General features: G+C 39.1%; 5 protein-coding genes across 8 annotated transcripts in view; 4 read left to right on the top strand and 1 right to left on the bottom strand.

Moving 5' to 3' along the window:
• The window catches only part of LOC130913567 (galactosylceramide sulfotransferase-like), a 15,670-nt gene extending 2,837 nt beyond the window's left edge, over positions 1 to 12,833 (top strand). For 2 of the 3 annotated variants that reach the window (XM_057832259.1, XM_057832258.1), the window contains exons 2-3: positions 2,100 to 2,244; positions 11,480 to 12,833. In XM_057832259.1, coding sequence (XP_057688242.1) covers positions 2,123 to 2,244; positions 11,480 to 12,629 — 1,272 coding nt within the window. In that variant the 5' untranslated portion in view covers positions 2,100 to 2,122 and the 3' untranslated portion in view covers positions 12,630 to 12,833. The remainder of the gene's footprint in view (positions 1 to 2,099; positions 2,245 to 11,479) is intronic. The other variant, XM_057832260.1, reaches the window with a different exon arrangement.
• Positions 12,834 to 26,295: 13,462 nt separating this feature from the next.
• On the top strand, positions 26,296 to 69,456 carry LOC130913346 (leucine-zipper-like transcriptional regulator 1). 2 transcript variants are annotated; one of them, XM_057831893.1, is made up of 20 exons: positions 26,296 to 26,780; positions 26,857 to 26,919; positions 26,987 to 27,043; positions 33,023 to 33,102; positions 35,609 to 35,717; positions 35,835 to 35,918; positions 35,995 to 36,052; positions 36,135 to 36,274; positions 36,359 to 36,560; positions 39,684 to 39,794; positions 40,437 to 40,529; positions 40,612 to 40,707; positions 43,875 to 44,049; positions 47,391 to 47,560; positions 47,710 to 47,993; positions 48,079 to 48,228; positions 54,635 to 54,740; positions 54,805 to 54,885; positions 55,286 to 55,409; positions 61,088 to 69,456. In XM_057831893.1, exons 1-19 carry the CDS (start codon positions 26,629 to 26,631, stop codon positions 55,400 to 55,402), a joined length of 2,328 nt encoding a protein of 775 aa, XP_057687876.1. In that variant the 5' UTR covers positions 26,296 to 26,628; the 3' UTR covers positions 55,403 to 55,409; positions 61,088 to 69,456. The 2 variants fall into 2 exon arrangements, with proteins under 2 accessions (XP_057687876.1, XP_057687875.1); XM_057831892.1 differs by having other exon boundaries at positions 55,286 to 69,451.
• On the top strand, positions 69,450 to 71,259 carry LOC130913347 (putative claudin-24). Its single transcript, XM_057831894.1, has one exon. It carries the CDS (start codon positions 70,299 to 70,301, stop codon positions 70,947 to 70,949), a length of 651 nt encoding a protein of 216 aa, XP_057687877.1. The 5' UTR covers positions 69,450 to 70,298; the 3' UTR covers positions 70,950 to 71,259.
• A 9,764-nt stretch (positions 71,260 to 81,023) lies between these two features.
• Positions 81,024 to 173,853, top strand: LOC130913774 (apoptosis-inducing factor 3-like). The gene is made up of 20 exons (XM_057832619.1): positions 81,024 to 81,451; positions 115,808 to 116,021; positions 131,537 to 131,750; positions 131,835 to 131,944; positions 134,026 to 134,135; positions 134,225 to 134,269; positions 139,301 to 139,397; positions 143,131 to 143,243; positions 143,495 to 143,581; positions 146,050 to 146,141; positions 146,222 to 146,352; positions 150,247 to 150,362; positions 150,433 to 150,504; positions 155,095 to 155,158; positions 162,768 to 162,844; positions 164,242 to 164,359; positions 164,457 to 164,555; positions 164,654 to 164,729; positions 164,828 to 164,932; positions 172,889 to 173,853. Exons 2-20 carry the CDS (start codon positions 115,991 to 115,993, stop codon positions 172,929 to 172,931), a joined length of 1,800 nt encoding a protein of 599 aa, XP_057688602.1. The 5' UTR covers positions 81,024 to 81,451; positions 115,808 to 115,990; the 3' UTR covers positions 172,932 to 173,853.
• Positions 173,854 to 176,002: 2,149 nt separating this feature from the next.
• On the bottom strand, positions 176,003 to 219,409 carry LOC130913753 (uncharacterized). Its single transcript, XM_057832584.1, has 12 exons — positions 219,282 to 219,409; positions 211,444 to 211,555; positions 207,426 to 207,519; positions 202,762 to 202,816; positions 191,329 to 191,469; positions 191,085 to 191,245; positions 190,914 to 191,012; positions 185,897 to 186,042; positions 185,619 to 185,790; positions 182,130 to 182,242; positions 181,696 to 181,783; positions 176,003 to 179,652 (listed from the first exon to the last, which is right to left on the bottom strand). Exons 1-12 carry the CDS (start codon positions 219,391 to 219,393, stop codon positions 179,599 to 179,601), a joined length of 1,347 nt encoding a protein of 448 aa, XP_057688567.1. The 5' UTR covers positions 219,394 to 219,409; the 3' UTR covers positions 176,003 to 179,598.
• Positions 219,410 to 235,986: the final 16,577 nt, after the last annotated feature.

Here is a 235,986-nt window from a genome sequence, read left to right as displayed (position 1 = left end):
TTGAGTTTTATAGTTTTATTGCACTCATAAATATGCATTAAAACGCTGCATGGACCATATATCCATCTCCATATTGTCATCATTTCTTGTCCTTTTCAAAAGCGAAATCAGCACAAAAGACTACTTATCCCAAGAGTCGTTGTGATGTCAGGAAGGACGAACCGAATGTGATCATTTTTAATAAATTTCCGAGCGAGGCGCCAACTATTGAAAGGGAGGCATGCGAAGCAAGCAGCGGCCGGTGTCGTGCCGAAAAATGCACAACACCGGTTGGTTTGAGCGAGCGACTTTGAAACGTGCAGAATGAATCTAAAACTACATTTAGCACAAGCTAATGCATTATTTCATTAACTCAAGGAAGAAGATGAGTCGTATTTGTCGTGGTTTTCCTCTGATGAATTGGCGTCTCGGCGAGTAGAAGTGATAGTAGAGCGCAAACGGCGAAAGAGTAGGCTGTGTGACGTTGTGTGTGACGCAGCTCAGTGACCTGTTCAAGAAGAAGCTTTATTGAGTGCGCAAAAAAAAAAAAAAAACTTTATTGGATCGCATGCCTGAAAAATTCAAGAAATTTAACTACTTGTCAATATTTTTTAAAATACTTTTTTTCAATGTTATATATATTTTGTCTTCACTATAATCTTTTCAATTTTTATGTAGATGTCTGTGTGAGAAGCTTGATTGCATGTACTTATATACTTTCGATAAGGTGATGGGTACAACACCTAACTTCACAAAGAGATATCTTCCAAACTCTTTTTGTGTTAGATGATATATATACATTTTTTTCTCACTATTTTGCACACTATATAGCCTGTTTTGACCATAGTATGTGTAAAGGCCAAAAACGCCTATGACCATACCTGCTGTTTGTGTTGAATTGTCAAACATAAAACTATTCAATCTTATTTTTTTCTATTGAATGTTTATCCTAACAAGTTGAATAAATATTATCAGGCTTCAAAACGGTTGGTCGAGCATGTTTGGTTGTCAATGGGACGTCAACATTACAAATTTTGAAAAAAGATTTTGGGATTTTTTTGTCTTTTTGGGTCCAAAATGTGGATTATAATTGGTCAGTCAAGAAAACAACAGTTTAGACATGAAGTTCAAGGTGTCCTGAAAAAAGGGACCCAATTTGGCCAGTGTATACAAGTTTTTCTTTGAAATATAAAGGCAACATCAAATGCATGCATGTTCGGCCAAAATAGGCTTAGGTGTTAAAGGGTTAAGTTCACAATGTTAATGAGAGAGAAAGAAATTTAGAAAGCTTTAAAAATAAAAGCCACTGGGCAATCTGATTTTTTAAATTTAAGATTCATATTTCATTATGTCGACACACCTCGCAAGGAAATGAGGTTGAGGGATTTAAGAGATCAGGCTGCTAAAGGCAGTGGATCCTTCATCAGCTGGGTGAAGAGCACAATAGGTAAGAATAACACATTTTGCAAGGATATTCAGGTATTAAAATCCAATAATTATAAACGCAATTACAATGTTATTGTTTGATAACTTTTTATGTCATTATTAATTATTAGGTGCTAGAGTTGTCAAATATGGATAATAATAAAATAATAGTTGAGTCACAGCCAGAAAGTGTTGATGACAGTGTTGATTTCTATTCACTTTCCCCCCCTCCCAATAATGTAAAGTTATGTTGTTTTAAGGTGTATTAAATTCTTGTTCATGTTCTTGATTTATGAGCACCTGCCCCTCAATCGGTCTCTGCACGGCCCTGGTTCAGAGTATTAAATGTCTAAGATAAGCCACGTGATCTTTTTGACTGGTACATTGATAGTATCAAATCCGTTTTGCATAACCATCACTGAAAACAATGCATTAAATTCATTCTCGTGTTTTTAGTATAATATTTTCCTGACACATCACTGTGGCTAAGTAGTTAGCAGTAGTCTAGCGATAGTCTAGCTTCCTCATACGTTCCAATAATATACTTCCTAGGCTATCAATTGACTAAATGTCCTTGCGACCCGGTTGAAAAACCAATTTCTCCAATTGACATTCTTGCCCAGCAAATTCATGAAGTGCTTAAATGGAAACTTTGTAGGTTTTCCATTCACTTTTTGTCATTTGATGTTTTTCAGGTAACTCGTGAAATTTCTGGATCATGGCATTAAAGCACGGAAGGCACTGGAAGTCCATGTGCAAACGTCTGGGTTTGGGTGTCCTACTGACCAGCAGTATTATCTTCCTTTACTGCTTGTCCATGCCCCAGCTGAGCATGCCTGAGTATGGTTCAACACACGTACATTAGATGTACAAACAATATACAGCTGATTAATGTGTACACAAGGAAGTACAGTATATACAGTACCTACTGTATATGCTGTATTACAGTAAAATTATATGCACTGTTTATATTATACCTATATTGCACTCACTGGACTTCATATAATACAGGTAGTTCCCGGGTTACGAACGATTTCTGTTCCTACGCTCGTGAGACAGCTAGCCGACATGTTAACCCGAACAGAATGATGTTTCGAAGTCTATTCTTGGCTGTCCAAGCGAAAAATCACTCAAAACTACCCGGGATCATGTCACACGACGTCACGGTTGTTGATTGTCTTTGCCGATCGGCAACCCGCCCGGTTGCGAGCAAGCTACAGCTCGTCCCACGCTGGAGAATTACACTGCGGTCAAACTGGCGGACGTCGGAGGATCGCTTAGCTGCCACACGGTCAACACGAATATGGCATAAACTAATGCTTAACTACATGGCGTGCAGTTGTTGTGCAGCTAACATGGCAGAATGTCTCTGATGAGAACTTTTCTACATGTTCGTCCATGATCAAACGAAAGTAAATAGTGCTTTATTTAAAGAAAGTATGTAGTATTTACTTTGTAATCGCTGTACTCGCGGCCTTTGGTGGGCGGTCACGGTGCCGGGAGTGGCGATGAAGCGATGTAGGGTCGGTTGCCAACGGGCTTGCACTCACAAGGGATTCACACGATTGCTGGGTTCTAGATCACAGAGCTGATTTGTGCACACTCTACCCCTTTCAATCACTTAGCTTATAGACTCTCCAACCCCCGTCCCCCTTCTTTCCCTGGTCAACAGGCCCCCCACGGTGTCAACCTGAAATACATCTAGCTGACGATACCACCAACATATTAGTAGTTGTTGGAGTTCAATAGTGTAGGAGTTCAATGTATTTCTTGTTGTTTTGTTTCTTTTCTTTCTTGTTTCTTTTCTTCTGTTCTTCCATAACCGCTTCCTGTTCGCTGCTTTGTCATAATAAACGAGGTATGTTGAATGATCAAAATGGGAGGATTTCATACTCTCAATGTGAAACATTAAAACTATTCAGACCAAACGGACACTTAGACTTCCATTCTCCGTTTCAAACAGCTGAACAGGACAGGTTTAGAAAAAAAAAAAGAAAAAACTATGTAGTGTTTACTTTGTATTCGCTGTATTCGCGGCCATTTTTATGCAAAGTTGCTTTTTCTGATGCCGCCGGTTGTCGGCAGAGTGGCATTCTCGGTGGACAAGGAGCATGTCATTTACAAAATGCAAGCCACCTCCATATTAAAACGTGTGCCATGATCCCAGTAGTTGACATAATACAAAACGACGTTTACTCACTTCCTCGTAAGTCCAATGGTCCAATGGTAGGGCTTGTTTTGGCCAATATCTGCCGGTGAATGGGAACCTTTTGAAACCCCAAAAAGGCTTACACACCTCTCTCTGGTGCAGCAACAATTTTCTGTAGCCGTTTAGCTGGCGTGATGCGAAAATAAATGAATTAATCCACAAAATCAGATGAATCCGCGGTCCATCTGCATGCTATAAAGTGTATTGTGAGATGCTGAATAGACATGTGCCGATTACCAGTTTCAAGGGACACCATGGTATGAAAACAGCAAGGTTTGAAAACCGCAAAAATTTTCTATCATACCGTCCCTAAGGTATTAGCTATTTTTATGTCCAAAAAATGCATGGATAAATCTCACGCTTCCAGCTAGAAGGCTCAACCCTCCCCCAATGATTGTTGCTCAGTGTCAGCGAGTCAGCTGTGCTACACGATGGCTGGAGGAGGTGAAACTCCTGACTTTTTTCCCCCTCGAAGAAAATGAAATCGCTAGTATGGGAATACTTCGGCGACGGAAAAGTTCTAGACAGCCGCGGCTTCAAGGAGCAGGGCCAACCAACATGTAAAACACGTTTGCGGAGAATGGCCGCCGAGGGGGCGATACCTCCAATATGATTTCGCATTTACACAAAATCAAAGGTTAGTAAACACTGTCGTGAACGTTTCCCACCTGCTTCGAGAGTTACCTCCAGCGTGTTTAGTGTGTCTAGTAGGAGTGGGAACCTCAGGGCACCTCACGATACAATTCGCGATACAAGGCTCACAATAACGATTATCTCACGATATCACGATACAGCGATTAATCGATATATTGGTCAGAAATTTGATACAGGATATTCTACGATACAACTGTTGAAATGAAAGAAAAAAAGATGTTTCGAAATAGAAAAAAAATACTGTTTAAGTCATTTATTAAGCAGTGACACTTTTTCAGTGCAACATCGCTGTAAAATATAAATCTACTGCAAATTGTGTACCTGCACATATTGAGGAAAACAACCACAGCAACTGATATTTCTTTGAGAGATCATGATGAATGGCACCCTTAATTTCTTTAAAGTTTTAAATCTTTTGAAAAAATGTTAACAGTGCGTTACGTGTCAGTCATCAGTTGAGCTTGGATTGGGGCAATGATAAAATTGGTGGGTCTTTTATTCGTGTATGACCTTTGTTGCCAAAAGCGTTGGTTTGATTACTATCTGCTTCAGCATTTTAGATGTCGGACTCAGTCAGTCACATTCTTCCTCACCTTAAAAACAACAAAATAAATTTAAAAAAATATTAGTTACTTAATAGCTTTTGAGTTGAAATCCTGTTTTTTTGTGTTGGAAGTATTGAGTGAATTAAAAAAATATGAATTGAATGCAGGGCCAGCCCAGGCCATTTGGGGGCCCTAAGCAAAATAATGCAAAGGGCCCCATATTTTTGGCCCACCATTTCGTCACAGTGTACTGTGAAACCCATACATGCAATCCAACCCATACGTCCATATTTTGTATATTAATCAGATTTTGTTACACTGCATACTTCAAACTTCTCACCCCAAATGATTGTCAGTACTTACAGTAGATAGCGCCAAACCTTTTTCTGAAAGAGGAAAGAAAGAAGTTAAGGAAGAACTTTTATTTTTTTTGAGCTTGTAATCAACTCTCAAAACTCACAAAAGTCAAATAAAGCAAACTGTAGTAAACAAAATAGAACACAAATTAAACAATTGCCAGATTGGGGGCCCCCTGGTGGTCAGGGGCCCTAAGCAGCTACATAGTCTGCGTATAGGCTGATTGAATGTATAGAAATTAAAAATGGAATGGAATGTCACCTCTCTGGCAGGGAAGGAGCCTGAGCTGGTGGGTGAGGCAGAGAAGTTCCGACTAGATATAGTCGGACTCTCCTCCACACACAGCTTGGGTTCTGGTACCAATCCTCTCGAGAGGGGTTGGACTCTCTTCCATTCTGGAGTTGCCCACGGTGAGAGGCGCCGAGCAGGTGTGGGCATACTTATTGCCCCCCGGCTTGGTGCCTGTACGTTGGGGTTTACCCCCGTGGACGAGAGGGTAGCCTCCCTCCGCCTTCGGGTGGGGGGACGGGTTCTGACTGTTGTTTGCGCTTATGCACCGAACAGCAGCTCAGAATACCCACCCTTTTTGGAGTCCTTGGAGGGTGTGCTGGAGAGCGCCCCCTCTGGGGACTCCCTCGTTCTACTGGGGGACTTCAACGCTCACGTGGGCAATGACGGTGAGACCTGGAGGGGCGTGATTGGGAGGAACGGCCCCCCCGATCAGAACCCGAGTGGTGTTCTGTTATTGGACTTCTGTGCTCGTCACGGTTTGTCCATAACGAACACCATGTTCAAACATAGGGGTGTCCACATGTGCACTTGGCACCAGGACACCCTAGGCCACAGTTCAATGATCGACTTTGTAATCGTGTCATCGGACTTGCGGCCACATGTTTTGGACACTCGGGTGAAGAGAGGGGCGAAGCTGTCAACTGATCACCACCTGGTGGTGTGTTGGCTCCGATGGTGGGGGAAGTTGCTGGCCAGACCTGGCAGGCCCAAACGTATTGTGAGGGTCTGCTGGGAATGTCTGGCAGAATCCCCTGTCAGAAAGAGTTTCAACACCCACCTCCGGCAGAACTTCTCCATTGTCCCGGGGGAGGTGAGGGACATTGAGTCCGAGTGGGCCATGTTCCGCACCTCCATTGTTGAGGCGGCCGATCGGAGCTGTAAGGTGGTTGGTGCCTGTCGTGGCGGCAATCCCCGAACCCGCTGGTGGACACCAGCGGTAAGGGATGCCGTCAAGCTGAAGAAGGAGGCCTATCGGGCCTTTTTGGCCTGTGGGACTCCGGAGGCAGCTGACAGGTACCGGCTGGCCAAGCGGACTGCGGCTTCGGCGGTCACCGAGGCAAAAACTCGGACATGGGAGGAGTTCGGCGAGGCCATGGAAAACGACTTCCGGACAGCTTCGAGGAAATTCTGGTCCACCATCCGGCGTCTGAGGAGAGGAAAGCAGTGCACCATTAACACTGTGTATAGTGAAGATGGTGTACTGCTGACCTCGACTCGGGACGTCGTGAGTAGGTGGGGAGAATACTTCGAAGCCCTCCTCAATTCCACCGACACGCCTTCCTTTGAGGGAGCAGAGTCTGGGGACTCTGAGGTGGGCTCTTCGATCTCTGAGGTTGAAGTCACTGAGGCGGTTGGTAAGCTCCTCGGTGGCAAGGCCCCAGGGGTAGATGAGATCCGCCCGGAGTTCCTAAAGGCTCTGGATGTTGTGGGGCTGTCATGGCTGTCATGCCTCTACAACATTGCGTGGACATCGGGGACAGTGCCTCTGGATTGGCAGACCGGGGTGGTGGTCCCCCTTTTTAAAAAGGGGGACCGGAGGGTGTGTTCCAATTATAGAGGGATCACACTCCTCAGCCTCCCCGGTAAAGTCTATTCAGGGGTGCTGGAGAGGAGGGTCGTCGGGAAGTCGAATCTCGGATTCAGGAGGAGCAGTGTGGTTTTCGTCCCGGCCGTGGAACAGTGGACCAGCTCTACACCCTCGGCAGGGTCCTCGAGGGTGCATGGGAGTTCGCCCAACAAGTCCACATGTGTTTTGTGGATTTGGAGAAGGCGTTCGACCGTGTGCCTAGGGGAGTCCTGTGGAGGGTGCTCCGGGAGTACGGGGTACCGAGCCCCCTGGTAAGGGATTTTCGGTCCCTGTACGACCGGTGTCAGAGTCTGGTCCGCATTGCCGGCAGTAAGTCGAATTCGTTCCCAGTGAGGATTGGACTCCGCCAAGGCTGCCCTTTGTCACCGATTCTGTTCATAATTTTTATGGACAGAATTTCTAGGCGCAGCCGAAGCGTTGAGGGTGTCCGGTTTGGTGGCCTCAGCATTGCATCTCTGCTTTTTGCAGATGATGTGGTGCTGTTGGCTTCATCAAGCCGTGACCTCCAACTCTCACTGGGGCGGTTCGCGGCCGAGTGTGAAGCGGTTGGGATGAAGATCAGCACCTCCAAATCCGAGACCATGGTCCTCAGCCGGAAGAGGGTGGAGTGCCCTCTCCGGGTCGGGGATGAGATCCTGCCCCAAGTGGAGGAGTTCAAGTATCTTGGGGTCTTGTTCACGAGTGAGGGTAGGAGGGAGCGGGAGATTGACAGGCGGATCGGTGCAGCGTCTGCAGTGATGCGGACTCTGCACCGGTCCGTTGTGGTGAAGAAGGAGCTGAGCCAAAAGGCGAAGCTCTCGATTTACCGGTCGATCTACGTTCCTACCCTCACCTATGGTCACGAGCTGTGGGTCGTGACCGAAAGAACAAGATCCCGGATACAAGCGGCCAAAATGAGTTTCCTCCGCAGGGTGTCCGGGCTCTCCCTTAGAGATAGGGTGAGAAGCTCGGTCATCCGGGAGGGGCTTGGTGTCGAGCCGCTACTCCTCCGCGTTGAGAGGAGCCAGTTGAGGTGGCTCGGGCATTTGGTTCGGATGCCTCCTGGACGCCTCCCTGGAGAGGTGTTCCGGGCATGTCCCACCGGTAGGAGGCCCCGGGGTCGACCCAGGACACGCTGGAGAGACTATGTCGCTCGGCTGGCCTGGGAACGCCTTGGAATCCCGCCGGAGGAGCTGGCTGAAGTGGCTGGGGAGAGGGAAGTCTGGGCTTCCCTGCTAAAGCTGCTGCCCCCACGACCCGACCCCGGACTAAGCGGAAGATAATGGATGGATGGATGGATGGAAATTAAAAATGCAATAATTACCTATTTTTAATATGTATGCTACATTAATTATCATGCACATCACCTTATATATCTTGGAAGCTATTCAAGCCATTTTTATGGCTTATTGTATCAAAAAGGCAGTAATAACAGATTGTGTCGTAAACTAGATGGAAAGTGGTTCTAAAAAAATATCAGATAAATCAGTAAATTCATGTAAGGTTGTTCGACATTCATTTTCATCCAGTTTAGGGTGCTGGTTTATTTGATATCATTCAACACCAAATGTCATCAAAATAAAACATGTAAATTAAAAAATCAATTACATTGTAAAACTTTCTTACCTCAAGTGATGAAAAGGAAGCAGCGAAGAAATCCAGTGTCCAATTTGTCACCAGCCGCTAGTGAACCTTATTTTTGTTAGACAAATGTAAAGTGTGTCCACATGTGTGATTTGTAGCAATATTTTTCTCACTTTTTCCTTCACCGTTCTCACGAAGCTTCTTTATTTTTTTCAACCCAATTAGAGCTTCCTCTCTTCTCTAGACGACTTGTGCGCACTTTACCTTCACCGCCACTCTCGCGCGCCCCCTAGTGGACCGCCAAGGAATTGCTCAACAAACATTGAGCAGTTTACAGCATCCAATGGCCAATATGTCAAATAAAAGTATCGATACTTGGCGGGAGCATATCGATAACCGATCGAGTTGCAAAATATCGCGATATCGCGGTTTAAAAAAAAAATAAAAAATTTTAATGATGATATATGTACAATAAAAGAACAATTGGCTAACTTACATAGAAAAAGTCCGCTAGCTTAAATGCTATAAAATGCAAAAGTTTTTTTTTTGATTTTTTTTTTTTTTTTTTTTTTTATAATTCTCTTAACAAATGGTTCAGATACATATTCCCACAAAAAAAAAAAACGGGTAAATATACCTATAAACTAAATTGAGAATGCATTAAAAAACAATTAGCTCAAACAAACTTGGCTTACATTGGTCTTAACAGGAAGCAGTTGGATTCAGCCATGTGAAAAGAGGCAGACCAGCAGGCAGTGTATCCACTCTCATCAAAAAAATTAAATGCAAACACTTTCAAAATATACCATTACAACACCACTTTAATTAAACGAATACTCGAAGCAACAAAATTTAATTCGAATATTTTTTTTCTAATCGAATACTCAAGTTAATCGATTAATCGTTGCAGCACTAGTCTTGTATGTCTTCCATTTTCTAATAATTGCTCCCATAGTTGATATTTTTACACCAAGCGTTTTACCTATAGACCCTACTCACCAACGTCACAGAATGTCGTGTCACTGTATCCGGCCGCCATATTGTCCGTCATTGTTTATCCGTATTCTCAGTGGTTTCAATTTGTCATGCAATTTATAGTGCAATTCATGGAAGCCCCGGTGCTTTCAGACGCTGTAAACTCATTGGATGCGTTGCATAAAAGGCGTTATGTGGAAAAGCTTCAGTCTATCCATTCGCCAGATCCATATTTGATGCCTAAATCGATATATTTCGACCCGCTGTCTTCGCCCTCTCTGCCTGACATCTGCTACCCTGATATCTACAACTATCTTGTCCACAAAAACTCAGCCTATTCTCGCGAAACTTTGAAAAACTTTTAAGATCAGCACTCTAAGCAACATTACCCCGTGTGACCCTTTACTTCCAATTTTCTAAAATTGCGACAATCAATAAAAAATAAAAAGTTCACTGCGATGGCCGACGCTTCAAGGATAGGTGGATATTGTACTATTTCTTCAATAAAACACGCAACAACTGTGTCTGCCTCATTTGCAAAGAGACAGTCGCTGTTTTCAAAGAGTTCGATGTGACACGATAATGATATTACCGAACAAGACACGCTGACAGGTACGACAACATTACAGTGAAGATACGCAGCGAAAAATTATAGCAACTTGAAGAAGCTAGTTTAATTTCACAGCAGCAGTATTTCACAAGAGCCCGAGTGTCGAAAGAGAACGCCACAAAGACGATACTGTTGAAATTATTAATTAAAAAAAAAAAAAAAAGCAAATGTGACACACAGAAGGGCTTGCTAAAATTTGTTTAAATATATTGTTCTATGTAAATCAGCCAAGGTAGCCCCCCGCATTTTTACCACACCAAATCTGGCCCCCTTTGCAAAAGGTTTGGACACACCTGTTTAACTGATGATCTGTAGACGAGGCCAGCTTCTTTCACTTGGTACCAGCTAAATATTATTCAAAATGTAATGACGGTGGAAGAAATAAGCATCTTGAATTTGAAACTGTATGTTGTCGGCAATTAGATCTTAATTGTGGTTGTCAGCCCAAAACCCTCTAAATATATATTAAATGCATCTTACCAGATATAAAATGACTATTACATAATCCGTGGTAATCGTTTGGAGCCCAGTTTTTTCATCGAATTGCAGACGTCCATCTCACTCCCCTCTCCGGGTCTCTCGAAATAGGGTAGAACTTCAAGTCTCTCCGTCTATCTTCTCTGTTATTGCAACCAACCGCCACACACGCCTTCAGCATTTTGATTATTAATGTTAACGAGCAGAAAAACACGCCATAATAGGAGGAATTCACGTAGCGGTAATGCGTCAACACGACGAGTTGACGGACAATATGGCGCGGAGGCGTGGTTGTGACGTCATGTGAGTAGGGTCTATTGCAGATTCAGTCTTCCCAGCCTGGTGGAGGTCTACAATTTTGTCTCTGGTGTCTTTCGACAGCTCGTTGGTCTTGGTCATAGTGGAGTTTGGAGTGTGACTGACTGAGGTTGTGGACAGGTGTCTTTTATACCGATAATGAGTTAAAGCAGGTGCCATTAATACAGGTAACGAGTGGAGCCTCGTTAGAAGGCTAAGTTAGACCTCTTAGACAGCCAGAAATACTTATTTTTCACTCTAATTTGGAAATCTTTAAAAATCAAACAATGTGATTTTCAGTTTTTTTTTTCTCCGCATTCTGTCTCATGGTTGAGGTTTACCCATGTTGACAATTACAGGCCTCTCTAATCTTTTCAAGTAGGAGATTTTGCACAGTTGGTGGTTGACTAAATACTTATTTGCCCCACTGTACATACCGGTAGTTCTTAATAACTGTGCTGTTTCTATCTGTGAAGTTAGCTCTAAAAGTTTCTTGTTTATTTCTGCAGCATTCCAGTTCCTTACTCCTGCGCCCACCGGCCGTCCCGGCCGACAACCAGGCCAAATAGCAACAGCTCACATAAAAAGACAAGAGGGATGTGCACTCCCAAAGTAGACATCATGTTCATGAAGACCCACAAGTCGGCAAGCAGCACCTTCCTCAACATCCTTTTCCGCTTTGGAGAGAAACATCAACTCAAATTTGCTTTTCCGGACAGCAGGAATGACTTTTCCTACCCTGCCTTTTTCCAGCGTTCCCACGTTAAAGACTACAAACCCGGAATGTGCTTCAATATAATCTGTAATCACATGCGTTTCAATGCGGCCGAAGTGGCCAAGCTGCTTCCTCTCGATACGGCTTACGTCACCATCCTCAGAGACCCGGCGGATCTTTTTGAATCCTCCTTCCACTACTATGGTCGGGTTGTACCTTTCACCTGGAAGATAGCAGGAGACGACAAGATGGCGGAGTTTCTTCGTGATCCTCACTACTACTTCGACCCGGAAGGTTTCAATGCATTCTACCTCAGGAACTTGCTTTTCTTTGACTTTGGAGAAGACAACACGCTGGAGCTGGACGATCCGCGGGTGGACCAGGGAATCCAAAACATCACAGAACGTTTTCAGCTGTTCTTGCTAGCAGAGCATTTTGAGGAATCTCTCATCCTGCTGAAGGATGCTCTCTGTTGGGAGATGGATGATCTCATCTTCTTCAAGCTTAATGCCCGCAAGGGGTCAACCGTATCTAAACTGACACCAGAACTGAGGGCCAGGGCCCTCGAGTGGAATGCTCTTGACTGGAAACTGTACCAGCACGTGAACTGCACCTTCTGGAGGAAAGTGGACGCGTACGGGCGACAGCGCATGGCGGAGGACGTAGCGGAGCTCAAAAGGAGGAACGCGGAGATGACGGCCACCTGCATCGAAGGGGGTCACGCCGTCGATGCCGGCAGCATCCGAGAGAGCGTCATGCAGCCTTGGCAGCCCATTGGGGAGAAGTCCATAATGGGATACAATTTGAAGAAGAACATTGATAAGGCCCACTTGAAGTTGTGCCGTAAGATGTTAATGCCAGAGATTCAATACTTGAGCGAGTTTGGCGTCAACCTATGGATCACCAAGTTGTGGGGCCATGTTAGAGACGTTATTAACTGGTGACGAGAAGCGTCCTAGTTAGCAAGAGGAAAATACAGTGCTGTAAATGTGACTGATAGATTTGCAGTTCTGTGACATTTCAATGATCCTAACCGTATTTGGATTTTGATAAGCACTTGAGAGAACTATTTCACAATCTTTAAAGGGGAATTTGACATAAGGCTTAATCTTCGAGTGTGGAGTTGTTTTCAACTGAAGGAATTCGGCCCCCCCGGCCAAGTCGCCAGAACAGTGACAGCCGATAGTGACGGGATCTGTCGTTCACTTGAATAAACGAATCCATTCCGGTTCGTTCAGTAAAAAGATTCGTTCAAACGAATCGTTCAACGAATCGTTCGCCCCCCTCATCTCCCTCCCCGCCCAAATGAATCGTTCGGTTAGTGAACGGGAAGTGACGTTGCCGAACGAATCACCAAAGACCGCTTCGCAGTATAACTGAACGGGAAGTGACATTGCTTGGTCCCTCCCTCTCTTGCACATTGACCACTCGTCGTAGTTTCAGAAATGAGTGACAGGCGATATCATTCTGCTTACACAGACAGCCTCGTCTCCCTCCCGCTGCTGCAAAAGCGAGGGAGAACTTCCGCGTCGTCTGTCCTAGTTCTATGGGCTCAAAGTCATGGCTCGTGCTTGCATTTCGATTTAGGACACGGTTAAACATTTTCCTTTTGAGGGGGAAGTGGGGGTTTGGGGTCGGGGGCGCACGGACTTTCTTTAGCATGATCTTGCTCACATATACAATGCTGCTGCAGTGCTGCTACCAGCCAACGCGGCATGCTTGCTGTCACGAAAATAAAAATAAATCGAAAGTTTAATTTCTAAATATGGAACGACTAACACATCATATTTACCTCTCGCTCTGTTGTATTTTTGTTTTTTATTATTAAGATGATCGTATTGAATTTTTGCACTGGTATTAATAAATAAAATAATCCGGCCAGCTCCCCTGTCGTCCCCGCATCTCAGATCGTCAAATGCTGACGAGAAATAATTGTTTGCTCTTTATGATGTCGCCTTTCTACTCTCATTAGTCTGTTAATAAAAATGTAGACATATTGCGACATCTCCCGTGTCCGCCCGCTTTGTTTTTGGGCGCTTGAGTAGCACATGATGGATGGATTGACATAATTTGTCAAACCAACCGACACCCTCTGACACGAAAAAAAAAAAAAAAACACTCGGAAAAAATTGACATGTATATACAGTTTCATTGCAAATCAGTATTATGGTGATCATACTAAATATTCTTTTTTTTTTCTGTGCACATATGAGGTAAATATCGCTGCCATGAAGCCTCCATATAGTGACAGTTCTCTGCCCGCTTCACTGCCGTCACGCGACCGCAGCTCAGTTTTTGCTTGCCTCGTAGCTACGCGTGCTTTAAATTACTGTAAATTTGATAGTATATAGTCATAGGTACAGTCCCGAGTCTGTTGAGAAAAGTAGAACACTAAACCATCCTCGCTAGATTTGTGTGGTGTTTTTGTCTGTTTGAGCAGCATTTGATAGGCTCCACGTTAACAAATATGTGACAAAGTCATTTCCTTTCATTTTATGACTCGTACACCGCATAGTCATTACTGGAAAGTCAAGTTAGCATCAAGCTAGGTCAGGAACCGGAGGACCGAATCACTGAACGGGAAGTGACAAAACTCAGTCTTTCCCCCCTGCCTGCACGCTGGCTGCTTATTGGCCACACGTGGAAATGAGTGACAGACGCCTTGATTCTGTTTCCGCTCCCTCCCCTGCCCGCGATGAAGCTGGCGTCTGATTGGTCGTGTGCGATGTCAGAAGACGCTGCCGCTTGCTCAACGCCCTCCCACGCAGCGAACAAGCGCCACCAACTTCATAGAACGAATCAGTGCAGATGGTGATTAGTTCGGTCTCGTTCACCCAAACAATTCGTTCAAAAAGAACGAATCGTTCGCGACCGATACAACACTAACAGCCGAACCAGATGGCGTTCCGCTGGCACCGCTCCAGAGAGTCGGCCTGTGTTAACCCTTTGTACTGACTCCATTTTCAACGGTTTAAAGAAGGCTCACCGAAAACAATTGACAATTTATTCATCGACAATGGTAAAAAAACAAGGCAAAACAGCCGACGGAGAGGAAATGCTGGATTCAGGGTCAGCAAAACAACGGGTACCTCGAAATTCAATTCAATTCAATTTTATTTGTATAGCCCTAAATCACAACAAGGTTGTCTCAACGGACTTTGCAGAGGCAATCATAAACAGAAACAAAGATGAATAAATAAAGTTAAAGTCCTGGGCATCCCCCATCCATGGACCCTCCATGTCGGCAAGGAAAAACTCCAAGCTCCTTGGGAGAAAACGAGAAACCTTGGGGAGTACCACAGTCAGGAGAGATCCACTCCCAGGACTGATAGACAGGATGCACCAGGACTGCTAATGCGAATTAGCAGACGGGGTTACAGTCTGTAAAGATGCAGGAGAATAAAGGAAGAAGAAGAGGTCCATCTAGCCAGATGAGACGGGGGTGGCACGTCCATCCAGCCAGGGGTCCGGATAGTCAGGAGGCTACAGCTGAAAAATAGCCCCTCCCCAGAGGGGAAAGGGGACACCAGGTGACTAGATATTAACATTGGAAAATAAAAATAAAGTAAGACAAGTGGTAGGTAGAGTGAGAAAAGGGAGATAGAACTCAGTGGCTGTACTTCCCCCAGCATGATAGCTTCTAGTTCAGCTTAGACTGAACTGTGAGTCTAATCCGACTTCAACTAGCCTGACCATAAACTTTGTCAAATAGGAATGTTTTTAATCTAATCTTAAATGTACAGACTGTCTCGGCTTGTTTAATACTAGCTGGAAGCTGATTCCATAAAACAGGGGCTTGGTGGCTAAAGGCTCTAGCTCCGACAGTACTTTTAGAAACCCTGGGAACTACCAGTAGACCTGCATTCTGAGAGCGGAGTGTTCTGTTGGGGTAATATGGAACCAGAGCATCGGTGAGATAAGATGGCCCCAACCCATTAATGGTCTTAAATGTAAGAAGGAGGATTTTAAATGTAATTTTAAACTCGACTGGAAGCCAGTGAAGGGCCTGGAGCACAGGGGTGATGTGCTCTCTTCTATGAGTTCCTGTTAAAAGTCTTGCTGCTGCGTTTTGGACTAGCTGAAGACCTTTTAGAGAACTTTTAGGACAAGCTGCAAGTAGGGAGTTACAGTAATCCAATCTAGATGTAACGAACGCGTGAATGAATTATTCTGCATCGTTTTTAGATAAAATATTTCTAATTTTAAACAATAAGTCTGGGTCAAATAGAACTCCTAGGTTTGAAATGTCCCCGAGAAGCGACAGTTGTTATTTAAATGTTCAGTCTTTTGAAAGCTGTGGTGGAGTGGGCCGGGTAGATGGCGTGCTTCGTGTTGTCTTGGGATCATCCTTCTGCGGCAGGTTTGGGCGGTCAAGTTCGTGCGTCACCTTTCGTGGCTGGGACGTGGTTGCCACGGCAACTGAGGCATCATCTGATCAAAGCACACGGTCCCAGTTGAAGCTCATCTATTTCTTTTTTTATTTGGAAAAAAAAAATCCGAGATAGACTGAGGGCGCGAAGGTTGAACTGCGAAGTAGCAAGGGATCACTGTATTTGACATAGAGTGCTTCCCTGCATTAGTCATAAGCACGGATTTTAACCTCTCTCCCAATTTTTATTTGGCACTGATTGACCACGGAAAACCGGATACATGAGCCTTATAATTTCATTATAGTAACTATAAAAGAACTAAACCCTATTCAAACTAGGAGCTATTCGCTCCACTAGAAGGCACTAATGCTCTTAGGATGAATAATGCTTCATTTATGTAATTTGTTTTTTCCTGGCAAAATTGAATGATGAAAAAAAATTGTATTTCTTGGGCTTAATGTGTAAATGGTTATTGTCCAGTATCATTATAATAACAGTTCATATCGATAACTGCGCTGAGAAAAAAAACATTGTTTAAAAAAAAATCTGACAAAAATGTAAGCAGTTACTCACAATGTTACTCATTACTTAAGTATTCCTTTCACCAAATACTTGCAGTTGAGTACATTTGTTTGATGACTACTTTTACTTTATTTTGGGTACTCTACCCACCTCTGGTTATTTGTTAGTTTCAAGGCTATGGCGTGGCTTAACTGTTATGAGTCGATGGTGCCTGCTTTGCATACCAATAAAAAACAACATATGCACACATGAGAATCACCCATGACCCATGCAGTCAATAGTATTGGCTATGTTGTCAGGATAAAGTTATTAAAACTTACTATTGCATGTCAATAATTGTAGGATGAAGAGCAACATTTGTAATCCAGCAGCTCTGCAGGGAACAAGCTGTCTAGGCAAGCAGGAGTCGAGTGATATTACGTTTTTTTTTTTTACTGCTCATTTTTTTTTTTTTTTTTTTTTTTTGTGGGAACGAAAGGGACTTCCCCAGCAGACTAAGCACAAGTGGCCGAATCACTCTGCATCTAAAAAAAAAAAAAAAAGTCCCGTAGAATGAAATGAATTACGGCAGTTTGGTGTGATATCGTTTTGGCTGCATGGGTATTTCTAACAATGATCTGCATTTTTAATTGATTTGACTATGTTAGATCTGTTAATATTTGTTTATTGGCATGCTAAGCAGGCACCATTGACTCACACTAGTTTAGCCACTCCAGAGCGCTGAAACTAACAAATAACTGACAAACTACACGGAAATTGTTGAAATCAACTCCATCAACTAATTGAACCCACGCTAACTCGAAGATTAAGCCTAATGTCAAAAATTCTGAACTGCCTCTTTAAGCACTGAACTGAATTCAAAATACATGTTGCACTGTTCTCTATATGTTTGCGAGTCTGTTTTTGAAATACTGTGTAAATTGTTTTTCACATTTTAATAAAGTAAGCAATACAGTATGTCCGAGATATTCTTGACAACTCTGCCAACTTGTGTCTGTAGACAAAACTAATAAAATGATACCAACCTTCGTAATCAGTTATGGGAATTCTTAAAAAGCTCATTCCTGGATGACAAAATACAGAGACGAATTCAGGAAAAAGGAGTCATTTCTGCCTTCATACTGTGATTTATGATATGTAATTCTTCTGTAATAAAGCTTTAAATATACAACACAAATATTGGAAAAACCCTTTCTACTGTGTTATTTGTATTAATTTGATAATTGACAGTGCTATTTGCCTCCTAGCGATGGCCTGCCATACAGTGATTCAAAAAAGTGAGTACACCCCTCGCATTTCTGCAGATATTTAAGTACTGTATATCTTTTCATGGGACAACACTGACAAAATGACATTTTGACACAATGAAAAGTAGTCTGTGTGCAGCTTATATAATAGTTATTTTATTTTCCCCTCAAAATAACTCAAAATATAGCCATTAATACCTAAACCCCTGGCGACAAAGTGAGTACACCCCTTAGAAACTACATCCCTAAATGTCCAAATTGAGTACTACTTGTCATTTTCCTTCCAAAATGTCATGTGACTTGTTAGCGTTACTAGGTCCAGGTGTTCATAGGGAGCAGGTCTGTTCAAATTTATCATTTAAATACAAATGCAGCTCTCATACTGGTCACTGAAAGTTCCAACATGGCACCACATGGCAAAGAACTCTCTGAGGATCGTAAAAGACGTATTATTGTGCGACATGAAGATGGCCAAGGCTACAAGAAGATTGCCAACACCCCGAAACTGAGCTGCAGCACAGTGGCTAAGATCATCCAGCGTTAAAAGAGCAGGGTCCACTCAGAGCTGGCCTCAGGTTGTTCGTCCAAAGAAGCTGAGCGCACGTGCTGAGCGTCACATCCAAATACTTTCTTTGAAAGATCGTCGCAGGAGTGCTGTTAGCATTGCTGCATAGATTGAAGAGGTGGGGGGTCAGCTTGTTAGTGCTCACACCATATGCCACACTCTACATCAAATTGGTGTGCATGGCTGTCACCCCAGGAGGAAGCCTCTTCTGAAGAGGTACACAAGAAAGCCTGCAAACAGTTTGGTGAAGACATTTCAACAAAGCACATGGATTTCTGGAACCATGTCCTATGGTCTGATGAGACGAAGATTAATTTGTTTGGCTCCGATGGTCTCAAGCATGTGTGGCGGCGACCAGGTGAGGAGTACAAAGATAAGTGTGTCATGCCTACAGTCAAGCTTGGTGGTGGGAATGTCATAGTCTGGGTCTGCGTGAACACTGCAGGTGTTGGAGAGTAACATTCCATTGAGGGAAAACATGAACTCCAACATGTACTGTGAAATACTGCAGCAGAGCATGATCCCCTCCCTCCAGAAACTGGGTCAAAGGGCAGTGTTCCAGCATGACAATGACCCCAGACACACCTCCAAGATGACCACTGCTTTACTGAAGAGGCTGAGGGTAAAGGTGATGGACTGTCCAAGCATGTCTCCAGACTTGAACCCAATAGAACATCTTTGGGGGGTCCTCAAGCGGAAGGCGGAGGTGCGCAATGTCTCAAATATCCGGCAGCTCCACAACGTCGTCATGGAGGAGTGGAAGAGCACCTTGGGATCCTCCAAGAAGACCTGGTGGCTGAGAAGAGGGAAGTCTGGGCTTCTCTGCTAAACCTGCTGCCCCTGCCACCCAACCTCGGATAATCGGGGAAAAAAATGGATGGATGGATGGATGGATGGAATTTTTTTTTTTCCATTATCCGCATAGTCCTGCAGGTCTGCTATATCTCTATATAACAAGTGCTAGTCAACCTTCCACTGAGCAAACCAGTTTCTCCTCCCATTAGATCGAGGACTAGCAGTTGAAAGAAATAGAATAAAGCATGTAAATTGGGGGAAAACCTAGTCTAAAATGACACTTTGACTTTGTTCAGTGTATGAAAATTAGGCCTTGTGTGTCTTAACCTTCGCCGAAACCCTTTGACTTACTCACTGAACCCCTGGGGTTCAATCGAACCCAGGTTAAGCAACCACTGACCTATAATTAGTTGGAATAGACTCCAGCACCCCCACAACCCTCTTGAGGATAAGCAGTAGAAGATAAATTAATTTGTAAGCTTTTACACAAATAGCCATTTAGGAATTACAGCAATATTGTATAATACCACAACATTCACGGGCTGAAATATGCATCATTGCAAATTACGGGCTGAAATGTGCATCATTGCAAATTACAAATATCTATATGAGGAAAAAACAGCTCTACATCCTTGGCAGGGTCCTCCGCGGTGCATGGGAGTTCGCCCAACCAGTCTACATGTGTTTTGTGGATTTGGAGAAGACGTTCAACCGTGTGCTTCGGGGAGTCCTGTAAAGGGAGTGCTCCTGGTGTACGGGGTACCGAGCCGCTTAGTAAGGGCTGATCGGTCCCCGTACAACCGGTGTCAGAGTTTGGTCCGTATTACAGTAAATCGAATTAGTTCCCAGTGAGGGTTGGACTTTGCCAAGGTTGCCCTTTGTCACAGATTCTATGCGCAGCTGAAGCGTTGACGGGATCCGGTTTGGTGGCCTAAGCGTTGCATCTCTGCTTTTTGCATGTGATGTGGCGCTGTTGGCTTCATCAAGCCGTGACCTCCAACTCTCACTGGAGCAGTTCGTAGCCGAGTGTGACAGCGGTTGAGGATGAGATCCTGCCCCAAGTGGAGGAGTTCAAGTATCTTTGGGTCTTGTTCACTAGTGAGGGTAAGAGTGCAGAAGATCGACAGGCGGATCGGTACAGCGTCTGCAATGATCGGTCCGTAGTAGTGAAGAAGGAGCTAACCCGAAAGGCGAGGCTCTCGATTTACCACTCGATCAACGTTCCTAACCTCACCTATGGTCACGAGCTGTGGGTCGTGACCGAAAGGACAAGATCCCGGATACAAGCGGCCGGAATGAGTTTCCTCTGCAGGGTGTCGGGGCTCTCCCTTAAAGATAGGGTGAGAAGCTCGGTCATCCGGGAGGGACTCGGTGTTGAGCCGCTACTCCTCTACGTTGAAAGGGGCCAGTTGAGGTGGCTAGGGCAACTGGTTCAGATGCTTCCTGGACGCCTCCCTGGAGAGGTATTCCGGGCATGTCCCACCGACGGAAGGCCCCGGGGACGACTCAGGACCGCTGGAGACACTATGTCTCTCTGAGCTGGTTGAAGTGGCTGGGGAGAAGAAAGTCTGGGCTTCCCTGCTAAAGCTGCTGCCCCTGCGACCCGGCCTCGGATTAAGCGGTAGTTGATGGATGGATGGGTATATGAGGAAAAACTCTATGTTTATGTGATTTCTAGATGCCTCTAAGGCTTTTGACTAAAGATGTGGTTGTCTCGGGCCTGACTAACATTTTGCTCAGTTCTACACGCTGGAAATGCTGGTATACGTGCCTTTTAAAAGTGGGTCACTAGGGGGCCTAGTGGGTGTATCACTTAGTTTACTTCTTTTTATTGTTATTTTATTTTGCAATCTCTTCCTTGGTTGTTACTTGGACCTTGAGTCTGTTAATAAATCTACCTATCTGTCTGTCTGATGAATGAAATCAATGACTGGAGTCCATTGAAGTCACCATTCGGAGTTCCTTTTTCTGCTTTGTGGGTTGTGTGGGATATGGTTACGTTTTCACTGAGTGAAAACTAGTATACCCCATTTGGTTCACCATTGAAGGTTGTTGCATTCCCTCCAGAAAATACTACCAATGAAATGAAAGATGAAAGAAAGAAGTAAAGTATTCCAAACCATCAATCAAAACACCTGTGACTTTCCAAACACTTCAGGACCTGGACATTCTGAACTGTAAATAACATTGTATAACTTATCTTGATTCACCGAAATAAACTAAAGCCATGCAGAGGTGGGTAGTAACACGTGACATGTACTCTGTTACATTTACTTGAGTAACTTTTTGAGAAAAATGTACTTCTAAGAGTAGTTTTGCTAAGCTACAGTGGGGCAAATAAGTATTTAGTCAACCAACAATTGTGCAAGTTCGCCTACTTGAAAAGATTAGAGAGGCCTGTAATTGTCAACCTGGGTAAACCTCAACCATGAGAGACAGAATGTGGAAAAAAAAAACAGAAAATCACATTGTTTGATTTTTAAAGAATTTATTTCCAAATTAAAGTGGAAAATAAGTATTTACCTACAAACAAGCAAAGAGGTCTAACTTCTTCTAACGAGGTCTAACGAGGCTCAACTTGTTACCTGTATTAATGGCACCTGTTTTAACTCATTATCGGTATAAAAGACACCTGTCCACAATCTCAGTCAGTCACACTCCAAACTCCACTACGGATAAGACCAAAGAGCTGTCTAACGACACCATAGACAAAATTGTAGACCTGCACCAGGCTGGGAAGACTGAATCTGCAATAGGTAAAACGCTTGGTGTAAAGAAATCAACTGTGGAAGCAATTATTAGAAAATGGAAGACATACAAGACCACTGATAATCGCCCTCGATCATGGGCTCGATGGAAGATCTCTAGATCTCTATCGCTAGAGAGCATTTGGTTGCTCCAGAAGAGGACTGGGTGAATGTGTTATGGTCAGATGAAACCAAAATAGAACTTTTTGGTAGAAACATAGGTTCTCGTGTTCGGAGGAGAAAGAATACTGAATTGCATCCGAAGAACACCATACCCACTTTGAAGCATGGGGGTGGAAACATCATGCTTTGGGGCTGTTTTTCTGCAAAGGGACCAGGACGACTGATCTGCGTAAAGGAAAGAATGAATGAGGCCATGTATCGAGAGATTTTGGTTGAAAATCTCCTTCCATCAGCAAGGGCATTGAAGATGAGACGTGGCTGGGTCTTTCAGCATGACAATGATCCCAAACACACAGCCAGGGCAACAAAGGAGTGGCTTCATATGAAGCATTTCAAGGTCCTGGAGTGGCCTAGCCAGTCTCCAGATCTCAACCCCATAGAAAATCTGTGGAGGGAGTTGAAAGTCCGTGTTGTCCAACGACAGCCCCAAAACATCACTGCTCTTGAGGAGATCTGCATGGAGGAATGGGCCAAAATACCAGCAACAGTGTGTGAAAAGCTTGTGAGGAGTTACAGAAAATGTTTGGCCTCTGTTATTGCCAACAAAGGGTAAAAACAAAGTATTGAGATGAACTTTTGGTATTGACCAAATACTTATTTTCCACCATGATTTGAAAATAAATTCTTTAAAAATCAAACAACGTGATTTTCTGTTTATTTTCCACATTCTGTCTCTCATGTTTGAGGTTTACCCATGTTGACAATTACAGGCCTCAAGGGAGAGAACTTGCACAATTGGTGGTTGACTAAATACATATTTGCCCCACTGTATACTTTTTACTTTTACTACAGTAGATTTGTGAAGAAAAAAACACACTCTTACTCCGCTACTTTGGGCTAACAAGAGTCGCTACATACTTCCTCTTGATTCTACATATTAGATTTATTTATTTTATTTTTTTGCCAGCGATGCCAAGAGTGGCTCTACCAATTTCACCTATGATATGTCGCAACAATAAGCACGACTCCATTTTAGCAATCAGACGCAAGCTTGCCGTTCTATGTTCAAACTAGCCTGTTCAATCATGCGGTGTCTTTAAAGCACCGTAAAAAATAAAGTATATGACATAGAGCACTGCGCTCAACATGACTCGAAAGCGCGGATTTTAACCTCTCTCCCGTTTTTATTTAGCACCGATTGACTATGGAAAATCGGGGGTATGATCCTTTTACTTTTATAACTAAAATTACAAAGGAACTATTCACTATTCAAACTAGGAACTATTTTCTCCACCAGAGGGCACTCATGCTTTTTGGACAACTAATGCTTCATTTATGTTTTTTTTGGTCTAGTCAGAATTCAATGTTTTTTTTTGTTTTTTTTTTTCTTTTCTTTGGCTTAATGTCGTTGTAGGTACCTCAATTACATCTAGTTAATTTTTCAGGTAAATTGTGAATAATTTATTTTTGGTTCTATAAAACAAGTTGTGATTTGTTTATTGATTTCATGGGACGGGCTTGTGACGTCCCAAGTAGTTGTGACGTAGTTATGTAATGGGTTATTGTACAGTATCATTATGACAACACTTCATTTACATAACTTTGTGCTCATAAAAAAATACCATCGTTTAAAAAGATAAAAAAAATCCAACAAAAATGCAAGCAGTTACTCACAATGTTACTCATTACTTGAGTATTCGTTTCACCAAATACTTTTTACTTGTACTTGAGTACCCGGATAGCAGACCGACATTTAGTAAACGTTGATTTTCCATCAAAATGATCAGTATGGTTGACATACAAATTTGCGACGTCAAGTGACATTGAAACAACGTTGTTCTATGGTATGCCAGGCGATGGTTGGGTTAACATTGTTTTATAGATGATTAACTCATGTTGACAAATAGTTGACTAATGATTGACCGGGAAATAAGATTGAAAAGTTGTTGAATTATGGATGAGCAGGCGTTTTGGTCGAAAACATAACATTGATTCAGCGTTGTTTCAATATTATTAATAATCGAAATGACATTTAGGTTTTGTAAGAAATTCAACGTTGAAACAACATTAATTGAGGGTGCAAAAGTTACGTTGATTCAACGATATAAGATCGACAACGGAATGTTGATCCAACATCTTTTCAACGTCGGTCTGCTATCTGGGTACATTTTTTGGACGACTACTTTTACTTTTAATTGAGTAATATTATTTTGAAGTAACGCTACTCTTACTTGAGTGAATTTTTGGCTACTTCACCTGTCTCTGATGCTGTGTAATACCCAGGGATGAAAGTGGCTACAATTTCTTGCCGGAACTCCCCAACGCGAAGTGTTGAGTTAATTATCGAGGGTTGATTGAATATTTGCTTGTGCTCATATATACCTAATACATATTTTTTCTTATTGATATAACCAGTAAATGATTATTGCTTGCTATACTAGGTTGTAGTATAATGTTTAAGTGTTATAAAGTGTTAAAGAGGGTCGGGGTGACAACTGCCTTGCTTCATGGCCGTAACATTGCGTAACTAGACCTTCTGGGACATCTTCAGCATCTTACGTCTAGACTTTCGAGGACATCTTCTGTTCGAGGACATCTTCCATGGCCGCAGCGTTGCATAACTGAAGTGCCTGGGTCATTCTGACCACTTTATCTAAATGCCCTTGCTTACACACGTGTATTTAGTTAGTTCCGCCTACACGCTCACACATAGCCAATCAAAATCACATGGGTGTCTCCAGCTTGCTTTCCCCCTCCCTTTAGGGCGGCACCTTTCTGTGTTAGGACAAGCCCCTAATAAAAGAAAGAGCAAGGGGTTTAGTTTTAGATCAATTTTGGTGACTAAACAGCGTAATCTAGCATTTCACTGTCTAGTCCCTCCTTGCTCTCCTTGGCCAAGAAAACTGAGTGTCTTCTCTCCTTATTTTTGGGTAATTTTACAAATGTTTACCTAAGGATCTATTTTTGAACTTGACACGAAGGTTGCCACGAAGCCAGAAATTTTATTTATTTATATTTTTTCTTTCTTTTTTTGGGGGGGGGGGGGGGGGGGGGGGTTCAAACCTCTTACACTACTGAAATGCAAAGAAAACTATTTTAGCACAGTTATTTCTATAACACATACAAAAATAGATTTTCATTCAAAATTGTATTTTTTTTTCCAACAGAAACAGCAAAAACCCCAACCTCCAGCTCATAATTTTTATTTTCCCTCATTTCCTCACATACTAAATGCCAAATCTCAATTTTAACTACTTCAGAACATAGGATGTATATTAAAGTTGAAGTTAATGTAAACATTTACTTTTTGGTTGTTTTTTTAATAACAAGATATGAGCAACATACATTCAGAAAAGTAAGTACAAATGACATAATATGCAGAGTGAAATGGAATATATTTTGAAGATCGCGCAAACATTGACTTTTTTAAATTATAAGGAAATGAATAAATAGCCTAACATAAATGAACAAATTTAAGTCCAAAATGCACATTGACAGCTCAGATGTTCTGAACCTCCCCATCAGAGCAAATAAAACTAAATATGATAAGTAAGCCTCCTCATGTCTTTCATTGCTCTTAAAGATTTGATCCATTTTATGTTGCATTGCCCTTTTTTGTCACATCAATTCAACCTTTTTTTTTTCTGCTCCAGAAAACATGCACATTTGAACCAATCAGAGCTAACTATCTCTGCTGATCACATGTCAGTATGTCAGCCAATTGAACGGATAAATGAGTCCAGGCATTTGCTTTGCTGCGTGTATTCGCACACTGACATGACTCATCATCGTCAGACTCAGAAAACTGCAGCAGCTGGAGAAACCTCCATGCCGTCCGTGGAATAAAATAAATAATAAATATTGGTGGAAACAGATTACGCTACACAAGCACTTTATTATGCTTGTTGTTAACACTTGTGTATATAAATCTGATGTTGGTAGATTGTTTTCTTCTTGGAGATGAAATGTATGTGTGGCAGCTTCGCATTTTTTTTTTTTTTTTTTTTGCATAGCGTTTTGACAGTTGCTGTCATATTTTTGGAATCAAAGCACCGTGACTCATTCTGGCCCTGAGTCTTACACCGGAACTGCGTTCCTGACCGTTCTGGCCCACTTTCACCCCTGGTAATACCACATTCCACACTGTAAATGTAAAGTACAGTATTGTACACTTTTTGTATGCCCCCTACGTCCTCCAACCACTAGGGGTAGTCATGAGATCTGATTCAACCACGGGGGCGCGGTAGGGGCCAGCCGACTACACTATTATGACAGGTCCCCTGTTTACTAGTTGTGGTTTAAATCGTTATGTTTGCTTATATACGAGTCACTGGCTAAAACCTACAACGAACCGGTTTACGCGGATATCATCCTTTTGTTTCTTATCCTTGCACATTTATAGCTTTGTCTTTTCTCGTCGCAATTTAGCATTAGCTTTGTAGCTAGCTCTTGTTTTTAGCATCGACCGTGTAGCGAGCTGCTATCCGGAAGTTTGATTTCTGTACAGGTTAAATATGACATTTGCGGCAGATGATCTTCCCTGATACGTGCTCACGTTGGTTGAGTGGAGAAAAATGTCGTGCAAATCAACCAAAGTGGCTCCAAGTGTTGACTTTGACCACAGTTGTTCCGACAGCGTGGAATACCTCACATTAAATTTTGGTCCTTTTGAAACTGTTCACCGTTGGAGAAGGCTTCCTCCGTGTGATGAGTTTGTTGGAGCAAGGTATAATCTTATTACACCCTTAACAAGTAAAAATATGTCTGTTTCTTCACCTTACGTGTTCTATACTTCTATACAGGCGCAGCAAACACACTGTCGTGGCATATAGAGATGCTATCTACGTGTTTGGGGGAGACAATGGGTGAGTAAAATTTTGTCAGTGGTATTTTTGCTACTTAAATGATGTTAAAATTGTGTCTCACCACCAGCAAGAACATGTTGAATGACTTGCTCCGTTTTGATGTGAAGGACTGCTCTTGGTGTAGGTAAGAAATGGTCATGAGTTAGGACATAAACAGTGGTACCTCGACATACGACTGCATTGACATACGATCCTTTCGACATCCGGCGTAAAATTTCACTTGTCATTTGTCTCGACATATGGTGACATGCTCGAAATATGACAATTTATGACAGCGTCGCAATTCCATTGTTTTCCCGCAAGACGGACGCACCGCGGATTTTCTTGTTAGAGATATCAACATGGGTCCCAAGAAGGTGAGTGCAGGTGGTGAAAAAAAGGAAAAAGTTTCCGCTTACTAGGGCTGGGCGATATGGCCTTAAGTACGTATCACGATAAATTGAGCAGATTTACCTCGATAATGATAAATGACAATCAATTCGCCCAAGCGGACTGTTATATAATTTGAAAATTTGAATCAATGCATGGAATACAAATTAACTTTCTAGTTAAATTTATTTACCAGCTTTCAATTTAACAATTGCACATACAGTCCAAACATTAAGTATCAAAAAAAATCTTGTATACAATAAGAATTATAGTGTGAACATTTATAACAGCTTGTATGACTTGAAAAATGTACAACATTCTAAAAATCAATATGACGACTGTGCAAACATGTCATTCTAACACAAATGACTTGCAGCTTTAACAGTACACTTCAGACAACTTATTTGTAATGGCTGCTGTGACATAATTTTTCAACACAAGTGTTTACGTCAAGGTTTCAGTTTTTTTTTTTTCCCCCAGAACATTTTTTAATACATGCAACCACTACACAGACACAACCAGATTAAATCTGTATTGCTCTGATGCCAATGAAACATTTAAGATTTTATGATGGCAGAATAAAGCAAACACATAAAGAAAAATAGCTGTGGCCATTAAACTGTCATATTATATATCGGCTTCACTGTTGGATTATACTTTATGCTGAGTGTTTTACCATCATGAAAGCTTTCAGAGAAATCACACAGAGATACCAAATAACGCGACATAATGATTGCTACATGAAGTCCGTGCCCAGTCCACTCATTAATTTCAGCCGTTTCGACAAGGTTAGAGCCGCTATTGGACTCCATCATGTTCATTTGTAGCCGCTGTTAGCCGCTAACGTTAGCCTGTGGCTTGGCTACCAGAAGAAAGCACTGAAAGCATCCTCTCCTGAAATCGTGAGAACCACGGAAGACAGCGTGTGAAAGCCCATCTGGAACCCGCCAAGAGTTTACTTAATGTCGGGTGAAAGTTTGGCGAAGCTAACTTAAGCCCGACTCCATCCCGTTTACTTGTAGCGTTAGCTGCTAGCGTTAGCCTACCGGGCTTCAGTTTGTTTGGCTTCCTGAAAACCACGTGACTCCATACGTAAGCTCACTGTCTGCTTTCTTAAAGGGGAATGAACATAGCCGAACAACACAGAGTCAAAGCGGGATGAAAATACTATATTTTCTTGTTTTATTAAATTACCGAATTTACCGACATGGTCAAAATTACGTCGGTCATCATGAAGAATTTCGGTAACGGTAAATTTTTGGTTTACCGCCCTGCTCTACCGCTTACCATTGAAATTAAGACGCAAATGATGGAATATGCCTACAGTCTCAACTAGGCATGTGCCGGTTACCGATTTCGAGGTTTACCGTGGTATGAAAACTTCACTGTTTCAAAGCCACTAAAATTATTGGTCACACCGTACTTTTGTTATGAGCTATTTTTGAGGTCCCAAAAATGTAGCGAGAAATCCGTGGCTTGTAGCGGCAGTGCTCATCCATTCCCTTCCAGTTGTTGCTCTGTCCTGTGTCTGTCAGTGACACTACACCTGAGCTTTCCCCCCGTCAAAAATAGACAAAGTCGTTTGTATAGGGGTACTTTGGGTACCGAGAAGAAACAGGCTTAGAGGAGGAAGGACAGCCGACGTGCAGGCAACACCTCCAACATAAATTCACATTTAAGTGATTATCATCTGTCATTTAAGTATAAACGCTGTCATTAATGTTTCCCTCCAGCTACGAGAGTTCACTCAATCTGGTTTAGTAATAATAATAATAATAATACATCAAACTTGTATAGCGCTTTTTTGGACACTCAAAGACGCTTTACATAACATAACACATAGACAGAATTAAGAGGTGGGAAAAGCTAGTTTGAACAGGTGGGTTTTTAGGAGTGATTTGAAGTTTTGTAATGAGTCCGAGTTCCTGATGGGTTTTGGGAGTGAGTTCCAGAGAGCTGCAGCGGCGAAGGCTCGGTCCCCCAAGGTTCGGAGCTTAGTGCGAGTGATGGGTGTGAGGAGATTGGAGTCGGCAGAATGTAGGCGGCGGGAAGGACAGTGCTGTTGTAGAAGGTCAGTGAGGTAGGAAGGGGCCAGGTTATGGAGAGACTTGTAGGTGATGAGGAGGAGTTTGTACTGAATCCGGTATGAGATTGGAAGCCAGTGAAGCTTTTGGAGGATGGGGGTGATGTGCTCTCTGGAGCGGATGTGGGTGAGGATGCGGGCAGCAGAATTCTGGACGTATTGCAGCTTTTGGAGATGAGAAGATGGAAGACCATAGAGGAGGCTATTGCATTAGTCGAGTCTGGATGTGATGAAGGCGTGAATGAGTATTTCAGCTGTGGCTTGGGAGAGGGAGGGACGGATGCGGGCGATGTTGCAGAAATGAAAGAAGGAGATTTTAGTGAGGTGGCTGATGTGTGATTGGTATGACAGTGTTGAGTCCATTATGATGCCAAGATTGCGTACGGAGGTGGAGGTGGTGACAGGGTGACCATCAATGAGGAGCGTGAGGTTGTGTACAGAGGGGAGGAGAGCTTTGGGTCCGGTGATGAGAAGTTCTGTTTTGTTACTGTTGAGTTTGAGAAAGTTATTGTTCATCCAGGTTTTTATGTCGGACAGGCAGTTTGAGATTTTATAGAGAATGACAGGGGTGATGGATTTAGCTGAAATGTACAGTTGAGTGTCGTCTGCATAACAGTGGAAATTTAGTCCATGGTGGCGAATGATTTGACCGAGGGGAAGCATATGGATTATGAAGAGGAGGGGGCCGAGGACCGAACCTTCGGGGACACCATGGGTGACTGGAGAGGTGTGGGATTTATGGTTATTGATGGAGACGAAGTGGTGACGATCGGAGAGATAGGAGGTGAACCAGAGGAGTGCAGTTTCAGATATCCCTATTGACTGAAGACTAGATTGCACGACCCACTCTCGCGTTCAATCTATAATGGCGCCGTTTTACCTATATATAGAGCTAAAACGCAGTGTAAAATGAGTAGAGAGAATTTTGGCAGCCTTTGGAGCTTTTTTTAAATTGGTTAAAGCCTTACAATCCCTCTCTCAACAATTAGAAATATCGTGGGAAGCAATGTGGGGGAGAAAGGTAGTAGCTATCTTTTTCTTAACACACTATGTTATTTCCCAACGCAGAGAAGATATATCAATTGGTGCCACTACGCACAGTCATGGTTGCACTTCCCATCATGCATTTGGGCAGAACAGTTAAATGGCTACAGTATCATTTACTGAAAGCTCAACAAATACACTAGATGGCAATATTTAGTCACAATATACAAAGTTAAATTTATCCTTTTAGAATTACAAGTCTTTCCATCCTGAATCCCTCTCACAGAAAGAATGTTAATAATGTAAATGCCATCTTGAGGATTTATTTTCATAATAAACAAATACAGTACTTATGTACTGTATGTTGAATGTATATATTCGTCCGAGTTTTATTCATTTTTTTTCTTAATGCATTGCCAACATGTATATGATCGGGAAAAATTATCGGGAATGATTGGAATTGAATCGGGAGCAAAAAAAAAAAAAAAAAAAAGCAATTGGATCGGGAAATATCGGGATCGGCAGATACTCAAACTAAACGATCGGATCGGGAGCAAAAAAACATGATCGGAACAACCCTAGTTAACACTTTATTTGACTGCGGTGTCATAAGACCGTCATAATTATGTAGTGATGCACGATAATGCATTTTTCAGCTGATACCGATAACCGATAATTTCCTCCTCGTTCCAACCGATAACCGATAATGTTAAGCCGATAATTTTATTAAAAGATTTATGTAAAATTTTAAAGTATACACAAGAGAAAATATTACTGTGCAAAAATATTGCTCTTTTTTCCCCAACATCAAATGTGAACAAGTAGTAAATTCCAACATCTAAATAAAGACGGATTGTCTGACATTGTGTAATGGTAAACTTTTGGCAACAATTACTTACAGAGTTAATACATAAGTTGCACAAAAATGGCTTTAAAAGTAAGCCATTCCTAACGTACAACATTACTACACAGCAAAAACAACTCCTTAAAACTAGTTAAATTCTCTTTTTTTCAGTGTAAATCTATTGGAAATAAGAGAAATTAACTGCCAGCATTTCAAGTATATTTCACTCAGATTTCTTGAAGAAAAATAGCCAGCTGAAAATAAGCTTAACAGCCTTATTTTAAGCAATAATTTATTATACATAATCCTAAAAAAAAAAAACTTGTCAGAAATGTTCTTTATTCAAGAATATGTATGGTTCAAAACATTATTTGAAAGCAATTTTTTCTTGATTCAGTTGAAAAATGACATTTTTATAGATGTTTGTTTGTTAATAAGAACAAATGGCAATATTTAGTTCAAGTAAGTGGAATAATCTGGCGCATTAATCTGTTAACTAGTCTTCAACACTCAAACAAGATGGGGAAAATTATTTGACTAGATTTAAGAAGAATGATCTGATTAAGACGTCATAAATTTAAAGCGTACTGAATGCATTACTGACTGGATGACTTCTTTGTGTGGTTTGGTGCATGTTAAAATGATCAACTAACCACTGTGCCGTCATGATAAACATGCTTTCTTGACATAACTTGTGTAAATGTCCGTGGTAAAACTGATGTGATCGGCATGTCTTTCACGAAGAATCGTGGTCGTATAAACTGCATTGATTTTTTCATCCAGGGGTTTGGCTATCGGGTCATTTCGGGAATTTCCTCCCGCCTGTGCCCTTCAGTCCGCCCGGCTGCCAAATTAGCACCCGCGCCAGGCCTCTGTCTTGAACCGGAGTTGCGGCAGCAGCTAAGTTCGTACCGGATATCCGCCCGGCTCGCTGCGGCGTATTCGGTGCATGGCTCTGCTCTGCCTGCCTAGGGCGAGGCGGCGGCCTGCTGGATCGGCGGGCTCAGTCGGAAGACAGCTACTTGTCGACTATCGGTCTGGTGAGATCTTTAGCCATAGATGGGAGTTTACCACCCGCTTTGGGCTGCATTCCCAAACAACCGACTCCGGGAGGACCGCAGCGTCTCTGTATCGTCACAAGCCCCGTAGCTTCCTTTATAGTTTATTTGTGTTTACAATAGCTTTAGCATTCGCGCTAGCAGCAGCCTGGTATTCGTTCCAAAAATCATTGTGATGCAGTTTTAAATGGCTGCTGGGTTAGTGGTCAAAAAATGAGCACTGACTGAACATGAATTTTGATTGTTATCTGTGCCTCTGCAATGGCATGTTGGATGACAACAGTGTCGAAAGCAGGTGGCAACAGAGGTTGACTGTCTCCCCTAAGGGAGCAGTGTTTGCCAAATGAAGCTTCTTGCAGCAATGAAATTGGTCATTGGTCTTAGAAAGTCTTATGATGCCGCTGTCAAATAAAGTATATTAACGGTTAATAACTTTGGGTGTAAATATCCCATAATACAGTGAGGACAGTTGCATCTTATAGTCCAGTGCAGACTATCTATGAACAAATGCCATTTTCGTGTCAAATTTGGTGGGTGGTGGCTTATAGTCCAAAAAATTACGGTAATTGCTAAGATTTAGCGTAGGTTTTTGGGCTGTGGAACGAATTAATTGAATTATAATATATTCTTATGGGAAAATCCCGCTCGACATTCGACCATTTCGACTTACAAACTAGGTCCTGGAACAAATTAAATTCGTATGTAAAGGTACCACTGTATTAGGAAATCATTAAATGCACTTTCTGACCGTAGTATATTCCTCAGGGCCTTCACCACAGGAACCCCACCTGCTCCCCGATACCACCATTCAGCTGTGGTCTATGGAAGCAGCATGTTTGTTTTTGGTAAGATTCTTCCTCAACTTAATTGTACTCTGTACAATGTCGGGCTGCAGCTATCGAATATTATACTAATGGAGTAATCGGATAAAACCTATATTTTTTTTAAGAGCAATTATAAATATACATGAGAAAACATTTCACCTAATATTGAACATTTATTTGTATATATTCTCAGAATATTTGGTTTCACTAAAAAAACTTTCTTAAAATTTCTTATCTCCTAGCTAAAAATGTCATCACGCTTGATAACACACATCACTTAAAAGTTAGGTTTTCCAGCGATAACAAAGTTAACACGACAAACTTTCTTTAAATAAAGAACTATTTACTTATGTCTGATCATGGACGGACATGTAGAAATGTTCTCATCAGACACATTCTGCCATGTTAGCTGCACAACAACTGCACGCTGCTCTTTCAATGTTCTTCGCCGTCCAGTTAAGCATTAATTTACGCCATATTCGTGTTGACCATGTGGCAGCTACGCGCTCCTCCGACGTCGGCCAGTTTGTATAGCGGCAATTCTCCAACTGCTTCCCGGCAAACATGCGCTCCTCCTGCAGTAGGGAACGAGCTGTAACTTGCCCGCCGCCGGGCGAGTTGCCGATCGGCGAAGACAATCGACAACCCTGCTGCCGTGTGTTATGATCCCGGGTAATTTTGAGTGATTTTTCGCTTCGAAAGCCGAGAATAGACTTTGAAACATTACTCTGTTTGGGTTAGCATGTCGGCTAGCTGTCACGCCTCCTGGTTTGTTTACACTCTCCGAAGCCATGGCAGGGAAATAACAAAAGCCGGCCAAATTCCAGTGGCATAAAATATCATTCGGAAGGTGCGACAGTAAAGGTGAAGTGGACAGTTTTGACCATTATGGATTAATTTTGCCATGTCGTACTGAATAAATGCATTTTTGATATTTCATATTCCATTTAGCAGAAGACTGTTGTTTGTCACGACCATACCATTTATTTAGCAATTAGGGAAAAGATGAAAAGAATATCCTGTAAAAATTTTGTAGTACAGAGACTGAAACAATGACATTTTGCGGCTCTCTTTGTCGCATTTTCCTTGCTCTGAATAATTCCCCTTAATGGGCTGAACTCTAAATCAGATGAAAGTATGACCATGCCAACGTCATCCTCCTGTTGGGGACGCTAGAGCCCTATAATGGTAGGCGTGGCTAAACGGCAGATTAACTCATTCACTCCCAGCCATTTTCACTGGAGCAGTCCCCTTCGCTCCCGGCCGTTTGACTGGATTTTAACTGATTTTGCAAGGCCCACAGAACATTCTGTTCTATTGCTATATAAACATGGAACCCACCAAAAGAAAGATTAGACTCAGTTCTTTCAGCAGGAAAAAAAGTTTATATCTTTTTCCATTCTTTAGAAATCAGCATTATTAAAATAGGTGAGTTTGAGGAATTTTCCAATTTTTGATGAAAAACAGAGAAATTGAGCTTTTTGTAAAAGCATACATTTCAAACATTGACACAGCTATTTTTTGCTTTTGTTACATTCCAAACATCTGAATAATGTTTTCCTTCTACAAAATAACATAAACAACAAGACAAATAGAGCATTTGATAGTAAAGTAACAATTTATTTACACATAACTAAACTATTGAACTGAGAGATGACGCTGTTGTGGCCGCGACAGCCGGGTAAACACCGCCTGACTCATCAAGATGGATTTTTTGAGTCTTTCTTTTGTGGTGACCACTGCCTCGTGGCGGAGTTCGCCTGGAGAACTTGTTGACAGCCGGGTTAAACTTTTCCCTCATCGCCACCTGACTCATTCTTTTGTGGTGACCACTGCCTTGTGGTGGAGTTCGCCAGGGGAACTTGTGTGGGACATGTTGTGTTCCTGGTGGAGAACTGGTTTGTCGTTTCCGGCTGAGTAGCGGGGGACGCGAGCGGCGGAGCACGGCGCCGCGGGCTCTGCTCGGAGAGCAGCATGGACTCAACGGCATCGTCCGCTGCACTGGTGGTCCTGGTAGTTCTGCTCGGTCGTCCGCCGCCTTGCATCCTAGATGTCCTCCTGGTCATCGCACTTGGTCGTTTTCCCCGGCCGTTCGTTCCGTTGGATCGGGTTGCGGGTCTTACTAAGTGCGCTACTGCCCTCCAGTGGCCAGTTGTATTGCTTTAAAATGGAGTTTCAGCATTGTGCTTTGGAGCTAAGTTGCATCAGAACCTCGAGATGTCTCTTGTGAAAAAAAAACATAAAAGACGTATAAATGCGTCTTTGGGACACTGAAACAATTAAAAATAGAACGTAAAAAAGACTGATTTCTCGTCATCTGCGCTTTTCCAAATTGTTGTATATCGTCGAATCGTCTCAAAATATGATTCTATTTCACAAAATAATGCTATTAAAGACTCCTGTCGTAGGCACTTTATTGATAGATTAATCGATTACTTAAATAATCGATACCTGCAGCCCTAATCTGGTATTTACAAATGTTATTGATGCTGAATGTAATACTGCTGTGCTTTTAAATATATTCCAGGAGGGTATACTGGAGACATATATTCCAACTCCAACCTAAAAAATAAAAATGATCTCTTTGAATACAAGTTTGCAACAGGACAGTGGACGGAATGGAAAGTAGAGGGGAGGTAATGTATTTTCGAACATATTGAATATTATGTCCTCAATAGGGAAAAACGTGTATTCAAGTAAAGCATATATGATTTAATCAATTTTACATTCTTTCTATTGTGTGTTTTATCTAGCCTGCCAGTGGCTCGCTCAGCTCACGGAGCCACAGTTTACAGTGATAAGTTGTGGATATTTGCAGGTTATGATGGGAATGCCAGGTATGTTTCATGCTACACCGCATGCCCTTTTTGATAACAGTGTCCACAATCATGACACGTTTTTCACTTCGTGTAGGTTGAACGACATGTGGACCATCAGCCTGCAGGACAGAGAGCATGCATGTTGGGAAGAGGCCAGTATATAAGGACCAGTGAGGGTAGAGCCCACGTAAATCATTTCATTTGCTGACCTCGGTGTTTTTGTTTTACTATCAGATTGAGCAGAGTGGCGAGATTCCTCCGTCTTGCTGCAACTTCCCCGTAGCTGTATGCAGGGACAAGATGTTTGTCTTTTCGGGCCAGAGCGGAGCCAAGATAACCAACAACCTCTTCCAGTTTGAATTCAATGGCCACATGTGAGCCTAGTCAATGTTAATAAATCAAACTTTCACATTCAACCTGTCTAGCAGCTGCTGACTTAAAAGCTTTCATCCCTGCAGGTGGACCCGCATTCCCACTGAACATTTGCTACGAGGCTCTCCGCCACCTCCTCAGCGGCGTTATGGCCACACAATGGTTGCCTTCGACCGCCATTTGTATGTGTTTGGCGGGGCTGCTGATAACACTCTGCCCAATGAGCTGCACTGCTATGATGTGGACTCTCAGAGCTGGGAGGTGATCCACCCCAGTCTGGACAGTGAGGTATAAATTGTCAAGAGTTCAATCAGTTGTTTATCAAATATTTTCCAGTAGGGCTGCATCATATATTCTAGTAGTTGATTAATCTAGGGCTGCAGCTATCGGGTTTTTTAGTCGTCGATTAATCGATGAATTAGTTCGAATAATCGAGTAATCGGATAAGGAACATGAAAAATTGAAATACCTGAGCTGAGCCTCAAATGGTATAAAAAAAATAAATAAATGAGGGTCTATGTACAACAAAAGAACAATTGGCCAACATAGCTAAAGTCCGCTAGCTTAAATGCTAAAAAATGCTAACTTTTTTTTTTTTTTTTTTACCTCTTAACAAATGGTTCAGACACATATTCCCACAAAAAAACGCTAAATATATCTATCAACTAATTTAAGAATGCATACAAAAACTTAGCTTACGTTGGTCTTAACAGGGAGCAGTTGAATTCAGCCATGTGAAATGAGGCAGACCAGAGGGAAGTGTATCCACCCTAATCAATAAAACAAAATGCAAACACTTCCAAAATAAATCATCACAACGCCACTTTAATTAAACGAATATTCAAAGCAACAAAATTCAATTATAATACTTTTTCTAATCGAATACTCAATCGATTAATCGTTGCAGCACTAGATTAATCTATCAACTAGTTAGTTCGAACAATCCAGTAATTAGGAACATTTAATGTGTTGCAAAATAAATTTTAGGATATGTAAAACAAAGGCTTGCTAAGATTGCACTTTCAAAAGAGCATTAAATGCGAATACACAATATAATTACTAAGCGTTTATTCAAATAATGTAAAATTGCACTTTCATTTAAAAAAAAAAAAATACTTGAGCTTACCCTCAAACGGTATAAAAAAATAAAGATCTAAGTCCAACATAAGAACTATTGGCTAACTTGCATAGCAAAAGTTCGCTAGCTTAAATGCTATAAAATGCTAATGTTTTTTTTTTTTTTTTAAACAATGCTCTTAACAAATCGATCAAACACATATTCCCACAAATAAGGCTAAATGTACAAACAAAATTTTGAATGCATAAAAACATTCAAACAAAAACTTTCAAACTTATGTTGGTCTTAGCAGGGAGCAGCTGGATGCAGCCATGTTCGATGGGCTATAACATATTCACTGTTGCCACTAGAGGGAACTGTATCCAACTAAATCAATAATGAAAGTCTGCTAGCTTAAATGCTATAGAATGCGAACTTTTAATTTTTTTTTTTTTTTTTACAATGCTCTAAACATCATTCAAACACATATGCCCACAAAAAAAAAAAAAACTGCAAAATGTACTTCTAAACTAAAAAAGCCATACAATAAGTTGGTCCTAACAGGGAGCAGCTACTTCCAGCCGTTTTAAATGAGTTATGTCAGATTCGCTGTTGCCCAAATCAATAAAAATAAATGCAAAGACTTTCAAATAAGGCAAGGCAAGGCAAGGCAAATTTATTTATATAGCACAATTCAACACAAGGCAATTCAAAGTGCTTTACATCACATGAAGACCATAAAAATCACATTTAAATCAACACAACGTAAAAACCAAGACAAAAGATCGCATTTAATCACAAAATAAAAAATAAATAAAAATAAAACAACAATAAAAATAAAGCAAAAACTACTACTACTAATAATCATTGAAATCAGCAATGGAGATAAGCACAAGAGGAATAGAAGGCAGGTAGGTTGAAATATATAGACAGTTATGGATATGCAGTGCCAAACAAAAGCGTTTTTAGCCCTGATTTAATGGAGCTAACAGTTTGAGCATACTTCAGACGTTCGGGTAACTTGTTCCAGAGGTGAGGAGCATAATAACTAAATGCTGCCTCACCCTGCTTGGTTCTTGTTCTTGGAACATGCAGAAGACCCGTTCCAGACGACCTTAGGGGTCTAGATGTCTCATAGGAATCTAACAAGTCAAGCATGTATTTTGGTCCAAGGCCATTAAGTGTTTTGTAGACGAGCATTAGTATTTTATAGTATATCCTTTGACTCACTGGAAGCCAGTGTAGTGATTTCAAAACCGGTGTAATGTGGTCCAGCTTCCTTGTATTTGTGAGGACTCTGGCTGCTGCATTCTGTACTAGCTGCAGCTTCCTGACTGATTTTTTATCAAGACCTGTAAATATACTGTTGCAGTAGTCCAATCTACTGAAAATGAATGCATGCATAAGTTTTTCCATGTCTTGTTGAGTCAGAAGCCCCTTAATTCTGGTTATATTTTTTAGGTGGTAATAAGCGGATTTAGTGACGGACTTTAGATGGCTATCAAATTTTAGGTCTGAGTCAATAATTACGCCAAGGTTTCTGACTTGATTTGTAGCTGTAAGGGACATTGTGCTAAGTTGGCTGCTTATCTTTGACCTTTCCTTTTTTGGCCCAAAAATGATCACCTCTGTCTTCTCCACATTTAACTGGAGAAAATTCTGGCACATCCATTCATTGATTTGATGAATGCATTTACTCAGGGAGACTAAGGGACTATAATCATGTGGGGACACAGAAATGTACAGTTGTGTGTCATCTGCATAGGCGTGATAGGAGATGTCATACTGTTCCATTATCTGAGCTAACGGAAGCATATAGATGTTAAATAAGAGTGGTCCAAGAATTGACCCTTGAGGGACTCCACACGTGAATTTGGTTCGTTCTGACTGATAATTTCCAATTGACACAAAGAAATCTCTATCATGTAAATAGGATGTGAACCACTGAAGAATAGTGTCAGTAAGCCCTACCCACTGTTCCAATCTGCTGAGTAGTATGTTGTGATCAACCGTGTCAAATGCGGCGCTGAGATCCAATAGTAGCAGAACAGATGATTTGCCTGCATCGGTATTCCGACGAATATCATTTAGGACTTTGATAAGCACGGTCTCGGTGCTGTGTTGTGGCCGAAATCCAGACTGGAATGAGTTAAAAAGATTGTTTTGCATCATAAAAGTCTGGATCTGTATAAGTAAGACCATTACAATGCTACTCTAATGAAACGAATACTTGAAGCAGCAAAATTTAATTTGAAGCTTTTTTTTTATCGAATTACTCGATAAATCAATGCAGCACTATTTTCTGGTAATGTTTGTTTGATATCCTAACATGAATTGCATCCCTGCCTTCTCAGATGCCAAGTGGGAGGCTCTTCCATGCAGCTGCTGTGATTCAAGACGCTATGTACATTTTTGGAGGGACTGTGGACAACAATGTTCGCAGTGGGGAGATGTACAGGTTTCAGGTGGGCACGTTTTCCTTGTTACGTGCATGTCAAGTCACTGGATGTGACGTATTCTGTGGATTGTTGTTAAGTAAGGCAAATATGTTTGATTATATTTCATATTGTCCTGGGCACTGTGTTTTACAAACAGATAAATCATTCCTGTGTAGGGACGTTCCGATACAGATTTTTTTTTTTTTAACTTTCCATTTGATTTCTTTAAAAACAGGTTTTGCTGTAGACTTGTAGTTCTTAAAAGATAAATGTTAGTTTGAGTTATAATAATTTGATATTCAAAACCCTCTTGATGTTTTCGTTTTTATAAAATTTTGAAAATTAGTTTAACTAGTAGGTCGCCATTGTTGTCGACGACTAAATGCACTCTGGGCGGTGACGTCACTGGGCAGTGCTGCCGTACTTCCACAGTGTCACTCGTTAGCCAGATAAATATGTCGTCGGTTTGAGCGGAAAAGTGATGAGCAGGACAACTTTCCCTATATTTTACAAAACGAGCAGCAAAAGCGATTAAATGAAGGTCTCCAGCGGGATTCGAATCCACGTTTCCCATGCGACAGATGAGCGCGTAGACCACAGGGCTATACTTCTGCATGACGTTATGCATGCAACTGAAAAGAAAGCCTTGATAAATATGTTTCTCTACAGTTTTCTTGCTATCCAAAGTGTACTCTCCATGAAGACTATGGTAAATTGTGGGAGAACCGACAGTTCTGTGACGTGGAATTTATTCTAGGAGAGGTGGGTTTCTTTTTGTCCTCATTTACTGCAAGAGTGTTAATATATGATATAGTAAAATCAAAATCAACTTTTTCTTTTCTAGCGGGAAGAAAGAGTTCTGGGACATATAGCTATTGTGACGGCCAGATGCCAGTGGCTGCGTAAGAAAATCCTGCAGGCTCGGGAAAGACAGCGACAGGTTTGCAGCTTTTCCTCAACTTTTGGAAGGAAGAATTAGCAATACTTAAAGAAATGTACATGGCGGAAAACACGCCGGTGATTTGAAGTTCCGGTCTGAGACCCCCAATTTGGCCAAATTTCAAAATTGCCCGATATGTATGTGTGATACATCGTTGGAAAGCTTAAAATGTTAATTTTCTGGGGGAAGAAAAATTTTGGACAGGAGAGCATTTAAAAAAAAAAAAAAAAAGAATTTTAAACAACGAAACCCTATCTGGAGGTGAGAGCATGAAAGAGCAGAATTAAAGACACTGTGACTTTAACGAGATATTACCGAGTACTTACCTTGTTTCGATCCCAAAACTCCATGTAGCATGTATCACTGAGTGTCAAGACACAGCTGTGAATGGCCACAGCTGGATCTTTGTGGGATTTTATGGGTGAAACACGGTAATATTACAAGGGTCGCGATGCAGAAATCGCAGACATAAAGGAGTGGTAGAGATTTTCTTTTTCATATATTTACCCTTTCAATATTTTTTTTCCTTTCAATTTTTCTTTGTTTGGATCAATTATCATCTAACATATCGGAAAAACAGCGACAGTAACAAAAAAATACAATTAAGCGATAGTTGAGTAGAGGTGTGCAAAATTTCCGATTCTTAGATTACTCGTGATTCGGCCGTGGAAGATTCGAGAACGATTCACAAACATCCAAATTCCGATTATTGAAATATGCGAAGTAAAGCGGAAGTACACAACACTCAGCGCGCCGCACGGTCTTCGGGACGGAACGGAGCGAGAATAGCTAAACATCATGCTTCCCATTACCCGGCCCCTCGGGTAATGTCAATGCTCAACTCACGGCTCTAGCTCAACTCATGCAACGAGATAAAAAAACACAACAACATACCTGACTGCTGCCGAAAAGCTGCGACAAAGTACATCCATATGTTACAGTGGATATCATTTATATAGGACTAGACTAGATATAGATTTGGTAGTGTTAGCAGCACATCTACAAAAAGCTTGATGCGGGCGTTATAAACGGCCGCCATCTTAAAGCAGTACACTTCCCTGCAAGGCTGTTGTAGCGAACCTTCCAAGCAAACCTAATTAACTTTTAAAATACTTCTAAAAAACTAAAAACTAAAAAACTTCTAAAAATACTCCTAAATCGGTAAAATATTGACTTGACTCTAACTTTAAAATAGTTTTAAAACTTTCACATGTTGAAAGTAGACAAAATGGAAATTATGGAATAACGGGAGCAATTTTAACAACTTTAACAGTTGATTCACATCATTAAATTAATTGAATGTAGTTTAAAGCTGCTGATACAGAATGGGGATTGGAGTTTTTTATTTAATGTTATTTTTGTATATTTGTTTACTGCTATATGTTAACTTGATACTGAAGTAGTAGTGTGGTTTAGCCTGAGAGTATTTTTGAACAATTTTGGAACTAATGTACAAAACATAAAAAAAAAAAGAGAGAGAAAAAAAAAGGAGGGGGGGTGCATCAATAATCGTTTTATAATCGAATCGGAGCCTCTGAATCGTAATTGTAATCGATTCGTTAGGTGCCCAAAGATTCCCAGCTCTAGTTGTGAGGTAGATATCCGTGACTTTTTACAGACACCATTTTCTTCATTGTGATGTAATTTGTTTAAAAGTTTGAAATATACGAGTGAATAATTTTTTTTAAGTCGTTTTCTTTTTTTACCAAAATATTAGACATCAATTGATGATTCTAAGCTAAAAATGACATTTTGAGTAATAGATATAATTAATTACTAGGGTTGTTCCGATCTTGTTTTTTTGCTCCTGATCCGATCCCGATCGTTTTAGTTTGAGTATCTGCCGATCCCGATATTTCCCGATCCGATTGTTTTTTTTTGCTCCCGATTCAATTCCAATCATTCTTGATAATTTTTCCCGATCATATACATTTTGGCAATGCATTAAGAAAAAAATGAAAAAAACTCGGACAAATATATACATTCAACATACAGTACATAAGTACTGTATTTGTTTGTTATGACAATAAATCCTCAAGATGGCATTTACATTATTAACATTCTTTCTGTGAGAGGGATCCACTGATCGAAATACTTGTGACTTTGTATATTGTGACTAAATATCGTCATCTAGTGTATTTGTTGAGCTTTCAGTAAATGATACTGTAGCCATGCCCAAATGCATAATGGGAAGTGGAACCATGACTGCGTAGTGGTACCAATTGATATATCTTGTCTGCGTTGGGAAATAATATAAGGTGTTAAGAAAAAAATCAATTGCTACCTTGCTTTCCCCCAATTTGCTTCCCATGATATTTCTAATCGTAGGGAGAGGGATTGTAAGGCTTTAGCCAATTAAAAAAAAGGCTCCAAAGGCTGCCAAAATTCACTACTCATTTTACGCTGCCTTTTATATCTCTATATAGGTAAAACGGCTTCATTACAGATTGAGCGCGACAATGCCTGGGTGGGTCATGCAGCGCATGCATTAATTGTGTTAAATATTTTAACGTGATACATTTTTAAAAAAAACTAATTACCGCCGTTATTGGGATAAATTTGATAACCCTACCTTAAGCCTAAACTAAAGACTCTGGATGAGTGTAACATATTATGTTTGTAAAGTTAAATACAATGAGAAAATGATTTAATTAAAAAATATATACATATTAGAAAAAGGCATGGCCGATATTTATTTATTTTTTCAGATTCCAATACTTTGAAAGTGACGTGATCGAACCCGATCGATCGGCACATCTTTATTAATTACCTTTGTTTTATGGCTGGGTTGAAACAAAAGCGGTTGCGCGACGTCTGTAAACGGGGGTTTCCAGGGTAAAACGGACAAATTAAAAACAGTTCGGGGGCTTCATGCGCCATGAATCTGCTATGGGAGCATATAGACATATTGTTCTATCAAACACAACAGTTGTTTTGGCTTAAAATACAGCAGTTTCTTTTGAAGAGGAGTGCAAGAGCAGAAACTGCTTTTTCAGTCTTGTCTGTGTTTTCCGCCATATATAAAATGAAAGTAAAAAACTTTCATGAAATGCACACAATATCACGAGCGACGTCCAATTCATTTTAACTGGATCGGATGTCTGTCGTTGTCAACAGCAGCCGATTTAGTAAATTCAGTGACAGGAAATCATGCGTCTTGTTTTCAGAGGACCAAACAGGACAGCAGTGAGGAGAGTGATGAAGGGGCCACAAGAGGTGGAACTCACAAGCTATCGGGCAGACAGCCAATGCTGGAAGTATCCATCAGGGAAGCAGAAGCCCAGCCTTTTGAAGTGTTAATGCAGTTTCTCTACACAGACAAGATTCAGTACCCACGCAGAGGTAGCATTTTTCCACGTTTCTACAATTTCTAAGGTCATCAACACGATCTGTTCGATGATCTCCGATGTATCAAGATTTTGCAAAAAAGGGTTAGGGTTCACTTAGTTGTGCTGTATGAAAACTTGTTCTGCAACATAGTGAGGCATATTCTTTCCTAAAAATTGCTTATGGATTACATTGGGCAACAAAAAAATCCATTCTATAGTTTTTCCTAATGTGTTGTTACTACATGCACTCAACTCGCCACATCTTCTTTAAAAACATAATACAGTGATCCATCTCTACTTCACGCTTCAAACTTCGCGCCCTCAGTTTATCGCAGCTTTTTTTCCAATTAATTAAAAATAGTCTTTTATTTACGATATATGCATGTTTACATGTACAAATAATTGTTTTCTTTTATATATATCTCATATCATAATTATTACATTTACAGTGCTTAAAAACCATTTATTGAAATATACACATACTGAAATTTTCGGACTATAAGGCGCACCTGTTTATAAGCCACCACCCACCAAATTTGACACGAACACGGCATTTGTACATCGATAAGCCGCACTGGAATATAAGCCGCAGCTGTCCTCACTGTATCATGGAATATTTACACCAAAAGATATTGGGGCAGTTTACATGGTGACTCTCCGAGAAGACGAAAAATTTCATGTTTGCATTTATATTGTTCCGATTCCATTCGAATAATGTCGCAATTCCGCATAAAAACGATGTAGTATTCATGCCAGGACCTAGGCGGCAGTGCAGATTTACAAGGCGACAGTGAATGATGCACTTTGACCTCCTCAGCCCGGAAGACAACATGCCCGCACTCTCCAAGCAATGGCATTTTCTTTTGTTCAAATAGGCACAAAAATGGAAACATTCAACATATTTAAATTAAAAATATTATGAAAACAGTAAATTAAAGCCATTTGCTGTTCCGCCATTTGCTGTTTTTAATGTTTAATAGCACCGCTGCGCACGCCCATGTGACGTGCGCGGGCGCTTTCGTCATCGAAACGAGGCCGGTTTCCGTGCATATGCATGCACTGCGACCCCCGTAATCGAATTCTTCCACTTTAGAGGCAGGATTCTGAATTTTTCGTCTTTGCCTTTCGTCTTCGCCGACACCATATGCACGCGAGGCAATTCCGCTACTCAGTCATTGCGTCTTCATGTCGCAAAGTCGCCATGTAAACTGCCCCATTAACTGGTAATGTTTTATTTGGCAGCGGCATCATAAGACTGCCATAAGACCAAACCCCATGAAGTTTTGAACTAATTGACAGCAAAGCTTCATTGCTTCAAGAAGCTTCATTTGGCCATCAATGTTCCCTAAGGGGAGACAGTCAACCTCTGCTGCCACCTGCTATCAAGACTGCTGTCATCCAACATGCCTCCTAGCATGCACTGTAGCGCTACAGATGTAAATTACAATCAAAATTCATGTTCTCTGCTAATTACTTCTTCACTTAATGTTCTAGTTGTTTCATTAATTGCTAGTTATGGTATTTGGTCACACTTTATTTAACAGTGGCACCATAAGTCTGTCAAAAGACCATCATAATTATGACATGACACTGCCATGAGCATGAATGAATGCTTACGACAGATGTCATTTTGTGTCATCCGGCAAATGATCTCACTTTTGAATGGATGGAAAAGATCCGAGCTGGACATAAATGGAGTTAGTGACATAATTTGCTGGATGACACTTTCATGACATCTGTCATAAGCATTCATTTATGCCAGTGGTCTCAAACCGGTCCTCAAAGGGCCGCAGGGGGTACTGGATTTCATTCCAACCAAACGAGACAAATACCTTTTCACCAATCTGGTTTCTTACAAGTGTAATCAGTTGATTGCAATCAGGTGCTGCTTATGTTAGTAGAAACCTAATTGGTTGAACTGTTTGTGCTGGATCTGTTGGAACAAAAACCAGGACCCACTGCGGCCCTTTGTGGAGTCGGTTTGAGACCGCTGATTTATGCCAATGATAGTGCCATTTCATAATTATGAAGGTCTTATGGCAGTCCTAGCACTGTCAAATAAAGTGATGTCTATTAACCCAAATAAATCAACAAATAAGGCACACTGGACTATAAGATGCAGGATTCAAAATAAGGGAAAAAGTGTAGCGGTTTATAGTCCGAAAATTATGGTACAAATAAGAGTTTGTTTTTTTTTTGTTTAAATTATACATTTGGAAAATACATGCCTTATATTTCTTTCTTTCCAATGCTGTTACATTTGAATACATGCATTGAGCACACACACACAAAAAAAAGTTTTTATTTTATGTACTAAGTAAACTCTGCCTCTACTTCGCAAATTTTCAATTTTTGTTTGGGTGTCCTTCTTAACAGCGAAAAATGAGGGATCACTGCAGTATTAAAATGGTATTGCAGTCCGATGTATTGGGCCGATAATTAGAAATTTGACATATATCCTTTTTTTTTTTTTTTTTTTTTTCAAAATCCGGCCGACCGATATGAAAATGTCAATCTAAAACTAAAGATAGGGAGTAGGGATCGCGCCATTTTTCAGAGGATCAGAATTAGGTGAAAAGGATCTGGTTTTTAATTAAAAGAACTATATATATATATATATATATATATAGTTTTTTTGCTTCATGCTTGTACAGCCTCACTCTCCCTCCTGCTGCTTTTCTTGGTCAGCAGTGCACTGCAAGTTTTGCTTGTTAAAGTTAACGATAACTGCCAGGCATTGAAGCTTTGATCTTGCTAGAGAAGCTTGGCAGCGCTACCTTCAAAGACGCCGAATGTGTCAATCATCGTTTAGCGCTGTTAAACACTAGTGTGCTGTGGCAACTCATTGTGTGTGCGCGAAGCATTTAATAAAGAAAAAAAAAAAATTCTGCGTTATTCTTCCTCTTTAAATCCCATTATGAAGGCAGCACGATGGGACATTAACATGTTTAAAGCTTTTTTTTTTGGAACACTCTTTTATTCAACTTTATGAGAGATGTTTCTGAGTCTAGGAAATTCAGTAGCTTTTATTTTTTATTTCTGTGATTCAATAAACATGCTTTAGTGTTTGCATTAATAATTTTTTTTGCGCTTTTACAGCAAATGAATATCGGCTCCAAAAATCGGTTATTGGCTCCCCTTACTACTAATAATCAGTATCAGTCCTGACAAACTCTCGATCTCTATTGCAGTCATGCATGTTTCTTTTATATTTGATTATGTCAAAGTTTTAAAATAGAAAGCAAGCTCATATGTTAAAAAAGTCTTTTCATTTTTTTTCTGTTTTACAAAAACAAGGTTTCTATACCATTTTTTTGTTTTCATGTGTTTCATTCGCTTTTGTCCTGTTTCCAGGTCATGTTCAGGATGTTCTCCTAATCATGGACGTTTACAAACTAGCCCTGAGTTTCAAACTCTCCCGCTTGGAGCAGTTGTGTGTTCAGTACATCGAGGCTTCTGTTGACCTGCAGAACGTTCTCAGTGTTTGTGAAAATGCAAACAAGCTCCAACTTGACCAGCTAAAGGTACTTTTTGCTGACAATGGTGGCGATCTCAAAAAGTCAGCAGTCTCTTCTTTAAAAGCTTACGTTTAATGCTGCCACACACAAGGCATATGATGTGTTCACAAGCAGAGTTCTCTTCACTCCCACAAATTCATTTTTTTCCCCTTCAGGAACATTGCCTTAATTTCGTGGTGAAAGAATCCCACTTCAACCAGGTGATCATGACGAGAGAGTTTGAACATCTGTCCACGCCACTGATTGTGGAGATAGTCCGACGAAAGCAGCAGCCCCCTCCGAGATTGTACTCTGACCAGCCTGTGGACATTGGCACCTCCCTAGTGCAGGACATGAAGGCGTACCTAGAAGGAGGGGGCCTTGAGTTCTGTGATATTATCCTGCTGTTAGATGGGCACCCTCGACCCGCTCATAAAGCCATACTAGCAGCTCGTTCCAGGTACGGCGCTTTTGTGTACACTCACAGTATGGGTCAGCAAATCTTCGGCCATTATTTTAATCAATTTTACTCTTTGAATTTTCAGTTATTTCGAGGCCATGTTCCGCTCCTTCATGCCAGAGGACGGCCAGGTTAATATCTCTATCGGTGAGATGGTTCCCAGTAAGCAGGCATTCGAGTCCATGCTACGCTACATCTACTATGGGGATGTTAACATGCCTCCAGAAGATTCTCTGTATCCTTGTCTAATTCAAATCCTTTATTCACATTCATCCGTATCAGGTGCGATTTTTGATTCTTCATTTAATTGGAGCAATATGGAAAAATCCTTTCCACATCTGTTTGGAGAAGCAACTCACAGGATGGATGGTGTCGCCTTAGCCAACTACCCCATCACCAAGACAATTAAGTTTAATGCTGTCAATAACTAACCCTTTCCTGTTAAGAAAGCCCCTACCAACGCCATTTGATTGACAGACCCTTTTGGTAAAAGCAAAGCAAAGACGATGACAAGCGAAATAGAAAAGACAAAGAAATAATTGCCATTTTTTTCCGTTTGTGTTTTCAATGACAAAATTCAAAGTCAGTGACAAAAATTTCAATTGTTTTTTTGGCTTGTGACTTTCAACGAAGAATAGTAAATGTCAATAGCAAAATATACTTATATATTATAATTTATTTATGCATTCATTAATTTCCCTTTATCTATTCATTTATTTATTAATTCATATATTTTTTAATTTTGGCACTCCTGTGATTCCATACATTTCTAACGCTTATGAACGTAATTAATTGATAGGTTAAATGATCAATGCAAAATAATCTGTATTGACTTATACCAAACTTTTATATGTATTGCTTCAGGTCACTGAAATATTTGAACATAACATAACATAATTATATTAATATTCACAATAAACCTGTTAACAATCTCTTAACTATCCAGGAATGCAAAAAATAAATATTTGTATTAAGACCAGTCAACATTGTCTAAATAAATAAATAACTGAAACAAAACAAAAAATAAATAAAATGGAGCCTTCCATCAAGTAAAACACAATTGCTTTTGTCCATGAGCACAGCTAAACTCAACAAAATATGAAAACTCCTTTGGGCTGTTTAAGACCACATAAATAAAATAAAAATGACAATTGGGGTTAAAAAAAAAAAAAAAAAACATAAAAACTGTTTGATTAAAGTTAACTAGTGCTGCAACGATTAATCGATCAATTTGATTAGAAAAAAAATTCGAATCAAATTTTGCTGCTTCAAGTATTTGTTTAGAGTGGCGTTGTAATGGTTTGTTTTGAAAGTTGCATTTAGTTTTATTGATTTGGTTGGATATACTACCCTCTAGTGGCAACAGTGAATATGCTATAACTCGTCTAACATGGCTGAATCCAGCTGCTCCTTGTTAAGACCAACATAAGGTATGTTTTTTTAAAGCTAATATTTATGTTTATGCATTTATTATTTAGTTCAGAATTATATTTAGCAGTTTTTTCCGTGGGAATATGTGAACGATTTGTTAAGAGCATTGTAAAAAAACAACAACAACATAGCATTTTATAGCATATAAGCTATAGCGAACTTTTGCTATGCAAGTTAGTCAATTGTGCTTTTGTTGTACTTAGATCCACATTTATTAATTTTTTAAATATCGTTTGAGGCTAACGATAGCTCAGGTATTTACTTTTAAATCAAAGTGCAATTCTGCATAGTTTGAAGAAACTCGGAAATTTTATTTTGTATTCACATTTAATGAAAATAATGAAAATAATTTTAGCAGGCCAAAACAAATATTATTGCATAAGCATAAACACTTGTTAATTTCTTTACATATCCTAAAATTCATTCTGTACCACATTAAATGTCGTGATCCGATGACTTGATTATTCGAACTAATTAATTGATTAATCGATTATCTAAATAATCGATAGCTTCAGCTCTAAAGTTAACAGCTGAAAACGCTTACAGTCCAAGTAAGGTTACTTAAAAGTTGGTCGGGGACAATCTGAGCATCTTGAAAAGTTGGTAGTGCTATTTCCCTACCGTCCCTTATTCAAACCTACGCCCTTGGACTAAAGTAATAATGGATAGAATCATCAAAACATTTTGGTCTCATTGGTCTCCTTATATTGGGAAGTATTTTAAAACATTTAAAACATTTTAAAACGTGTAAGCCTGAAGATTGATGAGTTATATTGCTGTACATTTCAGAAGTGTACAGTGTATCACAAAAGTGAGTACACCCCTCACATTTCTGCAGATATTTAAGTATATCTTCTCATGGGACAACAATGACAAAATGACACTTTGACGCAATGAAAAGTAGTCTGTGTGCAGCTTATATAATTGAGTTAATTTTATTTTCCCCTCAAAATAACTCAAAATGTAGCCATTAATATCTAATCCCCTGGCAACAAAAGTGAGTACACCCCTTAGAAACTACATCCCTGAATGTCCAAATTGAGTACTGCTTGTCATTTTCCCTCCAAAATTTCATGTGACTCATTAGTGTTACTAGGTCCAGGTGTGCATAGGGAGCAGGTGTGTTCAAATTTGTAGTGCAGCTCTCACACTCTCTCATACCGGTCACTGAAAGTTCCAACATGGCACCACATGGCGAAGAACTCTCTGAGGATCTTAAAAGACGTATTGTTGCACTACATTAAGATGGCCAAGGCTACAAGAAGATTGTCAACACCCTGAAACTGAGCTGCATCATAGTGGCTAAGATCATCCAGTGTTTTAAAAGAGCAGGGTCCACTCAGAACAGGCCTCGGGTTGGACGTCCAAAGAAGCTGAGCGCATGTGCTGAGCGTCACATCCAAATGCTTTCTTTGAAAGATTGTCGCAGGAGTGCTGTTAGCATTGCTGCAGAGAGGTGGGGGGGTGGGGGGGTCAGCCTGTTAGTGCTCAGACTATACGCCGCACTCTACATCAAATTGGTGTGCATGGCTGTCACCCCAGGAGGAAGCCAAATCTGAAGACGTTCTACAAGAAAGCCCGCAAACAGTTTGCTGAAGATATGTCAACAAAGCTCATGGATTACTGGAACCATGTCCTACGGTCTGGTGAGACGGAAATTAATTTGTTTGGTTCCGATGGTCTCAAGCATGTCTGGCAGCGACCAGTTGAGGAGTACAAAGATAAGTGTGTCATGCCTGCAGTCAAGCATGGTGGTGGGAATGTCATGGTCTGCTGCATGAGTGCTGCAGGTGTTGTTTCCATTGAGGGAAACATGAACTCCAACATGTACTGTGAAATACTGCAGCAGAGCATGATCCCCTCCCTCCAGAAACTGGGTCGCAGGGCAGTGTTCCAGCATGACAATGACCCCAAACACACCTCCAAGATGACCACTACTTAGCTGAAGAGGCTGAGGGTAAAGGTGATGGACTGGCCGAGCATGTCTCCCGACTTAAACCCAATAGAACGTCTTTGGGGGATCCTCAAGCGGAAGGTGGAGGTGTGCAAAGTCTCAAATATCCGGCAGCTTCGCAACGTCGTCATGGAGCTATGAAGCTCTGGTCAACTCCGTGCCCAGGAGAGTAAAGGCAGTTGTGGATAATAGTGGTGGCCACACAAAATATTGACAGTTGACATTTTGTATTGTATGTTAATATTGACAACTTTCACTAAGGGGTGTACTCACTTTTGTTGCCAGGGGTTTACATATTAATGGCAATATTTTGAGGGGAAAATAAATTAACTCCATTATGTAAGCTGCACACAGACTACTTTTCATTGTGTCATTTTGTCAGTGTTGTCCCATGAAAAGATATACTTAAATATCTGCAGAAATGCGAGGGGTGTACTCACTTTTGTGATACACTGTAGATGGCGCACTCTTGCAGATGTGGTTTAAAGTAAGCTTGAGAACGATAAACCGATACGACCGGATATCCGGTTTTACAGGCGAGCGATACGGCTGTATCGATAGCAAACTAACTATTCGACAGCAAATAGCCAGTAAATCATAGATGTATCGATAGTACAACAAGGACTCGGCTATCGCGAGCACAAAAAACGGTCAGCAGCGTTCATACCATTGCTTTGTTAGTTTTATGTACCATGCTATGCGTACATGAATGACACATAATTAGCTTGCACTTAAATCGTGCTGCGCAGTGCCTTCCCCAATGCTCGACCCCAAGGATCGCCGCACTTCAAGTGAGACAGCACATATATCGTAACATGAACAGCCACTACTCACAGTCGTGGTTGCCTCAACTTCCTATCATGCATTTCGATCGTGGCGGGCGTGTCATAACTACGCCAGAGCAAACTAAACCACAGTCGCGCATCCTAAAACAATTGACAAACAACACGAGCGCTGACGCCAGCTTGCCAGGAGTAAGTTTCAAATGACAGCGATTGATTTTCAACGCACGTCGGACTTGGAAGTGAAGACGGCACCCAGATTTGCATGGGACCGAGATCGTGAGTTTTTAACTCTGAAAATAAACCCACTACAATGGCACGACCTGCTGGAGATATTGTTTCCACGAAACGCAGTCTACTTAAACATGAACATGTGGATCAGTTGATCTTCCGCAAGAAAAATCTGCCCTTCAAAAAGATATGGACAGTGATGAGGAATAAAAATGTGGAAGAACAGGCATAAGTGAATGACTTTGCTGTGTATAAAGTTAAAATAATGATTACTGACCGATCTGGCTAAAATGCCATGTTTTTATTCCCCCAATTATACCAGAGGTAAAGAATAATAGCATTATGATTTATTTATTATTTATTATGATAACACTAGCAGGTTTAATTCTTTTCTTCTATAGCTCCTGCATATAATTTTAGTTTGTAAGATGTTTACGTTGAAAGGTTGCACTTAAATTACCTACCTCTTGTGTTAAAAACACCACGAAATACAGAGATTGAATTACTGCACTTTATTGTTGTCTGTCACTGGAGTTTTATTGTATTATCAATCCCAGCCAACAAAATGATGGTCATCTAGTTGGCCTTATTTTTTTTGTTTTTCATGTCTCAAAAATAAACATACATTGGTATTAACTTTTGTTGTTTAATTTTGCTTGTAGAAATTTGGTCTTTTTTATCCGTTTAAAATACTGTAAGGCAAGGCTAGGCAAATTTATTTATATAGCACAATTCAACACAAGGCAATTCAAAGTGCTTTACATCACATGAAGATCATAAAAATCACATTTAAATCAACACAACGTAGAAATGAAGACAAAAGATCGCATTTAATCACAGAATAAAAATAAATAAATAAAATAAAAATAAAACAAAAACTACTACTAATAATAATAATTGAAATCAGCAATGGAGATAGAAACGAGGAATAGAAAGCAGGTAGATTGAAATATATAGACAGTTATAGATATGCAGTGCTAAACAAAAGCGTTTTTAGCCCTGATTTAAAAGAGCTAACAGTTTGAGCATACTTCAGACGTTCGGGTAACTTGTTCCAGAGGTGAGGAGCATAATAACTAAATGCTGCCTCACCCTGCTTGGTTCTTGTTCTTGGAACATGCAGAAGACCGGTTCCAGACGACCTTAGGGGTCTAGATGTCTCATAGGACTCTAACAAGTCAAGCATGTATTTTGGTCCAAGGCCATTAAGTGTTTTGTAGACGAGCAGTAGTATTTTATAGTCTATCCTTTGACTTACTGGAAGCCAGTGTAGCGATTTCAAAACTGGTGTAATGTGGTCCAGCTTCCTTGTATTTGTGAGGACTCTGGCTGCAGTATTCTGTACCAGCTGCAACTTCCTGACTGATTTTTTTATCAAGACCTGTAAATATACCGTTGCAATAGTCCAATCTGCTGAAAATGAATGCATGCATAAGTTTTTCCATGTCTTGTTGAGTCAGAAGCCCCTTAATTCTGGTTATATTTTTTAGGTGGTAATAAGCGGATTTAGTGACGGACTTTAAATGGCTATCAAATTTTAAGTCTGAGTCAATAATTACGCCAAGGTTTCTGACTTGATTTGTAGCTGTAAGTGACATTGTGCTAAGTTGGCTGCTTATCTTTGAGCTTTCCTTTTTTGGCCCAAAAATGATCACCTCTGTCTTCTGCACATTTAACTGGAGAAAATTCTGGCACATCCATTCATTGATTTGATGAATGCATTTGCTCAGGGTGACTAGACGTATTGTTGCACTACATTAAGATGACCAAGGCTACAATATAATATATAATATATAGTAAGAACAAACAACAAATGTTTACTATCGTATCGTTTTCACACTGTATCGAACCATATCGTTCTTAAACTGTATCGAATCTTATCGAATCACTCTGCCTTAAAAATGTATCATTTTTTAATCGAATCGTAACCTGTGTATCTAGATACATATTGAATCGGCTTCATACCAGAGATTCCCAACCCTTGTTTAAAGTTGCTTCAAGGATTCCAAATCCAAATGTCACAGCAGTGCCTCTGGCTGGTTCTTTTGTGGAACTGCATAATTCACTTGTTACACTTGTGCACAACCAATGCAGCACAAGAGCTGCAGAAGAATGGTTTTCATCTGGTATTTGAAATGGGAACTTTCATTATTATTAACATTCTAGATTGTCATAATCAAGTGCTATATAATGTCAACGCCAGTGATAAAAATGTGTCTTTTCCTTGACCTTTTGTTAAACAGTTATCTGTTTGCTGCACCATATTATTACGGCTTTTCAAATAACAGGCTGCAAGCTTATTGCAAGCAAAATCTGGAGATGAATGTCACCGTGGAGAACGTTTTGCAGGTATTTCAGTGGAGGGGGGAAAACAACGCTGCGTACACAATATGACGTGTTTGTCTCGGTGCAGATTCTGGAGGCGGCCGATAAGACTCAGGCTCTGGACATGAAGAAGCATTGCCTACACATAATTGTCCACCAGTTCATCAAGGTGGGTGGGCTCGTATCCGGCGCCCTGGGGGCTTGCTGCCCACTCGTTGCAGCTGAGCTAACCTCGTAGTCGCGTCGTCTTTGCAGGAGACTTGACACTGTTGGCCCGCTAGTGGAGGAAAAGTAGAGGAGAGTGTTTACAGGGCAGCCGGCTGAACAAGCACCTCCGCGCTTAACCACGAGGCCCTTAAACGCCTCTTTTTATTATTATTATTATTTGTTTTTTCAAAGAAAGAAAAAAGCTCACCCCTCGTCACTTGCGATTTTTTTTTTTGTCCCCCCGGCTTTTTATTTTTCGGCATGAGCAAATTGAGCGCTGTTTTTTCCTCATTTTGCGCTGTTTGACTTGTCGTGATTTTTCCCCTCCTTTTAATTTTTGCTCTCCTCCTCCCCTCCCAAAGGTATCCAAGCTCCCCAACCTGCGTTCTCTCAGCCAGTTGCTGCTGTTGGACATCATTGAGTCTCTAGCTACACACATATCAGACAAGCAGTGTGCTGAGATGGGCTCCGACATTTAGGATCATGGCAAGAGACCTGCACTTTTATTTTCATCCTTTTTTTTTTTTTTTTTAAATATATGTTTACAATTTCGCCTCGCCATTCCGCCCTTCATATCGTGACCGTAATTTCTCGAGCGTAGTGTGCCATATTTTGTTCAAAGACTTCACTATCAGGGGGGCTGCTTCGTAGGGGGCCTATTTTCAAAAACTTTAAATTCAAATATTTTCAAAACCAAAGTCGCCAGCGACCTAAAACCAGAACAGGCACTTTCCTTAGCCATATATGAGTTTCCATGAGCAGCGTAATCACAAAATTCAAAGTTGTTCCCTAATGAAATCCGAATTATTTTTTAGGTTACTATAACAGAACTTAAAATGGCTATACAATTGTCAGATTTTCAGAAGCCGCACCCACCAAATTTGATACAAAAACAGCATTTGTTCACAGATAAGCCGCACTGGACTATAAGCCGCAGCACTCCTCACTGTATCATGGAAGATTTACAACAAAAGATAGTAACCGGTAACACTTTATTTGTAAGACTGTCATAAGACCAAATGAACCACCATGAAGCTTTGAACCAATGGGCTGAAAAGCTTCATTGCTTCGAGAAGCTTAATTTGCCCATCACTGCTCCACCTGCTGTCAACACTGTTGTTGTCCAACATGCCTCCTAGCATGCATTGCAGCACTACAGATCTAAATAACAATCAAAATCAATGTTCTCTGCAAATTATTTCTTCAGGTACTCTTTCAGTTTCATTTACTGTTAGAGATGGTATTTGGTAACTCTTTATTTGAAAGTGGCCCCATAAAACTGTCATTAGACAATCATAATTATGACATGACACTGTTATGACAATTAATGAATCCTTATACCAGATGTCATTTAGTGTTATCCGGCAAATTATCTCACTTTTGAATGGATGTAAAAGATCCGAGCTGAACATAAATGGAGATAGTGACATAGTTTGCCGGATGACATTTAATGACATCTGTCATAAGCAATCAGTAATCCCCATGATAGTGTCATGTCATAATTATGACGGTCATAAGACCAAATGAACCACCATTGCTTCAAGAAGCTTCATTTGGACATTACTGCTCCCTTGGAGAGACAGTCAACCTCTGCTGCCACCTGCCGTCAACACTGTTGTTGTCCAACATGCCTCCTAGCATGCATTGCAGCGCTACAGATGTAAATAACAATCAAAATTCATGTTATGTGCCAATTATTTCTTCAGTTGCTGTTCCAGTTGTTTCATTAATTGCTAGTTATGGTATTTGGCAACATTTTATTTGACAGTCGTGCCATAAGACTATCATAATCATGACATGACACTGCCATGAGCATAAATGAATCCTTATGACAGATGTCATTTTGTGTCATCGGCAAATTATCTCACTTTTGAATAGATTGAAAAGATCCGAGCTGGACAGAAATGGAGTTAGTGACATAGTTTGCCGGATGACAATGACATCCGTCATAAGCATTCATTAATGCCCTTGATAGTGGTATAATTATGACGGTCTTATGATGCCAGTCTCAAATAAAGTGTTACCTATTAACCCAAATAAATCAACAAATAAACCGCGCTGGACTATAAGCCGCAGGATACTGAGGGAGGGAAAAAAGTAGCGGCTTATAGTCCAGAATTTACGGTAATCACTTGTATTTTCAGGATCAATAGCAATATTTGGCACATATAAGTTTTTGCCCGAAAGCGCGACTCAAATTTTTTAAATTTAGTGCAATTTTTAGTTTTCAACAGCTAATAAATTAATCAATTTTCACATCAGAAACTGGATACTTGGGGAAAGCATGCAGACTTATCTTAGTTTTACTCAACAAAAGCACATTTTTCAGTATTCTATATACAATCACAACTTATTTAGGTTTCCGCTGTCACTATTGCCTCAGCACGTCTTGCAGGCTATCTGGCCGTCATCTTTTTTAGATTCAATTCAATTTTATTTGTATAGCCCTATATCACAACAAGTTTGTCTCAGAGGGCTTTGCAGAGTCATTTTGATACACAGTCAAATACAGTAGATGAATGAGATGAGTCCATGTCCTGGGCATCCCCCATCCCTAGACCCTCCATGGCGGCAAGGAAAAACTCAGCCCAATGGGAAAAAAGAAACCTTGGGGAGAACCACAGTCAGGAGAGATCCACTCCCAGGACGGACAGGACAGGCTATAGATGCACCGGGGGGGGGTGGTCAGCCAGGGGTGGGATAGTCAGGCAGCTGAAAAAATAGCCCTTCCCCTAAAGGGGACACTGGGTGACTGGTAATTAAAAGACTAGTCAACTAGATATTAGAATTGGAAAACACAAATAAAGTAAAGACCAGTGGTAAGTAGAGTGAAAAACGGGGGATAGGACTCAGTGGCTGTACTTCCCCCAGCATTATAGCTCCTAGTGCAGCTTAGGCTGAAATGTGAGTTCAGTCTTTTTTCAACAAGCCTGACCATAAGCTTTTTCAAATAGGAACGTTTTTAGTCTAATCTTAAATGTACAGACTGTGTCGGCCTCTTTAATATTAGCTTGAAGCTGATTCCATAAGACAGGAGCTTGGTAACTAAAGGCTCTCGCTCCTACTGTACTTTTAGAGACCCTGGGAACTACCAATAGACCTGCATTCTGAGAAGGAAGTATTCTGTTGGGGTGGTATGGAACTAGAGCATCTGTGAGATAAGATGGCCCCAAACCATTTATGGTCTTAAATGTAAGAAGGAGGATTTTAAATTTAATTCTAAAATCGACTGGAAGTCAGTGAAGGGCTTGGAGCACTTGGATGATGTGCTCTCTTCTATTAGTTCCTGTTAAAAGTCTTGCTGCTGCATTCTGGACAAGCTGAAGACCTTTTAGGGAACTTTTAGGACGAGCTGCAAGTAAGGAGTTACAGTAATCCAATCTAGATGTAACGAACGCGCGAATTAATTTTCCTGCATCACTTTTAGACAGAACATTTCTTATTTTGGCTATGTTGCGCAAGTGAAAAAGGGCTGTTCTGCAGGTTTGTTTAATATGAGCTTTAAATGAGAGGTCTGATTGAAATGTAACATAAAATAAAAGCCAGTTTATTTTTTGTATGGACACAGAAATCAATCAGAGGGGGTGGCTATTAAAAAGAAAATTGAAAAAAAAACTTGTAATCACTATGAAATCTGGATGTCAAAAATTATTATTCGATATTTTTTGCGTCCTATATGGTATACTGGGGGCGGGTTTCAATAAGCTTCGGCTTCTCCCGTCTGCCCTTTTCTTTCCGGGTTGAATTAATTGTAAACACATATAAATGCTGTATGTTTGTTTGGATTTGTCATGCCTGAAGGGAAAATAAATTTAAGAAAAAAAAATAAAATAAATAAATAATAATAAAATGTCTAAATTACTATTTTCCAATCCAACTGGACAACAAAATAAAGAGCTTTTTAAGTAAATGAATGCATACATTCCAGAATTTCTAAATATGAACATAAAAGTGTCTAGATTCTTGGTTAAAAGCAAAAAACACTGGGCAGTTATCAGTCATTTTACGTAAATATTTTAAGCTAAAATTACGCATTTTTTTTTCCATTTCATTTGTTTCACAACGTTTCAAAGTGGTGCCATTTTATGTAATATTTACCTTGACTCCTCGACCAAGATATTCTTGAGACATGCGTCTGTTTGTATGCACTAAAACCTTCTTTCCCACCTAAATCCGGCGTTCGAACGCAGCGTGTGTTTGAGTTTATCGCAGTGAAAGCTGACACGACGCTCTGCCTGGCCCGGCCCCCTACGGGAAGGAGTGGCACAATGTCTGTAGGAACTATCTCGTCAACTGATAGTGAAGTCTATGATTTTGTTGTTGCTACAATTCATGATGAATCGGGTTGGGTCACCTAATACATAGGTACAATTAAGCCTGTCATGAAAAACAATAAGTCAATTTATCAGTAAATAAAAATGAGGCCGCTAATTATCCCGGCTGCGATTTATCACGGGTACGCACAAATGTACGCACGCGTGTTTACGTGTGCTGCGCGCACTCGGCACATGTGCGTGTTGATTTCATATGAGACTCCATTTCCTTTCATAGATGTTTATTGGTCATTAACACGTCATAGAATTAGAATTCAGACATAAAAATATACGGCAAAACATCTGTATTAAACATTGTAACATGTTAGCATTGCTACATTGAGGCTAATGGAAAAAAGACAATGTACTAACCAGTATAGTCTGCTATAAAACATTGGCAGTGTTCTCCAAAATGCAAAATTGAGGTTAAAAGCTGTGACTTCAAACATGAAAACTGGCTGGTTTACAGTATTAGCTAACCGAAAAAAAGAAAAAATATCTATTACTGACACCACATGCATGACAAAAAGAGAAATGAACTTTTTATTCCAGAGTGCAAAGCTTATGGTTAACGGTTTAGCAAACATACTTCTTGTGAACATTTCAAAATAAAAGCACATCATGTTCAACATGTAAATCAAGATTTCTGGAGTTAATCTCGCATACTTCAGATTCTACTCTTAAGATGTAGCCTAATAAGAAGCTACTTTACGTAGTGCGTTTCCGCCTCTGTTAAAATCAAAGATATTGAAAGCATCTTGTGTTTTAGAATCGGTTTAACAAATAAGGAAATCGTTAATATTTTGCCTCATCTACATCAAATTATAATCAAAAGAAGGATTTATACCAATGCTTAATCGTAGCTCGCAGCTACAGTACACGTACGTAAAAAGCGTAGCTGATTACAGCTATTTACCCCTTTTTTTCTCGTAGCAATCGTACGACTTTTATCTTGTAGTCCTTTTTTTTTCTTCTTCATTTGGCCCTAATACGTACTATATTACCACAACAATAATAGTCCTCTTAACGGACCCTCGTCCGTTGACAACTTAAATCTTTTCTAAACACTTCAAAATTCTCATCTGAAATTACAACCCGTGACATCAGCAATGAACAAATCTATGATAGGATGTGATGATTCGGGTCATACACATGCCATAAAGAGCTTAAACGTTATGTCAATGTATTAAGGTTGTTTTCACCGACTTAAACCAAAATTACATTAATTAACCTGAAATACCTTTCTGTGCATTTTTCTCCCGGTTTCCAACTCTGCACCAAGCTTGCAACAGGAGAACTGATGTGATTTTCAAAATAAAGCGTGTAAAGGAACAATTTGTATTTGACGTGCTATTTCAGACGTCTTCTAGCAAATAGTGTGTTACCAATTAGCTATATACAGTAAATTAATTTTGACGTGTTGTTAAATTATACAAATTAGAATGTACCTTTAAATCTTTAAAAAAAAAAAAAAAAAAAATCACATTTGCAAGGCGTGACGGCTTTTATTTTGGTGTGGTGGTCCGCCACAATCTTTTAATTGTAGGGGAAACCCTGCTGATGAGGTTTGGGTGGGCCTACTCTATAAGAGTTCATATGAAACTCGAGAAATGACGGGACTTTGCACCGAGCATGTTTCAATCTTTCAAATGCCTCATTCATTTGAAAGAAAGGTGCTTTTTTCCCTTATTGTGCATATCATTGTGTTAAGTCATTTAATTTATTTTGTATACAACAATAGTTTATCGTTTTTGCATCTTTCTTTTGCTATTGTCCCCCAATTATCATTTTCTTCTTTTTCAAAAAAAAAAAACCTTCATTGAAATTTTCCTCACCGTTTTCCCTTAACAGCTGAAAACACCAAACGATGCGACTTCTTGTTGCTGGATCAGTATTATTACATTATGGAGTTACAATTGGTATTATATACTTGGTATGTTGTAATGCTATACTGCATTGTAAAAATCATTATTGATAACTGTCTGTATTAACCACCTTTTTCAAACATTACCCATGTTTATCAGACAAGTTTGTGACATCTGCTCAAAAATTACCCAATGGGGTTAATTGTACGGTATTTATCAAAAATAATAAAATCTTTGTTACTAAAAAAAGACACTCCTTCTTTACTCAGTAACAATTTTGAAGTTTTAAAGGGATCCTCGATTTGAGACAAGTAATTCTTAAAAGATAAATGTTAGTATGAGTTAGAATAATTTGGTATTAAAACTAGGGCTGTCAAAATTATCGCGTTAACGGGCGTTAATTAATTTTTTAAATTAATCACGTTAAAATATTTGACGCAGTTAACACATGCACTAAATGACCCGCTCGCATATTGCCTCAAACAGATTACAATGAGGCCGTTTATGGACATTAAGAGTGAAGAAAATGCCACCGGCCGCTTGGGGGCAGCGCCGTTCCATACTCATGTTATTTCTTCTAAACGTGGGAGAATTAGTAGTTTTGAGACGTTTATGCTGTATTCACAATGCAATGCAAATTGCTATTTGTGCTCCACACATATTTCAGTAAGTTTTCTTTCTTTTAGTGGCAATTATGTGTCTCTTGTTGTATTTTGGGTAAGATATGTACAGATATATGTTATACAGTAAAGGCAAGTGGACACAGGCGTTCTTTGGACCGCACCGTTTATTGGCATAAGCTTCTCCTTCACAACAAACATAAGTATCGTTTAGTGAAAGCACAACAAAAATAATATTCCTATCCCTCCAAAAAAAAAAATATTGTTCACAAAAAGAAAAGCACTTCAGCCTATAGTAATGAGGCCCTATTCTGACACACAGTTAAAAAACAATGCAAAATGAACTGGCATTCCATATCAAAATAGCTATGCAAAATACACGTAAAACTTAGACTTTGTTCACTCTATTTTTTTTTTTTTTTTTATTCTTATTATATTAACTTTACTATTGATTGAAAATTTTACAAATTTTATTAAAACAAAAATATGAAGAGGGGTTTTAATATAAAATTACTATAACTTGTAACTATAACAATTATCTTTTAAGAACTACAAGTCTTTCTATCCGTGGATCACTTTAACAGAAAGAATGTTAATAATAGCATTTGTGGATTTATTGTTACAATAAACAAATACAGTACTTATGTACAGTATGTTGTATGTATATATCCGTCATGTGTCTTATCTTTCCATTCCAACAATAATTTACAGAAAAATATGAATATTTTAGAGATGGTTTGAATTGCGATTAATTGCGATTAATTAATTTTTAAGCTGTAGTTAACTCGATTAAAAATTTTAATCGTTTGACAGCCCTAATTAAAACCCCTCTTAATGTTTTCGTTTTTCATAAAATTTATTTTATTTTTAATTATTTTAACTGATAGGTCGCCATTCTTGTTGACGTCGCAATGCCCGCTGCCGAACTTCCAGCGTGTCACTCGTTAGCTACCCCAAAATGTTGTCGGTTCTGCCCTTCCAATTTGAACCAGAGCGGAAAAGTGAAGAGCAGGACAGCACTGTCGGTCGTTCACAAGACGAGCAGCAAAGGCAAAATGCAAAGCAGGAAACACCTAATAAGACTAGAGTTTGGGAAAACTGGTGATGTACTTGGAGCAAGTGCATCTCAATGACAATAGAGTGGGAGAGTGTATGCTGTTGAGAACTCTGGTTTTTGTTAGCAGATCTTCAAGGTGAGCTATTGCGTGATCAAACTTATTATTCCAACATAATTATGTAGATTGTTAGCATCCAGAGCTGTCATGTGCTTTACATACAGTACAGGCCAAAAGTTTGAACACACCTTGTCATTCGTTCAATTTTATTTTCATGACTATTGACATTATAAACGCTCACCGAAGGTAATAAAACTATGAATGCACACGTGTGATAGTCAGGATCGGAGTCGTGTCGTGGCTGACGTCCTCATTAAATTCGTCATCTGACGGGAACAAATCCTGGGATCGCGTGTCCTCCATGTCTTGTACATCCAACTCGCATTTAGCTACTAAGGGTGTAACGGTACATGTATTCGTATTGAACCGTTTCGGTACTTGGTGATCGGTTCGGAACGGAGGCGTACCGAGCGAGTTTCTGACGTAATGTCACCCCTTATTTTTCGAGGCTGTGAGTCGATCGGGTTACAGTTTCTTTGTGTATATTATATGTACTCCGTCTTCTCTACTATAACGAGGACCAACACGGTAGGACAGTAAGAAACGTCAACGGCGCGACAACGTGCCCGCCGTGAGAACGCAGTGAAACGCGGCCGTTAAAGTCAATCAGCCAATGCACACCAGTCGCAGTGCGGCCGCGTGTTAGACGCATCCCAGAAGCCGCTCAACGCAATGCACGCGAAAAGAACAGCAGAGTTTATTATTTGACACGAGACGCAGCCCTCCTGCGTCAATACTACTAGCTAGCAGACCGGAAGTCACTCGTGTAAAAATACGGTGGATCCGGTCGATTTTATAAACTAATATGCAATCGTAACACACTTTTTGAGTCCATCAGATCTCTTGAGTGCTAGATCGGGGCACAATTGACTTGTCTTTGTTGATTTACAGTTGTCTTCTCTGCTATAATAATAACCAACACGGCCCCGTGTTCAATACAAAACCCTCCTACCACAACAAAACAACTAAAGAACTAAAGATGTCCCAATCGATCGGCTTCCCGATCGATTGGGTCCGATCATGTCATTTTCAAAGTATCGGAATCGGCAAAAAAATATCGGACATGCCTTTTTAAAAATATATACATATATATTTTAATTAAATCGTTTTCTAATTGTATTTCACGTTACAGACAAAATGTCTGACACTCATCCAGAGTCTTTAGTTTTGGCTTAAAGTAGGACTGTCAAATTTATCGTGTTAACGGCGGTAATTGATTTTTTAAAAATTAATCACGTTAAAATATTTAATGCAGTTAACGCATGCGCTGCACGACCCACTCACGCATTGTCGCGTTCAATCCATAGAGGCGCCGTTTTACCTATATATATATATATAGAGCTTAAAGGCAGTGTAAAATGAGTAGAGTGAATTTAGGCAGTCTTTGGAGCCTTTATTTAATTGGCTAAAGCCTTAAAATCCCCCTCTCAACAATTAAAAATATTGTGGGAAGCAATGTGGGGAAGAAAGGTAGTAGTTAATCTTTTTCTTAACACCATATGTTATTTCTCAACGCAGAGTATATCAATTGGTGTCACTATGCACAGTCATGGTTGCACTTCCCATCATGCATTTGGGCATAACAGTTAAATGGCTACAGTATCATTTACTGAAAGCTCAACAAATACACTAGATGGCAATATTTAGTCACAATATACAAAGTCACATTTATCCTTTAAGAATTACAAGTCTTTCTATCCGTGGATCCCTCTCTCAGAAAGAATGTTAATAATGTAAATGCCATCTTTAGGATTTATTGTCATAATAAATTAATACAGTACTTATGTACTGTATGTTGAATGTATATATTCGAGTTTTATTCATTTTTTTCGTAATGCATTGCCAAAATGTATATGATCGGAAAAAATTATCGGGAATGATTGGAATTGAATCGGGAGCAAAAAAAAAAGCAATCTGATCGGGAAATATCGGGATCAACAGATACTCAAACTAAAACGATCGGGATCGGATATGGAGCAAAAAAACATGATCGGAACAATCCTAGTAGGAACTAATATTCACATAGGAACTTAAGTTATACAACATAAAATGTACAATATAAATGAATACTACATCACATTTGTAAAATACAAACACAATACAACACACAATACAAACACATAATAAAATAAATAATAGCCCATTCAAATAAAATAAATTGAAATGAGCTAAAACACCTGTAATTAAATAATAAGAATAATACACAGATCCTACTTACACAATTAAATTTATTAATTTCTGTGTGGAGCTTTAACTTGAGAAAATCCACCAATAAAGCTTTTGAAAACCGTTCATAAGAAAAAAAAAATCATTGAGGCATTTCATTTGTAAAATACATGTTAAAATCTTTGTCATTGGGATTGCATTTCTCTTTAGCACAGGACTTTTTTCTTCTTTCTTTCAGAAAGAAAGCTGACCAATACGCGGGGTCTGAAAGGCAAATTGTTGTTGGATTATCTTTAAATACCCGCTACTTTTTGAGCAGAATTCTAGCTTTGTATCCTATTGTTGAAAGCACAAAGGTGTGTAATAAACAACTAGCACATTTATATTTTGCATTTTGTTTTCTTACTGTACCGAAAATTAACCGAACTGTGACCTCAAAACAGAGGTACGTACCGAACCGAGATTTTTGTGTACCGTTACACCCCTATTAGCTACATAAAGGTGGTCCATATTAAATGCTCGGCGCGCATCAGCTGGCCACTGCACTGCTGCATTGGACGTGTCTGGATCAGTTTGAGTGGCAGCATCACTCATACTAGGTGAATACTGAACAAACTCACTTACTGCCTGATGAACTGACAGTAGAGGTGAATTATTAGCTTCCTCTGTGACTAGCGGTACGCCCAAAGGTTCGCCTACCACTGTATAACGACAGGAGCAGCTTGCCTGCTTAAGAGAGCGGCCAGAGTTGTTTGTCTTTTGCGCTTTATTGCTCGCATTTCACTTGCTATCCGGGGGCGTTGAGGCTTCTTGTGATGGAAAATAGTTGGAACAGCATTTGATTTTATTGCTTTCTATTCCTCTTGTGCTTATCTTCATTGCTGATTTAAATTATTATTAGTAGTAGTATTTGTTTTTATTAGGGCTGTCAAACGATTGAAATTTTTAATCGAGTTAATTACAGTTAAAAAATTAATCGTAATTAATTAATTTTTCTGTAAGTTATTGTTGGAATGGAGAGATAAGACACAAGACGGATATATACATTCAACATACGGTACATACACTAAGTACTGTATTTGTTTATTATAACATTAAATCAACAAGATGGCATTAACCTTATTAACATTCTCTTAAAGCGATCCATTGATAGAAAGACTTGTACTTCTTAAAAGATAAATGTTAGTACAAGTTATAGAAATTTTATATTAAAACCCCTCTTAATGTTTTCGTTTTAATAAAATTTGTAAAATTTTCAATCAAAAAATAAGCTCGCCATTGTTGATGTCAATAATTACACCATGCTCCCTCATTGTGCTGAAACCCATAAACTCATTTAGACCCAAGCGCCAGCAGAAGGCGTCAAACACCAAAAAACAAGTAACAAGCGGACATTACACTGCTGTCATTTTAATCTGTTTGAGCGGGGCATGTGCGTTAATTGTGTCAAATATTTTAACGTGATTAATTTCAAAAATTAATTACCGCCCGTTAACGCGATATTTTTGACAGCCCTAGTTTTTATGTATAATGTTATTTCCTATTTCGATTGTCTGTTTTTACGTTCGATTGATTTTAATGTGATTTTTATGATCTTCATGTGATTTAAAGCAAAGTAAATAAATTTCCCTTGCCTTGCCCTACACAATTGGAAACCTCCCAATTACGTCATCACTCCGAGCCCGTAAAACATGGCGCCAACTATCGGTCAAAATATGTACTAAATATTATAAAATATTGACAATGATTTAACATTTTATGTGTTTCTAACAGCATATTTTAGTACAAGAGAACAATTGTGCTTTATTAGAACCTACATGTCTTTAAGATCGAGGATCCCTTTAATGATCACTTATAGATCTTTTTCGACCAAATATTGAGCCTACATTTGGTCCGCAGAGTTCAGACATTACTTTTAAAGTGCATCTGACACGAAAAAGCATGTTTATTTCATAACGCACGCAGTATTTTATGCTCCTGAATGATATGGACCACTTGGATGTGTGTGGAAGCGATCGCTATATTTATTTAGTTTTTTTAATCCCGCGCCATGAAAATGAGTGACTTCCGGCTTCGGTCTTCAATTGAGGAGGAGGGCGCTGTGATGTGTATGGATGAAGGCGTCCTCTTCTCTATACAGCCGTACTGTTGTGTATGAGGACTAGGATTTAGCGGATTTTGCGGATTAACCCGTTCATTTTTCGCATCACGCCAGCCAAACGGCTGCAGAAAAATCTTGCTGTATGAGGGAGAGGCGTGTGCGCCTTTTTGGAGTATCAAAAGTTTCCCATTCACCGTGGATATTGGCCAAGCCCTACTACTGTGGGACCATTGGACTTATGAGGAAGTGAGTAAACATCTTGTTTTGTATTACATCAAATATTAATACAGCGATTACAAAGTAAACACTACAAACTTTCTTTAAATAAAGGACTACTTACGTTTGATCATTGAGAGGCATGTAAAAAGCTCTCCTCGTGCACATTAGCTGCACAACAACTGCAGCCGCCCTCCTCCGGGGAACGAGCTGTAAATTGCTCTCCGCCGGGCTGTTTGCCGATCCGCGAAGACAATCGACAACCCAGTCGTCATGTCAAATAATCCAGGCTAGTTATGTGTCATTTTCCGCTTCGAAGACTTTGAAACATCACTCGGTTCGGGTTAGCTTGTCGGCTAGCTGTCACGCCTCTTGGTTTGTTTACATTCTCCGAAGCCGGGGAAGGGAAATGACATATGTCCGATTTAGGTGTCATAAAATATCGTTCGGGAGGTGTGACAGTAAAGGTGAAGACGACAGTTTTGACCATTATGGAGTAATTTTGCCATGTTGTCCTGAATAAGTGCATTTTTATTATTTCATATTCCATTTAGCACAAGACTGTTATTTGTCATGACCATGCCATTTATTTAGCAGTTGGGGAAAATACTTGGATAAAAAGAATATCCTGTAAAAATATTGAAGTAAAGAGACAGAAACAACGACATTTTGCAGATCTTTTCGTCGCGTTTTCCTCGTTCTGAATAGTTCCCCCTCGACGGGCTGACTGGTCCTTGTCAAGCCATTTATTTAGCTATTGTGGAAAAATACTTGGATAAAAAGAATATCCTGTAAAAATATTGTAGTCGAGAGACTGAAACAATGACATTTTGCAGCTCTCTTCGTCGCGTTTTCCTCGTTCTGAATATTTCCCCCTCAATGGGCTGTAAAGTAAAACCGATGAGCCCAGTCTCCCGCTGATGTCATCCACCTGTTGGGGACGCTTGAGCCCTATAATGGTAGGCGTGGCTAACCGGCAGATTAAAAGACTAATTTCTCGTCATCTTCGCTTTGCTAAATTGTTGTATATAGTCGAATCGTCTCAAAATATGATTCTAATTCACATAATAATGCTATTTAAAGTATTTCCTCTGATTTAAATACATGTAGGCTCTAATAAACCACAATTGTTCTCTTGTACTAAAATTTGTTGTTAGAAACACATAACATGTTAAATCAAAGGCAATATTTTATAATATTTAGTCCATATTTTGAGCATTAGTTGACGCCATGGTTTGCGGGCTCGCAGTGATGGTATCTTTCTGAATGTGTAGCGTGTTCAACAATTGCTTATTGCTGCCTAAACTCGCGAAGTAAAATGCCACGATGTGCTGCTTTTGGATGCAATTTCCATTCAAATGGAAAAAAGGGGAGTGAAGTGAGTGGTTAAGGTGGAATTATTATTTTTAGTGAATAAATGTGCATAAGTGGAAGCTTCTCCCCTTTTTGGTCCCTGTATGCATGTATCCTACCCACCACGCGTTACAACTGGCGCCCGAAAATTTTTCCTGGATCCTCAGTCAAGTAAGGGTCCCATCGCGTCTGCAATAATGGTTTTGGATCTGTCCATTTATTTTTATTCGTTGGTCCCACAGCGGCTTTTCGGATCAGTCTATTTTGTGGAATCGACGGCCTAATCGCGGCTGCGATATTGCCGGTGTAATTCCTGGATCTTCGAGTGAGTAAAAAAACGCAGATTTGGATTACTATTGCTATCTTTTTTGTTGACTATTCTTCGTGGGAGTTTTCCCCAAATCATACTAAATAATTAAAGCACTATGGCACGCTACAGTGACGACAGTGACTCTGACGTGGACCTTACAACAATGTTGGAGTTCGTCAGGGAATGCGTGTTTGCGTACTGCTGAGCTCCCGAGTGAAGAGTGGTCAAGGTGGAAATATTATTTTTTGTGAATAAATGGTGGAAGCTTCTCCCCTTTCTGGTACTTTTATACACGTATCCTAGCTACCACGCGTTACAACGTACATGACCTGGATTACACAAGGTGTGCTCTTTGGCCTGTACTGTATGTAAAGCACACGACAGCTCTGGATGCTAACGGTCTACATAATTATATTGGGAAAACGTTTGAAAATGCAATATGCTTACCTTGAATATCTGCTAATAAAACCGGAGTTCCCGAATCCCAACAGCATGCACTCTCGCTCCCAACCGGGGTTCCCAACAGGACTCTCTCGCATCACCAGTTTTGCCCAACTTTTGTCTTATCAGGTAATTCCTGCACGCATTTTTCCCTGAAACTCGTCTTGTGAACGACCGGCAGTGCTGTCCTGCTCTTCACTTTTCAGATCTGGTTCAAATAGGAAGGGTAGAACTGACGACATGTTGGGAAAGCTAACGAGTGACAAGCTGGAATTTCGGCATTCGGGGCCAGTGACGTCACGCACTGCGACGTAACAAGAATGGCGACCTATCACTTAAAATAATTTTACAAACTTTATTAGAACAAAAACATTAAGAGGGGTTTTAATATCAAATTATTATAACTCATACTAACATTTATGTTTTAAGAATTACTTGTCTTAAAAATAGAGGATCCCTTTAAGACTTTTTTTCTCCTGTCGTATGCTCTTTAAGTCATGTGTCAAATCACACATTTTAATTACAAAATACTAGAAGAGCTGGAATGAATTCCAAACCGCTGCAGAAAGAGGCCTTTTATCCTGACTGCTTTTTTTCTCTGCTCATGTTTCATTCGTCCAAGAGTAGTTGGGCCCAGGATGCCACTGGCCATATAGGGTTTCATTTAAAACAGAACTCATTATTGTGCTGATGCTGAACACTGTAATTGTGTTGTCATCTCCAACTCATCAGTATTTTTTTCTAATGATAAAGCCTTGCTGGGCTGCATCAGAAGGTAGGTCGGGCTGTGAGTTTTAAGATTGCACAGTGCAGGGATGGTTCTTCTAACCACTAAAACCATGCAAATGACGGCTGTTTTTATAACCTTTGGAGGACTAGTGACTTCCCTAATCACCACTTTCCTCCCGCTTTGGAAGACCATGAACTCGGACTTGAACGAAATGGAAAACTGGTACTCGGGACTGTGGCACATGTGCCTTTATACGGAGGAGGTCGGCATGCAATGCAAGTCCTATGACTCTGTGCTGGGACTTCCGTCGGACCTGCAGATTTCCAGGGTGCTCATGTTGTTGTCCGTATTCACCGGTGGTTTAGCTCTGCTGGTCGCCATACCGGGACTGGACGGGGTGCACGTGTGTTTGGACCGCTTCGGAAAGAGGAGAAAGTTCCTGATCCTAGCCGGGGTGTTGTCCTGGGTTTCAGGGATTACAACGCTGGCTCCGGTGTCGGTTGTGGCGTACACCACTGTCGTGGAGTTCTGGGATAAAGGCTTTCCTGACGTAATGCCGCGCTGGGAGTACGGAGAGGCCATGTTTTCCGGATGGTTTGGAGGTTTGGCTCTGCTCCTTGGGGGGACTCTGTTCTTTATTGCTGTGTGCATGGCGGACTATGACCTGAAGATGGCGACAAGTGTGACCAACAGCTCACTAAGGACACGGCAGTACCGCAAAACTGAGGTTCTGTAAAAAACATGTACATATACAGTACATATGCAGTATACACACCGCATATTTAGTGTTTTTGTGCATTGGTAATGTATGAAGCCTTGTGAAGTCACATTTGTGTTTTCGGATTGTAATTCGTTGTATCCACATAATCATCATAAAGCAATGGCTAGAGAAAAGTGACCCCTGAGTGATTTATCCATATGATGTAACACCATTTTTAATCATGGCCTTATTATTTTTAACAGCAGGTTATGCTGCTTCCAGCAAACAGCAAATATTATGCACCATTAATCTCAAGTGGGTTTTATTGATTTTTCATCATCGTTAATCATAAGGGGAAAGGCATGATTAGAGCTGTGTGTTTTGTTACAGTTTAGAGCTGCAGCTATTGAATTTCCATTTTGATTTTTTTTTTTTTTTTATTCCTTAACTGAGAAGTTTTTTAAGTTATATTTACAGTGCCCTCCATAATTATTGGCACCCCTGAAAAAGATGTGTTTTTTAGCTTCTAATAATTTTTTAAAATTCAAATAATATGGGACCTTAATGGGGAAAAAAAGAGAAAAATCCAACCTTCAATACAAGTGCATTCATTCAGTGGGGAAAAAAATCCCACATAAAGAAAAACTTATTTCACATCAAATAATGTGTGTCACAATTATTAGCACCCCTGGTGTTAATACTTTGTACAACCCCCTTTTGCCAACAAAACAAGGTCTGGGGACTGAGATGGCCATGGGAGGAGCTTGATTTTGTGTCTGGCGAACCATTTCTGTGTAGATTTGGCCATATGTTTAGGGTCATTGTCTTGCTGAAAGACCCAATGACGACCCATCTTCAGCTTTCGGGCAGAGGGCAACAGATTTTGATTTAAAATGTCCTGGTATTTCAAAGCATTCATGATGCCATGCACCCTCACACAAAAATACACACGGTCCCAGGCTTCAACTGGGACCGTGTGCTTTGGTCAGATGAGACCAAGATTGAGCTTTTTGGCAACAAACACTCTAAGTGGGTCTGGCGTGCCACGAAAGATGCACATGCTGAAAAGCACCTCATACCCACTGTGAAGTATGGGGGTGGGTCAGTGATGCTGTGGGGCTGTTTTGCTTCCTAAGGCGCTGGGAACCTTGTTAGGGAGTCATAGAATTTATTAGGGCTGTCAAAATTCTCGCGTTAACGGGCGGTAATTAATTTTTTAAATTAATCACATTAAAATATTTGACGCAATTTACGCACATCCCCCCTCAAACAGATTAAAATGACAGCACAGTGCAATGCCAACTTGTTACTTGTGTTTTTTGAAGTTTTGCTGCCCTCTGCTGGCGCTTCGGTGCGACTGAGTTTATGGGCTTGAGCCCCAATGAGCATTTTGTAATTATTGACATCAACAATGGTGGGCTACTAGTTTATTTTTTGATTGAAAATTTTACAAATTTTATTCAAACGAAAACAGTAAGAAGGGTTTTAATATAAAATTTCTATAACTTGTACTAACATTTTAGGGCTGTCAAAATTATTGCGTTAACGGGGGGTAATTGATTTTTTAAATTAATCACGTTAAAATATTTGACGCAATTAACGCACAAATGCCCCTCTCAAACAGAATAAAATGACAGCACAGTGAAATCTGTACTTGTGTTTTTCGGAGTTTTGGCTCCCTCTACTGGCGCCGATGAGCATTGTGTAAGTAATTATTGACATCAACGATGGCGGGCTACTAGTTTATTTTTTGATTGAAAATTTTACAAATTTTATTAAAACGAAAACATGAAGAGGGGTTTTGATATAAAATTTCTATAACTTGTACTAACATTTTAGGGCTGTCAAAATTATTGCGTCAATGGGGGGTAATTAATTTTTTAAATTAATCACGTTAAAATATTTGACGCAATTAACGCACAAATGCCCCTCTCAAACAGATTAAAATGACAGCACAGTAAAAATCTGTACTTGTTTTTCGGAGTTTTGGCTCCCTCTGCTGGCGCCGAAGAGCATTGTGTAAGTAATTATTGACATCAACAATGGTGGGCTACTATTTTATTTTTTGATTGAAAATTTTACAAATTTTATTCAAACGAAAACATTAAGAGGGGTTTTAATATAAAATTTCTATAACTTGTACTAACATTTATCTCTTAAGAATTACAAGTCTTTCTATCCATGAATCGCTTCAACAGAATGTTAATAATGTTAATGCCATCTTGTTGATTTATTGTTATAATAAACAAATACAGTACTTATGTAACGTATGTTGAATGAATATATCCATCTTGTGTCTTGTCTTTCCATTCCAACAATAATTTACAAAAAAATGTGGCATATTTTATAGATGGTTTGAATTGCGATTAATTACGATTAATTAATTTTTAAGCTGTAATTAACGCCATTAAAAAATTTAATTGTTTGACAGCCCTAGTATTTATACATTTTTGGGAGCAAATGAGTTTTAAAAAATTTTGTCATCATATATAGGAAAGTCAATTACATCCAATGACACTTTTCGGCCACCAGGGGGGAGGGGGCTGGCCCCCCTTTAAAATCCGCTTATGGCTTAGAGCTGGCAAAATTAAACGATTCCTCGAGGCGGAGAAAATTCCTGATCAATTTTTAAAATTGATATACTCGAATTACTGGAGTAATTGTTTCGGCTCTATTATAATTCAACCAGTAATAACTTCCAAAGATAATTTTAGAGCAAGGTTGTCATTTTGACAGACATGACATCCATTAATGGGTATGGAAGCTATGATTTTTGCCTACGCGTTGCATTCCAAAGCAGCCATGAGTCTGTATTGGTTTTCCTGAAGAGACGTGATGGGTTAGGACAGGGGGTCATTAATGCGCAATACATGGTAGTGATGATTAGAATTCACAAAATGTCACGCAGCAACTTGCTGACATCGACTGACTAGATATCAATCTGCCTTCCCTGTTTCTTTAATGCAAGATCAATCCGACCTGCTGGCAGCTGATACTGCATGGGGTTTACATATTTTCTTCACTCACCCCACTCTGGATGTCGCCTTCTGATGCTGCACCGTAATTGAATTGAATCGGCTGTCCTAGCACTGAGGTGCTGTCGTCCTCATGCGACAAGATTGCATGGGATTGATCTTGTCTATAAGGTGGCACATTACACTCTAGAGGTGCAAGAATTAATCGATGAACAAATTAATCAACAACTATTTTGATAATCAATTAATCTGGAACTTTGCAGAAATAAACTTTTAGAGCTAACTTCATCGATACAACCCCGAGGAAAAAGTATGGAATCACCAGTCTCGGGCGAGTACTCACTCAGACATTTTTATTATGTAGAACAAACTCAGATGAAAAGCTTGAAAAAAATAATGAATTAGTTCAAAAGTGCAACTCTTTAGCATTCAGAAACTCTAAAAGAAATTAATAAAAAAAACATTGTGGTGGTCAGTAAATGTTACTTTTATAGAGCAAGTACAGGGAAATAAATATAGAATCACTCCATTCTGAGGAAAAATATACAGTGGGGCAAATAAGTATTTAGTCAAGCACTAATTGTGCAAGTTCTCCCACTTGAAAATATTAGAGAGGCCTGTAATTTTCAACATTGGTAAACCTCAACCATGAGAGACAGAAGGTGGAAGAAAAAAACAGAAAATCACATTGTTTGATTTTTAAAGAATTTATTTGCAAATCATGGTGGAAAATAAGTATTTGGTCAATACTAAAAGTTCATCTAAATACTTTGTTATGTACCCTTTGTTGGCAATAACGGAGGCCAAACGTTTTATGTAACTCTTCACAAGCTTTTCACACACTGCTGCTCGTATTTTGGCCCATTCCTCCATGGAGATCTCCTCTAAAGCAGTGATGTTTTGGGGCTGTCGGTGGGCAACACGGACTTTCAACTTCCTCCACAGATTTTCTATGGGGTTGAGATCTGGAGACTGGCTAGGCCACTCCAGGACCTTGAAATGCTTCTTACAAAGCCACTCCTTTGTTGCCCTGGCTGTGTGTTTGGCATCATTGTCATGCTGAAAGACCCAGCCACGTCTCATCTTCAATGCCTTTGCTGATGGAAGGAGATTTTCACTCAAAATCTCTCGATACATGGCCCCATTCATTCTTTCCTTTACACAGATCGGTCGTCCTGGTCCCTTTGCAGAAAAACAGCCCCAAAGCATGAGTTTCCACCCCCATGCTTCACAGTGGGTATGGTGCAATTCAGTATTCTTTTTCCTCCAAACACGAGAACCTGTGTTTCTACCCAAAAATGATTTTGGTTTTATATGACCATTACACATTCACCCAGTCCTCTTCTGGATCATCCAAATGCTCTCTAGCGAACCGCAGACAGGCCTGGACGTGTGCTTTCTTCAGCAGGGGGACACGTCTGGCAGTGCAGGATTTGAGTCCCTGGCGGCGCATTGTGTTACTGTTAGTAGCCTTTGTTACTGTGGTCCCAGCTCTCTGTAGGTCACCCCGTGTGGTTCTGGGATTTTTGCTACCCGTTCTTGTATCATTTTGAGTGTGCCCACTCACGGACATGCTCTGCTAACAGCAGTCTGGGCACCGCGTATGGTATCCCATTCATATTGTACTGATGTGTTCTAAATTTTAACATTTGCGTTGTTACCTCCTCTTTCACCGTAAAAGAAAAAAAAAAAATGAAATGGTGGTTTTGTTCCTAGGGGGCGCTACACACATTAACGCATATTTTGATTTTATTTATTTATTTATTTATTTATTTATTTTTCTTACATTTCATCAAAGTTTTCACCAGTGTTAACCTGGTTGTTGAGTTTGGTGAGTTTTGAAGCAGTCTGAGGGGATCAAAGTAGGGCTAAAAGCGCCAGCGAGGAAAGAATGGGGACGGGTTTCAATAAGCTTCGGCTTCTCCTGTCGGCCCTTTTCTTTTCGGGTTGAATTAATTGTAAACACATATAAATGCTGTATGTTTGGATTTGTCATGGCTGAAGGGAAAATAAATAAATAAATAAATAAATAAATAAATAAATAAATAAATATAATGACTGCTAGGGGGCGCTACATAGTCTATTTGGAATTTGTCTTTACACAGTATCAAAGATTACACCTGTCTTGACCTGCCTGCCGATTTTGGTGCATTTTGAAGCATTCTAAGGGGGTCAAAGTGAGCTCAAAGGGGCTACGGAACAAACAATAACTATAATAATAATAATAACAATAATAAAACCAAGGAGCCACAATAGGTAACCTGAAAAAACATTGTCACCTGCATGTCCATACTGTTCAGTTATGGATGTGTTCAAAGTAAAATCAACTTTTATCTGTTTAGACCAAATCACAACAACAGTTATCTCAAGGACAAAACAAAACACTGAATTTCGACCTACTTGAGCATTGTAGAATTTATTTTTTTTGTATTTGATTGCTGCATTCTCAGTTTTATTTGTTATTTTAACCAATTTGATCAGCGGAAGAACTGTTTTTTAAATTGAATTTGTATTATTTCCAAGACATCTTAATTATAAAACATTTCTTTTAATGAATTACTTTTTCTCAAAATTGTGACTATATGTAAAAACATTCGGCCCTCTGGCGCCATCGTCTGCCTCTAATTTATTCAGCATGAAAACAAGCCTCCTGAAGAACAGTCAATGAGAACTAGACAGCATGACTGCTGAGCAGAGGAGGGTAGAGAAGCCAAAAATTTTACTCAAGAAAGAGTAGTTTTACTGTCAAATAATATTACTCAAGTAAAAGTAAAAGTAGTCATCCCAAAAATGTACTCTAGCACAAGTAAAAAAGTATTTGGTGAAAAGAATACTCAAGTAATGAGTCACATTGTGAGTAACTGCCTAAGATGTTTGATTTTATTTTTTATATATTGATATTTTTTTTCTATACTATACGATATGATTACATAACTACATAAAGCCAAAGAAATACAGAAGAATTTTGGCGAGAGAAAAAAAAATCTACAGAAATGAAGCATTATTCGTCCAAAGACCATGACTGCCATCTACTGAAGAAAACATATCCTTTTAGTTTCATATTAGGAAATATCTCTGGTTTTCCGTGGTCAATCGGTGCCAAATAAAAACTAGGAGAGAGATTAAAATCTGAGCATTCGAGTCATGTTGATGGCGATCAAATGTAACATCCCAGCTCTAAAATAACGCTGCTAATAAGCTGCCGCTAGCTAGTTAGTCTGAAATGCATTGTGAAAGTCCTAGTAGAGTTAAGTGTCCACTCTTTTTACCACTATCTTTGGGGTGTTTTCCTTCTGCAGCATCAGCTGTGTTTCTCACTTTATGCATAGGTGTGTACAGGATCTGAGCTTGTTCACGTATGATTAGCATCAGCGGATAGTCATAATTACCGTATTGGCCCGAATATAAGACGTGTTTTTTTTCCCTTGAAATAAGACTGAAAAAGTGGGGGTCGTCTTATATTTGCGGTCTAGACGTTATACCCATTCACGACACTAGATGGAGCCAGATATAATTGAAGCAATGTTCTGTTCTCAAGTTTAACCAGTTTGCATTATTTTATTGCAATGTTCTTCCTTACTCAAATTTGTTTCAAGACTACAGTTACAGTTAGACTTCACTTTGATGGTTAATGCAGTTATTGCAATTTTATCGGTTTATCACAATAGATATTTTTAGGATTTTATGGGTGAAACATGGTACTATAACAAGGGTAAAGGAGTGGTCGAGATGTTCTTTTTCATATATTTACCCTTTTAAACTTTTTTTTCAATTTTTCTTTGTTTGGATCGATTATTTATAGGGCTGTCAAACGATTAAAATTTTTAATCGAGTTAATAACAGCTGAAAAATTAATTAATCGTAATTAATCGCAATTCAAACCATATGCCATTTTTTTCTGTAAATTATTGTTGGAATGGAAAGATAAGACACAAGATGGATATATAGATTCAACATACGGTACATAAGGACTGTATTTGTTTATTATAACAATAAATCAACAAGATGGCATTAACATTATTAACATTCTGTTAAAGCGATCCATGGATAGAAAGACTTGTAGTTCTTAAAAGAAAAATGTTAGTACAAGTTATAGAAATTTTATATTAAAACCCCTCTTAATGTTTTCGTTTTAATAAAATTTGTAAAATTTTCAATCAAAAAATAAACTAGTAGCCCGCCATTGTTGATGTCAATAATTACTTACGCAATGCTCATGGGTGCTGAAGCCCATAAAATCAGTCGCCTATGCGCCAGCAGAGGGCAGCAAAACTCCATAAAACACAACAAGTGAGCGTTTCACTGTACTGTCATTTACATCTGTCTGAGCGGGGCATCTGCGTTAATTGCGTCAAATATTTTAACGTGATTAATTTAAAAAAATAATTAACGCCCGTTAACGCGATAATTTTGACAGCCCTAATTTTTTATCATCCAACATATCGGAGAAAATGCAACAGTAACAGAAAAAATACAATCAAGCGATAGTTATGAGGTAGATACCCGTGACTTTTTTACAGACGCCATTTTTTTCATTGTGAGATCATTTTTTAAAAAAGTTTAAAATATGTGAGTCAATCATTTTTTAAAGTTGTTTTTTTCAAACAAAATGTGAGACATCATTTAATGATTCCAAGCCTAAAACGACAGACATTTTGAATAATAAATATAATTAACTACCTTCGTTTTATGGCGGGGTTGAAACAAAAGCGGTTGCGCGACGTCTGTAAACGGGGGTTTCCAGGGTAAAATGGACAAATTAAAAACAGTTCGGGGGTTTAATGCGCCATGAATCTGCTATGGCAGCATATAGACATATTATTCTATCAAACACAACAGTTGTTTTGGCTTAAAATACAGCAGTTTCAAGAGGAATGCAAGAGCAGAAACTGCTGTTTCAGTCTTGTCTGTGTTTTCCGCCATATATATACTAGTATATACTTTGTGTGTTAATGTATGTATGTATTAGGTCTGCACAAAAATCGTTTGAACATCGCCATCGGCAATGTGTGCATGCGCAATAGTCCCATCGTAGGACATGCGATTATTGTTGTAATTTTTTGGGTGGGCAACACATAAACTTTTGTTTCATAAAAACAACACGTGCAGAGACATGGCTTCCTGGATCGCTCTTATATACAGAAATCTTCATCATTCACAGATGAACCTCCTAAAACTGGATTAAACAGTATTATATGAATACAATTTGGTCATGGCGAGTCAAAGTCTTCCCAAACAGCTATTTAAGTCATCGGGTCAAAATTCTTCGCGTTTTAATTTCGCAATAAATATCGGAATAAATGGCAAACCCATGAAAAGTTGCAACGTCAGTTTTTCCCAATATCGTTCAGCCCTCACATGTACGTACAGTATTTACAGTCCCTGACAAAAGTCTTGTCGCTTATCCATTTTGTAGAAACAATTGGTTATAACCTGACTTTTAATTATTCAATTGGTTTCAGAAATGGCTCATATGAAAGCTAAGACCCTCCCAAATGATTTGGAATGTACAAAAACATATTTGTTTCATTAAAAAAAATCATTTATCATTTAATGAAGACATAAAGGTCAAATTTTGGCAAGACAAAAGTTTTGTCACCTACAGAAAGTATAGTGAAAATTGAACAAAAAAATGTACTTCAAATACAAAAATACGTTACATAAGCGAATTAAGTAGTGGTGCTGTGAGATCCAAATTTAATATTTTGTATGACTTTCATGGGCTTCGGCAAGGATTCATACAATGTATTGATGAAGTCATCAGGTACATCAAAGAAAGCAGTCTTGCATGCCTCCCAGAATTCATCAATATTCTTGGGTTTCGTCTTCCATGCTTCCTCTTTCATCCTACCCCAGACATGCTCAATGATGTTCATGTCCGGTGACTGGGTTGGCCAGTCCTGGAGGATCTTGATCTTCTTTGCCTTGAGGAACTTTGAGGTTGAGATTTCAGTATGCGATGGAGCACCATCCAGCTGCAGAATTTGTCCCTTTTTATGGTTAGGAATGTAAGAGGTAGCTAAGATTTGTTGATGTTTAAGACTATTTATGTTGCCTTCCAGCCTGCAGATCTCTCAGGGTGCAGATAATAAAAAAAAACGTGTGGCATTTGCCAAGGCCCACAGCCGGTCAAAAGGATGGACGCTGGAAAAGGCAAGGCAAGGCAAATTTATTTAGCACAATTCAACACAAGGCAATTCAAAGTGCTTTACATCACATGAAGATCATAAAAATCACATTTAAATCAATACAACGTGAAAACCAAGACAATAAAAAAATACATAAATGAAAATAAAACCTATTACTACTAATAATAATTGAAATCAGCAATGGAGATAAGCACAAGAGGAATAGAAAGCAAGTAGATTGAAATATATAGACAGTTATGGATATGCAGTGCGAAACAAGCGTTTTTAGCCCTGATTTAAAAGAGCTAACAGTTTGAGCATACTTCAGACGTTCAGGTAACTTGTTCCAGAGGTGAGGAGCATAATAACTAAATGCTGCCTCACCCTGCTTGGTTCTTGTTCTTGGAACATGCAGAAGACCGGTTCCAGACGACCTTAGGGTCTAGATGTCTCATAGGAATCTAACAAGTCAAGCATGTAATTTGGTCCAAGGCCATTAAGTGTTTTGTAGACGAGCAGTAGTATGTTATAGTCTATCCTTTGACTCACTGGAAGCCAGTGTAGCGATTTCAAAACCGGTGTAATGTGGTCCAGCTTCCTTGTATTTGTGAGGACTCTGGCTGCAGCATTCTGTACTATCTGCAGCTTCCTGACTGATTTTTTATCAAGACCCAAAAGTGGCAAAAGGTGGATTTTTTTCCAGATGAATCTTCCATTGAATTACACCACAGTCACCGCAAATATTGCAGGAGACCTACTGGAGCCCGCATGGATCCGAGATTCACTCAGAAAACAGTGAAGTTTGGAGTTGGCAAAATCATGGTCTGGGGTTACATCCAGTATTTTGGCATGCGAGAGATCTAACCCCCCCGTTCTTTAAAACCTAGTGACGCCACTGCCTCCCAGTTAAATTGGATTAAACCCCTATCGCCGTCAGTGGCAGTGAATCAGTTAACGGGCAAACGGAGTCTTTACCACCTGAAGGGGTGGCTGAGAGGGTCTGCGCTGAAAAAGCAGCAGAGAGTGAGCGTGCGCGTGTTTGTGGAGTGCACGGTGAGAATTCATGCTGTGTTAGCATCCCCTCAGCAACTCCATCAATACTGCATACAGCTAAGAAACTGGCAAAGGTCTTTTGTGCTGCATTTGCGGGCTGGGCCAGCGAAAGAAAGCAACTCCCACGACCGGTCGGCTCAGACTGCTGCTGCTGTTGCTAGAGGGGGCACGCCACACATACACATGCACACGCGCGCTGGCTCGTACACACACAAACTCTGCTGCATCAAGAGGGACAGGACACACGGACTGGGAATACTCCCAAGTGGAGGGAGAAGGAATCCCGCAGAGGAACTGGATTGCTGGGGACTGGTGCAAATATGTTAGTGTGCACTCCACTGCACATCTCCTTGCACCTGCTCCATGACCGCAGCTCTCTTTGGTAAGCTTGACACTTTTTTTTTTTTTTTGTATGATTTGTTTTGTAATGGGATGTAAACTAGACAATTAAGCATGGGAGAGAGTTTGAGTCAACAGAGCAGTGTTTTGGCATTCTAACTCATTATAATTCTGGAGAACTTTAGCTGTTGAGAGTGTGCGTGGAGGAAATAATGCTGCATGGCGGCTTAAAATGTCTCTTTTTTACTTTTCCATTGCGTCACAGACTTTATCAGATAAAGTTAAATTAAGCAACTCAGCAGAATCTGGATGTATAGGCTGGGAAACATTGCATCATGACACTGTGTGATTGATCAATTCATCATCATGAGACTAAATAATCAATACATCTGTCTCACTGAAGGACAGAGCATGTTTCATGGCATGTTTCTTGATTTAGCTCTTTAATGTATGTGGGCATCGATCAGTCTTTTGCTTTAGCATAAATCCCAAATTTTTTTGGGCTGAGTTGGTAAGTTTTGCTTTCAAATGTTTGATTACTTTGCCTTCCAAAGAAACTCCAGCTTTAGCTGAAGCTGTTGTGCTGTGGTAAAGACAGCTACCATGACACATGGTGGAGGAATATGCAGTGACCCCTCGTGTTTCGCGGTTAATGTGGACCAGAAACCGCCACGATAAGTGAAAAACCGCGAAGTAGCGCCCCCCCCCAAAATTACTTTTTGTGTGTGTGTATGTGTGTGTTCACTGTATTTATTCAGATTTAGCGTTGGAAAGTGATACATAAAAGACATGGGGTTTTTTTTCCAATTTTTTGCCCCCCTAAAGTATAATAAAAAAAATAAAAAAAACTTGGGTTGCGAACGATTTCTGTTCCTACGCTGGCGACGTAGACCGAATTTCCACGTAAACTGGAATTAACACTCTAATTAACTCAAAATACTTTAACTATTCAAAAAGTCCAAAATTACAGTGATCCCTCATTTTTCGTGTTAATGGGGACCAGAAACCGCTGCGATAGGTGAAAAACCGTGAAGTAGCGCACCCTGCCCCCGAAAAAATATATAATTTTTTTGTTGTTAAATGTATTTATTCACATTTAGCATTGGAAAAAGAAACATTTAAGGTATGTTTTTTTCATGTTTTTCCCCCAAAATATAATTAAAAAAAAAAAAGTATATATACAGTATATATGTATATTCTGTATATGTATATGTATATTCAGTATTCTGCCTTTTGGTAAGTTTACAGCAAGGCTTTTTGTGCTGTCTAACAGCGAACTCTTGTGGTCGCTTTGCGACATGGTTTATTTTTTTCTTGCCACTTCAATATGGCTGCACGACGTCTCGGGCTGACGCCTACGTTGTAATGTGCTTATATGATCCTTGGGCAAGATTTGTCCGTAAGTATGGTTGTTGTAAAGAATGTACATATTATGTTAGTAAGCGAGATGTTCTATTTTTTGTATGAGACGCTTTTTTGTTTATGTTTAGTGAACCTGTATAGCGTGCTAAGCTAACGTTGTTGCTAATGCAATGCTTGTGTACTTTTATTTTTGTAGTTTTATGACGGTCTAAAGAGGACAATGGTTTGAGGCTATTTTATTGATAAATCAGATGAAAAAGGAAGAAGTCTGATTATTAAGGCGTCGTTCACTAGCTGTCTAGCTTTGGAAAAAGTAGACGCTTCGGAGTGAGGACAGCATAGACAGATTTAAATGACAGTAGAATGAAATGCCCACTACAGTCCTCATGTACCGTATGGTGAATGTACAGTGGGGAGAACAAGTATATGATACACTGCCAACATTGGCAGTGTATCAAATACTTGTTCTCCCCACTGTATATATCCATCTTGCGTCTTATCTTTCCATTCCAACAATTTATTTTACAGAATATATATATAATTTACAGAAAAATATGGCATATTTTATAGATGGTTTGAATTGCGAATAATTGCGATTAATTACGATTAATTAATTTTTAAGTTGTAATTACCTCAATTAAAAATTTTAATCGTTTGACAGCCCTAATATATATATATATATAATATATGTATATATATATATATATATATATATATCGAGTTAATTGCAACTTAAAAATTAATTAATCGTAATTAATCGCAATTATTCGCAATTCAAACCATCTATAAAATATGCCATATTTTTCTGTAAATTATATATGTATTCTGTAAAATAAATTGTTGGAATGGAAAGATAAGACACAAGATGGATATATACATTCAACATACGGTACATAAGGACTGTAGTGGGCATTTCACTCTACTGTCATTTAAATCTGTCTATGCTGTCCTCACTCCGAAGCGTCTACTTTTTCCAAAGCTAGACAGCTAGTGAACGACGCCTTAATAATCAGACTTCTTCCTTTTTCATCTGATTTATTAATAAAATGGCCTCAAACCACTGTCCTCTTTAGACCGTAGTGAAACAACAATAAAAAAGTACACAGCATTGCATTAGCAACAACGTTAGCTTAGCACGCTATACAGGTTCACTAAACATAAACAAAAAGCGTCTCATACAAAAAATATAACATTTCGCTTACTAACATAATATGTACATTCTTTACAACAACCATACTTACAGACAAATCTTGTCCAAGGATCATATAAGCACAACATTATCAGCCCGAGACGTCGTGCAGCCATAATGAAGAAAAGAAGAAAATAATAAACCATGTCGCAAAGCGACCACAAGAGTTCGCTGTTGGACAGCGCAAAAAGCCTTGCTGTAAAACTTACAAAAAGGCAGAATACTTTCTGAGCGGGACATGTGCGTTAATTGCGTCAAATATTTTAACGTGATTAAGTAAAAAAATTAATTACCGCGCGTTAACGCGATAATTTTGACAGCCCTAATATATATATATATATATATATGTGTGTGTATGTATGTGTATAAACTGTATATATGTATGTGTATGTATGTGTATTAGGGCTGTCAAACGATTAAAATTTTTAATCGAGTTAATTACAGCTTAAAAATCAATTAATCGTAATTAATCGCAATTCAAACCATCTATAAAATATGCCATATTTTTCTGCAAATTATTGTTGGAATGGAAAGATAAGACACAAGATGGATATATACATTCAACATACGGTACATAGGGACTGTATTTGTTTATTATAACAATAAATTAACAAGATGGCATTAACATTATTAACATTCTGTTAAAGCGATCCATGGATAGAAAGACTTGTAGTTCTTAAAAGATAAATGTTTGTACAAGTTATAGAATTTTTATATTAAAACCACTCTTAATGTTTTTGTTTTAATAAAATTTGTAAAAATTTCAATCAAAAAATAAACTAGTAGCCCATCAATGCTCATGGGTGCTGAAGCCTATAAAATCAGTCTCACCCAAGCGCCAGCAGAGGGCGGCAAAACTCCGTAAAACACAATTAACATGTAGACATTTCTCTGTACTGTCATTTAAATCTGTCTGAGCGGTGCATGTGCGTTAATTGCGTGAAATATTTTAACGTGATTAATTGAAAAAAATAATTACCGCCCGTTAACGCGATAATTTTGACAGCCCTAATATATATATATATATATATAGATATATATATATAGATATATATATATATACAGTGCCTTGCAAAAGTATTCGGCCCCCTTGAACCATGCAACCTTTCGCCACATTTCAGGCTTCAAACATAAAGATATAAAACTTTAATTTTTTGTCAAGAATCAACAATAAGTGGGACACAATCGTGAAGTGGAACAAAATTTATTGGATTATTGAAACTTTTTTAACAAATAAAAAACTGAAAAGTGGGGCATGCAATATTATTCGGCCCCCTTGCGTTAATACTTTGTAGCGTCATCTTTTGCTCCAATTACAGCTGCAAGTCGCTTGGGGTATGTTTCTATCAGTTTTGCACATCGAGACACTGACATTCTTGCCCATTCTTCCTTGCAAAACAGCTCGAGCTCAGTGAGGTTGGATGGAGAGTGTTTGTGAACAGCAGTCTTCAGCTCTTTCCACAGATTCTCTATTGCAGGGGTTCCCAACCTATTCCACTAAGGCACACTGTGGGTGCAGGATTTCATTCTTACCAAACAAGATGACAACACTTTTTCCCCAATCTGGTGTTTTACAAGTGCAATCAGTTGATTGCAGTCAGGTGTGGCTTGTTTTAGCAGAAGCCTCATTGGTTCAACTGTCTCTGCTGGATCGGCTGGAACAAAAACCAGGACCCACAGTGTGCCTTGAGGACTGGGTTGAAAACCCCTGCTCTATTGGATTCAGGTCTGGACTTTGACTTGGCCATTCTAACACCTGGATACGTTTATTTTTGAACCATTCCATTGTAGATTTGGCTTTGTGTTTTGGATCATTGTCCTGTTGGAAGATAAATCTCCGTCCCAGTCTCAGGTCTTGTGCAGATACCATCAGGTTTTCTTCCAGAATGTCCCTGTATTTGGCTGCATCCATCTTCCCGTCAATTTTAACCATCTTCCCTGTCCCTGCTGAAGAAAAGCAGGCCCAAACCATGATGCTGCCACCACCATGTTTGACAGTGGGGATGGTGTGTTCAGGGTGATGAGCTGTGTTGCTTTTACGCCAAACATATCGTTTTGCATTGTGGCCAAAAAGTTCAATGTTGGTTCCATCTGACCAGAGCACCTTCTTCCACATGTTTGGTGTGTCTCCCAGGTGGCTTGTGGCAAACTTTAAACGAGACTTTTTATGGATATCTTTGAGAAATGGCTTTCTTCTTGCCACTCTTCCATAAAGGCCAGATTTGTGCAGTGTACAACTGATTGTTGTCCTATGGACAGACTCTCCCCCCTCAGCTGTAGATCTCTGCAGTTCATCCAGAGTGATCATGGGCCTCTTGGCTGCATCTCTGATCAGTTTTCTCATTGTTTGAGAAGAAAGTTTGGAAGGACGGCCGGGGCTTGGTAGATTTGCAGCGGTCTGATGCTCCTTCCATTTCAATATGATGGCTTGCACAGTGCTCCTTGAGGTGTTTAAAGCTTGGGAAATCTTTTTGTATCCAAATCCGACTTTAAACTTCTCCACAACAGTATCTTGGACCTGCCTGGTGTGTTTCTTGGTTTTCATAAAGCTCTCTGCACTTTAAACAGAACCCTGAGACTATCACAGAGCAGGTGCATTTTTACGGAGACTTGATTACACACTGTTGGATTCTATTTATCATCATCGGTGATTTAGGACAACATTGGATCATTCAGAGATCCTCACTGAACTTCTGGAGTGAGTTTGCTGCACTGAAAGTAAAGGGGCCGAATAATATTGCACGCCCCACTTTTCAGTTTTTTATTTGTTAAAAAAGTTTAAATTATCCAATAAATGTTGTTCCACTTCACGATTGTGTACCACTTGTTGTTGATTCTTGACAAAAAAATGTAATTTCATATCTTTATGTTTGAAGCCTGAAATGTGGCGAAAGGTTGCAAGATTCAAGGGGGCCGAATACTTTTGCAAGGCACTGTATATACACATATATACTGTATATGTATATGGTGAAAAACACTCAGGTGACTTGAAGTTGGCCCCCAATTTGGCCAAATTTCAAAATTGTTCAATTTGCATGTGTGATATATCATTGGAAAGCTTAAAATCTCAATTTTCTGGGGGAAAAATTTTTTGAACATGAGGGCATTTAAAAAAAAAAAAAAAAAAATTAAACAGCAAAACCCTAACTAGAGGTGAGAGCACAAAAGAGCACAATTAAGGACGCCATGATTTTAACGAGATGTTATCGAGTATTTACTTCTTTTCCATCCCAAAATTCCATGTAGCATGTATCACCGAGTGTCAAGACACAGCTGTGAGTGGCCACAGCCGGATTTATGGCGGATTTTATGGGTGAAACATGGTAATATAACAAGGGTCGCGATGCAGAAATCGCAGACATCAAGAAGTGGTCGAGATTTTCTTTTTCATATACAGTATTTACCCTTATATAATTTTTTTTTTCATTTTTTTCTTTGTTTGGATCGATTATTTATCGTCTAAAACAGACATGTCCAAAGTCCGGCCCGGCCAAATGCGGCCCTTGGTCAAATTTCATCCGGCCCCCAGCCTCTGTCATAAAATCAATAACGTCTGACCCGCACACAGACTGAATAAATTGGTCAGCAGTACTGCTACCAGCATATGAAGTAGCTTACACACTAAATGCTGCTCCTCATTTACCCACTAAAAGGCAGCAGCACTCTAAGCAACATTACCCCCTGTGACTCTTTACTCCCAATTTTCTAATATGGCGACAATCAACAAAAAAAGAAAGTTGACCGTGACGGCCGATGCTTCAAAAATAGGTGGAAATTAAACTATTTCTTCACTAAAATAAGCAACAACTGTGTCTGCCTCATTTGCAAAGAGACAGTCGCTGTTTTGAAAGAATTCAATGAGAGGTGATATTACCGAACAAGACACGTTGATATGTACAAGATTACAGGAAAGATACGTAGCGAGAAATTGAAGCAACTTGAAGCTAGTTTAATTTTACAGCAGCAGTATTTCACAAGAGCCCGAGAGTCGAAAGAGAAAGCCACAAAGGCTAGTTGCGAGATTGTTGAAATTATTAATTAAAAGAAATTATAAAGCAAATATGACACACGGAATGGCTTGCTAAAATTTGCTTAAATATATTGTTCTACGTAAAGAACGTCAGCCAAGGTCGGCCCCCCACATTTTTACCACACCAAATCTGGCCCCCTTTGCAAAAAGTTTGGACACCCCTTGTCTAAAATATTGGGGGGAAATGTGACAGTCACAAAAAAAAAAAAAATCAATTAGGCGATAGTTATGTGGTAGATATCCATGACTTATTTACAGACACCATTTTTTTCAGTGCGACGTCATTTGTTTAAAAGTTTAGAATATGCGAGTGAATAATTTTTTAAAGTCGTTTTTTTTTTTTTTTTCAACAAAATATTAGACATCAATTAATGATTCCAAGCTAAAAATGTCAGACATTTCAAAAAATAAACATTATTACTTACCTTCTTTTTATGGCTGGGTTGAAAAAGCGGTTGCGCGACGTCTGTGAACGGGGGTTTCCAGGGTAAAACGGACAAATTAAAAATAGTTCGGGAGCTTAGTGCGCCATGAATCTGCGATGGCAGCATATAGGCATATTGTTCTATCGAACACAACAGTTCTTTTGGCTGAAAACACAACAGTTTATTTTAAAGAGGAGTGCAAGAGCAGAAACTGCTTTTTCAGTCTTGTCTGTGTTTTCTGCCATATACAGTATATATTTTAATTAGGGCTGTCAAACGATTAAAATTTTTAATCGAGTTAATTACAGCTTAAAAATTAATTAATCGTAATGAATCGCAATTAATCACAATTCAAACCATCTATAAAATATGCCATATTTTTCTGTAAATTATTGTTAGAATGGAACTATAAGACACAAGATGGATATATACATTCAACATATGGTACATAGGGACTGTATTTGTTTATTATAACAATAAATCAACAAGATGGCATTAACATTATTAACATTCTGTTAAAACGATCCATGGATAGAAAGACTTGTAGTTCTTAAAAGATAAATTTTAGTACAAGTTATAGAAATTTTATATTAAAACCCCTCTTGATGTTTTTGTTTTAATAAAATTTGTAAAAATTTCATTCAAAAAATAAATTAGTAGCCCGCCATTGTTGATCTCAATAATTGCTTACACAATACTCATGGGTGCTGAAGCCTATAAAATCAGTTGTACCCAAGCGCCAGCAGAGGGCGGCAAAACTCCATAAAACACAATTAACATGTGGGCATTTCACTGTAGTCATTTAAATCTGTCTGAGCAAGGCATGTGCGTTAATTGCGTCAAATATTTTAACGTGATTAATTTAAAAAATTAATTACCGTCCGTTAACGCGATAATTTTGACAGCCCTAATTTTAATAAATGTTTTTTAATCACTTCAAATGTAATAATTATGTTTTAAACATGTCACTGTCCCACTGAATTATTTTTTTAACAAAAATAAAGCAGAAAAATGTTTGTCTTTATCCAATGCTACATTGAGTGAGTCCACTCAAATCCGCTCAAACTGCTCACATATACACAATGAGTTGCCACAGCAACTGTTTAACAAGTTAAATGATGATTGACGCATGCGGAGCTGTGCAGTTTCAGCTTCCAAGCGTCCCTGGCAAATCAAATCTTAACGTCTGTCAATCATCGTTAACTTTAATAAGCAACTCCAGTGCACTGCCTGACGAATATAAAGCATCAGGAGGGAGAGGGAGACTACGTGATCGGATCGGGAAAGCTCATCTGTATTTAATTCTTTTTTTAATTGAAAGTAAAATCCGTGATGGACTGAGGGCGCAAAGTTTGAAGTGCGAAGTAGCGAGGGATCACTGTATGGTCATAGTAAAGTTTTTTGTTTTCCCTAGGAAGAAGTGTTCAGGTTGATATTACATACAGTGTATCACAAAAGGGAGTACACCCCTCGCATTTCTGCAGATGTTTCTTTTCATGGGACAACATTGACAAAATGACACTTTGACGCAATGAAAATCTGCAGCAATGCTGTCAGCACTCCTGTAACGAGTCACATGACATTTTGGAGGGAAAATGACAAGCAGTACTCAATTTGGACATTTAGGGATGTATGTAGTTCCCACTCACTTTTGTTGCCAGGGGTTTAGATATGAATGGATATATTTTGAGTTATTTTGAGGAGAAAATAAATGAACTCTACTATATAAGCTGCACACAGACTACTTTTCATTGTGCCAAAGTGTCATTTTGTCAATGTTGTCCCATGAAAAGATATACTTAAATATCCGCAGAAATGTGAGGGGTGTACTCACTTTTGTGATACACTGTATTAGGGATGTCCCGATCGATCGAGTCCGCTCTCGTCATTTTCAAAGTATCGGAATCGGCAAAAAAATATCGGCCATGCCTTTTTTTTTAATATATATATATATTTTTTAATTAAATCGTTTTCGAAAAGTATTTAACGTTACAGACATAATATGTTACACTCATCCAGAGTCTTTAGGCTTAAGGTAGGGTTATCAAATTTATCCCGATATCGGCGGTAATTAATTAAAAAAAAAAAAAGTATCACGTTAAAATATTTAATGCAATTAATGCATGCGCTGCACAACCCACTCGCGCATTGTCGCACGCAATCTGTAATGGCGCCGTTTTACGTATATAAAGCGATAAAAGGCAGCATAAAATGAGTAGAGTGAATTTTGGCAGCCTTTGGAGCCTTTTTTTAATTGGGTAAAGCCTTACAATCCCTCTCCCTATGATTAGAAATATCATGGAAAGCAATGTGGGGAAGCAAGGTAGCATTTGATCTTTTTCTTAACACCTTATGTTATTTCCCAATGCAGAGAAGATATATCAATTGGTAGCACTACGCACAGTCATGGTTCCACTTCCCATCATGCATTTGGGCATGGCTACAGTATCATTTACTGAAAGCTCAACAAATACACTAGATGGCAATATTTAGTCACAATATACAAAGTCACAAGTCTTTCTATCCGTGGATCCCTCTCACAGAAAGAATATTAATAATGTAAATGCCTTATTGAGGATTTATTGTCATAATAAACAAATACAGTACTTTTGTACTGTATGTTGAATGTATATAGTCGTCCAAGTTTTATTCATTTTTTTCTTAATGCATTGCCAAAATGTATATGATTGGGAAAAATTATCGGGAATGATTGGAATACTCAAACTAAAACGATCGGGATCAGATCGGGAGCAAAAAAACATGATCGGAACAACCCTAGTAAGCCTTATTTTTTTTCATAAAAAAATAAAACACAACATTGGTATGAAATTTTGTTGTTAAATTTATATAAATAAATATATAAATATAAATAATTTTGCAATATTAGAAATGTGGTCTTTTAATATGTTTAAAATACTGTACAAACACACACAACAAATACTTACTATCGTATCGTTTTCACTCTATCGAACCGTATCGGTCTTACACTGTATCGAATCGTATCGAATCGCTCTGCCTCAAAAATGTATCGTTTTTTAATCGAATTGTAACCTGTGTATCTAGAGTCTAGATAGTCTAGGGGGTCGCGTTAACCGGATATTTTCCGTCGTTGACCGTTTTTTTAAAACGGTGACGGAAAAAACTGAAGTCCGTCCGTCATTTTGACAGGTTGCAATTCACACCCCAGACCACAGGGTGGCGAGTTAGCATATTAATTAGCTATTGTCTCTCTTAATGCATGACGTCGTTGGCTCTTCTGTCAGAATATTGTAGCGTCACCGGGGTCTGGCGGCGGCACCGTGATTGACACATCAACGCGAGGTTCTTATTGGTGCACCCGGTGTGCCAGCGTCACATGACGTCACAACTCCGCTCCCCTGACTGGAGCCGCCATATTGTGTGTCAGCTCGTCATGTTTACACATTACCGCTACGTACATGCCTCCTATTACGGCGTGTTTTTCTGCTCGTTAATATTAATAATCAAAATGGTGAAGGCGTGTGTGGCGGTTGTTTGCTGTAACAGAGTAGATAGACGGAGAGACTTGAAGTTCTACCGTATTCTGAGAGACCCGAAGATGAGAGCGAGATGGACTGCTGTAATTCGACAAGAAATCTGGGCACCAAACGATCACCACAGACTATGTAGTAGTCATTTTATATCTGGTAAGATGCATTTAATATATATTTAGAAGATTTTGAGCTGACAACCACAATTAAGATCATTGTGTGACGTTGGTGATTGGGGTCTATATCGTTGCCTCTTTATCTTTGGGGGCGGAGTTGTTGGCGGTAAGCAGAGTAAAAAGGGAGAAAAATACCACGACTTCCGTGTCTAATTTTTCGCCGCCAAGCAAGCGTTACAATATTAATTAAAAATGAATGAAAACTAAATACTATTGAATATGTCATCATTATCATTTTAAAAATTTAAGTGACGGGTAAAAATAGACTATGACCGGATTTTTATGACCCTGTCAGTCAAAATGACAGACAACGAAAATGTCTAGCGCAACCTCTGATCTAGACACATATCGAATCGGCTTCATGCCAGAGATTCCCAACCCTACAAAAATATCACAAATAGGACCGATAATATATATTGTTATCGGATTTATTGGGATGACGTCATAATTCCTATTATCGGACCAATAATTATTGGACCGATAATTATCGTGCACCTCTACTCTGCGCCCCACTATTTGAGAAGTACTGTGTTAATTACACAAATTACAGAAGCATAACATGATTTTTCAAAGGGTGCTAATACTTTTGTCTGGCCCATTTTCAGAGTTTTGTGTAAAATGGTAACAATTTAATTTTTTCCCCCATTCTCTTTTGTGTTTTTTCATTGCAAGCAACATCAATAAAGATACAGTTGTGGTCAAACGTTTACATACACTTGTGAAGAACATAATGTCATGGCTCTCTTGAGTTTCCAGTTATTTCTACAACTCAGATTTTTCTCCGATAGAGTGATTGGAACAGATACTTCTTTGTCACATAAAGCATTCATGAAGTTTGGTTCTTTTATGACTTTATTATGGGTGAACAGAAAAAGTGATCAAATCTGCTGGGTCAAAAATATACATACATGGATCTGAAAAAGCGAATCATTGACTTGAACAAGTAAGGAAAGTCACTTGGAGCCATTTCAAAGCAGCTGCAGGTCCCAAGAGCAACAGTGCAAACAATTGTTTGTAAGTATAAAGTGCATGGCACTGTTTTGTCACTGCCACGATCAGGAAGAAAACGCAAGCTATCACCTGCTGCTGAGAGAAAATTGGTCAGGAGGGTGAAGATTTAACCGAGAATCACCAAAAAGCAGATCTGCCAAGACTTAGAAGCTGCTGGAACACAGGTGTCAGTGTCCACGGTCAAGTTTTGCATCTCCATGGACTGAGAGGCTGCCGTGCAAGAAGGAAGCCCTTGCTCCAAAAGCGGCACCTTAAGGCTCGACTGAAGTTTGCTGCTGATCACATGGACAAAGATAAGACCTTCTGGAGGAAAGTTCTGTGGTCAGACGAAACAAAAATCGAGCTGTTTGGCCACAATGCCCAGCAATATGTTTGGAGGAGAAAAGGTGAGGCCTTTAACCCCAAGTACACCATGCCTACCGTCAAGCACGGTGGTGGTAGTATTATGCTGTGGGGCTGTTTTGCTGCCAATGGAACTGGTGCTTTAAAGAGAGTAAATGGGATAATGAAGAAGGAGGCTTACCTTCAAATTCTTCAAGATAACCTAAAGTCATCAGCCCGAAGATTGGGTCTTGGGCGCAGTTGGGTGTTCCAACAGGACAATGACCCCAAACACACATCAAAAGTGGTAATGGAATGGCTAAATCAGGCTAGAATTAAGGTTTTCGAATGGCATTCCCAAAGTCCTGACTTAAACCCCACTGAGAACTTGTGGACAATGCTGAAGAAACAAGTCCATGTCAGAAAGCCATCAAATTTAACTGAACTGCACCAATTCTGTCAAGAGGAGTGGTCAAAGATTCAACCAGAAGCTTGTGGATGGCTACCAAAAGGGCCGAAATGAAGTGAAAATGGCCAAGGGACATGTTACCAAATATTAGCGCTGCTGTATGTATATTTTTGACCCAGCAGATTTGATCGCTTTTTTCTGTTCACCCATAATAAAGTCATAAAAGAACCAAACTTCATGAATGTTTTTTGTGACAAAGAAGTATTTGTTCCAATCACTCTATCAGAGAAAAATCAGAGTTGTAGAAATAACTGGAAACTCAAGAGACCCATGACATTATGTTCTTCACAAGTGTATGTAAACTTTTGACCACAACTGTAGTAGTACCAAAACATTTGTAATTGCAATCATTTTCTGGGAGAAATTGAGCATTATCTGACAGAATTGCAGGGGTGTCAATACTTTTGGCCAGCACTGTAACACCCTCCTGATGTTGATTCATGACCCTATTTGATTCTTTTTTTCAAAAAACGCAACATTTATCAGAGAACTGTTTGAACCAAAAATGTGTCAAGAATGTTATTTTGTATTTCTTAATCAGCAATGAAGCACATTTTTTTGTATGGGAGCAGTTTACTGGCTTTTCTATTCATTTCAATGGAAAGAGATGATTTGAGACCTTCTTTAAGAAGCAGATGACCTTTGACAGCGAATTGTGAGAGGACACTTTTGCTCAACAGTTAGTTAAGGCAATTGGGGACAATTCCAGCCTCTTATCTTGGATTTCATGAGCCGGAGCAGGACATGCAAAGTGAGCGAAACTGGTAAGCTATTAAGTATGTAGGTAGATTCCTAAGAGCGCGTTATCGTTTATCACTAAATCTTGGGCCAATTTACCAGTCAAGCAAGTGTAACTGGCAAGGGTGGAACTTTGAGTCAAACATTGGTGGGATGGGGTTTAGATTTCCACTTGAAGCAGGTACTACTTGTCTAAATTTACTCTTGTTACCTGTATGGATTTGGAGTGGGAACCTCTTGGTACCTCACGATACGATTTGAGATACAATGCTCACGATAACGATAATCTGACGATATGGCGATACAACGATTATCGATACATTGGTCAGGAAAACATCCTAGGATATTCTACAAAAAAACTAACAGAAAAACACGCTTCTAGTGTGAATTAGGCTATCACTAGTAGATGTCCAATCCATTTGAATTGGGAGGGTGGCAGCCATCCCTCCCACTTCAAACGGATTGAACGTCTATGGCTGTCAGTGGCAGTCAATGCTAGGCAATTAGGTAATTTTGAACCATTTAAAGTGATCCTCTAACTTAAATACATGTAGGCTCTAATAAACCACAATTGTTCTCTTGTACTAAAATTAGGGCTGTCAAACGATTAAAATTTTTAATCGAGTTAATTCCAGCTTAAAAATTAATTAATCGTAATTAATCGCAATTAATCGCGATTCAAACCATCTATAAAATATGCCATATTTTTCTGTAAATTATATATATTCTGTAAAATAAATTGTTCGAATGGAAAGATAAGACACAAGATGGATATATACAGTGGGGAGAACAAGTATTTGATACACTGCCAATGGGAAAATCCATTGGCAGTGTATCAAATACTTGTTCTCCCCACTGTACATTCAACATATGGTACATAAGGACTGTAGTGGGCATTTCACTCTACTGTCATTTAAATCTGTCTATGCTGTCCTCACTCCGAAGCGCCTACTTTTTCCAAAGCTAGACAGCTAGTGAACGATGCCTTAATAATCAGACTTCTTCCTTTTTCATCTGATTCATTAATAAAAAAGCCTCAAACCATTGTCCTCTTTAGACCGTCATAAAACTACAAAAAAAAGTACACAAGCATTGCATTAGCAACAACGTTAGCTTAGCACGCTATACAGGTTCACTAAACATAAACAAAAAGCGTCTCATACAAAAAATAGAACATTTCGCTTACTAACATAATATGTACATTCTTTACAACAACCATACTTACGGACAAATCTTGTCCAAGGATCATATAAGCACAACATTACAACGTAGGCTTCAGCCCGAGACGTCGTGCAGCTATATGAACTGGCAAGAAAAAAATAAACCATGTCGCAAAGCGACCACAAGAGTTCGCTGTTGTGCTGCAGCACAAAAAGCCTTGCTGTAAAACTTCCCAAAAGGCAGAATACTGTCTGAGCGGGACATGTGCGTTAATTGCGTCAAATATTTTAACGTGATTAATTTAAAAAATTAATTACCGCGCGTTAACGCGATAATTTTGACAGCCCTGTACTAAAATATGTTGTTTGAAACACATAAAATGTTAACTCAATGGCAATATCTTATAATATTTAGTCCATATTTTGACCGTTAGTTGGCGCGATGGTTTGCGGGCTCGCAGTGATGATGTCATTGGTATCTTTCATGTTCAACAATTGCTTATTGCTGCCTAAACTCGCGAAGTAAAATGCCACGATGTGCTGCTTTTGGATGCAATTTCCAGTCAAATGGAAAAAAGGGGAGTGAAGTGAGTGGTCAAGGTGGAATTATTATTTTTAGTGAATAAATGTGCATAAGTGGAAGCTTCTCCCCCTTTTTGATCCCTGTATGCATGTATCCTACCCACCACGCATTACAACTGGCGCCCGAACATTTTTCATGGATCCTCAGTCAAGTAAGGGTCCCATCGCGTCTGCAATAACGGTTTTGGATCTGTCCATTTATGTTTATTTGTCGGTCCCACAGCGGCTTTTCGGATCAGTCTATTTTGTGGAATCGATGGCATAATCGCAGCTGCGATATTGCCATGGGATCGGTCTAATTCCTGTATCTTCGAGTGAGTAAAAAACGCGGATTTGGATTAGTATTGCTATCTTTTTTGTTGACTATTCTTCGTGGGAGTTTTCCTCAAATCATACTTAATAATTAAAGCACTATGGCACGCTACAGTGACGACAGTGACTCTGACGTGGACCTTACAACAATGTTGGAGTTCGTCAGGGAATGCGTGTTTGCGTACTGCTGAGCTCCCGAATGAAGAGTGGTAAAGGCGGAGACAGGGCCAGCCCAGGCCATTTGGGGGCCCTAAGCAAAATAATGCAAAGGGCCCATATTTTTGGCCCACCATTTCGTCATGGTGTACTGTGAAACCCATACGTGCAATCCAACCCATACATCCATATTTTGGATATTAATCAGATTTTGTTGCACTGTAGACTTCAAACTCCTAACCCCAAATGATTATCAGTACTTACAGTAGATAGCGCCAAACCAAATTACCACCATGGTAACTGAGTAATATGATTGACTCTTATTTGCATTTCGATTGTAAATTTCGAGGTCAAATTAGTTCATCTGTCAAGGTTATAATTAGGGTTGTTCCGATCATGTTTTTTTGCTCCCGATCCGATCCCGATCGTTGTAGTTTGAGCATCAGCCGATCCCGATATTTCCCGATCCGATTGCTTTTTTTTTGCTCCCGATTCAATTCCAATCATTCCCGATCATTTTTCCCGATCATATACATTTTGGCAATGCATTAAGAAAAAAATGAATAAAACTCGGACGAATGTATGCATTCAACATACTGTACATAAGTACTGTATTTGTTTATTATGACAATAAATCCTCAAGATGGCATTTACATTATTAACATTCTTTCTGTGAGAGGGATCCACCGATAGAAAGACTTGTGACTTTGTATATTGTGACTAAATATTGCCATCTAGTGTATTTGTTGAGCTTTCAGTAAATGATACTGTAGCCATGCCCAAATGCATGATGGGAAGTGGAACCATGACTGTGCGTAGTGCTACCAATTGATATGTCTTCTCTGCGTTGGGAAATAACATTCGGTGTTAAGACCAAGATCAATTGCCACCTTGCTTCCCCACATTGCTTCCCATGATATTTCTAACCATAGGGAGAGGGATTGTAAGGCTTTAGCCAATTAAAACAAGGCTCCAAAGGCTGCCAAAATTCACTCTACTCATTTTATGCTGGCCTTTATCTCTCTATATAGGTAAAGCCGGCGCCATTACAGATTGAACGCGACAATGCGTAAGTGGGTCGTGCAGCACATGCATTAACTGCGTTAAAAAAAAAATTAATTACCACCGTTATCGAGATAAATCTGATAACTCTACCTTAAGCCTAAACTAAAGACTCTGGATGAGTGTAACAAATTATGTCTGTAATGTTAAATACAATTAGAAAACAATTTAATTTAAAATACATATATATATTTAAAAAAAAGGCATGGCCGATATTTTTTTGCCGATTCCGATACTTTGAAAATGACGTGATCAGACCCAATTGATCGGCATCCCGATCGATCGGGACATCTCTAGTTATAATACATTTTAGGGTCATCCTGAATTTTATCATGTATAAGAATGCAAATGCTGTAGTCCTGTTATAAAGTATGGATGTTCCTTTCAGCTACCTGTTGCTCAACATTCCTGCTTTTTTTGGCCCCAGTCAGGTTATGGATCGGCCGACCAATCTGCTAATTCTCCCCCGACATTCCTGTAAGCGCTCCTACATTAGTAGGGAAATGAGTGAAAGAGACAGCTTCTTTGCAGACCGGATTATTAGCATTGCTTGGGGACGGGCCTAACCAACAGTGTGCCGCTGCCATTTGCGTCATACGTTGTGACGAACAAATCTGCTTACCCTATTTTACGGTGGAGCAAAATATCTCGGAGCTGGAACAACCCGGGTGGTTTGTTGTTCTTTAGAAGCAGCAGCAAGTAATAGAGAAGCAGTCAAAAATGGAAACTTGATTTGGTAAAGTCTTTACATCCAATGCGGATGCGCAGTTTAGTATGTTGATAGCAGTTCAACTGCTTTGTTTTTGGTGCTGATTTGCCGAACTAGGCTTCTGGGTTCTGCAGCCGATTTTCACGAGTGAGCAACTTTCAGCAAGTAGTTTTGCTGATATTTGTAATTTTGATTTACATGGACTGTTGTGTTATCAGTGTTGTTAATTTTACTTTAAAAAAATTACAGTTACAAATTACTTCTCCCAAAAAGTAATTGCGTTAGTAAGCCAGTTACCTGAATTTAAGAGTAATTAGTTACTTGGGAAAGTAACTAGTGATAATTTTCATGTTTTTTTTTTTCTAAAAAAAAACAACCCAAAAACAAAAACAAACAAACAAAAAAAAAACAGGTCACACGATGTGAAGTTTAAAGGGTTTTGGGGACCATTGGCCCTAGCACAATTCTTTACCCTCCACTTAACTAGACACAAGGGTAATGCGATAACTAGATAGTAACCTTTGCTATGTGTGGAAGTCATTTAAAGTTGTGAATCAACCGTTAAAGTTGTGAAAATTGCTCCCACTATTGCATTAGTTCCCTTCTGTCTACTTTCAACATGTGTAAGTTTTAAAACTGTTTCGTCATTTAAAGATAGATTTAAGTCAAGATTTTGCCCATTTAGGAGCATTTTAGATTTAAAAAAAAAAAAAAAAAAAAAAAAAGGTACTTCGGTTCACTTGGAAGGATCGCTACATCAGAGCCTTCCAGAGAGGTCTACTGCTTTAAGATGGCGGCTGTTTACTAACGCATGTAGTCCTCAAAACATGTTGCCAATGTAGCCGTGTCTGTCATTTGCATCTAATTCTATAATATGTGATACAGTGCCTTGCAAAAGTATTTGGCCCCCTTGAACCTTGCAACCTTTCGCCACATTTCAGGCTTCAAACATAAAGATATAACATTTTGTCAAGAATCAACAACAAGTGGGACATAATCGTGAAGTGGAACAACATTTATTGGATAATTTAAACTTTTTTAACAAATAAAAAACTGAAATGTGGGGCGTTCAATATTATTCGGCCCCCTTGCGTTAATACTTTGTAGCGCCACTTTTTGCTCCAATTACAGCTGCAAGTCACTTGGGGTATGTTTCTATCAGTTTTGCACATCGAGAGACTGACATTCTTGCCCATTCTTCCTTGCAAAACAGCTCGAGCTCAGTGAGGTTGGATGAAGAGTGTTTGTGAACAGCAGTCTTCAGCTCTTTCCACAGATTCTCGATTGGATTCAGGTCTGGACTTTGACTTGGCCATTCTAACACCTGGATACGTTTATTTTTGAACCATTCCATTGTAGATTTGGCTTTATGTTTTGGATCATTGTCCTGTTGGAAGATAAATCTCCGTCCCAGTCTCAGGTCTTGTGCAGATACCAACAGGTTTTCTTCCAGAATGTTTCTGTATTTGGCTGCATCCATCTTCCCGTCAAATTTAACCATCTTCCCTGTCCCTGCTGAAGAAAAGCAGGCCCAAACCATGATGCTGCCACCACCATGTTTGACAGTGGGGATGGTGTGTTCAGGGTGATGAGCTGTGTTGCTTTGTGCTGCAGAGCACCTTCTTCCACATGTTTGGTGTGTCTCCCATGTGGCTTGTGGCAAACTTTAAACGAGACTTTTTATGGATATCTTTGAGAAATGGTTTTCTTCTTGCCACTCTTCCATAAAGGCCAGATTTGTGCAGTGTACGACTGATTGTTGTCCTATGGACAGACTCTCCCACCTCAGCTGTAGATCTCTGCAGTTCATCCAGAGTGATAATGGGCCTCTTGGCTGCATCTCTGATCAGTTTTCTCCTTGTTTGAGAAGAAAGTTTGGAAGGACGGCCGGGTAAATCTTGGTAGATTTGCAGTGGTCTGATGCTCCTTCCATTTCAATATGATGGCTTGCACAGTGCTCCTTGAGATGTTTAAAGCTTGGGAAATCTTTTTGTATCCAAATCCGGCTTTAAACTTCTCCACAACAGTATCTTGGACCTGCCTGGTGTGTTCCTTGGTTTTCATAATGCTCTCTGCACTTTAAACAGAACCCTGAGACTATCACAGAGCAGGTGCATTTATACGGAGACTTGATTACACAACGGTGGATTCTATTTATCATCATCGGTCATTTAGGACAACATTGGATCATTCAGAGATCCTCACTGAACTTCTGGAGTGAGTTTGCTGCACTGAAAGTAAAGGGGCCGAATAATATTGCACGCCCCACTTTTCAGTTTTTTATTTGTTAAAAAAGTTTAAATTATCCAATAAATGTTGTTCCACTTCACGATTGTGTCCCACTTGTTGTTGATTCTTGACAAAAAAATTAAATTTCCTATCTTTATGTTTGAAGCCTGAAATGTGGTGAAAGGTTGCAAGATTCAAGGGGGCCGAATACTTTTACAAGGCACTGTATCTACCGTATCGTGGGCGTAGTTTGTAGGCTATCGGCTACAGTCAGGTATTATTGGAGCCACCTAGCATCGCGTTTGCAACGGCGTCTTCCCCACTCCTGCTGTGCTCTCTCTCGTCTCCGTGAGTCCGTCTCTCCGACTTTTTTTATTCAGCCAACTTAGTAACGCATAGTAACGCACGACTTTCCCACCTCAGTAACGGTAACGGCGTTGCCAAGATGAGAAAAGTAATTAATTACATTACTCATTACTGAAAAAAATAGCGCCGTTAGTAACGCCGTTATATTCTAACGCCGTTATTAACAACAACACTGGTTATCATAATGTATCTCAACAAAAATTAGCAAGGATGATTAATCGGGGGTGTGACAAAATATCGAAATGGTGATATATCGTGATACTTTATATCCCAAAAGGTTATCGATATGCTCCTGCCAAGAATCGAGATAGTTTTAAAAAGGTGTCAGTGTTAAAAAGAAATTTTTTATTCATTTTTTAAAAAGGAACCAACAAGTTGTTATCTTCTGCCATAATACAACGGACAACCCCTAACAAAAAGTATGGAATCACCAGTCTCGGACGAGCAAACTCAGATAAAAAGCTTGAAAAAATAATGAATTAGTTCAAAAGTGCAACTCTTTAGCATTCAGAAACACTAAAAGAAATGAATAAAAAACATTGTGGTGGTCAGTAAATGTTGATTTTATAAAGCGAGTGCAGGGAACTATTTATGGAATTACGCAATTCTGAGGAAAAAATATGGAATCATGAGAAACAAACAAAGAAATAACAGTCAACACCCATCTCTAGTATTTAGGAGCACCACCTCTGGCTTTTGTGACAGCTTGCAGTCTCTGAGGCATGGACTTGATGAGTATTCTTCATCAATTTGGTGCCAACTCTCTTTAATTGCAGTTGCCAGATGATCCATGCAGGTCGGAGCCTTGCTGTGGACCATTTTTTTTTTCAATTTCCACCACAGGTTATCAATAGGGTTGGGATCTGGGCTATTGGCAGGCCATTGCATTAATTGGATGAGTCTTTCTCCAAGGAATGCTTTAACAGTTTTAGCTCTGTGGCATGATGCATTGTCATCTTGGAAAATGACAAACATATTTTCAATTGAAGGGATAAGAAAGCTGTCTAAAATTTCAATGTAAACTTGTGCATTTATTGAAGATTTAACCACAGCCATCTCCCAGTGCCTTTGCCTGACATGCAGCCCCATATCATAAAGGACTGAGGGCTTGGTAGGCCGCCGGGAGCCCCGTAGTGTGCCGTGTTGGCTGGGGGGCTGCGGCAGCGGCTCGTGGCCCGGGTGGGCGGACAGGGTTGGGGACGGGCGTGGGATTGGTGGTTGCTCCCATCTTGCCATCCCCGAGGGCCGGTAGATGGGCACGCGGGTGACCCAGGGGACCACCCTGGATTCCGGGGGGGGGGCTCCTTTGCTGGGCTGCGGGAGGAGGGATGGACTGCGCTGCCCCCCCGGGACCGCCCTTCTTCCCCGTCTTTCCCTGGTCATCAGGCCCCCCACATGGTGTCAACCGCAAATAGAAGTAGCTGACGATAGCACCAACATATTAGTAGTTAGTGTAGTTAGGCATTCAATGTATTTCTTGTTGTTGTTTGTGTTTGTTCTCTTTCTTCTCTTGTGTTTCTTTTCATCTGTTCCCCCATAACCCATTCCTATTCACTGTTTTGTCATCATAAATGAGGTATGTTGAATGATCACAAAATGAGTATGTCAGACTCTCAATGTTAAAGATTAAAACAAGGGTTGTTCCGATCATGTTTTTTTGCCCCTGATCCGATCCCGATCGTTTTAGTTTGAGTATCTGCCGATCCCGATTTTTCCCGATCCGATTGCTTATTTTTTGCTCCCGATTCAATTCCAATCATTCCCGATAATTTTTCCCAATCATGTACATTTTGGCAATGCATTAAGAAAAAAATGAATAAAACTCGGACATATTTATACATTCAACATACAGTACATAAATACTGCATTTGTTTACTATGAAAATAAATCCTCAAGATGGCATTTACATTATTAACATTCTTTCTGTGAGAGGGATCCATGGATAGAAAGACTTGTAATTCTTAAAGGACAAATGTGACTTTGTATATTGTGACTAAATATTGCCATCTAGTGTATTTGTTGAGCTTTCAGTAAATGATACTGTAGCCATTTAACTGTTCTGCCCAAATGCATGATGGGAAGTGCAACCATGACTGTGCGTAGTGGCACCAATTGATATATCCATCTCTGCGTTGGGAAATAACATAGGGTGTAAAGAAAAATATCAACTACTACCGTTCTTCCCCACATTGCTTTCCCACGATATTTCTAATTGTTGAGAGAGGGATTTCAAGGCTTTGGCCAATTAAAAAAAGGCCCCAAAGACTGCCAAAATTCACTCTACTCATTTTACGCTGTCTTTTAGCTCTATATTTAGGTAAATCGGCGCCATTATAGATTGAACGCGACAATGCGTGAGTGGGTTGTGCAGCGCATGCGTTAATTGCGTTAAATATTTTAACGTGATTAATTTAAAAAAATTAATTACCGCCGTTAACGCGATAAATGTGATAGCCCTACTTTAAGCCAAAACTAAAGACTCTGGATGAGTGTAAGACATTTTGTCTGTAACGTTAAATACAAGTAGAAAACGATTTAATTAAAAAAAAAATATATATTAAAAAAAGGCATGTCCGATATTTTTTTGCCAATTCCGATACTTTGAAAATGACGTGATCGGACCCGATCGATCGGCATCCCATCCCATCTTTAATTAAAACTGTTCAGCCTATCCGGGCACTTTGACTTCCATTCTCCGTGTCAAACAGCTGAACAGGACAGGTCACAAAAAAAAAACAAAAAAAAAAATCAAGGACTGAGGGAATTTTGATGTCTTCTTCAGGCAGTCATCTTTGTAAATCTCACTGGAACAGGACCAGACAAAAGTTCTCGCATCATCACCTTGTCAAGAGTCAAGAATCTGCATTGGACAAGGTGTCAAGAGTCAAGAATCTGCATTGGACAAGGTGATGATGCTGGAAATTTTGTTTGGTGGTGTTCCAGTGAGACCTTAAATGGCCCAAAATTGCCTAATTGTCTGGCATTGACTGCCACTGACAGCCATAGACGTTCAATCCGTTTGAAGTGGGAGGGATGGCAGCGAATGAACGAATGTCATGCCACCCTCCCAATTCAAATGGATTGGATGTCTACTCGTGATAAACTAATTCCTTTTCACACTAAAAGCTTGTTTTTCTGTTTATTAGTTCTGTAGAATATCCTAGAATGATTTCCTGACCAACGTATCGATAATCATTGTATCGCCGTATCGTCAGATCATCGTTATTGTGAGCTTTGTATCACAAATCGTATCGTATCATGAGATACCAAGAGGTTCCCACTCCTAGTGATTCAACTGGCCACTGCTGTAACTCGTTGTTTTTAACCAGTTTCAAAGTTCAATGTCAATGATATTAAATCCTACTGTTCTGTAATTTTAATCAGACGGTCTCCAACCTTGATGGACATTTACTGGGTCAGTAGAAGCTCTGGAGAATATAGCTTTTAATTTTACTAAGTATAGCTATTAAGTAAACACAGTCGTAAGTATCAACAACATGGAATATTTACTGCTAGGAAAGTCAAGCTTATCTCTGAAAGGGTTGCGGTAATTAGTATAAAATTAAAAACTGTCAAAACGCTATGTAAAAAAAAATATTTTTTAATGCTAAGCTGCCACACATGCATTTCATCTTCATGAACAGAACAATCTACCCACATAAGTTCAATTTTAATATACATCCTATGTTCTTAAGTAGTTAAAATTGAGATATGGCATTTAGTATGTGAGGAAATGAGGGAAAATAAAAAATTAGGATTTGGAGGTTGGGGTTATTGCTGTTTTTGTTAACTTTTATTTTGCAAATCATTGACAAAAATACAATTTTGAATGAAAATCAGTTTTTGTATGTGTTATAAAAAGAAGAACTTTATCTTTGCTTTTCAGTAGTTTAAGATGTTTAAACCCCTACCCCCCCCAAAAAAAAAAAAAATGAAAGAAAAAAATTAATACATAAAATTTCTGGTTCCGTGGCGACCTTCACGTCGGGGAGTCTCGGCAAGAAATTCTAGCCACTTTCACCCCTGTGTAGATGTTAACATCTCTTAATTGGTTACTCCTATCAGTTTCAAAAACCTTCAACAGGTTGATTTGATCTCCCCAAAAAATAAATAAATAAAATTGAAAGTCGCCCACCATTCCAGATTTTGTTTTACTTAAGGCAAAGGCAAGGCAAATTTATTTGTATAGCACAATTCAACACAAGGCAATTCGAAGTGCTTTACATCACATGAAGATCATAAAAATCACATTTAAATCAATACAACGTAAAAACCTCAAAATTGGAAATAAAATTATACATAAAAATCACATTTAATAACAAATAGAATAAAATAAATAAAAATAAAACAAAAACTACTACTACTAATAATAATTGAAATCAGCAATGGAGATAAGCACAAGAGGAATAGAAAGTAAGTAGATTGAAATATATAGACAGTTATGGATATGCAGTGCTAAACAAAAGCGTTTTTAGCCCTGATTTAAAAGAGCTAACAGTTTGAGCATACTTCAGACGTTCAGGTAACTTGTTCCAGAGGTGAGGAGCATAATAACTAAATGCTGCCTCACCCTGCTTGGTTCTTGTTCTTGGAACATGCAGAAGACCGGTTCCAGATGACCTTAGGGGTCTAGATGTCTCATAGGAATCTAACAAATCAAACATGTATTTTGGTCCAAGGCCATTAAGTATTTTGTAGACGAGCAGTAGTATTTTATAGTCTATCCTTTGACTCACTGGAAGCCAGTGTAGCGATTTCAAAACCGGTGTAATGTGGTCCAGCTTTCTTGTATTTGTGAGGACTCTGGCTGCAGCATTCTGTACTAGCTGCAGCTTCCTGACTGATTTTTTATCAAGACCCGTAAATATACCGTTGCAATAGTCCAATCTGGTGAAAATGAATGCATGCATAAGTTTTTCCATGTCTTGTTGAGTCAGACTTAAGAGATTTCACTTTATCCCCTTTATTCATTTTGGCTACTTACCACGATAAAAGACCATGCTGATGAAGAAGAAACTAATCCAATTTATTGAACCTGCAATGATGTAAGCTGCAGGCGGCGCATTTTGCGTAAACAGCTCCATGGTCAAAATATTAGTCACGCCACCTTTGGAGAAGAAAACAAAGACACTAAACTCAGATGAATGTATCTGCCAGTCTCTGGCAAGGAGTGAACTGAGAAAAAAAGCAAATTACCTGGCCCTAATCCAAAACTCAGAATAAAAGCAAAAACACATGCCATGCTGAGGTAAGGAAACAATGGACTGACATCCTGAGGGTGAATAAAGAAGACAGTTAGGTCACATACTAAAGATGCCGATCGGGTCCGATCACATCATTTTCAAAGTATCGGAATCGGCAAAAAAATATCGGACATGCCTTTTTTAATATATATATATATATATATATATATATATATATATATATATATATATATATATATATATATATATATATATATATTTTTTTTTTTTTTTAAATTGTTTTCTATTTGTATTTAACGTTACAGACAAAATGTCTTACACTCATCCAGAGTCTTTAGTTCTGGCTTAAAGTATGGCTATCAAATTAATCGCGTTAATGGCAGTAATAACATTAAAATTTTTAACGCAATTAACGCATGCGCTGGACTACCCACTCACGCATTGTCGCGTTCAATCTATAATGGCTCTGTTTTACGAGAGAGATAATAGGCAATGTAAAATGAGTAGAGAGAATTTTGGCAGCCTTTGAAGCCTTTTTTTAATTGGCTAAAGCCTTACAATCCCTCTTTCAACAATTAGAAACATCGTGGGAAGCAATGTGGGGAAAGAAGGTAGTAGTTGATCTTTTTCTTAACACCCTATGTTATTTCCCAAAGCAGAGAAGATATATGAATTGGTACGACTACGCACAGTCATGGTTGCACTTCCCATCATGCATTTAGGCAGAAGTTAAATGGCTACAGTATCGTTTACTGAAAGCTCAACAAATACACTAGAATGCAATATTTAGTCACAATATACAAAGTCACAAGTCTTTCTATCAGTGGATCCCTCTCACAGAAAGAATGTTAATAATGTAAATGCCATCTTGAGGATTTATTGTCATAATAAACAAATACAGTATTTATGTACTGTATGTTGAATGTATATATTCGTCCGAGTTATATTCATTTTTTTCTTAATGCATTGCCAAAATGTATATGATCGGGAAAAATTATCGGTAATGATTGGAATTGAATCAGGAGCAAAAAAAAGCAATCGGATCGGGAAATATCGGGATCGGCAGATACTCAAACTAAAACGATCGGGATCGGATCGGGAGCAAAAAAACATGATCGGAACAACCCTAGTTTGTACGGTTTAGGGGCATCCTCGTTGACGTCCTTTAGTCTAGTTTAACGGAGAAAAAAATAAACAATGCAAGATGGAAGGCTTGAATGTGGATCTTCAGCTCATCAACATTGAATAAATGTTGATCATACAAATGTTGAGGCGCAGGCGACGGTTTCGAGGCGGTCTGTCCGACTTTTGATACCGCACAGAGAGTTCTAGCCTCGGGTGGAAACCAGCAAGCTGTGGCGGCTAGCTTCAAACTGGCGTCGAGCACTGCGTCCAGCGTTTTGTCCGAGGTCTGCAAACCCCTCGGACAAAGCGATTTGTTTGCCGTGTTCTACAACCAGCCAGTGGGAAGCCATAGCAGATTTGTGGCGGCTATGGAACTTCCCAAACTGCGTTGGAAGCCTTGATGTTAACGTTATCATAAAATCACAGAGGCACTCCCAATCAGTGATGATGTATCGAGTGTGAACTGACAGTTGTTGAAAATTAAGCATCGAAACAACTCTTTTGACACCAAACCTGTGCTTTATTCTTCATACAGTGGGGCAAATAAGTACTTAGTCAACCACCAATTGTGCAAGTTCTCCTACTTGAAAAGATTAGAGAGGCCTGTAATTGTCACCATGGGTAAACCTCAACCATGAGAGACAGAATGTGGAAAAAAAACAGATAATCGTTGAAATTGTTTTTATTTAGTTTTTAAATAATTTATTTCCAAATTAGAGTGGAAAATAAGTATTTGGTCACCTCCAAAAAAGCAATTTTCTGGCTAACTTCTAACGAGGTTTAACAAGGTCTAAAGAGGCTCTACTTGTTACATGTATTAATGGCACCTGTTTTAACTCATTATCGGTGTAAAAGACACCTGTCCACAATCTCAGTCAGTCACACTCCAAACTCCACTATGGCCAGGACCAAAGAGCCGTTTCCTCTTTTACCCGGACAAGTCCACTTTTCACGTCCTCTCCATGGCTGGCTTTCATAAATTCATGAAAACGTCCGGTTTTCATTATTTTTCACGGGACCAATTTGAAGAGAATCTCTGCGGCCTGCCTGCGTTGACGTGGCTCCTACAAGTAGGGGGAGCAGGAGTAGTTGTTGTTCTTGTTTTTTGTTGGCAGTTTACCCCTTGCTTCATGGGGCATTACCGCCATCTACTGGGTTGACAGTTTGGCAAGAGATCAGGCAGTTACAGACTGCTGTTGTAATTTATAAAAATGTTTGGTTGGCCCCTAGCCTACTGTGTGTGTGCATTGACTGGACTACATTTTCATGGGTCTGCATATTATTTTTTAAATCATTATTTATTTATTTTTTTGTTTATTGTTTCATTATTTTTTTTTGAGAAGAATAAAGCCTGTTGAGTAACCTGTTGAGTGAAAAAAAAAATCCATACAGTATATACTAGGGTTGTTCTGGTCATATTTTTTTGCTCCCGATCCGATCCCGATCGTTTTAGTTTGAGTATCTGCCGATCCCGATATTTCCCGATCCGATTGCCTTTTTTTTTGCTCCCGATTCAATTCCAATCATTCCCGATAATTTTTCCCGATCATATACATTTTGGCAATGTATTAAGAAAAAAAATGAATACAACTCGGACGAATATATGCATTCAACATACAATACATAAGTACTGTATTTGTTTATTATGACAATAAATCCTCAGGATGGCATTTACATTATTAACATTCTTTCTGTGAGAGGGATCCACGGATAGAAAGACTTGTAATTCTTAAAGGATAAATGTGACTTTGTATATTGTGACTAAATATTGCCATCTAGTGTATTTGTTGAGCTTTCAGTAAATGATACTGTAGCCATCTGTTCTGCCTGATATGTCTGATATTTTTTTGCTGATTCCGATACTTTGAAAATGACGTGATCGGATCCCGATCAATTGGGACATCTCTAGTATATAATATATTCCATTTGGCAATGTATATGGCGGAAAACACTCAGTTGATCAGCTCTGAGACCCCCAATTTGGCCAATTTTCAAAATTGTCCGATATGCATGTGTCGTACATCATTGGAAATTTTAGAATCAAAAAAATTTTGAACAGGAGGGGATTTAAAAAAAAAAAAAAAAAATTAACAGCAAAACCCTAACTGGAGGTGAGAGCATGAGAAAGCATAATTAAAGTCGCCATGATTTTAACGAGATATTATCGGGTACTTACCTTGTTTCGATCCAAAAACTCCATGTAGCATGTATCACCGAGTGTCAAGACACAGCTGTGAAAGGCCCCAGTTTTGTGGGATTTGATGGGTGAAACATGGTAATATAGCGAGGGTCGTGATGCAGAAATTGCAGACATCAAGGAGTGGTCGAGATGTTCTTTTTCATATATTTACCCTTTTAAACATTGTTTTTCAATTTTTCTTTCTTCGGATCGATTATTTATCTAACCTATTTTAGAAAATGCGACGGTCACAAAAAAAAAAAACAATTAAGTGATAGTTATAAGGTAGATATCCGTGACCTTTTTACAGACACCATTTTTTTCATTGTGACGTAATTTGTTTAAAAGTTTAAAATATGCGAGCGAATAATATTTCAGTCGTTTTTTTTTTGTTTTGTTTGTTTTTTAATATTAGACATTAATTCATGATTCTAAGCTAAAAATGACGGACATTTCGAATAATAAATTTAATTACTTACCTTCTTTTTACGGTTGGGTTGAAACAAAAGCGTTTGCGCGACGTCTGTAAACGGGGGTCTCCAGGGTAAAACGGAAAAATTGAAAATAGTTCGGGGGCTTAATGCGCCATGAATCTGCTATGGCAGCATATTGTTCTATCAAACACAACAGTTCTTTTGGCTTAAAATACAGCAGTTTATTTTAAAGAGGGGTGCAAGAGCAGAAACAGCTTTTTCAGCCTTCTCTGTGTTTTCCACACTTCAAAAATATATTAAAGTAATGTAGGCATCTGTGAGTGAATTTAGAGTAAAATTCAAGTATCTCGAGGCCGGGCCGATTAGTAAACTGTACGTACAGATTAGCTATGATTTTTTATTTTTTCTATCCTGGCACCCGGGGGGCTCCGAACAGTGTCCTCTTTTTTGGAAATCAAAATACGGTTACCCTATTCCTCGTCTCGTTAGACGAAAATTGGCATTTCTGTCGTTATGTGTTTAGATCGTTGTCGTCTCATCATCGTCATGAAGAAATTGCTCGTCGACGAAATATTTCCGTGATAGTCATCGTTGACGAAAACAAGACTGCTATCACGGGTGAGTAACTTTACAAAATTAATCTCCAATCTCAGCAGCAGAGAAGCCAATCACAGCGGGGTTCTTTCCACTCCTCATTTGGAACTTTCCTGCGTATGCATCCTTTCAACTCTGCACACTTTTTTCCCTTCCAAGAAGTTCAAGGACATTAAGATGTGCTCAGAATAGCAAGTAGCTCTTTTGCGTTTTCGTTTGACAAACATTACTTACTGACGGACGTCTGCGTGTCGTACGATACAGTACGCCACGGCGCACATAGTCAAAGCGGCTTGGGCTCGGTGGGGAGTCACTGTATGCATGCGAGGCTGAAATACCAGAGCCGCTAGAGATGGAAGCGCAATGTGGCAACAAAACAAGGGAGAGATTTTGAAACTCAAGGGGCCCCTCGCTGCCCCTTAATGTTCAATGGGATAAGAAAGTTAATAGGTGTCGAACTGTAGTTAATATTTAATCGTTACTCAATGCAATATGCATGAGCAAAGATAAACGTGTGGACTAATGTGGGCAATTAGCAGAATTGCTTCCTTTTTATGAGCGCCAACATGAAAAAGGCAAACTACTAAATTGTCCTTAGGCTTGAATGTGAGTGTGAATGCTTGTGTGGCGACATGCGGGCGGCAGTTGACTGGAAATCACCATGAAAGTGACCATAAATCTGCATCAAATTGGAGGAAGGAATGAATGATAGCATTGGGGAGTACAATTTTTGTTGTTTTAAGTTCGACAGCTGTTTTTGGGTTGCAGAATCCAGAGCTGGTCTTAGTTTTTAACTTTACACCAGATTTCTGAACTCCCCATTTTCATGGAAAAAAAAAAAAAAAAAACTGTTCTGAATGTATTTAATTTAGGGTGTCAAAATTATCGCGCTAACGGGCGGGAATTAATTTTTAAAATTAATCACGTTAAAATATTTGACGCAATTAACGCACATGCCCAGCTCAAACAGATTAAAATGACAGCACAGTGGAATGTCCACTTGTTACTTGTGTTTTTTGGTGTTTTGTCGCCCTCTGCTAGCGCTTGGGTGCGACTGATTTCATGGGTTTCAGCACCCATGAGCATTGTGTAATCATTGACATCAACAATGGCGAGCTACTCGTTTGTTTTTTGATGGAAAATTTTACAAATTTTATTAAAACGAAAACATTAAGAGGGGTTTTAATATAAAATTTCTATGACTTGTTCTAATATTTATCTTTTAAGAACTACAAGTCTTTCAATCCATGGATCGCTTTAACAGAATGTTAATAAAGTTGATGCCATCTTGTTGATTTATTATTATAATAAACAAATACAGTAATTATGTACCGTATGTTGAATGTATATATCCGTCTTGTGTCTTACCTTTCCATTCCAACAATAATTTACAGAAAAATATGGCATATTTTATAGATGGTTTGAATTGCGATTAATTACGATTAATTAATTTTGAAGCTGTAATGAACTCGATTAAAAATTTTAATCGTTTGACAGCCCAAATATATATAAGCGTTGCTTCCATCAGGTGAAAGATATCATTAACAATAAAATCATCTAGGGCTGCAGCTATCAATTATTTTAGTAGTCGATTAATCGATGAACTAGTTCGAATAATCGAGTAATCGGATAAGGAACATGAAAAATTGAAAAAAACAAAAAAAAAACTGTTCTGAATGTATGTAATTTAGGGTGTCAAAATTATTGCGTTAACGGGCGGTAATTATTTTTTTTAATTAATCACGTTACAATATTTGACGCAATTAATGCACATGCCCAGCTCAAACAGATTAAAATGACAGCACAGTGCAATGCCAACTTGTTACTTGTGTTTTTCGGGAGTTTTGTCACCCTCTGCTGGCGCTTGGGTGTGACTGATTTTATGGGCTTAAAGAGCATACGACAGGAGAAAAAAAGTCTTAAATGGCATTATTATGTGAATTAGAATCATATTTTGAGACGATTCGACTATATACAACAATTTAGCAAAGCGGAGATGACGAGAAATTAGTCTTTTAATCTGCCGGTTAGCCACGCCTACCATTATAGGGCTTTAGCGTCCCCAACAGGTGGATGACGTCAGCGGTAGACTAGGCTCATCGGTTTTACTATTCAGCCCATTGAGGGGGACTTATTCAGAACGAGGAAAACGCAACGAAGAGAGCCACAAAATGTCATTGTTTCAATCTCTCTACTCCAATATTTTTACAGGATATTCTTTTTATTCAAGTATTTTTCCCCAATAGCTAATTAAATGGCTTGAGAAGGACCAGTCAGCCAGTCGAGGGGGGACTATTCACAACGAGGAAAACGCGACGAAGAGAGCTGAAAAACATCATTGTTTCTGTCTCTTTACTTCAATATTTTTACAGGATATTCTTTTTATCCAAGTATTTTCCCCAATTGCTAAATAAATGGCATGGTCATGACAAATAACAGTCTTGTGCTAAATGGAATATGAAATCATAAAAATGCACTTATTCAGGACGACGTTGCAAAATTACTCCATAATGGTCAAAACTGGAGACTGGAGAATGTAAACAAACCAAAAGGCTTGACATGACAGCTAGCCGACATGCTAACCCGAACGGAGTGATGTTTCGAAGTCTTCGAAGCGGAAAATCACACATAACTAGCCTGGATTTATTGACATGACGACTGGGTTGTCGACAGTCTTCGCGGATCGGCAAACCACCCGACGGAGAGCATTTTACAGTTCGTTCCCCGAAGGAGGGTGGATGCAGTTGTTGTGCAGCTAACGTGCTGCTAATGTGCATGAGGAGAGCTTTTTACATGCCTATCAATGATCAAACGTAAGTAGTCCTTTATTTAAAGAAAGTTTGTAGTGTTTACTTTGTAATCGCTGTATTCGTAGTTGACATAATACGAAACAAGATGTTTACTCACTTCCTTGTATGTCCAATGGTCCCACAGTAAATATCCACGGTGAATGGGAACTTTTTGAAACTCTAAAAAGGCGCATACGCCTCTCCCTCATACAGAATGATTTTTCTGCAGCCGTTTGGCTGGCGTGATGCGAAAAATAAACGTATTAATCCGAAAAATCAGCTGAATCCTTAGTCCTCATACACAACAGTACGGCTGTATAGTGAAGAGGACTCCTTCTCCCGTACACGTCACAGCGCCCTCCTCCTCAATACAAGACCGAAGCCGGATGTCACTCATTTTCATGGCGCGGGATTCAAAAAACGAAATAAATATAGCGATCGCTTCCACACACATCCAAGCCGTCCATATAATTCAGGAGCATAAAATACCGCGTGTATTATGAAATAAACATGCTTTTTCGTGTCACATGCACTTTAAGGCTCATGTCCACATGTCTCTGTCTGTTGCCATGACAACCCTTTTTTCGCTATTAAAAGGAAGGAGATTTCTTCAGGGATTTAGGCAGCTTATAGGGCTGTGAAATTTGGCACTCTTGGTCGAATTGATCCAATTAGAAGATTCATTTGGTTTTGAATAAGGGCGTGACTGCACAGCCCAATAGTGCCTCCTTTTTTGTAGGGCCCTCTTCAATAGGGGTTTTTTCACCTAGGTGTGTGAATGTATTTCTCAACCCGGGATATACAAGAGCATCTCTGTCAGCCATACCCACAACACAAAAGAGGTTCCACACACCCACACACACAAAAAAAGGCGAGTTTCGAGCACATGTTAATTTCTCATGAGATGATGAGCGGGGGACGAGCTGCCACCAAACTGCAAGGGTCCGTTCAGTCGTGCTTGCAGGCCTAGTTGGGTTTGTAATGGTCTATTTCAAATAACAGATGTAAAAGATTTCTTTTATTACATTTATGTCATGAAAAGACTAAGGCTGTCAAAATTATCCCATTAACGGGCAGTAATTAATTTTTTGAATTAATCACGTTAAAATATTTGACGCAATTAACTAGGGCTGCAGCTATCAATTATTTTAGTAGTCGATTAATCGATGAACTAGTTAGTTCGAATAATCGAGTAATCGGAAAAGGAACATGAAAAATTAAAATACCTGAGCTGAGCCTCAAACGGTATTAAAAATAAATAAACGAGGATCTATGTACAACAAAAGAACAATTGGCTAACTTACATGGCAAAATTGCGCTAGCTTAAATGCTAAAATGTTTTTTTCCCCAATGCTCCTAACAACTGGTTCATTCATATTCCCCACAAAAAACGAATGCATTAAAAAAACATTAGCCCAAAGAAAAACAGCTTACGTTGGTCTTAACAGGGAGCAGTTGGATTCAGCCATGTGAAATGAGGCTGACCAGAGGACAATGTATCCACCCTAATCAATAAACTAACTGTTAACACTTTCAAAATAAAACATTACAACACCACTTTAGTTAAACGAATACTCGAGGCAACAAATTTAATCCGAATACTTTTTTCTAAGCGAAAACTCGAGTTAATCGATTAATCGTTGCAGCACTACAATTAACGCACATGCCCCTCTCAAACAGATTAAAATGACAGCAGTGTAATGTCCGCTTATTACTTGTTTTTTGGTGTTTGGCGCCCTCTGCTGGCGCTTGGGTTCAAAAGATTTTATGCGATTCAACACAATGAGTGAGCATGGTGTAATTATAGACATCAACAATAGCGAGCTACTAGTTTATTTTTTGATTGAAAATTTTACAAATTTTAATAAAACGAAAACATTAAGTGGGGTTTTAATATAACATTTCTATAACTTGTACTAACATTTATCTTTTAAGAACGACAAGTCTTTTTATCCATGGATTGCTTTAAGAGAATGTTAATAATGTTAATGCCATCTTGTTGATTTATTGTCTTAATAAACAAATACAGTACTTATGTACCGTATGTTGAATGTATGCATCCATCTTGTGTCTTATCTTTCCATTCCAACAATAATTTACAGAAAAATATGGCATATTTTATAGATGGTTTGAATTGCGATTAATTACAATTAATACATTTTTAAGCAGTAGTTAACTCGATTAAAAATTTGAATCGTTTGACAGCCCTAGAAAAGACATGTTCAGCTGTGCATGTTGTTGACATGATTCTCTCTTGTGTCCATGCAGATTATGTGGAAAGATTAATGTGTACAATGTACATTGTGGACCGGCAGGTTCTTATACCTCCACTTTTTCGACATCGCTGCAACCAAACATCCAGAGGGCTGAGGACCTGACCCAAACTCGCCTCCCCTCATCTCTTTCCCCTTCCCTCCCTCTCCCTCAGTGCCAGTCATTTGTGAGCCCACCATGGGAGGATGTTTCTCCAAACCCAAACCAGGTGACGATGAATCTTTGTTTTTTCAGACCAATAAATGCAAAACTATATTCAGTGGCCCTTCAAATATTGAATAAAACAATTCAAATGTTGAACAGTATAATGTTAAAATATCCTTTTGCATTAATATGTAACAACTAGGGCTGTCAAAATTATCGCGTTAACGGGCGGTGATTAATTTTTTAAAATTAATCACCTTAAAATATTTGACGCAATGAACGCACATGCCCCGCTCAAACAGATTAAAATGACAGCACAGTGCAATGCCAACTTGTTACTTGTGTTTTTTGGAGTTTTGTCGCCCTCTGCTGGCGCTTGGGTGCGACTGATTTTATGGGCTTAAGCACCCATGAACATTGTGTAATTATTAGGGCTGTCAAACGCTTAAAATTTTTAATCGAGTTAATTACAGCTTAAAAATTAATTAATCGTAATTGATCGCAATTCAAACCATCTATAAAATATGTCATATTTTTCTGTAAATTATTGTTGGAACGGAAAGATAAGACACAAGACGGATATATACATTCAACATACGGTACATGGGTAATTAATTACAGTGAAAAATTACTTCTCCCAAAAAAATAATTAAGTTAGTAACTCAGTTACCTGAATGTAAGAGTAATTAGTTACTTGGCAAAGTAACTGGTGTTACCTTTCTTTTCTTTTTTTTTCATTTGGAAAAAAAAAGTAACCTTTGCTATGTTTGGAAGTCATTTAATGTTGTGAATCAACTGTTAAAGTTGTTAAAATTGCCCCTGTTTCTTCATTAGTGCTAAAGATGTCCCGATCGATCGGGTCCGATCACGTCAATTTCAAAGTATCGGAATTGGCAAAAAAATATCGGACCTGCCTTTTTTTAATATACAGTTGTGGTCAAAAGTTTACATACACTTGTGAAGAACATAATGTCATGGCTCTCTTGAGTTTCCAGTTATTTCTACAACTCAGATTTTTCTCTGATAGAGTGATTGGAACAGATACTTCTTTGTCACAAAAAGCATTCATGAAGTTTGGTTCTTTTATGACTTTATTATGGGTGAACAGAAAAAAGTGATCAAATCTGCTGAGTCAAAAATATACATACAGCAGTGCTAATATTTGGTAACATGTCCCTTGGCCATTTTCATTTCAATTAGGCGCTTTTGGTAGCCATCCACAAGCTTCTGGCAAGCTTCTGGTTGAATCTTTGACCACTCCTCTTGACAGAATCGTGCAGTTCAGTTAAATTTGATGGCTTTCTGACATGGACTTGTTTCTTCAGCATTGTCCACAAGTTCTCAATGGGGTTTAAGTCAGGACTTTGGGAAGGCCATTCGAAAACCTTAGTTCTAGCCTGATTTAGCCATTCCATTACCACTTTTGATGTTTGTTTGGGGTCATTGTCCTGTTGGAACACCCAACTGCGCCCAAGACCCAATCTTCGGGCTGATGACTTTAGATTATTTTGAAGAATTTGAAGGTAATCCTCCTTCTTCATTATCCCATTTACTCTCTGTAAAGCACCAGTTCAATTGGCAGAAAAACAGCCCCACAGCATAATACTACCACCACTGTGCTTGACGGTAGGCATGGTGTACTTGGGGTTGAAGGCCTCACCTTTTCTCCTCCAAACATATTGCTGGGCATTGTGGCCAAACAGCTCGATTTTTGTTTCGTCTGACCACAGAACTTTCCTCCAGAAGGTCTTATCTTTGTCCATGTGATCAGCAGCAAACTTCAGTCGAGCCTTAAGGTGCCGCTTTTGGAGCAAGGGCTTCCTTCTTGCACGGCAGCCTCTCAGTCCATGGAGATGCAAAACACGCTTGACTGTGGACACTGACACCTGTGTTCCAGCAGCTTCTAATTCTTGGAAGATCTGCTTTTTGGTGATTCTCGTTTGAATCTTCACCCTCCTGACCAATTTTCTCTCAGCAGCAGGTGATAGCTTGCGTTTTCTTTCTGATCGAGGCAGTGACAAAACAGTGCCATGCACTTTATACTTACAAACAATTGTTTGCACTGTTGCTTTTGGGACCTGCAGCTGCTTTGAAATGGCTCCAAGTGACTTTCTTGACTTGTTCAAGTCAATGATTTGCTTTTTCAGATCCATGTATGTATATTTTTGACCCAGCAGATTTGATCACTTTTTCTGTTAACTCATAATAAAGTCATAAAAGAACCAAACTTCATGAATGTTTTTTGTTACAAAGAAGTATCCATTCCAATCACCCTATCGGAGAAAAATCAGAGTTGTAGAAATAACTGAAAACTCAAGAGAGCCATGACATTATGTTCTTCACAAGTGTATGTAAACTTTTGACCACATCTGTATATCAATTGGTAGCACTACGTACAGTCATGGGTTGCACTTCCCATCATGCATTTGGGCATGGCTACAGTATCATTTACTGAAAGCTCAACAAATACACTAGATGGCAGTATTTAGTCACAAAATCCAAGTCACATTTATCCTTTAAAAATTAAGTCTTTCTATCCGTGGATCCCTCTCACAGAAAGAATGTTAATAATGTAAATGCCATCTTGAGGATTTATTGTCATAATAAACAAATACAGTACTTATGTACTGTATGTTGAATGTGTATATTCATCCGAGTTTTATTCATTTTTTTCTTAATGCATTGCCAAAATGTATATGATCGGGAAAAATTATCGGGAATGATTGGAATTGCATCGAGAACAAAAAAAAAAGCAATCGGATCGGGAAATCTCGGATTTGGCAGATACTCAAACTAAAACGATCGGGAGCAAAAAAAACATAATCGGAACAACTCTATTTGCAAGTATTTGCAAGTCTCGGTCTGTTTTGTTCAGTTGAAGTCAACTTTTCAACTGGCTAAATATTTGCCTCATAAAATAAGTCAGAGTTTGGCATTCTTTCCATTTTGCATTATTTTTAAGGATACCAATTCGCTTCCACATGGGGTTATGGGAACCCTTTTATGTCCAACCCACTCTGCTTGCAGTATAGTGTTTTACGGAGGAGGAATGTTAATACGATTGTGGCATCTTGCTCAAGAGGATTACATATACATGAATATGAAAATGTGACATTGTGTGTGTGTTTAGCTGTGTGAGTGCTTGTATTTCTGGCCTGCTTTGGAGATGAGCATGCATCAATGCAGCACAGTTTAAGCTTTTGCATTTAACATTACGTAGGAGGTAAAGTTGAGTGGTAAAAAGTAATTGGTATTAACAAAACAGTGCAGGAATAAACAAGAAGCAAGTAGAATATACATTAAGTACTGAGTGTTAAGTACTTTTTATAACTGTATGTCAGTGCTGATGTCTTTTTAAGGCAGGTACATGCAATAGTGTCAAGACCAATTGCACACAATGTTACGATTTTCCATTACTTTTAATTAAGACTTACTCAGCAGGTGAAAATTCCAGGCAGATTACTTTGTAAAATGTGGAGAGTCAGCACATTTTTTGCCCCCAGCTGAACAGATACAGCCTTTCGCTGCTCAAACAAACAAACAAACAAACAAACAAACAAACAAAAAATCATAACTTTCATGTTCAGTGAACCTAAGTTGTTGCACATTAGATGGAATTAAAAACCTGTTAAGTAGGTAAATTGAAAATGTACAGTGGCATTAAAATATCGGAACCTTTTGGAATTTCTCACATTTCAGCATAAAATTACAATCAAATGTGATCTGATCTTTTTCAAAATCACACCGACGAAAAAAAAACTGCTTTCACTAAAACCATCCAAACATTTATAGGTTTTCATTAGGGCTGTCAAAATTATCATGTTAACGGGCGGTAATTAATTTTTAAAATTAATTTATTATTTATTTAATTTATTTATTTATTTTTCGGACTATAAGTCGCAGTTTTTTTCATAATTTTACTGGGGGTGCGACTTATACTCAGGAGCGACTTATGTGTGAAATTATTGACACATTATTAGATCATTTCACATGTTTTTTTGATGTTTTGGAGTGACACTGATGGTTTGGTAAACTTGTTAGCATGTTCTTTATGCTATAGTTATGTGAATAACTCTTAATAGCTATGTTACATTGGAATACCGGCCACGTTCGCATTTTGTTGTTCATGTATCATGTAACATTATCATACTGTTTATTTATTTCAATGTTGTTCTCGATTGTATTTTTATTTTAAATTGCCTTTCAAGATGACACATCTGCTCTATGTGTTGGATTTTATCAAGTAAATTTCCCCCAAAAATGCGACTTATACTCCAGTGCGACTTATATATGTTTTTTTCCTCTTTGTTGGGCATTTTATGGCTGGTGCGACTTATACTCAGGTGCGACTTATAGTCCGAAAAATACGGTAGTTAAATTATTTGACGCAATTAACGCACAAATGCCCCCGCTCAAACAGATTAAAATGACAGCACAGTGAAATGTGTACTTGTGTTTTTCGGAGTTTTGTTGCCCTCTGCTGGCGCTTGAGTGCGACTGATTTTATGGGCTTAAGCACCCATGAACATTGTGTAAGTAATTATTGACATCAACAATGGCGGGCTACTAGTTTATTTTTTGATTGAAAATTTTACAAATTTTAGTAAAATGAAAACATTAAGAGGGATTTTAATATAAAATTTATATAACTTGTTCTAACATTTATCTTTTAAGAACTACAAGTCTTTCTATCCATGGATCGCTTTAACAGAATGTTAATAATGGTAATGCCATCTTGTTGATTTATTGTTATAATAAACAAATACAGTACTTATGTACCGTATGTTGAATGTAAATATCCATCTTGTGTCTTATCTTTCCTTTCCAACATTAATTTACAGAAAAATATGGCATATTTTTTAGATGGTTTGAATTGCGATTAATTAATTTTAAGCTGTAATTAACTCGATTAAAAAATTTAAATCGTTTGACACCCCGAGTTTTCATATTTTAAGGAGGATAGCATGCAAACAATGACAGAAGGAGGAAAAAAAGGTAAGTGAATCCTCACATTTAATATTTTGTGGCCTCCCCTTTGGCAGCAATAACTTAAACCAGACACTTCCTGTAGCTGCGGATCAGTCTAGCACATCGATCAGGACTAATTTTGGCCCATTTTTCTCGACAAAACTGCTGTAGTTCAGTCAAATTCCTGGGATGGCTGGCATGAATCGCTATCTTTAGGTCATGCCACAGCATCTCAATGGGGTTCAAGTCTGGACTTTGACTTGGCCACTCCAGAACGTGTATTTTGTTCTTTTGAAACCATTCTGAAGTTGATTTATTCTGCGTTTTGGATCATTGTCTCGTTGCTGCATCCATCGTCTTTTTTAGTTTCAGCTGTCTGACAGACGGCCTCAGGTTTTCCTGCAAAACATCCTGATAAATTCATTCTGTCATTAATGATTGCAAGTTGTCCAGGCCCTGAGGCAGCAAAACAGCCCCAAATCATGATGCTCCCTCCGCCATGCTTCACGGTGGGGATGAGGTGTTGATGTTGGTGAGCTGTCCTGTTTTTCCTCCACACATGGCGTTTTGTGTTACTCCCAAACAATTCACATTTGGTTTCATCAGTCCACAAAATATTTTGCCAAAACTTCTGTGGAGTGTCCAAGTGCCTTTTTGCTAACATTAAACGAGCAACAATGTTTGTTTTAGACAGCAGTGCCTCCGTGGAGTCCTACCATGAACACCATTCTTGGCCTTAGTTTTATATATAGTTGATGTGTGCTGAGAGATATTGGACTGTGCCAGTGATTTCTATAAGTCTTTACCAGACACGCTCGGGTTCTTTTTTTTACCTCTCTGAGTATTCTGCGCTGAACCGTTGGCATCATCTTTGGTGGAGGGCCACTTCTTGGGAGAAAAGCAACAATGCCAAACTCTCTCCATTTGCTGACAACTTCTCTGACTGTTGATTGATGAACATCCAGACTTTTAGAGATGGTTTTGTATCCTTTCCAAGCTTTAAACAAATCAACAATCCTTGATCGCAGGTCTTCAGACAGCTCTTTTGACCGAGCCATGATGCACATCAGACAATGCTTCTTATCAAAACAATTCATACCAGGTGTGTGTTTTATAGTGGGCAGGGCAGCTTTAGACCACTCATCAGTGATTGGGCTCACGCCTGACTTAAATTGTTTGGTAAAAATAAGTTTCAATAACTCTTTAAGTCTTCTTAGGCAGAGGGTTCACTTACTAATTTTCCCCCTTGTGTCATTGTTTTCACGCTATCCTCTAGAAAATGTGAAAACCTGTACAGTGGGCCAGTGGGGTATTTAGTCAACCACTAATTGTGCGAGTTCTCCCACTTGAAAATATTAGAGAGGCCTGTAATTGTTAACATGGGTAAACCTCAACCATGAGAGACAGAATGTGGGGAAAAAAAAAACTGAAAATCACATTATTTGATTTTTAAAGAATTTATTTGCAAATCATGGTGGAAAATAAGTATTTGGTCAATACCAAAAGTTCATCTCAATACTTTGTTATGTACCCTTTGTTGGCAATAACTGAGGCCAAACGTTTTCTGTAACTCTTCACAAGCTTTTCACACACTGTTTCTGGTATTTTGGCCCATTCCTCCATGGAGATCTCCTCTAGAGCAGTGATATTTTGGGCCTGTCGTTGGGCAACACGTACTTTCAAGTCCCTCCACAGATTTTTTTATGGGGTTTGGATATGGAGACTGCCTAGGCCACCCCAGGACCTTGAAATGCTTCTTACGAAGCCACTCCTTTGTTGCCCTGGCTGTGTGTTTGGGATCATTGTCATGCTGAAAGACCCAGCCACGTCTCATCTTCAATTCCCTTGCTGATGGAAGGAGATTTTCATTCAAAATCTCTCGATACATGGCCCCATTCATTCTTTCCTTTACACAGATCAGTCGTCCTGGTCCTTTGGCAGAATAACAGCCCCAAAGCATAATATTTCCACCCTCATGCTTCACAGTAGGTATGGTGTTCTTCGGATGCAATTCAGTAATCTTTCTCCTCCAAACACGAGAACCTGTGTTTCTACCAAAAAGTTCTATTTTGGTTTCATCTGACCATAACACATTCTCCCAGTCCTCTTCTGGATCATCCAAATGCCCTCTAGCGAACCGCAGACGGGCCTGGACGTGTACTGGTTTAAGCAGGGGGACACGTCTGGCAGTGCATGATTTGAGTCCCTGGCGGCGCATTGTGTTACTGATAGTAGCCTTTGTTACTGTGGTCCCAGCTCTCTGTAGGTCATTCACTAGATCCCCCGTGTGGTTCTGGGATTTTTGCTTATCGTTCTTATCATTTTGATGCCATGGGGTGAGATCTTGCATGGAGCCCGAGATCGAGGGAGATTATCAGTGGTCTTGTATGTCTTCCATTTTCTAATAATTGCTCCCACAGTTGATTTCTTTACACCAAGCGTTTTACCTTTTGCAGATTCAGTCTTCCCAGCCTGGTGCAGGTCTACAATTTTGTCTGTGGTGTCCTTCGACAGCTCTTTGGTCTTGGCCATAGTGGAGTTTGGAGTGTGACTGACTGAGGTTGTGGACAGGTGTCTTTTATACCGTTAATGAGTTAAAACAGGTGCCATTAATACAGGTAATGAGTGGAGCCTCGTTAGACCTCGTTAAAAGAAAGTTAGACCGCCAGAAATCTTGTTTGTAGGTGACCAAATACTTATTTTCCACTATAATTTGGAAATTATTTAAAAATCAAACAATGTGATTTTCTGTTTTTTTTTTCACATTCTGGTTGAGGTTTACCCATGTTGACAATTACAAGCCTCTCTAATCTTTTCAAATAGGAGAACTTGCACAATTGGTGGTTGACTAAATACTTATTTGCCCCACTGTAAATGTTATTGAAGGCATACACACTTGTTTATTTGTTTTACATATCCTAAAATCTATTCTGCAAGGTATGAAATGTTTGTAATCCGATTACTCGATTATTCGAACTAACTAATCAATAGATTAATCGATTACCTAAAGAATCGACAGCTGCAGCCCTAATCCTATGCATTAAAAAAGGCAGTACACAAAATGTATGTTTAAACATGTTTATTCATCCACGTGAAAATTATAAAGTTCCAAACTAACATAATTATCGGTTTTAAAAAAAAATCATGTAGTATAGTGATTATCATTATCTTAACCCATTTTATCCCGAATTTTCCCCAGACATGCAAACTACCAAACCGGGTTGCCCCCTTTCAGTAATCAATAATAAAGAAAAAAATAATTTAAAAAAATATTATTGTTTTCTGGTCACTATTGTGACCGGCGGGTTGAAATGGGTTAATGCCAAACAATTTAAAATGACTTGTGACAATTTTTATAATAATGAATGGAAACAGCTTCTTTCCAAAAATATCATTAAGAAATTCCTCATGACAGCTATCGAAAAGAAAAGCAAAGAAACGAGGCAAGTTTGCCCTCTAAATGAGTCCAGTCACCTTTTTCATGCTTTCATTTGTTCCACTTGCGGACCCTGTCAGTCTTCATTTGTTCTTTATTTGCGTTTGGACAGCCCCTCTTAGAAACAGGCTGCTCCTGTAATGAGAAAAGACACACACACAAAAAAATTGTACGATACACTGTTAACTACTTGCGTGTCAATGAGCAACACTTGACAGTAGGGCTGCAACTAATGTTTATTTTTTATAATCAATTAATCGGACGATTAACTCATTCACTTCCAGCCATTTTCACCGGAGCAAGGCACTTCGCTCCTGGCTGTTTTACTGGATTTTGACTGATTTTGCAAGGCCCACAGAAAATTCTGTTCTATTGCTATATCCAAATGGAACCCACCAAAAGAAAGATTAGGCTGTCTTCTTCCAGCAGAAAAAAAGGAAGTTCAGATCTTTTTCCATTCTTTAGAAATCAGCATTAGAAAATAGCTTAGTTTGACCAATTTTCCAATTTCTGATGAAAAAACGGAGAAATTGAGCTTTTTGTGAAAGCATTACATTTCAAACATAACTTGACTTTCAAGTGCGTACGACACAAGAAAAAAAGTCTTAAATAGGATTATTATGTGAACTAGAATCATATTTTGAGACGATTCGACTTTATGCAACAATTTAGCAAAGCACAGATGACGAGAAATTAGTCTTTTAATCTGCCGGTTAGCCACGCCTACCATTATAGGGCTCTAGCGTCCCCAACAGGTGGAGGACGTCAGCGAAGTCACGATTTCATCTGATTTAGTATGCAGCCCATTGAGGGGGTATTATTCAGGACGAGGAAAACGTGACGAAGAGAGCCGCAAAATGTCATTTTTTTCAGTCTCTCTACTCCAATGTTGTCACGGATAACTTAAAAAATTAATTTAATTACTGATTACACCTCAAAAAAGTAATCTAGTTACTTTACTGATTACTTTATTATCAAAGTAACTAAGTTACTTTAAAAGTAACTTATTAGTTACTTTTTACCAATTTTTCTCCTTTTGCTGCCTCAACATAAAAATAACAGAAAAATGTCATCATGTGTAATTGAGTTTTTCACATAAGGCTTAATCTTTGAGTTAGCGGGGGTTTAATAACTCGACCACCATTGACTCGCCCTAGCTTAGCCATTCCGGAGCCCTAAAACTAATAAATAACTGACAAACTGCACGAAATTTGTTTAAATCAACTCTAATGACTAATTAAACCCCCGCTAACGCCAAGATTAAGCCTAATGTAAAAAATTCTGAACTTCCCCTTTGAAATAAAGACCTAGCCGTTAAAATGTTGTCTATAAAAGTTGTAAAGCAATAAAACAAAGAACAAAAATGAATGAAATGAACAAAAATCCGACAACGTAAAGTTTTCATAATGGGTCAAAATCATTTTTCGAACAGATCATCTGACTAGCACCTTGGAGGCTATGCTTTGCTTAGCCAAAACTACACCAGAGGAGGCAAGATAGACATTTAGAATTTCTTTAAACCTAAGCTTTCAAACGCTACCAGCAACAACTTGAACGGTTGATTGAACTCGAACAGTGTCAATATACAGTGCCTTGCAAAAGTATTCGGCCCTCTTGAACCTTGCAACCTTTCGCCACATTTCAGGCTTCAAACATAAAGATATAACATTTTAATTTTTTGTCAAGAATCAACTACAAGTGGGACACAATCGTGAAGTGGAACAACATTTATTGGATAATTTAAACTTTTTTAACAAATAAAAAACTCAAAAGTGGGGCGTGCAATATTATTCGGCCCCCTTGCGTTAATACTTTGTAGTGCCACATTTTGCTCCAACTACAGCTGCAAGTCGCTTGAGGTATGTTTCTATCAGTTTTGCACATCGAGAGACTGACATTCTTGCCCATTCTTCCTTGCAAAACAGCTCGAGCTCAGTGAGGTTGGATGGAGAGTGTTTGTGAACAGCAGCCTTCAGCTCTTTCCACAGATTCTCAATTCTCTGGATTCAGGTCTGGACTTTGACTTGGCCATTCTAACACCTGGATACGTTTATTTTTGAACCATTCCATTGTAGATTTGGCTTTATGTTTTGGATCATTGTCCTGTTGGAAGATAAATCTCCGTCCCAGTCTCAGGTCTTGTGCAGATACCAACAGGTTTTCTTCCAGAATGTTCCTGTATTTGGCTGCATCCATCTTCCCTGTCCCTGCTGAAGAAAAGCAGGCCCACACCATGATGCTGCCACCACCATGTTTGACAATGGGGATGGTGTGTTCAGGGTGATGAGCTGTGTTGCTTTTACACCAAACATATCGTTTTGCATTGTGGCCAAAAAGTTCAATTTTGGTTTCATCTAACCAGAGCACCTTCTTCAACATGTTTGGTGTGTCTCCCAGGTGGCTTGTGGCAAACTTTAAACGACACTTTTTATGGATATCTTTGAGAAATGGCTTTCTTCTTGCCACTCTTCCATAAAGGCCAGATTTGTGCAGCATACGACTGATTGTTGTCCTATGGACAGACTCTCCCACCTCAGCTGTAGATCTTTGCAGTTCATCCAGAGTGATCATTGGCCTCTTGGCTGCATCTCTGATTAGTTTTCTCCTTGTTTGAGAAGAAAGTTTGGAAGGACGGCCGGGTCTTGGTAGATTTGCAGTGGTCTGATGCTCCTTCCATTTCAATATGATGGCTTGCACAGTGCTCCTTGAGATGTTTAAAGCTTGGGAAATCTTTTTGTATCCAAATCCGGCTTTAAACTTCTCCACAACAGTATCTCGGACCTGCCTGGTGTGTTCCTTGGTTTTCATAATGCTCTCTGCACTTTAAACAGAACCCTGAGACTATCACAGTGCAGGTGCATTTATACGGAGACTTGATTACGCACAGGTAGATTCTATTTATCATCATCGGTCATTTAGGACAACATTGGATCATTCAGAGATCCTCACTGAACTTCTGGAGTGAGTTTGCTGTACTGAAAGTAAAGGGGCCGAATAATATTGCACGCCCCACTTTTCAGTTTTTTATTTGTTAAAAAAGTTGAAATTATCCAATAAATGTTGTTCCACTTCACGATTGTGTCCCACTTGTTGTTGATTCTTGACAAAAAAATTAAATTTCATATCTTTATGTTTGAAGCCTGAAATGTGGCGAAAGGTTGCAAGATTCAAGGGGGCCGAATACTTTTGCAAGGCACTGTATATATATATATATATATACCCTAATTTTCGCACAATAAGGCGCACCTGACTATAAGCCGCAGCCCACCAAATTTGGCACGAAAACGGCATGTGTTCATAGATAAGTCGCACTGGACTATAAGCCGCAGCTGTCCTCACTGTATCATGGGATATTTACACCAAAAGATATTAACCAGTACAACCTTATTTGACAGCGGCATCATACGACCGACTGTCATAAGACCAAATGAACCATCATTAAACTTTGAACCAATTAGTGCACAGCTTTATTGCATCAAAAAGCTTCATTTGGCCATCACTGCTCCCTTGGGGAAGACAGTCTAACCTCTGCTGCCACCTGCTGTTGACTGTTGTCATCCAACATGCCTCTTAGCATGCATTGCAGCGCTACAGATGTAAATAACAATCAAAAATCATGTTCTGTGCTAAATATTTCTTCAGTTACTGTTCCAATTGTTTCGTCAATTGCTAGTTATGGTATTTGCTAACACTTTATTTGACAGTGGTGCCATAAGACTGTCATTACACAATCATAATTATGACTTGTCTCTGTCCTTAGCATTCATGAATGCTTATAACAGATGTCATTAAGTGTTATCCGGCAAATGATGAATGGATGCAAAAGATCCAAGATAGGCAGAAATTGAGTTAGTGACATAATTTGCCAAATGACACTTAATGACATAAGCATTCAGTAATGTCCATGATAGTGTCATGTCATAATTTTGATGATCTTATGACAGTCTTATGACACCACTGTAAGCCACAGGTATCAACGGTATATATATATATATATATATATATATATATATATATATATATATATATATATATATATTAGGGCTGTCAAATGATTAAAAATTTTAATGGAGTTAATTACAGCTTAAAAATTAATGAATCGTAATTAATCGCAATTAATCACAATTCAAACCATCTATAAAATATGCCATATTTTTCTGTAAATTATATATATATTCTGTAAAATAAATTGTTGGAATGGAAAGATAAGACACAAGATGGATATATACATTCAACATACGGTACATAAGGACTGTAGTGGGCATTTCACTCTACTGTCATTTAAATCTGTCTATGCTGTCCTCACTCCGAAGCGTCTACTTTTTCCAAAGCTAGACAGCTAGTGAACGAGGCCTTAATAATCAGACTTCTTCCTTTTTCATCTGATTTATTAATAAAATGGCCTCAAACCATTGTCCTCTTTAGACTGTCGTAAAACTACAAAAAAAAGTACACAAGCATTGCATTAGCGACAACGTTAGCTTAGCATGCTATACAGGTTCACTAAACATAAACAAAAGGCGTCTCATACAAAAAATTTTACATTACGCTTACGTACATAATATGTACATTATTTACAACAACGATACTTACAGACAAATCTTGTTCAAGGATCTTATAAGCACAACATTACGACGTAGGCGTCAGCCCGAGACGTCGTGCAGACATATTGAACTGGCAAGAAAACAATAAACCATGTCGCAAAGCGACCACAAGAGTTCGCTGTTAGACAGCACAAAAAGCCTTGCTGTAACACTTACCAAAAGGGAGAATACTGTCTGAGCGGGACATGTGCGTTAATTGCGTCAAATATTTTAACGTGATTAATTTAAAAAATTAATTACCGCGCGGTAACGCGATAATTTTGACAGCCCTAATATGTATATATATATGTATATATATATGTATATATATATATATATATATATATATATATATATATATATATATATATATATATATATATATATATATATGTATATATATATATATATATATGTATATATATATATATATATATATGTATATATATATATGTATACATCGTAATTTTCGGATATATATACACACACAGTATTGGCCAAACGTTTGGAGACACCTCAAAGGTGGATACTTTGAAGAATATAGAATACAAAACCTGTTTTCAGTTATTTCACTTTTTTTTGCCATTTCACATGTTCGTTCATAGTTTTGATGTCTTCAGTGAGAATTTACAATAGTAGTGAAAATATATAAAATGCAAAAATGACAGTGTCCTAACTTTTGACTTTTGTTTCAGTCTTCAACGTGCTTTTCCTCCAGTCCCACAAATGTAAAACTCTGCCTATGATTACAAACTCTAAGTATAAAATGTACATAATTACACATATTATAAAGGCTGGTTACAAACTGTAGAAGTGCTGGCTGTCTCGTTACCTGTCGGCTTTGTTTCCAGTTTTTTCGCATTGTGCTGTAATTCCAAGTGCTTCCTTGTTGGATTACATGTCGAGTTTTTAGCGTACGACAGTCTTTCTGAGCCAGCGCGGAGTTTGCAACACACAGAGATTTTTTTTTTCATCTTTACTGGACGGATATGTGAAGTAATTGCTCTATCTCCAGTGAGCAAATGCAGCCGTTTGTTGTTTGTTGTATCTCTCCGGCTCCTTTACTGTTAGCATCCGGATAGGTAGCCAACTAGCCATGCTATGTTGTTGACCGTCGTGGCTGACGGCACGCACGCACACAGCATGGTAATACACGTGACCCGTTTTTTTCCCGATGAGAAAACGTGAGATGTGATGTCACTCCCAAACTCAAGAGCAGTATTTTCTATTCAAATGCTCTTCGTACATGACTACAGTAGTCTTCATTCTACATACAGTATGAAGCAACAACAAAATAGTAACGCACAGGCACCGAGGAAACTAACTTTAATCAGATTACTGGCTTGGAAAAATGAACGAGTTAGATTGCTCGTTACTGAAAGAAAGTAATCAGATTACACTGCTAACAGCACATAATCAATCTAACTCTCGACAAATTGTGTTGAAATTCGCTCCCCCGGCCAAGACGCATGGAAACAGCGACAGCCAAAACAAGTGCCGCTCGGCCAATGCTACCCCCGCGCGCGCGCCAACCGGGAAGGCAGAACTTCGCGCGTTCTCTCTGACATTAACCCTTTGTACTGACTCGATGTTCAAAAAGTTTGAAAAAGACTCGCTGAAAGCAGGATGACAATTTATTCGTCGACAATGGTCAAAAACAAGGCAAAAACACGACAGAGGGACAATTCTGGATCCAAAATGAGGCTTCATGTTTCCGAGCAGCAAAATCTGTGTTATCTCAGTGTCTAGTCTTGGTGAAGCGGGCCGTGTCGAAGGTGTGTCCGAAGGTGCGTCTGGGTGTTGTTTTTGGGTCTTCCCCTCTGTGGCCGGTTTTGGGCGGCTTAGGTTCGTGCGCGGATGGAACGCCCGCTATCAACTTTGTTGTCCGGGCTGTCCCTACTTGTTTTAGGACAAAGCGCTTTGTCCTTGGAGTTTGCTGGGAGAGCTGATTGCAAGAGTAGGTGCGTCAATCTTGTTCGTGACGCATGCGTTGGGCTTCTGTGATAAGATGGCATTGTGTATCTCTTCTATTTTTTCTCATTAAACTATGGTGTGCTATTTATTTTATATTAGTAGTGCAGTCCTACCATAAATATGAAAATGATACTATTTCCTGATTAATTATATTGCGTGTGTTAGAGTAATGCAAACAGTTAGACGGTGCCTACGAGAAACTGTACCATTTTTCTCATCTCCCCCTATTTAGCCCGGATAAGGTGATTCACTTTACTGTGTCAAAGGGTATGTAGTGGAGTCTGCTTAAACAATAGTTAGATGAATGTGTTAGACTAATGCAAACAATTATATGGTGTGTGCGATGACGGTACCTTTTCCCTTCAATTGTAATATGATTTAGCAACCCAACAGCAGCAGCAATTGCAGCGTTTAACACTCTCTCGCCCTAATCACTGACATGGGCAAACAGCCTTACATTACACACAAACAAGGACCCAAACAGGACTGGTCATAGCTGCCGGCAAAAATTGATTATCAAATGTGTTGCCAACTAATTTATTAATCGATTTTAATTGATTAGTTATTGCCGCCTTATTTGACAGATTTTGCTAAAGATTCTTGTCCTGTTTTGTTCAGTTGAAGTCAAAGTGGAACTCTCTCTCCTGGAAAAAGAAAAAGAAGTGGATGGCCTTTCACCTAATGGCAAGGCCAGTCCTTTCGCAGACTACAGACCCAACGGTGCTCTGGGACACAGCTCGGACGACGACTCCACCTTGCTCCATGTTTACCACAAATCACGCGACTATGTGGAAGCCTCTGTCTGTCATGTCAAGGATCTGGAAAATGGACAGTGAGCAATGGAAATCTTAAGTTTGAAGCCATAATCAAACAAAGAAAATATAACTGAAGTCAGCGTATGATTGTTCTTTTACAGGATGCGAGAGGTTGACTTGGGAAGTGGTAGAGCATTGCTAATTAAAGAACATGGCGAGTTCTCAGCAATGGGCCACAAGTGTCCGCACTACGGCGCACCACTGGTCAAAGGTAAAGACTGTACATCTTAAAGGGACAGAAAACACCTTGTATAAATAACCTTCATGCAGTGTTGTTTTTGGCAGCCCTTTTAATTGTCGTCTTAGTCTTTTGGACAAAAATACTTACAGTGGGGCAAATAAGTATTTAGTCAACTACCAATTGTGCAAGTTCTCCTACTTGAAAAGATTAGAGGGGCCTGTAATTGTCAACATGGGTAAACCTCAACCATGAGAGACAGAATGTGGAGAACAAAAACAGAAAATCACATTGTTTGATTTTTAAAGAATTTATTTCCAAATTACAGTGGAAAATAAGTATTTGGTCACCTACAAACAAGCAAGATTTCTGGCTGTCAAAGAGGTCTAACGAGGCTCCACTCGTTACCTGTATTAATGGCACCTGTTTTAACTCATTAACGGTATAAAAGACAACTGTCCACAGTCACACTCCAAACTCCACTATGGCCAAGACCAAAGAGCTGTCGAAGGACACCAGAGACAAAATTGTAGACCTGCACCTGTCAGGGAAATGCGGGAAGGCAGGTGGTGTGTGGACCCAAATGCAGGGAAAGGAGACGAGGCAGATTGACGGTGCAAAATGATTTAATTATGGTAAGCAAAAAACAAAGTACCAACAAATAATGATGAGATTCAAAAAAGAAAAAAGCGGCAAACAAAACTCAGGTTACTAACAAAAGGCTAGGTATCAAAACTTACTGAGGGGAACACGAGGGCTTGGATAGATGCGAGAATGCTGACCGGAACTTGGACATGGACGTCGACAGACTTTGACAATGACGCAACAAGGAGTGAAAAGAAAATGGGAGCTTATATACACACACGCAGACAAGGGGTAACGAGACAACAAGGAACAGGTGAGCACAGGAGGATACACTAGGAGGAGGCACATCAGGTGAAATCAATGGGCAATCACAGGGACAAGTCATACTAGGAGAAAACAAACACAAAACCTAACAGCACCAGGCTGGGAAGACTGAATCTGCAATAGGTAAAACGCGTGGTGTAAAGAAATTAACTGTGGGAGCAATTATTAGAAAATGGAAGACATACAAGACCACTGATAATCTCCCTCGATCTCGGGCTCCATGCAAGATCTCACCCCGTGGCGTCAAAATGATAACAAGAACGTTGAGCAAAAATCCTAGAACCACACGGAGGGACCTAGTGAATGACCTACAGAGAGCTGGGACCACAGTAACAAAGGCTACTATCAGTAACACAATGCGCCGCCAGGGACTCAAATCCTGCACTGCCAGGCCCGTCTGCGGTTCACTAGAGAGCATTTGGATGATCCAGAAGAGGACTGGGAGAATGTGTTATGGTCAGATGAAATCAAAATAGAACTTTTTGGTAGAAACACAGGTTCTCGTGTTTGGAGGAGAAAGAATACTGAATTGCATCCGGAGAACACCATACCCACAGTGAAGCATGGGGTGGAAACATCATGCTTTGGGGCTGTTTTTCTGCAAAGGGACCAGGACGACTCATCAGTGTAAAGGAAAGAATGAATGGGGCCATGTATCCAGAGATTTTGAGTGAAAATCTCCTTCCTTCAGCAGGGGCATTGAAGATGAGACGTGGCTGGGTCTTTCAGCATGACAATGATCCCAAACACACAGCCAGGGCAACAAAGGAATGGCTTCATAAGAAGCATTTCAAGGTTCTGGAGTGGCCTAGCCAGTCTCCAGATCTCAACCCCATAGAAAATCTGTGTAGGGAGTTGAAAGTCCGTGTTTCCCAACGACAGCCCCAAAATGGTTTTTCACTTATCTCGGCTGCTTCTGGTCCCCATTAACCGCGAAAAACGAGGGATCACTCTACTCGCATTTGGTTTACTAGAATAGTACCAACATTGATCAAATGTCTGCCCCCTAGTTGTTTTGCCAATTCCTGAAAATACCGTCTTTTATTTACATTTTTCTCCAATATTACACACATCAGAATAGTACTGTTTCCCCCCCCTAATTTACTTACTAAGATTCCTTCTGGTGGGATGCACATGATAAAGGTGTTGTCTGTCCTATTAAGAAATAACTTCACTTGAGCCACTTGAGTGTTGTGTGGTTAAAGGTGTGCTGTCAAAGGGACATGTGCGCTGCCCGTGGCACGGCGCTTGTTTCAACATCGCAACAGGCGACATTGAAGACTTTCCCGGCTTGGACAGCCTGCCGACCTTCCAGGTGACCTTCCCAGCCGGAACCGTCTCTTAACACATTCCATGCCTTGTCAGAGCATTTGTGTACACACGGCTTATGCTTGTTCGCAACAGGTCAGAGTTGAAAAGGACAAGGTCATCATTCGAGCAAACAAGCAGGTAAAGCCGAATATACAGTGTATCACAAAAGTGAGTACACCCCTCGCATTTCTGCAGATATTTAAGTATATCTTTTCATGGGACAACACTGACAAAATGGCACTTTGACACAATGAAAAGTAGTCTGTGTCCAGCTTATATAGTAAATTTATTTTCCCCTCAAAATAACTCTAAATATAGCCATTAAAGCAGTAATGTGAAGGAATTTCATAACATGCCAAATAGGGTCACAATTAAAGTAATTAAACATTGTCCAACAAATAAAGCATGAAAAAAATAATTTATATGTTGTATATTTCACAAAATAATCGCGTTTCCGAAGTTCGAGCCTGAAAGGGGACGAACCCGGAAGTGATACGTCACACCGGGAACAGCGATGGCAGCTCCATACGTACGGCCGCCATACAAAGCCCTTCAAACAATGATTCAAACAGCGATAGAAACGATAGATCACGCGCAAGGGAGGAGATCCAAGTTTTTGAAGAGTTGGAGGAAGAAGAGGAGCTTGGAATTTAATGTTGGACCTAACATGTATTAGCCAGACGCTAATCAGGATTCAAACAATTTGCCTAGACTACCTGACATGGAATGGAAACAAGAACCATCGAGATTACAACATTGGTAAGATATAGGCTGTTATTATGTTCATGATTTGAAGATGCAGGCATTTGCACATAATTTTATGTTTTTGTCTATACGATGACATTGTTAAAAAAAAAAAAAAAAAAATCAGACGTCATGTTCATTTTGGCAGATCCGGCAGTTCTCGTGCATATAAAATAATAATATAAAAACGTTGGGGAGAAAGAAGGAGATGAGTCGTTGATGGCTTTCTCCACTTTACTGTGGCAACAATAAGAAAACAAAATAATAGCGGACTGCCGCGAAGTTTTGCTTCTCGCTGATCTCCTCCTCGCCTCCTCCTACTCCAGCATCTCTTAAACGGATCGTGCATAGTGTCTTGTTATGAGCTTTTTGTTTACAAATGTATCGAACACACGATGTGCTGACAACTTTATTTCTTTATTAACACATGGAGTTAACAGTACAACTCAGCTCGGGAGGAAGTGGCGTCTAATGGCGTGAGGAAATGTATTTTTTTCACACAAGCGAACAGATTACAAAGCACCACTTCAGTGTTGTCCCGAGACTATATTTCCCATGATTCACTGCGTGACCCGTGCGCTCGCTGATTCGCTGCCAGACATTAAAAGGAACACGCTTGTTGGGGTCACCTGTCAGCGGCTCTCGTACTGTAAAACACAAACTAGAAGGCTATCAAGCGATCACCGTGAAAGAAACGCTGAACCGTACAAATGCAATGCAATGCTTGAAGCATGAAAGTGGAAATACATAATATAAATAAATGTGCACAAACTCACTGGCGGTGTGTGTCTCTTACAGCAACATGACCGTGAATTACCGCGACGCCGACCCGCCTATATGCACATCCACACCCCTTTCCCGATTGACAGTGGATTAACCCTTTCGGACAAGATAGTAGATGACGCACAATTTAAACACGCTTAACCTAGCGAACGCAACAACAACTATGATCGGGGATTGCCACAAGTTAACTTTCGGCTAACGTCGCTAGCTTATACTGTTCATTCCACAACAGTTGGCAGCTCTGCTTTGACAAAGTCATCAGTCATCTATCCAAAAATCACACTTTTTGGCAAATCCTTGATCATAAGCAGACCGGTTAAGGAAGCAGGCATCTTTGAAGTGTTTGCAGCAGAGAACACGACTTGATGATGGCGTGAAATTCATTCGCTTCGTGCGAACGAAAGATGTCCATTTACGTGCCTTGCTATCCTTTGGCCACTCATACAACTTTTCGTTTGAGTGAGAACAAAACATTGCCACACACCGCCGTGGCATCTTACCGAGAAGCAATGCAACAAACAATGCTGTTCTATGGCGGACTTCCCTCGCAATTCCCGGTGTGACGTAATTTCCGAAGATTGCTGAAGAAAAGCATTTTCGTTGTCAAGGGCGTTGCTATGGGTTAAACAAAGAATCTGGAAGGGTTGCGTTAAAAAAAATAACGAAAATGTGCTTATAACTGTTTAGCCATTGATATTATTCAAAAACATGGTTGGCCAACCTTACTTCACATTACTGCTTTAATATCCAAACCCCTGGCAACAAAAGTGAGTACACCGCATAGAAACTATGTACAGGGTGACCCAAAAAAAAGTTTGTTACGTCGCAGTGCGTGACGTCACTGGCCCCAAATGCCGAAATTCCAGCGCGTCACTCGTTAGCTTTCCCAACATGTCGTCAGTTCTACCCTTCCTATTTGAACCAGAAAAAGTGAAAAGTGAAGAGCAGGACAGCACTGTCGGTCGTTCACAAGACGAGTTTCAGGGAAAAATGCGTGCAGCAAATACCTGATAAGACAAAAGTTGGGCAAAACTGGTGATGCGAGAGAGTCCTGTTGGGAACTCCGGTTGGGAGCGAGAGTGCATGCTGTTGGGATTTGGGAACTCCGGTTTTATTAGCAGATATTCAATGTAAGCATATTGCATTTTCAAACGTTTTCCCAATACAATTATGTACAGGGTGACCCAAAAAAAAGTTTACACTCAGTTGACTGCTTGTTTAAAAGCCATTGAAACATATCTAAATAGGTTGTCATGCTTAAGTGATTCATTAAGGTCACTCAATGCAGCTGGTAATCTCTCGTCTCTACAATTCCTGTGCTTCTGCTGAAAATGAAGAAAACTTTAGCTGTACCTGAATTGCTGCGTGCCGGTCTGACACCTACTGAGATTGCAGCAAATCTGAGAATATCCAGATGTGCAGTCTACAAAGTTAAAAAGAAGCTGAAAGATACTGGAACAGCCTCACGAAAACCTGGGTCTGGAAGTGCCGATCAAAAAGTTGATTGACAAGGTGATATGTGGCCACCCCAGAGTCCAGATCTCAATCCCCTGGATTATAGCATATGGGCAACTGTGGAGGACAGTGCCTGTAAGAAGCCACAAACTTCTGTGGCAGCCTTGGAGAGGTCCATTGTTAGATCTTGGGAAAAGATGACAGCATCCTACATAAAGAAGACCTGTCAAGCGTTCCGCAGGCGCCTGGAGGCTGTTGTGACACTTAAGGGAGGACACATTGAAAAATAGAGTGTACTGTACATGTTCTTTACAATAATGTATAATTTGGGATTAAATTCTAATTCCAAGATGAATAAACATGGCATTTAAGTTGTATTATGGCAGTGTAAACTTTTTTTTGGGTCACCCTGTACATCCCTAAATGTCCAAATTGAGTACTGCTTGTCATTTTACCTCCTTCCTGCCCGTTGACCTGTTTGTTGACATGCTTTGTTGACATGTTTTCAGCAAACTGTTTGTGGGCTTTCTTGTGTACCGTCTTCAGAATAGGCTTCCTCCTGGGGTGACAGCCATGCACACCAATTTGATGTACGGGCAGGGGTGAAAGTGGGTGGGAACGGTCAGGAACACAGTTCCGGTATAAGATTCAGGGCCAGAACGCAGTTCCGGTATAAAATTCAGGGCCGGAACAGCTACGGTGCTTTGATTCTGAAAATATGACGGCAACTGTCAAAACGCTATGTAAAAATAAAAAAAATACGAAGCTGCCACACATGCATTTCATCTCCAGGAAGTAAACAATCTACCAACATCAGATTTACATACACAAGTGTTTACAACAAGCATAATAAAGTGCTTGTGTAGGGTAATCCGTGGCCACCTATATTTATTATTTATTTTATTCCACGGACGGCATGGAGGATTCCCCAGCTGCTGCAGTTATCTGAGTCTGACGATGACGAGTCACGTCAATGTGCGAATGCACGCAGCAAAGCAAGACGCCTGGACTCATTTATCCGTTCAATTGGCTGACATACTGACATGTGATCAACAGAGATAGTTAGCTCTGATTGGTTCAAATTTGCATGTTTTCTGAAACAGCAAAAAATAGATTAAAAAAATAAAAGGGCAATGCAACAGAAAATGGATCAAATCTTTAAGAGCAAGGAAAGCGTTAAGGTGGCTTATCATATTCAGTTTTATTTTATTTGCTCTGATGGGGAGGTTCCAAACATTTTAGCTGTCAATATGCACTTTGGACTTATATTTCTTCATTTATGTTTGGCTACTTATTCATTTCCTTATGATTAAAAAAGTCAATGTTTGCACAATCTTCAAATATATTCCATTTCACTCTGTGTAATATGTTGTATTTGTATTTATTTTTCTGAATGTATGTTACCTATATCTTTATTATTAAAAAACAACAAAAAGTAAATGTTTAAATTATCTTCAATTTTAATATACATCCTATGTTCTTAAGTAAAATTCAGATTCGGCATTTAGTATGTGAGGAAATGAGGGAAAATTGAAAAAATACAATTTTGAATGAAAATCAGTTTTTGTATGCGTTATAGAAATAACTGACCAAATCAGTTTTCTTTGCATTTCAGTAGTTTTGACCCCTCCCCCACCACCCAAAAAAAAAAAAAATAAATAAAAATCAATAGATGAATAGATAAATAAATAAAATTTCTGGCTCCGTGGCGACCTTCCCGCCGGGGAGTTCCAGCAAGAAATTCTAACCACTTTCACCCTGTGTACGGAGTATGGTCTGAGCACCAACAGGCTGACCCCCCACCTCTTCAATCCCTGCAGCAATGCTGACAGCACTCCTGTAACGAGTCACATGACATTTTGGCGGGAAAATGACGAGCAGTACTCAATTTGGACATTTAGGGATATATGTAGTTTCTATGCGGTGTACTCACTTTTGTTGCCAGGGGTTTAGATATTAATGGCTATATTTTGAGTTATTTTGAGGGGAAAATAAATTAACTCTATTATATAAGCTGCACACAGACTACTTTTCATTGAGTCAAAGTGTCATTTTGTCAGTGTTGTCCAATGAAAAGATATATTTAAATATCTGCAGAAATGCGAGGGGTGTACTGACTTTTGTGATACACTGTAAAACGTAGCAGGAACTAATGCCTTGAAATGATTTTTACAACGTTTTTTTTAGGCTCTTCAGACGCAGAAACGTTCAAAAGCCATGGCCCGATGTTCTGCTGTCATAAACTCCAGCACAGCCTTCACTCACGTTCTAATTATCGGTTCAGGTAAGCGTTTCTGAAGCCATACAAATTTACAGATTAGAATGAACTTATTTTTGGACAAAGTGACAAAGAAAAAACAGAATGCGCAGTGGTTTGATGCTTCCTGAACTGAGGTCTCATGAGATGCACTGATGTCTCGCTTGACGTCAGCTGCGACGGCAGGTCAAACTCTGAAGCTCTGTGCAAACTTTTGAGGCATATTTGATATTTTTATTTACATTCCAAATTTGTACAACCTCGTGGGTGTTCCCAGTTAAGAGGTTACACATTTGGCAAGATTCACTATTTATAAATTGTCCAATCAGATTTCTCCGTTATCAGCCTTGTACGACTTTAGACCACAAGGTGTCATGTGATTCAGATTCAGAGATTTATTTGTCATTGACACCAGCTCTCACAAGATGACAACAGACGGAACGAAATTCCGTTCGATGAGAAAGCATCGGGACGCTGCAGACTTTGTTCCGTGCCGCCACTTCAATCTCTTCAGAAATTACAGAGCAAGTTACAAGTAGACACGCATATATCATACAACATAGCAGGGGTATGAAACGATGCACAGGTCACGTGCAGGGATTTTTTGTACAATAAAAAAGGAGAACTACCGGTCATGGCTGGAGGAATACATACAGTACATTCCATAACACCAGCGGCAATACAGGGGTATAGCTACATAAACACCCGGTCATTGTGGTGGCACAGGCTTGGTTCCACATCTGCCTTCGTGAACATGTTGTCCTCCCATGTCAAGATGATGGCAGATAGATGCCTTTTTGTCTTTTTGAGGGATTTTGATTCAATTCAATTTTATTTGTATAGACCCTACCCACGTGACGTCACAACTCCTTCCTCCTGACTGGTGCCGCCCAATTGTCCGTCAACACATCATGTTTACCTGTTACGGCTACGTACATTCCTCCTATTTACGACGTGTTTTTCTGTTCGTTAACATTAATAATCAAAATGGTGAAGGCGTGTGTGGCGGTCGGTTGCAGTAACGGAGAAGACGGAGAGACTTGGAAGTTCTACCGGATTCCGAGAGACCCGGAGAGAAGAGAGCGAGATGGGCTGCTGCAATTCGACGAGAAAACTGGGCTCCAAACGATTACCACAGATTATGTAGTAGTCATTTTATATCTGGTAAGATGCATTTAATATATATTTAGAGGGTTTTGGGCTGACAACCACAATTAAGATCATTGCTAGGCTAATCACCGACAACATACACGTACAGTGCTGCTCAAAAGTTTGTGAACCCCCTCAACATTTTGGAATTTTCTATTATTTCAACCTGATTTCCTAATCAATCAATTCAGTAGTTTTTTTTGGTTTTTTTAACAGTTGTGTTGTCGAGACTAAATTAAAAAGAGTTTTCATCAACTGATGTAGGTGCAAAATTGAACTGTTTGGTCACAACCAAAACCGCCATGTCTGGCGAAAAGTCAACACTGCATACCACCAAAAGAACCTTCTCCCAACAGTGAAGCATGGAGGTGGGAATGTCAAGATGTGGGCTTGCTTTTCATCCTCAGGACCTGGACAACTCCACATAGTCCAGGGAATCATGAATTCTGAGGAATATTGTCAAATCCTAGAACATAACCTGACGCCATCTGTTTTGAAGTTAAAGCTTGGCAGAAGGTGGATCATGCAACATGATAATGATCCAAAGCATTCCAGCAATACAACCAAGGAATGGCTGAAAAAGAAGAAGATTCGTGTTCTGGACTGGCCCAGTCAAAGTCCTGACCTAAATCCCATTGAAATGCTGTGGCGGGACCTGAAGCGAGCAGTTCATACCAGACGCCCATCAAACCTCTCTCAACTGACTGCGTTCTGCAAGGAAGAATGGGCAAAAATCCCCCAAAGTAGATGTGAGAGGCTGATTAGTCACTACAGAAACCGTTTGGTTGAGGTAATCTCTGCAAAAGGAGGCGCAATATCCTATTAACTGAAGGGGTTCACATACTTTTGCACACATGATATCTGAGTTTTTCTTAAATCAACCACTTTTGTCAAATAAAGAATGACAATATAACTATTTCTTTTGTTTCAGTCCATTATTTGGAATGTCAGTATTGTGGATTTGGGTATAACTTAACATTTAATAAGGTTATTTTAGTTTTTTTTACAAAAAATCTGACCATCGCTGTGGGGTTCACAAACTTTCGAGCAGCACTGTATGTGTGTAGTGAGAGTGCTATCGCTAAACCATATAAACATTAAAAGCCCACACACGCCTTCACCATTTTGATTATTAATGTTAACGAGCAGAAAAACACGTCGTAAATAGGAGGAATGTACGTAGCCGTAACAGGGAAACATGATGTGTTGACGGACAATTGGGCGGCACCAGTCAGGAGGAAGGAGTTGTGACGTCACGTGGGTAGGGTCTATAGCCCTATATCACAACAAGGTTGTCTCAAAGGGCTTTACAGAGGTAATATGATACACAGAAAAATTTAATCGTTTTCTAATTGTATTTAACGTTACAGACATAATATGTTACACTCATCCAGAGTCTTTAGTTTTGGCTTAAGGTAGGGTTATCAAATTTATCCCGATAATTAATTTTAAAAAAAATGTATCACGTTAAAATATTTAACGCAATTAATGCATGCGCTGCACGACCCACTCACGCATTGTCGCGCTCAATCTCTAATGGCGCCGTTTTACCTATATAGAGAGCTAAAAGGCAGCGTAAAATGAGTAGAGTGAAATTTGGAAGCCTTTGGAACCTTTTTTTAATTGGCTAAGGCCTTACGATCCCTCTCCCTACGATTAGAAATATCGTGTGGAGCATTGTGGGGAGGCAAGGTAGTAATTGATCTTTTTCTTAACACCCTATGTTATTTCCCAACGCAGAGAAGATATATCAATTGGTAGCACTACGCACAGTCATGGTTGCACTTCCCATCATGCATTTGGGCATGGCTACAGTATCATTTACTGAAAGCTCAACATATACACTAGATGGCAATATTTAGTCACAATATACAAATTCACATTTGTCCAAGAATTACAAGTCTTTCTATCCATGGATCCCTCACAGAAATAATTTTAATACTGTAAATGCCATATTAAGGATTTAATTGTCATAATAAACAAATACAGTACTTATGTACTGTATGTTGAATGTATATATTCGTCCGAGTTTTATTCATTTTTTTTCTTAATGCATTGCCAAAATGTATATGATCGGGAAACATTATGGGGAATGATTGGAATTGAATCGGGAGCAAAAAAAAGCAATCGGATCCGGAAATATCGGGATCGGCAGATACTCAAACTAAAACGATCGGGATTGGGTTGGGAGCGAAAAAAAAACATGATCGGAACAACTCCAACAAAAACTTAGCTTACGTTGGTCTGAACAGGGAGCAGTTGGATTCAGCCATGTGAAATGAGGCAGACTAGAGGGCAGTGTGTCCACCTTAATCAATAAAACAAAATGCAAACACTTTCAAAATAAACCATTACAACGCCACTTTAATTAAACGAATATTCCAAGCAACATAACTTAATTCGAATATTTTTTCCTAATCGAATACTCGAGTTAATCGATTAATCGTTGCAGCACTAAAATCTTATGATGTCGTCACTTAAACATGAAATATTTCACTTTGTGTGTAGTAAATGAAATTGGATGAGTTACTAAGATCACAAAAAGCATATGCATTTGATTGACATATTGCAATCCAAGGAATTACATCAGTGTTGGTCAACGTGTGTGCAGGTCCAGCAGGTCTAGTGTGTGCGGAGACGTTGAGGCAAGAGGGTTTCACTGACCGTATCGTCATATGCACCATGGACAGACATCCTCCCTATGACAGGCCTAAACTGAGTAAGGTTTGTACACACACCCAGGCCATCCAACCAGAGTCATAAACAGTATGATCCAATGAAAAGAGACACGAGCTCATGTAAAAATTGCACAGATGAACATTGTTTTGGTTAGGAGGAATTATAGTCGATACAATTATAGATATGATGGCCTTGATAAAATTCCCAGATTGTTGTTGTTGGATTCCTAAATTGTGGGAGAGAAGTTCCTCCTTTTTATTTGATGGATGCATTCAGCACTAATGCACTAACCTCAGTCCCTAGACAGCACAGCGGAACAGCTGAGGTTGCGCTCCATGGACTTCCTGCAGGACCACGACATTGAATTGCTCACAGAAAAAGAGGTGAGAGGTGGCGAGCTCACAATTAGATGTTCAAAATAGTGATTCCAGACAAATTTAACTTTATTGGTTGAAAGATTATGAATCATTTAATACATAAAATGCATTATGTTATGCAGAACAATTACATGCTCGTCCACTAGATGGCAGAAGGTACAGTGGGGCAAATAAGTACTTAGTCAACCACTTATTGTGAAAGTTTTCCCACTTGAAAATATTAGAGAGGCTTGTAATTGTCAACATGGGTAAACCTCAACCACGAGAGACAGAATGTGGGGGGAAAAAAAACAGAAAATCACATTGTTTGATTTGAATTGAGTCAAATTTGATTATTTGCAAATCATGGTGGAAAATAAGTATTTGGTCAATACTAAAAGTTCATCTCAATACTTTGTTATGTACCCTTTGTTGGCATTAACGGCGGCCAAACGTTTTCTGTAACTCTTCACAAGCTTTTCACACACTGTTGCTGGTATTTTGGCCCATTCCTCCATGCAGATCTCCTCTAGAGCAGTGATATTTTGGGGCTGTCGTTGGGCAACACGGACTTTCAACTCCCTCCACAGATTTTCTATGGAGTTGGGATCTGGAGACTTGCTAGGCCACTGGAGTGGCCTAGCAAGTTTCCAGATCCCCCCCCAAAATTGAAAAAAAAATATATATAAAATTTTTTTTTTTTCTATGCTTGAAAATATTTTTTGGGGGATTGAAACAACTTTTTGGGGGATTCAATGATTTAGACAAAAATGTCCTAATCATAATATGGCCCAAACACAAAAAGGATTGCTTCAATCAAAGAAAACTTTTTCGATGAAAAATTAAGTGTTCAAATGCAAAATTTTCAATTTCAAATATTTTTTCGCATTCAAAAACTTTTTCTATGATTGAAATTTTTCATTTTTTGAATGAAGTGGTTTTCTTTTTGAGAATCTATATTTTTTTGAAGCAATTTATTTTTAGATTGAATAATAAAGACAAAAATGTCCCAGCAAAAATGTGGTCCAAACACAAATCAACGTTGCTTCAATCAAAGAAAACTTCTTCAATGAAAAATTAAGTGTTCAAATGCAAATTTTTCAATCCCAAATAATTTTTCGCATTCAAGAACTTTTTCTATTTTCTTTTGATTGAAGTGATTTTTCTATCTATATTTATCTATATTATATACTATATACTATATATAAATCTATATTTTTTAAGCATATCATAAACAATCATAATATGGCCCAAACACAAAAAGGATTGCTTCAATCAAAGAAAACTTTTTCAATGAAAAATTATGTGTTCAAATGCAAAATTTTCAATCTCAAATATTTTTTCGCATTCAAAAACTTTTTCTATGATTGAAATTTTAAATTTTTTGATTAAAGTGGTTTTCATTTTGAGGATCTATATTTTTTTGAAGCAATTTATTTTTAGATTGAATAAAAAAGACAAAAATGTCCTAGCCAAAATGTGGCCCCAACACAAATCAACATTTCTTCAATCAAAAAAGTTGCTTCAATCAAAAAAAAAAAAAAAAAGCAAAAAAAAAATTTTTTTTTTTTAAATCAAAGAAAAATAGCTTTCACATGTTTTTTTTTTTTTTTTTTTTTTTTTTAAAAGTTTCTTTAAATTTCAATTTTGTTTTTGAAATAAAACACATTTTTTTTAATTGAAGCGACATTTTTTGGGATTGAATAGTAAAAACACAAATCTACCTCCATATGGCTCCTCCCAGGGGATACAATTTTTGACTGGGGTAACTACATTGGCACGACACCGGCGGGCGTATCATATTCAATGGATGACGATCTTGGTGAAAAGTATTGCCTAAGCAGCCTGATTTAGAATTCCCCTCAAGAATGATGGGAAACATAAAACGCTCATTGTCAACTTATAAATATTCTGAAAAGTTAATTTTATTGCTGACACTGCGTTTCGGGCTCATCAACATGTTGTGCCCAACCTGCCCCAAAATTAAAACTCCACCTATGCCTCTACACTTCACGGATGCGCGCAACACGCTCATATTTTTCTATCATTGCCATCTTCGTTTCAATGGGAAGCTTCACCGTTTTCCTTTTTTCACCACCTGCACTAACCTTCTTGGAACCCGCGTTGATTTCTCTCACAAGAAAATCCACTGTGCGTCGGTCTTGCGGGAAAAAGTAACCGCGGTGCTGTCATAAATTGTCCTATTTCGAGCATGTCGTCAGTTGGAGAAACAAATGGCGAGTCAAATTTTACGTTAGATGTCGAAAAGATTGTGTGTCGAAGCGATCATATGTCGAAGTACCACTGTATATATTTTTTAAAATTTAGAAACAAAAGCACTTGAACACTATTCTTAATTGAATACTGTGTTCGTAAGTTTGCACGTTTTTTAAAATGGTCTTAAAACATGTTTAATGTCCTTCAAAACAAATGTCTGAATTCACTTCACAGGTTTAGATACTGCTCAAAGCTGATACTTGTGGTGATGTCTGTAGGTTGTGGCAATAGACGTGAAGACACGGTCGGTCACCTTTGAAGAAGGCTTGAGGATGGAATACAGGAAACTCTTTATTGCTACAGGAAACAAGTTAGGAAAAAAAACAATCCCTCGGAACTTTTCCTCATTTGCTTAAAATGATCGAATGTTTTCAATTTCCTGTTTCGAAGACCCAAACCTCTGAACTACAAGGGAGGGGATGTCAGGAATGTGTTTCACCTCCGGACGCCTGAGGACGCTAACAGCATAGCAAGGCTGGCCAACAACAAGAACGCCGTGATTGTGGGAACATCTTTTGTTGGTAAGAAATTGAACGTCCATTTTGATTTACAATGCTTACAACCCCTAGCAAAAAGTATGGAATCGCCAGTCTCGGACGAGCACTCACTCAGACATTTTATTATGTAGGACAAACTCGGATAAAAAGCTTGAAAAAATAATGAATTAGTTCAAAAGTGCAACTATTTAGCATTCAGAAACACCAAAAGAAGTGAATTACAGTAAAAACATTGTGGTGGTCAGTAAATGTAGCTATTATAGAGCAAGTGCAGGGAAATAAATAGAGAATCACCCCAATCTGAGGAAAAATATATGGAATCATGAGAAACAAACAAAGAAATAACAATACATTCTAGTATCTAGTTGCACCACCTCTGGCTTTTATGATAGCTTGCAGTCTCTGAGGCATGGACTTGATGAGTGACAAACAGAATTCTTCATCAATTTGGTGCTAACTCCCTTTGATTGAAGTTGCCAGATCATCCTTGCAGGTCGGAGCCTTGCTGTGGACCGTTTTTTTCAATGTCCACCACAGGTTTTCAATAGTGTTGAGATCTGGGCTGTTTGTAGGCCATGACATTGACTGGATGAGTCTTTTTCCAAGGAATGCCTTAAGTGTTTTAACTCTGTGGCGTGATGCATTGTCATCTTTGAAAATGACAAACATACTGTATTTTCAATTGAAGGGATAAGAAAGCTGTCTAAAATTTCAATGTAAACTTGTGCATTTATTGAAGATTTAACCACAGTCATCTCCCCAGTGCCTTTGCCTGACATGCAGCCCCATATCATCAAGGACTGAGGGAATTTTGATGTTTTCTTCAGGCAGTCATCTTTGTAAATCTCACTGGAACGGCACCAAACAAAAGTTCCAGCATCATCACCTTGTCCAATGCAGATTCTTGACATTACTGAAAATAACCTTTATCCAGTCATTCACAGCCCATGATTGCCTCTCCTTAGCCCAGTGCTTCTCAATTATTTTCTGTTATACCCCCCCCCCCCCCCCCCAGGAAGACGTAAACGTTCCGCCCCCCACCCCCAAACTTTCTGCCGCTACTGTAAATATACTGTAGGATCATTTGTATATGAAATTCTTATTAGAAGTACACATCTGCACAACATTGTGTTCTTTTTAATACTAAAGAAAAAAGTCATATATGTCAACTTACAAAGGTGTAAAAAAAAAAAAAAAAAAACACATCCATACTGTACAAATACACTCAAGATACATTTTTTGACCGTTTGATACTGAAAACTAAAAAAATGATTAGCAACATTAACTCACAAGGAAAATATGCCAAACAATTAGAACGAAAAAACAAAAATTAATAGAACAAAAACGACAAATGTCATTGGACAGAGGTACAGTTTTTATTTTTGCTGCAGGCAGTATCAGCTCCTTTCCTATGGTGTGGGGTTATTTTGCACTGAGCAACTTGGTATACCACTTTGTTGACAGTGCTCGCTGGTTTACTGATGTAACACTGACAAAGCGGGAGGATTGTTGGCAATATTAGGCACGTTTTCGCAGAAAAAAATAATTCCTGCTGTCCGCTGCAAACATTTCTAGACAAAGTAAACAGACTGGCTTTTTTCATTTCCCACTGTTCTAAAAGTCAAAGCCAAATGCTACATACGCTTTGTCATATTTCCTTTTTTTTTTTTTTTTGTTAAATTTAAACCTGTCCTGTTCAGCTGTTTGACACGGTGAATGGAAGTCTAAGTGCCCGGATAGTCTGAACAGTTTTAATGTATCACATTGAGAGTCTGACATACTCCCATTGTGATCATTCAACATACCTCGTTTACTATGACAAAGCAGCGAACAGGACGGGGTTATGGGGAAACAGAAGAAAAGAAAGAAAAGAAACACAAACAACAACAAGAAATACATTGAACGCCTAACTACACTAACTACTAATATGTTGGTGCTATCGTCAGCTAAATGTATTTCCAGTTGACACCATGTGGGGGGCCTGTTGACCAGGGAAAGAGGGAAAAGGAGGTGGGGGGGTCTATAAGCTAAGTGATAGAAAGGGGTAGAGTGTACACAAATCATCTCTGTGATCTAGAACCCAGTAATCGTGTGAATCCCTTGTGAGTGTAAGCCCGTTGGCGACCGACCCTATGCCCCCCCCCCCCCCCATCGCCAATCCCGGCACCGGGACCCCCTGCCCGAGCGCGCCCAATCACATCCAGCCGCACGCAAGCCACACCGGGCATGCAACAGCCACGCTGACGAGCGGAGACGACACGCGGGCGCTGACACAGGGCCACGGCCCCCACCCAGCCAGCCCGGGGAGGGAGCGGGGGGCAGCGCAGCCCATCCCTCCTCTCGCTGCCCGGCAAAGGAGCCCTCGTCCCCCCCCCCCCCCCGGGATCCAGGATGGGCCCTCAGGCCACCCGCGCGCCCATCTACCAGCCTTCAGGGATGGCAAGAGGGACGCATCCCCAACCCCATCCGCCATCCGCCCACCCGGGCCACGAGCTGCCGCCGCAGCCCCCCAGCTGGCACGGCACGCCACGGGGCCCCCAGCGGCCAACCAAGCCCAGGGCAGGGTCCCCTGCCGTAGCAGGCAAAATCCAGCCGATACACCGCCACCCAGCCAGCGATCCGCGGGGGAGCACGGGGCGGATACCCAGTTAGAGAAGAGAGGGGAAGGCGGAGGCAGGAGAACGCTGAGGAGCCGCAGTGGGGCGACGCGAGACCGGAGCCCCGACCTTCCCCCACTTCCGCCGCCGGCAGCCCAGGCTGAGAGGAGGCCATGCCTCAGGAGCATTGCCATAGAAAAAAAAAGTGTGGGACCCACCCACCACCCTATTACTGTGGCTGCCAGGTTCCCGGCTGGCAGCCATAACCCAGCACCGTGATGGGCTTGTGAGGGGAGGGTAGTGCAATGTATGCATTAAAATAGGAGAGCTTGGCTTGGGGCAGTGGGACCGCAGCATGGAAATTTAGCCCAGCTGCCCGTTCCACCTTCCTTTGCCAGAGCTCTCCTGTGGAGTATGATGTGTGTGGTGCGTTAAAAAAAGGTGCAGGGATGGCAGGGCCTGCTGTGAGAAGGTAACCGTGAGGCACCCTGGTTTCCTTTTAGCTTTCCTGTATGAAAATCCCATTTCCTTGAGGTGATTTTGCACAGTTCTGTCACATACCTTGACTCCAGCTTCCTCCCATTTCTTCTTCGTTCGTCTTGTTGTACATCTTCTGTTTTCAAGACATATGGCCTTAAGTTGTTTGTCATGACGTTTGGATGTCTTCCTCGGTCTACCAGTATGCTTAACTTTAACAACCTTGCCATGCTGTTTGTACTTGGTTCAGATTTTTGATACAGCTGACTGTGAACAGCCCACATCTTTGGCAACCATGCGTGTAGCGTTACCTTCTTCAAGAAGTTTGATCATCCTCTCCTTGGTTTCGAGAGACATCTCTCTTGTTGGAGCCATGATTCTTGGGAATCCATTTGGTCCAGCAGGCGTCCAAGGTGTGATAACTGCACAGTTTTTAACTGCTGACTAACGAGCAGATCTAATCTGAGGCTGGGGCCCAATTAAGGAAAGGAAATTGACTGGGTGTGTCTGTATTTTCTACTCAAAATGGAGTGATTCCATATTTTTTTTCCTCAGAATGGAGTGATTCTATATTTATTTCCCTGCACTTGCTCTATAAAAGTAACATTTACTGAACACCACAATGTTTTTTATTCATTTCTTTTAGTGTTTCTGGATGCTAAAGAGTTGCACTTTTGAACTAATTCCTTATTTTTTCAAGCTTTTTATCTGAGTTTGGTCTACATAATAAAATGTCTGAGTGAGTACTCGTCCGAGGCTGTTGATTCCATACTTTTTGCTAGGGGTGGTTATTGCAAATAGAGTGAGTCTTTTTCAAGCCTACTTATATTTCTCTTTTGCGCAGGCATGGAGGTGGCTGCTGCTCTGACTGACAAGGCCCACTCAGTCTCTGTCATTGGGGTGGAGTCAGTTCCATTTAAAAAAGCCCTTGGTGAAAAAGTAGGGAAAGCCATCATGAAGGTATATACATGCTCAATTTCTGCTATTTAAAACACTTCCTTCATTTTCTTTGACGTTTGTATTTCTGCAGCTCTTTGAGGCAAACGGGGTGAAGTTCTACATGCTGAATGAGGTGTCTGAGATGATTGGCCATCATGGACAGGTATTCACAAAGTGAGAGACATGACGATGCTCAGCTTTAGAAGGAGCTTAAAAAGGAAACATTCTCTTTGATCTGGCTTTTATTTTTCCTATATTGCCAGCAAAGTAGGGCTGCAACAAACGATTATTTTTATAATCTATTAATCCGACGGTTAAATACGATCCAGATCCAATTTCAAAACACACTCTCTTGTATGACAGTTTACACTTTCATCCGGCCCCCAGACTCTGTCGTAAAATCAATAACATCTGGCCCGCACACAGACTTAATAAATTTGTCAGCAGTACTGCTACCGGCATATGAAGTAGCTTACACACTAAATGCTGCCCCTCGTTTACCCACTAAAACGCAGTAGCACTCTAAGCAACATTACTCCGTGTGACCCTTTGCTCCCAATTTCCTCAAATGGCGACAATCAACAAAAACAAGAAAGTTGACTGCGACAGCCAATGCTTCAAGTATAGGTGGAAACTGGACTATTTTTTCACTAAAATACGCAACAACTGTGTCTGCCTTATTTGCAAAGAGACAGTCGCTGTTTTTAAAGAGTTGAATGTGAGGCGATATTACCAAACAAGAGACGCTGACATGGATGACAAGATTACAGGGAAGATATGTGGCGAGAATTGAAACAACTTGAAGGTAGTTTAACTTCACAGCAGCAGTATTTCGCAAGAGCCGAAGAGTCAAAAGGGAATGCCACAAAGACTAGTTGTGAGATTGTTGAAATTATTAATACAAAAAAATTATAAAGCAAATGTGACACATAGAATGGCTTGCTGAAATTACCTTAAATATATTGTTCTACGTAAAGGACGTCAGCCACTCGGCCCCCCACATTTTTACCACATCAAAACTGGTCCCCTTTGCAAAAAGTTTGGACACCCCTGGTCTAAACAAATAAAAGTTGACTTGATTTTATTTGACTTAGAACACATCCATAACTGAACAGTATGGACATGTAGGTGACAATGTTTTTTTAGGTAACCTGTTGTGGTTTCTCGGTTATATTATTATTATTATAGTTATTCTTTGTTCCGCAGCCCCTTTGAGCTTAATTCGACCCTCTTAGAATGCTTCAAAACCCACCAAAATCGGCAGGCAGGTCAAGACAGGTGCAAGATTTGATACCATGTAAAGACAAATTCCAAATAGACTATGTAGCGCCCCCTAGCAGTCATTCTTTGTCCCGGCGATGCTTTGAGCCCTACTTTGACCCCCTCAGAATGCTTCCAAACTCAACAGCCAGGTGAACACTGGTGAAAACTTTGATAAAATGTATTAAAAATAAATAAATAAATAAATAAAAAAGTCAAAGGATGCGTAAATGTGTGTAGCGCCCCCTAGGAACAAAACCATAATTTCATTTCATTTTTTATTATTTTTTTTTAAGGTGAAAGGGGAAGTAACAATGCAAAGGTTAAAACTTATAACACATCAGTTCTATATGAATGGGATACCATACGCGGTGCCCAGACTGCCGTTAGAACTACATCCATTTTTCTTTGGGTGGGCAGAGCGTGTCCGTGGGTGGCCACCGCCAACCCTTGCCCCCCCGGTAACGCCCCTGAGTAACATACATTCACAAAAATAGGTACAATTGACATATTATGCAACGTGAAATGAAATATATTTTGAAGATCGTGCAAACATTGACTTTTTTTCCACATATAAGGAAATAAATAAGAAGCCTGACATAAATGAACAAAAATAAGTCCAAAGTGCACATTGACAGGTAAAACGTTCTGAAACGCCCCATCAGAACATTTTTTTTTTTTGAGGTTATCAGAGCTAACTATCTCTGCAGACCACATGTCTGTGTCAGCCAACTGAACAGACAACTGAGTGCAGGGCGGTTTGTTTTGGTGTACGCATGCGTACAATGACACGACTCGTCATACTCAGATAACTGCAGCAGCTGGGGAAACCTCTCTGCTGTCCGTGGAATAAATAAATAATAAACATCGGTGGAAACGGATTTTACTACACAAGCACTTTATTATGTACTTGTGTATGTAAATCTGACGTTGGTAGCCCAACGTGAGTGTAGCAGGGAACTCTCTCTCTCTTGTTCTAATTACTGGGGCATGGGCACACCCTCACATTACAAACAAACAAGGACCGAAACGGGACTGCTCATAGCTGCCGGCAGAAATCGTTTATCAAATTCGCTTTATTACCGTATTGGCTGGAAAACAAGACGGGTTTTTTTTGCATTGAAATAAGACTAAAAAAGTGGGATTCGTCTTATATTCGGAGTCTAGACATTATACCCATTCCCGCCGCTAGATGGCGCCAGATACAATTGAAGCGAATGCTGAACTTGAGGAGTAATGTTCTGTCATGACAGCTCTCAGCTACTCTCAAGTTTAACCAGTTTACATTATGTTACTGCATTGTTTTTCCTTATTCAGACTTGTTTCAAGACTACAGTTTTGTTGTTCTATCACAATAGATTGGTTTATTTACATTTCAAAAACCAGAAGCCATTCATTTACAAATGTGATTGCACTTTAGTTTACATATTTAAATGTTCAGATATTAAGACAGTGCTTCTCAATTATTTTCTGTTACGCCCCCCCGAGCAAGACGTAAATGTTTCGCGCCCCCCCAAACTCTCCGCCGCCACTGTAAATAGTATTATTCGTCTATAAAATTACTATTATAAATACGCATCTGCCTAACATTGTGTCCTTTTTTTCTAATAAAGAAAACAAGGAACAGATCAACTTATAATAAAGTATAGCTTTATTAACATTGTTTTGTTTGTAACAGAGAAGACTTGACGTGCATCAATTTGCCTGAATTAAAAAAAAAAAAAAGTCACATTCAAACTGTAAAAATACACTCAAGGTATTTTTGACCATTTGATACAGAAAAATAAAATGTAATAAAATACGTAAATAATAACAAATTCAAATTGATTAGAAACATTTACTCATGAGGACAATATGCCAAAAAATTTGACCGAAAAAACAAAAATGAATAAAGGAAAAAAAGAGTGTCCTTGGACAGAAGGACAGTTTTTATTTTTGCTGCTCACACTCTGTATTACCTCCTTTGCAATGGTGTGGAGTCATTATGCAATGAGCATGCTAACAATGCTCACTGGTTTACTGATATAACACTGACAAAGCAGGACTATTGTTGGCAATATTCGGCACGTTTTCGCTGAAAAACAATCAAGCGGCTTATCAATGAGATTGGGGTCGAATGTCTTTAAGTGGCGTCTTAATTGATTTGGCTTCTGGCAGTCCGCTATAATTATTTTCAGACACAGTAAACAGTAGTCTTTCCTCATCACCCCACTGTATTAAAAGTCAAAGCTAAAAGGCAAACGGCCCGAAAAAAGCGCATTCTCGGCGGCCGAGGTAGAACCGTAGGTGAGGGCGGTCGTCGTGACGATCCCAAGCCGAAAATGGCACTTCTCGGGCGGCGACGTGAGAACCGGACAAGACAGTGGGTCGCTGCGTGAGTCAGTCCGGTCGGAAAACGGCTTTCGAAAACGGCGGCGGCGCACTGCTCTTCATATCTGTTTTCTGTGTGCTGAGTGCTCTTCCTTAGTTCAAAAATACTGCACGCACTCTGAAAATGAGAGCGCCACTGCCACCCACTGAGTGGATGTGCAAGTACACTTTATTCCAGTCCGGCAAAAAAAAAAAAAAAAAAAAAAAAAAAAAGCATGTTCCCCGAGGACACATGCGCCCCCCCTGGCATCGCTCTGCGCCCCCCCAGGGGGGCGCGCCCCACTATTTGAGAAGTACTGTATTAAGATTTGAATGAGGCAAAAATAACATGCTTTTTCTCTGAAATATATTGTTGTAATCATTTGTTTCAGATGTACTGTAATTATTTTCTGTATAAAAATTAATTTGGAGTTCAAAAAGTCTTTTTTCAAACTTGAGTCTTGAAAAGGAGGGGGTCGTCTTATAATCAGGGCTGTCTTATATTCAGGCCAATACGGTAATAAACATCGGTGGAAACGGATTATACTACACAAGCACTTTATTATGCTTGTTGTTAACACTTGTGCATGTAAATCTGACGCTGGTAGCCCAACATGAGTGTAGCAGGGAACTCTCTCTCTCTTGTTCTAATTACTAGGGCATGGGGGCACCCTCACATTACACACAAACAAGGACAAAATGGGACTGCTCATAGCTGCCGGCAGGAATCGATTATCAAATTCGCTTTATTAATCGATTTAATCAATTAGCTGTTGCAGCCTTATTAAGACATTAGTTTAGATTAAGATTTCTGAAAATTGGCAATGTGAATTTTGTTCATGTCCTACTTTAACTTAACACAAATATAATGAAGAAATCTGATATTTAAAACTTAAAAGTTGTATACATGTTATAATTTCAAGAATTTCGATGAGTTTAAGGTGAAGAAGGTCCTAAACGATTAATTGGTTATCAAAATAGTTGTCGATTGATTTGCCATTCGATTAGTTATCGATAAATCGATTCATTGTTGCACTGTTGAAGTAGAATTTATATCATTTTTTTATTTGCCAAGTTAACGAATTCAAGCATGAAAATAGCAAAAAGCGCTGGTGAAATTTGTGTTTGTGTTATCTTCCATCAGCTTAAGGAGGTGGTCCTCAAGAGTGGCAAAGTCCTGCGGGCTGATGTTTGCGTCATTGGAGCAGGTGAGCAAGTCCAAATTCCCGTTACTCCTTTTTGTGAACATTTTCAGATTCATCCAATGATTACTTGATAATAGGGGTGTGACAAAATATCGAAATGGTGATATATCGTGATACTTTGTATCCCAAAAGGTTATCGATATGCTCCTGCATACTGAGATGTCGCTTTAAAAAGGTGTCAATGTCTAAGAAAAATAAAATAAAAAGGACCCAATAAGTTGCTACCAAAATCTTCTACCATAATACCCAGATAGCTGACCGACATTGAACAAACGTTGATTTTCCATCAAAATCATCAGTATGGTTGACATCAAAATTTTCGACATCAAGTGACGCTGAAACAACGTCGTTCTATAGTATGTCAGGCGATGGTTGGGTTAATATCGTTTTATAGTTGATTAACTAATGTTGGCAAATAGTTGATTTATGATTGACCAGGAAATATGATTGAAAAGTCATTGAATTATGGATGAGCGGGCGTTTTGGTCGAAAACATAACATTGATTCAGAGTTGTTCCAATATTAATGATCAAAATGACGTTTAGGTTTTGTAAGGATTTTAACGTTGAAACAACATTAATTGAGGGTGCAAAAGTGACGTTGATTCAACGATATAAGATCAACAGCGGAATGTTGATCCAACATCTTTTCAACGTCGGTCTGCTATCTGGGTACTGTCTGCTAACTCTAAGGCTGCATTAACGGTGCTCGACGCCCAATCCATTTAGACTGGGAACGTTCGTTCATTTGAAACCAGAGCATTCAGAGTCATTCTGCCTGATTTTCAGGGCATTTACAGGCAGTGTTGTTAATAACGGCGTTATTTTTTTCAGTATTGAGTAATCTAATGGCGTACCGCACGCAGGCTATTTTTAGACCATGACGTCGCATCGTAAAGCGGAAGTAAACAGGCATGAAAATCTCTCACCTTTCGGCGAAATTCGCCGTTCTGAAGTCAAAAAGGATGACCTACGTGAATCGTGTAGATCCGAGGAGAAAAATTTTTAAGGGGGGGGGGGTCGTTTGTAGGCATGTGCCAGTTACCTTCACGGATTACCATGCCATGAAAACGTCGCGGTTACAAAACCACTAAAATTTTCCGTCATACAGTAGTACGTATTCGTTATTTTTCATGTGTTGAAAATGCAGCCAGAATTAGCTTGGCGCGGCAGCGCTTACCCCTTCCCCTGTTTGATGCTGCGTGTGTCAGTGACGCTATTCCAGCAAACCCAAAAACAAGCACTCCAAACGCAAAGCGTAAATTCTTCAATTTATTGATCTCTCAAATCGTGGTAACTGAAATATACCAAATGAATACATTTAAAACGTTGTACACTCGTATTTTTCCACATGTGAGTAGCTTCAACAGTTTAGCTTCATGAAAAAGTTCGTCAAAAACAAAACACACATTTTCCTTTCAAATTCAATACACAAAGTTACTAAAAACTTACAAAGACGAATGATAGGCAAGGCTTAGCTAGGACAGCAACTTCATTGAGGTTAATCACAGCCGCTGAGAGAGAGACAAGTTTGTATGCGGGGAGGAAAAAAAAAAAAAGAGCGTCAAAGATCGCTAATTGCGACAGATGATCTTGTACTAAGCACAAATTCACATTCGCTGGAGGAGGTAAAGTATCACTCCCAATTTTTTTTAGATGAATGCATTTGCCAGCATATTGAATTTAGTGAGTAATGGTTTTCGTTTTCATATTTTGTGGTATGACAAAGTTACTGCCGTTCGTTGCAGCTTGCGTTGAACACTGCCGGAGCGTCCGGTGAAAAAATAGCTCCCGTTAAGGTAGCGTCAAGCTTGTGTATTTAACGGTAATATAAAAGCAGTGTTGTCAATAACGCGGTATCGTAATGCGTAACTAATTTGATTACTTTCTTTCAGTAAAGAACAATCTAACGCGTTCATTTTTCTAAATCAGTAATCTGAGTAAAATTACTTTCCTTGATGCCTGTGCGTTACTATTTTGTTATTGCCCCATAATGTGTGTAGAATGAAGAATACTGTAGTCATGGGAGTGACATCACATGTCACATTTTTTAATCGGGGATGGAACAAAAAGGGTCTCGTGTATTACCATGATGCGTGAGCGCTGGGAGTTTGTGGCCAAAACAACATAGCCTTGCTACCTCGCCAGGATGCAATGAAATAGGCAGGAGATATACTACAAACGGCTGCATTTGCACACTGCAAACACAGCCATTACTTCACATTTTTGTCCAGTAAAGATAACAAAAATATCTCCGTGCGCTGCAAACTTTGCGCTGGCTCAAAAAGACTGTCCACCGCTATAAGCATCCAATTCAAGCACCACTTGGAATTACAGCACAACAGGTAACACGACAGCCAGGACTTTTTGATACTGCTCGTGCTCAATCCTCGGTTCAAGCTCAGTTGTTGTTGAGGGTTTTGAAAGCTTAGGTTTAAAGACATTCTAAATATCCATCTTGCCTCCTCAGCTGTAGTTTTGGCTAAGCAATGCAAACGGCTGTCTCTAAGGTTCTATAGTCACATGATCTGTTCGAAAAATAATTTGGACCCATTATGAAATACTTTGAAGGATTCCTGTTCATTTTATTCATTTGTGTTGTTTGTTTTATTGCTCTAAAACTTTTATAGACAACATTTTAAGGGCCATATTCAATGGTCTTTATTTTAAAGGGGAAGTTCAGAATTTTTTACATTAGGCCTAATCTTTGAGTTAGCCGGGGTTTAATTAGTCGTTGGAAATGATTTGAACAAATTATGTGCAGTTTGACAGTTATTTGTTAGTTTCAGGGCTCCAGAGTGGCTAAGCTAGCGCGAGTCAATGGTGGTTGAAATCAACTCCTTCAACCAATTAAACCCCCGTTAACTCGAATATTAAGCCTTATGTGAAAAATTAAAATGGTCAAATTCTCCACATGTAGGACGTTTTGCCGACGGCGGACATTTTGGCAGAACGCCGGAACATATTTCCTCCACACCTTTCTCACCTTTTTAACCCCTGACCCATTTTCATGCCTGAGTAAAGCCGATGTGGGACATTATAGACCCACCCTCGCATAGACACAACGTAATTTGTGCTACTTTTCTCTGGTAATCTTTCAAAAACGAACATGCCGATCACGCATTGCTATTTTTGGAACTTGTAGAACGACTCTAGACATTACGACACATGAAGGATGTTTTCTTCATACGTTTCCGGAAACCAAAAACTCGGGAGGAAAAAATGTGAAGACCGAATCAACTTGCGCTGACTTTAACACCAGCTCGGTGAATCCATTCACATTTCATATGCAGTAAACATTATGTTGGGTTGGCATTGGCTTTCAGAGGACAAAGAGGTAGGCCATTTTTATATTTTTAACTTATTATTTTAGCGTAACGTTGTGCCGTACTGCTGTCTGACAATTAATGACCTGAAAAGAATTACAATGGTATCTGACTGCCACTGTTACCGTTTCTGTTATATATATATGTATATATAAACAACTTTAGTAAATTATAGAATTAAGAGGTGTTATCAATGAAAAAATTAAAAGTGTTCGTTGGCTGTCACTGAGTAGCATTTGCGATTGCTACACAAAGCTAACTAAATTACCCCCAAGAACGGTAAGAGACATAGGACAACCAGAGGATACATAAGAAAGACAGGGCTGATGGTAAAGGATAGCTTGTTGAAACAGGAGAAGTTTTGTCACAGATTACTTGAAAAAGTAATTTAATTACTGATTACTGATTACATATCAAAAAAGTAATCTAGTTACTTTACTGATTACCTCATTATCAAAGTAACTAAGTTACTTTAAAGGTAATCTATCAGTTACTTTTTAACCATTTTTCTCCCTTTGCCGCCAAAACATAAGAATGACAACAGAAAAATGTTATCAAATTTGAATTGACTTTCCAATTATTGAATGTAAAGGGGAATGTCAGAATTTCGCGCTAGCTTAGCCACTCCGGAGCCCTGAAACTAACAAATATCTGACAAACTGCTAGGAATTTGTTGAAATCAACTCCACCGACCAATTAAACCCTGCTAACTAAAGATTAAGCCTTATGTCAAAACTTCTGAATTTCGGGTTATGGTTAACAGCGTATCAGTGCCAATGTAAAACAATGCGAACTGACGGCACAATAATCAACAACACACAAGTGGATTGTACAGTGCAATAAACACAAAGGTGGTGGCGAGCGCGGATGCGCGTGCAGCCGTGCACATTAACAACCCGGAAGTACTCCTCTCAACACACACGCGGTCAATTTGGCCACAAAACGTGGCGGCAACTAAGCACTTTACACTCAATCGGACTTACAGCACATCCCACAGATGCTAAACGAACACATCACCTCGCGGCATAAATGTGCAACACGCATATGATGTAAATAAAGCTTGCCAACTTGGAGCAATGACTGCCCGTCGGTGCTACGGCAAAGCTACGAAATGGCCGCGCATGTAGGGGGGTCCAACCTTTTGCTGATACCCTCCAGAATGAAGGAAAAATACTCACCTTCATTCATGGATATCCACAGATCAACATTCTCTCGCAACGTCTCAACACTTGGCAAGTTGGCACGAATGTCCACCCGCCTCAGTCCCACAACGTGTGACGCGAGACCAAAACAGGAAATAGCTAAGAGGTCTTCATGGAAACACGTACCAGGAACTTTTTATTTTCGCATTGTCTATTCAAAATGCTCCTCGTACATGACTACAATATTCTTCATTCTACATACGTTATGAGGCAATGGAAAAATAGTAACGCAGAGACACTAAGGAAACTAACTTTAATCAGATTACTGGTGTAGAAAAATGAACGCGTTAGATTACTCGTTACTGAAAAAAGTAATCAGATTACAGTAACGCGTTACGAACTAACGCGTAACTGACAACACTGAACAGGAGAATGTCATTGTCAGTCGCGTCGATAAAAAAAGCTAAAGCTATGCTTAGGTCAGCTCGTTTTTTTCGTCTTTTTCAGCCTTCGACACTCAAGCCATCTCTTTAACTGAACATTTTTATGTTCTTCCACATCTTTGCCAGTCAATCTGGCACCAGGCACATCATTTTCGGAGAGAATTGGTAGGTTTAGCTCTGTAAACATCTCCTTCGTACACGATTTCCATTCATTTCCTATTAGGGACCAACGGTGGCTTGTCCCTACTTAGCAACAGTAGCTAATGTCATGAATATTAATGAGCGGAAGTGACGTGTTGCTTGCGGTACGCCATTAATTACTTTTTTCATCTTGGCAACGCCGTTACCATTACTGAGGCGGGAAAGGCGTGCGTTACTATGTGTTACTAAGTTGGTTGAATAAAAAAAGTCTGAGAGAGACGGACTCACGGAGACGAGAGAGCAGAGCAGGAGTGGGGAAGACGCCGTTGCAAACGCGATGCTACGTGGCTCCAATAATACCTGACTGTAGCCAATAGCCTACAAACTACGCCCACTACCGTGATACCGTAGATGTCACATATTATAGAACTAGATGCAAATGCAAATGACAGACACGGCTGCATTTGCAACATGTTTTAAGGACTACATGCGTTAGTAAACAGCTGCCACCTTAAAGCAGTAGACCTCTAAGGAAGGCTCTGTTGTAGAGATCCTTCCTAGCGAACCTACGTAACTTTTTTTTTTTTTTTAAATCCAAAATGCTCCTAAATCGGCAAAATTTTGACTTAAATCTATCTTTAAATGATGAAACAGTTTTAAAACTTACACATGATGAAAGTAGACAGAAGGGAACTGATGCAATAACGGGAGTAATTTTAACAACTTTAACGGTTGATTCACAACTTTAAATGACTTCCACACATAGCAAAAGTTACTATCTAGTTATCGCAATACCCTTGTGTCTAGTTAAGTGGAGGGTAAAGAATTGGGCTAGGGCCAATTGTCCCAAAAACCCTTTAAACTTCACATTGTGTGACCTGTTTTAACACACACACACACACACAAAAAAGAAAATTATCACTAGTTACTTTGCGAAGTAACTAATTACTCTTACATTCAGGTAACTGAGTTACTGACGCAATTACTTTTTGGGAGAAGTAATTTGTAACTGTAATTACTTTTTAAAAGTAAAATTAACAACACTGTTTACAGGTCACTTGCTGTTCATTTTAGGGCTTTTCCAGGTCATTTCCTGTTGAGTTTGAGTCACTGCCTATTCATATGAGTGATTCAAAGGTCACTTCCTGTTCTGTGACTCAAAATAAACCGGAAGTGACCCATAAAATACCCCAAAATCAACAGGAAGTAACCGAAAATCAACAGCTAAATGACCTTAAATGGCCCACAATTACCTCATTGCCTGGCATTTGGCTGCCACTGACGGCCATAGACGTTCAATCCCTTTGAAGTGGGAGGTTCATTCGCTGCCACCCTCCCAATTCAAACGGATTGGACGTCTACTAGTGATAAACTCATTCCAATTCACAGCAGAAAGTTCACAAATGTTAAAATAACCTGTTCGGTTCATAGTTCATAATTCAAAATTTTGTACTAAAATTCATGGTTAAAAAAAAAAAGAACTTTTATAGTTCTTTCATCTCCCCAATAATTGCTGCAAGCTATGATTGACAGAATCGATATTAGAACCAATTATTTTGTCCACTTAAATACTGAAACTGCCAGATTCATCTTCATATTCAATTTCAAATCTGCGTCGGTACTGACTTGTTTGTAAAGCTCAATTAAATGTCGGTACTGGGCCAGTGTTCTGTCAGATTTTGTACCCCATCAGAAATTGCAACTTTGCAGTTCTACAAACGTTTGCGAATGCAGCGACTCCAAAGTAAAACAGCAAAAATTTCCCAAAATAAAGGAATTATGTACTTACGTTCGGTCATGGACGCACACGAAGGAAAGGTATTTCTCACCGCCGCTTCCCCGTGCTGTTAAGCATTTATTTATGCCGTATTCATGTTGCAAAAGTATGTTAAAAGTATGATGCAACTTGTTTATTTATTATCTTTGGATAATATTTGAAGTCCAACTGAATGTAAAAGAGTGGTTCTTCGCTGTCATAAAAACTTTGGGAGCAAGAGCATCCATATTTGCTGAAATAACATGCAGCTTGAGTTGCCAAGTTGGATAGTTTTCCGCTATTAAGGTTGTTTTTTTTTTAATAGTGTTTTTAGCCTATGGCTTTATCTGCAGTTTTGTCAGAAAAGCTCTAATTCTGAACTCATGAATGTCGTATACGGACTATGTGTCCAATGATCATTCTGGGTTCACACAGCCAGTGGAATGAAACTTGGGGGATGCGGGAAATCACTGTTCTGTTAAATGATATCTAGTGAGAAAGTTGATGTCACATATACCCCAGTAGTAGCGTATGTTCTTTGCTGCACAACACCAGCACTTGACGATGACCAAGGTTATGAACACTGCTCACAAACTCTAGAATGAGACTAAAATTATGATGTGTTCATGAACCATCGTGCACAACACTGCAGCCAGACTATAACAAACAGTGATTTCAGGATTAAACGTTCATCTCTCGTCAACTACTTGCACAAATAGTGTTCTTCAAGACTTGACAAAACTAACATGCTGGACATGGGAAACATTACACCTGTATGATAGCATGCCGCTCCCCTCTCCTGTAGGGTGTGTTCCTGCAACAAGCTTCTTGAAACAGAGCGGAATTCACTTGGACTCAAAGGGTTTCATCACTGTCAACAAGGTATTTTGCTACACTAGACTGTCTCCAGCAGGGCCGAGATCAAAAAGTGGTATTTGCTATGTGGCAAAATTGATTTTGCCATGTGGCATTTTTTTTTTTTGCCATGTGGCAAAATGTATTTTGGCATGTGGCATTTTTTTTTTTTTTTTTGCCATATGGCAAAATTGATTTTGGCATATGGCATATTTGTTATGTGGCAAAATATAAATGGATTTTGGTATGTGGCTTTTTTTTTGGGGGGGGGGGGGGGTATATGGCATTTTTGCAGGCCATGCACGTCCATGCCATTGACAGTTATGCACGTCCAAATTTTCCATTCATTTTAAATGGCAGAAAAACGTGTGGCTGTGATTTTTGACCATACACTTACCATTATTACCTTATTGGCACCCAAGTCAGGCTATGCCATTGATGGCTATGTATGTCCAAATTTTCCATTCCATTTGAATGGCAGAAAAATGCCACGTACCAAAAAAAAAAATGCCACATGGCAAATTTAATTTTGCCACACACAAAATAAGACTTTTCGTTTTCGCTGTCTTCCTAGACTGACCACTTAACCCTAACCCTTACGTAGGAATTGCCGTTATATTTTAGATAGTATTTCCAAACCGACACATGCATAGCCGTGACATATTTACCCGACCAAACTTGGTGGAGATACACATTGCGTATCGTTTGACAGATAGCCAACAGTACCTCAAAAAGAGTCAAAGGTTACTGGTTTTGAACTAGTTTGTTATACTCCAGTTGAGGTAAACTGTAACACACATAACAAAGGAAATTACATATACTGTCAATTGAAATACAAAATACAGCTTTTTTCAAACACCTGCTAGCTAAAGACTAATATCGCACAATGAAAGACGCCATTCACGAAAATTAGCACTGATACGTCTTAAGTCAGTGCTCTTCAGTTATTTTCTGTTGCGCCCCCCTCCACATGAAACAGACTGTTTTCTTCCTCGTCTCTCACTGTATTAAAAGTCAAAGCCAAAAGTTACATACGCTTCATCATATTTACTTATCTTAGCTCCTCAGATCTCCAGTGCTCTTTGCTGTGTGCTCTTGTTTGGTTCAAAAATACTGCACTCTGAAAACAAGAGCGCCACTGCCACCCATCGAGTGGATGTGCAATTACACTTTATACTAGTACAGCAAAAAACTGTATGTTGCCATTATTTGTGAAGTACTGCCTTAAATACCGCTCAAAACAACTAATAATCAGACATACAAATGCCTTCAGGAACATTTTCATTGTAAAGACTACCAGCTTTAAAAAAAGAAAACATTTAAAAATCATTATTTATTGTTGGGCCAGACTGCCCAGCCCTAGCATTACTATGATTTGAAGGTCATACACTATGTACTGTACACGTATTGTTCCTATCTCTGAGATGATGCAGACAAATGTCGATGGGGTCTTCGCTGGGGGAGATGTGGTGACCTTTCCTTTCCCGCCACGCAACAATAAGAAGGTCAACATCCCACACTGGCAAATGGCTCACGTGCATGGTAAGTGTGTCATGACTGTTTTATCTTGGTGCAACAATCAGTTGATATTTTACCATAAATCGTGCTTTAATGCTTGATTCTTCCTGACTCAATGCAGGAAGAGTAGCAGCGCTCAGCATGGTGGGCAGAGTCACTGAGATGAAAACAGTGCCTTATTTCTGGTCAGCCATGTTTGGAAAGACCATACGCTACGCAGGTATGTTTAATGTGCAAGACCCCCCTTCCCCAAACTGGAAAGAGTTGAGATGATTTTACACCCCCAAAAAGTGCTTATAATAGCATGTTTTCGTCCAGGTTATGGAGACGGTTTTGATGATGTCATCATTCAAGGCGATCTCGATGAGCTGAGATATGTCGCGTTTTACACCAGGCGAGTGAGCAACATACAATATACTGTAATGTAAATCAGAAACATGAAAGGTTTGAATTGACCGATTGTTTCCTTGACCTTAACGGCTTTATTCAAAGGGGTGAGGAGGTCGTTGCTGTGGCCAGCATGAACTATGATCCCATTGTGTCACGAGTGGCTGAGGTCTTAGGATCCGGAAAGACGATTAAGAAACGAGACGTGGAGTAAGTCGCCATCCGAGCCTTAAACCTGGTAGTGATTATAATAGTCTTTATGTTGTTCTCACACATTTTACATTGAAGGGAAACGTTTTTAAAAATGTGACACAAAAGCACACAGATGCTCGTGACTTTCATTGCATGGCTAATGTTGTAAGTTACTTTAGTCAATATTTGTTAACCCTTCATAGGGTAGTCATTTACTTATTGGCTGCCATTGACAGTGCAAGACGTGCAATCTATTTTTACTGGGAGTGTTGGCAGCGAATCACTGCAAACTAGGGCTGCAGCTGTTGATTATTTTAGTAGTCGATTAATCGATGAACTAGTTAGTTCGAATAATCGAGTAATCGGATAAGGAACATAAAAAATTAAAATAACTGACCTGGGCCTCAAACGGTATAAAAAAGTGAATGAATGAGGATATTTGTCCAACAAAAGAACATTTGGCTAACTTACATAACAAAAGTCCGCAAGCTTAAGTGCTATAAAATGCCAACGTTTTTTTTTTCTTTTTTTTTTTTTTACAATGCTCTCAACAAATAATTCAAACACATGTTCTCACAAATAAAGGCTAAATATACCTTTAAACTAAATTACAAATGCATTAAAAACATTAGCTCAAACAAAAACTTATGTTGGTCTTAACAGGGAGCAGCTGGATTCAGCCAGGTGAAATGAGGCAGATTAGAGGGAAGCACAGTACTGTATATTTTTATTATATTATGTATATACAGGATATACTGTATGTATATATTTTCCCCAAGTGGAAGCTTCCATGATCCTAATAAATTTAATAATTAAAAAAATATATATACAGTACTGTGCAAAAGTTTTAGGCAGGTGTCTTGCCTAAAACTTTTGCCCAGTACTGTATATCTACCCAAATCAATAAAACTAAATGCAAACACTTTTAAAACAAACCATTACAAAGCCACTTTAATTAAACGAATGCTCAAAGCAGCAAAATTTTTAATTTCTAATCGAGTACTCGAGTGCATCGATTAATCGTTGCAGCACTACTGCAAACCCTCCCCATTTTATTAGCTGGTGAAAACTAAATAAATAAATACAAAATAAGTTGCTATTTTGGTCAGAAACTTATACGATATGTTTCATATTGCTATTGATCCTGAAAATATAGGTGATTATCTCTGCATTTGGTGATTTTTGTGCATCTAGCGTAAAATTTTATAGCCATTTTAAGTTTTGTTACACTTTTATAAAAAGATAATTAATCGAGATTTTTTTAGGGAACGACTTCGAATTTTTGATGTCGCTGCTCATGGACTCATACAGTCCCTGACAAAAGTCTTGTTGCTTATCCATTTTGTAGAAACAATTGCTAATAATCTGACTTTTAATTATTTAGTTGGTTTCAGAAATGGCTCATATGAAAGCCAAGACCCCCCACCCCCCCCAAATATGTTGAATGTACAAAAATATACAGTACTGTGCAAAAGTTTTAGGCAGGTGTGGAAAAAATGCTGTAAACTAAGAATGCTTTCAAAAATGGAAGTGTTAATCGTTTATTTTCATCAATTAACAAAATGCAGTGAATGAACAGAAGAGAAATCTAAATCAAATCAATATTTGGTGTGACCACCCTTTGCCTTCAAAACAGCATCAATTCTTCTAGGTACACTTGCACACAGTTTTTGAAGGAACTCGGCTGGTAGGTTGTTCCAAACATCTTGGAGAACTAACCACAGATCTTCTGTGGATGTAGGCTTCCTCAAATGCTTCGTTCTCTTCATGAAATCCCAGACAGACTCGATGATGTTGAGATCAGGGCCCTGTGGGGGCCATACCATCACTTCCAGGACTTCTTGTTCTTCTTTACGCTGAAGATAGTTCTTAATGACATTGGCTGTATGTTTGGGGTCGTTGTCATGCTGCAGAATAAATTTGGGGCCAATCATACACCTCCCTGATGGTATTGCATGATGGATAAGTATCTGCCTGTATTTCTCAGCATTGAGGACACCATTAATCCTGACCAAATCTCCAACTCCATTTGCAGAAATGCAGCCCCAAACTTGCAAGGAACCTCCACCATGCTTCACTGTTTCCTGCAGACACTCATTATTGTACCGCTCTCCAGCCCTTCGGCGAACAAACTGCCTTCTGCTACAGCCAATTATTTCAAATTTTGACTCATCAGTGCAGAGTAGAGCTGTCCCGACTAGTCGACATAGTCGACGTCATCGATGACGTAAATCCGTCGACGAGCACAACATCCCGTCGACGGTTAATGAAGGGTTAAAAAAATATATGCGTGGAAAGTTCAGAATGTCGGACGCTTGGAAAAGCAGCACAAAGCCAAAAAAAAAAAGCGCACCAGAGTCCAAAACATTGACTTATTTTTAAAGAAACAAAGGAGGGTACACTGTTGTGTCCTGTCTCTTCAATGCCAAGCTTGGCTGCACGTTGGCCGTGAATGATAATGACAGGAGATTGTAAGTCCATCTAACTACCAAATGACATGTTTTATTGAAGTTGCTAAACCTGTCGCGATATGCAATGAGTCAGTTTATCGCATGGTAAATAAAAATGAGGGCGGTCATTTTCACGGTTGCGTTTTATTGCTGCGTGCGCACGTGCGTGCTGATGGCATATGAGACTCCAAGTTCTTTTCTCTCATCAACACGCTGTAGAATTAAAGTTCAGACTTTCAAAATAAGAAAACACATCTATATTAAACACTATATACGTTAGCATTGCTACATTGAGGTGAATGGGGAAAAAAGACAACCTACTTTAGCCGGTGTTCTCTATAAAACAGGCAGCCTTCTCCAAAACTTGCAGTTAGAAGGTGACACTTCAAACATGAAAAATGGCTGGTTAACAGCATTTTGCAAAAGGAAAACAAATCTATTACTGACACCACATGCAATGACATGGTGCTTTTTTTTGCGGAGTGTAAAGCTTAAATTAGCGGTTTAGCGAACGTACTTCCGGCGAATATTTCAAAATAAAAGCATGTCATGTTCGTCATATAATATAAATAACGATTTCTAGAGTTAATCCCACATACTTCAGATTCTGCATTAAGAATACCTTTTAAATGACACCCTTTATGAAAATTCTGATTGGCAATGAATAATTATTATAATACTATTATATATAGTACTACAGTATACTAGAATATTGATGCTAGGTATTTTTTAAGAATTGTTTTGAATCATGTTGGAAAGGTGAAGTCAGTGTTCTGAATCTGTTTACATTCCATTCTTTTGCACAAGTTAATTCTATCAGTATTTGAACTCATTGTTTATTGTGATTTATTATTGTTATTTATCTGTTTATTTGTACTTTAATAAAGAATTTAAGTGTTACAAAATGTTTTTGTGAATTGATAAGCGTAAAAAAAATAAATTCATTGCTAAATTAGTAAAAAAAAAAAAAAAAAAAAAAAATTAATTATAAGATTAGTCGACTAATCGTAAAAATAGTCGGCTGACTCATCGGGAGAAAATTTGTCGTTTGGGACAGCCCTAGTGCACAGCACCTGCTGCCATTTTTCTGCACCCCAGTTCCTATGTTTTCGTGCATAGTCGAGTCGCTTGGCCTTGTTTCCATGTCGGAGGTATGGCTTTTTGGCTGCAACTCTTCCATGAAGACCACTTCTGGCCAGACTTCTCCGTACAGTAGATGGGTGTACCTGGGTCCCACTGGTTTCTGCCAGTTCTGAGCTGATGGCACTGCTGGTCAACTTCCGATTTCGAAGGGAAATAGGCTTGAGGTGTTTTTCATCTTTTTCATCAAGTTTCCTTGGCCGACCACTGCGTCTACGATCCTCAGCGTTGCCCGTTTCTTTGTGCTTCTTCAAAAGAGCTTGAACAGCACATCTTGAAATCCCAGTCTGCTTTGAAATCTTTGTCTGGGAGAGACCTTGCTGATGCAGTATAACTACCTTGTGTCTTGTTGCTGTGCTCAGTCTTGCCATGGTGTACAAACTGTGACATGATACTGTCTTGAGTTGAGATTTGTCTGAGTTGGGTTGTTCCTCACCCAGTTTTAAGCCTCCTACACAGCTGTTTCTGTTTCAGTTAATGACTGTGTTTCAACCTACATGTGACATTGATAATCATTAGCACCTGTTTGGTATAATTGGTTGATCATACACCTGACTATAATCCTACAAAATCCCTGACTCTGTGCAAGTGTACCTATAAGAATTGATGCTGGTTTGAAGGCAAAGGGTAGTAACTCCAAATATTGATTTGATTTAGATTTTTCTTTTGTTCACTCACTTTGCATTTTGTAAATTGATAAAAATAAACAATCATTGTTGATATTTTTGAAAGCATTCTTAGTTTACATCATTTTTTCACACATGCCTAAAACTTTTGCACAGTACTGTATGTTTTACTGAAAAAAGATTTATCACTTAATGAAGACATAAAGGTCAAATTTTGGCAAGACAAAAGTTTTGTCGCCTACAGAAAGTAGTGTGAAAATTGAACAAAAAATGTACTTCAAATACAAAAAATGTTACTTAACATAAGCGAATTGAGTAGCGGTGCTGTGAGATCCAAATTTAATATTTTGTATGACTTCCATGGGCTTCGGCAAGGATTCATACAATTTACTGATGAAGTCATCAGGAACGTCAAAGAAAGCAGTCTTGCATGCCTCCCAGAGTTCATCAAAATTCTTGGGTTTCGTCTTCCATGCTTCCTCTTTCATCCTACCCCAGACATGCTCAATAATGTTCATGTCTGGTGACTAGGCTGGCCAGTCCTGGAGGATCTTGATCTTCTTTGCCTTGAGGAACTTTGAGGTAGAGATTGAAGTATGTAATGGAGCACCATCCTCCTGCCGCAGAATGTGTCCCTTTTTATGGTTAGGAATGTAAGAGGCAGCTAAGATCGCTCAGGGTGCAGACCATTAAAAAAACGTGGCATTTGCCAAGGCCCACAGCCTGTCAAAAGGATGGACGCTGGAAAAGTGGCATAAGGTGGATTTTTCAGATGAATCTTCCATTGATTTACACCGGTCAACGCAAATATTGCAGGAGACATACTGGAGCCCGCATGGATCAGAGATTCACTCAGAAAAGTTTGGTGGTGGCAAAATCATGGTCCGGGGTTACATGTGTTCGAGAGATCTGCAGGGTGGAAGGGAACATAAATTGTCTGAAATATCAACAAATCTTAGCTGCCTCTTACATTCCTAAGCATAAAAAGGGACAAATTCTATAGCAGGATGGTGCTCCATCGCATACTTCAATCTCTACCTCAAAGTTCCTCAAAGCAAAGAAATCAAGATCCGCCAGGACTGGCCAGCCCAGTCACCAGACATGAACAGGATGAAAGAGGAAGCATGGAAGACGAAACCCAAGAATGTTGATGAACTCTGGGAGGCATGCAAGACTGCTTTCTTTGATGTTCCTGATTACTTCATCAATAAATTGTATTAATCTTTGCCGAACCGCATGGATGCAGTCCTTCAAGCCCATGGAAGTCATACAAAATATTAAATTTGGATCTCACAGCACCACTACTTAATCCACTTATGTTATGTAACATATTTTTGTATTTGAAGTACATTTTTGTTCAATTTTCACTAGGGCTGTCAAAATTATCGCGTTAACGAGCGTTTATTCATTTTTCAATTGATCACGTTAAATATTTGACGCAATTAACGCAGATGCCCCGCTCAGACAGATTTAAATGACGGTACAGTGAAACGCTCACTTGTTAATTGTCTTTTATGGAGTTTTGCCGCCCTCTGCTGGCGCTTGGGTGCGACTGATTTTATAGGCTTCAGCACCCATGAGCATTGTGTAAGTAATTATTGACATCAACAATGGCGGGCTACTAGTTTATTTTTTGATTGAAAATTTTACAAATTTCATTAAAAAGAAAACATTAAGAGGGGTTTTAATATAAAATTTCTTTATATCCATGGATCGCTTTAACACAATGTTAATAATGTTAATGTTAATGTATAATAAACAAATACAGTCCTTATGTACCGTATGTTGAATGTATATATCCATCTTGTGTCTTATCTTTCCATTCCAACAATAATTTACAGAAAAATATGGCATATTTTATAGATGGTTTGAATTGCGATTAATTGCGATTAATTAATTTTTAAGCTGTAATTAACTCGATTAAAATTTTTAATCGTTTGACAGCCCTAATTTTCACACTATTTTCTGTAGGCGACAAAACTTTTGTCTTGCCAAAATTTGACCTTTAGGTCTTCATTAAATGATCAATCTTTTTTCAGTGAAACAAACATATTTTTGTACATTCAACATCATTTGGGAGGGTCTTTGCTTTCATATGAGCCATTTATAAGATAAGCGACAAGATTTTTGTCAGGGACTGTATATGCCTAAGGGAGGTGCCTGTTTTGGTCTTAGGTCGCTAGCGGCTTTGGCATTGAAAATATTTGAATTTTAAGTTTTTGAAAATAGGCCTCCTACGGTTCGGCCCCGATCCCCATGTCCCGTCAACTGATAGCGAAGTCTATGAGCACTCATAAAAATTTTAGAGCTGAAACGAAAACTCGAGCAACTCGAGTAACTCGAGTTTAAAAACTGATCCGAGTAATTTTATTCACCTCGAGTAATCGTTTATTTTGACAGCTCTAAGCATCATGTTTTGCTCGGACTACTTTTAATGCGGGACAACGCGCTGATGTCACGTGCGTAGAGGAAGAAGCAAAAAAAAAAAATAATAAAATAAAATAAAAAAACTTACATCAGCCGACAGCCACTACAAATGACGGCGACGTTGCTAAATTCTAGCCCGCACGATGCTATGTTGATAGCAGGTAGCGTCTGATGAGTCTCATAGAGATCACATGTATGTTGAACTAGATGAGAAATGACAGACTCGGCCACGTCTGGGCAGCATTAGTAAACAGCCGCCATGTTAAAGCAGTAGAGCGCTAAGCGCTAATAAAGAGCGCTAAACGCTAATAAATAAGATTAACGTTACTGTCAGTAGCTCACGTAATGTTAGCCCTGCGGAGGGCTAGGTTTCTATTAATTATGACCACTGACGATGCGTGGCTAACGTGTATGTTGAACTAGATGCTTAATGACCGACTCGGCCACGTCTGGGCAGCGTTAAGTAAATAGCCGCCATCTTAAAGCAGTAGAGCGCTAAGCTCTAATAAATAAGATTAACGTCACTGTCACTAGCTCAAGTAACGTTAGCCCTGCGGAGGGCTAGGTTTCTATTAATTATGACCACTGTCGATGCGTGGCTAACGTGTCTTACATACAGGCTTTGACATAACATAGCGTTGTGGAGTGATGAAGGTGTAAAATAAAAACTCAATAATGCTAACTATCAATTTTAGCTCAGTAGTCATTGCTGGATAAAACACCAAGTAGCACTGGTCCTTAATGTGCTCCAATGCATTTTGAACACTGCAAAAACTCAAAATCCTATCAGGACTTACAGTTTAGACTAACTTAAAACTTAACTAGAACTTTAAAATGGCTTGACACAAATAGAAATTCAATTGAAACACGTGGGGAAAAAATCCTAACTTTTAAGAGATGTGTGTTATCAAGCGTAACAGCATTTTTAGGTGTGTGTATATATTTTTTAATAAGATCTAAAGGTTTTTTGAGTGAAAGCAGTGAATAAGTCTTTTTTTTAAATTCTAGTTACATCTGAGATGCAATTGTTGGCTGTTTTCAACAATATAAATCGAAAATAAAGACATTGATTGACTGAAAATGGTTCAAGATTAGATGAAATGTCTTGTTTTCTCATGCATATTTATAATTGCTCTTCACCTAAAAAAATGTTTTATCCGATTACTCGATTAATCGATAGAATTTTCAGTCGATTACTTGGTTACTAAAATATTCGATAGCTGCAGCCCTAAAAAAATTAGAATCTTCTTGGCAAATATGAACAAGTAATCATGGCATGGCCAACATTTATCAACTACATGGCATGTGTCTCTGCTGATTGTTCGATACAGGACTGGAGATATTTCCTGGTTGATTGACAAGGGCTCCCAATAACATCATGTTTCTACTGCACACGCTCAGCAGGTGTGCACTGGAATTGTGGACACAGACACTAAACGGTGCTGAGACAAAAGGCAGCTATCCCTTGTCTGAGGACTTTGACGATGAAACATGAGAATGCAGAGTCAGCATGACCCAAACTGTCTCCTTTCAAACAATTACGGATTTGGCTGCAAGATGTCATCTACGTGTACAATTTGTTCATAGCAAGCCATGGATGGCCAACGGTGTTTTGTATGAATAATATTGTAAATAGCTATAATCCTGAATGCACTGTAACTAAATAGAACTTATATTTGGGGTGATTTCTAAATAATGGAATGGTTGGTATCCTTCTTACGTATCTACATGGTAAATGCTTGAGTTTTCTGTATAGAACCTTCACTGAAACTTCATTAGGTACACCTGTATAATCTAATGAGATTCATCACAAGAGCTGGATCGAATATTATTATGGATCTCATTTGACTGTGCAAATGCACCTATCGCTTTGGCTTGTGAGTGAAAGAGAAACACGCAGCTTTAATTTGTACTAAACATTTAAAGATTAAAAAATACCTCTTATTGTTGGCTTTCTTGCTAGATTGCACAAAATCCTTAATCCCCTTGATTCTGTATTAACGCTTGCTTGCAGATTTAAGTATTGTTTTAACACAATACAGATGATATCCATGATGATGCTAATTTGTTTGAATACTAACTCAGGGAACAAAGGTTTGTGGCCTCCAAGGGTACCCTGTACTTTTTCAAGAAAATAATTTCTTGGTTCAATTTTCTCCCCCGGTTATATTATCCACACTTGTTCTGTCCATCTGAATTAGAGACATTAATGTGCAGTCTTCAGGGTGGACCTCAATTTAAGAAAAAAAAAGTTCCTCCTACAATGGAGCAAGGATGGGATTTTTATAATTTTGAAATAAAAGTCTTCTGCTTGACTGAATCTTTCTTTACATCAGTTGATCTGATTCCATGCACTTGCTGAGTAATCAAAAACAACAAAGAAAAAGGTAAGTGGGGGAAAAAAAGCATTTAATTTAAAAGTTTTTTTTTTGCTGGTGCAGAAAGGTACTGCTAAAGTATATAAATATATTTTCCCCTCTATATTTCAATGCACAAAAATACAATTAAAAATCTTAACTCAGTGAAATCACACACACAATACAAACTGAGGTTGAGTATATGTGAAATGATACAAATGTATTTCATTCAATCTTTCGTAGCCCCTAAAGGGATATCGACAGAAAAACAATACATTTAAATCATCTGGTGCACACCAAAAACAATCTGGTAAACATTAGAATTATATAGCATTTAAGCTAGCGCACTTTTGCCATGCAAGTTAGCCAATCGTTCTTTTGTTGAACATAGATCCTCATTTATTTATATCAATTGAGACTAAGCTCAGGCGCTAGTTAAGTCCAAGATTGAAGTAAAGCTCAACTAAATCCTGTATTATCATTTTTAGCATGCAGAAGCTGCTGATGCGCGCCTGAGCTTAGCCTAAAATGATATACAGTGCCTTGCAACCTTTCGCCACATTTCAGGCTTCAAACATAAAGATATGAAATTTAATTTTTTTGTCAAGAATCAACAACAAGTGGGACACAATCGTGAAGTGGAACAACATTTATTGGATAATTTAAACTTTTTTAACAAATAAAAAACTGAAAAGTGGTGCGTGCAATATTATTCGGCCCCTTTACTTTCAGTGCAGCAAACTCACTCCAGAAGTTCAGTGAGGATCTCTGAATGATCCAATGTTGTCCTAAATGACCGATGATGATAAATAGAATCCACCTGTGTGTAATCAAGTCTCCGTATAAATGCACCTGCTCTGTGATAGTCTCAGGGTTCTGTTTAAAGTGCAGAGAGCATTATGAAAACCAAGGAACACACCAGGCAGGTCCGAGATACTGTTGTGGAGAAGTTTAAAGCCGGATTTGGATACAAAAAGATTTCCCAAGCTTTAAACATCTCAAGGAGTACTGTGCAAGCCATCATATTGAAATGGAAGGAGCATCAGACCACTGCAAATCTACCAAGACCCGGCCGTCCTTCCAAACTTTCTTCTTAAACAAGGAGAAAACTGATCAGAGATGCAGCCAAGAGGCCCATGATCACTCTGGATGAACTGCAGAGATCTACAGCTGAGGTGGGAGAGTCTGTCCATAGGACAAAAATCAGTCGTACACTGCACAAATCTGGCCTTTATGGAAGAGTGGCAAGAAGAAACCCATTTCTCAAAGATATCCATAAAAATTCTCGTTTAAAGTTTGCCACAAGCCACCTGGGAGACACATCAAACATGTGGAAGAAGGTGCTCTGGTCAGATGAAACCAAAATTGAACTTTTTGGCCACAATGCAAAACGATAGGTTTGGCGTAAAAGCAACACAGCTCATCACCCTGAACACACCATCCCCACTGTCAAACATGGTGGTGGCAGCATCATGGTTTGGGCCTGCTTTTCTTCAGCAGGGACAGGGAAGATGGTTAAAATTGACGGGAAGATGGATGCAGCCAAATACAGGAACATTCTGGAAGAAAACCTGTTGGTATCTGCACAAGACCTGAGACTGGGACGGAGATTTATCTTCCAACAGGACAATGATCCAAAACATAAAGCCAAATCTACAATGGAATGGTTCAAAAATAAACGTATCCAGGTGTTAGAATGGCCAAGTCAAAGTCCAGACCTGAATCCAATCGAGAATCTGTGGAAAGAGCTGAAGACTGCTGTTCACAAACACTCTCCATCCAACCTCACTGAGCTCGAGCTGTTTTGCAAGGAAGAATGGGCAAGAATGTCAGTCTCTCGATGTGCAAAACTGATAGAAACATACCCCAAGCGACTTGCAGCTGTAATTGGACCAAAAGGTGGCGCTACAAAGTATTAACGCAAGGGGGCCGAATAATATTGCACGCCCCACTTTTCAGTTTTTTATTTGTTAAAAAAGTTTAAATTATCCAATAAATTTTGTTCCACTTCACAATTGTGTCCCACTTGTTGTTGATTCTTGACAAAAAATTAAAATTTTATATCTTTATGTTTGAAGCCTGAAATGTGGCGAAAGTTTGCAAGGTTCAAGGGGGCCGAATACTTTTGCAAGGCACTGTATAATAAATGAGAATCTTACAAAGGCTTAATTGGCTAACTTGCATAGAAAAAGTCCGCTAGCTTAAATACTATATAATGCTAACGTTTACCAGATAGTTTATTTTATTTCTGTCGATGTGTCTTTAGGGGCTTTGTAGGATCTTAACCTTTTATGTAATGCTGTTGAAATATTGAAAAATTGACACCACAGTACATAACTTAGAAGTTATTTGTGGCATATAACAACATTTACAAGAATATTTAAGACAAGATAGCAGTTGTAAACTATTGATTAACACTTTATTGCTCTACCATTTTTAGTGCAGTCATGACTTGAAATTATTTTCAGTTTGAAAATGTCTAAAAATATGTAATGTAATATGAAGAAAATTAACGACCCTAACTAAGCTAAACCTAACCCCAATCCAAATACAGACCTGCACCATAAACACATTCACATAGTACATGTCTAGTACTGTCTGTACATAAGAGAATACAAAAATACCGCTCTTGAATTTGAGCTTATTAGATCATGTAAAAATTGTTGTCACATATACATTGTATAGTTTATGGTCAGAGCTAAAAACGGCAGGAGTGCTATTGGTATAAAAACAATAATGCCCAAAGAAAACATATGAGGGACAGTATAGTGAGGTTTAAAAACACATATTTGCTTCCAGTAAAGCAAAATAAAGCTTGCAATAAACCTAGTACAAACACATTTGTAAACCAGCAACATTTATCATCTATACACTGCAAAACTAATGAATTCACTTTTTTTTTTTCATTTTATGAAATGGCTACAAACAATCTCTGGGCTATATTAAATAACAAAGGCACTTTCTAATACAGTGGTACCTTGACGTACGATCGCATCGACATCCGATGTAAAATTTGACTCGTCATTTGTCTCGACATATGACGACATGCTCGTAACACAGGTAAGTCCCCGGGTTACGGACAAACTCCTACGCTGGCGACGTGACCCGAATTTTGTAAATCGGAATTAACTCGTTAAGTACCCCTAAATCTTAAAATAATTATCCAAAAAGTCGAAAAGTATTGTATATGGTTTAATGATGGATGATACACTGCTCCCTGGTGGCAGCATTGGGTCTGGGTGGAATGTCACCTTGTATGACTGAGGTGCAGACTCATTTGATAGGATAAAGGACAGCTGCGCTCTGGTTTGACCCACACAAGGCTGTAAATTGGAAGCCTGTCGCGATACGCTATAAATCAATTCAGTGCACGGTAAATAAAAATGAGGGCGGTCATTTTCCCGGCTGCGATTTATAGCCACGTGTGTTTGCGTGTGCTGCATGCACTCAGCATACATGCGTGTTGGTTGCATTAGACTCCAGTTCCTTTCACAGATGTTTATTTGTCATCAAGACACCGTAGAATTAAAGTTCAGACATACAAAAGAAGGAAACACATCTATATCAAACAATGTAAAACGTTAGCATTGCTACATTGAGGCTAATGTAAAAAAAAAGACAATGTACTATCCACCTTGGCCCGCTATAAACATTGGCAGTTTTCTCCAAAACGCAAAATTCCGGTTAAAGGTGACTCTTCAAACATGAAAAGCATTTGCAAACAATGCCAAAAAAAATCTATTATTGACACCAGTTGCATTATGAAAAGTGCACTTTTTTCCCTCTGAGTGTAAAGCTTACGGTTAGCAGCTCAGCGAACATTTCAAAATATATCACATCATGTTCAACATGTCGAATGTACATTTTTGGAGTTAATCTCACATATTTCAGATTGTACACTAGAATAGCTTTAAAATGACACCCATTATGAAAATTCGTATTGCCAATTAATTTGGCAATTTGGCTTCAAATTTGCTCACGTGCACTTTGCAGGACAAGATGAAAACCATTTTGGATCAAGCTAACACTTTTGATGGGCACTAATGGGCAGAGAACAAAAATGACATTGGGTTTCTCACCTATTTCATATTCTACACTTAGCTAGCTTTCAAATGACTCGTTAAACATTGTGTATGTTTTTTAAATAGTTATTTAAATAGTTATCATTTTTAATATAGTTTGTGTTTTATTTAAGAATAACAAAATACTGCATTTGAATAGGTGATTGATTAGGATGTATTGTCACTATATTAGTGGTTGAATTGGTTTTAAAAATTGGCAATAATTTATGAGACAATATACTGCCTACTAAAATTTGTTATTGCGACAGGCTAGTAAGTTGTTTACGCTAATATATGTTTGGTATGCATTTGTAAATAAGTTTAGAGCTATAGCTTGTGGAGTTATGTGTGAGCGATTTGCTCTGAGGATTGTAAATACGTTAGCATTTGCAGCATTTAAGATAGCGGACTTTTGTTAGGCAAATTAGGCTAATCTAATCTACTAAATTTACATATTGATCCAGGCATGAAAATGGGTCAGGGGTTAAAAGGGTGAGAAGGAAATATGTTTCAGCGTTCTGCCAAAATGTGCTACATCGGCGTAACGTCCAGTAAGAGGCGAATTTGACACACAAAGTACTGCCGTGCGCTTCCAAACTTGTTTTGTTTAGATGCATACAGGCAGGACGTACTAAAAAAATGACTTAAGAAAATACTTAAAAGTAGTTATATCAAATAAGGACGGTTTAAATACGCTATGTGATTAATGTGGTCAACTTCTTTAAAGCTACCACAAAAAAAAAAAAAAAAAAAAAAAAAAAAAGGTTTAAAGTATGAAAGAGTAATACATGCAAAAAGTATTTTTGAGGGAATGAAAAGGTAATAAAAAAATTAAATAAAAACAAAAATAGTGAGTACTTGCCGCCTTTAACCGATGTGCGCATGCGTGCGAATGTTTGCGCAAGCGCGCTGAGCACTAAGTAGGACGTTTCGCCGCACAAAACACTGCAATTAGGTACTGTTTCCAAGACTAAAAAAAAACGACTGGAGACAAAATGGCGGACGAGACTCCGGCGTCGTAAAGTCGAAATAATGCAAGTCGATTACGTCGTAACCCGGGGACTGTTCACTGTTTTCCCGCGAGATGGACGCACAGCGGATTTTCTTGTGAGAGAAATCAATATGGGTCCCAAGAAGGTTAGTGCAGTCGGTGAAAAAAGGAAAAAGGTGACGCTTACCATTGAAATTAAGGAGATGATAGAAAAATATAAGAGTGGTGTGCATGTGTTTAAATTTCCATTTATTATTATTATTCTGATTTGTATTTATAACTGCTATTAGTCATTGTACCTGCAGTATTTATTGAATATTGAGCGTAGGTTTTTGGGCTGTGGAACAAATTAATGAAATTATGTATACTTATGAGAAAATCCCGTTGCACATGCGACCATTTCGACTTACAAACCAGATCCTGTAACAAATTAAATTCGTATGTGGAGGTACCACTGTATATAAAACACCACAGGACTCTGAGCCGCACAATTTTCTAAATGATTGTCCGCATATTCAAAAACTTCACAGTGTTGCATAATAGACTACAGAGCATCTTTTGTCCAGACCTCTGACCTTTTGGCACTGTGCTGATATACGTACATGTGTGAACTCCATCCATCTTACCAAGGGTCAAAGGTCGTATTCTGCAGCACATTGCTGGAGGTACCATTCATACAATTTACCCTGTAGAGTAAGTGAGACATTGATTTAGATCAAAACTTACAAAATGGATACATTTAAAACAATATTTTAAACAGATGGGGCCGAAATTGACTTCCACAGTGATGTTTCTGTGAACGGAAATATTTCGTTAGTGACCCTTTTTTGTCATGAAGAATAGCATAACATCGTCGCAGTTGAAGGCGTTGGCAAAAATTGTGGCCACAAATTCCATGGGAAAAATACGACTAATCTAAAGCAGTATTTGAAGGCTAGCCGCAATAAAATCTACTCAAAGCCAAGTTATAACAAGTCATTTTAAGATATAAATATAAATTTCAATTCAGCAAATGGTCTGTTTTAATTTTAATATTCAAATATTATATTATTTATATTATTATATTATATATATTATATATTATTATATATTATATATATTATAATATTTAATATTCAAAGGTTTTCCAAATTTTCATGTATATTTATAACTGCTCTTCACCTAAAAATATATTTGTTTTATCCGATCACTCGATTAATCGATAGAATTTTCAGTCGATTACTCGATTACTAAAATATTCGATAGCTGCAGCCCTAAAGGACTACAGGAAACGTTTGGTATCTGTAATAGCAAACAAAGGTTTCTGAACCAGATATTAAGTTCGATTTTTGTGATGTATCAAATACTTATTTCATGCAATTAAATGCAAATTTATTATTTAAAAATCACACACCATGATTTTCTGTTTTTTTTGTATTAGATTCCGTCCCTCAAAGTTGAAGAGAACTTATGATACAAATTACAGGCCTCTACATGCTTTGCAAGTGGGAAAACCAGCAAAATCGGCAGTGTATCAAATACTTGTTCTCCCCACTGTATAAGGTACTATATTTCCTGTTTTCATTTTGCCTTTGATGCTCGTCTTGTGAACGACCGACAGTGCTGTCCTGCTCTTCACTTTTCCGATCTGGTTCAAAAAGGAAGGGCAGAACCAACGACATGTTGGGGTAGCTAAGAGTGACACGCTGGAAGTTCGGCCCGGTGATGTCACGCACTACGACGTAACGAGAATGGCGACCTATCACTTAAAATAATTTTAGAAAGTTTATTAAAACGAAAACATTAAGTGGGGTTTTAATATCAAATTATTATAACTCATTCTAATATTTATCTTTTAAGAATTACTTGTCATAAAGATCGAGGATCACTTTAAGAACTACATGTCTTTTTATCCGTGGTTCCCTTTAAATGAGAGCAGCTGGATTCAGCCAAGTTAGACGAGTTGTGGCATATTCACTGTTGTCACGAAAGGGCAGTGTATCCACCAAAACCGATAAAACTAAGCGCAACACTTTCAGAACAAACCATTACAACATCACTCTAATTAAACTAGTGCTGCAACGATTAATCGATTAACTTGAGTATTCGATTAGAAAAAAATATTCCAATTAAATTTTGTTGCTTCGAGTATTCGTTTAATGTGGCATTGTAATGGTTTATTTTGAAAGTGTTCACATTTAGTTTTATTGATAAGGGTGGATACACTGCCCTCTGGTCTGCCTCATTTCACATGGCTGAATCCAACTGCTCCCTGTTCAGACCAACGTAAGCCAAGTTTTTGTTTGAGCTAATGTTTTTTAATGCAGTCATAATTTAGTTTATAGGTATATTTAGCTGTTTTTGTGGGAATATGAGTCTGAACCATTTGTTAAGAGCATTGTCAAAAAAAAAAACCTTTAGCATTTTATAGCATTTAAGCTAGCGGACGTTTGCTATGTAAGTCAGCCAATTGTTCTTTTGTTGTACTAAGATCTTTATTTATTATTTTTTTATACCGTTTGAGGCTCAGGTATTTTAATTTTTAAAGTTCCTTATCCGATTACTTGATTATTCGAACTAATTCATTGATTAATCGCCTACTAAAATAATCGATAGCTGCAGCCATAAATTAAACGAATCCTCGAAGCAGCAAAATTTGATTCAAAACTTTTTTCTTATCAAATTACTCGAGTTAATCGATTAATCGTTGCAGCACTTTTAACAAATAGCTAAAGTGGGAAAATTCTTACCTTCTTGGTTTTGACAATATCCAAGATATAATCACTGTATTCCGTCATCGTCCTCTTCTCTTTTTTTGTTAAAGTCTTGTATCTATGACTAAAGAATGAGACAAAGAATTGTGTATGTGATGACGCTGCAAAAAAAAGGGGTTGTACAGACAAGCTCGTCAACTACTCGTGTTTACAACTAAACATCGACTCTCTAAAAGTGTTTTGACATCATACAACCCCAATAATGCATTTAGTTGTTCTATTATTTCTCTAATTGTTATACATCGGGGCCTTCTTAAAATATTCGCCCGAGTCATTTTTCTTTGACTTTTCAGGAAACTCAAACAATTAATCATTAAATGAATTTGGATTTTTTTTGTAAAAAAAATGAAATACTTATGTAATTATTTTAAAAGCATGTTAGCATGTCAAAGTTTGTGTTGAAGACTTACCCAGAAAAATATTTCGCTAGAAAAAGAAGGAGGTAGCAAAAGGCTCCAAAAAGCATTATGAAGACAACTTGTCCATCTTCTGGTATCCAATCCCATAAGTACATTACTATTCCCTGCAGGGTGAATATAGAAGAGAAATATAGATGTAGAAATGTTTACATGTGCAATGCCAAGTTGCAATGCCAGTGAATTTGTTAACAACCTCTACTTATGAACGTCTCTACATGCAGAATTTTCATACCTCAACGGGAAAATTTCAGGATACGAAAGGCAAAAATACAATATGACTGGTACTCGCAGCTCCCAGAGTTTACAGAACGTCACATACTTATAGCTGCTCTGCCATTGGCTATGACCTAGCATTCCGGGCATCCAATTGGCTAGATTGGACCGCTACTGTATGTGTATGCGCGTGTCCCAGCGTCCTCTTCATTCGCCCTTTGTGTTACGACAGCTTAGGGCTGGGCGATATGGCCTTAAGTACGCATCACGATAAATTGAGCAGATTTACCTCGATAACGATAAATGACGATAAATTCGCCCAAGCGGACTGTTATATAATTTGAATCAATGCATGGAATACAAATTAACCGTTTCTCATTAAATTTATTTAACCAGCTTCCAATTTAAAAATTGCAAATGCAATCTAAACATTAAGTATTTTTTTAAAATCTTGTAAACAATAAGAATTCTAGTGTGAAAATTTATAACAGCTTGTATGACTAGAAAAATGTACAACATTATAAAAATCAACATGACGACTGTGCAAACATGTTATTCTAACCCAAATGACTTGCAGCTTTAACAGTACACTTCAGACAAGTTATTGGTAATGGCTGCTGTGAAATAATTATTCAAAACAAGTGTTTACGTCAAGGTTTCAGGTTTTTTTTTTTTTTCCCCCGAAACATTTTTAAATACATGCACCCCCCCTACACAGACACAACCAGATTAAAGCTGTATTGCTCTGATGCCAATGAAACATTTAAGGTTTTATTATGGCAGAATAAAGCAAACACATACAGAGAAATAGCTGTGGCCATTAAACTGTCGTATTATATATAGGCTTCACTATTGGATTGTACTTTATGCTGAGTGCTTTACCATCATGAAACCTTCCAGAGAAATCACACAGAGATGCCAAATAACGCGACATGATGATTGCTACATGAAGTCCGTTCCCAGTCCACTCATTAATTTCAGCCGTTTCGACAAGGTTAGAGCCGCTATCCGACTCTTTCACGTTCATTTGTAGCCGCTGTTAGCCGCTAGCGTTAGCCTGTGGCTTGGCTACCAGAACATAGCACTGAAAGCATCCTCTCCTGATATCGTGAGAACCAGGGAGGACAGCGGGTGAAAGTCCGTCTGGAACCCGCTAAGAGTTTACTTAATGTCGGGTGAAAGTTTGGCGAAGCTAACTTAAGCCCGACTCCATCCCATTCACTTGTGGCGTTAGCTGCTAGCGTTAGCCTACCGGGCTTCTGTTTGTTTGGCTTCCTGAAAACCACGTGACTCCATACGTAAGCACACGGTCTGCTTTCTTAAAGGGGAATGAACATAGCCGAACAACAAAGCGTCAAAGCAGGATGAAAAGACTATATTTTCTTGTTTTATTAAATTACTGAATTTACCGACATGGTCAAAATTACGTCGGTCATTGTGAAGAATTTTGGTGACGGTAAATTTTCGGTTTACCACCCTGCTCTACGACAGCTTTAACGTGAATGTATTAACTTTTATTTTTTTACTTTGTTTTTTTTTTTACATGATCCAAAACTCTGATTTTATGTTTATTGTGCAATAATCTAATTGGATTGGGCATTGTCTTGCAAAGTAATAGTAAATTGCCCAACTTTATTAATTTCAACATCTTACTCTCTATGTTTTTTCGGCGTGCCGTACGTTCGACTGATCAGCACCTTTCAAATATCGAAATGACCGGAATTTTTGCACGATTCATGGAAATTTTCGAATGACCCCTCAACATTTTCCGTTCGACCGTAAATGCGGGTTTTTTGAAAATTTCAAAATGTATCTAATCCTACCAAATCACATAATTTACACAAAAAACTCCAGGATGATAAGGAGCATTAAAATTGTGCACAGAATTTGGCAAAAACATTCATTTGCCCCAAAATTCGTAAAAAACCTTTTCATTAATTTCTAATGGTATGCAATTGACAGCCATGTACGTCCAAATTTCCCTTTCATTTTCAGTGGGAGAAAAACCTGTGTAGCTATGATTTTTTATCAAAAACCTACCGTTACAGCCCATTGACATTCAACTGGCGCTTAAGTAAGTCGATGCCACTGACAGCCATGCATGTCCATGCCATTGACGGCCATGTATGTCCAAATTTCCCATTCATTTTCAATGGCAGAAAAACCTGTGTGGTTGTGATTTTTAATCAAAAACCTACCATTACAACCCATTGACATTCAACTGGTGCCCAAGTAAGTCGATGCCATTGACAGCCATGCATGTCCATGCCATTGACGGCCATGTACGTCCAAATTTCCCATTCATTTTCAATGGCAGAAAAACCTGTGTGGTTGTGATTTTTAATCAAAAACCTACCATTACAACCCATTGACATTCAACTGGTGCCCAAGTAAGTCGATGCCATTGACAGCCATGCATGTCCATGCCATTGACAGCCATGTACGTCCAAATTTCCCATACATTTTCAATGGCAGAAAAACCTGTGTGGTTGTGATTTTTTTTTTTTAAATCAAAAACCTACCATTACAACCCATTGACATTCAACTGGCGCCCAAATAAGTCGTTGCCATTGACAGCCATGCATGTCCATCCCATTGCCTGCCATGTACGTCCAAATTTCTCAATCATTTTCAGTGGCAGAAAAACCTGTGTTGCTGTCGTGATTTTTAATCAAAAACCTACCATTACAACCCATTGACATTCAACTGGCGCCCAAGTAAGTCGTTGCCATTGACAGCCATGCACGTCCATGCCATTGAAGGCCATGTACGTCCAAATTTCCAATTAATTTTCAATGGCAGAAAAACCTGTGTGGTTGTGATTTTTGATCAAAAACCTACCATTACAACACATTGACATTCCCAATGGCACCCAAGTCGATGCCATTGACAAAAATGTAACGGAACTTGTTCCCGTAATGTCCTCAAATAACCTGATATCAACAGGACGTGTCCCCAAATGTCTCCAAATCAACAGGAAGTGACCCCATATCAACATAAAATGTCCCCGAAATGTCCCAAATCAACAGGAACTGATAGATCTGTATCTACCACAGCAAAGCCCTATCGTAATTTCTCCAGAAATTGCAGTTTCTAGTTGTAACATGTATTTGTTAGATGTTTTAATGCATTTGTATTCATTATAAAATATTTATGTCTGAGTTTTGGGGGGCTTAGAACGGATTAGGGCATTTAAATGGAAAACACGTCTCTACTTACAGAATTTCCAAGTTACAAAACTCTGAGAATATGAGGTCCGGGACTCACAGTGCAAACAGAAAGGGTTTGTGCCGCGCCTTCTCCCATCAGCTCACTCAACTGTTCTTTGGAGAAGGTGCTTAGGATAAAACTAAGGATGAAGAGTAGAGGAAGGACGACTCCCAATGCACCGCATACAAATGAGTTGAGGCGCACACTTTTGTTGTAAGTGGCATCAGTTCTGCAGGTGTACAAAAAGGGGATAGACTGAATATCATGTGTGCAAATGCAAATTTAACTAAAGGAGATCTGAGAGAACAAAACTCCGCTACAATTTGCTGTTTTACCTGTCCTGTTGTAACCTATTGCTGATGGTGGAGCAAATTAAATCACAGTCTTTTTCCAACTGGTCCAAAGTCCTTTGCACAGCTTGGTTGATGGTCTTTTCGATGGTTTGACACACGCCATCAATCTGGTTCACGCAGCGGCTTGGCTAAGTGAGACCCAAAAAAAATTTAAAAAATGGTGAGTGCATCAATTTAGTGTTCATTTGCGTGTGATTGAGGAACAAAAGCAGAATATGGTCATTAAATTTCTGGTTTGGATTTGAGAGGTAAGACTCATGGGATCTACATGGCTGTAAATCAGTTAGCTGCGATACATCATGGTCACTGTCAAAGGTGGCGGATGAGTAGCTGTAGCTTACAACCCCTCGTGTGCTAACCTTATCGCAAAATATGAATCATCTTTTTCCAGGTATCAGCGGTCACCAGGAAATAGATTGCATTCCATTATAATCAATAGCAGTTCAATCTCAAGGACAGTTGGAACTTCAATCTCAGATATGATCAGATCTGAGGCTAAAATCTAGCCCTTTATAGGGCAGGATGTGCTTTCAGAGCCAGTCGTCCTAGTTTAAATGAATTTGACTTCTGTAGTCCTCATTAGAAGGCAATGAGTTAAGTGCAATGACATTTATTTAAAAAACAAACAAAAACTTTAGAGCATTATTCGTAGCATAAATAGTAATTTACTTTTTTAATTTACTTTTATGAATTTAGTTAACATTTAACTAATTTATAATTGCATTTATTAATTTTTAAAAATCACATACTGTATGCACAATGATTAATAATATTATAATAGTACAGGTAGTCCCCGGTTTACAAACGAGTTGCGTTCCTACGCTGGCGTCGTCACCCGAATTTCCGCGCAAGTTGGAATTAACATTTTAAGTACCCTTAATCTTAAAATAACTATCCAAAAACATGTATGTCATATTATTAAAATAAAATTAAAAAATTAGATACTTCTTCCCTCCATTAACATAGATCACACCATAGTTCTTCTTACAACTGACATTTGTCACCGTCAAACTATGAACACACATTTAGAGAATACAATCATGACAGAGCGTAATATAATGCTATAAAGTAAATCAATAGAGACATACAGTGGGGACAACAAGTATTTGATACACTGCCGATTTTGCTGGTTTTCCCACTTGCAAGCCATGTAGAGGTCTGTAATTTGTATCATAAGTTCTCTTCAACTGTGAGGGACGGAATCTAATACAAAAATCCAGAAAATCACATTGTATAATTTTTTAAAAATAAATTTGTATTTAACTGCATGAAATAAGTATTTCATACATTACCAACTAGTAAATATTTCAGCTTTTAGTTCTTTTTTAAGAACCCCTCCTGTTCTCCACTCATTACCGGAAGTAACTGCACCTGTTTGAACTTGTTACCTGTATAAAAGACACCTGTTCACATGCTCAAACTAACAAACTCCAACCTCTCCACAATGGCCAAGAGCAAAGAGCTGTGTAAGGACATCAGGGATAAAATAATAGACCTGCACAAGGCTGGGATGGGCTACAGGAAAATAAGCAAGCAGCTTGGTGAGAAGGTAACAACTGTTGGAGCGATTATTAGAAAATGGAAGAAGTTCAAGTTGACGGTCAATCTGCCTCGTTCTGGGGCTCCATGCAAGATCTCACCTCGTGGGGCATCACTGATCATGAGGAAGGTGAGGGATCAGCCCAGAACTACACGGCAGGACCTGGTCAATGACCTGAAGAGAGCTGGAACCACAGTCTCGAAGAAAACCATCGGAAACACATTACGCCGTCATGGATTAAAACCCTACAGCGTACGCAAGGTCCCCCTGCTGAAGCCAGTGCATGTCCAGACACGTCTGAAGTTTGCCACTGACCATCTGGATGATCCAGAGGAGCAATGGGAGAAGGTCATGTGGTCGGATGACACCAAAATTGAACTTTTTGGTCCAAACTCGGCTCTTCGTGTTTGGAGGAAAAAGAAGGATGAGTACAACCCCAAGAACACCATCCCAACCGTGAAACATGGAGGAGGAAACATCATTTTTTTGGGGCTGCTTCTCTACCAAGGGTACAGGACGACTGCACCGTATTGAGGGGAGGATGGATGGGGCTATGTATCGCCAGATCTTGGCTGACAACCTCCTTCCTTCAGTGAGAGCCCTGAAGATGGGTCCTCCAGCATGACAACCACCCAAAGCACACAGCCAAGGCAACTAAAGAGTGGCTCCGTAAGAAGCATCTTAAGGTCCTGGAGTGGCCTAACCAGTCACCAGATCTGAACCCGATAGAAAATCTATGGAGGGAGCTGAAAGTCCGAGTTGCCCGGCAGCAGCCCCGAAACCTGAAGGCTCTGGAGAAGATCTGCATGGAAGAGTGGGCCAAAATCCCTGCTGCAGTGTGTGCAAACCTTGTCAAGGACTACAGGAAACGTTTGGTATCTGTATTAGCAAACAAAGGTTTCTGTATCAAATACTTATTTCATGCAATTAAATGCAAATTTATTATTTAAAACTCACACGTGATTTTCTGTTTTTTTATATTAGATTCCGTCCCTCACAGTTGGAGAACTTATGATACAAATTACAGACCTCTACATGCTTTGCAAGTGGGAAAACCAGCAAAATCGGCAGTGTATCAAATACTTGTTCTCCCCACTTTATGTGCTTACAAAAACATAACTCAATGGCTACACAATAATACTGAAGAATATAGGTCCAAATCTTAGGCAATTCAACAAAGAAAATGGCAAGTATTAGTGGCACCGGCCCAGCGGTGAAAATGAACGCTGCTCAATAAGCTAGCAGGCTAATAGCGAGCTAACGGGGGGCATTGCCTAGCCTGCGCCGTTTACCCTTTCTCTGCCTTCTTGTAATGTTAATTGGCATTCACCTTCGCTTCCCAATGTGAAAGCAACGCTCGAAACAAACAGAAAATAGCACTGGCGTCAAACAAGTCCGAGTGCAAACTGAGTTAAATTAAATGGCAAATAATATACCGATAGCGTCTGGGTTACAAGTTCCCTTCCTGTGAGTTGTTTCAGCTAATATATGTTTGTGTATGCATTTGTAATTACGTTTACAGCTACAGTATGTGAAGTCACGTGTGAGTGATTTGCTATGAGAATTGTAGATATGTTAGCATTCGTAGTAGAGCTGAAACGAGTACTCGAGCAACTCGAGTAACTCGAGTTTAAAAACTGATCCGAGTAATTTTATTCACCTCGAGTAATCGTTTATTTTGACTGCTCTAAGCATCACGTTTTGCTCAGACCACTTTTAATGCGGGACAACGCGCTGTCACGTGCGGAGAGGAAGAAGGGGGAAAAAAAAAACTTACTGCAGCCGACAGCCACCACAAACGACGCCGACGTTGCTAAATACTAGCCCGCACGATGCTACGTTGGTACAGGTAGCGTCTCATGCGTCTCATAGAGATCACATGTATGTTGAACTAGATGCTAAATGACAGACTCGGCCGCGTCTGGGCAGCTTTAGTGAACAGCCGCCATCTTAAAGCAGTACAGCGCTAAGCGCTAATAAAGAGCGCTAAGCGCTAATAAATAAGATTAACGTTACTGTTCTGAAGTAACGTTAGCCCTGCGGAGGGCTAGGTTTCTATTAATTATGACCACTGTCGATGCTAACGTGTCTTACATACAGGCTTTAACATAACATAGCATTGTGGAGTGAAGAGGGTGTAAAAAAAAAACTTAATCATGCTAGCTATCAATTTTAGCTCAGTAGTCATTGCTGGATAAAACACCAAGTAGCACTGGTGCTAATGTGCTCCAATACAGCCTGTATCACACATTTATTTTGAACACTGCAAAAACTCAAAATCCTATCAGGACTTGCAGTTTAGACTAACTTAAAACTTAACTAGAACTTAAAAATGGCTTGACACAAAGAGAAATTCAATTGAAAGACGTGGGAAAAAATCCAAACTTTTAAGTGATGTGTGTTATCAAGCATAACGGCATTTTTAGGTAAGATATATATAATTTTTTTTGTAATAAGATCTAAAGTTTTTTGAGTGAAAGCAGTGAATTAGTCTTTTTTTTTTTTCTTTCTTTTTTTTTAGTTCTAGTTCCATCTGAGATGCAATTGTTGGCTGTTTTCAACAATATACATCGAAAATAAAGACATTGATTGACTGAAAATGGTTCAAAATTAGATGAAATGTCTTGTTTTCTCATGTATATTTATAATTGCTCTTCACCTAAAAATATATTTGTTTTATCCGATTACTCGATTAATCGATAGAATTTTCAGTCGATTACTCGATTACTAAAATATTCGATAGCTGCAGCCCTAATTCGTAGCATTTAAGCTAGTGGACTTTAGGCAAATTAGGCTAATGTGAGCAGCTAATTTTACATATTGATCAGACTAAATGGATGTTTGAACACCAATTGTTTTGTGTCAAGTGTTTTATTGTTAAAATGCATGTCATTTTTAACATAAGTGTGCATATATGTGTTACAGCATTACAAATTGTCCAAAGTGAAGGAAGTAAAAAGCTTCAAAAAGCTATTGCCTTGTTTGCTGTCGGTAAAACTGAACAACTTCAGGTTTAGTGAGGACAGAACACGTCATATTAATAAAGTAAAATAAAAAATAAGATACTGTGAGGTACAATAAGGTACTTTTTATGCGAAAAAAAAAAAAAAAAAAAAAAACGACTGGAGACAAAACGGCGGATGAGACTTCGGTGTCGTAATGTTGAAATCACATAAGTCGGGTATGTCGTAACCAGGGAACTACCGGTATAACTATAATTGAGATCCACAACATTAACAATATTTGTTATACAAGTATGGCCTACATAACCCAATATATGATGTCCACATATAATGTCCACATAAAGATTAAAAAAAAAAAAAAACTTTTCATGATATTTATTACTATTGTAGACTCTGATTGAGCAGATAATGCCAATTGATGTGATGTGGCTATTGTGGTATGGTTGGTCACTGTTTGGTTATTCAAATGCAGTGCATATTAGAGTACACGACAAACCTTCTGTGGGTTTGGAATATATATTGTTGGCATCTCAAAACCACATTTGTTGAGACCAGGACGGCGGCACAACTCCTGGACGATCTGCATCATCACTCTCTAGAAAAAGAAAATAGCGGCGTTAAATCTGTTCTTCGTTATCGCCTGATTGTAAAAAGCCTGTTGAGATACCTGTCGATCTGTTTCTTTGCCGGCTTCGTCAGCTTTGCTGAGGTAGAACAATAGCTTATCTCCGCATTTCTCGCTCAGTTTCTCCACAATGTTCAGCGTGCGCTTGCAAAGGGCCTGACCCATCGGGTCAAAAAATACAAATATCAGATCGGACTGTTCGCCTGCACAAAAATTAAATAATAAAAGAAAAGTCTGTCACAACAAACGTACTGTATAATAACGACTTGATGCTTTTCGGACTTACCCAACCACGTGATGGCGTTGTTTACATTAAAAGGGTAAATCATGTCCCCATCCACCAAGCCGGGTGTGTCCACAAAGGTCACAAGGCTAAACTTTTTCTGCTTGGAAGTAGAAATCTCCGCGGACAAGTAGTCCATAACACCTACAATGTTTCATAAATAAACAGTACTGTTTACATGATACAAAGTCACAAATAGCTAACTAGTCGCCATTGACCACGCTAGACTTCCAATTCATTTTGACTGGGAGAGGCTGGCATTAGCCCTCCCAGTCAAAATGGATTAGACCAGGGGTCCCCAAACTACAGCCCGCGGGCCGGATATGGCCCACCTCCACATTTGGTCCGGCCCCCTGAACATTTTTTTTCCCCCCTAATAGTGTTATTTATTTCCTGGCTTTTTTCTGTGAAGAACAAAGAGAGGGTTATTTGGTTATTACCTATTTAATTAAAAGTGTTATTATTATTTATTAATTATTATATTATATAATATTATATTTAGGGCTGTCAAACGATTAAAATTTTTAATCGAGTTAATTACAGCTTAAAAATTAATTAATCGTAATTAATCGCAATTCAAACCATCTATAAAATATGCTATATTTTTCTGTAAATTATTGTTGGAATGAAAAGATAAGACACAAGATGGATATATACATTCAACATACGGTACATAAGGATGGTATTTGTTTATTATAACAATAAATCAACAAGATGGCATTAACATTATTAACATTCTGTTAAAGCATTCCATGGATAGAAAGACTTGTAGTTCTTAAAAGAAAAATGTTTTGATTGATTGATTGATTTTTATTTCGAGCAATAACAACAAAAAACAAAAAACAACAAGTATGGAAAAAATAAAATACAATAAAATAAAAATTAAACAGTCATGATGAATGTAACAAAAATTATAACAACACATACACGTGTAGCTCGAAAAGGAGTGGGAAGAAGCTGAGCCTTTTGAGTCCCACCCCCATTTCACTCCAAAAATTCCATAGGAATGCAGTCACTTCCCTACAACAGCTGTACTAATCATAATGATTACATTGATAATAATAATAATAATAGTTGCAGTAATCATAATAACACCAATATATATATACGCATAATATATATATATATATATATATATATATATATATATATGCATACATACACATCACTAATAATACATGAGTAACCATTACATATGTACAAAATATTATACATAAAACATGTAATATTTCTGCATACACCCAATAAATGCATACATGTTCATACAAGTTATAGAAATTTTATATTAAAACCGCTCTTAATGTTTTCGTTTTAATAAAATTTGTAAAATTTTCAATCAAAAAATAAACTAGTAGCTCGCCATTGTTGATGTCAATAATTACTTACACAATGCTAATGGGTGCTAAAGCCTATAAAATCAGTCGCACCCAAGCGCCAGCAGAGGGCGGCAAAACTCCATAAAACACAACAAGTGAGCGTTTCACTGTACTGTCATTTAAATCTGTCTGAGCGGGTCATCTGCGTTAATTGCGTCAAATATTTTAACGTGATTAATTAAAAAAATTAACGCCCGTTAACGCGATAATTTTGACAGCTCTTATTATATTACCGTATTGACCCAAATATAAGACGGCCCTGATTATAAGACGACCCCCTCTTTTTCAAGACTAAAGTTGAAAAAAGACTTTTTGAACACCAATTTCTATTAAGAAAATAATGACAGTACATCTGAAACAAATGATTATAACAATATATTTGAGAGAAAAAGCATGTTATTTTGCCTCATTCAAATCTTAATGTCTAAACATTTAAATATGTAAACTAAAGTGCAATCACATTCGTAAATGAATGGCTTCTGGTTTTTGAAATGTAAATTAACCAATCTATTGTGATAAAACAACAAAACTGCAATAACTACATTAACCATCAAAGTGTAACTGTAGTCTTGAAACAAATCTGAATAAGGAAAAACATTGCAATAAAATAATGCAAACTGGTTAAACTTGAGAGTAGCTGAGATCTGTCATGACAGAACACTGCTTCAATGATATCTGGCGCCATCTAGCGTCGTGAATGGATATAATGTCTAGACCGCGAATATAAGACAACCACCACTTTTTCAGTCTTATTTCAAAAAACACCGTCTTATTATTTTATTTACTTTTGTTCCGTGAAGAATCCAGAAAGTGATTGTAGCTTTCTGAAAAACAATCAATTATTACATTTAGGCGCTCCTGCAATCGTCACACTTTTTCTGTTACAAACTGACTCCGGCCCCTCATCAGAGAAGGGAAAAGTTATGTGGCCCTTACAGGAAAAAGTTTGGGGACCCCTGGATGAGACTATCAATGGCAGTGAAAAATTAGCCTTTACAGCAATGTTGTTTTCGTCAACGATGAAGATAACGAAAACATTTCGTCAATGAACAATTTTTCATGACTAATATGACGGGCTAAAAACGTGTCTTGGGGGACTAACGGCCGAGTTATGCTTTTGCGGCAGACCCTCCGCCGTGACCTCTCTTGTTCCTTCACAATTTTCTGACTTCAAGGCGTGTGACGTGTTGGAAATGGAGTGTGATTGATCCGCTCAGACTGTTGTTTCCGGTTCAGCGCGAAATCACCTCCATTGTCAAACATTATTTGGCTACACGCAAAAATGGACCAAACCGACGAGAGTATCAACGAAGAGCAAGTACGACAACTTCTACAATGTCTGTCAAGACATTATGAAGATTGCCAAATGGCAAGCAATTCGTAGGAGGAGATTGCTGAAAATACGGGGCTGGAGGTCAGCCAGCGATTGAGTAAAAAAATGGAAGAACCACCGAGACAAGTGTGTGTGTGATCGGAATCGAATGGCCACACGAAGCGGTGATCCAGTCGGCCAAAAACTGCCAGCTTTTTATCACTTTGTGTCATATTTTTGGTTGGTGCACCAAGCACTTCTGTGAGTCTGTGACTTATTTACGTGTCACACTTCAAGTATATGAAGAATAAAGCACAGGTTTAGTGTCAAAAGAGTTGTTTTGATGGTTAATTTTCAATTAAACAGTTCACACACTTGATACATCATCACTAATTGAGAGTGCCTTGGTGCCTTTATGATAAAATGTTTACCATCAAGGCTTACAGCGCAGTTTGGGAAGTTTCATCGCTGCCAGAAATCTGGCTTCCTACTGGCTGGTTGTAGGACACGGCAAAAAAAAAAAATCGGGCTGGAGGGCTGTCCACAATTCTTTGCAGACCTCGGAATTAAACGCTGGGCACAGTGCTCGACGCCAGTTTGAAGCTAGCCGCCGCAGCTTGCTGGCTTCCACCTGAGGCTAGAATTCGTAATGTGACGGCATCAACAGTCCGACAGACCGCCCCCGAAACAGTCTTCTGCGTCGCCTGCGCATCAACATTTGTATAATCTACATTTGTCAAGCTGAAGATCCACATTAAAGCGTTTTATCGTTGTTAGCATTTCAGCATAGCAGTGTAACCAGAAGAAAACTAGAAGTCATCAAGAGTCCCCCAAAACCCTACAAACACAACGCCACACCCCTCTAAGTGGCTTGCCTGTGAATTACAGAGCAATGCTGCAGAACTATCGAATGCTCACTGACGCCGAAGTCGCTTCGCCGTCACCGCAACGCAGTAGAATAACTCAGGCTTAAAACATAACGAGATGGAGGCCAGTTGTCGTCTGACGAGAATGAGATGAAAATTCCTCATAGTTTCCGTCATTTGTTCACAATGTGTGACATTTTAGCAGTGTTTGATAGTCACTCATGTTACGTGTTGCACCCGCGCCATACAAGCGCTTACTCATGTGCTGGTGAGTACAGGTAAGTGTGTGCCCAATCCAGGTTGCTGTTGCGCAACACTTGGGTCAGGTGCTGCTTGGCAAGTTTTGCTTTCTTATCTTGGTTAGATATACCACGTTCCTTTAGCCTTCAAAGGTTTGGTGCTGCAGTGTTTTCGTCAACAATGACGACAACGAAAATATTTCGTTAACGAACAATTTTTCCATGACGATGACGAGCTAAAAACGCATCTTGGGAGACTAAAACATAACGAGATAGATGCCAGTTGTCGTCTGACGAGGCGAGAAGGAGATGAAAATTTGCCATAGTCTCTGCCATAAATTCACAATGTGTGATATTTTCTTATTGTATGTGTAGTTAGAACGCATTTAGCAGTGTTTGGTCGTGTCACTCATGTGACGTGCTGCGCCTCCCCCGACCACCTCGCCCCACACACAGGCTCAAGTGTGTGCCTATTCCAGCCTCCTTTTGTGAAACGTGTCAGGTGCTGCTTGGTAAGTTTTGTTTTCTTGCCATATTGCTCAAGTCTTTAAAGGTCTGGTCTGAGTGATCATCACACACGAAACTAACTTGTAGCGTTAGCATAGCGTTCGCATTAGCATAGTGTTCGCGTTAGCATTAGCATTTAGCGTGTGACTCCGTGTCTTAAACTCTTGGAAAACATTTTACATACAGTTCGTGGCGACCAGGTAAGTTGAATTAATTGTGAATAATGTGCTGTTTTACTGCTGAGTGTGTATTATCATCATGAAAATGGTGATGTCCTTATGTAGACTCTACCGTTATATGCTTGTCTGTCATAATCATTCGAAATTGTTGGAAGCCTTTTATTGATATATTTAGTCATGGACTAAAACTTTTGAAGTTTATAGACGAAAACATTTAGTAATTGGGAACTAAAACGAGACAAAATTTGTCTCAGTTTTCGTCAACTAACGCTAGACGAAGACATTTTGAAATGACTAAAATATACTAATAAGTATTTTCGTCCAAAAGACTAATAGGAAAATTAAAATATAATGAAATTTACAAGGACGAAAAAACATCTTCAGTGTTATTGATGGTCATAACAAGTGTGTAATTCTGTTGTGCATTATATTTATTTTTATTTTTTAATCCTACAAATTGTTTATTATGTTTTTATTAATTGGCCAAAATAACGTAATTTTCAGGCTATAGGCAATTACTTTTTCCCCTCATTTTGAATCATTTTAGTCCAGTGCAGCTTACTTCTTGATTTATTTAGGTTAATAAGTAACACTTTATTTGACAGCGGCGTCATAAGACCGTCATAATTATGACATGACACTAGAGCTGTCCCGACTAGTCGACGTTGTTGACGTCATCGATGATGTAAATGCGTCGACGGGTAATGACGGGTTAAAAAAAATTACATGCAGATAAAATTTAGAATGGCGGGCGATGCAAGTGGTTGTTACCGGCACCCCCAAGGAGGCCGCTGTTATTATCAATGTGACCGGCATTGTCAGATTGAGCGGAGAGAAAGAAAGTGGGCGAGCGAGAGAGAGTGAGGGAACGAGATCGGTGAGAGTTGGAAAAGTGCGCGGGTAGCGCGGAGTTAAGTGGCTGTTTTTGTTTTGGTCAATAAAAGTATCCATAAAAAGCCATCCGACTTCTCTCGGTGTTTTTATGCACGCCGCCGCCTTCCTGAGGAGGAAATCGGACGAACCGACGAAAACGAGTCAAGTGAATCTCCTCACTACGGCGAGCAGTTGAAAATGCCAAGAAGGGCAGAATTGGTAACACGGTGAAAGCGGAATAAAGCCAAAAAAGAGGACCAGACTAGCCAGGGCCTGAAATTATTTCAAGGAAAATATGAAGTGTGCTACTGTGTGTACTCTATGCTAAGCTGAGCTGAGCTGCATACCACGGTAGCACGTCGGCTATGAACGAACACTTGAAGCGCCGTCACCCAAGTGTAATTTTCAAAAACAACAAGAAACGACAAGCTAGCGGATTGTAAGTCTATACAACTTTCTAACGATTTTTTTAAAAAATTGAAGTTGCCTTTATGTGCATCGTATCAACGTGCATTATTTAATAATAAAAATAATAATAATAATGATATATATAGATATATATAATGTAATTATATATTTTATTATTATTAAATGTATTAAGATCATGAAAGGTCCCACTTGGGGGGGGGGGGGGGGGGGGGGGCGGGGGAAATATATATATATTAGGGCTGTCAAACGATTAAAATTTTTAATCGAGTTAATTACAGCTTAAAAATTAATTAATCGTAATTAATCGCAATTAATCGCAATTCAAACCATCTATAAAATATGCCATATTTTTCTGTAAATTATTGTTGGAATGGAAAGATAAGACAAGATCGATATATACATTCAACATACGGTACATAAGGACTGTATTTGTTTATTATAACAATAAATCAACAAGATGGCATTAACATTATTAACATTCCAGTGATCCATGGATAGAAAGACTTGTTGTTCTTAAAAGATGAATATTAGTACAAGTTATAGAAATGTTATATTAAAACGCCTCTTAATGTTTTCGTTTTAATAAAATTTGTAAAATTTTCAATCAAAAAATAAACTAGTAGCCCTATTCTGTCCTCAATGTGTGTGAGTACACAAATTGACAGATAGCGAACATAAGTTCCAAAAAAAAATCAGACGGTGTGGCAAAGTTGCATGGGCTTTACTGAAGTCATCTCTTTTTGACAGGAGCACGTTTCTTGTACTTTTGTAAAACTGAAAATAACAAGGCAATGTGTCAATAACTTGCATAAATCACAAAATAACATAAAATGTACACACACGTGTCCATTTGAGCAGTAGCACTAGCCAATTAGCTCACAAGCATCTAACAATGTAACTGCATTTCACCATATATGTGAACAAATTCAAATACACATCATCAATAACTGTCTAATGCTCATGAATATAAACAAAGGAGGAATATAACTCACAAGCGATGCATGTATTAGACACAAACAGTGTGATGGGCTATGAGAACTGCCACTGAATACTGGATGCGGACGTTAGCTGGTCTGAATAGCACTGTTTATTAGTGTGAGTTCGCGTCGACATATAATCACGTCAGAAAAGCGCGCCGAAACCCAAATAATCAGCCTCACTGAATCGCCAGCAGAGGGCGACATTACGCCACATAACATATGCAAGTCACACCCAAGCGCCAGCAGAGGGCGGAAAAACTCCATAAAACACAATTAACAAGTTGGCCTTTCACTGTACTGACATTTAAATCTGTCTGAGCGGGCCTAGTGCGTTAATTGCGTCAAATATTTTAACGTGATTAATTAAAAAAATTAATTAACGCCCGTTAACGCGATAATTTTGACAGCCCTAATATATATATATTCTGTACATACATAATTAAAAATATATATGGAAACACAACACTGGCCTGCTTACTGTAATCCATGACTGCACTAATGTTAGTTACTTTATATTATAAAGTATTATTGTATTATTGTGTATATACATATAGTAGTATACTGTAAAATTAATACTATATATTTAATTTTTGTTACTATGACTATGTGTGCCTTTCATTCAAAATAATCGTGATAATATTTCAGTGTGCCCTCGGCTTTATCTATTTTCAGGTTAAAATAAAAAAAAAGTTGGAACAGTTTTTCCCCTCCCCAAAAAAATGCGGAATCCACACCAGAAAGAGCGTCTGAACTCACACAAAGTATTCTGAAAATGATTGTCTGGGACATTGCGATCAATTTTAACATTTAAAACAATATAGACAATGACATACCGCAAAAAGAGTAAGAATTGTTTTGACTCCTGTTAAAAAGGTAACGTCACAGTGTTTCCGTTTACATTTTTTTGCACCCGTTAATGCCAGCAGCATTTGAGCTCATTGTTTGTGATTTATTTATTGATATTTATGTTATTTATTCATACGTTAATAAAGAATGTAGGTGTTCCAAAATGTTTTTTTGTGAATTAATAAGCTTTACCAAAATTTCATTATTAAATTAGTAAAAAATGAATAAATAAATAAAAATTATTCGATTAGTCGACTAATCGTAAAAATAGTCGGCTGACTAATCGGGAGAAAATTAGTCGTTTGGGACAGCCCTACATGACACTGTCATGGGCATTAATGAATGCTTATGACAGATGTCATTAAGTGTCATCGGCAAATTTTGTCCCTAACTCCAATTTATGTCCAGCTCGGATCTTTTACATCCATTCAAAAGTGAGATAATTTGCCGAATGACACTAAATGACATCAGTCATAAACATTCATTGATGCTTATGACAGTGTCAAGTCATAATTATGACAGTGTTATGACAGTCTTATGGCGCCACTGTCAAATAAAGTGTTACCAAATACCATAGCAAACTAAACCAAACTGAAGAAATAATTAGCACAGAAAATGAATTTTAATTATTATTATTTACATCTGTAGCGCTGCAATGCATGCTAGGAGGCATGTTGGACGACAACAGTGTTGAGAGCAGTCTTATGAAAGTCTTATGACACCGCTGTCAAATAAAATGTTATCGGTTAATATCTTTTGGTGTGAATATCCCATAACACCGTAAGGACAGCTGCAGCTTATAGTGCGGCCTATGAAGGAACAAATGCTGTTTTCGTGTCAGATTTAGTGGGTGGCGACTTATAGTCAGGTGGCCGTATAGGCTGAAAATTACGGCAATGACTAAATTGTTAAAGTCCATTAAAGTGCATGTGACAAGAAAAAGCATGTTTATTTCATAATACACGCGGTATTTTATGCTCCTGAATGATATGGGCCGCTTGGATGTGTGTGGAAGCGATCGCTATATTTATTTAGTTTTTTTAATCCCGCGCCATGAAAATGAGTGACTTCCGGCTTCGGTCTTGCATTGAGGACGAGGGCGCTGTGACGTGTACGGATGAAGGCGTCCTCTTCTCTATACAGCTGTACTGTTGTGTATGAGGACTAGGATTCAGCTGATTTTGTGGATTAACCCGTTCATTTTTCGCATCACGCCAGCTAAACGGCTGCAAAAAAATCTTGCTGTATGAGGGAGAGGCGTGTGCGCCTTTTTGAAGTTTCAAAAGGTTCCCATTCACCGTGGATATTGGCCAAAACAAGCTGTGGGACCATTGGACTTAAGAGGAAGTGAGTAAACATTGTGTTTTGTATTATGTCAAATACAGGGATCATTTTAATAAGTAGGTGGCTTGCATTTTGTGGCTGACATGCATGCGGGGCGGCTATTTTTCGGCACAACACCGGCGGCTTGTCGCACATCCACCCACCGGGAGAGCACTATATTCGGCTTATTGTGCTCATGTGCCCGGTGTTCTGTCAAATTTTCCGACCGATCAGAAATTGCAACTTTGAGTTAAAAATAGCTGCAAATACAGTGATTACAAAGTAAGCACTACAAACTTTCTTTAAATTAAGGACTACTTTACGATTGATCATTGATAGGCATGTAAAAAGCTCTCCTCATGCACATTAGCTGCATGTTAGCTGCACAACAACTGCAGCCGCCCTCCTTTGGGGAACGAGCTGTCAATTGCTCTCCGGCGAAGACAATCGACAACCCAGTCGTCATGTCAAAACATCCGGGCTAGTTATGTGTGATTTTCCGCTTCGAGACTTTGAAACATCACTCGGTTCGGGTTAGCATGTCGGCTAGCTGTCACGCCTCTTGGTTTGTTTACATTCTCCGAAGCCGGGCAGGGGAAATAATATATATGTCCGATTTAGGTGTCATAAAATATCGTTCGGGAGGTGCGACAGTAAAGGTGAAGTCGACAGTTTTGACCATTATGGAGTAATTTTGCCATGTCGTCCTGAATAAGTGCGTTTTTATTATTTCACATTCCATTTAGCACAAGACTGTTATTTATTTACCATGCCATTTATTTAGCTATTGGGGAAAATACTTGGATAAAAAGAATATCCTGTAAAAATATTGAAGTAAAGAGACAGAAACAAAGACATTTTGCAGCTCTCTTCGTCGCGTTTTCCTCGTTGTGAATAGTTCCCCCTCGACGGGCTGAATGGTCCTTCTCAAGCCATTTATTTAGCTATTGGGGAAAAATACTTGGATAAAAAGAATATCCTGTAAAAATATCGGGGTAGAGAGACTGAAAAAATGACATTTTGCGTCTCTTTTCGTCGCGTTTTCCTCGTTCTGAATAATTCCCCCTCAATGGGCTGAATAGTAAAACCGATGAGCCCAGACTCCCCCTGACGTCATCCACCTGTTGGGGACGCTAGAGCCCTATAATGGTAGGCGTGGCTAACCGACAGATTAAAAGACTAATTTCTCGTCATCTGCGCTTTGCTAAATTGTTGTATATCGTCAAATCGTCTCAAAATATGATTCTAACTCACATAATAATGCCATTTAAGACTTTTTATCTCCTGTCGTATGCTCTTTAAATAACATTTAGAAAGTAAAAACAGATCATAACTTTCTGGAGTGAAAAATCAATGACAAAAAATTTCAACACACCCTGTAAGTGAATTTGCTTAGTCAGTTTTTCGCCATCCCCTCTGTAGAGAATTCTGTTGTCATGGTTACACACAACAGCTCTTCAACTGGCAGCTTTAGCATAGGGCGTGGGACATAAAGCTAGCCAGTGAAGAACGACTGTGAGGCAACGCACTGTGAGATTTCAATACTCCCACTAGAACAGGAGCACTATTGAGACGTGCCCACCACACACACACACCACTATTGACACCCTCCCTCTACACACGCACAAGGAGCGAAGCAGGTGTTAAGCGGCAACACAAATCACATCCTTGTGCTGCACACAGCAAAGATGTTTGCGCTTGCTCATTAGCATTCCTTTATGTTGATCACGTCGGCATGACCACCATATCAATACAGTCATCAAATAGCATGGAAGCGAAAAGGCGTATTCTGCATGCAGTATCCTTAAGATACGTGACGTGAGAAGACAATTCTCTGTCCACACTCCAAAATAGGAAAAAACTCATTGAGCCCTGTTCCAACATCAAATTAGCAACAACCATGACTTTTTTTTAAAGGCTTTTAAGTGGTAAAGTTATCCCATGGATGTATGAAGCTGTAATATTGCTGAGAAAAGAACTTTTTTGACTCGACAGGTCCAACAAGAAACAATTAGTTCTCAAAACTCATTGCGTAGAATGAGACAACACTTCATTGAATAATCAGCAGCTTCTCCCATAAGGTCCTATACTGCATTTCTGATGAGTCATCCTTAGTTGCTGTGCAGAGTAAACATATGCCTGCTATAGGGTGATTCCAAGCGGCGGCGTTGAGGATCAAAAAATAAAGAAGGCTTGTATTCCAGAGCGGAGGACCTGTCCTACGTGCTGTCTCTGACGGTTGGTCATTTCTCAGCAGCCCGTTCCCACCGCCCTGTTTCTCTCACCATACTGCCAGCGCCCAGTGAACCGTCAATCCCACTGCACAGGCACACGTCACTGCCCCCTCCTTCCTTAAATGTCCCCACCCATGCATCCCAACCTTGTCACGCCCTGACACGATCGCCTCGCCATCCCCAGTCGCTGGACCTCGGTTGACGCACGAAGAACAATTATCTTCTTTCTATAGCGCGAGTTCCGTGCAGTAAGACTATATAGCGAGGCTTACCTTTAAACTCAAGGAGTGGTCGAAAATGGGGGTAGAGATGTAACGTGGCATTCCCCTGTGAAAAAGAAAGAACGAAAGAGTGAGAGAATTGATCTTGTTATGAGCAGCCAGCCATCTCCGCTGTGAGTGCTTGCACTGCTAATTATTCGTTTTCATCTTCAAAACTGCAGAAGGAAAACACATGCAGAGAAAGCAGGTGCCTCCTGGGTAAGGAATAGTTTATACGCTTGTACTGTATAGAATTACCGTATTTTTCGGACTATAAGTCGCACCTGAGTATACGTCGCACCAGCCATAAAATGCCCAACGAAGAGGTAAAAAACATACATTAGTCACACTGGAGTATAAGTTGCATTATGGAGGGAAATTTACTTGATAAAATCCAACACATGGAACAGATATGTCATTTTGAAAGGCAATTTAAAATAAAAATACAATAGAGAACAACATGGTGAATAAGTGGACAGTATGATAATGTTACATGATGCATGGACAACGAAATGTGAACGTGGCCGGTATGTTAAGGTAAGATAGCTATTAAGAGTTAGTCAGATAACTATAGCATAAAGAACATGCTAACAAGTTTACCAAACCATCAATGTCACTCCAAAACCCCAAAATAACATGTGAAGTGATATAATAATATGTTAATAATTTCACATATAAGTCGCGCCGCAGTATAAGTCGCACCCCTAGCCAAACTATGAAAAAAAACTGCGACTTATAGTCCGAAAAATACGGTAGTGGGTGTATGTGTGAATTCAAGTCCCATTGTAGGACATGGAAAAAACATTTGTCTTGCCAAAATGTTCTACATTCAACATCATTTTGGAGGGTTTTAGTTTTATATGAGCCATTTCAGAAAACAATTGAATAATTAAAGGCAGGTCATTAGCATTTGTTTCTACAAAATGGATAAGCGACAAGACTTTTGTCAGGGACGGTATGGCTTAATAAAACTACTCTTAGAAGTAACTCTGCACCAGCATCATAACCAAAAATAAAATACAATACCAAGGTATAAGTGTTAGCAAAAAAAAAAAAAAAAAAAAAAAGAAGAGGCTTATTATAATAATTATTATAATAATAAATAGCATTTTCAGCCATTGTAACATTTTGCACAATGTGCTTAAGTACAGTATGTGAAAAAAATGAAAAAAGTTGTATACAGTGATCCCTTGTTTTTCGCTGTTAATGGGGACCAGAACCCACCGCGATAAGTGAAAAAACGCTTTTTTTGTGTGTGCGTTCAATGTATTGATTCAGATTTAGCATTGGAAAATATATACAAATAAGTATTTAGTCAATCACGAATTGTGCAAGTTCTCCCACTTGAAAAATGTAGAGAGGCTTATAATTTTCAACATGGGTAAACTTCAACCATGAGAGACAGAATGTGGAAAAAAAACCCCAGAAAATCACATTGTTTGATTTGGGTCCCGGGGGGGGGGGGGGAGGGGACGATGGCTCCTTTGCTGGGCTGCGGGAGGAGGGATGGGCTGCGCATGGCCCCCCCACCCCCCCCGCCTGCCCTCCCTGCCCGGGCTGGCGGGGGGGGTCCGTGGCCCTGGGTTGGCGCCCGCGCGGCTTCTCCGCCCGTCTGCGTGGCTGTTGCGCGCCCGCTGGGGCCTGCGTGCTGCTGGATGTGGTAGGGCATGCTCGGGTTGGGGGTCCGGTGCCGGGATTGGCGATGCGGCGGCGTAGGGTTGGTCGCCAACGGGCTTACGCTCATAGGAGATTCACACGATTACTGGGTTCTAGATCACAGAACTGATTTGTGTACACTCTACCCCTTTCAATCACTTAGCCTATAGGCTTATAGACACCCCCACCCCCATTCTCCTCTTTCACTGGCCAATAGGCCCCCACATGGTGTAAACCGGAAATACATCTCGCTGACGATAGCACCAGCATATTAGTAACTAGTTTAGATGTTCAATGTATTTCTTGTTGTTGTTTGTGTATGTGTTTCTTTTCCTTCTTCTCCTGTATTTCTTTTCTTCTGTCCCCCCATAATCCCTTCCTGTTCGCTGCTTTGTCATAATAAAAAGGTATTTTGAATGATCACAATGGGAGTATGTCAGACTCTCAATGTGAAACATTAAAACTGTTCAGAATCCGGGCACTTAGACTTCCATTCTCTGTGTCAAACAGCTGAACAGGACAGGTTTAAAACAAAAAAAACAAAAAAAAAAAAAAAAAAAAAAAAAGTATTTTGATTTTTAACGAATTTATTTGCAAATCATGTTGGAAAAGAAGTATTTGGTCTATACGAAAAGTTCATCTCATCACTTTGTTATGTACCCTTTGTTGACAATAACAGAGGCCAAACGTTTTCTGTAACTCTTACAAGCTTTTCACACACTGTTGTTGGTATTTTGGCCCATTCCTCCATGCAGATCTCCTCTAGAGCAGTGATGTTTTGGGGCTGTCATTGGGTAACACGGACTTTCAACTCCCTCCTCACCCTGTGGCGTCAAAATGATAAGAAAGGGGAGAAAAAATCCCAGAACCACACGGGGGGGGGGCCTAGTGAATGACCAACAGAGAGGTGGGACCACAGTAACACAATGCGCCGCCAGGGACTCAAATCCTGCACTGCCAGACGTGTCCCCCTGCTGAAGAAAGTACACGTCCAGGCCCATCTGCGGCTCGCTAGAAAGCATTTGGATGATCCAGAAGAGGACTGGGAGAATGTGTTAAGGTCAAATGAAACCAAAATAGAACTTTTTGGTAGAAACACAAATTCTCTTGTTTTGAGGAAAAAGAATACTGTATTGCACCATACCAACTGTGAAGCATTGGGGTTGAAAATTCATGCTTTGGGACTGTTTTTCTGCAAAGGGACCAGGATGACTGATCTGTGTAAAGGACAGAATGAATGGGGCCATGTATCGAGGGATTTTGAGTGAAAATCTCCTTCCATCAGCAAGTGCATTGAAGATGAGACGTGGCTGAGTCTTTCAGCATGACAATGATCCCAAACACACAGCCAGGGCAACAAAGGAGTGGCTTCGTAAGAAGCATTTCAAGGTCCTTGAGTGGCCTAGACAGTCTCCAAGTCTCAACCCCATAGAAAATCTGCGGAGGGAGTTGAAAGTCCGTGTTGCCCAACGGCAGCCCCAAAACCTCACTGCTCAAGAGGAGATCTGCATGGAGGAATGGGCCAAAATACCAGCAACAGTGTGTGAAAAGCTTACAAAAAATGTTTGGCCTCCGTTATTGCCAACAAAGGGTACATAACAAAGTATTGAATTGAACTTTTGGTATTGACCAAATACATTTTTTCCACCATGATTTGTAAATAAATTATTTAAAAATCAAACAATGTGATTTTCTCGATTTTTTTTTCCACTTTCTGTCTCTCAAGGTTGAAGTTTAACCATGTTGACAATTACAGGCCTCTCTAATATTTTCAAGTGTGGTTGACTAAATACTTATTTGCCCCACTGTATGTATATGTAAATATAAATTTGATATTTACATTCAAAGTTGTAATAATAAGATCACTTGCTATCATAGTTTTGGTAGTTGGTAGTTGTTTTTTAAATATCATTATTTTCATACATGTACGACAAGTATGAAAAATGTTACCTGAATAATTTCAGCCTGCGGTGTACTCTTTATGTCAGACATGTCCAAAGTGCGGCCTGGGGGCCAAATGCGGCCCGTGGTCAAATTTCATCCGGCCCCCAGCCTCTCTCATAAGATCAATATTGTCTGGCCCGCACACAGACTTAATAAATTGGTCAGCAGTACTGCTACCAACATATGAAGTAGCCTACACACTAAATGCTGCTCCTCATTTACCCACTAAAAGGCAGCAGCACTCTAAGCAACATTACCCCGTGTGATCCTTGACTTCCAATTTTCTAAAATGGCGACAATCAACAACAACAAAAAAGTTGACTGTGACGGCTGACGCTTAAAGGATAGGTGGAAATTGGACTATTTCTTCAATGAAATATGCAACAACTGTGTCTGCCTCATTTGCAAAAAGACAGTCGCTGTTTTTAAAGAATTCAATGTGAGGCGATATTACCAAACATGACACGCTAACACGTACGACAAGATTACAGGGAAGATATGCAGTGAGAAATTGAAGCAACTTTTGAAGCTAGTTTAATTTCACAGCAGCAGTATTTCGCAAGAGCCCGAGAGTCGAAAGAGAACGCTAGTTGCGAGATTGTTGAAATTATTAATCTAGAAAATATAATAAAACAAATGTGACACACAGAATGGCCTGCTAAAATTTGCTTAAATATATTGTTCTGCATAAAGGACGTCAGCCAAGGTCGGCCCCCCACATTTTTACCACACCAAATCTGGCCCTCTTGGCAAAAAGTTTGGACACCCCTGATTTATGTCATTCTTCCTTAGAGGTAAAATCCTTTTCGAATCCTCCCAAAATCAGAGGTCATCAACTAAGCCACAATAGACCTTTGAAAATGTATTTATATACCGCTATGTATGGGTGTGGTCATGCCTTTGCCAAAGAAAAGTACTGATTTGCCAAGCATGCCCATTGAGAAATGTAATACATGCACATACAAAAAAAAGACTGGATCTAATCAGCAATTTGCATAAGGGACGTAAGAATTTCACAACGCAACATTGGATTGAAGCATTCCTTCAAAATTGTCAGTGTTGCATAGACTTCTTACCGTCAATGATTCTCTTTTGCGCCCACTTGTGATGAATGTAAAGCCCTGTGTTTCGATGGCAACGCCAGTTTTTTGGATGTGCTCTTCTACATACCTGAAAAACAAGCAAATACATATTCTCAATGTCTACGTTGCATTTACTGAACTTTGGAAGCAGTGCTTTATCAACCTTGGATTGAAGATTCCTGAACTTTTTGTATCTTTATTACTAGGGATGTACCGAAAGCAACCCCGTAGGTTCAAGAAATTTAGTTTGAAAGATGCAGATTCTGAAATCCCTTCGGATGTGTATTGACGTTTCTAGGATTTTTCTTAAACAGGGGCCAAGAAGGGGGCCCCAGGTAACCTTCAGGGGTCAAGTGTTGCTGCTATCTTTGTGCAATGTTTGTTTTGGTCAACAAGGTAATACGCAGATTATCCTGCATGAAGTGGTAAAAACATCTCGTAAGAACTACTACTGGTAAAAACCAGTCAAGTTTGTAATAATTCAAATTTAATCATAATGTTTGCAAATAAGGCAAGGCAAATTTATTTATATAGCGATACAATACAAGGAACAATAAATGTGATCACTCTGTTGAAAAGCCATTTTAAACACAAAAGTAGCATTAATATTTAACATTCTCTACAAACAAAATGATCTCATTCTCTCACTTCAGAAAAGAAGGATTCGTCGATTAGTGCTGAACAATTAATCGATCAACTCGAGTAATTTAATTAGAAAAAGATTTAAATTAAATTTTGCTGCTTTGAGTATTTGTTTAAAGTGGCGTTATACTGGTTTGTTTTGAAAGTGTTTGCATTGAGTTTTATTGATTTGGGTGGGTACACTGCCCTCTAGTGGCAACAGTGAATATGACATAACTCATTTCACATGGCCGAATCCAGCTTCTCCCTGTTAAGACCAACAGAAGCAAAGTTGTTGTTTGAGGTAGTTTTTTTAATTCTTCATAATTTTGTTTATAGACATATTTAGCCATTTTTTGTGGGTATATGTGTTTGAAGAATTAGTTAAGAGAATTGTAAAAAAAAAACACGTTAGCATTTTATAGCATTTAAGCTAGCGGACTTTTGCTATGTAAGTTAGACCATTTTTCTTTTGTTGTACTCTGATCGTAATTTTTTTTTTTTTTTTATACCATTTGAGGCTCAGCTCAGGTATTTTAATTTTTTATGTTCCTTATCCAATTACTCGAACTAAATAGTTCATTGATTATTCGACTGCTAAAATAACCGATAGCTGCAGCCCTATTGCCGATTGCCATGCTTTGTAGTAAAATGGGAACCGGACCACTTCCGGGGCCATTCAAATTAAAGATTGGGCCAGTGCCCCCGCTCCCCTTAAAACTGCAACTGGAAGAGCGCGTTCTCGGCAGGAGTGAGAACTGGCGTCGTCATAGCATTCTGATTTTTGGACGTAGACACACACAACACTCGAAAAACGAATCTCACGCCACCAATTGCTAAGCTAAATGAGATCTCGATGCACGTTTGTGTGGAACAGTAGTTCACAACAAAAAGCTATTTTGTTTTCGCCAAAACTAGTGAAGCCTCTATAAGGCTATTCATTCTCTCCTAAAACTTAAAATAAGACTACTAGTCGTGCAATAAATATATTGTACTAAACCACAGCAAATGCACGTGTATGCATGTAAATGCTACTTTATTTTTTATACTGCTCGCTTCGTTACTGTAACTCCAAACTACTCATGCTCAAATCCACAGTACTTAATGTGACGTGAGACATCAATGGATAGCAACTTCAAACGCATGTGTAGAACTATGAAGCTTATTATCGCTTTAGAGATTTTCTTTTCTGCTGCTGTGCTCACTTTCAAAAGTAATGAATGCTTTGGAGAGCCCTGTGTGGAGTCCCTCAAGGGTCAATTCTTGGAGCACTCTTATTTGACATCTATATGCTTCCCGAAGCTCAGATTATGGAACACTATGATATCTCCCATCACACCTATGCAGATGACACACAACTCTACATTTCTGTGTCCCCACATGATTATAGTCCCTTAGTGTCCCTGAGTCAATGCATTCATCAAATCAATGAATGGATACGCCAGAATTTTCTCCAGTTAAATGTGGAGAAGACAGAAGGGATCATTTTTGGGCCAAAAAATTCAAGGTCAAAGATAAGCAGGCACCTTAGCACAATGTCACTTAAAGCTACAATTCAAGTCAGAAATTTTGGCGTAATTATTGACTCAGACCTAAAATTCGATAGCCATCTAAAGTCAGTCACTAAATCTGCTTATTACCACCTAAAAAATGTAGCCAGAATTAAAGGGCTTCTGACTCAACAAGACATGGAAAAACTTATGCATGCATTCATTTTCAGTAGTTTGGACTATTGCAACGGTATATTTACAGGTCTTGATAAAAATCAGTCAGGAAGCTGCAGCTAGTACAGAATGCTGTGGCCAGAGTCCTCACAAATACAAGGAAACTGGACCACATTACACCGGTTTTGAAATCGTTACACTCGCTTCCAGTGAGTCAAAGGATAAACTACAAAATACTACTGCTCGTCTACGAAACACTTAATAGCCTTGGACCAAATACATGCTTGATTTGTTAGATTCCTATTGAAGGGAATAGTTACCTTTCTCACACACACCATATAACTGTTTGTATTACTCTAACACACCTACTATAAAATAAATAGCACTTATACAATAGTTTAAAGAAAAGAAGCAGAATAGAGGGCATAAAAGATACACAACGCCATCTTATCACAGAAGCCCAACGTGCATCATGAGCAAGATTGACGCACCAACTCTCGCAATCAGTTCTCCCGGGCACTCCAGGACAAATAGCAGGGTTTTCTGTCCTAAAACAAGTAGCATCGGAGAACGCCAGATATCCAACTGATAACACAACTGACAAGACCCGAAAAGCCCCCTTTGACGCTGAGGGGCTGGATCCACATCCTCGTTTCCCGGACAACAGGAACTACAAAATCCTCCAATCAACAAAAGACAATAATCCCACACACACCCTTCTTCCTTCTTCACACCCTTCTTCATGCCCACCGCCCGTCCCCGCGAAGGCTTTCAAAAGACTGAACATTTAGATAACAACTGTCGCTTCTTGGGAACTTTCCGTTGTATCCGTTGTTTTGCCGACCCTGGATCCAGCATTGTATCTCCGTCATCTGTTTTGCCTTGTTTTTGACCATTGTTGACGAATACATTGTCAACCTGTTTTCGGTGAGCCTTCTTTGAACCGTTCAAAATGAAGTCAGTACAAAGGGTTAACATCGGAGTGAACGCGCGGGATTGGCCCCTCCCGGCCGACTTGCGGGAGCGGTGCCAACAGAACACCATTTGGTTCGGCTGTCACTGTTTCCGCGGCTTGACCGGGGGGGCTGAATTCCTTCACTATGAAACATCTAGACCCCTAAGGTCGTCTGGAGCCGGTCTCCTTTATGTTCCAAGAACAAGAATCAAGCAGGGTGAGGCAGCATTTAGTTATTATGCTCCTCACCTCAAGAACAAGTTACCTGAAGGTCTGAAGTATGCTCAAACTGTTCGCTCCTTTAAATCAGGGCTAAAAACGCTTTTGTTTAGCACAGCATATCCATAACTGTCTATATATTTCAAGCTATTTGCTTTCTGCTTGTGCTTTATCTCCATTGCTGATTTCAATCATTATTATTATTAGTAGTATTTATTTTTTTTCTCTTATTCTATTCGTGATTAAATGCGATTTTTATCTATAATTTTATTTCCTGTTTCAATTGTCTTTGTTTTTACATTGTATTGATTTAATGTGATTTTTATGATCTTCATGGGATGTAAAGCACTATGAATTGCCTTGCGTTGAATTGTGCTATATAAATAAATTTGCCTTGCCATCAAAATCTGTTCTCATTTTTCCAACATTCACATTAACATGACTCATACCAAGGTTCAATTTCTGCAGAAATGCCCAATTTCCTTTTAGACGAACACAAAACATCTGGTTACACTGTTGAAGGCTTGCAAGCACAAGAATGTTGATATTTTACCAGTTGATGAAGGAGCTCTTTCCAGCAGAGTGGTTTCCCATGATCATCACAGTGATCTTTTTTCTGGGGGGCAAGAGACGAACGCCTAGGCTGCTGGCAATCTTGACCAGACCTGGAAGACACATTTGCAAACATATAGCCATCATAAGAAACGCGGGCATTTCCACTGGAAACACGTTCATTGACTGCCACTAACGCGGTAAGTAGAGGTGTGCATCGGCACTGCCCTCACGATTCGATTCGATTACGATTCGGAGGGCCACGATTCGATTCGATTCAGAGGGTCACGATTCGATTCGGTTCGATTCGGCAATGCATCGCGATGCATTAAAGCCTGGGATGCATTAAAATTCTAAAGCAAAACATATTTTTTGTGAATCAGGAGGCAACACAAGCGGTCAGACATTAAACAACTTTTTATTGGCTCTTGTGTCACTGCTGGTTGAAGTCAAATGAAAATACTTTCAGATATATATATTAAAAAAAAACAAAAACAGATCAGAGCATTTAATTAGTGCTTTGAATGAGACCAGGGCTTTCACTTTTTTTATTTTTTACACACAGTAGCAGCCTTTCACACAGTGTAACATCTGAACTCCTGTGCAAAATCAGTAATAACACTCACTGTATTTTAGTCACAACGACCCATCAATAAAAATATTCATGTAAATATTAAAGCAAACGACAAAGAAAATATGGTAGTGCAGCAGCATCTTTATCGCAATATCAATCCAGGGATCAGTTCAGTTGCAAAGAAAACATCAACTAAATTGCAATGTAGAACAAAGGTAAAATGTAGGCCTAGCCCACTATATACAGTGCCTTGCAAAAGTATTCGGCCCCCTTGAACCTTGCAACCTTTCGCCCCATTTCAGGCTTCAAACATAAAGATATAAAATTTTAATTTTTTGTCAAGAATCAACAACAAGTGGGACACAATCGTGATGTGGAACAACATTTATTGGATAATTTAAACTTTTTTGACAAATAAACTGAAAAGTGGGGCGTGCAATATTATTCGGCCCCCTTGCGTTAATACTTTGTAGCGCCACCTTTTGCTCCAATTACGGCTGCAAGTCGCTTGGGGTATGTTCCTATCAGTTTTGCACATCGAGAGACTGACATTCTTGCCCATTCTTCCTTGCAAAACAGCTCGAGCTCAGTAAGGTTGGATGGAGAGTGTTTGTGAACAGCAGTCTTCAGCTCTTTCCACAGATTCTCCATTGGATTCAGGTCTGGACTTTGACTTGGTCATTCTAACACCTGGATACGTTTATTTTTGAACCATTCCATTGTAGATTTGGCTTTATGTTTTGGATCATTGTCCTGTTGGAAGATAAATCTCCGTCCCAGTCTCAGGTCTTGTGCAGATACCAACAGGTTTTCTTCCAGAATGTTCCTGTATTTGGCTGCATCCATCTTCCCGTCAATTTTAACCATCTTCCCTGTCCCTGCTGAAGAAAAGCAGGCCCAAACCATGATGCTGCCACCAACATGTTTGACAGTGGGGATGGTGTGTTCAGGGTGATGAGCTGTGTTGCTTTTACGCCAAACATATCGTTATGCATTGTGGCCAAAAAGTTCAATTTTGGTTTCATCTGACCAGAGCACCTTCTTCCACATGTTTGGTGTGTCTCCCAGGTGGCTTGTGGCAAACTTTAAACGAGACTTCTTATGGATATCTTTGAGAAATGGCTTTCTTCTTGCCACTCTTCCATAAAGGCCAGATTTGTGCAGTGTACGACTGATCGTTGTCCTATGGACAGACTCTCCCACCTCAGCTGTAGATCTCTGCAGTTCATCCAGAGTGGTCATGGGCCTCTTGGCTGCATCTCTGATCAGTTTTCTCCTTGTTTGAGAAGAAAGTTTGGAAGGACGGCCGGGTCTTGGTAGATTTGCAGTGGTCTGATGCTCCTTCCATTTCAATATGATGTCTTGCACAGTGCTCCTTGAGATGTTTAAAGCTTGGGAAATCTTTTTGTATCCAAATCCGGCTTTAAACTTCTCCACAACAGTATCTCGGACCTGCCTGGTGTGTTCCTTGGTTCTCATAATGCTCTCTGCACTTTAAACAGAACCCTGAGACTATCACAGAGCAGGTGCATGACTTGATTACACACAGGTGGATTCTATTTATCATCATCGGTCATTTAGGACAACATTGGATCATTCAGAGATCCTCACTGAACTTCTGGAGTGAGTTTGCTGCACTGAAAGTAAAGGGGCCGAATAATATTGCACGCCCCACTTTTTAGTTTTTTACTTGTTAAAAAAGTTTAAATTATCCAATAAATGTTGTTCCACTTCACGATTGTGTCCCACTTGTTGTTGATTCTTGACAAAAAAATTTAATTTCATATCTTTATGTTTGAAGCCTGAAATGTGGCGAAAGGTTGCAAGATTCAAGGGGGCCGAATACTTTTGCAAGGCACTGTATGTGCAATAGAGGTTAGATCGGGCCTAAAAAATCCAGCCCGACCAGACACAGCGCGCTGATATTAAAGCCAGACCCGTCCTGAGCCCGATCAATTAACTAGATTTGCAGGCCCAGCCCGAAAAACACAAATTTTTGTTTTTGTTTTGGAGTGACGCGGAAATAAAAAAACGCAGCAGCAATTTATTTTCATGTCTTCGAGTTGGCAGAAAAAACACAAGTTTTCTTAATGTTTAAATAGTCTACATATTTTTATAATCATTATAAAAGCATTTACACAACCAAATAACGCCGGGAAAGTTTAATATTTAAAAAAAAAAAAAAAAAAACATGCGGTTTTGCAGACACAAAGAGGAGAAGATTCAAAAGGATCACATTTGCGTTGCCTTTGTGTGCATAAATAAAAGTGTCTTTTGTAACGAATTCTCAGTTGGCAGAAAAAAAACGCAAGTTTTCTTAATGTTTAAATAGTCTACATATTTTTATAATCATTATAAAAGCATTTAAACAACGAAATAACGCTGGGAAAGTTTAATATAAAAAAAAAAAACAAGCGGGCCACGGCGTTCATGTGCGTGCACAAGCAAATGCACAATACAGAGAGCCTGCTCTCGGTTTTATCCTTTTTTTTTTTTTCTTAAAATGATTTATTAGTCCGGCGCGGTGGCCCGACACGACCCGAACGTGAATGCTTAACATTATGGCCCGACCCGAGTTGGGTCGGGTCCAAAATCGGGTTCGGGCACAAGATCCAACCTCTAAAAGATAGGACATAACATAACAATGGCTGAAGCGGAGAAAGAGGGAGCGAGAAAGATTATTGATGCACCTAAGACATTGAAAGCAGACATCTGGAGACATTTTGGCTTCTACGAGGTTGGTGGAAAACTTGACCAGAAATATATGTGGTGTGTAAAAAATGAAACATGAGAATGATAATACAAATGGGGAAACCAAATCCGTTGCATCACCGGAATTGCTCAGGGAAGATTTTTGAACGTACTTATATTAAGCCTGTCGCAATATGCAATAATTCCATTGATCGCGCGATATATAAAAAAGAAGGCGGTAATTTTTCCGCTGCGATTTATCGCCTCGCGTGCACGTACGTGCGCGCGTGCGGCAGACGTGCTGTTAAAAGTTCGGATTCCTCGTTACCAACTGCGCAAAATGCATCTTCGTTCCAGGTCCGGCAAAAACTAGCGCCGGAGCCAATCGTTCCCATTATATCCTATTGTTCAACGTATACCGGCCACGTCAGTGCTCCGGAGTGACTGTGGACCATCTACGGCGCGCCGGTGCTGTTGACGTGTGGCCACTCCCGTCAGGAGTGACATTTCACGCGGGGCGGCTATTTTTCAGCACAACGCCAGATATTTACAACAAAGTCCGCCAAAACATTGTTACCGACTTGGCTGCGACGAACAACATCGCTTTGACAACGAACAGCTGCGAGAAATTAAGAGCGTTGTGCTTCAAACGCGTCCTGTTTATGAAAGTCGATTGTCAAATGCTGGTTGTGAGTAGTAATGAGCAGAGGTGACTTCAGCGGCGCTTGCTAACTTTTTCAATGCGCCCACACATTAGATATCATGAAATGGCAAACTAGATGTGCTACGTCCCATGCCATTGGCTACGTGAGCCCAGAGTGATTCTGGGACACGTAGTCCATATACTACATCGATGAATTCTAAACTGTCATGACTGAATGGAAGTTAAGAAGGCCAAATCAATCCATACCATTGACTATAGATAATGTTGCAAATATTGTTAATTCAGTACGTGACACAGGTGGATTCGGACCACAAATAGGATGTCTTGCTCATGTAGTAAACCTAACTGCTAAGAGAGCTGTAGCAATCAACAGTGTGCCCTGCCTCACTTTACAAACAGTAAAGATTGTTCTCAGCACTTTTATATAAATTTTTTTCATATCAGTAAAAAGTAAGCACAGAAATATTATGCACTAAAATGCATGTTTATATGATGGCAATTTAATTTTTGCTCGTTAGCAAAAACAACAACAAAAAAACAACAACAACAACAAAAAACGAAACAAAAAATATAATTGTTATTTTTTTACAGAGCATTAAATGTATTGAATCGGATCCAAAATCGTGTCCCCCGTATCAAAAATCATACCGAACCTTGACTTAACTGTATCGTTGCATCCCTATGGAACACCATTGCAGAAGCTATGACGGGAAAAGTTTTCATTTGCCTAAATGCTTAAGTTATTAAGTGCAATTTTTTTTTTTTTTTTTTAAACACATTTTATTTATTCTGTGTTTCTGTGCGGTATCAATATTGTTGATTTTTACTTAAGAGGGATGGTCTATTGTTTTAGTTGTGATTTCTTTAAGAGTATTTTTGAATTTGAGAGTAAATATTTATCGCATTTAAATTGGTGTACTTAATCTATTAATATATACTGTATTCTCACTGTGTTATTGTAAATTGGTTAAAAAAAATATTGGGGGGGGCGCAATAATATCGCATATCGCAATAATTCATGAGAATAATTATCGCACACTAAAATTTGTTATCGCGACAGGCCTAACTTATATGTTTTAAAATGCGCTGAATGGATTCGGCTTGTTGCCCGCATCGAATCGAATCGTCCATGCCCCGCATCTGGATGCATTAACAGGGCAATCAATCAATTGCAATGTATCGATCAAGGTGATCAGCACATGCAAAATGAAAGGTACAGGTAGTCCACGGTTTACGATGTCCCCGACTTACGTGATTTTGACTTTACTTTACGACGCCGGAGTCTCGTCCGCCATATAGACTCCATACAGAGTTTTCTTTTGTCTTAGTTGCATAAGCAGTACCTTATCTTACCTCACAGAATCATATTTTTTACTTTTATTCATTTGACGTGCTCTGTCTTCACTAAACGTCAAGTTGTTCAGTTTAACAGATAGCAAACATTTGTGATTTTTACTTCCTTCACTTTTGACAATTTGTAAAGCTGAAACATATGTACACTTACTGTATGTTCAAAATTACATGCATTTTAATAATAAAACGCTTGAACCAAAACAATTGGTGTTCAAACGTCCATCTAGTTTGATCAAAATGTAAATTTAGTAGATTCAATTAGCTTAATTTGCCTAACAAAAGTCCGCTAGCTTAAGTGCTATGAATGCTAACGTATTTACAATTCAGATATCAAATTGCTCACGCGTAACTCGACAATATGTAGCTGTAAACTTAATTACAAATGCATACACAAACATATATTAGCTGAAATAAATTACAGCCTTATGTGGGCCAAACCAGAGTGCAGCTATCCATTATCCAGTCAGACGCCTGAATCTGCTTCTCGGTCATATAAGGCGACGGTCCAGTCAGACCCAACGCTGCCACCAGAGGCCAGTGTATCATCCATCATTATAAAAAAAAATACAATACAATACTTTTGGACTTTTTGGATTGTTATTTTGGGGCACTTAAAGGATTGATTCCGACTTACGTGGAATTTCGGGTTACGTCGTAAGTGTAGGAATGGACCTCATTCATAACCTGGGGACTACCCGTACAGTGGTACCTCGACATACAATTGCTTTGAACATTAAAAGAGAAAGTAAAATCTCTACTGCACCTTTCTGTCACATCAGCCACGTGGTTTATTATTATTAAAGATGTCCCGATCGATCGGGTCCGATCACGTCATTTTCAAAGTATCGGAATCGGCAAAAAAAATATGCCTTTTAAAAAAAATTTTTTTTTTTTTAATTAAATTGTTTTCTAATTGTATTTAACGTTACAGACAAAATGTCTTACACTCATCCAGAGTCTTTAGTTTTGGCTTAAAGTAGGGCTATCAAATTTATCGCGTTATCGGCAGTAATTAATTGTTTCTTAAAGTAATCATGTTAAAATATTTAACGCAATTAACGCATGCGCTGCTCGACCCACTCAAGCATCGTCGCGTTCAATCTATAATGGCGCCGTTTTACCTACATATAGAGCTAAAAGGCAGTGTACAATAAGTAGAGAGAATTTTGGCAGTCTTTGGAGCCTTTTCTTAATTGGCTAAAGCCTTACGATCCCGCTCTCAACAATTAGATATATTGTGGGAAGCAATGTGGGGAAGAACGGTCGTAGTTTATCTTTTTCTTAACGCCATATGTTATTTCCCAACGCAGAGAAGATATATCAATTGGTGCCACTACGCACAATCATGGTTGCACTTCCCATCATGCATTTGGGCAAAACAGTTAAATGGCTACAGTATCATTTACTGAAAGCTCAACAAATACACTAGATGGCAATATTTAGTCACAATATACAAAGTCACTTTTATCCGTTAAGAATTACATGTCTTTCTATCCGTGGATCCCTCTCACAGAAAGAATGTTAATAATGTAAATGCCATCTTAAGGATTTATTGTCATAATAAAAAATACAGTACTTATGTACTGTATGTTGAATGTATATATTCGTCTGAGTTTTGTTCATTTTTTTCTTAATGCATTGCCAAAATGTATATGATCGGGAAAAATTCTCGGGAATGATTGGAATTGAATCGGGAGCAAAAAAAAAGCAATCGGATGGGGAAATATCGGACCGGCAGATACTCAAACTAAAACGATCGGGATCGGATCGAGAGCAAAAAAACATGATCGGAACAACCCTAATTATTATTACAGGAATTGTCATTATTATATTACTATTCCGATTTTTATCTCTAACTTACTTGTTTTGCTATACGTAATTGCCATTTGTAATAGTACAAGCAGTATTTATTAAGGATTTAGTGTCGGTTTTCGGGCTGTGGAACGAATTAATGGAATTATAATGTATTCTCATGGGAAAATCCAGCTCGACATACGACCATTTCGACTTACAAGGTCCTGGAACGAATTAACTTCGTATGTAGAGGTACCACTCCATTTGTAAAGGAGGCCATGTTGGCCATTACTGTACTTTAATGTTATTTCACATAGGATTTCGGTTGACAGTGGAAAATATGAAATGAAGTAACATCCAAACATCAACAAGTGCTAAGGAATTTGGCAATGAAACATGGAATCCTTGTTGTTTATTTCTATTTTTATGCTGCTATTCTTTTAAAATTCATATAAAATTGCTGGAATTCTTTAAAAATGAACTTGTCTTTTAGCACTAGATTCCCACGTGAGCACAAGTGCAGTGACAGCCGCTCAAGACGACCAGTGTCCAATGTCAAATGTCGCATGCCTGCACAACTGCCGAGATATGAAACTATATCTTCTCATTACATCAATGCATACAGTACACCATAACCTTACCTAAACCGCAGCACAAATAAAAACACATGGTTCTATCTTAACATGGCTACCTGTGTATTTTATTCAAAGCCAAAGTTAGCTCAAAACTCACGCACGGTCAAGTCAGTTTTCATTTTAGTTACCATTTTCGCTGTCGACGTACAAATTGTGGCATTCTTTCAGTATCTTCTCACTCGGTGACGTGATAGCGGACTCCAAAGGGTTGGCCACCGAGCGAGGCTTTCTGGCCGCCATGACGAACCGGGTCACGGGCTCGACTCCGCCCAGCCGGGACCGGGGAAGAATATCAGTGTTGCACCACCTCCACATTTCTTTAGGGAAAGCGCGCCCTCTTCAGTCTCAAATTTCCATTACATCCACAAAAGAATGGTTGCTGGATGACCAAATTTCGTCCAGGTGATATACTTATTTAATACAGTACGTATATTGCTCGTACGTCTGGAGTTTCTCTTAAATAGCCAGGAATAAACAATTTAGAGTTAGTTAAAGGTAAATGGTGTTAATATGATTTCATTAAATTATCAATTTGGACGACTGGTTAACAAATGTGTCTAGGGTTGCCACCTTTCAGAAATAGAAATAAGGGACGCCCCCCCTCGCGCCCAAAGCCTTACGGGCGAAAAAAAGGGGCATCCCCAAAACTCCTAAAAAATGCATAGAAATGTATGTATTTTTAGATGAGAAAACTATTGTGCACTTTGTGGGCATGGCAGTTTCCTTGCAGCAGATTTTTTTCCTTCTTCTGCAGGTTAGTGAAAACGAAGTTGTGAATATCGTAATTAACATTTGTGTTGTCGGCACTGAATCCGGTCACGTGATGCATTGACAAGCCAAATTTCTTAAGGGAATGTTCCAGGATAGCTACAATTCCAGCAGCTGACTCGTCTGCATTCTCTATGAAGTCCAGCATTTTGTTGGTGAGCCCAGAGTCTGGAGTGAAGTAAGGGGAACATCTTCCTGCTCAATTTATTCGGGGCATCGGTCTGTATGGAGATGGGTGACGTCTTAAGCACATCGCCCACTGCCTTTGGACCCAGGACTTGTTTCAACAGTGCCTCTTGCTTGTTCTCCCCAAAGTCATTTTCTTCACCATTTTGGAATCACATAAAAATCTTCTGATTGAGCCTGTGTCTACAGTCAGCGCTATTATAGCTCTGGTTGGCTGCGTTTTATTGTGTGGTATACCTGTGTCACCTCAGCTGCAGTAATTTAGAGGGTAGGAGTGGGATGATGCCAAATTCACTATTAATCAATCAATAGATAGCACATATTTGCAGTAGGACTATTTATTCAGTGTCTATTTGCTGTTAATCTATTAGGAATAATTTCAAATGAGTAGCATTAGTTAGCGTAACAAAATAACATGTTTTTTATGGGGACATAAATTCATTCCATATTGATAGATAATAAATGCATGTTTAAAAAAAAAAAATAATAATAATAATCAACATTCCTAAAAATAATCAACCATAGTAGCAACTGAAATAGCCTCGCTATGCTCCTATCAATGCAAGATGTATGAAGGTAAATATAAATATAGCCAAATGTTATACATATACAAGAGCATAATAACATACCAAATCAAGCTCAGGGGATGTTTCAGGTACAAAGAATTGTGACGAAGGCTCTTCTGGGATTTTCTATTCCGTTTGTGGAGGTCCCCTGCAGCATGCTGTTTTAGCCTTCCGTGAGACACTGCAAAAACTTTCCTGCCTGCCTTGCAGTTCGCGTTATAATCATCATCAGTGACACTATCGAGCCACTCCAGTCTATTTTTTGGAGACGTTTCCCCTTTTGAGGATGACGTGGGGTGTCCTGAACTTCTAATGTTGAAGAGACATGTTAGTTTTGAAAACGCGCGGGGCGGTGCACTGAGCAGAGAGAGCGAGGTAACTAGGCAACGAACCCGGAAGTGGAGCGCAGTGCAGGGCAGACAGAAGCGGGCAGGCAGATAACTATCTTGCTGTCTTTAATATCTCCTGCCCTTTTTGTTCATTATTGTTGGCTCAGTGGTCACTAATGAGCGCAGGCGTGTGTTTGTGTGTGACAGACGTGCATTGGCTGGGCGCACTGTCGCCCGCCACGCAGGAGCCGCGCGTCGCGCGGGGTCGACCCATGGGACAATTGTGAAATACGGAATAAACTGCGTTCCGTATTGGTTCAATACAGAACGCAACTTTTAATTCCCAATTACGGAAGGATTCCGTATTTCAAGGGACGGGTGGGAAGCCTAAATGTGTCTCACTTTTCTTGGGTTTTGGGTTTGAAACTCAGCTCCAGCCTTCCTTTGTGGACTTTGCATGTTATCCCTGTGCTTGTGTGGGTTTTCACCGGGCACCAGCTTTATCCACTTTCTAAAATGTGCGTAGTTAAGTTGAGTAAAGACTAGGGCAGGGATGTCCAAACCTCCTCAAGGACCACTGAGGGTCCTGTTTTTTGTCCTACCAATCGAGCATAGACAGTTTAACCCAGACATGACCAAAGTCCGGCCCGGGGGCCAGATGCGGCCCGTGGTCAAATTTCATCCGGCTCCCAGCCTCTGTCATAAAATCAATAACGTCTGGCCCGCACACAGACTTAATAAATTGGTCAGCAGTACTGCTACCAGCATATGAAGTAGCTTACACACTAAATACTGCTCCTCATTTACCCACTAAAAGGCAGCAGCACTCTAAGCAACATTACCCCGCGTTACCCTTTATTCCCCATTTCTAAAATGGCGACAATCAACAAAAACAAGAAAGTTGACTGTGGCGGCCGACGCTTCAAGGATAGGTGGAAAGTGGACTACTGAATTTCTGTCTGCGTCATTTGCAAAGAGACAGTTGTTTTTAAAGAGTTCATTGTGAGGCGATATTAACAAACAAGACATGCTGACATGTACGACAAGATTACAGGGAAGATACGTAGCGAGAAAATGAAGCAACTTGAAGCTAGTTTAAATTTACAGCAGCAGTTTTTCGCAAGAGCCCGAGAGTCGAAAGAGAACGCCACAAAGGCTAGTTGTGAGATTGTTGAAATAATTAATTTAGGGCTGTCAAACGATTAAAATTTTTAATCGAGTTAATCACAGCTTAAAAATTAATTAATCGTAATTAGTCACAATTCAAACCATCTCTAAAATATGCCATATTTTTCTGTAAATTATTGTTGGAAAGGAAAGATAAGACACAAGACGTAAATATACATTCAACATACTGTACATAAGTACTGTATTTGTTTATTATAACAATAAATCAACAAGATGGCATTAACATTAACATTCTGTTAAAGCGATCCATGGATAGAAAGACTTGCAGTTCTTAAAAGATAAATGTTAGTACAAGTTATAGACATTTTATATTAAAACCCCATTTAATTTGTGAAATTTTCAATCAAAAAATTAACTAGTAGCTCGCCATTGTTGATGTCAATAATTACACAATGCTCATGGTGCTGAAACCCATAAAATCAGTCGCACCCTAGCGCCAGCAGAAGGTGACAAAAACAACAAAAAACACAAGTAACAAGTGGACATGACACTGTGTTGTCATTTTAATCTGTTTAAGCGGGGCATGTGCGTAATTGCGTCAAATATTTTAACGTGATTCATTAAAAAAATTTATTACCACCCGCTAACGCGATAATTTGACAGCCCTAAATTAATTTAAAAAATAATAATAAAGCAAATGTGACACACAGAATGTCTTGCTAAAATTTGCTTAAATATATTGTTCTACGTAAAGGCCAAGGTCGGCCCTCCACATTTTTACACCACCAAATCTGGCCCCCTTTGCAAAAAGTTTGGACACCCCTGGTTTAACCAATGAAGTTTCTGCTCAAACAAGCAGCACCTTACTGCAATCAACTGATTACACTTGTAAGACACCAGATTGGTGAAAAGGTGTTGTCTTGTTATGTTGGAATGAAATCCGGCACCCACTGCAGACCTATGTGGAATAGTTTGGACACCCGCTGGACTAGAGTGTCCATTTCCACAACACCAAAAATAAGGACACCCTGTTGCAGGGTCGTCAAACGTACGGCCCGTGGACCGGAAACAGCCCACCAGGGGTCTGGTAACCTGCCTGGTAACTGGGGTTGTTCCGATCATGTTTTTTAGCTCCCGATCCGATCGTTTTAGTTTGAGTATCTGCCGATCCCGATATTTCCCGACCCGATTGCTTTTTTTTGCTCCCGATTCAATTCCAATCATTCCCGATAATTTTTCCCGATCATATACATTTTGGCAATGCATTAAGAAAAAAATGAATAAAACTCGGACGAATATATACATTCAACATACAGTACATAAGTACTTTATTTATTTATTATGACAATAAATCCTCAAGATGGCATTTACATTATTGATATTCTCTCTGTGACAGGGATCCACGGATAGAAAGACTTGTAATTCTTAAAGGATAAATGTGACTTTGTAAATTGTGACTAAATATTGCCATCTAGTGTATTTGTTGAGCTTTCAGTAAATGATACTGTAGCCATTTTACTGTTCTGCCCAAATGCATGATGGGAAGTGCAACCATGACTGTGCGTAGGGGCACCAATTGATATATCTTCTCTGCGTTGGGAAAGAACATAGGGTGTTAAGAAAATGATCAACTACTACCTTTCTTCCCCACATTGCCTCCCACGGTGTTTATAATTGCTTAGAGAGATATTGTAAGGCTTTAGCCACATAAAAAATGGCTCCAAAGGCTGTCAAACTTCTCTCTACTCATTATACGCTGCCTTTTAGCACTATCTATAGGTAAAACAGCGTTATTATAGATTGAACGCGACAATACATGAGTGGGTCGTGCAGCGCATGCGTTAATTATTTAACATGATTGATTTTAAAAAATTAATTACCGCCGTTAACGCAATAAATTTGATAGCCCTACGTTAAGCCAAAATTACTCTGGATGAGTGTAAGGCATTTTTCCTGTAACGTTAAATACAATTAGAAAACGATTTAAATTAATTTAAAAAAAAAAAAATTTAAAAGGCATGTCCGATATTTTTTTGCCGATTCCGATACTTTGAAAATGACGTGATCGGACCCGATCGATCGGCATCCTGATTGATCGGGACATCTTTACTGGTAACCATTTTGCAACACATCTGTACATACAGAATTGCACACTGTTATTTTGACATCAGCGCCGTAAAACTCGACCTTTTAATTTGTGTGATTGAGTGCATTCATTACTGCACTTGGCTCGTTTCCCTGTCTGCAATCACATTTGTTCATTCGCCCATCTTCCAGTCAAAATAGATTGGACGTTTAGTGACATCAGTTATGATGAGTTAACAAGGAAGTGACCAAAAATGTCCCGAAATCTATAGGAAGCGACTGATAAATAATGCGACTCGGAAATGCTCTGGTATCAACTGGAAATTATCCCCTGAATGCCCCAAAATGTACAGGAAGTCACTACGTACCCTGAAATCACAGGGAAGTGAACGTGTTGGCTGCCATTAATAACATCCAATTCACGTCAACTGGGAGGACTGGCTGTGAATGCTCATATTTATCATATTTTGACTGGGAGGGGGGCGAATCATCAAAATGGATTGGACGTTCTAGCGCCTTCAGTTACAGCCAGTCAGTTGACTTATTTGGCCCAAAAAAGACCAAATCAATAAAATAAAAAGTATAATTGGGGAGAAGAGGGTAAACCTCGGTTCACTACATTTCTCAGTTAATTTAACGTGAACAATAGAAAATATACAGGAGGACACTTCTCTCTATGCAGCTTCCTACTCGAGTTTTGCAGGTTAGTAAGTTCACACAGTTTAATGTTATGCTAACGTGGATGCAGGTCAGACTTTCAGTAGCAAAATTAGTGGTGTGTTCCCCACTTCCACAACATTGACGTATGTTTACATTTAGTACACTGGCTGCTGCTGGCTGAAAAAAAAAATACTTTTAATATCCCTAATATCTAATGTGGGGGGTGGGTCAATTAATCAGCCTATCAAATGTGCGTTTAGGAGGGAAAAATGGACCGGCACATTCAGCAAGTGAAAAGAGGTACATGTAAGTCTGAACAAAATGAAAGAAAAAAATATATATTAATAGTGGGGTCAATTACAAAAATTAAAACATATGGGAAGACAATCTAAATGCTCCTATATAACTGAAGTCATTATATAACACAAATAAGGTTGCTTAAAAGTTGGTGGGGACAATTTGAGCAACCTGAAAAGTTGGTAGTGTTTCGTCCCTACCGTCCCTATGCAAACCTACGCCCTTGGTTTAATCGACCAAACCAGACGATGCTGTTATTATTCTGACATTCACTCTTATTGTAAAGCTACCTATTTTCAATACTATTCATCCTGGGTACATTCTGATCATTTCTATTGCTAGGAAACATTCTAAATTAATGGGAAATATGTCAACTTTACTGGTTTGTTTTAGCTTGCTAAGAGAATGTCTCCCATTGCCCCAGTCCCCCATGAAATTTTCTCCATGAAAACATTCATTGAAGTCAGTCATTTTCTGAACCACTTATTGTCACAAGGGACGGGGGTTGCCGGAGCAAAAGGCAGACAACACCCTCGTCTGGTCACCAGAAAGTCACGTACATGATCACAATGGCATCATACTGGAGTGATTCCAAGACACGATGTTCATCACAAGACTATCGATGATATGATGACTGCTCAGAATTTTTTTTTTTTAATGTTGTGCGGAAAAATAATTTACGATATTGTACGATATATGGCGGAAAACACTCAGGTGACTTGAAGTTCCGCTCTGAGACCCCCAATTTGGCCAGCTTTCAAAATTGTCCGCTATGCATGTGTGATACATTATTGGAAAGCTTAAAATGTTTTCTGGGGGAAGAAAATTTTTGAACAGGAGGGCATTTAAAAAAAAATGTAAACAGTGAAACCCTATCTTGAGGTGAGAGCATGAAAGAGCAGAATTAAAGACGCTGTGACTTTAATGAGATATTATTGCGTACTTACCTTGTTTTGATCCAAAAACTCCATGTAGCATGTAACACTGAGTGTCAAGAACAGCTGTGAACGGCCACAGTTGGATTTTTCGGGGGATTTTATGGGTGAAACATGGTAATATAACAAGGGTTGCGATGCAGAAATCGCAGACATCAAGGAGTGGTCGGGATTTTCTTTTTCATATATTTAAACTTTTAAATGTTTTTTTTTTTTCTTCAATTTTTCTTTGTTTGGATCGATTATTTATCATCTAGCATATCGGATAAAATGCGACAGTAACACACACCAAAAAAATAATATTAAGCGATAGTTACGAGGTAGATATCTGTGACTTTTTTACAGACACCATTTTTTTAATTGTGACGTAATTTGTTTAAAACTTTAAAATATGCGAGTGAATAATTTTTTGAAGTCTTTTTTTTTTTAAAACAAAATTTTAGATGTCAGTTAATGATTGTACGCTAAAACTGACACTTTTAGAATAATAAATATAATTAATTACCTTCGTTTTATGGCTGTGTTGAAACAAAAGCGGTTGCGCGACGTCTGTAAACGGGGGTTTCCAGGGTAAAATGGACAAATTAAAAATAGTTTGGGGTCTTAATGCGCCATGAATCTGCTATATTAGCATTTAGACATATTGTTCTAACAAACACAACAGTTGTTTTGGCTTAAAATACAGCAGTTTCTTTTAAAGAGGAGTGCGAGAGCAGAAACTGCTTTTTAAGGCTTATCTGTGTTTTCCGCCATATACATTATTTTCAAAAAGCCAAAATCAATCAATCAATCCATCAATCAACCAAATTTATTTATATAGCCCTTTTACCAAACCCAAAAGGCCCTCAAAGTGCTTTACAATTAAAACATGGCTCAAGATAAATAAAAGGCAGGAAAGTATGATAGACCCTTACTCACCAACGTCACAGAATGACGTGTCGCTGTATCCGGCCGCCATATTGTCTGTCAGTATTTATCCGTATTCTCAATGGTTTCAATTTTTCGTGCAATTTATAGTGCAATTCATGGAAGCCCTGGTGCTTTCAGACGCTGTAAACTCATTTGATGAGTTGCATAAAAGGCGTTATGTGAAAAAGCTTGTCTATCCACTCGCCAGATCCATATTTGATGCCTAAATCGATATTTTTCGACCCGCTGTCTTCGCCCTCTCTGCCTGACATCTGCTACCCTGATATCTACAACTATCTTGTCCACACAAAATCAGCCTATTCTCACAAAAGTTTGAAAAACTTTAAGAGCAGCACTCTAAGCAACATTACCCCGTGTGACCCTTTACTTCCAATTTTCTAAAATGGCGACAATCAATTAAAAAAAAAAGTTGACTGCGATGCCTGACGCAAGGATAGGTGGATATTGGACTATTTCTTCATTACTATTACACCCCTAATTTTTATACATTCAACATCATTTGGGAGGGTCTTAGCTTTCATATGAACCATTTCTGAAACCAACTGAATAATTAAAAGTAGGGCTGTCAAACGATTAAAATTTTTAATCGAGTTAATTACAGTTTAAAAATTAATTAATCGTAATTAATCGCAATTCAAACCATCTCTAAAATATGCCATATTTTTATGTAAATTATTGTTGAAATGGAAAGATAAGACACAAGATGGATGTATACATTCAACATACGGTACATAGGTACTGTATTTCTTTATTATAACAATAAATCAACTAGATGGCAATAACATTATTAAAATTCTGTTAAAGCGATCCATGGATAGAAAAACTTGTAGTTCTTGAAAGATAAATGTTAGTACAAGTTATAGAAATTTTATATTAAAACCCCTCTTAATGTTTTCGTTTTAATAACATTTGTAAAAATTTCAATCAAAAAATAAACTAGTAGCCCGTCATTGTTGATGTCAATAATTACACAATGCTCATGGGTGCTGAAGCACATAAAATCAGACGCACCCAAGAGCCAGCAGAGGGCGATAAAACTCCAGAAAACACAAGTAACAAGTGGACATTGCACTATACTGTCATTTTAACCCTTTAACACCTAAGCCTATTTTGGCCAAATTTGCATGCCTTTGATGTTGCCTTTATATTTCAAAGAAAAAACTGTTCACAATGGCCAAGTTGGGTCCCTTTTTTCAGGATACCTTGAACTTAATGTCCAAACTGTTGTTTTCTTTACTGACCAACTTTAATCCACATTTTGGACCCAAAAAGACAAAAAAATCCCAAAATCTTTTTTCAAAATTTGTAATGTTGAAGTCCCACTGACAACCAAACATGCGCGACCAACCGTTTTGAAGCTTGATAATATTTATTTAACTTGCTAGGATAAACATTCAATAGAAAAAAATAAGATTGAATAGTTTTATGTTTGACAATTCAACACAAACAGCAGCTATGGTCATAGGCGTTTTTGGCCTTCACACATACTATGGTCAAAACATATACAGTGCAAAATAGTGAGAAAAATATATATATATTATCCAACACAAAAAGGGTTTGGAGAATATCTCTAGGTATTGTACCCATCAACTTATCAAAAGTATATAAGTACATGCAATCAAGCTTCTCGAACACACATCTATATAAAAATTGAAACGATTATAGTGAAAAAATATACAGTATATATAACATTGAAAAAAAAGTATTTTCAAAAATATTGACAAGTAGTTTAGTTCAATTCAATTTTTTTAGGCATGCAACCCAATAAAGTTTTTTTTGTTTTGCGCACTCAATAAAGTTTGCTTTTGAACATGTCACTAAACTGCGTCACATACAACGTCACACAGCCTACTCATCCGCCGTTTGCGCGCTGCTGTCACTCCTACTCGCCGAGACGCCGACAGATCCGAGGAAAACAATGACAAATACAGCTCATACTATTCCTTGAGTTAATGAAATAATGCATTAGCTTGTGCTAAATTTAGTTATCAATTCATTTTGCACGTTTTAAAGTCGCTCGCTCACGCCAACTGGCCGTTGCTTGCTACGCGTGCCCCTTTCCCTTAGTTGGCGCCTTGCTCGTCAATTTATTAAAAATGTTCACATTAGGTTCGTCCTTCTTGATATGATAACGGCTCCTGGGATATGTAGTCATTGTGCTGCTTTCGGTTTTGAAAAAAGGACAAGAAATGATGGCAATATGGAGATAGACACATGGTCCATGCAGCGTTTTAATGCATATTTATGAGTGCAATAAAACTCTAAAACTCAAATGACATTATCTCCCGTTTTACTTTGTCGATTGACTTCAAATAAAAACTGTTGTGGACATTAACTTGCGTACTTTCAAACGAGAGCAACCAGGGGCACGTGGTTGACGTAATTACAGCGTTACGAGGCTTTAAAGATCATACGCGTAAACGTGTCGCATCCGACACGTTCGGTGTTAAAGGGTTAATCTGCTTGAGTGGGGCATGTGCGTTAATTGCGTCAAATATTTTAACGTGATTGATTTAAAAAAAATAAATTACCACCCGTTAACGCGATAATTTTGACAGCCCTAATTAAAAGTCAGGTTATGAGCAACTGTTTCTACAAAATGGATAAGCGACAAGACTTTTGTCAAGGACTGTATAGCGCCTTATAGTCCGAAAATTACGGTATTAAGAAACTATCGAAAATATACAGTATGTCTGTTCATTTCTGTTTTGCCAGGGATGTAAAAGAATTAGGGCTGTCAAAATTATCGCGTTAACGCACGGTAATTAATTTTTTTAATTAATCACGTTAAAATATTTGACGCAATTAGCGCACATGTCCCGCTCAGAAAGTATTCTGCCTTTTGGTAAGTTTTACAGCAAGGCTTTTTGCGCTGTCCAACAGCGAACTCTTGTGGTCGCTTGGCGACATGGTTTATTATTTTCTTCTTTTCTTCATTATGGCTGCACGACGTCTCGGGCTGATAATGTTGTGCTTATATGATCCTTGGACAAGATTTGTCCGTAAGTATGGTTGTTGTAAAGAATGTACATATTATGTTAGTAAGCGAAATGTTATATTTTTTGTATGAGACGCTTTTTGTTTATGTTTAGTGAACCTGTATAGCGTGCTAAGCTAACGTTGTTGCTAATGCAATGCTGTGTACTTTTTTTTTTTGTAGTTTTACGCCGGTCTAAAGAGGACAGTGGTTTGAGGCCATTTTATTAATAAATCAGATGAAAAAGGAAGAAGTCTGATTATTAAGGCGTCGTTCACTAGCTGTCTAGCTTTGGAAAAAGTAGACGCTTCGGAGTGAGGACAGCATAGACAGATTTAAATGACAGTAGAATGCCCACTACAGTCCTTATGTACCGTATGTTGAATGTATATATCCATCTTGTGTCTTATCTTTCCATTCCAACAATTTATTTTACAGATTATATATATAATATACAGAAAAATATGGCATATTTTATAGATGGTTTGAATTGCGATTAATTGCGATTAATTACGATTAATTAATTTTTAAGCTGTAATTAACTCGATTAAAAATTTTAATCGTTTGACAGCCCTAAAAAGAATATAAATATTTTCCAACTCCTAGATATCAGGGTCAGACAATGTGCGTGTATGTCTATGTCTTATCTGGCGTTTATTTAAAAATTACAGATATGGAGAGTAATTTTTTTTAAATTAGGCCTCTCACGAGTGGCATTTTAGAGACCTGAATGCTCTTCTGTTGAATTAGAAAGCTGCAGAGTAAATTGCGGGAAAGTGGGCACACACTAAATCCATTTAAGATGTCTTCATGTATCTTGTGATTCTCAGCGGTTCTTATTCATACAAAAAAAATTAAAAGACAATTGTGAGCATTTTGGTGATTACGCACTACTATCAAAGCTTTTTTTCATCCATGGGTTCCTCGTTTTTTTGTCTGCTGACCAGCCTCAGGATGTATTTTCAGACAAAGCCATGCTATCATATGAATAAAGAAAACAAAGACTAAACTTGTAATTTTAGAAAGCACAATTAAGAACTTATATACAGTACATTACTTTCTATTTATTTCATTACTTGTCCTTTTGTTCATTTCAACACAATTAAACAACCTGCTGATAGAGTCTAAATTTACTTGTTTTTATTGTGTTATCACTGTAGAAATAGATGGCGTTCTGAGATCAAGGGTTCAAGCCAAGGTTTCAACATCCCAAAAACATGGCTGATTGAACACTCCAAAATGCCTGTAGGTAAAGTATGAAGGGTTTATGCGCGTCGTTAAAAAGTATTAAAAGTCGTTAAAGTTTGTCAAAATTCAGGCCTTAAAAAGCATGAAACTACAGTGCCTTGCAAAAGTATTCAGCCCCCTTGAATCTTGCAACCGTTCGCCACATTTCAGGCTTCAAACATAAAGATATGAAATTTAATTTTTTTGTCAAGAATCAACAACAAGTGGGACACAATCGTGAAGTGGAACAACATTTATTGGATAATTTAAACTTTTTTAACAAATAAAAAACTGAAAAGTTGGGCGTGCAATATTATTCGGCCCCTTTACTTTCAGTGCAGCAAACTCACTCCAGAAGTTCAGTGAGGATCTCTGAATGAGCCAATGTTGTCCTAAATGACCGGTGATGATAAATAGAATCCACCTGTGTGTAATCAAGTCTCCGTATAAATGCACCTGCTCTGTGATAGTCTCAGGGTTCTGTTTAAAGTGCAGAGAGCATCATGAAAACCAAGGAACACACCAGGCAGGTCCGAGATACTGTTGTGGAGAAGTTTAAAGCCGGATTTGGATACAAAAAGATTTCCCAAGCTTTAAACATCTCAAGGAGCACTGTGCAAGCCATCATATTGAAATGGAAGGAGCATCAGACCACTGCAAATCTATCAAGACCCGGCCGTCTTTCCAAACTTTCTTCTCAAACAAGGAGAAAACTGATCAGAGATGCAGCCAAGAGGCCCATGATCACTCTGGATGAACTGCAGAGATCTACAGCTGAGGTGGGAGAGTCTGTCCATAGGACAACAATCAGTCGTACACTGCACAAATCTGGCCTTTATGGAAGAGTGGCAAGAAGAAAGCCATTACTCAAAGATATCCATAAAAAGTCTCGGTTAAAGTTTGCCACAAGCCACCTGGGAGACACACCAAACATGTGGAAGAAGGTGCTCTGGTCAGATGAAACCAAAATTGAACTTTTTGGCCACAATGCAAAACGATATGTTTGGCGTAAAAGCAACACAGCTCATCACCCTGAACACACCATCCCCACTGTCAAACATGGTGGTGACAGCATCATGGTTTGGGCCTGCTTTTCTTCAGCAGGGACAGGGAAGATGGTTAAAATTGACGGGAAGATGGATGCAGCCAAATACAGGAACATTCTGGAAGAAAACCTGTTGGTATCTGCACAAGACCTGAGACTGGGATGGAGATTTATCTTCCAACAGGACAATGATCCAAAACATAAAGCCAAATCTATAATGGAATGGTTAAAAAATAAACGTATCCAGGTGTTAGAATGGCCAAGTCAAAGTCCAGACCTGAATCCAATCGAGAATCTGTGGAAAGAGCTGAAGACTGCTGTTCACAAACACTCTCCATCCAACCTTACTGAGCTCGAGCTGTTTTGCAAGGAAGAATGGGCAAGAATGTCAGTCTCTCGATGTGCAAAACTGATAGAAACATAACCCAAGCGACTTGCAGCTGTAATTGGAGCAAAAGGTGGCGCTACAAAGTATTAACGCAAGGGGGCCGAATAATATTGCGCGCCCCACTTTTCAGTTTTTTGTTTGTTAAAAAAGTTTAAATTATCCAATAAATTTTGTTCCACTTCACGATTGTGTCCCACTTGTTGTTGATTCTTGACAAAATTAAAATGTTATATCTTTATGTTTGAAGCCTGAAATGTGGCGAAAGGTTGCAAGGTTCAAGGGGGCCGAATACTTTTGCAAGGCACTGTAAATGTTTGAAACATTAAAAATTATGTGAATCTGACGGTTAAAAAAACTTTTTAAAATTTATTTATTAGAGTTGTCTGATATTATCGGGTAGCCAGGCGAAGACAACACAAGAATTCATTACGGGATAAGAGAGCCATTACTCTCGGCTACTTGATAATATCAGCCAATAAACGAATTTTAAAATGATATCAGATAACATCAGTTTTTATTATCGGTTTCGGGCCATTATGCACGTTTCCATCAAAGTGAATGTGGAAGCCGTCTGCCTCTATATAGACCCCAATCACCAACGTCACACAATCACGTGATCGCAGTATTGTGCCGCCATATTGTCCGTCATTGTGTGTCCGTATTGTTAATAATCGTAGTTTCTGAAGGTGGATTCACTCGCAAGTTATGGAAGCCCCGGTGCTTTCAGACGCTGTAAACTAGAGGTGTGCATCGGCACTACCCTCACGATTCGATTCGATTACGACTTGGAGGTCCACGATTCGATTCGATTTGATTCAGAGGGTCACGATTCGGTTCGATTCGGCAATGCATAGCGATGCCTTAAAGCCTGGGATGCATTAAAATTTTAAAGCAAAGCATATTTTTCGTGAATCATGAGGCAACACAAGCGGTCAGACATTAAACAACTTTTTATTGGCTCTTGTGTCACTCCTGGTTGAAGTAAAATGAAAATACTTTCAGATGTATATATTAAAAAAAAAAACACACACATCACAGCATTTAATTGGTGCTTTGAATGAGACCAGAGCTTTCTCTTTTTTTTTACACACAGTAGCAGCCTTTCACACAGTGCAACATCCTGTGCAAAATCAGTAATAACAGTCACTGTATTTTAGTCACAACGACCCATCAATAAAAAATATTCAAGTAAATATTAAAGAAAACGACAAAGAAAACATTGTAGTGCAGCAGCATCTTTATCGCAATATCAATCCAGGGATCAGTTCAGTTGCAAACAAAACATCAACTAAATTGCAATGTAGAACAGAAGTAAAATGTAGGCCTAGCCCAATATATATGTGCAATCAACTTAGAAATGCAATCAGTAACTACTACATAACAATAAAAAATAATGAATTAAAATGAAGTTCAGCAGCATTTTAGCAGCCATAACAATCTGTTTCAACATGAGGAAATATCAGTTTTTTGCAATCGAGAGAGCAGAGAGATAGTTGAGGTTAGATCGGGCCTAAAAAATCCAGCCCGACTCGACACGCTGGTATTGAAACCCGACCCGGCTTGGAGTGACGCAGAAAAAAAACCCCGCAGCAGCAGCAATTTATTTTCATTTCTTCGAGTTGGCAGAAGTTTTCTTAATGTTTAATTAGTCTACATATTTTTATGATCATTATAAAAGCATTTACACAACGAAATAACGCTGTGAAAGTTTAATATATAAAAAAAACATGCGATTTTGCAGACACACAGAGAAGATAAAAAAGGATCACATTTGTGTTGCCTTTGTGCGCATAAAAAAGTGTCTTTTGTAACGAATTTTCAGTTGGCAGAAAAAAAAACGCAAGTTTTCTTAATGTTTAAATAGTCTACATATTTTTATGATCATTAGAAAAGCATTTATACAACGAAATAACGCTGGGAAAGTTTTATTTAAAAAACATGCGATTTTGCAGACAAACAGAGGAGAAGATTAAAAAAAAAAAAAACCCGCAGCAGCAATTTATTTTCATTTCTTCGAGTTGGCAGAAAAAACGCAAGTTTTCTTAATGTTTAATTAGTCTACATATTTTTATGATCATTATAAAAGCATTTACACAACGAAATAACACTGTGAAAGTTTAATATATAAAAAAAACATGCGATTTTGCAGACACACAGAAGAGAAGATTCAAAAGGATCACATTTGTGTTGCCTTTGTGTGCATAAAAAAGTGTCTTTCGTAACGAATTTTCAGTTGGCAGAAAAAAAACGCAAGTTTTCTTAATGTTTAATTAGTCTACATATTTTTATGATCATTATAAAAGCATTTACACAACGAAATAACACTGTGAAAGTTTAATACTGTATATAAAAAAAACATGCGATTTTGCAGACACACAGAGGAGAAGATTCAAAAGGATCACATTTGTGTTGCCTTTGTGTGCATAAATAAAAGTGTCTTTCGTACCGAATCGCATGTGCCACAGCGGATGAGAAGAAGAAAAAGCTGGCGGCGCCACTGCGTTCATGTGCGTGCACAAGCAAATGCACAATACGGAGAGCTTGCTCTCGGTTTTATCCCATTTTTTAAAAATAATTTATTAGTCCGGCGCGGCGGCCCCACCCGACCCGATCCGAATGTGAATGCTTAACATTTTGGGCCCGACCCGACCCGTTCGGGTTCGGGCACGAGATCTAACCTCTAAGAGATAGGACATAACATAACAATGGCTGAATCGGAGAAAGAGGGAGCGAGAAAGATTACTGATGCACCTAAGACATTGAAAGCAGACATCTGGAGACATTTTGGCTTCTACAAGGTTGGTGGGAAACTTGACCAGAGTTATGCAGTGTGTAAAAAAATGAAACATGAGAATAATAATACAAATGGGGAAACAAAATCCGTTGCATCACCGGAATTGCGCATGGAACATTTTTTACCGTACTTATAAATTTTAAAATGCGCTGAATCGATTCGACTTGTTGCCCGCATCGAATCGAATCGTCCATGCCCCGCATCAGGATGCATTGCCGCCAGTGGCGCCTCCAGAAATTTTTCATAGGGGTGGCCAGATGGGGCCACTTAAAATTTTGGGGTGGCACACCAAAACTAAAAGCCATAATTTCAGGTTTTCATTATATTATTGCAGTAAAAAGGTCTATCAGAAAGACTTAAGGACACGGCTACTGATATACTTTGGTGTATTGTCTCTTTACTTTTTTTGGCGTTCACCGAAATAAGCTGCTCATCGAATTGTGCTACCTTGTCGCACGCACTCAACCGTTGCTGTCGGAGCGCGCAACAGCAGTGGGGGCGGGTCAGGGCGGGGGGAC

Source organism: Corythoichthys intestinalis, chromosome 3 (assembly GCF_030265065.1).
Source record: "Corythoichthys intestinalis isolate RoL2023-P3 chromosome 3, ASM3026506v1, whole genome shotgun sequence".
In the NCBI taxonomy this organism is placed as follows: domain Eukaryota; kingdom Metazoa; phylum Chordata; class Actinopteri; order Syngnathiformes; family Syngnathidae; genus Corythoichthys; species Corythoichthys intestinalis.
The sequence above is the reverse complement of the archived record's forward strand: the minus strand, read 5'-3'. Positions and strand labels throughout refer to the sequence as shown.

What these genes read in the sequence shown, in the direction of transcription:
- LOC130913346 (XM_057831893.1), top strand. Translation starts at nt 26,629, where the DNA reads ATGTCGTGCAAATCAACCAAAGTGGCTCCAAGTGTTGACTTTGACCAC. An exon ending in ACCCCAGTCTGGACAGTGAG is followed by an intron (nt 36,561 to 39,683) that starts GTATAAATTGTC and finishes CTGCCTTCTCAG; the next exon opens with ATGCCAAGTGGGAGGCTCTT. An exon ending in GATTCAGTACCCACGCAGAG is followed by an intron (nt 44,050 to 47,390) that starts GTAGCATTTTTC and finishes TCCTGTTTCCAG; the next exon opens with GTCATGTTCAGGATGTTCTC.
- LOC130913347 (XM_057831894.1), top strand. Translation starts at nt 70,299, where the DNA reads ATGGTTCTTCTAACCACTAAAACCATGCAAATGACGGCTGTTTTTATA.
- LOC130913774 (XM_057832619.1), top strand. Translation starts at nt 115,991, where the DNA reads ATGGGAGGATGTTTCTCCAAACCCAAACCAG. An exon ending in TTTATTGCTACAGGAAACAA is followed by an intron (nt 146,142 to 146,221) that starts GTTAGGAAAAAA and finishes CCTGTTTCGAAG; the next exon opens with ACCCAAACCTCTGAACTACA. An exon ending in GCAAATGGCTCACGTGCATG is followed by an intron (nt 164,360 to 164,456) that starts GTAAGTGTGTCA and finishes GACTCAATGCAG; the next exon opens with GAAGAGTAGCAGCGCTCAGC.
- LOC130913753 (XM_057832584.1), bottom strand. Translation starts at nt 219,393, where the DNA reads ATGGCGGCCAGAAAGCCTCGCTCGGTGGCCAACCCTTTGGAGTCCGCT. An exon ending in AATAGGTTACAACAGGACAG is followed by an intron (nt 185,791 to 185,896) that starts GTAAAACAGCAA and finishes GTACACCTGCAG; the next exon opens with AACTGATGCCACTTACAACA. An exon ending in CTAGCGAAATATTTTTCTGG is followed by an intron (nt 181,784 to 182,129) that starts GTAAGTCTTCAA and finishes CTCATTCTTTAG; the next exon opens with TCATAGATACAAGACTTTAA.